We start from the raw sequence: 288,358 nt of genomic DNA on the forward strand, positions 1-288,358 counted from the left end.
TGTGATTTCTTAATAGGAAATTATCAAGTTACTTTATTTCCCTCTAAAGTCATAATTTATTGCAGGTAATGGCATAGCACATACCTGCATTTTCGGGGGCTGCGGCCTGTTTTGTGAGTGTTACTATACCTTTAATAATGAAGTATATAAATTTTCTTGCAATCTAAAGATACAGGCTTACATTGGGTTTAGATACATTTAAATTCAACTTTTGTAGGTAAGGGTCAAAAATTTCCAAGGATTGGGGCGCCTGGGTGGCTCAGTGGGTTAAGCCTCTGCCTTCGGCTCAGGTCATGATCTCAGGGTCCTGGGATCGAGCCCCACATCAGGCTCTCTGCTCAGCAGGGAGCCTGCTTCTCCCCTCTCTCTCTGCCTGCTTCTCTGCCTACTTGTGATCTCTCTCTCTCTGTCAAATAAATAAATAAAATCCTAAAAAAAAAAAATTCCAAGGATTATGGGATACCATAGCTGCTAAGTGGAAACATTTAACTACATGGTACAAAAAATTATAAAGACACCAGAGATTCACACTTGCCTTTTCCTCCAGATTAAGAGATAGATTTATTTAGACAGCTGAAATAGGACCCTGTAAGAGATGTTTTGTCTCCTTGGCTGTTCCCCCAAGATTATCAGAAAGGAATGAATAAGCTAACTAATTGGATGTTTGATAGGGCCTGCATACAGGGCCTGTAAGAGATTTTTGTACATGATGCTCTTACATAATAACCTGCATAGTTTATGTGACTGTAAACAATATTACTTTAAAGTTGTCCAAAGAACTGTTCACCATTGTGATGAATACAGGATATGATGGATCTTACAGAGGTATTTAAATTTTCTCTACTATCGTGTGAATGCCTAACTAGCTTTGATTATACAAACTAAGTGAGCTCAAGGACACAAGGATAATAAAAGATATTAATAATATGTAATTTACATATCTTGGGTAAAATACTTCACTATTATGGTTGATCTACACTATCTAATAATGTAAAGATTTTTAAAATATAGTACAAATGGAAGAATTAAGGAATAGGATGTTTATAAGACCAAATAAGTATTTTGACTTAAAAGACTCTTCATTTGCTTTACTTTTCCAATTTTTTCTTTGCTGCCAAAATCCTAACCTCTTTTGATTAATAAGATGCTAATCCCATTGGACACTTATGGCTCAATAAACTTGAATGTTGCCTGTCCTGTAAGTACCATAAAAGTGAGCAGCTGTCACTGACTTCATTCTCTTGAGCATTACTCTCCCTTTCCTTTTCTGTAACTATCAGGTTCCTGTTCTCTCTCCTGAGGAAACTCGTAATGCAATATTTAGACCTCAATTTTATTTTAAGTCACGAAGCAGTGCCTGAGGCTTAACTTGGTTGCTGTTTTTTCTTGTCATTTATTTCTGTCAAAATGAGTTCCTCTGAAATTATTTTCACCAAGAATTTACATCTCAGGGTGCCTGGGTGGTGCAGTGGGTTAAGCATCTGACTCTTGATTTCAGCTCAGTCGATGGTCTCAGGGTCGTGGGATTCAGCTGTGTGTCAGCTCGATGCTTAGTGAAGGGTCTGCTTGGGATTCTCCCTCTCCCCCTCACCTTGCTCACTCGTGCTCTCTCTAAATAAAATCTTAAAAAAAAAAAAAAAAGAACTTTTATCTCTTGTTTTACCATCTGAGTTTGAATGATGATTTCATTGAATGAACTGTTAAGGAAGTGGGGGTTTTTTAAAAATTATTTACGGTATTTTCTACTAGGGATTGTACACAACTTCGGGAAATGACTTTATGAGAATATTCTCGCAGATTTGTGACATATTAAAAAATGAGAGCACTGATGTTTCACCAAGGTATGTAACTGAATTTTATGGCAAAGCTAAAAATGAGAGAGCTAATGGCTGTCCTGGGAAGTAGACGCTCAGCCTCTAAGGTCAATTAGAGATTCACTGTGGTGTCCCTTTGTAGAGTAACTTGGAAATGCAGTAGAAAGCCAAAGAGACCTAGGAGAATTATACTTCCATGTGACATGCTTTCTTAATCTATTTTCTTTTTCTTTTCTTTCTCTCTCTTTCTTTTAAGATTTTATTTACTTATTAGGGTGAGGGAGCGTAGGGAGAGGGAGAGAGAATCTGAAGCTGACTCCACACTGAGCACAGAGCCTCTATCACAAGTGAGGTCATGACATGAGCTGAGTCCTAGAGTCGGATACTTAACTGGCTGAGCCACCCATATGACACGTTTTTTATGTGAATGTAAAAACCCCACAGTGAACATGTATGATAAAGAACACTGCCTTTATGTTTGGAGGGGTGGTGGAAATGCAGAGGCATGGTATCAAGAATTCTTTTTTCCATTGTGTGACCGAGTTTTCAGTATGTAATTATAAATAAGCATTTGCTCCTGCCTTTATTATGTCTATTGATGCATAACAAATTACATCCAAAACTTGATTAAAGATTTATTATCTTACAGATTTTGTGGGTCAGGAATCAATCCGGGAGTAATTTAGCTAGGTTCTCTGCTTCGGGGCTTCTTGAGTGACTGCAGTGGAGGGGGCTACTTTTGAGGCTTGGCTAAGGAGGATATGCTTCTAAAATCACTCTTTTGTTTGTCAGTAGGATTCAATTCCTTGTGGGCTGTTGGCTGGAAGTCTTTCCCAGTCTCTTGCTATGTGGGCCTCTCACTAGCTGGTTTCTAACCTGGCTGGTGGTCCCCATCAGGGTGAGTGAGTGAGAGATCCAAAGACTTATCTTTTCACGATGTGACATCCCATCACTTCTGCTGTATACACATTAAAAGCCAGTCATTATGTCCCATGCACACCCTAAGGATGCATTATCAGGAAGTGAGATCAGGGAGCCTTCTTAAAGGCTTCCCATAAGCATGCAAAATACATTCCCATACTCCCCATTTCCCCAGAAGTCTCATTGCATTACAATATCAGCTTGGAGTCTGGAATCTTATCACTGGAACCAGGTCAGGGTGGGTGAGGCTTCTCTTTAAGTACAGCTTCTGGACCTCCTCTCCGTCGGTAGACCCAAGAAGCTAATGGGACAAGTCATCTGCCTACCACGCCCAAAATACAATAATAAAGCAGGAATAGGAGTACTGCAGTAAGACATTCCTGTTCACAAGGGGGGAAATGGAGACTCAGAGGAGTCCCTACATCCAGCGCCTTGGGAGGGGAGGGGATTATGCAAGGATGTGAAAACCAGGAGTGAGGGAGGGGTCACTGGCGGCCATCTTATAGGCTGCCTACCACACTGCCCTTCTATTTGACTCTAATAATAAAAGAAGTAAGGTTATTAAAATAAATAATTAATGATAATAAATAATAATAAAAGAAGAACAGTTATTTTATGAAGCATGAAGTGCAGCTGAGTTTTCAATATATATTGCATTCCTTGTGAGTTTGTATTGGATTTTTTTTCTTTGGCTCAGGGTAAAAATTCTTTTGCATTACAAGAATATTGGAGGAAATTGCTTAAAAATTCTATCTCCTTCTATCATGGCTTTAGATCTGATCACAGACTCTTACACATTGTTTAATTTTCTTAAAATTTTCAAAACATTTTCCTAAGGTTTAGTACAGCATCTGCTATAGCTCCATACATATTCCTCAAGCTGCATTATATATTTCTTCTTCAATTTATCAATACATTGATTGCATTTACATAACATTCAAATTACATTCTTTGGTTAAACATCAGTGTCTCTACTTTGACTATGAGAGCTGTTTTTGGTTTCTTCTTTACACTACTGAGTGAACTAGAGAAATAACTTTTCCACTTCTTTTCTCTATCTGCTTCGTTACTATGTAAGTAATTTTTTTTCCTAATCACACATTTCTTCAAAATAACACAAATAAAGAACTGTGATTAAAAACTAGAAATTATAGGTAGGTCAGGTTCGAAATCAGTTACTTAACCCCTGAATGATAATGCCTCAGGTAAAGAACATCGAAATTTTACTAGATGTGTAGTTTGAGCACTTCTCTTGATTGAGCAATATATATTAGGTGCTTTGTGATACTTTGGAATCTAATTTTACACTTTAAACATGTGTAATAACTACTAAAAAGTACACTAAGTATATTCAAACCAGAGCATAGATTAGGAAATTTTTTTTTAATAAATTAGGAAATTTTTAAATTTCTGCAGATTCTTGAGTGATGGCAAAATAACAATAAAAATTCATAACAACATACAGTGACATTCTATGGAAACTCTAAGATACTCTAATATCTTTAATAATAATGCTTCATATTTTTAATATTCTATGGTATTTCTACTTAAGAATCATACTTTTCCCCTATATATAAGTTTCTCTATAATTTTATGAATAATCTATCCAGATATGCAGAATATGGGGAGAGAAAAAAATATACTCAATATTTTTCTTAACTGACACCTGACTAGGTTTTTTTTTTTTTTTTTGTCTATAATATAAACATGCTGTGCTATCAGTTTTTATCCTCAATGACATATGAAAGATCCAAAATCAAATTGGCTGTCTCCACAGCCACCTGCAGGCCACTAAGCTTAGCAGTAAAACAGTCCAAGGTCAGGTTGTTGGATGAGCCAATAGCTTCATGTGGAAGGCAGGTTTGTGGTGCAATGGGATGCTGAGTAGTCTTCAAGAACGACCAGTGGAGTTCTTCCTGGCTATTGCATAGCCCACAGCCACATCTTGAAAGCAAATCTGGCCAGTTAACAACAGAGGGAGACTCTGCCTGACTGGACCAACAGTGTCCATACTTCATGTCGGTAAGAACTTCACCTCCATCATGTTCTAAAGAGCCAGCGACAGATTCTAATGCACGGCAGAATGCTTCAGTGAGTAGCTGAAGTTCTGTTTGAGTACATCCATCGTCTCTGAGAATGCTTTCTGGCTGGTTACAAGTCTAAAGAGTAATAAAACCGTTGAAAACACATACAGAGCAATATTACAAAAACGTTTCTCAAAAATAAAATAGTTGATCAGACCCTTATCATCAAGTTACTATTTATGTTAAGTTTCCTTAGGGGTTCAGCAAAATGCTAATAGCCAAATATGGATCAGCTGGCCAGGCTATTATTCCTTAATCGGAATAGTATTATAGTATAAATATATGCTAGTCATAGTATCAGAATGAATGAATCAGAATAAACCCCATCATCAGCTTCCTCTGAATGACTGCCCAGTTGTGCTCCCTCAATATATGATGGACAAGACAAAATGCATTATATCACAGGTTTTTATACACACAGCAGGAGGTTCCTGAAGGCTAATGTTCAAGTGAAATACTTATTTATAGTTGGCAAAGTGTTTGAGATTTGTTTAAAATTAGAACATGCATAATTATTAAGACAAAAGTCATTTAGGGACATGTGTAATTTTCATGTCAACGTTTTAAAAATAAATAATTCTCTTTTAATTAAAGATAATATAATTTTAAACATTTTTTTGGTTTCACCATTCTGAAAAAGTTTCTCCTGGGGCACCTGGATGACTCAGTCAGTTAAGCATTATGGCTCAGGTCATAATCTCAGTGTCCTGGGATTGAGCCCCACATAGAGCTCTTTGGTCAGCAGGGAGTCAGCTTTTCCCTCTGTGTTCTCTTTCTCTCTCTCTCAAATAAATGGAGTATTTAAAAATAAAAATAAATAAAATAAAAATAAAGAAGTTTCTCCTAGCAATTTCATGATAGAAAAAGTAACATATTAGCAAGTTAATAACTGATAGTTAAAACCCATATCCAAACTATTCCAAAGCAGTGGCTGCTTTTTTTTTCTGTCTAGGAGGTGTGAACCAGATGAGACCATCTATACTGTATGTTCTTTTCCCATATTTTCAATGCTGTATTGTTTCTTCAAAATCCTACTCAAAAAACAGTTCTCCTCCAAAAAACTTTTCCAGTTTACTTAATTCTATTTGCAGACTACATTACTGGCATTCAGCATCAATACATAGGCACTGATTTTGGTTTTCATAATGTATATTCTGATAACTTTTCATGAATGGGCTTTATCACCAAACAGATTTTAAATCATTTTGGGAAACAGGGTTTCTGTTTCTTTCTGTGAAAAAATGCTTACTTTTTCTCTAATCCTAGTCAGTCACTGAACATGGTTCAGAGAGAAGCTCTGCAGTCTCTCTCTCTTTTTCATTTTTAAAGTTAAGTGTAGGGCTTGAACTCACAAATCTGAGATCAAGACCTGAGCTGAGATTAAGGGTCAGATGCTCAACTGACTAAGCCACTCAGACACCCCCTGTAGTCTCTTTGGGAACAATTCTGACCAAAGAATCAACTGCAAATATCTGGAAAACACATACCTTTTTGTATCCATTTTCAAATAAAGTAGGTCAGCGTTTATGAAATAATTAATCAGAACTACAATGCACTAAATTTACCTATTATCAGGATATAGTTTCCTACATGAATAAAAAACATTCTATTTGATAGAACTTATAAATTAGACGCCAATTTAAAATTATAATAGAATCTAATACTTGGAATGCATTATTAAATGAAACTAAATCTTTTCTTGATAGTTCAGAGGTACTGAAGTATTTTGTAGAACCTTAACACTTTCACTATGACTATCAATTATGATTATACCATAGCAGTTGAAATCTCTAATACAACTTCCACTAACAGAATGCTCATTTCAATATGCAGTATTTCAACAATAGTCGAAGAATGTGGTTATTTGGTGAGAGGATGGATTAACAATAATCATTGTGATAGAGATATCACCTTATATTTGCAAGTGTTATTTTTCTCACATGTTTTGAAATATAAAATTTGCGTGAGACTTGTGGCCCCAGGGTATCATGATTTGGTTTATTATTTCATAAAACAAATGTCGCTGAGAATTCAGATCTTTTGAGCAGGTCCATGTAACCTACCTTGTGTCTGATATATGCTGCCAAATGAGTTTCAGTACAGCCGCCTCCCAACAAAACACATGGTTCCTTGATTGTTAACTGCAAAACGTGCAGTGCGGTTTGACATGTGAGCTAAAAAAGAGACAAATCATCAGAATCAGACATTGCGGGGCACCTGGGTAGTTCAGTGGGTTAAAGCCTCTGCCTTCAGCTCAGGTCATGATCCCAGGGTCCTGGGATCGAGCCCCACATCGGGCTCTTTGCTCAGCGGGAAGCCTGCGTCCCTTCCTCTCTCTCTGCCTGCCTCTCTGCCTACTTGTGATCTCTGTCTGTCAAATAAATAAATAAAAATCTTTAAAAAAAAAAAAAAGAATCAGACATTGCCATCAGGTTCACAAAGAAATATAACCATGTTTTCAAGGGAACTTAGATAGCAGACTTAAAGAGCTGGATTTTAATTACAAAAGAACAAAACTGTGCTGCCAAGTTTGTAATATAACGAATACATTTTGGAATAATAAAGATTAGAGATTACAGAAAAATATTTTAGCCAGATGTTTGTTTCCATGAACCAGGTTAATAGCATCTCTCTTACGCATTTAGCTCTTCAAACTAAGATTCACAAATGGATGGCCTCAAAATATCTGGGTCAGCAAGGTTTGCTGCAAGGTTTAGTATTTCTACTAAAAAAAAAATGATTTGAGTCTAAGTAAATTAGCTATATACATGCTTTAGAATTTCTTTCAAGTTGCTATGGAATTAATAACAGCTACAACCCAGTAGTAATAGAAAAACACAAGAGACCTTTCACGCTTACCAAGGGTATATTCTTGAGTATATATGAACCTTTAAGTATGTGATCAATACCCATAGGTTATCACTTCTCTTATAATATAGAAGTTGCATGTGTTATTGCTGGTAGAAGACGACAAACTCTACCAAGAGGCGGATGATGGGTAGGGCTAGGAAGCTCGTTTTTTCAGTGAATTATTCATACACGTTAGCATCAAAAAGTACACAGTTCACGTTAATTGCTAAGAAAAGGTCACATGTCAAGGACCTTTAGATCGCGTGTAGATACTAGAAATATATTGGTAGCACTCGCCAAGTCTTCTGTAATATCACAGGCAAGTAAATCAGCTTACTTGTGACTTTAATTCTGTCATTTTTGTTGTTTTTGCTTTCTAAATCACCTGGGAAAGTTAGGAAAAACAAAAAACATAGGTCACCTCCGTGAAAAAACCTATCTTGTCTGTCCGACTATTCAATCCCAGCGTCAGCCCCTAAATAATGGAACTGAGTCTGTGACCTACCTTCAGCTCATCCCAGGCAGTGTCATTTCTGTTGCAGAGCAGCAAGCTGCAGATAGTTGCTTCATTAGGAATTAGATGAAGAAAATGTTTGAAGCCAAATTTTGCTGGGCACAAATCTTTCATGCTTCCATAACTACTAGGAGAGATTGAGCCTAGGGAACCAATAGGTTGTGTTCCTGTTTTAAAGTTCAGAAAACACAAAACGTATGAGTAAAGATGGAACATGCAGTCATTTAAAACTGATTCCAAGCCATTAATAAAAGTCCCACATGCATATACTTTAACACATGAAATATAGAATAAATAACAAGATGCTTCTAAAACCTGTAAATTAAGTAGTATTCTGCTATTAAGATGATACAGAAATAAAGCAAAGCAGAGGTTCTTTTGGTTTACAGACTTCTTTGAACATCTGTCAGGAACTATTTTGTACTCTCCAGAAAAAGGCACACAAAAACGTGCATCCATTTCCTGGGAGCTTAAAAAATTTGCAAGAACCCAGAAAATAATCACTGAACGATTAAACTTCTCTGACTATCCTTGTTTTCTTCTTGAAGCCTCAAAGAATAAGGAGTACTTGAGTAATCTGAAATTTAAGGATTGGAAAACAAAACCAAACCAAACCACCTATTGGATGTGTTACTTCACCTGGACGCAACAATCTGTTGTAGTGAGAGGATCTTGCTCTATTGCTTATGGGCCGCTGGACATGAAGCAAGTCACTCATATCATTTAACTTTTCAGGGCGGGCCTCCCCATAGGGAGATAAAGCAAATTGAATGTTCAATGCTCTGTACACCATGACAAGCTTCAAACACACCAGTGGCCCATGCACAATAACCCCACTACTTAATTCAGACTAATCAAGAGGAATTTTGTCTGAAGGGGGAAGAAAGGAGATAACATTAACCTAGATACAGTAGGGAAGATGGAAAGCATAGTTTACCTAAGCCACAGGCTTGGTATAGTTGTTTTTCCCCTTCCTTTTTATCTCAAAAGGTCACTACTCCCAAGATCCAGGACTAAAGCTCTGGCTATTTATACCATGTTCTAGTTATATGTGGGATAAGCAAGAATTGTAGGGCTATAGAAACCCAGTGCCCACTTCAAACTATTGTTTCTATGACAAAAGCTTTCACCTTTTAATTTTTTTAGAGAGGGAGAGAATAACTCTTAAGCAGGCTGTATTCCCAGCATGGAGCCTGACCTGGTGCTCGATTCCACAACTCTGAAATCATGACCTGAGCTGAAATCAAGAGTTGGATGTGGATGCTTAACCGACTGAGCCACCCAGTCACTGTTTCACATTTTAAAAACTGTAATACCCAATATTCACAGCTGGAAAAGTCATGAAAAACCAGTAAATATTTAAAACTATGGGTCTGATGTAGAACATCAACAAGGAGTTCCATAGAACTGTTTCCATTATTTCTTAATAATTTCCACTTTGGCAATCATGGGACAGCCTTATAGAGATAGGACAGTAACCCAGATATTAGGTATTCAGTACTGGCATACATACTACTATTTGATGATTTATAGTAACATTAAAAATTGTGAACTGTAACAATGGCTTAAGTCTGATAAACCTAATAATCGATCAGAATGGAATGACTGATACGTTGTCAGTGCAATCAAAAGGATATTAAAAAGTGGCTCAAATCACGAACTCTTTACATTGTCATGTTTCCTTGGCTGTAATAGGTGAATATCAACCTTAATTTTAACTTGTAAAATACAGTGAACTTCTTGTCTGTTACAATTCTGTATCTTACCAAATATTAGTCAATTCAATAAACCTTTTAGAACACCTACTGTGAACTAGGCCTGTTGTCAGTGCTAAAAATAAGACAAATCCTGATTCTCAAGCTCAGCTGGAAATATCTGGGATATTTAAAGCTAGTGCGCATGTGTGCACGCACACATCCACCCACCTACCTACCCCTAATTAGGAATTACTATTTAGGCAGTACAGTAGTGAAGAAGTAGAGAAGTGAAGAAAAGGATATTTTAGTTGCAAAATTACCTTCTGAATATAGTGTCATTTCTACTTGTAAAATTCAAGTAGAAGAAGGATTTTGTGTAAAGTATGAAAGAGCTTAGGATTATGAAACTGCTAAATTTCTCAATAATCTAAGATTTGGGGGGGGTTAATGTTTTAAATTATAACAGACTCTGCAGTCCTTTCTGGGGCTGGAAAATAGAAATTGCCATACAAACACAGAAATAGCCATAATCACTCAATGTTAGGTAAATGAACATTAATGGATATATTTTTGAGAAGCCAACTTTGCGGGAAGAAATGATACACATGTTGTGAGCTCAGCAGCTTCTAAAATTTTTCAGGATGTTAACAGTGACACACACCAAGAATGTCTCCGCTCAAAAAAGACTGTTGATTTATTAACTGTGAGGGGCAAAAGCTGAAGGTGCTTTTTACCTGTCACTTTACTCAGGGGTTCCATCAGAGCCACTCCAACTCTGTCAATGGCAATTACCCGGTGCATACTGAGAAACTGTTTCAAAGATGGGTGTATAACTTTTTGGCACATGACAAGGTCTACATGATCACTAACTAGCTGCCTTCCTAGGTTAAGCAACTGCTCCAGGACTGCATTTTCAAGAGAGACCCCGGAACTGACCACCACAGTTCCTTCTCCAGTATCAGAGAGATCTCCAGATAAAGAAGCACAAAAGAGTGCCACCTTGAAGGCCTCTGATTTTTTGATGGGTAAGATCTTCATCAGTTGAACTTCTGACATCTCAATAAGTATTCCAGGGAATACAGTAGAATCTAGAACTCTGTGACCCTTTAAAGGCACAATTATACTCTTTCCTAAAATGAGGCGGTCTTTGGTGTTTTCTGGAATTGTAAGCAAAAAGGCTTTCAGAACCAAAGCACTGATATGGTCTGTTTCCTCTCTGGTGAGCATACAGGCGGGCTTACTTGTTACTATACTGCGCACCAAACATAGGAGGGTCTGAGGACTGCTAAAGTCAACTGGAATTCGACAACCACAGGACTCAGACTTGAGGTAACTGGTGCAGAGGCGCAAAAGATGCTGGTTTAATTTAATAACAGTGGTGGGTGTCAAGCCTGTTCTCTGAACATTTTCAATCAGATTGCAGCAAAGAATGGCTGTGAACAAGCCACAGTCACTGAAGCACGACACGTGATTCTTCGTGGATGTTGTCAGGATCTTTAAAATGGGATGGGTGACGGGAAGGTTAGAGAGCAGGGCTGACGACTGTGAGGTGGTGCACACGCAGCCTCCAAGGCCATTGTGCACCTGCTTCAGCCTCCCCGAAGGGCCATAGCTTGATGTCAGGATTCCTTTCAAGACACAAAGTGTGGACCTGACTTTCTCACTTGTCAGTGGTTCACTTTTACACAACGATGGCTTTTTAGCTTCTAAACGAGACATCTTACTTTAGGTGGTTAAGTGGTGAAGACAGTTTTTATTTTGTTAACCATATTTTTCTATTTATTGCATTGTCATGGGTCTTGACACTTAGAAAAAAAATTATTCTTCAGGAATGAAAGTCTTGAATATGCAGCACTGTGGCTATAAGATTAAATAGCTCCTGGTTTATGAAGCTAATTAGCATGTAATGATTTAATGACATATTAGTAATTTAGTTCCAAATATTTATTTTTACTTCATTCTTTAATACTCTCTTGTTTGCCTGTAGACTGAGATTTTACAGATTGCTTTGCAGCCCTCTGTATAAAGTATGTTCCAAGGTGGACGCCTATGAAAGACACTCCAGCTACGAGGAGCCAGTTCTTTCTAATCCAGCTGATGTTTTTCATCTTTTCTTTCAATGTCAAGCTCAGATTCAAAGATGCTTCTTTCTATAAGAAATAAAGGAAAAAACATTTTAGAGAAGTAAGTCCAAAACATTTAATAGACTGCAGTTTAGTATTTTGATGCTCTGCTCCTTCTTTAGAAAAAGGAATTACCAACTAGCGCAAGCCTCCACAAAATGAGAAATGTAAATCCACTTAGACTAAACAGTCATTCCTTTATTCTTCAATGAATCCCTCCAAGAGAAAGTACTGATATTTGAATGATTTTGGAATGCAGAACAACATAGCTAGAAAGCTTATAGTACAGTTATTTGAATATGATATGCTTCTAGAAAAGAAATGCTATATTATAAAACTCATTATAAAACACTGAGTCTTAAAAAAAAAATCCCAAATGTTTTTATTCTCTTACATCAAGATTTAATGTTTTCTTCCATAACTTTGGTTTACTTGGAAACCATAGGTCTGAACAAAGATACACATACATCAAATCCTGCTGGTAAATAATTATGAGTTAAAAGAACTGTTAATTTCCCTACTATAGACACATTCTGTATTGTGTAGGCCATCTCTAGCTGTATAATTCTGCACAGCACACTGTCAAAACCATGTTTTCAATGTTCGGCTAATTTCAAAGTAATTTTCTATAGTTTTAGTCTGTCAATCAATGATTGTCAGTTTTAATGTCCTACAACTGAATCCTCTCCAAGACTTTGTAAATACAAAAATCAGGGGATATGCTATTTGACAAAGAGAAAAATAGGATCTATTTGTAATTTGATCTCAAAAGGTCTAAATACCATAAAATGTTGTAACAAGTGCACTCGTATCAACTTTCTTAACATGGTTGTAAATAAATAGTGTGCCTTGAGGCACAAAGTCCTGACATGTTAATAATGTGTGGAAAAAATTAAAAACCTCAGGTCATGGATCTTATTTGTTGAGTTTAAGTGCTTTAAAGGTAAAAGCTCAGCCAATAATTATTTTCAGGAATATGATAATTATGCTAATTCCTTGGACAGTATTTAGCATAAATAAAACTAAGTGGACCACCAGACTACAGTATGACCTGAAGTAGACTATGGCACAGTGTGATACAGACCAAAAAGGTGAGGGAAGATGGAGGATATGCAAAGAACAGGTGAAGCGAGGGAAGGAGTGTTATTAGAAATGTTATTTTGGTTACCACTCCTCTCCAGTTAAAGGACTATAACCATGGCAACAGGGACCAAATAAAGGGAAAGCAATGATGGCTAGTTTTCTCTCTGCAATAAATCTATAGTCACCTTTTTTATAAGACGAGGAAAAAAAATCTTTCATCTTATGCCAGGAATAGCAAGGTAATTAAATATTATTTCAGTCGTTATTTTAGATTCAGCAAAATCTGAGATATATTTAAATGAAACCTTAAAAGTGACTTCCATACTTACTTTACATGTTATAGCACACACCCACACAAGCCACAAATCCTAATAGAAATTGTGATCAAGAAAATTATTTCTCCAGTTTAAAAAAAAAAAGGCTTTTTTAAATACATAACAGTGACATGCAACTTTTCAAAAATGGAATGTTAATCTGGCACCTCTAACAGTCTGTGGTAGTGAGACCAGTAACCACATCTTTTGGCTAATCTCTCTATAAAATGAGAAAGGAAGCAATCACTGAAAGTGCTGGTGACTCCCAAATTTTTAGGATGTCAAAACTTGCTGACTTGTGGGTCTAGAGCCAGACAAAACAAGGTACAACTGGAAGAAAAGAAATAAACCAAACACTGGGCTGGCTTATAAATATGTTTGGAAGTGTCAGTTTAGACCTATTAAGACTCTTTCCTAACACTGTGACCCAGAGTTCCAAAGGCTACCATCACATGAACAACTCTGACTTCCTGGATACACAGTCCTGGCAGATGCGCCTTTGCAGGAATGCTTAACTTAATTAAAATAATAGTAAAACTTACATGACTGTATTCTAAATTTAGATACTCACTGTAAGTTATGAGTTAAAGAAATATACACAGTTAAAATTTTCTCTTAACAGGAACCAGGTTTCCTTGGAGAAATGGCTGATTCTAGGTCTGAGGCAAGAAATACACAAGATGAACCGAGGAGTTTTTGACCATAAAATATACTTGGGTCATATCAAAGACCACAGGAAAAAAACAGACACAGGAGTCAACTTGGAGGGCATCCAAGATGGTACAATTTGAGTCTTGAAAATACCAATAGTAATTCCTTGAGATAATTCAAATAATTTGCAGACTCATGAATTCATATTGTCATTAAACCCCAAAACCCTCATTGCTGTTAGGGAACTAATTCACTTTTATAAAAACTGGGAGGAAATAAAGCAGTTTTCTTGCTTTTCCTGATAAATGCACTTCGAGGGATACCTGAATAGCTGATGAGGGGATTTGTTCTAGCTCATAAGTGGAGAAGGAATGATGCAATTTGAACAGCGTCATTTTGCAACCTCTAAGGAAAGGATGGACTGGACCTTTATGGTGGTTGGCAAATTAGAGCCCATGGGCCACATCTTGCCCACTGCCTCTTTTTTTTCTTCAAATATTTTATTTTTATCCGACGGAGAGATCACAAGTAGGCAGAGAGGCAGGCAGAGAAAGAGGGGGAAGCAGTCTCCCCACTGAAGAGAGAGCCCAACACGGGGCTCAATCCTAGGACCATGAGATCATGACCTGAGCCAAAGGTAGAGGCTTAACCCACTGAGCCACCCAGGCACCCCGGCCACTGCCTATTTTTGTAAATGAAGTCTTATTGGCTCATACTTTTGTATTATATATGAATGCTTTTGTGCTACAACAGAAAGTTGAGTAGTTGAAATAGAGGCTCTATGGTCTGCCAAGTGTAAAATATTTACTATCTGGTGCTCGCTTCGGCAGCACATATACTAAAATTGGAACGATACAGAGAAGATTAGCATGGCCCCTGCGCAAGGATGACATGCAAATTCGTGAAGCGTTCCATATTTAAAAAAAAAAAAAATTTACTATTTGGTCATACATAGAAAAAAAGTTTTCCAGTGCCTAGATTAGAACAATGATCATAAATAATTTCTTTAGAGAGGTGGGAGGGCTGAAGGGAGAGGGAGAGAGAGAGTCCCAAGCAGGCTCCGTGCCCATCACAGAGTCTGTCACACTGCTCAATCCCACGACTCTGAGATCATGACCTGAGCCGAAATCAAGTCAGACACTTAACTGACTGAGGCACTCAGGTGCCCGAACATAAATTTTGTAATAGATTTTATAATGGTGAGATCAGACTGATAATGCACTTCAATCTTAGCAACACTGAAAGTGGATCAGACATCTGACTTGATTTCAGCTCAGGTCATATCTTGGGGTCCTGGGGCTGAGCCCCCTGTTGGGCTACATGGTCAGCAGGGAGTCTGCTTGCCTCCCTCTCCCCCTGCTTGTATCCTCTTTCTAAAATAAATAAATAAAGCTTTAAAAAAAAGTAAAAATTAAAAAATATTAAAGGACAAAAAAATAGTACATTCTTTTGGTAGAATCCGTATTTAACTCACTCTAAATCTGGTTGTAACATTTGCTCACCCCAAAGTTTTTTCTAATATCTATTTCTGCTTGCTTGATTGGCAGTGTTGGTCACTCTAAGACTTCTAAATACTGCAGCACTGACATCTAAAATCTCTATTTTTACCTTAAAGTTTTAGAAAGATGGCTTTCTCTTCTCTACTTTTCCTCTAGGAATACCTCAATAATATTCCTTGTATTTCTTTTCACAGAAGGAGAAACTACTTTCTCCGCCCCCCCCCCCAAAGTTTGGCTATAGCAGGGCTTCAAACTCTTATGAGAAGAATTAAAGGGAAAAAAATGGTGACATAAGTAATATATATACTATACCACACACACACACACACACACACACACACACACATATCACACTATATATGTATTCTCTCTCCTCTCTACACACACATGAACACATGTTAATGATATCATTACAGTTAGAAAGCTCACAGATAAAAATTAAGCATCTAATAAACTCTAACTCCCTGCTCATGTGCACTAAAACTCCCTTTATAAACACAATCTTACATAGAATGTTTTAAGGTTACTCTTTTAAGTTATTAAGCTTCTGATATTTTACTGCCCGGGTTTTTATTATTAAATAATTGTCTAATACTTTGAGCCATGCTCTTCCCTTTCTCTTTAAGAGCATTTAAAAATAAAATCTTGATTTAAAATAATATAATCAGAAATTATATCATAATTTGATAAGTCAAAATCATAGATCTCTTAAGAATGAGGAAAATCCTTGCTTCCCTTCCTCTCTCTCTGCCTGCCTCTCTGCCTATTTGTAATCGGTCTGTCAAATAAATAAATAAAATCTTAAAAAAAAAAAAAAAAAAGAACGAGGAAAATCTTACTGAGGTCTTCCTTCTGTAAGAAGCAGACCCTAAAGTGACCTACCTTATGCCAAAGTTTAAAGCACATTATTACTCAACATAAGGTCAAAATGATATATTAAGATAGAAAATGCTCCACAATTATAGGGCCACAGTTCTCTAACTGGGGGCAGATGAGTTTCATAATTCAGAACTTCTGGGATTTTAGAAAAATAATATAGTGTCTAGCACCCATAATCAAAATACAGTGTTTAATACCCATAACGAATATAAATATAACACTCATAATTAAACCCAAGAGTATTTCTGCAGTGAAACTAAATATCCATATTGAGTGGAAAAAAGACTGCAAACTGCCTTGTGTGTTAAGGTCAAGTTTTGCTACGAAAGGAGTTATGACAAAACCATTTGGATTTTAGAACTTTTTGGATTTTGGAATTGTAGTTAAGGGATTATAATCCTGAATAATGTAACTATATTCTCTTATTTCAGTGACTCTCAAAAGTAAATTATTTTGAAGGTAAAATATTAGATACTAGGGGTGCCTGGGTGGCTCAGTTGATTATGTCTGCCTTCAGCTCAGGTCATGATCTCAGGGTCCTGGGACTGGGCCAGGTGTTGGGCTCCCTGCTCAGTGGGGAGTCTGCTGGAGGCTTCTCTGTCTGCGCCTCCCCCTGCTCGTGCTCGCTGTCTCTCTCTCTCTCTCTCTCTCAAATAAATAATTAAAATAAAAAAAAAGGGGGCGCCTGGGTGGCTCAGTGGGTTAAAGCCTCTGCCTTCGGCTCAGGTCATGATTCCAGGGTCCTGGGATCAAGCCCCACATAAGGCTCTCTGCTCAGCAGGGAGCCTGCTTCCCCCTCCCCCCCTCCGCCTGCCTACTTGTGATCTCTCTCTCTCTGTGTCAAATGAATAAATAAAATCTTAAAAAAAAAAAAATAAAATAAAAAAAAATAAAAAAAAAGGTACCAAAAAATAGATACTAAAGAAGGAATACAGTTAGTTTTATTTGCCTTGGAAGAAACAGAACAGTAACAACAAAGGAGAGAACTTCTGCAAGTTACAGATTTGTATGCTCTGGGATGGATTTATGGCAAGTAGACAACTGTTCTTTTGGACACACTCATGATCCTGGTGACACTGTTAGTGAAAAGGACAGGACAAGTAATGGACTGACTGTCCTCCTTTCATCCAAATGACTCTGTGAGGCAACTGTCAAGGTCTGTATGGAACAAACTTTTCTAGAAGCAACTGCAGAATAATATTGTGTCAGTGAGTCATCATAAAAACATCAGGTAGGGGCGCCTGGGTGGCTCAGTTGGTTAAGCGACTGCCTTTGGCTCAGGTCATGATCCTGGAGTCCCGGGATCGAGTCCCGCATCGGGCTCCCAGCTCCATGGGGAGTCTGTTTCTCCCCCTCTCATTCTCTCTCTCTCTCAAGTAAATAAATAAAATCTTTAAAAACAAAAAAACAACAGGTAATTTACCACTTAAGCTTCTTCTTTCCAGAACTCTAATTTTTAATGTTTTTAATTTTTTTTTAAAGATTTCACTTGTTTGTCAGAGAGAGAAAGAAAGCATGAGCAAAAGCGGAGGGAGCATCAGGGAGAGTGAGAAGCAGGCTCCTGGCTGAGCAGGGAGCCCAATGTGGGACTCAATCCCAGGACCCTGGGATCATGACCTGACCAAAGGCAGACACTTAACTGACTGAGCCACCCAGGCACTCCCGTACTTTTTAAAGACTGTATTTCCCATTGTTGGAACATACCATTTGGTTGACCAGATTAAATGAGTTTACCTGAAGATTCCAAGCCTGCTATTTCCCTTCGGTGTGATTCTTCTTAGGATATTCGAATGCTGGACTATCTGGTGCAGAGACGTTGTCCTTGTTGGGCATTTTGAAAACAGGGCTGCTCTTGATTCTATGCCATCCCAAATGTATGAACCCAACTAAGGGTATCATAACAATCAGAACTTTATAGTTGCTCCAGAAGTTCTGAAAGCTCATAGTACTTTAGCTTCAGTGCACCTAGGAAAAGGCCAATAGGCAAAGAAGGTAAGAACAAAAAACAACTCCCTCAAGTTACATCTGTGAACTGCCACAAGTAGAATATTGCACTCTAATAAAAGTTGACTATTAAACATTTTTGGGTACAATATAGTGTAATATTAACTAACAAAAAAGGATATGTTATAGGCTCAAAGGGATAGCGGGAAGTCAGGCTTGAGAAACTTATAAAGCAATACAAACCTTTAGCTGAAAATTGTTAAAGGAGCCAAATCACCAGCTAGAAAAGCTATATAAGTCTTTGGAAATCCTCAGGCATAGATGTCATTTTCTTTATATAATTAATTATACATTCTCTGAGCCACAGTAAAATTAGACTTAGAAAAATACATTTAGTCAGAATTTTAACAGAAGAATCAAATGGTAATCCTTAAGTATGCACTAAGGATTTAGATTTTGTATTCCGACACATGTAAGTGACGGTGTTTCAACTGAGATTGGGACAGTCATGCGTGGATTCCAACTGAATACTGGCATGGACTCTGGGTTAGGAGGAATTAATGCCATTTCTATTTATGTCCTGAAGCACAGGATTTTAGTGTTTACCTTTACTACTAATAACTCTACCCTATAGGGTTTACTCTTTACCCAGTTTACACAGAGAAATTGGGGGTAGTAACCTGCCTGTACTTTCAAAGGTAGGTTGTATTAGAAAAGATTCCTTGGGGCACCTGAGTGGCTCAGTGGGTTGAGGCCTCTGCTTTCAGCTCGGGTCGTGATCCCAGGGTTCTGGGATCGAGCCCCCCATCGGGCTCTCTGCTTGGCGGGGAGCCTGCTTCCTCCTCTCTCTCTCTCTGCCTGCCTCTCTGCCTACTTGTGATCTGTCAAATGAATAAATGAAATCTTTAAAAAAAAAAAAAAAAGATTCCTTTCCTTGGTCTTTGGTTTGGAAAACATGGGGTATGGTCCAAGAAGTCTGGTTTTGATGATCTGTTGGGTTTGGGAACTCGAGTCTAGACAATCTCTAAAGACTAATGATACTTTTTAATTTAAGGGATGCTCATTAGGCTTTAGTGATTAGCTTATAGACTTGCGATCCTAAGAGTGGGCCCATTTTTAAAGTTCCTTTCTGAGCACAGAAAGACAGTACATACTGCTCCATCATCTATGGAATATACTAAGAATTAGGTTCAATTGCATATATATGAGTTTCAATATCATGCAATCATTTACGTTACAATAACAGTATGACTGTCACTAGAAAACTGTCTAAACAGAACTTTTACTTTTTCTTTCCCCTTTAAGTCAAGATTAAAATATACTGCTAATGAGTTAAATACCTTAATTGTCTCAGTGTTCTACATATATTAAAAATAAATGGGGGCACATGGGTGGTTCAGTTGGTTCAGCATCCGACTCTTGATTTCTACTCAGGTTATCATCTCAGGGTCGTGAGATTGAACACTGTGTGGGGCTCCCTGCTCAGTGGGGAGTCTGCTTGGGATTCTCTTTCTCCCTCCCTCTGCCCCACCCCCTGCTCTCAAACATGCTCTCTAAATAAACAAATCTATAAAAAAAAAAAAAACCAACAAAATTTAGAGTCATTTCTTTGTACATATATCATTTCTAGCATTAGAAACCATTTATCCCAGTGTCCAAATTCACATTTTATAAGGACTTTGTTGTAAAACTTACACTACTAGATGGAAAAAAAACCAATGGCCTACTTTGTAACTGGAAGTATTTTATGCCTTTTTCCTGTTTTTTTTTTTTTTTTTTTTTGAAGAATTTATTTGTCAGAGGGCACATAAACAGAGGGAGTGGCAGAGGGAGAAGCAGACTCCCTGCTGAGGAGGGAGCCTGGTATGCGACTCAATCCCAGGATCCTGGGGTCATGACCCAAACCAAAGGCAGCCGCTTAACCAACTGAGCCACCCAGGTGTCCTGCCTCTTTCTGGATCTAAAGTCCTCTTGTACTCTATGTACTTTTTGCAACCTTTAGGGACCACACCTCTTATCGACATACTTATATTCTATCTTTGGAGAAAGCCAATCATAATTAACTGTATCATTAAATTTCATTGTGAAGCCCACTGTACAAAATGCTTTTGAGATGTGAGGATACAGTAAAACCCTGGGTGATTTGGAAGTAACGAGGGAAGAACTATAGTAAGGATTATTTCACAGAGAGACAGAGGGACAGGGGCTGTACCAGTTAACTGGCTTGTGTTGACTGATGTGATGTTTTGTCCACAAAATATCTTCAATTAAGGTTTCAAAGATACTGTCATTCATATTTGGTCTCATCAATACTTAAGGTGACTCCAACACCTTTGACACTCTCAACGTGAGGTTATCAAGTCATATTACTTTTTTTTAAAAAGATTTTATTTATTTATTTGACAGAGAGAATCAGCGAGAGAGGGAACACAGCAGGGGGAGTTGAAGAGGGGGAAGTAGGCTTTCCCCGATCAGGGAGCCTGACGTGGGGCTAGATCCCAGGATCCTGGGATCATGTACTGAGGGGAAGGCAAGACGCTAAATGACTGAGCCATCCTGGCGCCCCAAGTCACATTACTTTTAATGGATGGCATCTCTTCTATTCACAGTTTACTCCTCCATGATCACTAACCTAACTCAGTATTTGTCAGCTTTTTCCTGAATTACAAACTTTCAGGGAAACAGCTTATAGAAAAGAGAGTTAGCATCAAGTTAGCTGACTCTTTGGGTCATCCAAGAGTTAAGGACAATGGAGGCATTCCATTTTATTTACATTGTGTTTAACAGTCTGTTATTTGTTTCCATTAGGATGACTTAAGGAGCTATGCATCTTTTTCTACATTTGGGCTTGGTTAAATCTGGGAATTATCTGTTTTGGTTGAAAACTCATTATTGGCCATTATTACTGAGGCCCCATAACAGACCTTCTGGTTAGTAAATGATGTAGACTGATCTAATGATTAATTGCTTTAATGTTTATGCAACACGTACATGTTCCCATTTCCTCAAATTCTCTATGTCTCATATATTGATTTGGCTAATGGGAGTGGGAGATAGGTAACTATTTTCCATTGATTATTCTGTTGTACTCTGAGATGCTTGGAAAATGATCAGGATCAGGATGATAAGGCTTTTTACTTTATAAGATACTTTTAGAGTTTTCACATTTAATCCAGATAAAAGTACTACCACATTGTATGTATAATAGCCCATCTCCATCAAGCCAGATGGAACTAGCAATCTTTTAAAATGGTACAGTAACTTTAACCTCTTTGATTTAATAGTTTTCCAGCACATCACATGTATCCAATTATTGTCTGACCAACCAAATTCCCAGTACAAGACACATTAGACTTTACTAAATAAGGCTCATTATTAGTTTTAAGAAAAAGACAGCATAGTTTTGAAATTTAACACTCCATGTAGTAGTGAGGTAATGTGTTCCTTATTTTGTTCATATCTTCTTATGGATCTTTAAAATACAACCAAACATATTTTGGGGATACAATTTTAATACCTTTTCTCAATTGTTCTATGGGACTTTTTTTTTTCAAAATGAAAATTAGCATCCTGCCATTTCTAATATAATATAGCCTTGCTTTTTAAAGTTAGAAAATATAGAAATAAGGAAAAGAATGCTAAAAATGTCTGTCATCTTTTTGGTTTTGACAAAAATGTGACAATTTACATGCTGTTTTATAATCTTTTCTTCCCCCAAGAATATAAATCTTCATTATCATTTTTGATAGCTGCATAGTTTTTTATTATATGGAGATAAGCTGATTTGATAGATCTCTGATGGAAATTTGAGATTTGTTTCAACATTAATTTTATTGCTAAATATGCTATGGCAACAAATATTCTTGTAAATATTCCACAGTCCTTGCTTACAGTCCCTAAATGCTGCTTCTCAGGATAATATAAAGAATTACCACATTTCTTCATTAACTCATTTTCCAAATGAATTTACGAGTTTTTTAAAACCTTGACTTTTACAAAGGTTCATGGTGCTAAGCAGAAGGGATACTGAGATTCAATTTGGGAAATTAAGCTAAATACAACTTACCTTGAGATGGTCCTTCCCTCAAAACACTTGGCAAGTCATTCCAAGTGAGATGGAACTATTTATTGACACCAGAGATTCCTGAGTCTGAAACAAAACAAGAATGCACTCAGAATGATCAGATTTGAGGAGCAGTAACAGGTTGGTCCCTAAAAATAAATTAGCCTTTGTTATTTATTCACTGAGCTTTCCAAGTGTGCTTGGAGTAAAGCAGCAACAGAAACAAGAACAGAATGATTTTTCCTCATCCTTTACCCCTTTGGTACCTGCAATTGCCTTTTTCTTATCTTTTGTGAATCTTCTTTAAACGCACTCTTAAAGAAACAAAGAAGGTATGGAACTCTTGGAAAGATAAGACAAAGGAAGAGTTACAAAATTACTGAGTTTAGGTCAAGTAAAACAGCATTTATAGTTTTATTCATTGAAGTGCCTTCTGTTAAGTTTAAAATATGTTTAAAGACAATCTTTATTTATTTTTTTTAAGATTTTATTTGTCAGAGTGCATGAGCAGGGGGAGCAGCAGTCAGAGGGAGAAGCAGGCTCCCTGCTGAGCAAGGAGCCCAATGTGGGACCCGATCCCAGGTCGCTGGGATCATGACTTGAGCCAAAGGCAGAGGCTCAGCCAATTGAGCCACTAAGGTGTCCTGTTTAGAGACAATCTTAACACAGATTAAGCTTTCATATACTCTTCTTCCAAAAATACGTACCTTGCATTATTCCAAAGGTTTCACATTTTTTATCTCATTTTGTTTTCATAGCAGTTTTATGAGGCCACTTTATAAATGAGGAAACACTAAATGATTGATTCCAAGATTATTGTCAGTTAACTGGCATTCACCTTAGATTTTGGAGTCCTAAAAGTCTTGGCTGGTATTCTTTTAGGCTATTTTCCAGAGTCAAGAATTAGTGACCCAGCTTTGGCAGTAGAGTTAATCAGAATTTCCAGTGCATGATGATGGATAAGAAGGACATTCCAAGTGCATCGTGCACACTTTTAAGAGTCACTGAGGTCACTTATCCTAATGTATTAAGCCTGGCATGTTCTTCTGATTCTCATGTCAGGTATGTAAGAGGTTAACAGTGGTCTTGTGTCAACTTATCCAAAATTAGTCTGTATCCTCCACATACATATCTGTGACCTACTAATAGTTGAGATTAGCTGAACTAATTTTAGTTCAGTTTCTTCAGTTTAGTTCCATACACAGAATGAATAATAAGAGTTAATGAACAGAATGGGGAGAAGCTTGCTGTATCTCCACCTTAATAAAATACTGTAATCTCCTGAGTGCACATAAATATCAAGGCTAAGAAAGGAAAACACTGAGATATATTACTTCACACCACAAATATTGTTTAAAGTCAAGGTATTACTGTGTCTAAAGTAGCAACTTTTCCTCCCCCTATTATGTATTACAGAAATTATTATCTCTTCAGTTTCTACCACTGAGGACTCTCACAGATTTGCTGCGGCTTGTTATATTGCAAGCTAAGTGAAGGTTTCTAGGTGACAGAACTGGACTGTAAGGCAAAGGACAGAAAGACAGGTAGGCTTCCTACAAAATCCTAAACAGCCTAGCTCTACTATCAGTTTATTCTGCCTATGTAGCATCATGTCAATTAAAATCATCAAGTTTTGTTATTGGCCATTACTAACCTAGGCCTACAACAACCTGGATGCAGGAAATATTCTAGAAAAGGTTATCATTTTGCCTACTGGGCTTGCTGGGCGCCATCTGCTGGTCTTTTGGACATAGTGTAAGGTAAATTCTCTTGAGGTTTTCATTACTGTTCTGCTAAAAGTATTTGAAAAATAGTAATTTTTAAAAACTTCCCTGAATACAATTTAAACGTGAAGAGGACATTAGACAGAATATTACACAATCAATTAGCCCAGATCTTGTGACTGTGATGAAGTTTACTGGATCTGTATAATGCCTTTTCTTTTACGACAATGTTGGCTTAGATATTTGAGAATTCTTCTTCATTTCTAAACTCCAATCTCTGACGCTAAAAATATCCCAAGTTTTTAATATGGCAGTTCAAATGTTGGCACTTTTTGTGTACACATTAGAAGGTCTGTGTACGGTCTTCATGCTTATTCAACTGACTGGCATACTAGAGAGACCACCAGTTCCCTTTTTTCCCATCTTCTATCTTTATCACCTAAAATAACACAGTTTTGCTGAATTTTCATCTTGTAAAAACACACACAATCAAATACATTACTGTCCGGCTGTTGATGAGCTGAATGGATCATACCTGAGTTCTAAAGTTTCCATTTGGCAAAATCCTACCACATTTCCCTTCCCCTCCCTCAAGGTCAGCTTGACCCACACCCAATAGCTATAGTGCTGACAGCACAGCTGGTCAGGAGTAGTCAAGAACACAGTGAAGGTCAACATAGTTATGTATAAGTATTTTATGGTCTCTGCTACCTCTCCCATTACCGTGAACTCAATGTCTTTATGAATAAGTAATATATTGAAAGCTTCACTAATTGTATATGGGCGCTTTACCAAATGTCAGCAGTCCAAAATGTGAATAGTGAATGAGTGATTAGGGACTAATGAGGAAGAGAAAATCAGCTTACTGCAGGCTGTGACTAACCAGAAAGGCTGTAGTGTTGTTTATTGAGTTTATACTTAAATTAAGTATATTTAGATGCATTATCTTTTAAGAATACTTAATTTAAGTATAAACTCTATAAAACAACACTACAACCTTTCCATTCCCTTTCTGTTTTTACACCTGGCTGCCATTTGATGCTGAGGTTGGTGGGGGAAAGGGAGTGGGTATCATGCTGAAAGCCAGCTTGTTTCAGATTAAATGTGCAGTTAATTGGCCCCTTGGTGCTAGAGCAGTAACTATGTACCCATAATTAGCTCTGAATCCCTAAAAAGGTGATTTCTATCTTCATCATTTTTCAAGAGCTCCGTTTTACTCTTAACCTCTGTTTCTGCAGCTAAGCTAATGGCCAGAAGAAACGGTGGCTATCAGGTATTAGCACCCTTGACTTCCCCTCTCACAGGTAAAAACCCGTCAATCTCAGTTCTCATCTTAACCTCCTTCCCTGCTGTCTCTGCAGGGTTCTAACTCCACTATTCCTCTCTTACATTTCCCACCTCCCACTATTTATAATGGGTCTTCTTCCTCCTCCGCAAAACCTGACCATTTTTCCCTACTGAAAAGCACCAAAACAAGTTTCCTAAAGTAACTGCCCTTTCCCCGTCTCCCTTCCAGCTGCCATACTTTTTCCAGCTACTGCCTGTTCAAAAAATGAATCTTTTCCTAGGGTCACTTCCCACTTCCATTTTCAAACTCAGCTAATCTGCTTTTGTTCTACCTTCCATGGCAACTGCTCTGACTGTGACGATCACCGATCTCTCCCTTTACTTGATCTCTGAAGCATTTTGATGTGTTCCTGAAACTCCCTTAAGTACTTGAGACTCTGGTTTGTTCCTTGTCAGTCTCCTTTAATGGCCCCTCGGTTTCCATCCACCTCTTCACCCTTATCAAAGATCTGTCCTTGCTTGGTGTCTTCCCATGTTCCATCCCTGGGTGGTCTCATTCACATCCAAAGCTTCTGTTACAGTACATCCATTAACGACGGTTATATCTTCAAACCATGTATCCAACTGCTATGGTTCACCTCTATCTGTACCCACAAACAGTCTAAACTCATTTCATATACATAGGAATCCTCTTTCATTCCCAAACTGCTGTTCTACCTCTATTAACAGTTTCGGTTAAAAAAAAAAAAATAATAACCTACCAAGCCGTTCAATTCAGAAGTCTGGATATAGTGGTCTCTGCCCTTTGTATTCCTCTTCAAATCAGTCCCCCAGCCCTGCCATTTGACATGATAATTTCACATAACCTCTCCCCACAGTCACGGTCCAGATCCTTATCACTTTAGGTGACGTCCTTGCTTATAATTCGAGGGTCTCTCAAAGTGTGGTCCCCTCACCAGTAGCCTTAGCATCATCAACGAATGAGAAATACAAATTCTTGGGTTGCCTCTGACCTACCAAATCAGAAACTCTAAAGTGGGGTCCAGTAATCTGTGTTTTCTAAGTTAAAGTTTGAGAACCACTGCTCTAGTTTGCTCTGCATTAAATATACCCCACCCACTTAACAGCCATCTTGCAAAAAACCAAATCTGGTTCGGTTTATGCTTTGCTTAGAAGCTGTTCGTGATATATATATATATACACATATATGTATATATATACACTTTTTAAAGATTTTATTTATTTATTTGACAGACAGAGATCACAAGTAGGCAGAGAGGAAGGCAGAGACAGAGAGAGGGGGAAGCAGGCTCCCTGCTGAGCAGAGAGCCGGATGCGGGGCTGGATCCCAGGACCCTGGTATGATGACCTGAGCCGAAGGCAGAGGCTTTAACCCACTGAGCCACCCAGGTGCCCCAATTCGTGATATTTTTGATTAGAAGAAGAAATCTAAAATTTCTTAATATAGCACAAGACGCCTACCAGGATCTAGTTCCTGGTTAGTAGTTTTCAAAAGGTAAAGCAGAGCCAATCATTTTACTAAGAATGCACTGTCGTGTGGTGTTATGAAGGGGATGGACTGTGGAATCCTACTGCCTGAGCTTTCAATCTCAACCTCAGCACCTCACAACTAGCTGTGACTTTGGATGAGTCTCTTAACTTCATTGTCACTCAGTTTTATCATCTGTAAAATGAGCGTAATAATGACTTCATATCACAGGGTTGTTGTGAAGTTAGCACAATACCTGGCAGTTAGTCTGGACTCAGTGATTATTAGCTATTACTCTTGTTTTGGTTATTTCAAAAGGAACAGAGCCAGCCTAAAGTATAGCAAGAACAGGAGAGGACTGGAATGAATAAAGGAGGCCCGCTTCCCTGGGCAGTTTCAGTTAGTCTAGATGTGAGTAAAAATACCCCGATTCTCATGTAAGACCTTCTGAGATCTCAGGGGTTATTTTATTTTATTATTTTTTTAAGATTTTATTTATTTATTTGACAGACAGAGATCACAAGTAGGCAGAGAGGCAGGCAGAGTGAGAGGGGGAGACAGGCTCCCTGCTGAGCAGAGAACCCCATGCGGGACTCCATCCCAGGACCCCGGGATCATGACCTGAGTGGAAGGCAGAGGTTTTAACCCACTGAGCCACCCAGGCGCCCTCGGGGGTTATTTTGACTAGAGGGGGCTGGATCTGTAATCAGATTCCAGGATGTTTGTTACAGGAAAGGTAAACTCCTACAGTGATAGCTGGGAAAGCTAATTGTGAAGGAAATAGGAAAACTCAGAGCAAAGGAACAAAAACAGGGTGAGTAATTTGTTTCTTTGATAACAGTTAATAGAGTCCTAGCGGACTATATATTCAGAAATGTTTACTTTTTTAAAAGATTTGAGAGAGAGAGCGAGCATGTTTGTTACTTAACAGCGAAGGCATTAGGTAATGATGGGACTCCCAACTGTATCCACCAAAAATTAATTATAACTTTGGGCAAATCACTTCTCTGCTGCCTCAATTTAATAATCTGTAATATCAGCTATGTTATGAAGATCACTACGTATATACTTATGTATTTATTGCTTAGTACAGTGTCTAGTTTGTGGGAGGCACTCAATATATAGCAACTATTACTACTGGAAGTATATTATCTTTGTATTAATACAAATTAATAGAAATAGGCACTTCTGGAGATTCCTGTCTGACCAAAGCAATTGTGTATTATCATCTAATATTTCAACTAATATTGGGTTATAATTTATAAAACTGAGGAATATTGTAAAGACAGATCCCAAAACAGTGTTTTGGTCACTTAGGGCTTATCAATTTTCATTCCAAATATGAGTGAGATTGATTCTATTCAAATGTTTACTTAGGGTCTGTTAGGTGCTAGCAGGACATTAGGCTGGGTGGGGGTAGTGGGGGGGTGTTGTGGGACAGTTAAGATGAATAAGGCATGGTTCTTCTCCTCAAAGAGAATACAAGCTTGAGAAGAGAAAGGCAAAATCCAAATAAAACATGATTAAATGCTGTATATGAGCCAAAAAAAAAAAAACCAAAAAACAAAACACTGTAGAGATTTAAAGTCTTTACAAAGTTGACTAGTTTTTCAAAACTTCTGGACTTCTCAGTTTCTCCTCTATCTTCCTCTCTTAGTCTCCATCTATTTTTACGTACTCCATCTTTAGTTATAGCAGGAGTCAGTATGTATTAAAGCCAGTAACAGCCACCCACTGTAACAGAAGGTAGCAGCCATTTGTTTTGTTTCTCTATTATATTCTCAGTACATAACAAAAAGTGGAGCATCTTCCTCCCCTTGTCTTACACAGGGTGGCTCATTCTTGTGCTTCAACTTAGTTCAGATGTTCTACCCAGAGACTTTCTCTGAGCACCCAGTCTACAGTTTCTTCCCTCTCCCACCCCCATTATTCCCTAACACATCCCACCATTACCTTCAAAGCCCTACTGTTGTGGGTGAATGCTGTGATGTGCCACCTTGATCCCCTTTAAGAATAAAAGGCTTATTTCCCTAGCTCTTGGGACTGCTGAGACAGCCCTCAGTTGTCAGTCTCCTTCCAGGACAGACATGGCTGAAAAGAGCGGAAGTCACGCCTTCTTTTCAGGACAAGCATCCAATGACTGTCCAGGTATAAAGGTCTGGCCCTTCCCTCCAACTTGGGACACCCCTGAAGGGACAAACCAGCACTAGAGTTCCCTAGGGACTGCACTGCATTTTAACTTTTTCTATCTGCCAATTCCTCCTTTATTCCTTGGTAAGATCCAAAACAGTCCTTCCTAATAAACGTCCTGCCCACAATTCTCCTCCTTAGAGTCCACTTTCCACGGAACCCAACCTAGGATAATCTGGAAGCACCTTGTTCATTATCAGGGTACTTGTTTATTGTTTCTTCTTCCATCACTAGAATATAAGCCCCATGTGGTTAGGGACTAGGTCTGTCTTGGTCACTGCTGTATCCGCTAACTCAGCTCAGAAAGAAAGAAAAAAATATATAAATATAAATTATATATACGAATATAAATATAAATTGACAAAGTTAGTGAATGAATTGAGAGCCTCTGTAACATCTACAGTATTTGGGCATGGTCCTATTCGAGAAAAAGATGAATATGACCCAGGAGTTTTTCATCTCAAAAGGATTTCCATCCCCATAACGTCAAAAGTCCTGTGAGTCCTGCTTCTGCTTTCACACGGTGGCCACCAACCAGGCTGTACAACAGTTCTGACGTCCAGTTCCACGTCAGAGAGTGACCCTGACCCCCCAGACAGACACGGGCACACAGTGCCCTCTCCCTTGAAGGAGTGACCGACGAATCACAGGTTCCAGCTAGCAGGTGGCAGCGCAGGTGCAGACGGTGCTTTCACTGGGAACACCTTTTCCAGCTCCTCCACGGTGTGGCCGCGCAGATGGGAGAGGGAGGAGGGCCTGCACCTGGAACTCTACCCACACGATTGGAAAAGCTCCTCGCCATCCACATTCCTTCCGTCACCAAGCATTTACTGCCTATGGCTATGTTACCGGTAGGTCTTTAGTTTTCTAAAGAGCCAGCCTCCTCTTTGTCCCCGCCCCCAAATATCCTTCAGCGAAGACACCAGTGACCTTTCGGAGAGGGGCCAGGGGGCACCAACAAGCCCACCTCCCCTCTCATCGGCCAGGCAGAAAACAGGTTTTTCCACCTGAGGATCCAGCGCTCTCACCTGCCCACCAAACGATGAACCTCCCTAGGCCGCCGCCACCAGCTGGCCCCAGAGGCCGAGCCTCACGCAGCAGTCGCAGCGGGTCCTGGCAACTTGGCGCACCGCGCTTGGAGACAGAGCATGCGCACCGCTGTGTTTGGCTCCGGCGCTGCTGAGAATCCGCTTTTCCGGGTTTTAGTGAGGCTCTCAGCCCAGAAAGGGTTGGCCAGAGACCGGAAAGAGCCGGGGGCGGAGCTCTTGCGGCGTCAGTCTCTGCAAAGGAATTGAAACTAAAGAATTTAAATAACATCAAGTGGATGTGTTAGGGTACAGTATCCGCCTTATGGCGCGCGCTTCGGAACTATTTTTGACTGAATGACGAAGTAGTCAACGGTTTCCCGCAACACACTATCCTCCCAGATTTGACCAATCACAAGGCGCCTGATTCTTTTTTTTTTTTTTAATTTTTTGGCGCCATTTCCCCGCCCTCTTTTACGTCTGCTTCCAAAACCAGGAGAAATGGAATAGCTCATCACCACGTCCCTGGATCGGGTTGGAAAGTGGACATGCGCAAACGAGAGCTGGTCGCTTTGACAGAGCTCTTGCCCATAGCTTTTCCTATGGGGGTTTTGGGGAGGTCGGGAGTCCTCCAACTCTTTCGTTTCACAAAGTAGATAATTTTGACAGTGTCTACCCATCCTGCTTCTTAGCTCCTGGACAAAACTTTTGTTTTTCTGTAGTATTCAAAAGAATTACAGAGGAAAATATGTGTATCTCTATTTTAAAGTTTATCCGGCATTATGAAAGCCACCTTTGCTTTCTGACCTTCTTTATAACCTGATTCTTGTGCTTGTAATTTTCCGGTATCAAGGTGCTCTGAACCACAGAAACGTTAGGTTTTTTTCTTTCCTCTCGATCATCTCCGCCGTGTAGCACTATGGGTAACCGTGATTCGTTACCTGCCAATCATATTCACGGCGCTCTTAGTCTCTGAATAGCCAGCCTTGGACGCCATTTTTGTTTTGGGCTCTCCTTGAAAAAAATGGGCGGAGGCCATTTTTCTTTGGGGTAGATTCCGCGCGTTATCCTGTCCCCCTCAGTGTTTCGCCGCCATCTTAAGTCCTGGTTTTGGCCTCAGCAGAGCGTGAGGCCGCTCAGATCATCTTGTGTTTGGGCGGCGGCGGCGGCTTTTTTCCCAGCGCGCGGGGAAACTCTGGGAAAGGGGAAGTAAGGCCGAAGCTTGATCCCCAAAGCATCTGAAGGTGGGCTTGAGAGCCCGCTCTTTGTTTAGTTTGTTTCCTCAGCCAAGTACTCCTCCACCAGTGACCCTGGACAGTAACAAAACTAATAAAATCCCGAACCCAAACCCTGCCACCATCATAGGTAAGAACGTGGAACTCCTGACGACCTAAGTGTTCCTTCACTTGAACTATTTGCCCATCTCCTACTCCTCCCACTCCCCAAGGTTTCTTTATTTTGATTTTTTAGCCTTTTTCTGAATTCTTTTCCCTGTGCTTTCAACTTTTTTTCATTGTTTTCGAAGTGCTAAAGAGTTGTTAACCTAAGGGTGCAGGAAACTTAGGCAGAAAAGTGGAAAGTTTTGGTCTGGAGAATTTTTTGGTTTTTTTGGGGGGGGGGAGGAGATGGAGTAAAGTGAATGGGCCAGGTGTTTGTATCAAACTGTGGCTGCCCACAACTTTTTATAGAAAAGCAGTCTCTTCTCAGACGTTTTTAGGTTACGACCTAAGTATGGGTTGTGTTTGTATATACCGCCCGTTCACTCATTCATTGCGTTTATTGAGTACCTAATGTATTCTAAGCCATAAGGATTCTGCAGTAAACCAAACCAAACGGAAACGAAACTCCTTTCTTTCTTGGAGTTTGCATTCTATCTGACCTCAAAAGCTATTAGGCTGGGGCAGGTGATAATCTGTGGTTGTTAGCACTGTTGGAATATGACAAGTATCCCCCTGCTTCTTCCTCGATCTCCTCACCTTCCTTTTTTTTTTTTTTTTTCCCCCCCCTGCACTAAGGAGAAATTGTATTGACACTTATTTCTTGGGTCCTAGATGCCACCATAGTTGTAGGCCAGGTGGCTAATTTTATGACCAATATTCAAGTTACTTAGAGTCTTGCTCAGAGTGTGGCCTATTGACAGCATCACCTGGGAGCTTCTTAGAGACTTTAGTCTCAGATCCCATCTTAAGATCCAGTGAATCAGAATTTTCCTAGGGAGTGTACCTTAAAATTCATGGAGCATTAATTCAGGACATGAACTCAAGATATAGAATGCCTCTTTTCAACCTGTGTTTCTTGAACAGTTCACAGTATATTGTCAGTTTATTCCATGTTTTCCATGCAGTAGACATATGACATGTTTTCCTGGCCTTTTGTTTTTTTTTACATTTGTTTGTTTATTTATTTATTTATTTTTCTAGAGAGAGGGGTAGGGAGGGGAAGAAGGAGAGAGGGAGCCCCAAGTCAGTCCCCACTGCTATGCATGGAGACTGACTTGGGGTCTTGAACTCTGGAGCCTGAGATCATGACCTGAGCCGAAACCAAGAGTCTGACACTTAAACGATTGCGCCACCTGGCCGCCCCTTTCTTTTTTTTTTTTACCCATCAACTTGATGTCTAGATAACAATTTAGTGTTCTAAAACATTGAGAATTTATCAGTCTGGCATATTATTATGTAACTTGTCATGGCAACACCTGTGTGCATATTTTTACTTTTAATTTATTAGAAGTTGAATTCAAAAGCCTGCACGTGTTCAACAGTTCAATATTGACTTGGAAAACCTTGGGCCATGCTTTACCGAAGTTGTTTGTGGCATCTTGCTCTCTTCCGTCTTCCTCTAATGAGAAATGTAATAATTTAAAAAAAGATTCCAGGCCAGTATCTGCAGTTTTAGACCCTGTGGTTGGAATTTAGGAACAAGTAAGGTGTTTGAGAGAACAGCAAATTACTTTTATGTTTTTCACATGCTGTGTTTAGATTTTTTTTTAAATCCCAGATGGATTTACTTAAAATTACTTAAAAATCAAATAAATAAATAAATAAATAATTTTTTTTTTTTTTTAAAGCTTCCCAGCTTTCCAGGAACCAATCAGCTTGCCATTTATTTGTTCTGTGTGCTCAGTAAGTTGTCCAGCTTTTCTCTGTTGTCTCTTTTTCACTTATTAATTTGGAAAAGAATGAAGGTTGTGTAGTTTTTTAATTTATCCTTACGTGAGTTTTTCAAAATGCAGCAAATGCTTCAGTGTTGTGTAAATATAATATGTACTGCTTTTGATTGTTACGTATTGAATCTTGTGTATGCCAGTAGAGTATAGTGGGTAAAGGAATGAACTTCAGAGCCTTATGCCCTGGGTTCAAATCCTAACTCCTCCACATACTAGCTGTGTGACCTCGAACAGATTACTTAACTGCTTCAGTTTCCTAAAATAGGGTTGATACTAGGGTTAGATAAGTTAATAATAGAAGATTGCTTAAAACAATACCTGGGGGGTGATTACAGCTCTGTACGTATTAATTGTTGTTTTTTGTTATTATAATTAAATCTTCGGGTTCTTAAAGTTATGTTCATTCATGAAAATCACTAAGGGAAAAGGTATTACAGTTCCATGACTTTAGGACACGTACCCGTTGGGAAGAGAGGGGGTCGGTCTAAATGTATTAGGAAAACAAATTTAGTTTTATTTTTGTTTTTTTAAAAGATTTTTTATTTTATTTATTTGACAGAGAGAGACACAGCGAGAGAGGGAACACAAGCAGGGGGAGTGGAGAGGGAGAAGCAAGCTTCCCGCCGAGCAGGCAGGCAGTCTGATGTGGGGCTCGATCCTAGGACCTTGGGATCATGACCCCAGCGAAAGGCAGAGATGCTTAACGACTGAGCCACCCAGGTGCCCCACATATATATTTTTTTAATGGTATTTTTCTTTTTAAACAGCCTTATTGAGGATTATAGGTATATCTTGCTTTATTGTGCTTTGCAGATACTGTCTTTTTTTACATATTGAAGGTTCAGGGCAACCCTGCACTGAACAAGTCTTTCAGTGCCATTTTTCTAACAGCATTTGCTTGCTTCATGTCTCTGTGTCACATTTTGGGTAATTCTTGGAATATTTCAAACTTTTTCATTATATTTGTTATATTATTCATATTATTCATTCAAACTTTTTCATTATATTTGTTGCTCTGTGATCAGTGATTTCAGCTTGCTGAAAGCTCAGGTGATGGTTAACACTTTTTAGTAATAAGGTATTTTTAAATTAAGGTATGCACATTGTTTTTTTTGACATAATGCTGGGCCAAATTTAATAGACTACATAGTATAATTTAACATCACTTTTTTTAAAGGAATATAAAACCTTATTGACCACTGATTACCGGTATTTACAATAAAGTAAATGATATACAGTTGGATAACATTCTGACTACAAAATTACTGTTTTTCCTGGTTTCTACTGAATCAGTAACTCAAATACTGAGAAGACTGAGACTACATGTCAGGAATAAGTTAGGGTAGGGACGCCTGGGTGCCTCAGTTGGTTAAGCGTCTGCCTTTGGCTCAGGTCATGACCCTGCAGTCCTCAGATCAGGGGCAGAGGAGTCTGTTTCCCCCTCTCCCTCTGCCTCTTCGCGGGCTGTGTTCTTTCTTTCAAGTAAATAAATAAAATCTTAAAAAAAAAAAAAGTTGGGATAAAGAAAAAACATACAGGTCAAGAATTCAGATTATAGAAGTCTGTCCACTCATTTATTCTAGCAGGTGCTAAATTGCCAGCATCTCTACCCATTTGATTATGATTAGATTTTCACGAATGCAGTCTTAGACATCCCATGAAACATGAGCTTTTAGGCAGTACAGGTCTCTGATAGTTCGTGAGTTTGGGGTGTTGGGCTCATGCTTTTGCAGATGTATGTTTTCAGTTGTTGTTAGTCTGCCGTTAGAAGCATCAGTAAATTTCAGGACTCATAGTTGTTAGCCTCATTTTGAATGAATACTTATGGTCATCACCTACCGTCGGGTATTGCTTACGGACTGGTCACAGGGATTTCAACTTCGTGAAAAGGAATGGTTCACTAGAAAGAACCTTTAAATGTCCATTTAAGTTTCGTTTACCTAATTAAAACATACCAGGACTTGTCTAGTTTTTGTTGTTTGGGTGGGGAGGTCATTGGTGATGATAAAATTTTCCTTCCAGGGATCTTGCAAATAAACTTGCATTTATATGACTATAGATATGGATATGGATTCTGATATTGCTTCTTGTAAATTGTCCAATTTAAATTGTCTACATAATATTTAAATTGTCCAATTAATTACAAACTTGAAAGATTAGGAAAAATTTCAGGAAAAATTTCAATTTGATTTTTTTTTTTTTTAGATTTTATTTATTTATTTGACAGACAGATCACAAGTAGGCAGAGAGGCAGGCAGAGAGAGAAGGGAGGAAGCAGGCTCCCCGCTGAGCAGAGAGCCCGATGCGGGGCTTGATCCCAGGACGCTGGGATCATGACCTGAGCCCAAGGCAGCAGCTTTAACCCACTGAGCCACCCAGGCGCCCATTTCAATTTAATTTTAAGTGATTTATTTCTTCAAAATTTTTTTTACTTTTAAAGATTTTTTAAATTAGCGCAGAGGGAGAGGGAGAAGCAGATCCCTGCTGATCAGGGAGTCTACTGCGGGGCTCAGTCCCAGGACCCTGAGATCATGACCAGAGCCTAAGCAGACACTTAACTGAGCCACCCAGGCGCCCCTTAAATGATTTATTTCTTGTTACCGAAAATGGTAGCGTGCCAGAAACATGGGTTTATCCATGGTTATAAAATGTTTCCCATTCACCGCAATCGGTCCAGTACTTTTTCCACCACAAATTCTTCAGGCTCTGCCTCTTCTAGTTTTTTACTTTCTCTGCTCTGTTTCTTTCCCTTTTTTTGCAGTGTAGTGTTTTTGTTTTTTTTTTCTTTTTAAAAATTTATTTATTTAACAGAGCGAGAGAGATCACAAGTAGGCAGAGAGGCAGGCAGAGAGTCAGGGGGAAGCAGACTTCCCGCTGAGCAGGGAGCCCGACACAGGGCTCTATCCCACCACCCTGAGACCATGACCTGAGCTGAAGGCAGAGGCTCAACCCACTGAGCCATCCAGGTGCCCTGGCAGTGTAGTTTTTATTGGAGGCCATTTTCTTATTGCAGACTTGCGTAGCTATTATTCACCACCTCCGAGATGCTCCAGGTCCCTGGTCTTAAACATCACTTTTATAGGCACTTGAGAACCAAAACATTCATGTGATTCACTTCATTGTGATAATCCCTTCATTGTGGTGGTTGTGGCGTTGACCAGGAGTATCACCATGGTGTGTCTGGAATTGTCCTACAGTAAAGTGCACAAATTTAAGGTGTGTAGTTTGATGTGCTTGACATGGATATACTGGTAAAACCAATACTACAGTCAAGATATGTTCCCCAGAATGAACATACCCGTATTCCCCGAATTTCCTTCTGCTCTTTTATAATCCCTCTGGCTGCTCTCTTCCAGGCAACCACTCCTTTGCTCTCTGTCATGATATATGTCACTGTAGGTAAGTTTGCATTTCCTTGCTTATCTAAAAGGAATCTTATAGTACATGCTGTTTTTTGGTGGGAGTCCTGAGAGTGTGGTTTCTTTTCATGATTGAGCATGTTCTTTGTTTCAAGTATCAATAGTCATTTTTTTTTTAAAGATTTTATTTATTTATTTGACAGAGATCACAAGTAGGCAGAGAGGCAGGCAGAGAGAGAGGGGGAAGCAGGCTCCCCGCTGAGCAGAGAGCCTGATGCCAGGCTCGATCCCAGAACCCTGAGATCATGACCTGAGCCCAAAGCAGAGACTTAACCCCCTGAGCCATGCAGGCTCCCCAATAGTCTTTTTTTTTTTTTTTTTAATCACTAGGTAGTATTTTCTTGATAGAGGTCCTGTAATTTGTTTATACATTCACCAGTTGATGGACTTTGAGGTGGTTCTTATTTTCATAGTACTCCTTTTCACTTCGCTTTGTTTTCCAGCTTATTTGAATTGGGGGGGAAAAAAAGGCCAATTATTTGGTATCCATGCCTTCTGTGTACACTGAAACCGGGAGGTGGCAGTGGTAAAATGGGTATGTCGTGGGATTTTTTTTTACCTTTGCCTTTGTTAAGTTTATGGATTAATGTTTTTTAAGTGAATCATGTTATGGCTTTTTAAAAATGCAAAATGTGGGGCGCCTGGGTGGCTCAGTGGGTTAATAAGCCTCTGCCTTCAGCTAAGGTCATGATCTCAGGGTCCTGGGATCCAGTCCCATATCAGGTTGTCTGCTCAACAGGGAGCTTGCTCCCCCAACCCCCAACCCTGCCTGCCTCTCTGCCTACTTGTGATCTCTGTCAAATAAATAAATAAAATCTTTGGAAAAAAAATGCAAAATGCATGCATTGACTTTTTAGTGGGCTGGAGCTCTTGATATGTACATGCCTAGTAATTGTAAGCTGTGTTGAATTTTTAAAGCCTACTGTTTGTATATTACTTTCTGGATATTGAAAACAGTAATGGATGCACACTAAGAAACCTACCCATCAGGCAACAGAGTAGAGATCTAAATGGAGATTACTGCTCATTTAATATTGGTGTAGGTACATTTCTAAAGTCTTGGCTTCTGTTATAGAGAAGCAGTGCCTCCTGGTTATTATGGCATTGACGTTTTGTGCTTGAATATATTAGAGCTGGTAACTAAAATTGGATTTGACTTCTGTTAGTTATAGGATAATACATAGAATATTGCTGTTAGAATATCTTGGATATTTAAGTGTCACTCTGTTGATTCTCTAGTTAGAAAAGTTTGGATTTTGGTTTTGCAATTAAAAAATTATTTTTAAATTTATATATGGTAAAATTCATTGTTTTTGTTATACACTTTCATGAATTTTGACCACTGCACTGAGTTTTGTAACCACGATGTCAGTCAGAATGCAGGACAAGTTCATTATCTCCCCACCTCTCCCCCACCCCCTGCCAAAATTCCCTTCTGCTGCTCCCTTTGTAGTAACTGTCTACCATCCCTAGATTAGCAATCAAAGATCTGCAGTCGGTCTCTATAGTTTTCATGTTGAAAGGATTAGATTTCAAGACAGTTATGTTAATAATTATCAGGTTTTTTTTTTGTACTGTGAAGGTGACTGGACAACCGTTATCAGAGTGGGGCTTGGGGCTTGCAGTTAAGAACTGAGTTGATTAGGTGTTCTTTGTGCCTGTGGTGTTTGTAATGATTATGGTTAAGGTAGACCAGGGAACTGATAGAGGAAAAGATGTTAGAGTTCAAAGCCAATGGCCAAGGAAGAACTCTTGAGACATCTTCAGTGCAAAAAGGTGACTTTATTACAGCGTGGGGACAGGGCCCGTGGGCAGAAAGAGCGTGGTCATAAGAAGTGGCTCATTATATACTTTCAAGTTGGGAGGGGGTTAGGGATGGTGTAAGCATCTCTGGTATTTGGAAGCAAGGTTTTCAGGATCCTGAGGGGTCTAGCTGCTGTTAGGAAAAGGTCATTTATTACTGTTTAATAAAAACTCAGTCATGAGACCTTTCAGATCTGTATTGGTGGGTCATATGCTTGGAGGATGACTGCCAACAGGTATCTTGGGGGTAGAGATAAAGTTTCCAAAGGAATTTTTATATGTTAAAGGAGATTTACAGGGTCCTGGAGTTCGGGCTAAGATTGCCAAAGTGGCAACATTGAGGCAGTTGAATCTCTGGAGGAATGTCACTTTGCTTGTTTCAAGGATTTGTCAATGGCTGTAAGTATAAGGAAACTTAATAATTGTTCTTCTGCCTTTGTTTCCCACATCACCACCACTGATGTCTCAGAAACTCTGCCAAGTATTACCTGTCAGATCTTATCTATTTCTTACAGGACCTCTAGATGGACACTCATTATTATCCCACTTCACAGATAAGAAAACAGGAGACTTAGAGGAATTGAATAACTTGTCTGAGATCACTTGAAGAGGCAGGATTTGAAAACACGTCTGTTTTACTAGACCCTAAAGACTGTGCCTGCCCCCCAAAGCAGGTGCCTGTATCTGTTTCTGACAAAGTATTAAATAAAAATTAGACCTTGTCTACTAGTGAAGCATCCCATGCCAGGATCAGTGAGGATTTTTTGTGCACACAGCAGGAAGTGAGGGGCCCAGATACTGGGCCAACTGGCTGGATAAAGGGTGTAGAGTGACTGAAAGGTAGTACCATTTCATAGAATTATTTTTGGTAGAGGATTTCAGTATTTGACCTACATTTAAAGACAAAAGGAAAGAAAGTCCTGGGGCGCCTGGGTGGCTCAGTGGGTTAATGCCTCTGCTTTCGGCTCAGGTCATGGTCCCGGGGTCCTGGGATCGAGCCCCGCATCGGGCTCTCTGCTCAGCAGGGAGCCTGCTTCCTCCTCTCTCTCTGTCTGCCTCTCTGCCTACTTGTGATCTCTGTCTGTCAAATAAACAAATAAAATCTTTAAAAAAAAAAAAAAAAAAGGAAAGAAAGTCCTAATGTTTTTGTCACTTGCATTATTGTCATTGTCACTTGCATCACTTCCACTGTTGGAGCTTCCCTGTTTGTTTTTTGCCTTGTTTTGTTTTTCTTTTTTAGAAGCTGATTTTGGCATTCAAAATTACCATAGGAATAGTAGGAAAAGCTGATTCTTCCTTACAATTACATTGCCGTCTTAAGCTTTATCTCAGTTGTCAACAGCAAGATCTTTGTTCATTTGTTAGTTTTCCTTGGTATTTTTGTTAAAGTTTGTGGTTACTTCCTTGATACTGAGTTTTGGGTTTTGTGGGGTATTTTTGGTGATAAAATTAGATTGGGACAGGGAATGAAATGATTTCTCATTCTTTGAATTATGGTTGTTCCTTTAGGAGTCCTAGGGTCTTTGTTTTCTGTTTGTGCTCCCAAAGTTAGCAAACGTTTTTTTAAGATGAAAAAGGGAAGTATAGTAACTTTCTTGATAAAATTTGAAATCCAGAGATTAGAAACCTAAAGCTAATTTCTAGCCTCCTTAATCTGGGGTAGTTGCTTTGGTTTATGACACAGGCCAGCAAATCTAAAAGGAAGACAAATGTGAACTTCAGAATGCCTTGGATTTTCCCACAGAATAATCTAGAAGGTCACTGACTTTCTTTATTAGCATTTATTTCTGCTCTGTATTTAAATGACAGACAATCATGTGATAATGTTTAATTTACTTCCATTCCCTCCCCAAATTAATTTTCTTAAAGATCTTAGGATCTTTCTGTCTCTATGAAAGACGTTAATGCACACATATTTTTGGTGGGGTCATACTCTATCAAAGTCTCCTCTTTGTGAAAAGAATGACTGTTTTCAGGCCAGAGAACGTGGGCTCAAGAATGCAGAATAGAGGATGAGATGTAATTTGTAAGATTTATAATATATTTTAACTTCTCAGGATACTTACGTAAATTGTATATTTCAGATATTTGGAAAATTGATCTTTTTGGAGATTGTCCTGAACTTCTTAAAATCAGGCAATAAACTAAAAAATTCTGCTGAACTTAGACTTTAGTTGGAAGCTCTGGTAGCAAGGCTTCTTTTTTTTCCCCTCACAGATTTTATTTATTTATTTGAGAGAGAGAGAACAAAGTAGGGGGTGGGCAGGGAGAAGCAGGCTCCCCACTGAGCAGGGAGCCTGACGCAGGCCTTCTGTCCTAGGACTCTGGGATCATCACCTCTGAGCCAAAGGCATATGCTTAACCAACTTAGCCATCTTGGTGCCCCTGATAGCAATACTTAGCATTATGCTCTAAACCCCGCGGCACTGAGCTTGTTGCTCTGTCTTGAAAGCAACTTTAGGCCTAGGGAAGTAGTTTTTTAAGATGCATACTTTTGTGTGTGTGTGTGTGTGTGTGTGTGTGAGAGAGAATGTTTATGATGACCAGTAAAGCAAGTCTAGAAAAATCTCAGGATGTTCCCAGATTTAAAATTGAATGAATACAGAGGCTAAAAATACCTTTTCTATTCAAATGAATATTAGAATATCCATATTTTAAAAATAAAATTACACAGTGAAAAACTCACATTTATGGCCTACACTTCAACAATACCTATGATCTGTTGCCCATTATTTTTAAGAGGAAACACTTTGATCTTTTGTTTACAAGTTTATGTGTATTATAACTCTTTCAACTTAGGCTGCATGATACATTCAACTTAAGTGTTATTTATGTACTGAAATATGTCCAGAGTGCTTTGACCTCTTTTTAAGAAAGCTTAATGTGGAATTTGAGATTTGGGGACAGTAAGAATTTATTAAATAAACAGGTGTAAATCTAAAAAAAAAAGTCTGTAGCCCCTTATTTAGTACCATCAACAGGCTCAAGTCAGCAAGCTTTTTTTTTTTTTAAGATTTTATTTATTTATTTGACACAGAGAGAGTACAAGCAGAAGGAGTGACAGGGAGAGGGAGAAGTGCAGACTCCCTCTGAGCAGAGAGCATGACATGGGGCTCAATCCTAGGATGCTAGGATCATGACCTGAGCCGCAGGCAGATGCTTAACCGACTGAGCCACCCAGGTGTCCCCAAGTCAGCATACTTTAGATGCATACCTGTGCCATGCACCAGGTGTCAAAGAAGATGGACCTTATTCTCAAGACACGTATAGTCAGACAGAGGAGAGAGACTGAGGACCAGAAGCACTTGTAATTTACTGAGCTAAGCATGAGAGTAGTGGCAGTGTGAGGTGCCCATGTGGCCCAGAGCAGACTGATTCAGTCTAGAGATTTATAGAGGCCTCCACAGAGCAGGTGGTGTCTGAGTTAGGTTTCAGAGGACAGCTCCCCTCAGGAGGGAGAGGACGTTCTCTAGGACTGTCTGTATGGGTGATGGTGGGGAGAGTGGGAGCTTCATGTTCAAGGACAGTTGGTGGAGGTGGCTGTGTGGGGGGCAGTGAGGCCATGGAGTTGCCTGAGCGGTGAGATGGAGGTGCGTGTGGAGGGCCTGAGAAGTGTGGGAGATCCCAGTCAACAGTTCTGATTGGAGGACTCCTGCTCAGTTAGCTCCAGTGATGGTTTTGGGGGTAGAGAAGTGCTTTGGTTGTGGGGACCTTCATGATAACTAGCTCTTCGGGGTCTGGGACTTTTGGCATCTCCAAGTAATGATTTTTCCTTCTCCTGGAAGGCAGATGGGTCCGTCTTTGACTTTCATTTGTTTGGTCCCAGATGATGGGCTGTGTGCCTGAAGTAAGAGAAGAGAGCAGAGTGTGTGCTTTCCTCAGATTCTCTTGTAAATGGTCTCTCTGTATTTAGACTTCAGGCTTCCCAGCCTTTAAGAAAGAATAGTGAGAGACATACCTCTCACCTCCCCAAAGAAGGTAAGAGTTATGATTGGTTGTTGTGCAGTGGTTGTAAAGGCATAAATAATAGAAGGGATCAGGAAATTCTTCCACCTCCACTCCCCATCACCTTGCCCGACCTGTAGACTTGGCTAGGAGACAGGGGCATCTTGTTCTGGGTACCGCCTTTGCCTATTTTTCTATTGGATTGTTTAATTTTGGAATGTCCTTTGCTGGTTCTATGTCTTATATAGAATATGTCTTCTCCCAGTTTGTCAACCCCCCCATTTCTTTATTGTGGATTTTTTTTTTTTTAAAGATTTTATTTATTTATTTGACAGAGAGCGAGATCAAGTAGGCAAAGAGGCAGGCAGAGAGAGAGGGGGAAGCAGGCTCCCCGCCGAGCAGAGAGCCCGATGTGGGGCTCGATCCCAGAACCCTGGGATCATGACCTGAGCCGAAGGCAGAGGCTTAATCCACTGAGCCACCCAGATGCCCCTTTATTGTGGATTTTGATGAATAGAAGTTTTAATTTTTGTAAGCTTTTTATTTTGAAATAATTAGAGATTTACAGGAAGTTGGCAAAAAAGGGGGAAGGTCCTGTGTACCCTTCACTCAGTTCCTCCCCAGTAGTCATATCTTGCATGTTTATAGAGCCACAATTAAAGCCAGAGAATTGACATTGGTACAATACACAGAGTTTATTACATTTAAGCAGTTTTACACGTATTTATTTAGATCTGTGCCATTTTATCACATGTGTTTATGTAACCATCACCAACCACTGTCAGGGTACAGAACTCCACTGCCATAGGCTCTTCCATATCACCTCTTTATGTAAAGCCACGTACCCCTCCCCCATTCTTAATCCATGGCAACCTTTAATCTGTTATTCACTTCTATTATTTTGTTATTTCAAGAATGTTAATAAATGGAATCGTACATTAAATAGCCTTTTAAGATTGTCTTTTTTTTTTTCCCATTCAGCATAATTCTTTTGCGATCCATCCAAGTTGTTACCTATATCAACTGTTCATTCTTTTTTTTTGTGCTGAGTAATATGCTATGGTATAGAGATACAGCCATCTGTTTAACCATTCACCCCCTGAAGGACATAGGACATCTGGGTTGTTTCCAGTTTGGGGCTATTATGAATGAAGTTTGCTGTGAACATTTGTATACAGATTTTTATGTGAGCCTGGGTTCTCATTTCTCTCAGATAAACTCCCAGGAGTGAAATTTTTGAGTCATATGGTAAGTGCATACTTAGTTTTATAATAAACCTGTCTCTCTTCCATTGTGGCTGTACCACTTTAATAGTCCCACAGGTAATGAGAAATACATTTTCCCTGCATCCTCATCAACATTTGGTGTTACCCCTGTTTTTTATTTGCCATTCCGGTAGGTATGTAGTGATATCTCATTGAAGTTTTATTCGCATTTTTCTGATGGCTCACAGTGTTGAGCATCTTTTCATGTGCTTATTTATCATCTGTATGTCCTCTTTGGTGAGATGTCTTTTCATGTCTTTCACCCATTTGCTGACTGGATTGTTTTTTTTTTTTTTTTTTTTAATTGGTGAGTTTTGAGAGTTCTTTATATGTTCTAGTTCTAAGACTTTTGTTGGATATGTGAATTGAGGATATTTTCATCCAGTCTGTAGGGAAGTTTTAATTTTAATGTGGTCAGATCTACCATTCTTTTTTTTTATGCTTTGCATTTTTTGTATCCAGTTAAAAAACTCCTCCTTTACCCTGAGTTCTTGAAAACATTTTCTAAGAGGTTCTGTTTTTTTTTTTTTACATTTTAGTTTTTAGTCCATCTGTAATCGATTTTTGTGTGTTGTATGAAATAGTGCTTCAGTTTCATCTTTTTCCAAATGGATAAACAGTTGTTCAGCCACAATTTATTGAATGAATAATCTCTTCATTTCCCAGTGATCAGCAGTGCTGCTTCTGTCATCCATGCCCATAAGCGTGGAGGTTTGTTTTTTAGTCTGTGTGGTCTGTCCCTTTGGACTGTTTACCCCTTTGCCAGTACATTATTTTATTTACTGTAGCACTGTAGTTTAGCTATGTCTGGTAAGTATCCTTTGTTTTTCTTCTTTTCTCTTCTCCTTTACTAGTATCTTAGTCCTCTTTGCTCTCAGATTCCCTATTCAGAATTGTGCTTAGAATTGCATTAAGTTAGAAGAGCAATTTGAGGAGGTCTTCCACATTTCTTATTAAATTTATTTCTAGGGACACCTGGGTGACTCACTCGGTTAAGTGTCTGCCTTCATTCAGTTCAGGTCATGATCCCAGGGTCCTGGGATCGAATTCCGCATCGGGTCCCTTGCTCAGCGGGAGGCCTCCTTTCTCCCTCTGCCTGTTGCTTCCTCTGCTTATGTTCTCTCTCTCTCATAAATAAATAAGTTAAATTAAAAAAAGGTAAATTTATTCTAAGATATTTTATATTTGTCAATGCTAGTTTAAAAGATATTTTAAAATTGACATTTTCTGCCTCTTTTGGAGAAATTGCTTTTATTGGTTTGTCATGAAGCATGTTTGCTACATATTTTGCAGACAGTTTTTTATGATTAAGAAATTTTTTTTTTAGCTTATTTATTCATTTATTTATTTATTTATAATATAGTAATCTCTACACCCGTGTGGGGCTTGAACTCATGACCCTGATATCAAGAGTTGCATGCTCTTCTAACTAAACCAGCCAGGTGCCCCTATGATTAAGAAATTTCTTTTCTCAGATTTCTAATGTTCTTTATTTTTTTTCCTACCTCTATTAAAATGACCATGTCTTTTTTTTTTCTTCCTACTTTAATTTTTTAGTATGGTGATTTTTCCAGTGTTAAACCAACCTTGTACTCTTCTGATAAACCTCACTTGGTTCTGGTGTATTGTTTAAATGTTGTTAGATTCAGATTGCTTCTTTTTGTTTAGGTTTCTTGCCTCTTTGGTCACGTGTGGAATTGGCTGTCATTTTCTTTTCCTGTACTGCCCTCATCTGGTTTTGCTCTCAGGACTTCATATAATGAGTTGTTGAGGGGGGCGGGTTCCCTCTTCTCTTTTTCTGGAGGGATTTGTAAAGTGGTATTATTTGTTCCTTGAACTGCTGTTGGATTTTGGATCACAAAGATTTAGCAATAGATGGACTTGAGAATCCTTGAGAATCCAGAGGCAGAAAGAATTAAATGCCTAGGCTCAAATCCAAAGGGCACAGTTCCATGACTCAGGCATTTCATCATTTCAGAAACCCTAAAGTTAAGGTAACAGCCATTTTATTACCTTCACACTGAAGTCCATGCAAATCCATGTAAGAGAGGCTTGGAAAATACCCCATTAACCCAGCAAACTTGGCCCCTTAGGTTTCTAGCCTTATCTAGTGAAGTTGCAGAACCTAGTGGGGAGAGGGAGCCTTGAAAGAAAGGCACTCTGACAGTTTAAGGAAAACCTAGGAGAGCCAGCGGAAACCTCACTGGCTCCACCGTGGAGTAGCAGCTCTAAGGGCCCTTAATCTGTGTATTGCCCAGTGTGCTGATAGGGGATCACTTTCTTCTGAGTATCAAAGAAATATTCACCATGGGGTATTTTTTATGAAAGTTGTAAAGATTCAATATACTTTTTGGAAAATTTCCCTAAAAACAGCAAAAATAAAATGGTCGGGTGTGTTAATGACCCAGCTTCTATTATCTGGAATATTTTTCTTTAGCAGACATTTCTTGAGCACCCTCTAGTGTCAAGCAGTGCTCTAAGGGCTATTCACCTTTGAGAACTGGTTCCTACCTGGGTGGATAAGAGGGCTTTTACTGTATTTGGGAATTAGCAGACCAGTTCACCATTTAGCTCATTTCTAGTACTTGTCCCTAATGATGTAATGAAGCAAAAGGAATATGTCTTCCTTTTCTAAAATGACCAGCAGATTTGCAGGCTCAAGGTCTATACAGTTGGCTGTTCAGATGTGTTTTTGGGCTTTATGTTGGTGGACTTTATTTTTTGTTTATGAAGATATGTGCCATGTCACCTAGCACAATGGTATATTAAAGTCATTCAGACCACGTCTCCTCAAGTGTAGACTTCCTTCCTCTTCCATTAGCAGGAGAAAACCATCACTCATGTAGCTCTATTTAAAATCTTACTCTGTTGGGATCTTGTGCCTTCGTGGTGGGAATCGGCGGAGGGCGGGGGGGGGGGAGGTTGTTGAGGAAGGGAGGGTACACATACCTTGACAGTCCAGTTAACAATCGACCTTGGCAGTTCTGCAGTGGACAGATGGTCTTAGTTTGCTCTCAGCTGAGTTGACAAGACACTTTTCTCACCCTTGACTCTCAGCTGTGAGACCCTGGCCTGGTCTGACAAGTATACTCTCTAGGGGAATAGATGACAGGACTGAGAGTAGATAGTTTGTGAGGTCTCTCTTAGTCCTAAAGTTGTGACTTTTTGAACCTCCATACATTGTGGAAACAAATGAAAAAATTATAGACATTGAGAGGCAGAATGCCACATGATATTAAAAAATGGATTAAAAATAAGCAAAATATAAAAATATCAAATAGGTGAAGGGAATTAAGAGAAAATACATAAGCAAAATGTACAATATAGTTCCTTTTCCCCATGTGGCCTATTTTTACATTAGTGGGCCGTAATATATAAAAATATATACTATTTGGTCCTAGATTCCTACAGATCATATTTTTTTTTTAAGATTTTATTTATTTATTTGATAGAGATCACAAGTACACAGAGAGGCAGGCAGAGAGGAAGGGAAGCAGGCTCCCTGCTGAGCAGAGAGCCCGATGTGGGGCTCGATCCCAGGACCCTGGGATCTTGACCTGAGCCGAAGGCAGAGGCTTTAACCCACTGAGCCACCCAGGCGCCCCCAGATCATATTTTTGAGATTGGGCTTTGATGCTACTTTTTGAAGAATCCAGTCTTTAAAAAAATGTAGCTACTCTTGCTTTACTGATAAAAGTAAAAAGGAAAAAAAAAAATGAGTGCTTTAAGAATGAATATTGGAACCTTATTGTGAGTTGAAAAATGTAACCTTCACTGTAATATGGCCCATAATCTAATGGCAGATATGGTTTGAAAGCCTTGCTGCAGCCTCCAGTGTGGTCCACCTGTCCTTCAGGAAGGGAAGGACATGTGGGAAAATGAGTGTAAAATTAAAAAATAATTTGATCACATGCTTTCGCTTGGTTGGGTACTTGCTGACAAAACTCTCTCCCCCTTTCTCTGTCAGCTGTAGCACTTAAGCACCCTCCAATGAGGGATCCCCTAAATTCTTGGCAGAAGTTATTCAAACCTAATTTAGTATATTTAAGGGGATCAGTTTTGTGTTTATCAGGCTCAGATAGCGTAAACATCTACCTCAAGTTTTCAGGGCAGCTTTAATAAGTGTTGTTTTCAAACACATGTTCCATATTCTCTAGGAACTTATTTTTTCCATTTACACCTATTTCTAAATGGGGTTACTTGGTGAATGTCCTCCAGAATTTTTCTAAATCATATGCACTACATCATTCAGAGAATAGAAATGACTAATTAGAGTGATTTGGGGTTTGAATAGAGATGTTTTTGTCCATTAAAAAAATAGAATCAGGGGTGCCTGGGTGGCTCAGTTGGTTAAGTGTCTGACTTTGGCTTGGGTCATGATCCTGGGGTTGTGAGATCAAGCCCCTTGTGGGGCTCTGCACTCAGCAGGGAGTCTGCTTCTTCCTGTGCCCCTCCCTCCCACTTGTGCTTTCTCTGTCTCTCTCTCAAATAAATAAATAAAATCTTTAAAAGAGAAAAAGTAGAATCAAAGGTTATCACATTTTGAAAAAAAAAATCATCTGATTTTAAATCATCACCATTGCCTAAGTAGTTAATACTTATCAAGGGCCTAGTGTTTACAAAGGTTGTGTTGGGGGTTTTCATGTATCATTTTATTTAATCCTTTTGATAATTTTGAATTAGGTATTACTATCGTTTTTTAAATTAGTAATCTAGGACACAGAAATAAGTGCTTTTCTTATAATGAAACTAAGCATGCTCCAACTGCACTGTCTGTTGTGGTAGCCACTGACCACGGGTGTCAAACACTTGACATGTGGCCAGTCCAAATTAAGATGTGCTGGAAACAGAAAATATACACCCAATATACTTGCTTTCAAAGACTAAGGTAAAACATTTAGAATAAATATTTTTATAGTGATTATATGCTGAAATGATAATGTGGTGGATTTATTAGTTTAAATAAAAATATTTATTATTGAAATTATTTTATTAAATAAAATTAAATATTAAAATTATTAAAATTAATTTCCTCCATTTCTGTTTACATTTTTGTTAACTGCAACTGCTAGAAAATTGAAAAGTACATCCGCAGCTTGCATTCTGTTTCTCTTTTGTACAGTGGCGCTCTAACATCTGTGCACACAATTGAAATGGGCAAATAGTTCCATGTACAAGGCTTGTGACTTGTGGCATCCTTTTCAACTCATTCCTTCCTCCAGGGCAGCTGTCTTCATCTTGCTTTTCATGTTGGCGCCAAGTTTAGCACTTAACAATTGGGTCCATATCACTAAATTACTCGCTGTTTCTGCTTTATTATTATTGTTGCTGTGGCGGTTGTTATTGTTTTATATTGATTATAGGCTTTGCTTCTGAAACATCCCCTTAGCATTCAGGGGAGCTCTTGCTCAGTTTAACCCCTATACCCCTGCCACACAGGTTGCACATACACACATATTCTCCATCCTTGTAATATTGCTGTAAACGTGACCTTGCTTAGGTCGAGATTTAGGGTTTGTTGTCATGACTACACATGCTTGCTGTGACTGAGCTATGTATGAAGTACTCTTTTTATTTTCTGCACAATTTTTGTTTATCCTGGGATCAGTAATTGCCTTGTTGTTATTCGGTTGCCTAGCTTTCCGTGTTCCTGTCCTAATTCAATCTCAGATTCTCTACCAGTTGTCTAAAGTTAACTTTGCATGCTCGCAGATGCTTTTGAAGACGCATCTCTTGGAGACTCGGATACTGCTGTAGCCCCCACTCATGGTTCTCTCCTGGTCTGGCCCATGATCTCATGCAGGGAGGGATCTGCTTTCACCAGATCCTAGGATTTCCTCTGCATTTTGCCGATCTTGGCCTTCCTGTTTCCTTTATCTTCCTCTTTCTTGGTTAATTTCCTCATTTTGGTGAAGTACATCTTTAGTTAAGCTTCCTGAGAAAGGATGCATGGGATTTAAATTTTTTAAGACCTTGCATGTCTAAAAATGTCCCCTCCCCCTCATGTTTATATGTAATTGGAGGTTGGAAACAATTTTCTTTAGAATTTTGAAGATACTTTTCTATTGTCTTTTAGTCTCCGGAATTGCTTTGAGTCATTTGGAGCCAAACATTCACTCACCACCCCTTCCACCTACCTCCCACCCTCTTTTTAAAGTTTTTTTTTTTTTTTTTTAATCTCCAATGCCTGATGTTTTACTGTGTTATATGCCCTAACATGAGATGTTTCCATTCTAACTTTCATGTATGAGCCCTTCTATACTGGTCCTTTAATTTTTAATTTATTCTCTCTAATTTTTCATCTTTTTTTATTTTTGCTGAAGTTTCTGAATGACTTAACCGAACTCCAGAACTTCTGTTGTTTTTTATTTCAGCTATCACTTTAATTTGTTGTTTTCTGAAAGTTTCTTATTTTTTGTTATTGTATTTATTGCTTTATGGTTACAATATCTCCTGTCTCCCTGATAATAATGGTAGTTTCTTAAAAAATGGTTTCCTTCTTCCTGCACAGTTTCGGTTTTGGCCAAGTAGTTTCTTTGCTGTTTGTTTTATAGAGTTGCTGTTTGATAGAGTCTTTCCTTAGATGGCAGATGATTCCTGGTTGTTCACTTGTATTTGCGAGTTGGGTATTAAAAAGATGTAAGGCAATTCTCCATGCAGATGTGGGGCTTGTGGGTGTTTGCTTCCCTTTAGAGCCATCCATTGAGGCTGTTTCTTGGGGAATCTCTGATGTCAGTACTTATAGATCCTACCTTTTGGGTTAGTCCAATCCCTGAATAGTTTTAGTCTCCTATTTGGAGAGGCTAAGCAGGAGAGAGGGGTGTATTAGACAAGGTTCTCCAGAGACCCAGAACCAGTGGAAGGTATATATAATTATTATAGGAATTGGCTCATGAAATTACAGAGATTAAGTCCCACAATCCACTGTCTGCCAGCTGGGGAACAAGGAAAGCCCATGTGTAATTCATTCTCAGTCCAAAGACCTCCTTAGGTCTGAGGGCAGGAGAGGGCAGGAGAATATGGGTGTCCCAACTCAAAGACTTCAAATTCACCCTTCCTGTAGGAAACAAAACACCTTTTGTTCCATTTGGGCCCTCAGTGGATTGCTTGGTAACCACCTACACTGGGAGGGCCATTGGCTTTACTGAAGTGCACCAATTCAAATGCTGATTTCTTCCAGAAACACCCTCACAGATATACCCAGAAGAAATGTTTTGTTAGTTTTCTGGGCATCCCTTAGCTCCGGTAAGTTGACCCATAATATTAACCATGTAAGGGACATGCGGGTTGGGGAAGATATCAGTCAGTTTGTAAGTGTTCCCTTAATTTTCTCTTTTTTCAGTAGGGTTTGCTGTACTTTGTACTGTGCCCAGTGTTTTCCAGAACAGATTCTCTGTCTTAATCTCTCCAAAAAATAATTCCCTACATTTCTGCAAGGGTAAGAGAGGGCATTTGGTCTGGCTGAGCATAATAAAAGGGAATAGACTCTTGAATGATACAGGTTTGAATTGTGTGGGTCTACTTATACTTGGATTTTTTTTTCAATAAATACAATACCGTACTGGGCGCCTGCGTGGCTCAGTTAAGCGTCTGCCTTCAGCTCAGGTCATGATCCCAGGATTCTGGGATCAAGCCCTGCATTAGGCTCCTTCCTTGCTCAGCGGGAAGCCTGCTTCTCCCTCTCCCTCTGCCTGCTGCTCCCCCTGCCTGTGCGCACTCTCTCTCTCTATCAAATAAATAAAATCTTTAAAAAACCACAAAAACCCACAATATTGTACTATAAATGTATTATCTCTCATGATTTTTTCGGTGGCAAAGGCAGAGGGAGAGTGAGAATCTTAGGCAGGCTCGATGCCCAGCGTGGAGCCCAAGGCAGGGCTCAGTCTCACAACCCTGATGTCATGACCTGAGCCAAAGCCAAAAGTCAGACACTTAACCAGCTGAGCCACCCAGATGCCCCAATGGTATTAACTCTTTAAACATCTGATAGAATTTATCTGAGCCTATGCTTTCCTTTGTTGGTGGTTTTTCAGTTGCTAATTCAATATTTATATATATATATATTTCAATAATTTATGTATATAAAAAGTAGGCTCCACTCCCTTGCAGCCCAACGTGGGGCTTGAACCCATGACCCGGAGATCAAGACCTGAGCTGAGATTAAGAGTCAGATGCTTTATTGACTGAGCCACCCAGGGCCCCCAATACAATATATTTTTAATACTAGTTTTAAGTAAATATACATCTTGCAACTACTTACTGTTATTTGATTATTTAGCCAAACTTTCTCCTATCTATTACCCAAATAGAGGTTTTGATATACCTACTTATAAACTTTTTTCTTCTATTAAAGGTCCGTAATTACTCTGGAATCAATAAGCCATGGAGTCAAAGAAATTTGCTGTTAAAGTAAGTAGTGCTTAATAGTCTTTAAAATGGTTAATCATTTTCTAATATAATTGAGTTCTATGTTCACTGACAGTTGAAGCTCTGAACTTGCTTTCTACTCTTTAAATTAATGTCTTTACTGAAAACTTGAAGTAGGTAATTGAAGATTTGTATATTAAGAGTTGGGGGGAGAAAAAAATAGTTCATATGGTTATGGGGGTTTCTTGCTTCAGGTCTTCTGTAAAATGCCTTTAGGTCATAACTTGGTCCTTAATGTTAAAAACTGTCATTGTCATATGTATGTCTGGGACATGATTTTTGATAATGACAAAGCAGATAGAAATGAAGTAGGCAGTGAATGCTGCAGGTGGGTGAATGCTAGGAGAGAGGTCTCTTGCCCGGCTGCCCTCTTTTATTTTCTTTTTGTAAGTATCTCTCCTCTGTCCCTTGGTGGCTGGGGCTGAGACCTTCTCCACTGTGGGGAGATGGGAGAACTATGTGTGAAGGGTATGGGAAAGGAGAGGGGAAGAATTGATAAATAGTGACTATGAGGTGCCTGAGATGCCTTCACCTATGCTGGCTGCTGAGGACATTTTTTCTGTGCTAGTGTTATATTAAGTACATTCACAACACCAAAACAGACATATTACCATAGTTAACCAGATCAGATACTACTTAGTATCTTATTTTTACCAAGTCCTGGCTTATTGGATTTACACCATATTTATAAATTTCATTGCTTATCCACGTGTTCTGTATTATTTCTTTTTATGAGAGGTTATAAGTGCTGAAATTTCATCATTTGTCTTTCTAAAAAATGTATTTTTGTCTTAAATCTGAAAGGTTGGTTATAGAAATTTAGGTTGAGCATTATTTTTCCTTGGCATTTGGAATATACTTTTCCATTGTTTTCTGGAATCTCTTATGGCAACTGAGAAACTTTGTAGTTACTGATTGATGTTTAAAACCACCTTTAAAATTTAGTAGCTTAAAACATAAGCCATTTTATTCTCTCTTGTGATTGTGTAGGTTGCCTGGGATCGTTTGGGTCATTTCTCTTTTTGATGGTGGTCGGGGCTGCAATTATCTGGGAGCCCAGTTCAGCGGAAACATCAAAGATGACATGCTTACATGGCTGTCACTTTACACTGGCTATGGCTGGGGACCTCACCTGGGGCTGTTAACTGTTGCCTGTCTGTTCTCATTCACATGGCTGATCTGCCTGGCTTGGGCTTCTCCTAGCATGGTGGCTGAGTTTGAGGGATGGTGTCCCAGGACAAGAGCGGCTACAAGAAAGAAGATAACTTGCCAGTTCTTTGAAGGCTTGGGCTCAGAAGTCTCACTTGGCACTCACACTACATTCTGTTGGTCTGAGCACTCAAAGGTCCCAGCCCAGGGGAAGCTGCAGCTTTTGATGTAAGAAGCAGCATGTGCCCACAGGGAAGCAAAGATTGTGGGGGCGCATCTGTGGAGACTAGTAACCACAGAAGTTTCTCTCCTGCCTCACTGTGATTTCTTTCTTGGTTATCTTGGTTATCGGCTTTTTTCCTTCTAGCTGCTCTTAAAATTTTGTTTTTGGCTTTGATGTTTTACAATTTGATTATGAAGCCTCAAGCCATAGACTTTATTTATCTGGCTTGGGATGCATGTGCATCTTTATTTGGAAGATACAAGTCTTTTTTATCAGCTTTGGAAAATCTCAACCATGTTCTCTTCAGGTACCTTGCTTTATCGTCTCTATTCTCTTCTTTTGGAACTCTTATACTGAGTTTTCTGGGTAGTCTCATGTAATAGTTTCTTCTGTGCTGTGAGGGTGATATTAGCCTGACCGAGCCCGAGCCCCGACAGGCTGTGTGCAAAGCTCTGCCAAAACTGGCAGTGGCCCAGTAGGCCAGACAGTTCTGGTCAACCACAGATTTTGGACCTGAGGTGCCTCATGATGCTGGAGAGGAGTCTCTTGATTTCTAAGCCATACACACTGATGGGGCAGATTTGGTTACCGTATTGCCCCATCTCACAGCCAGCCACACCAGCAAGGCCTGGAACTTAGCTTCTAGATCATACCAGACAGGGGAGTTCCTCCAGCTGTAACTATCAGATTAGCAGTTAGGGATACAGACAGTGTTCTGACACATTATATGGAAGATTGTGTGCATCACATTATTACTGTCTCTGTGCCTCTGATCACACAGGCAATGGGCCAGTGCTTCCCAAATCATGTACCTTAAAAAGCTCCACAATCCAAACACTGGGACCCCATTCTGAATGTGTGACATCCTTCTTGCCAGATTGTCTCTGCTAGCCTAGGGTGTCATGGGTAGCGGGGGACCCACATACCTGCTACCGATGCCAACATCATGTGCCTTCTCCGACGAATGCTCCTCAAGTAGTCTTGCACGAGTGCTGCTTGGCCATTTGCCTTTTCTTGTTTCTTCCTGTGTCTCTGTGTTGCATTCAGAGTGCTGTTTATTACACGTCTTCCAGTTCATTAACATCTTCTCATCTGGATTTAATTTGCTGTTTAATCTGTATTTAATCAACTCTTCAATGTGTTTATTTTTCGTGACTATGTTTTTCAGCTGAGAATTTGTGTTTGTTTGTTTTTTTAATTCAAATTCTACCAGTCCTTTTTTTATATGCTTATCCTATTTTTAAAATACATTTCCACATCCTTTTGTCTTCTTTATAATTTTGAAGTAATTTGTTTTGGGGCACCTGGGTGGCTCAATTGTTAAGCATCTGCCTTCAGCTCAGGTCATGATCCCAGGGTCCTGGGATTAAGCCCTGCATCAGGTTCCTTGCTCAGCAGGAAGCCTGCTTCTCCCTCTCCCACTCCCCCTGCTTGTGTGCCCTCTCTGGCTGTCTCTCTCTGTCAAATAAATAAATAAAATCTTAATAATAATAATAAAGTAATTTGTTTCATAGTCTCTTGGAGACTGTTATTATATACTAAGTGTGGAATAAATTGGTGATTGAAATTGCTGGATTGTTCATGTGTGTAATTTTTATTTTATTTTATTTTTTTAAGATTTTATTTATTTATTTGACAGAGATCACAAGTAGGCAGAGAGGCAGGCAGAGAGAGGGGGAGAAGCAGGCTCCCTGCTGAGCAGAGAGCCCAATGTGGGGCTCAATCCCAGGACCCTGGGATCATGACCCGCTGAAGGCAGAGGCTTTAACCCACTGAGCCACCCAGGCGCCCCATGTGTGTAATTTTTAATTGTGTGCTCATTTTCAGTCACATCCTACGCGTGCATTGTGTGCACATTCACGTGTGTGCATGTGCATGCATACATACACACACACACACACACACACATTCTAGTGCAGTTGAGCAGTTTCAAGTTTACTTCTGCTGGAGCCACTGGCATTTCAGTGGTTTTGGACCAGGCTTCACATTAATTTCATGGCTTGGGATTCCACCACCTTGTGGGTAGTACAACTTTGCAACCTATGGAAGAGTCTGGTGTAAGGTTGTTGTTTTTAGTGTTTTATAGGATTTTCCTTGCTGTTCTCCCTTCCCTTCCCTCCTGCTAAAGCCCTGGATGGATGGCAAGCTTCCACGTCGCTTTCCTTGGATGGCAAGCAGTGATCTTTTTTCTTCTAGTTGCCATTTTCATGAAGGTCACAGTTTATCAAGAGAATGAAGGAAAAAGTTCTATGGAATAGTTCCTACTCCAAGAAATTATGGACAGACTTACCTGTATGAAATATCATAGAGTATTACAGAGATATCTATAAATCCAGTGCTTATGTGTCAAGCATTATACAAGGAACAGAGGTTTAAGTTTCTTACAGCTCTGGGCTTATCTGGGATGAGTTCCTTCTGAACTCACCGTTCTCTTCTACCCCTTTTGGGCATTAGGATCCTAGCTCTCCGTTATCCTCGCTCCCACATATGCTGACTGCCAGGCTCATACCTTCCAAGAGGGTGATTTTTTTTTCTCCCTTTTCCCTACTTTATTGAGATATAATTGACATATAATATTGTTTAGGTCAAGATGTACAATGCAGTGATTTGATAAACCTATGTGGCAAAATGTTTACCAGAGTAAGGTTAATACATCCTTTACTTCATGTAATTACCATTTTGTTGTTTCTATGGTGCAAACATTAAAGCTCGACTCTTGTAGCACCTTTCTAGGAATACAGTACAGTGTTGTTAACTGTAATCACCATGCTATATGTTAGGTCCCCAGAACTTACTCATCTTATAACTGGAAGTTTATACCCTTTGACCGACATCTTTCTATTTTCCCAACCCCTCAGCCCCTGGCAGCCACTATTCTATTCTGTTTCTGAGTTTGAAGTTTTTAGATTCCATATATTAGTGAGATCATACAGTATTTGTCTTTCTCTGACTTGTTTCACTTAGTATAATGCCCTCAAAGTCTATGCATTTGTCGCAGAGGATTTCCTTTTTTTTAATGGCTAAATAATACTCCATTGTGTATTTACACCACATTTTCTTTATTCATTTATTCATCAATGGACACTTAGGTTGTTTCCCTGTCTTGCCTTTTGTGAGTAATGCTGCAATGAACATGGGGTGCACATACCTCTTTGAGATAGTGATTTCATTTTCTTTGGGTGTATACCCAGAAATGGAATGGTTAGATCACATTGGTAGTTCAGTGTTTTGTTTTTTGAGGAAGCTGCATACTGTTTTCCATAGTGTTTGCCACCAGTTTACATTTCCACCAATCATGCACCATCCAAGATTCCCCTTTCCCCATGTCCTCACCCGCATTCCTTATCTCTGGTCTTTTTGATAGTAGCCATTCCAGCAGGGATAAGGCGATAATGGTTTTTGATTTGCATTTCCAGCAGAGCAATTATTAGTACTGTTAGGGGTTTGTTTAATTAGGAGTCTTTTCAAACAGAGAACCATCTTTTGGCTTTGATTTTTTTTTCCCTGTAGTGTACTTGTTTTCTATTTTACGGATTTTTAAAAAATTTTCTTCCTTATATTTTCTTTGAGCAAATTTGCTGTTCTCTGTCCAGTTTAAGGTGGGAGCTTAAATCATGGAATTTGAGCATTTCTTCTTTTCCAATATATACACTTAAAGCTATACATTTTTCTCTCCAAGTGTTCTCTGCTTTAATTATATTCGTCTTGTTTTGTTAGAGATGCAGTTTAAGTAGAGATTTTGTTTTTCAAATAAACATTATTTTCTAATTGTCACTGTGATTTCATTTTTTTTTTCCTCTTTGGGAGAGAGAAAGAGAGCAGAGGGAGAAGGAGAGAGAGATTCCTAAGCAGGGAGGCCAATGCAGGGGTTCATCTCATGACCTTGAGATCATGACTTGAAGTGAAACCAAGAGTCAGATGTTTAACTTACTGAGCCACTCAGGTGCCCCTGTGATGCCATTTTTGATTACTGGGTTATTGAAATGTATATTGTTTCTAAGCATTTGGAAATTTTCTAATCATTTTCTTATTTGGCATAATTCCTTTGTCTGTTTTGGAAAGTATTCCATAAACATTTGAAAAATGTGATGGTCATCCAGTGCATTGAACTATATGTCCTTTAGATCAGGTTTGTTAATTTTGTAATAATCTAATTTTTTTACTAGTTAGTTAGTAATCTAATATTTACTAATAGTGTTTTTGTTTTCTTTGGATAAATACCCAGTAGTGTAATTACTGGATTATCTGGTAATTCTATTTTTTTCATTTTTTGAGGCACCTCCATACTGTTTTCCACAGTGGCTATACTGGTTGCATTCCCACCAGCAGAATATAAGGGTTCTTTTTTCTTCACATGCCTGCCAACACTTGTTTCTTGTGTTTTTAATTTTAGCCATGTGACAGGTAAAGCAGAACAGAGACATTCTCAGAGATGCAAAGTCTAAAAAAATTTCCTTCTAATGTACCCTATTTTAGGAAGAATGTGGTTTTCCAAAGTGAGGGAGTAAACAGAGAAGGAGTGAGTTATAGGGTCTGGGAAATAGGAAATCTTGCAGGTGAGTGCCTGAGCAAATCCCGTGGTGATCAGCAGTGTGTCCTGCCTAGAAAGCAACCAGTCCGATTGGCACGGGACTTAGAGTTCCATGAAAGATGTCTCCAACAGGAAATGAAAGGATAAATACCTCATGTATTTGAAAGTGGAGAGGAGTTTGTCTTAGGTCGTTCAGAGAGTGTGGGAATGATTTAGTGATAAGAATATGGGAAACTAAACAAAAGAAAAATGAAACAACCCTTCCTTTCTTGTGCAAGTTTGGACAGTAAGCATAGTACATACACTACCTGGCTCAGTTTGGAATAGAATGTACATTTCATGTTGTGAACTCCAGATATTGGAAGGCTGGGGAAGGCAATGTGTGGGTGGTGGGTTGTAAGCATTGTCTTCATTTTCAGTAGAAAGTATGTAAAATCAAAATAATAAGAAATTGGTAGTAATAACATAGTATTTAGAAACATGATAGTAAATACCAGATCAAATAGCTGAAGTTTTCAGTGTCGTTGCTCTTGATGAGAGCTGGAGAGGGTGGTGACAGGATAGGGCAGAGGAGGCCTGTTTTTGATAAGGCATTTTAATCTGTGTATGTATATATCACTATAATCAGTAATTAAATGAGTAAGTAAAGTTTAAAAGGAATTAATCTTAGCAAATTTTCATATAGATGCATGTACTGGATTGAAATATACTTGGTTAGAGCATGGTTTCTAAAGTAATAGAAAACCAGATGAAAACCAAATAGTTTGCTATTTGCATCTCAGTTCCATTCCCTGGAATGGTATTAATTATCCATGCAAACAGCTTATCCTTCTTCATTTTTAAAAAATTATTTTTAAGATTTTTTTTTTTTTAAAATAATCATTTGACAGACACAGAGAGAAAGAGAGCACAAGCAGGGAGAACTGCAGGCAGAGGCAGAGGGAGAAGCAGGCTTCCTGCTGGGCAGGGAACAGGAGGTGGGGCTTGATCCCAGGATCCTGGGATTATGACCTGAGCTGGAGTCAGGCACTTAACTGACTGAGCCGCCTAGGCGCCCCACTTATCCTTCTTCAAATGCAGAAAAGTCTTTTGACCTTCCTGCCTGTAAGAGGGCCCTAAAAAAAAAAAAAAACAAAAAAACTGCTATGTCCCTGTCCTTGAACTTTTCTTATAATTGTCTCCTGGGCCAGAATTCCAGGAAATGGCAGCAGTGAATGAGATGACAGAGTCCTTGGAACCACAGCTTTCAGGGTCTCTTGACTTCTGGGTCACTACAATTTATGGCAGGGAGATAAGTCCTATACTTCCATAACTGCTTTCTCAGTCGGGTGTAGTGGTGACAGCCGACACATATGTCCCCAAGTTTCCTTAGTGATCTTAATTCTAGCTCTGCACCCACCCCAATATTTTAGAATTTCCAAAATTATATACTGTTGAGGGGTCAGGGGCCAACAAATTATATCCCACAAAATAGCTGCTTATTTTTGTAAATAAAGTTTTATTGGATTGCAGCCACTCCTTTTTGTTTTCAAATCGTCTCTGGCTCTTTTTATGCTATGGTGGCAGATTTGAATAGTTGTAACAAAGATCTCATTGCCTGCAAAGTCTGAAATATCTGTCTCTCTATATCAGTAAATCCTGGTTTAGGTGTATAAGTCTATCTCTTAAAGCACATCTCACTTCCTGCTGGCCACAGTTCAGGTGTTCAGGAAGCACACATGGCCAGCAGCAGCTGTATTGGACACCATGGGTCTGAATCTGTGCATCCATCTTGCCCCCTGATGAAAGCCTACTCTTAGGCTTTCAACGAAGTTACCTAGGAGTTAAACTGGCAGCAAGGGTGGGTAAATTAGCAAGGCCAAGATAAGGCCATTTCCTTTGCAAGTGGAAACAAGAAATGGACATGGTCATAAACTGTATTAATCATGGACTTTTATCCATGTTTTAGTAAGAAGTTTTAGTTTTAGTAAGAGGAAATAAGCAAAGAAATAAGGAAATAAGAAATAAGAAAATAAATTTGAATAAGAAATTATGGTCAAAAGTGTCAAATCAGAATATATGGTGTTTGCCTCTGAAAAGCTTATGAGTCCATCCCCTGCTTTAAAGTTATTTTTGAAAGTATGTAATGCTGCCAGGTCTCACTCCCGGTAATAATTACATCTTAGGATTTAAAGTTTTCAGCTCAGGTTCCAGCAAAGCAGTACTTTGAAAGGTTCCTACCTCATTGTCTGTCTCTGTTTGTAGATCATTTCCTCTGCTTCCTGCATCTGTTTTCTTGGATTAGTTAGGTATTACACCAAAGTCTAGAATTCTTTTGGCTACAAAGCCTGCTCTGCTGCTTCCCCTCCCCCCAATCTACTTTATTGTGGGTGGGAAAATTTTTGTTGGGAGGGATTGATTAATTAGAAGGGATTCCTGGCTTCCCTAGCAGTGGCAGCCTGGGAAGATTACAGAGCCTGGCTTAGTGACAGGCCAATCTGTATTTAAGGAAAAACTCGGACCAGACAGATTTCCCTGGAATGTGGATCTGGCTTTGTCTTCTTTCACAGAGAATGTGTAACGACCCCATCCTCCTCCTTCCCACCCACTCCAGGAGACTTAAAGCTTTTACTTTTGCTGTTGATATTTGTCCACTCTATTCTGGGGAGGGTGGGGAGCTGGAGTTTTGGGGATAGGAAGACTGAATCATTTTCTGAATCTAAGGTAACAGGTTTAAGATTTTATTAATGTTTAGGAGGAGAGGAGATATTTTACTTTTTTTTTTTTTTTTTAAGTTCCTGCATCTTTACTATCTGTATTTTTCTTTCTACTCCTTTGTAGCTATTATAGTTTTAGGTACTGCTCTGAATTTCAGTTAACCCTAGTCTCTGCATTCCTTAGAACAACCACAAAAAGAGAAATATGTCCAAGAATTGACTGTAATTTCCCCTTTGGTAATAAAAGTAAAAGTGAAGAGCAGTACTTTGAACTTCTAGAGAAAGAGAGAAAGTTGAATAGCAAATGGGCTTTTGTCTTGCTGGCTTGCCTCAGTGAACCATTTCAATTCTGTGTCCTAGGTTTTTTAGTCTACCTAAAGGGGAATGTGGTACTGACTCTGCCATCAGCACTCATTTGAAAACTGATGTATTAACTTTATGTATGACATTAAAAAAAAAGATTCATACAGATATTTTCATACCAGTTGAGTTCTAGGTAATGATTTTCTACTACATTTTAAGAATAAAACTGAAGTGTCTTAAATCACAGAAGTTTTAAATGATTACATTCTTTATTAGAAATGAATTTGAATGAGGAGTGTGTAACCTTTATCCTTGGGAATGTTTTTACAGAGGCATTTGTCTTTGTCTTTTTAAAAAGGTAAAGAAAAAAAAGTATCTCTGTATTTCTTCTCCCGGTATTTAAACTCTTCATCTTTCAGTTCCTTCTTATTTCTGTCTGTTCCTTGGGAGAGCTTTAAGTTTTCAAGACCTAGAGCCAGTAAGAGTGTGCCTAGTGGCGAATGACATGCTTCAGCTGAAGTAGGCTGCTGTTTTTCCCCTGTTGCATATTATTTGTTCTATCACACTGGCCAGCCTGGAAACCATAGTCAACTAAATGTGTTCTGATTACTTGATAAACTCCAGATAAAGTTCACCAAGTGCACTAATGGTCACCCAATTCCCAGTGAATTCTGCCTCAGACTTAAAGCTCTTAGGTTCCTTCTCACTCAATAGGGGCATTTGCTCTGAGTGTTGATGACTTTGAAACAAAGTTCTTGTTGGCGTTCAAATGAAACTTCCTTTTCCAAGTGTTCTCTCTGTCTTTCTGGCCAGACACCCAGTTTTCGGACTTTTCTTTCCCCAATCCCTTCCTGTGTGTGTAAGCTCATGTATTCTTTTTTTGGATGATTAGAAAGTGCTTAAATACAGCCCTGGCTTCTCGTCCTCTATTCAATTTCAACTTTCCACCTGCCTCCATTAAATCTCTGCCTAAATTGATCCCTAAAATCTCAGACAGAGAATTCAGTGTGTCATAGTTTTCTTCTAAACTGGCTTTTGCTTTGAATATCCGTGATGCTACCTTCACGTATCCCGGGCTTGCCAAATTATGTTATCTTCTTGTCCTGTATTCATGATAACCTGTATAATGTATCTACCCTCTGCAGAGTGTCTTGGGCTTGCTCCTTCTGTATTCTTTTCTTACATGCAGGCTTATGATCCTTTGTGGTTTGTATTTCTTCATTAATCTCTGGACGATCTCTGTTCCTTCCCTGTCCTGCCATTCCAGTTTATCTAGACAAGTGCCAGGATACTGTTTTTTTAACACCATTTTCATCATGTTACTTCCTTAAGTGATCAGAGTAATTCCTTTTGTTTAATCAGATCTGATATGAACTCTCTGGCTAGATTTAAGACACTCTGATAACTGTTCTGTCTTCCTCTTTAACTTTGACCCATGTTTTCATCTCGGAACTTGGGAACATGCCCACCTATTCCTCTGAAACTGATGCCTTTGCAGTTCCTGCAGTGATCTAGCCTGTGGTTTTCTCTCTTCCTGTTCTCTCTTACCTTTTCTTCCTTAGTCTCTGTACAACAATCAAGCTTGTACCAGGCTTGATTGATGACTTGCTTTTCCTCTGACACACAATGTAAACTTTTCTCACATTGATTATCCTTTGTTCCTTGGGATGCCATGTGCAGCTTATGTTTTCTATATGATCGCCAATTGTTTATATGTATATTTACCATTGCTTTGACAATGTCCTACCCCAGCCACATACCCTGAGAACAGCCTTTGCATCTTTCGTATCCACACAGGCCTTGAGTAATCTGGAATATTTCTGAGGTGCTCAATACCGCCTCCCTCACTTTCCTTATTACAAATATGAGAAGTTTCTTTCCTCATGGCTCATGGAGAACAGGGAAGTCATTTGAGCTTAGAGTTACTACTTCTGGTGTTATTATTATTATTTCATTTCCAGACAGGGAGTGAATGTTGTAATCCTCAATTCGTGGTATATTTCTTTTCTTAAAAAAATTTCATCTCAACGTATTTCTCCTTTTAGGAGCCTGCAGTTTCACTTTGAAAATATTTTAAGTAATTCTTTTGAAAATAGCCTCTGTTAATAGCCAAAATGACCATGTGTAGTTTGCTTCTGTAGGTCTTTTAGGGAAGTGAATTATTTCAGTATAATGTTAATTATTTGGACATTATTATATTTTAATTAGCACCGCAGCTTTAGACCTTGATATTTTCATTTTTCCAACATACACACATGTTCTTTGTATGTTATAATTTACTCTAGTGTAAAAAATAATTCTGGGTAGAACAGTAGACTCAGGATCTTTACCAAATACAAGAACTCAGTTAAGTTCCTTGTATTCTCTCTGAAGGCTGTAGAGGGCATCGTTGTTCTGTGTTTTGTTAAGTATGTGTTGTCTGCAGACATTGTGACTCAAGGAAACGCAGTAACTAAAGTGCTTTTAAAATCGCTGGCTCATTCCTAAATTATCATGACATCCTAAATGCGGTGTTTGTTTGCCTGGGAGCTGTGTGCATGCTCTCATCTGTAGCCTGTTATGCCTGTGGATATTTAGTTTGCTCTGTCTTACAGTTGTTCTCACCAGGAAACAAACACCACCATTAATGGCAGCAGTAGAAAACAATCACGACAACCCAAACTATCCAAAGTGGCCTGAGAGAAAACATTTTTAGAGTGACAGAAGACTACATCTGGTGTGTTCCTTTCCAGATTTAGGAACCGGAAGTAATGGGTTGAAAGTGAGGATCCCCCATGTCCTTGGAAAGCTTGGACAGCCCAGCTCTGCCCTGGTCCTGGCAGTAAAGGCTGGATGGTTTGTTGGGAGTGGTGCAAGTCCTCGAAGCCATGGTGTTACACTTGCAGCTTTTCCCACTTAGCTGCCTTATTGCTGTCTTCACAGTTCCTTTTGGGGACGCATGGTTGAAGAGGTGGGGCGGGGGACCACAGAGTGTTCTTGCATTCTTCTTTCCCTGGGAATTACGTGCAGATGTCATTCTGCTGAGATAGCTATGTGTGCAGCAGTCCAGTCAGCCAAATCATGGAAGGGTGTACAGTGTTCGCTTACTGTCCTTTAAAAGTTTCTCTTGTCATAACGTCTTGGAATACCCATGATTACGTAATATAGGAAGCTTCACCACTGCATATATCACTTTGTCACATGTGAGTAGCATGTGACAGTAACATTCTGATTTTAAGACTATAAGAAACATCAAGTAATGAGTTTTTCCTGGTGACCCTACATACTCACACAGGCATGTGCTATGTTTTGCAAGTGTTGTTTGAGAAGAGAAAGAATGTCATACTATTTGCATCACAAAGGTATAGTGTCATATAGATGCTGGCAAAGCATATGCCAGGCTTCATATCCCAGTTCTCATTACCTGAAAATCCACTGTATATCATGGATAATATTGAGGTCCTGTCTATTTCTAAATTTCTGTAATTGGCTATATTATATTCATGTTACTTTAAGTTCTTTTATAATACTTATCGAAATTTAGATCATCTGGTTTTTGAGGAGAGGATTCTAGAAGATGAAATTAGCATCGGACATTTAATTAGGATTCCTGAATTCATATTGTGGTTTCACTTGGGAAAATTGGGTGATTTGGGGCAAATCCTGTTACCTCTCTGGGTAACTTCATTTCTTCAACTCTAAGGGAAGAATAGTAGCACTCTATGTTTGACAGGGTTTCTTGTGAGTATTAGATTTATAATAAAAGACAATGCTGTGCAAGTGTTTGGGAAAACAACATTTTATACATGTCATGGCCCTCAGTGATTATTTTACGGTGATAATTTGTACAGTAAAAGAGGGATTTGGCATCAGCATCTCACTTGTTCCTGGTCTCATAATTCTTTGGAGTGAGGACTAGTCTAATTCTTTTCACATGGGAGGTGTCACTTAGCAAACTTTCATTTATGCTGGCATGCAGGGCCCTGGGTTAGGCACTAGAGACACAGACAGGGCTTGATGATCGCTCTTCCCTATCCTCAGGAGGATTTGCAATGAGAAATGAATGTGTCAAACTGTGAATAGCAGTAGGTTAGTGGAACATGGACATGCCAGAGTGCCCTGCTTAGCTGAGATGTCAACAAATGAGTACAGTAGTCCCCCTTTACCCATGGGGGGTACATTCCGAGACTCCCAGTTTATGCATAAAACCGAAGATAGTACTGAACCCTATGTGTACTATGTTTTTTACTCTATGTACATACCTATGATAAAGTTTAATTTATAAACTAGGCACAGTAAGAGAAACAACAACAATAAAAAAATAGAACAGTTGTAACAATATACTATAATAAAAGTTATATAATGTGTTCTCTCTCAGAATATCTTATTGTACTGACTCATTCTTCTTGTGCTGATGTGAGATAATAAAATGCCTACATGATGAGATGAAGTTAAGTGAATGACATAGTGTTAAGCTGCTGTTGGGCATAAGCTACTATGTATCGTCAAAAGGAGGATCATCTGCTTCCTGATCTTGGATGACTGTGGGTAACCGAAACTGCCTAAGTTGAAACTGTGGACAGCTAATATGCAGTGATTTTATTCAGATTTATTTTGAATGGGATGTTGTGACAAAGCCATAGGTCGGTCATTCGGTTTGGTATCCTATTTGTGTGTTGGTTTACGTGGTGGACTACAGTGGCAGGTGGCCAGGGCTAGAAAGGGGCTTAGATGTTAGTCCTTGCTCTTCCTGACTATGGCCAGGTGAGTTCACCTCCTTTGTTTTAGTATCTGTAGCAGTATAACCAACTAGCCCCAAACTTCCTAGTCCCATGGGTCAGAAAATCCAGCCAGCTAGTTTTTCTGCTTTACATGACATTGGCCAGGGTCACTCTCGGATGCATTCAGATACCGACTTGGCTGGAAATCTCAAGAAGGCCTCGCTCACATGTTTGCTTTTCCCTCATGATGCCCTGTTTCTTTGTTCACAGGATGTCTCATCAATCAGTAGTCTAGTTTGAGCTCCCTTCCTTATAGCATGGCGGCTGGCTTCTCCAGAGAACATGGCAGCGGAAACTGCCAGCTACTAAGGGATGTGTCTGGAACTAGTAAACTGTTTCTTCTACCATGTTTTATTTTATTTTATTTTTTAAAGAGTTTATTTATTTATTTGACAGACAGAGATCACAAGTAGACAGAGAGGCAGGCAGAGAGAGAGGGGGAAGCAAGCTCCCTGCCAAGCAGAGAGCCCGATGCAGGGCTTGATCCCAGGATCCCGAGATCACGACCTGAGCTGAAGGCAGAGGCTTAACCCGCTGAGCCGCTCAGGCACCGCTCTTCTACCATATTTTAATGGTCAGCGGATCACAAGGTCAGGAGGAGAGGAAATAGGCTCTACCTCTTGACAGGAGGAGCCGTGAACATACACAGAGGAGGTGAGGAATTGTTGGTGGCCATCTTTGCAGAGTTTTTACCAAAGTTCCCTTATCTGTTAAATGAAGTGTTGAATTAGGGAGTCTCTAAGGACATGCTCACCCTACATTTTTATGATTCTATAAATTTTTATTTGAGGAATTTTTTGTGTATGTTATAGTGGAAAGAATTTGGTCTTTGGAAACAGAAAGGCCTGGATTTAAATCAGGGCCTTAACATTGATGTGCACTTTTGAAAAGGACTTACTCTTTTCTGAGCTTTTGTATTCATCTGTTAAATAGGGTTAAATAAACAACATTAACATAAACTCCCTTGTGGGATAATTGTCCATTGTAGCCCAGAATCATCCCACAGAAAGTGTTAGCATTCTTCTCTTTCTCTTCATTTTACCTGCTATGGGCCTTTTTCAAAGCCAATAGTAGTTGAAGACATTAATTGCAGGTCTTTTTAATTCTGATATGAAGATGTTCAGGTATTTAATCACGTTTTGTGGGTGCTAGGATATTTTTGTGAGATTGGGAGCTCAAACAAGACGATTCAGTTCGTTTAGCCATGGTGGTGGTATGAATTATCTCTAGAACACCACTGCTATTTAGAAAACATGCTTAAAAATAACTAATTTGAAAATATATTTTGGTCTGTGAACAGCTGACTTATTTGGCATTTCTAGTATCTTTTGTCTGGAAGAAAGAAACAAAACCATGTGGGGTGGACAGCATTCTGTCTGGCGGTTTTGGACTGTGAGAGTTCTCGCCCACGGGCCAGGACTGATAGGTGACCTGGGACATGTGTTTCCACTGCCATGTGAAATGGGTCCAAAAGCTCAGAGACCAAGGGGAATACAAGAAAGGAAAGACTGTGTTCTCTAAGGCACTGGTTCTCAAAGTGTGTTCCTTGGACCAGCAGCGTTGGCATCTCCTGCACTAATTGCAGTGCGTATTTTTGTCACATTGTTATTGTGAAGGTTAAATGAAATGATTAATATGAAGTGCTTAGCAAAGGTGATCATTTTAATAAGTATTGGACAGTATAATAATACCATCATCAAAGATAGTAATCATTTTGATTAATTTTTTTCTTCTGGGATGTTTCAGGCAGCAACTTATTTCGCACTTCTTAGAGCTGCCAGAGTTCTTATTAGTCCTTTTTAAAGTTTTGCAGTTGCTCTGTCGGTCTAGCTGTATTTCATGTTGTTAAGTAAATGAAGACTTGTTTAAGCAATGTCTTAAGGTGCTTCTTACAAAAGCTCATAATTCTGAAGAAGATATTCCTCTGTCTAAAGTGATGTTGAGAAATCATATAACATAGTTATGCAGATAGGTTCAAAGCCCTAATGTTTGTGGGAGTCATTAATGCCGTTTGATGAGTCCCCAGGCAATGTCTGAACTCTGGAGTTTGCTTTTGAAGAGCCGTTCTCTCTCTAGATCTCCTTTCTTTCTTCATTTTAGATCTTGATGTCCTTAAACAAAAGTCTCTGTGGAGTGTTTCCCCCCCCCCCTTTTTTTTTTTTCCATTTGTGGTCACATAAGGATCATGGTTAACCCCAAAAGGAAGGCCAGTGAGGCTGTGGGGGCCCTGGTTGGGGCCTGGAGCCTCTACCCCTCAGCCTGCTGCCTTATTCACTTCCTCTTTTTTCCCCCTTACCACTACGTTTAAGCCAACTCCCAAAGTGAAAAGCAGTTTATTTGTCTTTGGGGCTTGCTGATTCAGAGGCATGGGTGCTCTCTGGGATGTCACTGTCTGACCGCTGAGCTGTCAACCATCCTTTGGCTGAGCTGTCAGCTTCCTTCTGGCGCCTCCTTCTAGGACTAGAAGTGATGGTTTTCCCCAAGGAAGCCTCGGGTTCAGGCCATGGCCAGTGATTGACCGTTTGTCTTGCTTGTACTTGCTCGTCTTGGCTTGAGTGTTGGTGCTCATCCGCTTTTCTCTTGCCTCCTCTGGGCCAGCATGTTGAGTGACTCCTATGAAACTGCTGTACCCTTGGAAGGTGAAATACTCAGGCAGAGCCAGGGGCCCCAGAGAGCATTCTGCTTCGAATCTTCAAAAGTGGTCCCTGCAAGTGCTCACGGGGTTCCATGGAAGGACCCAACTTCCCTGTCCTGTTCCAGCTGAATGGCCCAGCTCCTATCATTTTCATGTATTGAATTAATTGGGGAATTAATGGGGGAAGGGAGGCATAAAACACATTGAGGGACACTGATATAGTCCAGCTCCTTCACAGAGGAGGTCAGAATCCCTATGGAGTAGAAGATGAATTTCTGAAAAATTGCCCAAGAGAATTTTTTGCCCTATGAAGAGAGTAAGGACTATGGGACTGGTGGTAGTGAAGGCTCATCGGAAGAAGAAATAAACCTGGCATACTGCCAGGGCTGGAAAAGGGTATTTTATGATAAGAGATCAGAAGTATCTCAGTGTCTCCCATCATGGATCTTCATGAAGGCCTGGAGACAGCTTTTGGCCACCCATGGCCCAGTTCCACCGTGGGCCTTTCTTTGACAAGCAGGGCCCTGACCTGTGCATCTTCTTGTTATTCTCCCTCTGCTGGTATCTTTCTGTTCCCCTGTGCACATTATAGAACATGATGACTCCTTTCCTCCCAAGTGTGATGTATTTTACAACCTCTGAAGGTGAGCTTGGGTAGGTATGCACCTTTGCTCCAATGACTGTGGAACAGGGGCAGTGTCACTTAGTACATATGTGGCTGTCCATGCCTGTACCTACCCTAGGGCATGGCAGTTGTTAGAAAAAGGGGCACAGAGAACCTCAGAAGTTATGCAGTAGTACTTAGGGTTTAGAGACTTTAAAGTTTCTCCTTGGCAATCCTATAGACAAGCTTTCTTACAGAATGTAATAATGAGTACTTAAAGTTTGTAAGAGGCCTCAGGGGCATCCAGGAGGTAGCTGGAATAATCTGACCCTTGAGAAGGCTCTCTTGGTTACTGGGGATGAGGATGTTCATAATTAGGGCTTTACTTACAGTTTGCAACTTGCTTTATTGTTGGTATGCATGTTAAGGTGTTTTAAGGTCGTTCCTATCCCGCAGTGTTTATACGTTACGGTAATTAAACCAAACTATTGCAACAGTCAAGAAAAGTACCAAAGAGGATGTCATTCTACTAAAATTTCCGAATGTCTGCTCTACAGATGACATTGTGAGTCAGGAGAGGAACCAACCTTCAGTAGTGTGAATCTGTCATTAAATCTTAAACTCCAAAGCACTCTCATTCCAGAGACGCAGCTATGAGTTTGCATATTTGATTTTGACTCAGCATTCCATCTGTACTTCCTCCAGTGTGTGAAACAACAAAAATTGATTGTAGCTTTAGTATTTTTAATTGTCACCAAGTTGTGCTGCTAGCCACTGTGCAAAGTCTTTTAACAGCTGATGAAATGCTTTTTTAAAGATGGCCTGATGGGATCAGATGTTGCTGCATCATTTCCAATGCTGCCCGAGTCTGTTTCACTTCCCACAATGACTGATTCTCCATCTGCCATGACAGTGCATTCCTGAGCTGCTGCCCCTCACTGGGTTGGTGACTAGAATGTTTATTTTTAGGAAAAATTAAAATTATCCAGAGAAGGGTGTTGTCTACAAAATTTACATGAATCAGCCCTTCACTGCAAGAATCAGAGGGTGGTTGTTGTGTGTGTAGACCTTAAAACACTCTTCATGGAGAAGTTTAAAAATACCAAAAGAGAGGAGTATAATGAGCCCTGATGTACCCATCACCCATCTTCAGTGTTGTGGACAATTTGAAATTAAGTAATATGTAGGTTGAAGGTTTAAAAAAAGTGAGTGGTACCAGTGTGACATTAACACTAGTGTGTTGAAACTCAGTTTTCCACATTTCAACACTGTTAATCTCCCTCCCAAAATCAAAAGAGCCTTTGTTCTTTCCTTCAGTTTTCAGTTTAAATTCTAAGAAATATTATTACAAGTATTAGTATAAGAGATATTATTAGGGTGTTAATGTGGGTAGTACATGACAAAAGCAGCCACTAAAACTGTTGATTTTGGTTGTCTAGGTTCTGAAAATACCAGTATTCCTTTGATTTCTGATTTTACTTTGAAAGGAATTCTCACTGGAGTATTGTACAATAGTGACATGGACCTCACTGCTTTTCCTACCTGTAGGATCTTTTTTTTTTTTTAAGATTTTTTTTTGAGAGAGAGAGAAAGAGTAGGGAAAGGGGCAGAGGGAGATAATCTTCAAGCAGACTCCCCACTGAGTGCAGAGTCCGACTTGGGGCTCAATCTCATGATCCAGGAGATCATGACTGGAACCAAAATCAAGAGTCAGATGCCCAACCGACTGAACCTCCCTGGTGTCCCCTCACTGTGGGATATTGATTCCTTTTCTCCAACGTGGGAATAATGTGTCAACCTTCACAGCATTGTTACCTAAAAAATGTCTAAGCCAGTGCCTGGCAATTAGTCAGCACTTACTAAGTAAGTCTTAGCTATTAGTAATCACATTGAGGACACACACAGCTGGGAAGTAGAGCAGTTCTAAGATTGTGTAGGTTCCTTTTTACCCTCATCAGGTATTTCATTTTCTCTGCTTCATGTATGAAGCACAAGCAGGTTGTGGTGGATTTTTTTGTTGGTGGTGGTGGTTTTGATTTTTTTTTTTGTTTCTTGGTTTTGTTTTTATTTGTTTGTTTGTTTGTTTGGCTACGGGCTCTCTTTTAAAAGCTTTTGTGATAGCCAAGGAAGGGTACTTCCATTTACTGACTACCTACTGAACTGGTGTTTGTCACATATTAACCTGTTTAATTCTCACAACACGCCGACTATGCTTTACTGTTGATAGTCATGGAGGTAAAGGGCCGTGAGGTTGAAGAATTGGCTCAGGTCGGAGGTCAGAATGGTGAAGGCAGGTTTCAAGCCTGGGATCTCTTACTGATAGTTGTATGCTTTGATGAAGAAGGTAGAGACTGCTAGGTGCAGTCTTGTAAGCAACTGGTTTAGAATTGCTCTTGAATGATAATAATATGACTTCTTATATGGATTATAATTTTTAATGTTAATAATTGTATTACTGACTTTTACTAGCTATATTACAACCCCTATCTTGGGGGGCCCCTGGGTGGCTCAGTGGGTTAAGCCTCTGCCTTCGGCTCAGGTCATGATCTCAGGGTCCTGGGATCGAGCCCTGCATTGCGCTCTCTGCTTATTGGGGAGCCTGCTTCCCCCTCTCTCTCTGCCTGTCTCTCTGCCTACTTGTGATCTCTGTCTGTCAAATAAATAAATAATTTCTTAAAAAACAACAACAACAACAAAAACCGTATCTTGGGAAATAAGCAGGGCTGTTGTGACCCTGGAGCCCCCAACTCTGGTTTTTTATTGCCTTCCCCTTCAAAAAAGTCTTTTTGGGAAAAAGATGCATTGAAGGCCATGCTGGTCAAAGGTCAGTTTTGGGCCCTGTTCTCCTTAATGAACCAGGCCACTTCTGCCAAGCCCTTCTTCAGGTAGGTGCCCCTCTCAAGGGAGAGATTCTTGAGCTCCTTTGGCTTACCAGATAGATGGGGTGAGAGAGAGAGTAAAGAAGGACAGTGTGAGAAGGAAGGAGTCAGTCCTAGAGCCAAGGCATGCTGCCTCTGGAGTTAGGTAGAAGCAAAAGAAAACTGCCCAAGAGCTAGAATTCCAGGGACAGGCTGGTCAGTCCTCCCCAAACTAAAGCTTCTGCCTAGGTGCTGACTGAGTTTTGGGGAAGAAGTTAGGGAGACCTTGAGAAGTGGGTGGGCTCACTGAACTCCACCTAGATGACAGCCCTGACAAACCTGCCTCTCAGGTTGGGGACAATCTGGGGAGTCAGCTGGTGTGGATGCAAAGTAAAAATCAGTGTCCTATAACTCCCAGACTCTTTGTATATTCCTTTTTTCCCTTTGGAAAATCAAAAAAATTCTGAAATGCATAAAGAAGAATAATTTCCTTATGCCTACCACTCAAATTTATATTCTATACTGTTAACTCTTGCAGTATTAGCCTATACACTTTTACTTAAAAACAAACAATAGACTTGTTTTATAAAAACTTGTTCTCAGGGGGGAAAAAAGGCCCATTTTCATTATGAAGAATTCAAACATGAAAAAAAAAATCACTTCAAGGGTGCCTGGGTGGCTCAGTCGATTAGGTTTGCCTTTGGCTCAGGTTGTGATTCCTGGGATCAAGCCTTGTGTCAGGCGCCCTGCTCAGTGGGAAGTCTGCTTCTTCTCTGCCCCTCTCCCTGCTTGTGCTCTTTCTCTTTCTCTCTCAAATAAATAAAATCTTAAAAAAAAAAAAAAAAATCAGCTCCAGATCTCTTTTGGAAACAATTCTTGTTAGCATTAGGTGAACATCATTCTGGATGAATACTGAGGATATATCAAATGTACCAATATAATGATTACAGCGAAAGGTAGAAACACTTTTGTTAAATATCAGATACTATAGCTGTTACTGTAATTAGAAAATGGAATTTTACTTTAATAGTAGAAAAGAAAAGCTGAATTGCAACATAGGGAATTGTTGAACCTCAACTTTATTCTCATATAGATTTTATTTCCTAAAAGATATCCCTAAGATTAAAATAGCTTGTAAATAAGCAATTGGACTAATATTTTTTAAAAGTTAAATTTCAGTCTCAGAGGGGTGCTGGGTGGCTCAGGGGTTAAAGCCTCTGCCTTCGACTCGGGACATGATTCCAGGGTCCTGCGATGGAGCCCCACATCGGTCTCTCTGCTCAGCGGGGAGCCTGCTTCCCCCTCTCTCTCTGCCTGCCTCTCTGCCTAACTTGTGATCTCTGTCTGTCAAATAAATAAATAAAATCTTAAAAAAAAAAAAAAATTCAGTCTTAGACCCCAGGGGTTGACTGCTTGCTATAGGAGAGGGCAACAGTATCTCACCTCCCATTTTTTGTTGTTATTTTTATCTGTTATTTTAATGTGTTTTGTATTAATCACATTTTTGACCTGTACCGTTCAGTATGATAGCCACTAATGGCATTTGGCTATTTAATTTTAAATTTATATAAAATTAAAATTGAATTCTTCAGTCTCATTACATTTCGGGTACTCAGTAACAAGTCATTAAACCCAGTCCATGATCAAGAGAAAAGGATTATAGAAAAGCATGAAAACCAGGAGACAAGATCATTAGGGGCTCTCTTAGATGCTACCTGGCACACCTTCTTTGCCATTTTATTCTTTTTTATCATCTGTCTTTGGGTTCTTGAGTTAATGAATTTTCTCTCTAGCCCTGACTTGCTTTGTTTCCTGAAGTAATTAGATCCTGTTTCTCACATTATATTTCCTTTTAAGTTTGGCATATGCCTTTTGCACATTTGTTCCTTTTTTATATTGTGCTTTTCATAGAAACCCAAAGCCATGCCATTTATTTCTGTTGCAGTTTTCTCTCTCTCCGTTCACACATTCTATTTACTTTGATATAGTGTGAATGACTTTTCTATATTCTTCCCTCTATCTGATGTCAGTTTGATTTCCCTTCAAACTAAAGTTTGAGGATGGATTATTTTGGCCAGTCCATTATTATGTAGCTGTAAAGGATAGTCTTTGGAGGAAGAAAGCTCAGTTGCAGTAAGGAAGTTAATTCCACTATACCTGGATCCTGCTGTCTTCTGAGGTTCTGTTAGAGGTCCTGTGTCAGAGTTAATTCCTGGTTGTGGAGGGGTGGGCAGGACTGGACATTCTGTTGTTAACTCTGCTTCCCAAAAGGCCCTTTCCCATATTTAATAGAAGGAAAGAAAAGCAGTTTTGCTGGAGTAAGCAAATGGGCTGAGGGAATATTTTGGGGTGATTGCTCTAAAACTAAATTGTGATGACAGTTGCACAATCATATAAATGTATTAAAACTTATCAAATTGGCAACTAAAGACGGGTGGATTTTATGATGTGCAAATTAAACCTAAATAAGGCTGTTTTACAAAAACGTATGTGTTCAGTGTGCTTTTTTTGAGAATTAGAGGTATAAAGAATGACTTTCAGGATGGTGATGACTCAGTAGTCCCAACCATTCATGTTTCTTAGTTAATTTAGTGGACATGTACTACCATGAGTAAGTAAAACCAGAAAGATAGCTTTGTATTATGGAATGAGTTAGTTGGTTCTCTTTAGCTTCACTAGCAAACCAACATGTAGTTGGCTAGTATTGATCGGATGGTGTGTAAATGAGAATGTCCTACCTAAATGTTGCAAAAATAGAAATTAGATTTTATTTACTTCCCAACTATAAAAGAAACCAGTAGCAAAGAGGAAAAAAATTTCAAGTAATGCTCTCCTAGAAATGTTCTATGATGAGCTGGCCTTTTATTTATGTAGAGTCAAGTAGAGTCAAATCTTGATGATTTTAAGATGACAAAGATTGATATATTATGGATAAGGAATTACAGAAAACCTACATTTCTTTTAGGAGGAGCTTTTTCCATTTACCTAAGGTATTTTTATTGGGGGCTCATTACTTTGGTGATCAATTAGATGCAAAAAGATTCATGGCAAGCTTCCTGCCAGTTAGCCTTCCAGTAAACAGATGGGTAAAGACTTCCAAGTGCTTGTCACTGTTAGGTACTGTGGGACATACTAAAATTGTGAGGTCCTTAAGAGAAGAGCTGTATCTTATGAATTCCTTTTTGTATTTCTGATCCTTTGTATATTACAGGTGTTCTGTAAACTTTTAATGCATGAGTGAATGAAAGAATAAGTAAGATACACTCCTTATCCTCCAGGAAAGTATATTCTAGTTAGGAGACTAAGCCATGTGCATATGAAAAAGATAGCTGATAACACAAGGCCCCTTATGGATTCCAGGTGCCTGAGAATGGTGAAGGGTGGTGCCTAGGAGTGCTGGGAAAAGCTGGGTGAGTTAGCAATAACCAAGTGTGTCCACCTGCATCCCTGCGTAAGAAAAGAGAATATACTTGGGAAGGCTACATGCCCAGGTTCCAAGGTAGAATTGAAGACAGTTTTTGTGGGGAATTGAGAGACAGCACTGATTCTGGTTGTAGAGGAAAGAACTGGGAAAATTTGAGTTGGATGGAAGGAGTGGCTGCAGTGCCCTGGGCCTTGAAAGCCCAAGGGAAGAGGTGGGTTTTATTTCACTGGGTACTAGGGAGTCAGTTGGTTCTTGAGCCAAGAAATGATTAGGTTAAAATTTATAAACTCACTCTTAAAAGTTACTGATCAGCCTGCAGATAATTTGGCTCTTTTTTGCATCTCTAATGTGCAAGATGCTTATGGATTTAAGAAGGTTTGTATATTTGGTTGTTGCATTTTCTTTTTTTTCTGGCACCTTACACAAACTCTTTCATTTTTTAATTTTCCTACATAGGGATTCTGATGTAGTGTAATACAAACAAAAATATTTTATTTGAAACAGAGAGACAAATTCATTGAAGGAGTTGTGTGCTGGACAGAAGTCTGGAGTTTGGACGTGAGGTCCTAAACAGGATGTACAGACCATCATAAAGGGAATAATGAAATGCTTCTGGAGAGAAAGAGAAGGGAGCCCTTGGGAGCCAGGGACTAGAAGATGGGACCTGTGTGCTAGGCATTGTCCTGTGTTTTCTTGTAGTTCTTATCACCTCCTGGTAAAAATTGTAATCCCTGTATACAGAGGAGAAAGGCTGAGGGGCTGCTGTATATGGGTGTGAGCATCTCAGTCATAGGTCTGGATGAATCTGTTGCTAGCATGTTGGCAGGAAAGGCAATCAGGTCTTGTAAAATAACTCAGTATTGTTGCATCTCTCCTGCGATAATTGATCAGGCAGAGGATATAACCAGGGCAGTCCAGTGTCCCTGTTTACAAAATGTTAAACTCTAAGATAATTACTAGTCCTTTAAATGTTGCTTAGAATCAAGTTATTACTCTAAACACTTAACCCTAGCATTTCTCGGAAGGTTTAAAAATGGCCCTTTGAAAGGATTTCTAGTCTGAAAAAAGATTTCTCCTGTTGGAACAAAGTAATGCCCCAGATTCTGAATTCAAACGTACTTTGTTTCTTTCAAATAATCAAATGAAGGGCGCAATTAAGTGTATTGGTGTAGTTTACTTGATAGTTTGGTTCTGATTCACTTCAGTGGGGGGCCTTGGTGTCCTACTTAGTAAACAGAGGTTTGTATTAGGGCAGCCCCCAGACCTTGTCAGCTGCGCTCTCTATCCTGTACTGTAGGCAACTCTCCCTTCAGGCAGTAGCTCTTGGAGGGTTAATGAGGACAGGGGCGAGAGCCACCACCACCACCACCACCACCCCTGCATCCAGTCTAATCCCACTCTGCTGTTACTGCTCTTGTTTACTGAGACATTTTTTGGAACTGTAATGACTTGTTAGATCTTGTGCAGCAAAACATAATTCCCAATTTTCCAAGGCCAGCTGTCGATCGGGATTCTAAAGGCCTTAATGGAAAAGGGCGGGTATGTGTTTGTTAAGAGGCCATTTAGAGAAATCAGTTCCATGTAATTTTTAATACAGTGCTTTGGACAGACTTTTTTATGACTCACTGTTACAGATGTCATTAATTTATAATGGAAAATAGACAATATGACAATTATCTTCAGACTCAAGAATATTTAGGCACCGGGGTGAGTGATGATTGAACAGAGACTGCTGTGAAATGTCACTGCCAGGAGGCAGCCCCAAGCTGAAGGACGGGCCTGGGCCTTGTTACCTCTGACCCTGCTCGACTGGACAGCTGCTCGCTGTATAGACAGCCTGGGCGGCAGAAAGAAACCGAGGTCTGCTGGAAACCCAAGGCCCTCGAGGTGTTTTCTCACCAAAGGAAATTCCACAGTGCGCTTTCTTTCCTCGGCACGCTGAGATGTGTGAGATGGGCCGGCTCGGACAATGTGGATACACAGTTCATTTGTTTTTCCTCCACAGTCCTGTTTCCGCATCTTCCCCTCTGAACAGCAGCCATTTTAGATGGGGGCCGGCCTGTGGCAGAAATATTTCGGGCATTTTGGTGAGGGAGGATGTTAAAATACATTGGTGAACATTTACTGACTAAATGGAATAATGTTTTTCCCTCAGTTGGTTTTTGAATGGTTTATGGGCTTTGGCAGAATCAATTTATTGTGGCTGGGAGAAGTCCTACCTGAATTTGTAAGTAGGGCCTGTCATCTGGGGACCCTGCAATGTGCAATATGGCCCAGTAGCAGAGAGAATCTTATAAATAAGAAAGGCTGCTGGCATGGGAGTAGGAGACCTGGGGTCCCCTCAGGTCCTGAGTGGAGTTCTCTCATATTCCTCAATATACGTTGAATTATGTCTCTCCCCAACCCCCAAAAGAAGATGTTGAACTTCTAAGCCCCAGTACCTCAGAATATAGCCTTATTTGGAAATAAGGTCTGTGAAGAGGTAATCAAGTTAAAATGATGTCTTTAGGGTGGGCCCTAAGCCAGTATGACTGGTGTCCTTATAAAAAGAGGAAATTTGCACACTGACGGGTGCAGAGGGAAGACAGAGAACACCATCTACAAGTGGAGGAGTGGGGGACATGGAATCTGTTTGATGCCAGGAGTGAGGCATGGAATAGATTCTCCCTCACAGCGTTCAAGAGGGAACCTACCTTGTGGCACCTTCATTTCAGACTTCTAGCCTCAAGAACTGTGAAAATACATTTTTTGTTGTTGTAAGCCACCCACATTTTGGTACTTTGCTATGGCAGCCCCAGGAAATGAATACAGTCCTAACCCCTCATCCCCCCCCAAAGCCACAAAACTTTGAGCGAGCCTGTCAGCCTCTTAGACTTCTACTTCCTTATTTGTCAAGTAGCAGACTTGGAGTAGATGATGTCAGGACCTTCCTGCTCTGACATTTGATGATTAATACCTCAAAAAAAGTGTACTCCATTTCCAGAAAAATAATAATTGTTATATTTCTTAATTTAGCTAAAACACGCAAAGAAAAAGTTTTTTTCAGTTCCCAGTTTTGTTCTTTTCATTCAGGAGTCATTCTTGATATTTCCCTTAAGCTAAAAGATGGGGCAAGGCTGTCCCTTCCAAGTTGACACACTAAACAAATGACAACTTGTCTAGTCCATATGTAATACGTAACCAGAGAACACGTCACTTGAAAGTGTGCAACTATTATTCTACTGCTGGGAAACTAGCATATTTTGGAAGACATTTCATTGTTGGAAGTTAGTGTATTTTGGATGACATTTCATTAACTTTTCCTCCTTACATGTGTCGGGTGGTTTCTTTTCGACATCTACAGGCTTATTCTGTTTTTCCCAAAGGAACCTGCCACATAGATACTGGCCACTCACATATCTGCTAGAGGCCTCACCTTGGTGAACAGTAGTACAGCAAGTGCCCTGCACACCGTGAAGTGTTCTTCCTGCCTGAGTCTCACAAGTGTCCAGAAGTTCTGCCTGGGGGCTTGGTCTCTTCTTGCTTGGCTTGTCAATAGGTGAGAGTTGTGTCCAGTGATACAGCAAAATTAAGATGTCGTATTTAGTGCTGTCCTAGAGGAATGCAGTGAGGAGACAGTTGCCCACCTCTTCAAGAAATGTCTTTCTTCTAAAAATCAGCAACTGAAACCTGTAAGATATGTTTGAAATAATACTCCCTTTGGATCTTCTCTGTTGTTCTTTTCATTTTTTCCCTTAGTCCCTGTATGACAGTGAATTTTTTTTTTCCTTTTAATGTGCCTTAACCTTGTTAAGGGAAGATAAGTAATGTAAATTTATTTTCCCACTCTAAAGAAAAAATGTATTTGGTTCAAGGTACAGAAAGGAAATCTTTTATAACAAGGTAAATGTAATGTTTAATAGTACTTGCCCTCCTATTTGAGTCTCTGTCATGTACTTCCTGTGTTCTTCAGAGCCCTTTTAAAAATTTCTTCCTCTATTAGGATATTCCCTCTTCTCAATCTGTTAGGATTAAAAGACCAGGGAGTCAAGTTAGGCCTAGGGAAGGAACTTTAAAAGGGAATGAGGATAGCCATGGTGGGATATGGCTGGGTGGGCCTTAATGCTTTTTTAATTTTCTTTGTATGCCTTAGTGAAAGGGATAGTGAAATGATTAACTCAAGGACAGTTTCAACTATATTCAGCCAAATTAAAGGCAGTGATTTTATTTAGTTTTTATTTTTTAATTAACTTTTTTAATACTTTAAGTGATTTTATTTTCCATCTGCTGAAGAGTTTCCATGTCAAACTTCATGATGTCAATATCATTACCAATAAACATTTGAGAGCGTTGCCAATCCAAAAGCAATTATTTTATTCACGTTTATTCACAAGCTTATCTGGTTCTTCAAAAATTACTGTGCTGTCTTCTGAAGGTGCTTTAACACATGTGGTGTTATCATGCATGATGTCTCACTCTTGACTTCCAGTCTGATTGAAATTGTCTTCTTCTTCTTTTTTTTTTTTTAATTATCTTTTTTACTTAGTTCTATGCCACCCACTTATATCTATAGGTGAGAGCTCAGGGAAGGGCCTAAGAATGTCCTTAGTCTTAATATTTATTCTGAAGAGGCTCTCATGAATCACCTGTATGGATTAGAAAGAACAACACACCTTAGAAAAATACCATCACTGTGAGAGGCCTTAGGAAAGAATTTCTATGTGAACCTGAAAACATGGTGGTTTTTTTTGCTTTTTTTTTTTTTTTTAAAGATTTTATTTTCTTATTTATTTATTTGACAGACAGAGGTCACAAGTAGGCAGAGAGGCAGGCAGAGAGAGAGGGGGAAGCAGGCTCCCTGCTGAGCAGAGACCCTGATTCGGGGCTCCATCCCAGGACCCTGGGATCATGACCTGAGCTGAAGACAGAGGCTTTAACCCACTGAGCCACCAAGGCACCCCCATGGTGTGTTTTGAAAGGACATATTTTTCGTACGTAAAGTACTAAAATCTCCCTTTTTTTTTTTAAGATTAAAACCTTTCTCTGTATGTGTGTACATAAGCTGTTTATGACTGCAATTTTATTTTGTTTCTGAATAAAATATAATGATTAAAATCTTCCATTTCTGGCTCCCTGCCTAGTTCTTTCTTCATGCTGTGTCTAGACCTCTTCACTGGCTTAAGTAGAGTAGCAGTGACCAAGGAGATGGTCAGCTGATTTGTCCGTGTTGTTTTCTGACATTTTTCTTATGGTAGCAAACGTGGATTAAAAATAAATAAAACTGATGAAGAGTCATAGTCTCATTGATTCTTTGGATTAAGATTCACAGTCCCATCGATTGTTCTGACATCACATTGTTGAGACTGGCCACTCGTTTTGGGAATTTTACGAGCTCTTTAATTCCAGAGCCTTTTCTGGAGACCTAGTGTTTTGGCATTTTCTTTCTCCCTTTGTGCTTTTTCCAAAGGACTCTAAAAGAATGGAAGGTCTTGAAACCCAACCATAGGTCTTGCTGTTAGTTAATAGAAGTTGAAAGGATTTGATGGGTCTCCAGTTTAAAATTATTGACCAAATAGCGACTTAGATATTTTTTTCCTTGTTGTTTTGTTGTTTATTTTAAAGTGTCTCTGTCAATTTTCCTTCTCCCTGTGAGTATAGTTTCTCATGGTGAGAGTCCAGTTTGCATTCATTATTTGATTTGAATGCTCTGATTCAGTGCCTCTCAACTTGTTTTCTGCTACAACACAGATGGCTTTCACATGCCTCACACACTCACAGGGGGGTATCCAGGGCTATGCAGAATTCCAAGTAAGCTACTTGTAATTCCACCCCTTTCTTTCCCATTCAGGGTAGTACAGTGAAAAGCAAGTGAAAGAATGGTTTTATCACATTGCTGTCAGTTGGCTCCACTTCTTAAAAGCAAATGGTTACAAACTTTGGCACTCGATAATTGTCTTTCTTTAGTCATTTGTAGATTTGAATGATTCTACTAACAATTTATATCTGACATACTTAAAGCAGATAGTGACATGAGTAATACCTTTGTACTCATTCTCCAATTGGAACATTTCATAACATTTTGCCAAATATAGGCAGTCTCTCTCAACTTCTCTTTAAGAATATAGAGTTAATACTTTTATGTTCTCTATTTGTCCCTCAACTTCCCTATTTTTTATGCTATGATTTTATGCAGCCAAGATAGTTCATGTTTATCCCCTGTAATCATGTTTATTAAATTGTTGGGTCTTAGTTCTTTCTGTAAATGGGTTTCATGCATACCACCCCTTCCTTCCCCTTGACCACATCTTCTCCGTTTACCTCTCAGTGGCCAGAGTTACTCATATAGAAGAATCTTTGAGAATGGCTCCTTGATACCTTCTTCCCCAAGGGTTTTTGCTTTTTCCTTTTCGACATATGCCTTTCTCCTGTGTGTATTCTGGACCAGCAACTCAGATAGGTCTAACTCTTACTCTTGGAGCTTTTGAACTTCGTCTCATTGTCTTCTCCAGTAACCAATGTAGCGAAGCATTCAAACAATCACCTTGTGGGTTGCCCCTCATGATTGGATTTTTCTGTGTGCCTGAGTTCTATAACCTAAGCATGTTTTAGGCAGTTACGCTGTATCAGTCTTTCCCAAAACATGATGTATCTTTTAGATCTGAAGATTTATTTCTTAATTTCAGAGGTAGTTTCTTCTATTACATCTTTAAACTCTTGTGTTAGATAATAGTTTGATACATACAGAAGAACATCTGTAATGTATTTGTAAAACTATGAAGCACTAATTCAACAAAAATTCATGAACTCATCACCCAGCATCGTAGCTCGTACAGTGCCAATATCATAGGGTTAAAAACAGGACAGACACATGGGAATCTCCTTGTGTACCTCTCTTCAACCTGTAATTCTTTGGCCCACCCCGAAATAATAATCGGTATTTATTATTTCTTTGTATGCTTTCATGGCTTTTCTACAAGTGAAGATGTCTGTAAACAACCATGTTTTCAGACTTCATATAAATGGCATGCTGGGGGTAGTATCCTGCAGTTTGCCTTTTCCATCATTCATAGGTGAGTGATACCACCACATTGGGACATGTAGCTCTAGTGAGGGATCTGCTGTGTAGTTTTTGTTTTCTCTTTCATGACTGTATGCCATTTATTATCCCATTTTTCTGTTGACTGTTTCAGTTTTTTCTAACGTTGTGCTAGTCCCAACAGTTTGTGATGCGCATGCTTGTGTATTTGAGGGCGTGGAGAGTTGTATGCAGGTTCTGGTTGCTCTAGGAGATGTGCCCAGGATGGAGTAGCTAGACTGCAAGGAGCTGCTCATTGTTCCCTAGACACTGGAAAGTACTCTCCACACTGAGGTGCCAGTTTCCCCTACCAGTGGCAATGTTTGCGAATTTCTTCTTCCTCACATCCTTGGAAATTCCTGGTATTGCCAGAAATTTTACTTTTATGATATTATGGGTATGAAATGATAACTTACAGTTGATTTTTATTTCTTCTACATGTAGTCAGTTCATATCCTTTACTTATTGTTTTGTAGGATTATATGTATTTTTCTTTTGACATAATCTTTATCCTATATACTATTCTTTTGTAATTTGTATGTATTGCTGATACTGACCCTGTGACTTGTCTTTTTTTTACTTTGTCTCTGGTCTTTTGTGCAGGCCAAGTTTTAAGTTCCAATATAGTTAGATTTATCAATCTTTATGATTTGTGTTTTTTAGGTCTGGTTTAAAATATCCATTTTTCAACCCAAATGTGTCCTGTATACAAAAATTTTAGAGTTTGGGTTTTCATATTTAGGTCTTTAGTCCACCTGGTATTTGGTTTTGTGTATGACATTAGGTAGGTATCTACTTTTATTTAATTCCATATGGAAAGCCAGTTGTCCCAGAACAAAGTATTCTTTCCCCACTAATCTGCAGTCCTCTTCTGTCATATATTATGATTCTAGATATACAGTGATGTATTTTTGTATTACTACCTTTGTCTGTTCATATGCCAATGCCAACTTTTTTTAAAAATTGAGATATAAGAGACATATAACATTATATTACTTTCAGATGTACAACACGATTTGATATATGTGTATGTTGCAAAATGCTCATCATAAGAAGCCTGGTTAATATCTATCACCACACATAGTTACCAAATTTTTGAGAACTTAAAAATTTTTCAAATTATTTACTTATTTGAGAGAGAGAGAGAGAATGTGAGCAGGAGTGGTGGAGAGAGGAAAGGGGAGAAGAAGACTCCTTGCTGAGCAGAGAGCCCAAGGTGGGGCTCAAGTTCAGGACCCTGGGATCATGACCTGAACTGAAGGCCGTTCAGGATGAGCCACCTAGGCACACCTATTTTTTTTTTTTTTTTAAGATTTCTTTATTTATTAGAGTGTGCATGGGCATGCATGGGGGAGGGGCAGAGGGAGAGAGAGAGAGGCAGAAACTAAGGCAGACTCCATGCTCAGTGCCGAACCCATGTAGGACTCAATCCCATGACCATGAGATCGTACCTGAGCTGAAACCAAGAGTTGGACACTTAACTGACTGTGCCACCTAGGCACCCCTTTGGATGAGAACTTTTAAGATCTACTCTAAGCAACTTTCAAATTTATAAAACATGATTAACTAGAGTCACCATTGTACATTACATCCCCAAAACTTACTTTATAACTATAAGTTTATACCTTTGACCACCTTTAATATTAATTGTTTTGATTGCTAGAACTTTATAAATATTCTACCTTTTTATTTTTCAAAATTATCAACCCCAGGGTCTTTGATATTCCTTAAAAATACAGGATTTTGATTCAAGAAACATTGATTTTGTTCATCAGTTGGAAAGCATTGCCATCTTTAATGATTCTGAGTCTTATCTTTGAACTAAGTCCATACTGACCTTATGCAAGATCTTTTATTAATAGTTTCATTTCTGGGCTTTTTGTTACTGTTGTTGCTACTGCTACTATAAATGGGATCTTTTTATTCTGTTTTGTTTTGTAATGGGTTATCAACAGGGTTTAGGAGAGTTCTTTATTGTTTATAGATGGATGTTGAAATTACCAACCTTACTGGACTCTTTAATAGTTTCTCTGAGAACTTTTTTTTAATGTTAACACTCATTATTTACAGATAAGTTCAGTTCTGTCTCTCTCATTTAATTCTATATATCAGTTTTCTTTTTCTTAAATCATTGCATTGGGTAGGACCTCTGGTACAATGATGAATACATGTAGTCTCTACTTGTGTGGTGCCTAACTTGAAAGAATTTTGGTCTCAATATTAAGAATAGCATTTGTGGGGGCACCTGGGTGGCTCAGTGGGTTAAGCCTCTGCCTTCACCTCAGGTCATGATCTCAGGGTCCTGGGAATGAGCCCAGCATCCATCTGACCGCTCAGCAGGGAGCCTGCTTCCCCCCCTCTCTCTGCCTGCCTCTCTGCCTACTTGTGATCTCTCTCTCTGTCAGCCTCTCTGCCTAATTGTGATCTCTCTCTCTGTCAAATAAATAATAATATCTTAAAAAAAAAAAAAAGAATAGCATTTGTGTTAGGTCTAGATAGATACTGCCTTTTAGGATCGAAGAAGTTTCCTACTGGTCTGGTTTGTAACCATGCTGTCTCATGAATTAGTGTTGAAATTTATTAAGATTTCTAAAATGCATTTATTGAACTGATTATATTTTAATCTTTAGTCTTTTGATATGTATATTTTACTATACATATACATTATATTCTGATTCTGTTGATATTATTATTTCTGGGATAAACTCTGCTTTGATTGGTCAATATTACATTTTAGGATTGTTATAACTGTTTTAATAAATGCGCTTTATCTTCAGGGTTTGTGGTTTTTTGTTTTTTGGGGGGTTTTTTGGTACTGTCTTTGTTTTTAATCTCACTAAATGAGTTGAGTAGATCACCCCCTTGTTAATATTTTTTAGTGAATTTGCATAAGGTTGGGATTATCTATGTCTTGAAGACTTGGTAAAACTCTTTTTTTAAAAAATTAATTTATTTATTTTAATAAACATATAATGTATTTTTATCCCCAGGGGTAGAGGTCTGTGAATCGCCAGGTTTACACATTTCACAGCACTCATCATAGCACATACCCTCCCCAATGTCCATTTCCCCACCACCCTCTCCCGTCCCCCCTCCCCCCAGCAACCCTCAGTCTGTTTTTTGAGATTGAGTCTTTTATGGTTTCTCTCCCTCCCAATCCCATCTTTTCATTTTTTCTTTTCCTACCTCCCCCCAACCCCCCCCCCCCGCCTTGCATCTCCACTTCCTCATATCAAAGAGATCATATGATAGTTGTCTTTCTCCGATTGACTTATTTCGCTAAGCATGATACCCTCTAGTTCCATCCATGTCGTCGCAAATGGCAAGATTTCATGTCTTTTGATGGCTGCATAGTATTCCATTGTGTATATATACCACATCTTCTTTATCCATTCATCTGTTGATGGACATCTAGGCTCTTTCCACAGTTTGGCTATTGTGGACATTGCTGCTGTAAACATTCGGGTACATGTGCCCCTTTGGAGCACCACGTTTGTATCTTTAGGATATATACCCAGTAGTGCAATTGCTGGGTCATAGGGTTGCTCTATTTTCAGTTTTTTGAGGAACCTCCACACTGTTTTCCGGAGTGGTTGCACCAGCTTGCATTCCCACCAGCAGTGTAGGAGGGTTCCCCTCTCTCCGCATCTTTGCCAGCATCTGTCATTTCTTGACTTGTTAATTTTAGCCATTCTGACTGGTGTGAGTTGGTATCTCATTGTGGTTTTGATTTGTATTTCCCTGATGCCGAGTGATGTGGAGCATTTTTTCATGTGTCTGTTGGCCATCTGGATGTCTTCTTTGCAGAAATGTCTGTTCATGTCCTCTGCCCATTTCTTGACTGGATTATTTGTTCTTTGGGTGTTGAGTTTGCTAAGCTCTTTATAGATTTTGGATACTAGCCCTTTATCTGATATGTTGTTTGCAAATATCTTCTCCCATTCTGTCAGTTGTCTTTTGGTTTTGTAAACTGTTTCCTTTGCTGTGCAAAAGCTTTTGATCTTGATGAAATCCCAATAGTTCACTTTTGCCCTTGCTTCTGTTGCCTTTGGTGATGTTCCTAGGAAGAAGTTGCTGCGGTTGAGGTCAAAGAGGTTGCTGCCTGTGTTCTCCTCAAGGATTTTGATGGATTCCTTTCTCACATTGAGGTCCTTCATCCATTTTAGTCTATTTTCGTGTGTGGTGTAAGGAAATAGTCCAATTTCATTTTTCTGCATGTGGCTGTCCAATTTTCCCAGCACCATTTGTTGAAGAGGCTGTCTTTTTCCCATTGGACATTCCTTCCTGTTTTGTCGAAGATTAGTTGACCATAGAGTTGAGAGTCTATTTCTGGGCTCTCTATTCTGTTCCATTGATCTATATGTCTGTTTTTGTGCCAGTACCATACTGTCTTGATGATGACAGCTTTGTAATAGAGCTTGAAGTCTGGAATTGTGATGCCACCGACTTTGGCTTTCTTTTTCAATATTCCTTTTGCTATTCGAGGTCTTTTCTGGTTCAATATAAATTTTAGGATTATTTGTTCTATTTCTTTAAAAAAAATGGATGGGATTTTGATAGGGATTGCATTAAATGTGTAGATTGCTTTAGGTAGGATAGACATTTTCACAATATTTGTTCTTCCAATCCATGAGCATGGAATATTTTTCCATTTCTGTGTCTTCCTCAATTTCTTTCATGAGTACTTTATAGTTTTCTGAGTATAGATTCTTTGCCTCTTTGGTTAGATTTATTCCTAGGTATCTTATGGTTTTGGGTGCAATTGTAAATGGGACTGACTCCTCAATTTCTCTTTCTTCTGTCTTGTTGTTAGTGTAAAGAAATGTGACTGATTTCTGTGCATTGACTTTATATCCTGACACTTTACTGAATTCCTGTACAAGTTCTAGCAGTTTTGGAGTGGAGCCTTTTGGGTTTTCCACATATAGTATCATATCATCTGCAAAGAGTGATAGTTTGACTTCTTCTTTGCCAATTTGGATGCCTTTAATTTCTTTTTGTTGTCTGATTGCTGAGGCTAGGACTTCTAGTACTATGTTGAACAGCAGTGGTGATAACGGACATCCTTGCCGTGTTCTTGACCTTAGCGGAAAAGCTTTCAGTTTTTCTCCATTGAGAATGGTATTTGCAGTGGGTTTTCATAGATGGCTTTGATAATATTGAGGTATGTGCCCTCTATCCCTACACTTTGAAGAGTTTTAATCAGGAAGGGATGCTGCACTTTGTCAAATGCTTTTTCAGCATCTATTGAGAGTATCATATGGTTCTTACTCTTTCTTTTATTAATGTATTGTATCACATTGATGGATTTGCGGATGTTGAACCAACCTTGCAGCCCTGGAATAAATCCCACTTGGTCCTGGTGAATAATCCTTTTAATGTGCTGTTGGATCCTATTGGCTAGTATTTTGGTGAGAATTTTCGCATCTGTGTTATCAAGGATATTGGTCTGTAATTCTCTTTTTTGATGGGATCCTTGTCTGGTTTTGGGATCAAGGTGATGCTGGCTTCATAAAATGAGTTTGGAAGTTTTCCTTCCATTTCTATTTTTTGGAACAGTTTCAGGAGAATAGGAATTAATTCTTCTTTAAATGTTTGGAAGAATTCCCCTGGGAAGCCGTCTGGTCCTGGACTTTTGTTTGTTTGGAGATTTTTGATGACTGTTTCAATCTCCTTACTGGTTATGGGTCTGTTCAGGTTTTCTATTTCTTCCTGGTTCAGTTGTGGTAGTTTATATGTCTCTAGAAATGTATCCATTTCTTCCAGATTGTCAAATTTGTTGGTGTAGAGTTGCTCGTAGTATGTTCTTATAATTGTTTGTATTTCTTTGGTGTTGGTTGTGATCTCTCCTCTTTCATTCATGATTTTATTTATTTGCGTTCTTTCTCTTTTCTTTTTGATAAGTCTGGCCAGGGGTTTGTCAATCTTATTAATTCTTTCAAAGAACCAACTCCTAGTTTTGTTGATTTGTTCTATTGTTTTTTTAGTTTCTATTTCATTGATTTCTGCTCTGATCTTTATGATTTCTCTTCTCCTGCTGGGTTTAGGCTTTCTTTGTTGTTCTTTCTCCAGCTCCTTTAGGTGTAGGGTTAGGTTGTGTATTTGAGACCTTTCTTGTTTCTTGAGAAAGGCTTGTACCGCTGTATATTTTCCTCTCAGGACCTCCTTTGTTGTGCCCCACAGATTTTGAACCATTGTGTTTTCATTATCATTTGTTTCCATGAATTTTTTCAATTCTTCTTTAATTTCCTGGTTGACCCATTCATTTTTTAGAAGGATGCTGTTTAGTCTCCATGTATTTGCGTTCTTTCCAAATTTCCTCTTGTGATTGAGTTCTAGCTTCAGAGCATTGTGGTCTGTAAATATGCAGGGAATGATCTCAGTCTTTTGATACCGGTTGAGACCTGATTTATGACCCAGGATGTGGTCTATTCTGGAGAATGTTCCATGTGCACTAGAGAAGAATGTATATTCTGTTGCTTTGGGATGGAATGTTCTAAATATATCTGTGATGTCCATCTGGTCCAGTGTGTCATTTAAGGCCTTTATTTCCTTGTTGATCTTTTGCTTAGATGATCTGTCCATTTCAGTGACGGAAGTGTTAAAGTCCCCTGCTATTATTGTATTGCTGTCGATGTATTTCTTTGATTTTGTTATTAATTGGTTTATATTTTTGGCTGCTCCCATGTTAGGGGCATAGATATTTAAGATTGTTAGGTCTTCTTGTTGGACAGACCCTTTGAGTATGATATGGTGTCCTTCCTCATCTCTTATTATAGTCTTTGGCTTAAAATCTAATTGATCTGATATAAGGATTGCCACCCCAGCTTTCTTCTGATGTCCATTAGCATGGTACATTGTTTTCCATCCCCTCACTTTAAATCTGGAGGTGTCTTCGGATCTAAAATGAGTTTCTTGTAGGCAGCATATTGATGGGTTTTGTTTTTTTATCCATTCTGATACCCTGTGTCTTTTGATTGGGGCATTTAGCCCATTAACATTCAGGGTAACTATTGAGAGATATGAATTTAGTGCCATTGTATTGCCTGTAAGGTGACTGTTACTCTATATTGTCTCTGTTTCTTTCTGATCTATTACTTTTAGGGTCTCTCTTTGCTTAGAGGACCCCTTTCAATATTTCCTGTAGAGCTGGTTTGGTGTTTGCAAAATCTTTCAGCTTTTGTTTGTCCTGGAAGCTCTTTATCTCTCCTTCTATTTTCAATGATAGCCTAGCCAGATATAGTATTCTTGGCTGCATGTTTTTCTCGTTTAGTGCTCTGAATATATCATGCCAGTTCTTTCTGGCCTGCCAGGTCTCTGTGGATAGGTCTGCTGCCAATCTAATGTTTTTACCCTTGTATGTAACAGATTTCTTTTCCCGGGCTGCTTTCAGGATTTTCTCTTTGTCCCTAAGACTTATAAATTTTACTATCAGGTGACTAGGTGTGGACCTATTTTTATTGATTTTGAGGGGCGTTCTTAGCATCTCCTGGATTTTGATGTTTGTTCCCTTTGCCGTATTAGGGAAATTCTCTCCAATATTTGTCTCCAATATACCTTCTGCTCCCCTCTCTCTTTCTTCTTCTTCTGGAATCCCAATTATTCTAATGTTGTGTCGTCTTATGGTGTCGCTTATCTCTCGAATTCTCTCCTCGTGGTCCAGTATTTGTTTGTCTCTCTTTTGCTCAGCTTCTTTATTCTCTGTCATTTGATCTTCTATGTCACTAATTCTTTCTTCTGCCTCATTTATCCTAGCAGTAAGAGCTTCCATTTTTGATTGTACCTCATTAATAGCTTTTTTGATTTCAACTTGGTTAGATTTTAGTTCTTTTATTTCTCCAGAAAGGGCTTTTATCTCTCTGGGGAGGGTTTCTCTAATATCTTCTATGCCTTTTTCGAGCCCAGCTAGAACCTTGAGAATTGTCATTCTGAACTCTAGATCTGTCATATTACCAATGTCTGTATTGATTAGGTCCCCATCCTTCGGTACTGCGTCTTGTTCTTTTTTTTGTGGTGAGTTTTTCTGCCTTGTCATTTTGTCCAGATAAGATTTGCTTTCTCCTCCTCTAGAATTCCGCTGTTTTTGGTGAGTGAAGTTGGTCTTGGCTGGGTTTCTTGTTGATCTTCTGGGGGAGGGGCCTGTTGTAGTGATTCTCAAGTGTCTTTGCCGCAGGCAGAATTGCACCGCCCTTGCGAGGGGCCGGGCTAAGTAATCCGCTCGGGTTCGCTTTCGGGAGCTTTTGTTCTCTGAGCACTTTCTGTAGAGTTCCGGAGGACAGGAATGAAGATGGCGGCCCCCCAATCTCCGGCTTGGAGATGCCGAGAGCTTGGGGTCCCGCTCCTCAGTGCGCCCTCAGAGAAAAGCGCCCAACCACCCTGCCTCCCTGGCCTGCGGTAGTGCCTGGAGCAAAGCAGTTGATTGCTGGCACTTGGAGAAAAGCGCCCGGTCACTTCCGTCTCCGTGGCCTCTGGCCGCGCTCCCAGCCCACCCAGCCTGCGACCGGCACAAGGTAACCCCGGGCTGAGAGTTCACTCCTCGGCTTTGTCGCTGTAGCCAGCTTCTCTGCTCTAATACCTGAGAGCTCTGCGGCACTCAGACACCCCCGGTCCTTCTGTGACCCTGCGGGACCTGGGGTTGCGCTGACCCCGCCTGGGCTTCCCCCCGGTTTAGCCTCTGGAGTGATGTCCCTCTGTGGAGCAGACTTTTAAAAGTCCCTATTTTGTGCTCCGTTGCTCCGCGGCTTGCTGGGAGCTGGCCCCTCCCCTTGCGGTCCGTCTTCCCGTTGCTTTGGATTCACTTCTCCGCAGGTCCTACCTTTCAGAAAGTGGTCGATTTTCTTTTTCTAGAATTATTGCTCTTCTTCTCTTTGATTTCCTGTTCGATTTGTAGGTGTTCACAATGGTTAGATAAGCTATCTAGCTGATCTCCTGCTCCCAATGTCGTCTCAGCCTGCTAATTCTCCGCCATCTTGACTCCTCCTCAAGACTTGGTAAAACTCTTATCAAACTGCCTGAGTTTGGGTCTTTTGGGTGAAGGATGGGAATGTAGACTTTTGATTATTAGCTTGTTTTCCTTATTATTTACTAATTTTCACAGGTTTTAATATTTATTTTGAGTCCATTTTGGGGGTTAGTATTTTTCTAGAAAAAAAGTCGTTTCTTCCATATTTTCACATATTTCATGTCTTAAAATTGAGTGATGGATTTTTTTATATTTCTTTCTTTCTTCCTTCCTCCCTCCCTCCCTCCCTCTCTCCCTCTCTTCCTTCCTTCCTCTTTCTTTCTTTCCTTCTTTCTTTCTTAGAACACTACTGTAGGGGTTCCCAGGTGGCTCCTTTGTTTAAGCATCTGACTCATGATCTCAGCTCAGGTCTTGATCTCAGGGTCATGAGTTAGAGCCGTGCACTGCGCTCGGTGTTCGGTGTGGAACCTACTTAAAAAAAAAATTTTTTTTTTAATGCTACTGTATTTAATGTTATATCAGTCTTTTAACCATATTATTTATTTGTGCTAGAGGTTTGCCTGATTAATTTGGTTTTGTTAAAATTTGCTGTTTTTATCATTTTCTGTTTAATTTTTACTTTCTTTATTCCTCTGACTTTACCTCCCTCTTCTGTCTCTTCGTCTTTCCTTTAGTTTGCTTTGTCTTAAATTGAAATTATTTAGATTCCTTCTTGTGTTTTAGAAAATGCACAAAAGGCTCTAAAATTACATCTATGTATCACTTTAACTGCATGTTATATTTTTGGATATGTAGTACTTTAATCATTGTTAATTTCTGAATATTTTGTTATTTTTATTGTTATTTCCTAGTTCCTGATTTGTTTAGGATTGCATCTTCAGTTTTTCACACAAATAGCTTTAAAGAGCATTTATATTGTCATTTTCTAATTTAATTGCCTACATTGCGATTAGGTGGATGTGGTCTGTATGATCGCAATTGCTGGATATTTGTTGGGGTTTCCTTTCTGAGGTGGTACTTGGTCTGTTTTTGTAAATGTTCCATGTATAATTGATAAGAATTAGCATTCGGCTTTTATTAAATGCAGGATTCTACTTAAATATCAGGTCAAGCTCATAAATTTTATTGTTCAAGTATTCTGCCTGATTTCTCAGCTTCTGGTGGTATCTCTCACTGTGATTATAGAAAGATCATTTTCTTCTTATAATTTTGTCAGTTTTTGCTTCATATATCTTGAAGCTGTGTTGCTAGGTACAAACAAATTCATAATTGTTCCATTACCCTCCTCTTTTTCTCTATTTTTATGATCAAGTATTCTCCTTCAGTGATATTAATGCTTTTTCTCTCTGATAATATTTTGATTTTGATATTTCTTCAGTTTTTGTTTTGGTTCAAATTTGCAAGATACTTGCTTTTCCAACTCTTTCTTTGCATTTTCTCCTTTATGAGCAACAGATAGCTGTTTTTTGTTTGCTTCATTATTTACCTAGCATAATAATAAGACCTCTTCATTGGTTACATTTATTACAAATATTAATATATTCGGACTTATTATTTGGACTTATTTCAACAACAGTATCTTTTTTTGCTTACCATTTATTTATTTATAAAAGATTATTTATTTATTTGAGAGAGAGAAAGAGAGAGAGCCGATGAGCACGAGCCAGGGGGGAGGGTGGGAAAGGGCAGAGGCAGAGGGAGAAGCGGGCTCCTGGCTGAGCAGAGAGCCAGATGTGGGACTTGATCCCAGGACCCTGCCATCATGATCATGACCTGTGCCAAAGGCAGACACTTAACCAAATGAGCCACCCAGGTGCCCTACCATTTATTTTCTTTGTATTTTCCCCTTTCCTGCCTTTTGGCAGATTAATCAAAACCTTTTGTTTCTTTCTCTCTTGAAGTTCCTCTTCTGTTTTGGAATATATGTATAAAATTCTATTCTTACGGAGCTTACTCTTAATTCTTCTAACTATATAGTTTAAATGATATTCAACTACAAGTGGCAGGAACCCTATTTAAAAACAAATAGGCATTATTTTTCTGACACAGCACAAAATCTGGAGGTGGGCTTGCTGTCAGGGACTCTGGCTCCTCCCAGCTTTCTGCTCCATCACCCAGAACTCTTGGCTTCTCCTTATTCTTGCTGCTTCATGGCTGCAGGCTGGTGGCTGCATTTCCAGGTGTCACATCCATCCATCAGGCAAAAAGAAATTGGGAAAGGGCAAATGGGTGAAGAAAGATGCGCCTACCAAGGAGTCCCCCCACTGCCTTTTTTTTGGTCAGAAAAACAAAGGCTTTTCTGAGAGCACCAACCAAGAGACTTCCATTTTGTTGGCCAGCGTTGTACCCTTCCACACCCCAAAAGAGGCTGGGCAGAAACTGAGACTCGGCTTTAAGGTGAGGCCATCAGTAGTGTCCCACACATACTTTAATCTAAAATTTTCTGATAAACTCTATGTCTGTTGTAAGACTTTATGATAGCTTTTAAGCATTACAACTTTCTCGTAATTTCTGATATTTTGTGGTTTCACTATAGTGTGTTGAGATGTGGATTTATCAGTTTGCTTTGTACTCAAAGGTATTTTCATCTGTGAAATCATTTCCTCAAGTTTGGAACATTTTCCAGTATACTCTCTTAAGATAGTGAGTTTCCACCATTCCTTCCTCTTTTCTTGCCTGGAACCCTTATTCCAGCCTTATAATTCATCTTCTATGACAGATGTGTTCTGTCCTATGTATGTATTTCTCTTTCTTTCTCTGCTGTGTATTGGGGAAATTTCACCAGCATTATCTCCCGGCTTAGTAATTGTGTGTGTGTGTATGTATATGTGTGTGATCTCACTTCAGTCTAGACTTGGTGCTGTCTAAAGATAATTCAGAATATTTTCCAAGATTTCTAATTTGTTCTTTTGGTATTTTTCATACCAGTTTCTTTTTTGTCCCTTCCTATATCTTTAATTTCTTAATATTTTAAATGAAAACTGTTCTTTTATTTCTCTTTAAACTTCTCAAACATACTTATTTCTCAGTCTCCTAGACTTTTCCAGAAATAATTTTTCTTATTGACTTCTTGCTCACCTTTCTCAACATTAGAATTCTTCATATATTTTGGAATTTGGGTTCATCAGCTCATTTTTAGTAAGTGGTGGGTGTGGCTGCGGCTGCTGCTGCTTTTTGGTTGTTTTTCCTCTGTTGCCCTCTGTATGAAATCTTTACCTCAGTTCTTACATTTTCTTAAAAGCTCCTGGGATCCCGCGCTCTCTTCTCATGGCTCCTCCAGAATGGGGTCTGGGGCCAAATCACAGAGTATGTTTAATTGGTTCCAAAGCTCACATTTTTGGTGTTTTTAAAATCTTTCAGATTAGGATACACAACATGTACACACACATGCATTCATACATACAACTGAAAGTATCAAAACAATTTTTAGCTTTTGTAATGTTTTAGAAATGTTTCTTCTTTTTAACTTGTAGTCGTATACTTTGCTTTACCAGTTCCGGAGTGTTGACTATACTCAGTTAAACAAAATACTGATTGTAAACCCATAAGCTGATTTCAGGACCCACTAATGGGTTATTGTTTGGAGAACAGTTTCTACTGTATATGTGATAATTTCTATGAAAGTTAACTGTTGGGATTTATCTTCTCACTTGTATTACTGGACAGGAAATATTGTAACATATTAAAACTATTACCCACAGACAAGAGAAACTTTCTGGCAACCCTGAAAATGCTAGATGGTGTTATTAAACATGAGAACAAAGTAATTATTTACCCCTTTTCAGAGAGTGTGGCATAAAGATTATTAGCTCCAAAATAAAAGCTATTAAAAAACTTTAAAAGTATCTTTAAAAATTAAAATGATAAAAGACAATTGAGTGCTTCCATCACAAACTATAACCTGGGTTTAACTGGACTAAAAGAGTAGTAAGTACAGCTAACTGTGATGATTGTTGCGAAAGTCACAAACAAACTCATTAACTGAATGCAAGGAAAGGTCATGCCAATGGAAAAGGAGTATCTGTGGTTAAAACGTGGTTATTGCACAATTCTGATATGATTAATTTAAGAAACACATACCACTTCGTCAAGAGACCAGAAGATTATTTAAAAATCCTGATGCTTTATTACTGTCTGAGCTCTGAGGATAGAAGGAGAGGGCCTTGCATTTATGATATTCTGTGTCAGGGTTCTGCCTGTGGTTTTTTCATTGTGGCAAAAGGGGGACTTTTCTAAAGGTCTACCATGACATGCTTTGCTCTCCCCTTGCTCCAGGTACTCTTTTTGGGATTCTGTTTTGTAGCCACCTTTGTTTGCTGGAGGAATGTTCTTGGTAAAGATGCTTCCAAACCTGGGCATCAGATGCAGAATGTATGATGGAAGCACAGGTCAAGGCGAGTTCTGTGGAGGGACAAAGCACCACAGTGCTCTAGAACCAGTCTGTATTTTCCTGAGTTCATTTGGCCTGGGCTTCTTGGTCCACTGGCCTGATGATGTTTGATGAAATCAGCTGGTTGTTTTGTTTACATGAATAATACCTAAAAGTAAATCGTGAAAGTTCTTATATAAAGTTCTGGTGTAGCCATATGTACCTGCATTGATGGTGACTAGGTGAAACTCTTACAGTCACTGTATAACTAGAAACAATAGTGCTGGTGGCAGTGATAATGATAATGATGATGGCTGGCATGTATATGTATGAGCTCTTTCATACACATCCATCAGTGAACTAATCGGCATTTTATGTGGAATATTGCATGTAAGAGCCACAACCACAGCTGTCTTATGACCTTTCACCTTTCCAGACAGGAAATTGGATATGATGGCTAATTTTATGTGTCAATCTGGCTAGGCCCTAGTGCCCAGTTTTTGGTCAAACACCAGTCTAGATGTTGCTGTGTCAGTATCTTTTAGATGAGATTAATATTTAAGTCAATAGATATTGAGTAGAACAGATTACCCTCCATAATGTGGGTGGGTCTCATCCAGTCAGTTGAAAGCCATAAGAGAAAGGATTGAGGTTCTCCAGAGGAAGGAAGAATTCTACCTTCAGACTGCCTTCTGGACTTAGGCTTCCCACTTCAACTCAACCCTGGGTAACTAGACTGCTGGCATACCCAGTATATTTTGGACTTGCACATCCCCACAATTGTGTGAGTCAGTTTCTTAAAAACAAATCTCTCTCAGTATACACACACATCCTATTGGTTCTATTTCTTTGCAAAATCCTGACTGCTACACCGAGAAAGTGCCCATGCCACCTCAAGTTGTTTAATTCCAGAACCTATGCTCTTAACCAATAATAGAAGAATTTCCACCATATACTGATGATTCAGTTTAAAGTTTGTTTTTGTTTGTTTGTTTGTTTGTTTTTAGATTTTATTTATTTATTTGACAGACAGAGATCACAGGTAGGCAGAGCAGCAGGCAGAGAGAGAGCGGGGGAAGCAGGCTCCCCGCTGAGCAGAGAGCCCGATGCAGGGCTCTATCCCAGGACCCTGAGATCATGACCTGAGCCAAAGGCAGAGGCTTAACCACTGATACACCCAGGCGCTCCTGATGATTCAGTTTAAATTTGAATTTTATTTGTTTCCCCTGACCCCATAGTTTGTCCTCTCAAAAAAGATGATAGTAGGTAGAAGGAACTGGAGCTGAATAGAATGAGCTGTCTTCCTTATAAATGGACTCTACCTTCACTGAAGAGTCGAAGGTTGACTGGTTTGCAGTTGCCAAAGAGCTGGTACACCAAGACAAAGTGCTTGTGTACCACAACAGAATATCCTTCCTCTAGGACTGTTACTGCTAGTAGGTACTTCTCTGTCCACAGAAGTCTCCGTTTTCCCCCCTCTCTACAGTTCCCACTCCACTTGGTTCTTGAGGCTGACAGGCAAAGGCCTTCACCTGTCAAAGAGCTCAAGACTTACTGTAGGGCCACAAAGAGATGGTGGTCATGCCAGATGGCGGGTTATACTTGCTTCTACTTAACAAGTAAACAGACTTAAAAAAGATTTGATGTTGAAATGAGAATTATTGTCACCATGAGGAAAAGCTTACGTTCTTTTTTTTTGTTTGTTTTTAAGATTTTATTTATTTATTTGAGAGAGAGCACAAGTAGACAAAAGGGCAGGCAGAAGGAGAGGGAGAAGCAGGCTGTCTGCTGAGCCAGGGAGCCTGATGCGGGGCTCGATCCCAGAACCCTGGGATCACGACCTGAGCCAGAGGCAGCCACTTAACCAACTGAGCCACCCAGGTACCCCAAAAGCTTATGTTCTAATGTATTAATTTCTTTGCATTTTCTTATGAGACACAGATGACTTATTTAAAAATTTAATAATTTAACAACATAATTTAATAATTTTAAAAAGTGTACTTTATCTTTCAGTGTTTTAAATAAAAAAGTTTTAAATAAAGATGTAATTAATAGGAACAGTGTATCAGAATCCTGATGAATAGGGTAGACTGTTAATCCTGAAATAAAGGTGGACGTGATCATTGATTTGAATGTAGTTTCACTAAGGAAAGAATGGCCCAATTTTTCAGTGGGTGGTGCTGAGAGAGCAGTTAATGATTTTTTTTTTTTCTTTAGGATACTTACTCAGAAGGGGAGTTCACTGACCATACCACATTGACCAAGATTTGTAATCCTCAGTGCTAGCAAAGGTGTGGCTGTTGCCGCATGAACCTCTCCCTGGTCTCCCCTTGACTGTGCCCTTGCCCTCCATGTAGCAACCAGAGTGATTGTGTTAAACACTTGTCAGATCGCGTCACTCACACGGAGTCAGAGTCCTTTGAGATCTGACTGTTGTCTGTGTGCATGTGCATGCTTGCCCCATGTCCACTTGGTTTCAGCCTCACAGGCCTTCTTTTTATTCTTAAAAGGCTCCTGCCCACATCTCATGGCCATTGCTTTTGCTACCCCTAGAATGCTGCCTAGAAGGCCCTTCACCCAGATAGCTGCAGAGCGTATTCCCTGTCCTTGACCCTCTCTTTGAGGCCTTCCTCTACTCCATTTACTCCAGTTACCACCCCTGTTTCCAGCCTTTCCTGTCTTTTCCTCTGCTTTATTGTTCTCTAGTACTCAGATCCTTGTCTGATATTTTATGTCTCCCCACCCCCCCATCACCTTGTCTGTCTCCATTACAGTGAGTGAAAACTCAGGCAGGGATTTTTACCGGATATATTCACTCTTATATCCTTAATGCCCCAAATAAAGCCTGGTATATGGTAGGTTCTCAGTAAATATTTGGTGAATTTGCAGCTGTGTACAATAGGTGTCCAAAATGTGGTTCTCCTTCTAGTTACAGTGTCCTGGGCTGCCTTAGATATATGCTCCTCCAGTGTTGTTACCACTGTGGGACACCACCATTATGGTCTATCAGCTGTCTGTTTCCCTGCCTCCTGTTAACTTAGCAGGGTTCTCTCTGGGTGTGAATGGGACCCTTCTGTGTGCCAAGGTTTAGGCAGGGCCCTAGGATATGTATGTCACAGTCCTCTTGGGAGCTCCTAAGTCTCCAGACCTGTTCTTCTTTAGAGCTTCCCAGGGGTAAAATAGCTATCGCTGGCATGTGGCTGATGCGCAGATTTTAAAGACTTTTAAAATAATTTTTTTATTTATTTGAGAGAGAGAAAGCGTGCTTGCGTGGGGAGAAGCGGAGGGAGAGGGACAAACGGACTCTGTGCTGAGTGTGGAGCCCCACTCGGGGCCCAGTCCCATGACCCTGAGATCATGACCCGAGCTGAAATCAAGAGTCGGATGCTCAGCCTAGGTGCACATAATTGGCAGATTTTAACTATGGAGCCAGACATTGCCAGGTGCTGTGCTGCTCCCCTGAGAAGTAGCCGCACGTGTTGTTTTCTGTAAAACTGCTGTCGAGGCCAGCCTGCTGCCGCCTGGCACAGGAGATCTGCTGTGTGTACCCTGTGCTGTCACAAGCAGCTTTGCTTTCATTTGAAGGACAGCTCCACTCCCAAATGTCCTGACTTTCTGTCAGAGAGCAACTACCCTTTATCGTAGCTTCCTGGGGCTGCTGTAACCAAGTACCATGCATTTGGTGGCTTAAAAACAACAGTTTATTGTCTCATGGTCCTGGAGGCTGAAAGTCCAAAATCAAAGTGTCAGCAGGGCGTGCTTTCTGAAGGCTCCAGAGGAGGATCCTTCCTTAACTCTCCTGGTTTCTTGTGTTTGCAGGCAATTCTTGGTTTTCCTTGGCTTTTAGACACATCATTCTAATCCTTGCCTCCCTCTTCACATAGCCCTCTTCTCTCTTTGTGTCTCTTTTTCCTGTTCTTACAAGGACTGTGGTCATACTGGGTGAAAGGCCCACCCTACTAACCTCATCTTTACTTGATTACATCTACAAAGACCCTATTTCCAAATAAGATCACATTCACAGGTACTGGGAATTAGGACTTCAGCATATCTTTTGGCAGGGACACAGTTCAACCAACAACACAATGAAGGAGTAGCAACCAGGAAGAAAGCCTAGAAATTTTGTGTGGGTGAAGAGCTGAGTTGACTTCTTGACAGCCTTGAGATTGTGTAAATATGTTTGCCTTTACTGTTGGCTTATCCTAGGTCTAGGGTCTTTCATCTTCAGACTGTGGAATGGGATTCAGTTAAATATGTGTACCTTCTTTATTCTTTGGGTTCCAAGAGCCCTGGGAGAATGGACAGATTAACTTTGAATGGAGAATTCCCTGAAATGACAGGGAGAAGCCCCTCCTGGTCCCTTGTAGGAGTGTCTGGATCTCTAGTGAAATAGACCTGGAAAGCTCCAGCAGGACATGGTGGAGAGACAGTTAGATTGAATGTGAAGAACCCCTTCTCAACGGCTCTCCAGACCCTTTATGCTGCCCCTTCAAAGGGGTTCTTAGCGCTCCTTATTTTAATCAGAGCTCTGTAGCATTGCTATGTAGTAAGTGGGAGCCATCAAAGATGCCTGGTGGAGCTGGAGAGGCATATATCCACCGTGCTCCTCTAATCATGGCTCTGCAATTGGGGAAGTGTAGCATTGGACTTACAGTCCTCTCCTTTTAGCAGGAGACTATTACCGGATGTGTGTATAGGAGTCCCAGCAGTTAGAGAGGGGCCTCTCAGAGGCTTGTGGGATTTTCCTGGCCAGAAAGATGGTGGCTGCAATGGAAGGAGGCCAGTTAAATGGCTGTGATCCACTGTCTATAGGGAAGAGTGCAACACACACCCAACAGGGCTTAGGTAGCCGGAAATGTGGCAGCTCCATACCCCCAGAGTGAATTCTAAAGTTGACTTATTTACACTATTGTCCTAGCAACAGAAAAACTGTTCTGACCTATAGCTGTAGAAGGCTGTAAAAGAAACTGTAGAAGGGGGGAAAAAAAAAAAGAATGCCAAGGGGAAAAAATTGTAACGAAGTGCCATTCTTTCACTTATTCAGTCAACTGAGAATAAGAGTTTGTGCCTTTGGCAGTCAAATGGGAAATGGCATTTCAGGTTGCAACATGAACCTGCTTACATTAAGTGATTTATTATTATTATTATTTTTTGTTTAGATCTAGTGTACAGAGAACCTTTTTCAAGTAGAGAGCTATTAAAAATGTGAGAACCGGCAGTCCTCGCTAACCTGAAGCATTTGGGGACTTAGAGGAATGATAAATGCAAACAGCCCAGAATCCAGAAACTGTCTTGAGCATTTAAACCATAGACTCTGGCAATGAGTGTCTTCAGTTAGTCAGATGTAGATAATTTTCCTTTCTGTGAGGTCTTTTTTCAGTTATATCTTGTCTGGACAGGGCGGAGGCCCTGCTCGAATTCTATTTCTAGCTTGAAGAAAGACTGAGTTATTGTAGACCAAAGCCAGTGCTACTTAGAAAAGGGAAAGACAGAGGAGACAGGGCATGTCTTCTCGTTTGGCCGGGCTGTGAACTTGGGGCCCCTCCTCTGCTGGTTGCCCCGCACAGGCTGCACGAGGCCTCCGTTGAACCACTGGGTCCAGCCCAAGTAACGCCTCTCATCTCCAGTACATGACAGTCCATGCTTGGGAACCCTTTCCTGGATCTTCCTGCTCCTTGAGTCTGGGCTTGTAGTTCATACTGTGTTCAGCAGATTTGTATGTGATTGTGAGTAGAAATTTGTAGGCCAAAGACCTTATTCTGTCCTCTCTCTCGTGCTCCTTCTCGTTCCCTATTTAATATATATGGTTTTCTATATTATGTATATGCAGCTACAACCCAGTTATATCAAGTTATTCTCCAAAAATATATTAAAATTGCATTATTAGACACTCCACCCGGCTCCTTCTTCCCCCACAGCCTCCCCCCCACCTCTTTTAACCTGCCCATTTATGAGTTAGTCCTTGCATAGTAACATCTTGATTCCCAATTTGGCTGTGGAAGGACATCAACTAGTTTGTTGCATGCTGCTCTACTTTGTCTTCGTGGTTATGATATTGAGACTTCAGGACCACACACAGATAGCAAAGTCTCTGGCCACTTAAGCATGTAAACAGTCTGGCTTTTTATAAAGTGGAAAAATATTTCTTGTGCACTATTTTAACATGATCAGCATGTTGAAACTTGGTGTGCAACTGTGTCAACATTTCTTTGGCTTGAGAGAACAAACCTGGAGAGCCTCATGGTAACATATAAAATGCAAAGCTGGTTTGTTTACTACTGGGATTTGGACAGCAATTACAGTCTGAAGCTGACTTCCAAACTTGGGATGCAGAATAAGTGAAATAATTATTTTTGCATCATGATTATGCTAGTTAAAATAATGATTCCTTTTCAGATGGCTGTGATTCTTCCAGGAAATTAGAGGAAAATGGGTAGCTAAATTCCCATGAAGTCCTTTTATAGAAAAACTCACATTAGACCTAGCCTGATAGTGTCTTGTTTTGCTTCACATATTTACTGAACACCTCAAACGTGTCAAACTCTTTTCTACTTGCTGGGTGTCAGGATTAAACAGGACAGACCGGCTCTTCCCTCATGGTGCTTGCTCTGGCTCTCAAAACAGTAAATAAATAATCAGGTAAACAAGAAAGATGGTATTTGTGATTCCTCTGAAGTGGGTTTGCTCAACATCAGATGTCTATCGAGGGCATCGTGGAGACCCTTCAGATACGTCAGTGAACAAACCAATTTCTTCTCTGACAGGTCTTATGTTCTGGTGCAGGAGACAGGCAATAAGCAGTAACCCAAATGAATACATAACTTATATTGTGTGTTGGAGGGTAGATTGATAGTAAGTACTATCCAACAAGAAAAAGTAGAAAGTAGAACAAGGTAAAAGGCATCGGTGGGGGGCAGGGATTGGGGACAGACAGGCTGCAATTTTATTTTTTTTAATTTTTATTTATTTTTAAAAAAATATTTATTTATTTGACAGAGAGAGAGATTACAAGTAGGCAGAGAGGCAGGTGGGTGGGGGGGGGTGTGGCTGAGCAGAGAGCCTGATGTGGGGCTCCATCCCTGGGATCATGACTTGAGCCAAAGGCAGAGGCTTTAACCCACTGAGCCACCCAGGCGCCCCAAGGCTGCAATTTTAAATCAGTGATCCCAGAAAGCCTCACTGAGAAGGCTTGAGGAGGTGACAGTTTGCTCAGTGGTGTCTGTGGGCAGAATGTTCCAGGCCTTTGGGAGACCATCGAGGAAGCTAATGTGACTGGAGGGGAGTGAGCCAGACAAGGAGAGAAGGGGCCACGGACCCATACTAAGGATATCAGCATGAAAGCATGTTGGGAGGTGCGACAGAATGACAGAGGTCATCATGCTGCCCTGTGAAGGCAGGAGGTGGGAACATGGAGCAGGAGAGGGAAGAGGAGGCTTGGGTAAGGTTGTAAGGTCTAAGCAAGGGCCCTGGGTTTTATGGTGAGTGCAAACAGAGGTGGAAGGAGATGAGATAGCCACTTCTTGTCTTCTAAGATTTCAGAGAATGGAAAAAGCATCCAGCGAAAGCACACAGAAGGATGGAAGCTTTGCAGGGCTGGGACCTGATCTGCTCCCTTCACTGTGTCCCCGGCTCAGCCCAGCCTGGCAGGTACCAGGCCCCGCAGAGCAGGAGACACCTGCATGGATGGACACATGCACCAGTGATTTAGTGATACAACCTCCTGGGGGACAGAAACCCATCATCTTTTATTTTTTGAGATACTTGAAAACGCACATACACAAAATCCCAAGAGTAATATAACAGTACTATTTATATACCGGTCACTCAGAATTTATAGCACTTAATATTTTGGCATAGTTGTTTTCAGCCTTTGTAAACTGTGTGTGTGTGTGTGTGTGTGTGTGTGTGTGTGAGAGAGAGAGAGAGAAAGTTCTTTTCAATACCAACCTCAGTTGCTTTCCCCACCCTAGAGGCAGCCATGTTGGGAGGCAGCCATGTTGTGCGTCAGCCTGATCACTTTTTAGCAGATCTTCTGTTTTTGGTTTGTGTCTGGGGAAGGGGAAGGTGGAGAGGAGAGTCTGTTTTCTGGGAAGCCCGTGGCAGACGCTGGGGCTCAGTATTCCCCTGGCTGGAGTCAGCAGGAGTGTCTGTGTACACAGACCCTGCTCTGGAACATGAGCCCTGCTCAGCAAGCACCTAGCTAGGGCTTAGCATAGTGTTAGGCATGATGCCAGTATGGGCAGAGCGCACAAGAGCCCAGTCCTAAAAATCCCTGCGTTTTACCAGCATCCCTTTAACAGGGTCTGTCCTGAATCAGTTTGCCTTGACTCCTTATTACTTTAGCAGATGAGGTGCTTCACATGGGCCATTCTTTCAGATAACTGAAACTTACCCTTTTAAAATTTTGTTTTATTATTTTTTTTAAAGGTGTATTTGTTTCAGAGAGAGAGAGTGTGTGAGCCGGGGAAGGGTAGAGAGAGAGGGAAAGGGAGAGAACCTCCACTGAGCGCGGAGCCCGACTCCATTTCAAGAAGACCCAAGCCAAAACCAAGAGCCGGGGCTTAACCAGCCGAGCATCCAGGCATTTCTCCCTTTTTTATTTGAAACACTTTTGATGGAAATTACCCTCAAATGTCTCACGGGTTTCGATTTCCGTGTCTTCTCAAATGAAGTCTGTTAACCTTTGGTGTGAATTAACCAGGATCATTCCTTCGAACCCCTGTGGCTATATCCATTAATGCTCGCAAGGGCCACGGACAGCTTGTTCCTGCCATAAGTGACCCCAGACTGCTTTGCTAGAACTCTTCTGCTTATCCTTGCTCGCTTGTGCAGAACTCCCCCTCCACCAGCTGCCAGCTCTCCCTTCTTGCTCTTGTCAGCCTGCCACTCACTCTCCTTTAGTCCCACTTCTCCTTATTTCTGAGTTCCTGTCTGCTCTGGCCTGGGGAAGTAGATAACCAAATTAAGAGAATTCTGGGTCAGGCCGAAGGAGACTCCACGTGAGCGGCTTTCCACGGAGCGTTTGCTCTGGGCCTCAGGGGTTAACTCAGGGCGTCTGTTAGACTTTGCAGTCTGACATCCTGATACTGACCAGCGAACTTGTTTGGACACGTGGTCTCTTGCAGACAGCTGATGTTCAGAGCAGGACAGCTGTGTGAGGCTCTCTAAGCATTCTGTACTTGCTCGCCACAGTGGCTTCATTTCCCCCCTATTGTGCCACACTGGGGCTTTACCTCTCCTTCCCTGAGTTTCTTGCCATAGTGTCTGACTGAGAGCTTGGGGCACAGGGCCTCTCAGTAACGGCCGTGATGGCCTCCGGTTGTAATTCACTGTTAGAGAAATCCAACCGTATTGTTGAGGAAAGTCACTAGTTGGGTCTGTAAAACTCATTCTCTTTTCTAAAACCAGCCATTCAGTTCTAAAGGCAGCAGGGAACACTGAGATGATCTCATTCCAGCTCCAGTTTTATAGCTAAAGAAACCAATGCCCCAAATGAGAAATGACTTGACCAAGATCACACAAATCAATGGCCACTGACTGAGGAGTGTTCCCACCACAGAATAGTCTGGCCACTGTGCTCATAGGGGCCCTGATTTTGCTGTGATGTGTCTGAGCACCCTGGCTTCCAGGTGGGAATACCTTGGCAGCAGTATGGAGCAGGTGGTCTCTTGTGCATCGTTTCCAAGGCTTGGTGGGATATCACCTCTGTGCAGACCAGATTATCTGCTGGTTAAAAAAAAGTGGTTTGGAACCTATTCACTGCATGGATGAAGGTTTATCCTGAAAGATGTTCATTGTGGTGTTATTTAGAAAAGTGAAAAGTTGGAGACAGCTGTTCTAGTGTTGGGCTGATGAATAAATTTTGAAATAGCTGTATGATTATGTAGCCATTAAAATTACAGGTACTGAGTTGCTAATAGCAAGGACTGTAGCAAAGTCATTGGTTTTTTTTTTTTTTTTTTTTTTTAAAGATTTTATTTATTTATTTGACAGAGACAGAGCGAAAGAGGGAACACAAACAGGGGAGTGGGAGAGGGAGAGGCAGGCTTTCTATTGAGCAGGGAGCCCGATGTGGTCCCAGGACCTGAGCTGAAGGCAGATGCTTAACAACTGAACGACCCAGGCACCCCAGTTGCTACTCATTTTTAAGCTGGATTTTATAATTTTTTTAAAAAGATTTTTTATTTATTTATTTGACAGAGATCCTAAGTAGGCAGAGAGGCAGGCAGAGAGAGAAAGGGGAAAGCAAGCTCCCCGCAGAGCAGAGAGCCCGATGTGGGGCTTGATCCCAGGACCCTGAGATCATGACCTGAGCCAAAGGCAGAGACTTAACCCACTGAGCCACCCAGGTGCCCCTGGATGTTATAATATTAAGTCAAACAGGCAGAATTAAGGAAGAAAAACAGTAGAAAAATTGTATACACTGTAACCCTAACAATATTAAAGTTTAAAGAGAAAGAAGACTGTAGAGGAAATATTCCAAAATGAGGCTGCTTTTTTTTGGTGAAGGGCTTTCTTTTTGTTACTTCCTTTCTGTACTTAGCAAAATTTCTAGAATACCCATCTCTTTTTATAAATTAAAAAATATCCTTTAATGGGGTTGCTGGGGTGGGGAGACAGAAGCAACTCTGGTTAGGGAGACAAGGAGTGAAACTGTATTTAAAGTTCCCTGGATACAATAGTGAGAGGCCGCGTGGCTCACACAGATGACACACACCTGTTACGCTGTACGTCTACCGGGTGGACTTCTTTTATAATGTGATTTCTAAGTGTAAGTTAGCTATATTGTTTGTTACTTAACCAGAGAAACCGTGATTAGTTTCAACACTAGAGGGAAAATAGAAAAAACTGGTCACATTGGATTGATTTCTGTACAGACAGTACTAAACTTGTGTTTTTTTTGTGTGTGTGTTTAAGATAGTTTCAGGAGTAATTTTTAATATTGTCAGTTCTTGGTGAATTTAGAACCCAGTCATCATATAAGTTGGATTCCACTCTGTATGCCTAAAAAATGAATGTTGTTACTGGTGGGCTTGGGCCAGCCCTTGAGGCCTTGCAGTGTAATCTTTGCCCTTGCATGTTTCATTTATCAGGCTCTGAAATGAAGCCCGAGAGGCAAGGAGAACACGGATGAAGGGGTAGAGAACCCGGGGTAAGAGAGGGTTGTTACCTTGTACCCCACATCATTCTAGGCCAGCCTATCTCCCAGTATTGGGTAAAGAAGGAGAAAATCTAGAGTGCTAATATTTATGCACTAGCTACAGTACCAGATTCTAGCAGATGCAGTCTCATTCAGTCTTCACCGCAACATTTTGAGGTAAGAATCATTATCCCCACTTTTCAGCTAAGACAACTAGGACTCAGCACTTGGTAAAGTTGGAGTTCATAGCCAGGTCTGCATAGATCAAAACTCAAATCATTCCTTCACCTTCTGCAGCACCTTCAGGCAGCTCACACTCCAGGGAAGTCAGGAGAGAGTAGCTGGGGGCTCCACTGGGGCGTGGTGGCCATTTGTTGCCAGGGTGCACGGCAGTGAGTCAGTGGGGGAGTTGCATGGTTCCTTGTAGCCCCATCCTGCAGGCCTGGGCATCCATGTTGTTTGGCTAGGTTGGCATTCGTGGAACAGGGGCCCAGAAAGCTGCAACAGGGATTCAGACACTCGTCTTCACCTCCAGCCGGCTTTCTAGAAACTGTGGAGAAGCATAGGGGAAAGGATCTCTGAGGGGTCAGGACAGCTCCCCCAAGTGGCAGTAAGAGCATGGCTGTGGATGAGAGCATGGGGTGGAGAGGTGGAGGAGGAGGCAGGTGCTGCTCTAGACGGTAAGTTGTTTTTGCTTCATTAGGGTTGAACTTCCTCTTTTCATGAAATCAAAGACTAACTACAAACCACTGATTGGCATGTTTCCCATGACTGCTTTCAGATGAGGCTTTAGAGCTTTGATTACCTGCTGTGGTGGATAAGCACGTGTCTGAGGTCAACCGCTAGGAGACATGGTGCTAGGTCCTCCAGACCATCTCCTTTGTTCACTCCTCCTACCCCCACTCTTATCCCCTTTCCTTCTGCCTAGATCCCTGGTCATTTGTCACCAAGTCTCCAGCGATGCTCCTGCCTAGGCTCTGGTACCCTTGTTCTCTGAAGCTGGTGAGCATCTCATTATAGCACAGAGCTGCCTTCAGAGCTTCCCCCAGTGTTTCTCCTGCCTTGTTGTCTCCACACCTGGTTTCCAGGCAGCCTTAGGGAAAGCAACCTGGAGTTAATGCCATCAGCTAGTCCACATATGATCTTGAACTTGACCCCTCAGAGTCCACTTTGCCATGCTGAGGAGTCCTATAATACACCATCAGGATTGTGTGAGGAAAAACTGTCTGAGAAAGGGCCTAGTGCTCCTCCTTCCCTCTATCCCATTTCATTCTCTTCCCACCCTCTCCGAGAATCCTAGCTCTGGAAAGCTGTCTGATAAAAAGTACAGTGGGTTGGCAGACTGTGGTCTCCTTTAGCTATGAGACATCGGCCAAGTCACTGGTTTTTTTGAGTCTGGGAGTAGAACTACCCATCATACTAGTTTTTTATTGTGGTTGTGCCTTATGAACTGTCAGGTACCACACAAAGGAGTAGCACTTGTTATGCATTCTGGTGCTTGTCCAACCTGGGGGAGGGGACTTGAGAAGGATGGCATGGAAGATTCGATAACCTGTGTAAAGATATTTCATACTTGTAATTCAAGAAGAAAACATGGACTGTGTGTGTGCTTACACTTTACCCACTTATCTGCCCTCAGCCTCGCTGGCCTCTTCATCGTGTTTCAACTGTGATTTTTCTGTAGCAAGCCCATGCTTTCCCCTCCTCCTCTTTCTGTTCCTCCATTTAAAAAAACACCCCCCCCCCCAAAAAAAAGAAAAAAGAAAACTTTTTTGATTTGTATTCCAATCCTGAATTAATAACCCTCAATCTCTTAGCACACTGAGGAGCGTGTGAGTCTATATTCCTCATGGCCACGCTTAACTTTCATCCTGGGTAACTGGCAGCTGGGACTGCCGGCCTGTCATATAGCTGGCAGTCTTCCACCCACCATGATCCATGAGGAAGCCTCCTGTTGGAGCTTGTCCCCAAATGATAAGGCCGGCTATGGTGGGAGGGAGGCTGGGCCTAGCCTCAGGTGCCTGGCAAATAATTAGTGGGCCCAGGTTGAATGGACCCAGAGAATTGGGCACAGTGTGCCTCCTGCCAGCCAAAACCATCAGTTCTGTGGTTTGGCAGTGGGCCACGTTTCTGGGTTAATCCATCCATCAACATCATGGCATTCGTTTGTGCCATGTTCTTGCCCTTCCATTCACCTTTGTGGTGAAATGGAACCAGTTTGCTTTCTTACTGGTTTGAGTTGCTGGTGGTCCCTTAAAATGTCAAAAGTTTGTAATCCATTGTCTTTATAATCTACTGACATCTGTTTAATCCCTGATGTGTCATATTTCCCTATCAGTGAGATGATAGGTGTTCATCTCTCAGGCACATATAAAACGTTCTTAAACATGGTCACACGGCTTTGTAGTAAAGCTTGAAATCAGGCAATGTGATGTCCCCAGTTTTGTTTTTCTTTTTCAACATTTCCTTAGCAATTCGGGGTCTCTTCTGGTTCCACACAAATTTTTAGGATTTTTTTGATCCAGCTCTTTGAAAAATGCTGGTAGAATTTTGATTGGGATGGCATTGAAAGTATAGGTTGCTCTAGGCAGTATAGACATTTTAACAATATTTATTCTTCCGATCCGTGAGCATGGAATACTCTTCCATCTTTCTCTGTCTTCTTCAATTTCTTTCATGAGTGTTCTGTAGTTCCTTGAGTACAGATCCTTTACTTCTTTGGTTAGGTTTATTCGCAGGTATCTTATGGTTCTTGGTGCTATAGTAAATGGAATTGATTCTCTAATTTCCCTTTATATATTTTCATTGTTAGGGTATAAGAAAGCAACTGATTTCTGTACATTGATTTTGTATCCTGCCACATTGCTGAATTGCTGTATGACTTCTAGTAGTTTGGGGTATGATCTTTTGTGTTTTCCATATAAAGTATCATGTCATCTGTGAACAAAGAGTTTGACTTCTTCTTTGCCAATTTGAATACCTTTTATTTCTTTGTGTTGTCTGATTGCCGTTGCTAGGACTTCTAGTACTATGTCGAACAACAGTGATGAGAGTGGACATCCTTGTCCTTTCCTGATCTCAAAGGGAAGGCTGTCAGCTTTTCCCCATTGAGGATGATACTTGCTGTGGGTTTTTCATAGATAGATTTTATGAAGTTGAGGAATGTTCCCTGTATCCCTATACTATGAATCGTTTTAATCAGGAACAGGTGTTATATCTTGTCAAATGCTTTTTCTGCGTCAGTTGAGAGGACCATGCGGTTCTTCTCTCTTCTCTTACTGATTTGTTCTATTACATTGATTGATTTGCGAGTGTTGAACCACCCTTGCATCCCATGGATAAATCCCACCTGGTCATGGTGGATAACCTTTTTAATGTACTGTTGGATCCTATTAGCTAGGATCTTGTTGAGAATCTTAGCATCCATATTCAACAGTGATATTGGTCTGAAATCCTCCTCTTTGGTGGGGTCTTTGCCAGGTTTGGGGATCAGGGTGATGCTATCTTCATAAAAAGAGTCTGGGTATGGTGCATAAACAATAATTTTGTAACACTGTAAAGAAAAATTTAAAAGCAAACGGAACAAAAAAACATGGTCCCAGAAAAAATACCATTGAAGTCATTCAATACAAATTATTAATCTTCTGTGGCTCCCTCTGCATCCTGTCTGTCATAGGGGTCATGACTCCTCTGGGGTCAGTGTCAGGGATTTTGAACTCTACTTTATGAGTCTGTTTATCTGCTTATGAGGCAGGCAGGAAAGTGGTAAGACTTCTACTGTCGGGCTGAAATCTGCCTGTCTGAAACCTACTCCTGGCTGTTTTAATTTTGTCAGCAGAGTGTGTCTACCCCATCTTCAGCAACAGCAATAATACAAAGGAGTGATTTAATAAAAGCAGGAGCAGCTGGGCACTTCCCATCTCATTTGATGCTCACCACCACCCTTTGAAGAAGGTACTATTAGTACCCTGGTTTCACAGACGTGGCTTGGAGGGGAGGTGAGGGGGCCACCCTCAAGAGTGGAGCGCTGAGTCACCCATCACGCTGGCTCCCACTCTTCATAACAGCCCTTCCCCTATGCCAAGACCATCATCCTATCCTTTCTGACCCCAAGTCTTTTCTCCTTTTATTTTAAATGGTTTTTTTTTTTTAAAGATTTTATTTATTTATCTGACAGAGAGGGAGAGAGAGAAAAAGAGAGAGCACAAGTAGGCAAAGCAGCAGGCAGAGGGAGAGGGAGAAGCTCGCTCCTCACTGAGCAAGGAGCCGGATGTAGGGCTCAATCTCTGGGCCTTGGAATCATGACCTGAGCCTCAGGCAGATGCTTAACCAACTGAGCCACCCAGGAACCCCTATTTTTTTTTTAATATTTTATTTATTTAACACAGAGAGATCACAAGTAGGCAGAGAGGCAGGCAGAGAGAGAGGGGGGAAGCAGGCTCCCCGCTGAGCAGAGAGCCCGATGTGGGACTCGATCCCAGGACACTGAGATCATGACCTGAGCCGAAGGCAGAGGCTTAACCCACTGAGCCACCCAGGTGCCCCCAGACATGCCTATTTTTAAATAGTTTAGTTTCCTTGATCATTCCACATGTAATGATATTCCTACACATGATACGTAAGTATTCCTACTTCTTTGGCTCCTTTCTAGTTTGACAGAATCTTCTAATTTGGCTCCCATGAGGAAGCTGTTATTTTGATAAAGTTTAGTTCATTTAAAATATGGTATTGCAAAAAAAAAATATGGTATTGCTATATAATAAGAATCCATGCTTATCATAAGAGAAGAAATTCGCCATTTTATTCTTGTCAAAAAATGCACACTACTATTTGCCTGTGGGCTTGGAAGGCAGTGTTTCTGAATTACTTGAGCCTAGAACAGGGGTTGGCAAACTTTTTCTGTAAAGAGTCAGCTACTAAATATCTTAGGCTTTGCAAACCATCCGGTCTCTGCATTAACTTAACTCCACCCTTGTTGATGAAAGCAGACATTGACAATGTGTAAACAAGTGAGAATGGTTGTATTCTGGTAATGCTTTATTTATAAAAAGCAACAGCTGGGTTTGGACCCTGGATCATAGTTTGCATTTAATGGGGTTTTCCTTAATGGTGAGAAAGTGTTTACAATGGGTGTTAAGTAGGACAGTGCTAGTTACTTTGGCATAATTATTATTATTTTTTTTAATTATTTAATTTTTTATTTGACAGAGAGAGAAATCACAAGTAGGCAGAGAGGCAGGCAGATAGGAAGGGAGAAGCAGGCTCCCTGCTGAGCAGAGAGCCCGATGTGGGGCTCGATCCCCGGACCCTGGGATCATGACCTGAGCCGAAGGCAGAGGCTTAACCCACTGAGCCACCCAGGTGCCCCTGGCATAATTATAAATAGCACCTTCTTTCAGTTTCAAGTGTCTTGGTCATAAATTACTATATTGTCACCCTAGTATTATGTCACCTTAAGGTTATTAATGAGACTAAGATGAAGTAGAAACTTTGGTTTCTGTCCTTCCTTCCCTCAGTTATTTTGTGTTACAATAGTCAGGGTCTTACCACATCAAGTGACCTTTTCATAGATTCTTATCCTCTTCTGGTCTAGGAAGAGGGCATGGCAGTGGAAGGAGGGAGGGTGGGAGGGAAGAGAGAGACCTCCCAAAGGAGTATCTGTAGCTCACCTTTTTTGCAATTCTGCCTGTGTGCTGGGCGCTGTATGGGGCTACAAAGGGATTGTGTCATGAGATACCCTAATCACGTGAGTTAAGTATGATTATTATCTTCACTTTACCGATAAGGAGCCGAAAGCCCAGAAGGTTAGGAAATTTGCCTGGAATCACAAAGCTCATAGTTGTGTTTGGGTTCAGACCTGGAGTGTGACCTCAGAACCTAAGCTCTGAGGCTGATCAAGTGTGAAAGAATTAAAACTAAATAAATCTAATAAATAGGTCAAATGCAAGCAAGACAAGATTGGGATCAATTGAAACCATTTTTCCAGAGCAGAAGAGGTGGTAGAAATTACCTGTTACCCTTTTCATCGCATCATAGGTATAAATATCTTGAAGGTCAGTGAGTCTTAACTGGGACTTCTCACAGGAGTAAAGGAATTACAACATTGTTAGGCCCTTTTGGTTGAAAGAAGCCTTAGGGCATTGGAGGGACTTGAGGCCAAAAGATGCCAGATGGACTAAGGACATCCTTGAACTTTAAGGGGTAGAGTTTGATGGATTAGGGGCTACTTTTGATTAGAGCTGCCTCTGGCTGGCTGGCCAAAGGATGAGAAGTCATGGCTTTGCTTCTCACTAGTCATTGCCTCTCTGCAGCAGAGTAAAGAAGTCCGTGTTCAACCCAGCATCTGCCTGGGAATTAAGATGTGTATTTCCTTAGGACACCTGTGGCTTCCAGCTGGAGAGGGAGTGGCCCACACTAGTCTCTGGACTCCTATAGGTTAGAACCCCATATTTCCAGCCCAGTGATTTCAAAAGAACACCAAGTTGTATATAATTTTCGAAGGGAGTTGCCTTCTTCAGATAAAACTGTGCCAAAAGGAAATCTTTAAAAATAATTCCCATCAACTCTTATTATTTCTGGGTGGTATTTTTTTGTACAGTTTCCAAAGCTGTGACCCTAACCACAATGAAGACAGTCTTTTGGAGCTTTTGCAAACTACTTACTCAGAAGTGCAAAGCAGGGTGCCTATAGGTTGGTTACAGAACTCCTCCCAAGGGTGGGAGGTGAGAGTGGGAAACCAGTGGGTATGCCTCCTGACCCCTGCTTTTTAACATGTATTCTTCGAGGTGTATTATAGTTGGTATATTTTCCCAGACTTTTAGTGTTGCCCCAGGACAATTGTCTAAGTTCATTTTGGCATCAGGACAAATGAGAGGATGTTTCCTGTTTGCCTGACTCTTGCCCCAACTTCTTTCTCTGTTCTGTTAAGCTTTTGGCTAAGTTCTTTCCTGTTGTATTCCACATTTTAACTGATGTTAGGGCACCAAGTGCAAAAATCTGCAAACAGTTAGCTTTCATGTTTGAGTATTCGGGTTGGAGCATACTAAAGTTAAAGTTCTCATAGCATGGAAAGATCACCCTCTGTATAATGCATTAAACATTTAATAACTGTACTAATAATCCCAAACACTTTTAATGGGCCACATGGGAGCCTTAATGTGGTAAAAATGTATTTCTTCACTGTCAAGTTAACTTGCATCAAATTGAGAGAAATTCCTCGAAGCAGCTTTGAGGGGTTGGAAGTTTACAAGCTTAGTAACAAACAGCATATTCTGAAAGTAATTTTTATGTAAAAAAACAATAGAAATAAAGTGGGCATTACTAGCCTAGTGCTCTGTGCATTTCTTTTCAGTTTAAGACTTTTGAGGTCGAGAGAGGTGCATCTGCTCTGTGTCAGGTTAAGTGATCATGAGTGCGGTTAGTGGCAAGACCTGTACGAGAACACGGGTGTCTCTGGCCCCAAGACCTTCCGCTTTGGTTGCAGAATATGGATTGTTTGAATTTGGCCCCTCTCGAAGTATTTTTAAAAATACAGCACCTTTGGAAGGAAAAGTCAGAGTCTGATGTGTATCTTGTGTTAAATTGAATTCACATTTATTTCTAAGTGGGAGCATTTTTTAAGAAATGATTTTCTGGTGCAGTAGTTGTGCATTTGAAATGATGCAGTTGCTTTCAGAAGCTCAGAAAGGATTGATTGATACAAGGACAAAGTCCAGTAATGTAATTACCAATTTTACGATGTTTTGGCTTATTTAAAATAGCCTTGGCTCCCAACTACTAGGGAAGTCCAGTCAAAACACTTAAAATGTGCATAAATGACGAGACTTAGGAAACTGATATTTTTCAAGTGTTGGGAAGGAAATGATGTCTTCTGAATAAAATTCATGACATAAATGTTGCTCATCAATTCACTAGCCTGAATATTATACATTATATTTGAATTTTTTTTTAGCTTGAAGATTTTGTTGTTTATTTCAAAATGTCAGATATTTGTATATATGTCATCATTTTAGATCTCTTTGTATGGTCGATACCTGAGTATTTTTTTTTTAAAGATTTTTATTTATTTGACAGAGACGCAGCAAGAGAGGGAACACAAGCAGGGGGAGTGGGGGAGGGATAAACAGGTTTCCTGCTGAGCAGGGAGCCTGATGTGGGGCTTGATCCCAGAACCCTGGGATCATGACCTGAGCTGAAGACAGAGGCTTAACGACTGAGCCACCCAGGCACTCCCAATATCAGAGTATTGATTAGTTTGTTCTTTAAAGCCTTTACTGTAATGGCAAAAAAAGTCTTTATACCTGATTTTGCTGTGTTGTTAGTTACCTGGTATCCCTCCCTGCACCTCCCCCCACCCCACCCCCGCCCGGCTCGAGGTGATTTTTATCCACTCCATTATACCTGGCCTGGTAGTGCTGCCTTTGCCATGGTTAGATGCACACACACACACACACAAAATGTAGATGCTGACAAGTTTTTAATCTTTCAGGGGTGATTTCAGAGAAAGTAACAGGCTGTTGTCTATGGCTGACAGATAAGGTAGATAATGTTACTGAGCAAAGCGTGGGGTTACGACTGTGAGGCTTATAAACGGACTCTGAGGGTTGTTCCAAAAGAGAGATCCCTGGCTGTTGGCAGCATTCAGAAAGGGACATGGTGCTTTCTGAGACGTGTGTTTCTTGGCCTGTGTCAGTTTTGGGTTTTCTTACAACAGGTCAGGTTCTTGCTTAATGGCCCTTCTTCATCAAGGTGGCTCTAACAGGGAGAAGCCCAGAAGCTCACCGTGCTGAAGACAGCTGTGAGACAGACATCAAGCAATAAGTATGCTGCTTTGTTTTTGAGAAGGAATTTGCTGGCATTAGCAAAGAAAATCTCAGAGTGGCTTAGGTCGTCTCCATTGGCTTTTATTCATCTTTCCCTTTAACAGCATGAAAAATGTCTGGGCAATTACAGCTTCGTTCTAAAGTGGCCCATAATTTTGTCTGTTTTACATCGCAGTGGATTCCTAAAACCAAATATGGGATTGCTTCTCAGAGAAGTCTCCTTTTCTTTCCCTTTATTCTATAAAATATTTAATAGATTCATTTTGAGGTCAAGATTATCTTTTAGGTCAATGTGCAACTTAAAACCCGATAGACTAATGGGTTTAGTAAAATAGTTGCCGAGAATGAACGTGGAAGGTGTCTATTGTGTATGTCCACTCTGATCACACTTTAAATTGTCAAGCCATTGCCTTTGAGAAAGCATTCATAAGAATTTGTGAGATCATTTAAATCAGTCGTTTCTCTTGACTCCATGCCATCATTTCTTACTGGTTCTTTATTTTCATATAATACCACACAAAAAAGACTGCTTCTCTAATACCTGTTGCCATATGGTCAGCGCCACGCTGGGTACCACCAAAAGCCAGGAGTAATGCTGCACCCCTCAGTCCAGCTTGACAAGGGGAGATTCGGGGATAGAAAGAGAGAAAGAAGGGGCCGGTTTCAAGACTTAGACCAGAACTTAATTCGAGGTAGGGATAAACAGGGTGTTCTAACAGAAACGATGTGTCCATAGGTATCTTTCCATATGTTAGAAATGTAAAATGCTGACATTTATTGAAAGAAGTGTAAGTGTAAAATGTTTGCTTTAAGGAAATGGACCTATCTTGTTGTTTAGAAATTCAGGTTCTAGAGACAGATGGCCCAAGTGGGCCTCCTGGCTCCCTTCATATAGCTCCTTGACTGTAGGCTGCATACTAACCACCTGGCATCTAGTTTCTCACCAGTTACTTGGAGAGGAGGAGGTGGGTGATAGTCCCTGCTTCACAGAGTCACTGGAGAAGTGAGGAGAGCATCCTGTCCTAGTGCAGTACCTGGAATCTAGGAAGACTTCAATGTGTGCTGATCATGGGCCCCTGTCTCGGGGGATGCTGGTGTTCATGGACAGGGAATCTGGCTACAGCTTTGTCAGTTTACCATCAGTGTGGTCCTGAGCAAATCTTTAACTTCTCTAGGCCTCAGTCAGTTTCTAGGTCTGTAAAATAAGGGGTTTGATACTCAAGTTCCTTCCACAACAAAAATGTTAAGTTTTTCAGCTGAAATTGTGATTCTCCCCCAAAGCAGACTGAGAATGAATAGTACTTTAGTAATTAATAGTTCTATTTAGAAAATTAGGTGTTCTGCCAAGAAGTCACTTTTGCTAAGTTTACGAAAATGTTCATTAAAAGCAGAGGTTGTAGCTTTCCTGCTAGACACTGAATCTTGTCTCTTCTGACAGGTGACCATTGTTTGACCAGTATTAGAGGCCTTTCTAATGAAAGCAGATGATGTCTGCCTAATGATGATTAATGCTAGCCATGGAACGGTAGTAATGAGTTTGATGTTCTTGCTTGCTTGGTGTTCTGAAAGTATCCTTTGTCTAAATTCACTGTAATAAAGTTATTGCATTGGAGACATTTTTTAAAAGTCTACTTTATTGAGGTATAATTTATACACAGTTGAATGTACTCTTAAGTATACGGCTAGATGAGTTTTGACAAATGTTTATATCTACACAATAACCACTGCTTTATAGACTTTTTTTTAAGAGTTAATTTATTTGAGAGAGAGAGTACATGCTAGCACAAGGGGTTGGGATGGGGGAAAGAGAATATTAAGCAGGCTCCACACCCAGTGTGGACCCTGGTGTGAGGTTTGATCCCCACAACCGTCAGATCCCACAACCTGAGCTGAAGTCAAGAGTTAGACCTTTAAGCGACTGAGCCACCCAGGTGCTCCTGCTTTACAGACTTTTAAAAACAGCTTTATTGAGATATAATTCACATACTGCAAAATTCTATGAAAAGTGCACATAATTCAGTGGCTTTTAGTATATTCACAGAATTATACACCCATTACTGCAGTGTTAATTTTAGAGCATTTTCATTACCTCAAAAAGAAACTAATAACTATTAGCAATTACTTCTTATTTTTTCCTCTATCTCCTGCCCTCACTCCTAGCCCTAGGCAACCATCAGTCTGCTTTTTTTTTTTTAATAAATGTCCCTGTTTTGCACATTTCATATAAATAGAACTGTACAACATGTGGTCCTTTGGGACTAGCTTCTTTTGCTTAGCAAATTGTTTTTAAGGTTCATCCATGTTGAACTATGTGTCGGTATTCATACCTTGTTTTGATTGACTAATATTCCATTGTATGGATATACCACCATTTATTTATCCATTCATCATTTAATGGACATGTGGGTTGTTTGCATTTTTGGCTATTAGAAATAATGCCACCATAAGCATTTGAGTTAAAGTTTTTGTGTACGCTTGTATGTTTTCATTTGCTTAGGTGGAATGCTAGGTCATGTGGTAACTGTGTATTTAACTTTTGGAGGAACTACCAGACTTTTCCAGATAGGCAGTATGTACCATTTTACATTGCCACCCGCAGTATAGGAGGGTTCCATCTTTGTCCACATCCTTGCCAGTACTTATTACTGTCTATCTTCTTGATTATTGCCATTCCAGTGGTGTAAAGTGGTATCTTATTGTGGTTTTAATTTGCATTTCCTTCATGGTGAATGATGTTTTCAGGTACCTTTTGGACATTTATTGATCTTGTTTGGGGAAATGTCTATTGAGATCTCATTTTTAAATTGGGTTGTCTTTTTATTATTGAGTTGTAAGAATTCCCTATATATTCTCATTAGATACCTGATTTGCAAATGTCATCTCCCATTCTGTACATTGTTTACTTTCTTGATCTTGTGCTTTGAAGCACAAAGGTTTTTGATTTTGACAAAGCCTAATTTATCTTTTATCTTTATCACATCTGCTTTTATTATCATATCTAAGAATTATTGTCTAATCAAGGTCATGGAGGGTTCTGTCTATGTTTTCTTATAAGAATTTCATGGTTTAGCTCTTACATTTATATCCATGATCTGTTTTGAATTAATTTTTGCATAAGGTTTGAGGAATGGGTCCAACTTCATGCTTTTGCGTTTGGATATCCAGTTGTCCCAACCCATCTTTATGAACATATGTTTTCTTTTCTTTCCTTTTTTAATTCTTTCCTCCATTTAATTGCCTTGACATCACATTCTAGACTTTGAAAGAGAAACAGTAGTTGCCTGTCTCACCTCTCTCTTTATGCTGTTCTCCCTAGAAGTGATCACTCTGAACTCTTTTAGATACTTCTTTCTCCATATATCTAAGTAGCATGCTTATAATGGCAGTCTTTATAATTAAACTCAGTATATTTAATTTTGACACATTTTATAAAAATCCATAGGTGTTTCATTATTTTGACAGTATTTTATGTTAGTATGACAATGTTTACTGCTGAGCCACATAGTATACCCTGACTACATTTCTTTTACTGTATCATTTCTGTTTTCCTTGGAGTTAATTCCGGCCCCCACCATTTTAAGTCTCCTGCCCTCTTCAGCAGTCAGGCTGATCTGTCCTTACTTGCCACCATCTCTTTAAAGTGCCTGCCTTTCCAATTTTCCAAATGATCAGACCCAACAGATAATGTTCTCTTCCATTCTTTCCCTTTGTCTTTCTGTCCTTTTTGTTTTGGGAGTCATCTGTCCTGGATTCCTCTCTCGCTCCATTCATTCCAGGCTGGTCACTCTCCAGAATTGCTGTCTTCCAGAGACTTCCTGTTGGGTTTTCTTTTAGGAGTCCCCTTCATTCTCCCCTGCTTTGGATCCCCTGCTTCCTAGCCTAGCACGAATATTTCTATCAGAGATCCTTTCTGTCTAGTTGAGGTACCTGATGCCCAGATTAATGAAGTTCCTTATTAATATCCTTGAGCTAATTACCTCCTCCTGCCCCACTTCTGGCTACTGAAAATGAAATAAATTAAAAATCCCAAGTCAAAAACAGCTCACTTACCTAAAAGGGCAGTCTTATTCACCAGAACTATAACTCTAAGAACCAGGAAGCTACCAAGAAAAGACCCAATAATGACCTGTGATCCTACCAAAATCTGTATTCACAAAAGACCCAAGCAGCCCTGTGGTGGGACCCCTTCCCCACCAATGGGCTATGTTCCCTTCATCACTTTTGCAGCTAGGCTGTTGTCACACAGGTGGATTACGGATTCAGTGCTCTCAGCAATGGCACCTCATCCCCAAATATGGCCACTGAAGCTCAGATACTTTCCTCACCACATCTCTCTTCATTTGGGTCTGCTTCTCTTTTGCATGCAGTTCTAAAGTAACTTGACTATTTGGCTCTCCAGGGTACAACTAATAATAAGTCAAAAATTTAAAAAATCAGAGGAGTGGAGGGAAGGCTAGAGATAGAACAGTAAGAAGTGAGCAGTAAGAAGTGCCAGTTAGCTAAGGGAATATATGGGGACATTATTTAAAAAGTCAATGTATAAGGACCTAATGTGTGTACAGAGTATACATCATGTGATGTTATTACAGAAAGTCCTGTGAGTGTCAGAATCACATGGAGATACCACTTTGTTATGGTGCTCCTCAGTGGCCTACCTCCCCCACAGCTTCTTTTCTGAGATGCTAACCAGCTCCTTTGAGCTAGGCATTATGCCTGGTGTTCTTTATGAACGCAAGTGTAAGGAGTAAGTCTTAACTATCTGGAAAATGACTTTATATAGAATGCATTATATAACATAATGCATTTGTCACAATTATGAAAAGAAAGGATTATTACCTTATATCCTTATGAGAATAGGATATTTGGTGAGCTCCAGACTTAATCTCCATTATCTGCCTTTGAAAACACATTATAATGACTGTCCTTATAAATGGCATTTGTCAGTAAAACTATTTGTGTGTATACATTAGCATATCAGTGGGCTCCACGCCCAGCATAGAGCCTTATGTAGGGCTCAACACAGGGCTGCATCTCATGGCCCTAAGATCATGACCCAAGCCGTAATCAAGAGTCTGATGCTTAACTGACTAAGCCATCCAGGGGCCCCTCAGTGATATTTTACAAAGCTTCCAAGTTCTCTCCCTCTGTCTTTCCTCCCCACCTTATGTTGTAACATTGTCTTAGTTAACCAGTAAATCTATTATTATGGCATACTGTGATAATAAAAAAGAGTTTTGTATAACGTGTTGTAATAAAAATACATTGAATATGTTCATTGGAGCGCTGTCTTCAAGTTACACCACTTTTTAGAACAAACTGTCTGGACATGGTCTTAGCCAGGACTGGCCCCTTCAGATTGTCCAAAGAAGGAGATGGAGGTTAGGATTTTTTGAGTGAAGCAGGACTGAAGTGAATCCAACCTACCCGGCCGTACCATCATCTCTGTTACATCAAGAAGAGACAGCTTCATTTTGGGGGCTGATCAAGACCTTGCCCAGTAAATGGAACTCATTAGAACTTTCGTTAACCACAGTCAAGAAGTAGGAGGAAGCCACCATGATGTGTGCTAGAGATCACAGCAGTAGACTGGGTGGCTGCTGGAGGCTGCGGAGAGTAGGCTCAGCTCAGCAGAGACTGAATAGGAAGTTGATGGCATGTGTTGTGACATGCAAGCATTGGAGATAATTTTTAGTAAGATAAAACTGGAAAATGGCTGTTTCAATCTTTTGCTGTCAATAGAAAATGTACGTTGTGTTGCAGTTGAGATCAAGGGATTATTAGTTCTCCCTTAGAGTCATGTTTTTCTTGGGATCATGGATCTTTTTATAAAGATTTATTAACAAGCCCCCCCCCCCCCAGCTCAGTGGTACAAACTGGTGGTTTTCCAACCTCTTCTCTTCGTTCTTCCAAAGAGCGGAGGTGTCCTGTTGGTGGAAGTCTGTCTCCCTTCCTCCCTGTCCCCCATCCAGGCTGCTCAACAGGGATCAAGGAAGGAGCTACGAAGGAGGGAGGGAGATAGCATGGCCCCTGGCCTCCTCGGCCTGTGGGTACCAGTGACACTGCACAAAACCAAAACCTGGATTTTGCTGACCTATTTTTTTTTTTTTTCTCGCCCACCAGCCTCATTAAATGTCCTTTGCCAACCCAGGTCTGCGTGTTCCAGGGGAGGAGGGTTTGTTCCATATGTGCTCATATATCAGCCTGGGTGGCTGCTGCCAGTCTTCCTCCCTACAGAGCACCTTCCTTGTTCTTCCTGGCCACTAAAGCACTTAATCCGTCATCCACTCATGTGACAGCAGCCCAACTGCAAAAGTGATGACGGGAACATACCCCATTGGTGGGGAAGGGGTCCTGCCACAGGGCTGCTTGGACCTTTTGTGAATACAGACTTTGGTAGGATCGCAGGTCCCAGCCATGAGGCTGGATGTACAACCCCCTTCCCTTCTGCCCTAAGTTTTTACTCTCTTTCTTGCCATTTAGCCTCTAAGTCTCCTGTCCACTGGTCTTCCCTGCTTTTGCTAGACATACGTATGTGTGCAGACAGAGGTCTAATCTGCCTCAGACTTCTTGGCACTGGATAGATCAGTGGGTACAAGCATGTGGGGAAGGTGGCCATCACTGCCTTCCTGGCCAGATGGATCTCAAACTCAGATCCGCCTGAAAAGGACACTTGGCCATAGATACTGTAATGGTCACTGTGACATGGAAATTGTTGATAGCTTTCTCCTTTCTTTCTCCTCCTGGTAGAAGTTTATATTAAATTTGTTTTTAAAGATATTTATTGATTTATTTGTGGGGGAAACGAGGGAGGGACAGAGGGAGAGAGGCAGAGAGAGAGCAGACTCCTTGCCAAGTGGGGAGCCCAACTCGGGGCTTGATTGCACACCCCTAAGATCATGACCTGAGCCAAAACCAAGAGCTAGACACATAACTGCCTGAGCCACCCAGGCACCCGTATGAAATTTGTTTCTAATGATGAAGTTGCACTAAGCCAGTGTAGGGAGGAGGGGAGTTGATTGAATTCATTCAAATCACATTTCACTGATTTTCATGCTAATTGTTAGATTGGCTAAATTTATCTCCTCCTCTGTATGGTGACATAATGAAATGTTTTTGTATTTATTTCTCCATATTTATTGAGGTACAGTTATATGGAAAGAGATTAATTATAGGATAAATAAGGTCATATTCCCTTCACCCTTTTAAATGTTATGTTAAACCATAATAACTGTTTCTAAAATGAGACCCTAAGCACCAGGGAAGATAGGGACCTTGACTGCTTCTTTCAAATCACCCTCCCCAGCACCTGGCATGGTGCCTGACACCGAGGCCCCTGGTGCTGCCTTACTAGAATGAGTGAAAAATTTATTGCAGGGCATGATACATTGGAGCTGTCTGCTGGAGGATATATTATGTAAGAAGCTCATGTTAAGCTTTAAAATTACGAGCAGATTAAGAAATCTTTGTAAGAATTATCTGTTATATAAACAGTAACTCACATTATCAGCTACAACTGAATTCTTTTTTGAATCTCTTAAGTCCATTTTTTTTTTAAAGGATGTAGACAGTAAGAACGTGAAGTATTTTTTATAAAGTGAATCAGGAGGAGGAGGCGGTGAAGTTTGGTGGTTTGGTTTTGTTCCTGCCTGGCACAGGCCTGGGAGGGCTGGGCTAGCTGGTTCAGCACAGAGTCTGCAGGGCTGGCTGGGGTCCCCACCAAAGACTCTCAAGATGGGAGATGTGGAGAAGCGGAAAGGTCTGGCAACACTGGCAGCCTAGGCTCAGCCTGGGGCTGTGGGAGGGAAGAAGGCTGCAAGTCTCATGGGGTTATTAGTATAGGAACCAGCTGTGTCCATTTGGCATTTATTTATTACCTATTACAGGCTGGTGCACAGAACTCCATGGCGGTAGGGGGATGGGCCTATGTGGCATTTCTCAGGTCAGCTCTCTGGGCTTCAGTGTGATTCTCCTCAGGCTCCCATGTAGCCCCATTTTCCAGTTCACATGTTACAGGTATGGCCGAGGAGGAGACATTCAGGACCACCTGCCTTGCCCTAGTTCCGCATTGCTGAGAAACATGAAACAACTGGTCCGTCAGCTATGGCCAGGCCTAGGGAGGAAATCAGACGTACTCAGGGTTCCACCCAGGGCTCCCCGGGGGCCCACTCCGTGATGCCGGGAGGATGGTCCTAGGGAAGACATTTAATTGGAAATTCGGTTTACTATGCACATAAAAATGTCTTTGATGTTTAAAATAATTAATATTTTTGTGAGTTGCTTTCAAGTTTTTATTTGACCCAAGGTGGGTGTGGGGTGGTACTGGAGCCACAGACACATTAGGCAAGATATGTATGTTCAGGAGACAACAGAGCAGTGTCGAGAAGAACTCGGCTTCCACCAGTTACTTGCATTTGATCTTTCCAGAGCCTTAGAAAACAGCTCTCCAAAATGAGGATAATGATTTGTGCTTGCCCATGTTTTAAGATTCTGTGCAGATTTGGTTACATTTTGCCCCAAACCCTCATCTTCTTTTGCTCTGTGTACTGCCCCCCAACTTCCCCAATGTCTTACTTTCCCAACTTCTTTCCTTACCTGAACACTGATGATACCAAGTAAGTACATCCAGCCTAAATCCCCAGGCAAGGCCTCTGCCCCTAACATCCAGAAGCCTTATCTCCTGCCCTGCCGCTTGAGTGTTTCTGGTACATGTTCTCTTTTCCTCTTGTTCATGTCGCCTCTGTCTTGGGTCCAGGCGGCACCTTCTGATGTCAGACTCTCTAGTGGCCACTTCGCCCTTTCTCCCTTCTCGCAGCCACCCTGCCTGGCGGAGCCTGGTGATGTTTGTGAATTACCTGTGTGGGTGTGTCTGTGCGCACACGCATGCACGTGTGTGTACATTCATACTGTATGATTAGAAGTCCCTAGCACATTATTTAAAACGGGAATCATGAAAGGGGGAAAATGAAAGAAAAGCTTTACATTCTTGTCCAGTCTTTTTCTTTCAAGTGTGTTGTCTTGATAGTTGGTGTATATATTTATTACCCTTTTTTATATGTTACCAGTTTCACATGTGAAACAGTACTGCAGGGACTTTAATGAAAAGTAGCAGATCCCTGGCCCCCACTCCTCCTCATCTCGAAATCCTGTATCTCAGAAGATACTTCTTTTTAGCTGTTCATATTTAATTTCTTGATTTGCCAAATTTCGACATTATCTATGTACTTCTGTAGATGGGAACTGGCACTCTTATACCTCTTGCTTCCCACTGACCCTCATAGAAACTTGTACTGTGTCCTCTGTAGTTGTATCACGCTGTTTAGCTAACTCTGGCTTTGGTGTTTATATTACTGTAACTGTACAAGTATTTTCACTGCTGTACCAAACTATACCATGGATATTTTCTTAGTGTTAAAATATGTTGTGTTTCCTGGAATTTAGAGTTGCTTCTGTATGTTAGTTACAGTTTTCTTTATTTCTATCACTTTTTCCCCCGAAATTATCCAAAGGCACTGTAAAGTCCTTCCAAAGAATATTTTCCCACAGTCAACCCTCTTGGGTATATTATTGGTACATTTCTTTGTTTCTTCCCAGAGATGTTATCCTGCTTTCCAGGCTGCATTTGAGACTCAGTACACAAGCATCATCCTCGATTTCTCCTCACCCCTCTCCTGTGTTAGATCCTCTTTCTCTTCCCTTACTCCTTCCACTTCATATTTGTTTGGTGGGACAAACTTCTAGTAACTTCCTGAATAAGGGTTGTGGATGTAGGGGTTTTGTGGTCACTGCTTCTTTGCCAGCATTTCCCTGGAGCTGAGCATCAAAAGGGTCTCACTGCCGCTTGAAGTCCTCTCCCCTGCTCCTTGCTGGGCCCACGGGTAGGTCCTGTTCATCTTCACCTACATGTAGAAGCTTGTCTTCTCCTCCACACCCTCCTGCATGTTTTAGCATCACTGTGTCCTTTCACACCTCTGCATTTGTTCATGCTGTCCCCTTAGGCTGAAGGCTTTTCTCTGGCTATCTACCTGGAGACGTCTAGTCAGTATGCTAGATGTTTATTCAGGTGATAAAATTATAATTGCGAAAGAACATTATTTCTACTTTTGTTTAGCAAAGCACAAAGTGGTAGTTTTCAAGCAGGTGTATGGCAACTGTTTGTCAACTGCCTTAATCCTTTTTGCAATGGGCCAGGGTATAATTCATCAGCAAATACAGTTAATACTGTTTAAGCATAACAGGTGACTTTGGAAATGGTAAGCAAACTAACAAATGCTGGCTGTTTGAAATACGTCTTCAAGATTGCCATTCAGGTATTGTTTCCATCGAATTATTTTTGATCTTCCGAGATAGTTTTAGTAGGCCTCTATATTAGTTTCCTAGGCCACCTTAACACATTACTTTCAACTTGGTTACTTAAGACAATAGAAGTTTATTCTCTCACAGTTTGGGAAGCCAGGTATCTGAAACCAAGTCTGAAGTTGGCAGGGCCTTGCTTCCTCTGGAGGCTCTAGGGGCGAAGCCATTCTCTGCCTCTCCCAGCTTCTGATAGGTGCCAGCTTCCTGATTTTCTGACTGCATCCCTTGCTTTGTCTTTACATCACCTTCTCATCTGTGTGTTTGTCTTCTCTGTGTGTCTTTTGTGAGGACACTTATGATTGGATTAGGACCCATCTGGATAATCCAGGATGATCTCTTCATCTCAAGATCCTTAATAACACCTGCAAAGATCTTTTTTTTCTAAATACATTCACAGGTTCTAGCGATTACGACACACACAGTGGGGAGGCCACCATGCAACCCAGTATGGCCTCTGAAGCACAGTGCCCTTTGAGATATGTCATTTCTGCTGATGAAATTGTTCTCTGATCATAATGATCACACATCAATCAGTATTTTCCTGGTTCATTCATTACTTAACAGATATATATCGTGACCCAGACCCTGTGCTAAGTGCTGGCGTTAGAAAAGCCAACACAGACAAAATCCCAACCCTCCAGAACCCACAGTATTACTAGAAAGGCCAGCTTTCTCGTGAGGATTCTAATCTATCATTTGAGTACATTTTTTAATAACTGTAGTCATAGATTTGGAAATAAAAAGGGAAATGCTGGCAAGTATAGTAGACACAAGAGAAAAGGGCAGAGAGGTCTAGTCAAAGGACTACTGTCATGTTTTATCAGCCAGAGGTTGGTAGTGTGCACAGTGGTTTGATGATACAAACATAAACTCTCTTGTAAAGCCAGGTGTTGAATTTCTCTATGGAATCATCTCATTTTGTTTAATATCAACCCTGTTACTTCTTGCCCTAAAAATTTATTCTGTCCCCAAGGAAGATATTTTTAACAAAGCATGTGGAACATACCCTTCAGCCTTTGGAAATGCTTTCTTGCTTTCCATTGTTTTAGGGTACTTGCTTGCACTCAAAACTATTTCTTCAGGGTATTCTCATAAGGCTCTCTTGGACTCAGTTAATGAGGAAGAATAATTTATAAATCCAAAATTACCGCTTCTATTAAAGGTTCTAGTTCAAGATTTCCTAATAGTGCGTTGTGTTTTAGATAAGTTGTTATCAGGAATAAAGGACCCGAGTTTGTCAGTGATTTCTTTACTGGGGGGAGAAAAAAGAGATTGACACACATTTAAGGTTATCCGTTAATATAATAATGCCTTTTCTTTTGCATTTCATTCTGCGTTTTCATTTGGGGAAGAAATGGTGGAGGGGCAGCTGGTGCCTCTGTACCACCATAGGCATGGCTGGCACATCACAGCTAGCCTACCTTATCTGTGCGCCCCTGGGAGTGGCTCACAAACGTCATCCTCTTGCTTGCATGTTCCAGTTAAAACAAAAAAAAAATGAAAACATTGACAGACCTGGTGGTTCTACCTTCTCCAGATAATTGATCATTATGGGTATTGTGCAACCATTTACCAGTTAAGAGTAGAATTAGTATTATTTTTAACTTTTGAAGCTAATTAAAAAATAGTTTGAAGTTCATAGGAAATAAATCAAAATGTGTTTTTAAGAAATTCTCCAACATTTTACTGTTCTCACAATTTTTCTGAAGTTTGAAATTGTATCAGAACGAAAGATGGGGCACCTGGGTGGGGTGGCTTAGTCGGTTAAACGTAGGAATCTTGGTTTCAGCTCAGGTCATGATCTCAGGGTCATGAGATCAAGCCGCTCTCTCTCTCAAATAAATAAACAAATAAAAATCTTTTTAAAAAAAAGAACATCAGAGCAATTTTTAAAAGCTTTGTGCTTATTACAAGAACTGGATCCTTCGTGGGAACATGACATTGGTTTGGCAAACATCATTTTCGAAACATAGTTAACTTTCATGGTGCGATTGAATTATTGAAGTGGGATTTGTACCTTCCATAATCAGTCATCCTCTTGCTCCTTTTTTTCCCCTCTCCATCTGATACTCATGAGTAATAGCAAATGCACCAGCTAACATTTATGAAGTAAAAAATAATGTTACTTATGTTACCTGGAACAGTTAAAGGGTTTGGGGCCTTAAGTATCACTGGCCTCATTGGCCTTGCTGTACTTGTAGATTTTTCTTTTTTTTTTTTCTTTTCTTTAAACTCCTGGGAATGTGTGTTATTGTAATAGACTAGATCTTTAGAGTGAGCTTTGAGTCTTTCTCCGTTTGTATCAGGACGAGAGAGGAGGGCCTAGACTTGTCAGCCGCCATCCAAAGACCCAGAAGACAAACCCCTTGAATCCACGTGAAGACCCATACCCAGCCAGAGTCACTGAACATGTTTGGTCATGTTTGATGTTTTTGTAGTTTGGGATTTTCCTTCTGAACATGGATGCAAACATCTCAGATACCCTCAAACTATGTGACCAAATGCAGCCCAGCTCAAAGTTAAGAGGCTGTCAGAGACCCCTGGAGGTTTCCCTTCGTGTGTGTGACTTACAAATGTGGCAGTATTAAAAATTTCATTTTGATCTGTGTAAGGAAAATACATGATTCATCAGTGATTTATTCAGATGGATTTGAGTCTTTTGCTTTGTAATTATAAGTTTAGGATGGTGTCTAACAAAAAGATTCAGATATTGTCCACTGCTTTTCTTTTATTACAAGTCCAGTTTCAGGTGGAATATGTGGATATAATTTTCCTCTCATGGTGATGAGTTATTTAATTTTTATAATCCCATCATATATTTTGTTCTTTAGCCTTATGGTAGAAGAAGATAAAATAAATGGCTCACTGTTGGAAACTCATTCTCATCACTTTTTTTTTTTTAATCAAATACTAGTTTTGTTAGAATTTCATATCACTAGGAAAGAAGGAACAGCAAATCATTGAAAATTCAAGGACCCTGTTTAAGAATTCAAGGACCCTATTCCATAACTGCTATCATGTGAAGTGTTGTTTTCAATTCTAGTCCACCTGGATAGAAACCAGCTTAGGCTAAAATTAGCATTATCCTTGTTGCCGGGAGAATTTCATGAGTGCAGGAAGCTTTTTCAGTCGGCCCTCAGAAGAGACTCCCTATGGCAGTTGTTTCTATTTCTCTACTGATGGAGAAGTCCAAGACCATGTGCAGCCCCCAGAGCTGCCACCTATGGGACAGGAGTTGGGAGTCAGCCAGAGGAGTTGGCACTGTGAAGATTCTGGTTTTCTCTGCTGTAGCTTTGGCTGCCTAGCCAGTACTCAGCCCTGGAATGTGGCGCTTACCGGAAGTTCTAGGAATCCATATTGGGACGCCGTTACAAATAGGCTGACGCTTCATTTAATATTTAAAGGAATCCACTTTGTAGTAAAAACAAAACCAAACAAAAAAACTGCCAAAAAGCTTTGCAGGGGGATAAACAAAGACTGTTTTTTTGGAAACAAAAATAGCATACAAAGGCTTTCTTATGTTACCTGCCCCAGAGTTAGGCAAAGCAGTGTCTGAGACACAGATTTGGAGTTTTGAAGCACAGTACTACACTGGTTGGAACTGTCATTTATTGGTTAGTCTTCATGCTTCTGGTATGAGTTTGTGTGTTCAGACGATTCACTGAATTTTCGAGCTTTTTCGTTTGTGAGGTCTGTTTGCACATTTGGAAAGATCTGTAAACACGGTACCATTGGTGTTTTGTGGCTTTGAGCTTTTGATTTCCTTCTGAAGCTGCCACCATGACGTTAACCTTTGATGAAGTTAAGAGTGTAGAAGAAAATGATTACCAGTGGTTAATAACGTCCCGAAGTTTTAGGAGTTTGGGAAGAGTGCCCATTTCCATGAAGGAGTCTGAGAGCTCACATGGGGAGAAGCTCCCTGACCACATGTAAATTGAGAAATAGATTTCAAAATCAGTTTTGATTAAAATGGGAATTTGAGCCTGTCGCTGAGAAGCAGCCATCTTTCTATAAATTATTTATGGCATGAGCATAAGGGTTTGGTGTAGAGGCTGTAGGCCTTTTTCCATTTTGCTTCAAAAACTGGTTTGATTATAAAGAGAAAGTAATGAATTTTGGTATTGAAACAAATTTTTAAAAAGGGAGGTTTTAGTTTTTTAGTTCCTAAAGTGATTCTAAACTGGAAGAATAAGAAGTGATTAGTAAATACTTTCACCAGTCATAACAACCAGTGTTGCAGCTGGATTGGACATAAAAATAGAGATTATAGAACCCTGATGAACATAGTTTATCATATTAGACACATATTGAGACATTTCTAATAATGAGTAGTACGTCAGTGACTTAAGGAGCATGCTTATTAATACATATTTAAATGTTGTTCCTGGCTAACTAGGTTATAGCGTATCTTTCTGTTTAGACCGTAATGGAGAGCCCACTGAGCAATGTGACAGTAAGAAGGGTCCTAGGAGACAGGTTCTGGGCTTGGACCTCTCCCTACACCTTGACTGCTGTCTTGATGTGGGATCAGATCCTCACTCTCCACCTGCTGCCTACTGTACCTTTTCAGTGAAGTTCAGATTCATTTAGGAAATTGGAAGTTTAGACTGACAGGTACAGAAAATGTTAGTGCTTGAAAAGATGGTGTATTCTCTGCTTTCATTGTACAGGGCTTGATGTATATGTTACCGGTCACCATTGTATATTCTGTGTCCTCTCTGGTCTTATTTTTGCCTCTCTCATCTGGCGTGGGCTGGAAGAAGGGGATTCAGTCTTCTATGACTTCAGTGTTTCTCTAGTTGCTTTCAAACATTTTATTTATTCAATAAATATTTAGTGTTTGCTTCCCATTTATCAGAGTGGTTCTCAGCTGAATGAGACTGACACGTTCATGGTGTTATGAGGTGACATTTGAGGGGAAAACAGGCATTGCACAAGGAAAAACACAAGATAGTTTCAGATACCGGTATGTGTGATGAAAAAAATAAAATCTGGTAGTTTGATGGCGAATGACTAGAGGTGGCTCCAGTTTAAACAAGGTGGCCAGGGGTGCCTGGGTGGCTCAGTTGATTGAACGTTCGACTCCTGATCTCAGTTCAGGTCTTGATCTCAGGGTTATGAGTTCAAGCCCTAAGTTGGGCTCCACTCGGGGTATAGAGCCTAGTTTAAGGAAAAAAAAAATTAAATAAGATGGCCAGAGAGCCTTTCCGGAGAGGAGCATTCCAGGTAAACAGCCAAGTAAAAAGAGCTACGTGCCTCCCCAGGGGTCTGGGAGAAGTGATTTCTAGGGAGGAAACCTCAAGAAGAGGCTTTAAGATGGAAACACGTGGCATTTGAGAGGAACAGATTTTGCAGCTTTTCTATCTGTATTAGCATGCTGTCTCTCCCTAGGATTCTCAAGAGAGTTTTGATTTCTTTACAGCTTTTATCCTCTGTCATTATAAATACCCTCCTTTGGTCCCATTTAATTCTCATTGCTGCCAATGAACAGTTTCTGACATTGCCTCCCGGAAGTTGTTTGTACTTGCTGCCTTTATGTAAACTCCTGGTCTCCTTGGAGTCATCCAGATGTTTCTCTGGTTGACTGCATGGTCTCTAGAGTTATGTGGGTATGTGCCACGTTGAGGGAGCACTTAAGTAATCCACTGTGCTGTGGAAGAAATACGGGAACTTTTATCTGCCTTTTGATTGACATCAGTGCCCTCGCGATGAGGTGCATGTGAGGGTCCTCTGGAGGTGACAGGAGGGAGGGAAGGGCTCCCTTCATGGAGGTGTGACTCTGGTATCTTCAGCCTGCCAGCTTGCTCTCCGGGCTGGGATACGGTGTGGTTATTTCAGAAACTATAAGTGGTCTCCAAGCCCCACCTCATGCCACCCCCACCGGTGTGTCATTTTGTGAAAATAACCAACCTTTTGAATAAGGGTTCACATCCTTTTAGTATCCTCCCCCCCTCCGCCCCCCTGCTGCCGCCAAGGTGAGTGGCTGTACCCAAGCTGAAATTGGTATTCAGAGATAATCTATAATGGGTAGAAACTGACCCCCCCCCCCCAAATATGGACCTTTATAAGCCACAAGCAATATTTTTTGGTCAAGAGGGAGAAACTTCAGTATTTCAAAACCTCATAAGATATGATATTTCAGAATACCTGCTTTTGATGCAGTATTTTGGCTCGGTTTGCTCCTTTGATAGTGGTTCTCCAGGTAGACCTTCCTCCAGCCCTTTTCTGGGAATGGGGGTGTTTGTGCAGAGTACTCAGCTAAGGGGTGATGATGATGGTGAGGAGATGATGGTGATGTGAGAGGGTGGAGGGCTTCTGCTCCTTGCCAGAACCCACAGATCAGATTTGAGCCTAGGAGGGTGGGGTGAACAGGGCCAGAAGCTGAGATCAGGAGAGGATTTGTAAGATTCTAGGCACCCTCAGGGTCACACTGGGACCCAGGAAGGAGAGCCGGCCCAGAGTTGAGCGGGGCACACTCCATGCTTCCTTCCTTCCTGCAATGCACTTGTGAGCATCTTCGATGGGCCAGGCACTGCTAAACATTAGGGCTTTAGTAACTAGCGAAAAATAGATGCAGACCTCATCATCTCGTGGAAGCATCTGGTAGTCAGATCTTGACATGGAAGCAGGAAAAGTTGCAGTCTTGAACCGTTGTTTCAAAGAGAGGCACATGATGCTGTTGGCGAGGGGAAGGGTGGGACGCCTGATCTGGAGCCCTCAGGTTTCCAAGAGGAAGAGGCATTGAACCAAGGCTGAATAAAAGGCCCCAGTGGGAGCCCAGGGGGAGCTGGGTGCAGGCAGGGTTGGGGAGTGCCTTCCAGCAGAGCCAAGGTCCTATCTTTTTTGTTCTCTGCTCTGTGTTCATCTCCTGGCACAAGGCTGGTGTCTGGTATATGTTCAGTAAATAAAAATTAAGTGAATGAAGGCCAGCAGTGAGTGCAGAGACAGTGGATTGACATGAGGCTGGAGAAGCTGGCGGGTGCCAGACCTCACAGAGACTTGTAGCTAAAGAGACCATATATATGGGTTGTTGTGGAAATCAGGACAAAAGGGGGCGGTGCTATTAATAGTTATGTTTGGATACTAGGACATGAAATGAGACTAAAAGGCAAACAAGGGTGTATGGCTAGCCACTTATAGGCCACTGTAAGGAATTTATTTGTTGATTTATTTTTAAAAAGAGTTTATTTATTTGACAGACAGAGATCACAAGTAGGCAGAGAGAGAGAGGGGGGTAAGCAGGCTCCCCGCTGAGCAGAGAGCCCGACTCGAGACTAGATCCCAGGACCCTGAGATCATGACCTGAGCCGAAGGCAGAGGCTTTAACCCACTGAGCCACCCAGGCGCCCCCACTGTAAGGAATTTAGTCTTTTTTTTTTTTTTTTTTTTTTGAGAGCTGAAGACCTTTCAGAAAATTTTTGGCTTGAGTGGAGGGGTGAAGGCAGTGCCAGACTTGATCACTCTGGCAACAGTCTGGTAGCTGGTTGAAGGTGAGCTGACTCAGGGGGTCATGGGGGACTGGTACAGTTAAAGGCCAGGCAGGAGGAAGCCGTGGCTTGAACTGGAGGCCAGGATGGTGGGAGGCGGGGGAAGGACACATGATGTGGTGATGGGTTGCACATGGCTGGTCAGGAAAGGGAGGCGACAGGGCTTCAGAACTGGACAGATGTTGGGGGCTGCTGGCTGATCCAGAACAGGGAAAAGGAGCAGGTCTGGGGAGAGTGTATCATTTTGGACAGGCGGAGAAGTCAAGGTGTGAAGGTGTGAACTTAAGAGCTTTCATTCTTTGGCTTGTGAATTCCCAAACTAGGAGGTAGTAATGCAACTTGACTAGTGTGGCGTGTGCTCACACCCCATCGCTCTTCATACTACCCCCACCCCTCCCACCTGTCTGTTCACTACTCGCTTATGCCTGAAATTTGATGAGCCAAAACAAAGCCTTTCCTTCGTTAGAACTGTTTAAAAAGCAAACATGGAGTTAAGCCTGCAAAGCAAAGTGAAGCATTTGTGAGGGAGAGGAGATTGGGGAATGCTTCAATTAAAAAAGCTCAAAGACCCTGAGCTGGAAAAGGACTGCTGGAGAGGAAGAACTTGGAGACACTCATGAGGGAGAAAAGGATTGCAGAATTGAGACTCCAGCATAGGGGTCTGAAAAGCTTGGGTACTACAAGAGAACGTGAATCAGAATTTAGGATGACTCTTACAGTTCCTCTCAGTTGCAGACTTCTAATGTATTATTTATATAATATTCGCTCTTTGGAGATCTTTAACAGAGCTTCTTGTTTTTGGAGTGGGAAGAGTTTTGTGGCTGGTATGACCAGGGAGAGAGGATAACTTTAAAATGTGTTGGTTGGGTTGCAGTAAGCAATAGTTCTCCATCATCAATTGGAAATATTGGAATGATTTTGTCTTGCAGCTGCCTGTTAATTCATTCCAGAAAACGGAAAGGCAAAGGGGCTGGTCTTTGCCTGCAAGATACTCAGAAGCCAGCAGTTCTGCAACCCATTGCCTGGGTCTGACTCCCTTGGCAGGTGATACCTGGCCTGGAGGTAGCTGTCACAGCTTGAAGGCATGCCCTTGGGGCCGCCATTGCCCTCTTCTGGTAAGGGGCTCCTGCTACAAGTGTGCGGAGTTTTACAGAGCGGGAGAATTCAGGCTCATTTTTCACTTTTGGTCAGCAGTGCTGTGCCAGCTGGCATGAATCCCTCTAGTGAAATGAGTGTTTGGTTTGAAATGTTGTAATGTGTACTCAGACCATGGAACCATGTGAGGGGCTAACCTTATTTACAGTTTTGGCTTGTGGGGGCTACCTTAGATATCCATATCATTTTCCACAGTTGGGGCACTTTCTCTTTGGCAAAAAAGATTCGTTTCGGCCTCTTCTCTGCCTATGAAACCCTGTCTGACTGCTTTATTAGCTAACACATGTGTGAATTTGCCTCATCAATAATGGCAGCAAATTCAAGGGACATGGTTTTAATAAAATTTTAGCATCTAATATCTCTGAAGCATTAGGGCACCGAACATTATAGGCCTGAGATAAACAATTCCTATTCAGTAGAGGTTTTGTAGCATTTCTTGGTGACATATTTACAAAATTTATCATTTAGAGATGAGTTTATGTTACATGGTAAAACTTAAGAATATATTAATACAACTCTATTGGAAAGGGGCAATGAGAAGTTGGGGTTACTGTGACAGTTTATGCCACAGCTAAAGGACAGTTATGTTGTCCAGCTGCTTCTTATTCTTCTCTGATCTGTCTTTGAGTGGCATCCTTTCTGTTCCCAACAGAAGGTGAGCGCTCAGATGAACTCAGTGGGCTTTGCTGTTTAAAGGAACCCTGTCGTGACTCCCTAGAATGGAAATACTATTTAGTGAGGCATTTAAGCATGTCCTTAGCATACCCCCTTTTAAAATTTAGGTTTTCCAGTAACCCATTAAGAAGCTCTTGGCATTTAAAATCTGAAGAGTATCACAAATAAAAGCTAGCACCCATACTTGTTTTGGTCACTAAGATCTAAACACAACGATGTTCTTTTGAAGCTGATTCTTTTGAATCTGATATTTACAGTTCTGTTGGTCAGTGTAATTTTTCTAGAAATTTAGTAGTCACAGGATAGGCATCTAATAGTCATGATCTCATTATAATATGAATGATGTGTGAGAAAAGTCCTTAAGTACTACCCCACCCACCTCTGTGCAAAGACCCCAATGCAGATTTCCCAAAATAAAAATAGATAATTGTCTGTCAAGAGAATGGGCAGTACTAATTTAGATTTTTGTAAAACTAAGGGTATAGTGTGTTTCTCAAAATAGCTGTTCAAAATTCCTGCATTTATCCTTTTTTTGTTTCTTTTCTTTTTTCATTCATTCATTCATTCATTCATTGGTTTAGGTCTTGTTGAAAGTTATTAGTGATACAAGACTGCTTCATAGAGTGGGGCAGTCTGTCATTTGGTCAGGTGATGAATCATGGAATTGAACTATTTTACCAAATTAAACCTTTAACCCTATATATTAAAAAAGCCCTTACTGACAAAGTCTGGCAAGGTCAAGACTAAGAGGACCCTCTTTTTCTAGATAGCTAGCAAGATGAGCAGCAGCCTCAGCCCTCTCTTCTGGCTGGGCATTTTGTAGGACTTCTTTGACTCTGGACCACTCGCCCCTCTCTCTCTTCCTCCTCTTAGCTGGCTTCAGGTCCTGGCAAATTCTCCAGTGCGTGAGATGTTAGCTGGCTGCATATAGTAATTTCTAGAGCAGGATTTCTCTGGTTGGGGACTAATGACGATATGGACCAGGTGATTCTTTGTTGGGGGCTATTCTGTGCATTATAGAATGTTAGCAGCTTTTCTGTACTCTCTCCCACTTAGGTGCCAATTGTGACAACTATAAATGTTTCCAGACATTGCACATTGGGGGTGGACAGGTGGTGGAAGATGGTGATTTTGCCCGAGAACCATACTCCTGGATTATGAATGATATATTCCTTCTTCATTAGCCTTATTACTTGGAGGTACACCGCACTGCCACACTTAATCAGTAGGTACTGATGTAGGACACACGGTGTATTTTAGCCAGGAGGTTCCTTAATTTGAGGAATTCAGGGTGGGAAATAGGTTTCCTGTTGAGGGCTAATGCCCAAGGCAGAGTTAATCAGGAGGTACATACCAAAAATAATTTGATTTAGCTTCTTTCTTCTCACCAAGAAAAATATTTAGTTCCCTTTTTTATTAAATTAGGAGCAGGCATCATAAAACTATTTCATAAGAATAACTAACTCTAAACTTTATACTTGTCATTTTAAGGCAGAGATAATGAGGGAAGACTAGAAGCAGGCAAATGATGTGTAGAGATGAGGAAACAGAATTTGATTTGCAAAGAAGGAAAATGAATTTGAGGAGAAGAGAAAAGAAATTGAAGGAAGACGTTAGATGGTTTTGAATGTTTAAGAATCATTCCGTGCTATTCATCTTGTAGGGTTCTCATTTCAGAATTTATTCATTCATTACCCACAGTATTTTCAGGGGATTAGCAGACTTACCAGTGTTCACAGATCTTTAGTTGCTGTAATTAGTAAATCTTCAGAGAGTTCTTGGACAGAGAATGAGAGAGAGAGAGAAAGAGAGTGAGAATGTGTGGTTTGCTGGTACAAGGAAAATTATTATACTTTTGTTTGTGGTGGAAAAAAATAACCAGTGAAATATCATCACCGAGGGGTAAGTGGAATCCAGCAGATGCCAGGGTCTGCTTCCCTGTCTCTAGTTTGTAAGAGTGTGTGTAATCTCCAGGTTGAGAAAGCTTGAAGGTGATCTTTTCTGCTGTGGTTCTCAACCCAGCTAGCATATTACATCAAATAGGGAGCCTTCAAAATATACTGGTACCCAGGCCCCATCTTGAGAGAATCTAATTTAATTGGTCTGGGGTAGAATGGGGACATGATCTTCAAAAAATTCCCCAAGTGATTGTAAGGCGCTGCCAGGGTTGCAAACCCCTATTTCTAGACCAGTGATTTCTCACAGTATGGTCTCCATCACCCATGAGTCTGTTAGAAATGCAAATTCCTGGCCCCACCTCAGGCCTATGAAATCAGAAAACTCTGGGGATGAGCCTTTGCAGTTTGTGTTTGTGAATCACCCGTGGTGAACTGGATGCATGCTCTGTTTTAAGAGACAGTGTTTCAGGCAGTGAGTAGTGGTGCTTGGAAGACACCGAATCCCAAGAATCGAGGGTGTACATATATAATAGTGCATGTTGGAGAGACTGCTGTAAGGTCAATGCTACTGTCTTCAGAGTTCAGTCGCCTCAGGAGACTTTTCACTCATCCAAGGAGGAATGCCTGGGAGCTGTAACTTTCCACTGAGAGCCTTCACAGGGCTTAATTGCTAATGTGTAGGTCGCAGCTGATACCGAGTTGTGCCTCCCACTTGTTCCAACGAAGCTTTCAACCTCACTCTCAATATTCTTAATTAATGATCTTCAGCTTCTGAAGCCATTTCATCAGTGGGTCTCCTGTCCCAGCACGTTTCCCCTGTGAGCAGTCCTTGAAGAGGGTGTTATTCCCAGCAGTCAATTAGAAAAGGAAAGTAGATGGGGCTCTAAACAAGTCCTGTGACCAATTAACCACCTCCCTTTATTCCTCTTTGTAGTTCTTTAAAAATGGGTCAGGGGGAGAAAAAAGTCCGGCTCTCACCAGCAGACCTCGCCTGTGTTTGTCTAACATTCTTCTATTCCACTTGGTATTTCAATTTCCTGCCTTAGGCATGAATTGCTTGAAAATTCCCTTTGAACTCTTGCTCATTTTGTAGAAACTTGATGAAGTAGTGATGAGAGTAGTTAGGGGATTGTGTCCTGAGCTCTGAGAAGCAGCGCAGAGTAGGAAGGGAAATTCAGCACCAAACTCTAAAGGTTCATTCTTGGTGAAAGCCAGGGGCTTAGGAATGATTATTGTGGCTGCGATAATAATTTTAAGAATTCTCCTTGAATCCTGTTCTCTGATTGGATAGAGCAAGGTCACAGGGAAAGGGGTGAGAGGTGAAGGGAAACTTAAACTTCTTAATCTTCTAATTGGCAGTAACAGTTTTTATTGCTTCGTTTTCTGTTTATGAGGAAAACACCTTTACATAAAACAGTTCTATTGGATCAGCACCATCCTTGGTAAAGTTCATAGAAATTTCCCAGGTTAGTCCCTGTCATTCCCTCACATGCTGGCTTATGGAGGCTTCTGGAATTCCCTGCGGGATGGGAATCCCCTTGCATCACTGGACACTTCCTAGTATGGGGTTCCCAATATTGTTTGCTCTTTTGGTTTTATTCTCTCACTGAAATAATAGAACCAGGATTTCTCAACAAGGAGTCGCTTTAGGGAAGTATCTATGCTGTCCAGTACGGTAGCCACTAGTTTATATGAGCTATGTAAAATAATAAATTAATCACAAATAAACCAATTTAAATTAATTAGAATGAAATAAAATTCAAAATTGTCACTGGCATCATTTCAGGCCTTGTGACTTAACATATCAACACAGATAAAGAACATTTCTGGGGTGCCTTCCTCAGTTGGAAGAGCATGTGACTCTTGATCTAGGGGTTGTAAGTTTGAGCCCTATGTTGGGTGTAGAGATTACTTAAAAATAAAATCTTTTTTTTTTTAAATAAAATCTTAAAAAAAATTTTTTTCAGTCGCCAAAGAAAGTTTTTGGGCAGTGTTGGTCAGTTTTGTGACGCTCATTAGTTGAGATACTAAGGTTCAGAGCAAGGTATCATTATTTGTTAACTATTCCCAGTTTATTCTTTAACTCCTGTTTGTCATTGTACTGTATTTTCTTTTCTTTGAATTTAATCCTGACAGCATCTCTGTGGGAGCCCTAACCCCATTTTACAGACAAGAGAGTGAAGATGCAGAAGCTGAAAAACTTGCCCCAGACCATACAACCATAGAAGGTACAACCAGTGCTGGGCCACTCACCTGCCTGATTCTAAAGTCCAAGCTTTCTTTGTTAAAGTGTCTCTCTCTCTCTTTTTCAAGATTTTATTTATTTGTCAGAGAGAGGGAGAGAGAGTGTGCACACAAGTGGGGGACTGGCAGGCAGAGGAAAAAGCAGGCTCCCCGCTGAGCAAGGAGCCCTCTGAGGGGCTCAGTTCCAGGACTTTGGGGTCATGACCTGAGCTGAAGGCAGATGCTTAACTGACTGAGCCACCTGGGCATCCCTGGTAAAGTGTCTCTTAATAAAGATAAGTTCTCTGGCTTTTGAGGTCAGGAAGCCCCTATCTTTAGGGGTTCACTAAAACACTCCAGATCAGTAACCGATGGTGCTTTGGGTGGTTTAAGTGGCTAAGTGATAAAATGGAGCAAGTCAGTAGCACATGTTTTCCTGTGTAATTTTCATCACTCCTCACAATTAGACCAGTGATCTGTGATAACAGTTTATGCAGTTATCCATTTCACCTGCTTTATGCTTTGATCTCCAGGGTTGGGTGGTGAGCACACCTCTTCCCGTGGCATATCATTTTCCCATCAGGAAGTCTTGCTCATGTGGTTTTCTCACCTGCTTCTCTATTTCTTAAAGCCCTAAAGAACTAAAAAGGATTGTTTTTCCACTTTTAAACGTCCTGTTAAGGGGCACCTAGGTGGCTCAGTCAGTTAAGCGTCTGCCTTCAGCTCAGGTCAGGATCCTAGGGTCCTTGGATTGAGTCCTGTGTCAGGCTCTCTGCTGAGCGGGGAGTCTGCTTCTCCCTCTGCTGCTCCCCCTGCTTGTGTGCTCTCTCTCTCTCTGTCAGTGAATAAATAAAATCTTAAAAAAAATAAAAGTCCTATTAAAATTATTTCATCCTTTGTTTTCTTTTTAAAAAAGTGAATCATTTTGCTTTTTTCAGTTTATCATTGTAATATGTTTTTTCACTGTAATATGATTTTAAGCGTCATTCTTAGTCTAATAGTTTGTCTCACTGTGTATATTGAAACTAATTGAACACTAAATACGTTTAAAGCATAGCCATTGTAATGGTTATTCTAGCTGCTACTGTTAAATAATCTAAAATGAATTGCCATCATTGACTGCTACAGCATTATGTTGCCCACTCATAGGGCTGACTCTTGCCTAAATGTGGTACCTCTGTGCTTGGATGGTTGGTTTTTTGGAGTCAAAGTTTGGCTGTTACATGTACCCTTGCTAAATTCCATTTGGTTAGATTGATCTAATTACTTTCTTTAACTCATCCTCATAACCTGATTTTAAGTGTCTCTGAATCACAGAGATCCAGTTTTTTGGTTTGGGGGTTTTTTGTTTGTTTTTGTTTTTTTTTGCCAGATCATTTTTGCTACCCCAACTATTCACTATTCCATCCCATGCCATATCATCCACCTTTTTTGTTGACACTGTATCTTCATACCTTCTTTCAAGTCACTTCTAAGAATATGGATCAAGGAAGAAGTTATTTATCATCTCCCTCCACGTTGCTCTTTAGCCATTCATGGCTCTTGTGGTTATAGCTGTTGAACTAGTTAGGAAGCCACCTAATCATTGTTTCTTCCACCCCTGTTTTTCTGGTTTTTCTTTACCGGCATTCATTTGTGTTCATTCATAGATTCATTCATTAATATTTATTGAGCTCCTTCTGTGCTCCAGGAAGGCCCTTGTGGAAGTAGAACTGTTAGGGCTTTGCTAATAGATTAGGTGTAGACTGTGAGAGAAGAGTGGAGCTAAAGATGACTCTGTGGTTTTGGACCTGAACAGCTGGAGAACAGAGTTGCCATTTACCAAGCCAGCTTTAGCAACACCTGGTAAGAGCATGTTTGAGGGTAAAATATCAGAAGTTTGGTTTTGAGCTTGTTAGGTTGTAGATGCGTGTTTGACATCCAAATGGACATGTTGAGTGTATATATGTGGAGCTCGGGTGTGGTCTTGGCTGGAACAGGAACTCTAGGTGTCATCAGCATGTGAACTGAAAACCTGGACACTGGTGAGGGTGTAAGTGGAGACAGGAGAGGTCTAAGGACTGAGCTCTGGTCAGTTTAGATTCAGTGTGATGGGGATGAACGAGCAGAGGAGACTGGGAAACAGTGGCCAGGGAAGAGAGAGGAGAACTGGGAAAGCAGAGTATCCCAGAGAGGTTAAGTAACATGAGGACCAAGAACCGACCATTGAACTTGGCTATGTGAAGGTCATTGGTAACCTTAACAGAAGCCATTTTGGTGGAGTGGTTCAGGCAAAAGGACATCATGGGAAACCGTCTGATGATTGAGGTTCACACCTGCTTTGTCAGCTACATTTCACCAGTCGTTGCAGTCTGGGAACCTTGTTAAAGAAGAAAATGAAGTTAGTTTTTTGTACCTTGGGTTTTCTTCCAGATCCCTCTAATCTGTTAGGGATGAAGTTTGTAGTTGCCAAATCTTTCTCCCCCTTTTGTAAATGGCAATATAATTTGCCTCTCTCTAGGATCTCTTTGCCATTGTCTCATCATTTCTGTGCCCAAGCTATGTACAGGGCCCACCCTCCTTGTGCCCTGGGATAGCTTCCTTCCAGCCCAGTGATCTGACTTAAAGGACTGAAGTGCACTATATCACCTCCCTGTCTGTATGGGGCTTACAACCTCCTTCTTTTCTATTTCTGCCAAAGGTGCCATCTCAATCTGACAGACAGGTCATGTCTTCCTGTTGGATCTCTATCACCATCTTATCATCCTAAGCCAGAGATGAGTTTTTAAGCTTCTCAGCAAGACATTATTGTATCTGTGGTTCTTGAGCCTAGTTACACATCACATTCACCTCTAGAGGGTTTTTATGTTTTCTTTTTAGGGAAAATCATAATTTGAGTGTCTTAGAACTCTAAGGGAATTATTTTATCATTGTGATAAAATTGTGATGTTCTTTATTTGTGAGTTTTAGAATTGTAATATTTTCACAATTCTGGTGTGTTGCCACCTTCTGTTGTTTTATATGGTGAAGCCTGATTAGATTTTCCCCCTTCCTTTTTATTATAACCTCTAAACATTTCCTTTATCGTACTGAGAATGCCACAGATGGTCTTCAAGGAGACACAGTGATTTACAGCAGTGGTTCTTAAACTTGATCATCCACCAGAATCTCCTAGAAAACTTGTTTATAAAACACAGGGCATTCTGAAATTCCCCATTGGCTGGGTCTGAATTTGCATAGCAGATGAGCTCCAGCAGATTCTGATGCTGCTGGTACTTTGAGAGCCAGGGCTCTCTGTCTAGGCTCCAGTGGGCAATTATCCTTAGGGTTGTGCACACAGATTGCTTTCCTGAACTGGCAGAACCCAGAGAATAAGTATGACCAAGGGCAGAGGTGAGGCGTGCACTTGACTTGGTTGGGTCTCTGTGAGGTTCTGGTAAGCCTGAGCCGTGTTGAGGTGGAAGCTTTTCGTGTGCCACAGGCATCAGGAGGTTCTCTCTCTGAGCTTGTGTTTTGGTTTGTGGCCATATACTTGAATTCTTTGTGCCCTCCTGTAAAGGTTACTTGTAGCCTTGTCTTTGGCCTCTAAGTTGCTTTCAGAATCACCGCTTACCTTGACCCAGTTTACAAGAGCCACCGTAGCCCCCTTTGTCAACAAAGTGTACACAATATCAATACTCCACAAAAAGTTAAATGACAACTAGATTGAGCAGAAAGTGCCTGTAGATTCCTTACATTATTTTATATTTAGCCAAATAAACAGAATTCCTCTAAGTTACCCACATTCACCAGAGTATTCGTCAAAAAATCTTTGTCCCGCTTACCAAGGAAGTCAGAAAATGTGTCATCTATCTTCTATCTCCCTTCCTCTTTCAAGAAATTGCCCTCCAAGATTGACCACCCTTTTGAACAATCCACGGATTGTAGGCATTGGTCACTAGAGAAATATTTACGAGTTTTTTTCTTTCCTCATTCTGATTCATTTAGAATTGGTCGCAAATTTCTTTAACTCATAGGCTGCACTGCTTTTATTCTTGACATTGAAGAATGTCAAGATTCTTCAGGGATATGAAAGAGTATTTTCTCAGATGTTAATTTTTGGGGACTTAAAGCCAAACCCACATTCCAAAGTTTCTTGATAACAGCTATGCTGGTTAAAGTTGTGAGGGGTACTCATGGGGACTAACCACCCCTCTTGTTTATCAAATCCCATTTTCCGATTGCTAAGTGGTTGGCCTTAATTGGTCCTGAGCACACTCATGTTGGCCTAAATGTCGCTACGAATGTTGCTTGTCTTTCTAGCCACTTAAGACTCTCTCAAGACAAGTTTCCTATAGATAAGCACATAATAATTTCTTTCAGGTTATCTTCTCATTTCACATTCTCTGTTGCAGAAATGTGTGAGAGGAAAGTTCATATTTTTACTTTGTAATCTGCTGTGATTACACACCATCTGCTCTTCTTCTAAGAAGCAGTGTGTGGCCAGAGTAAAACTAAATGAAAGAATTACGAGGCATTTATTAGCTCTTAGTAGGAATAGGTGGAAACCTGTACCCTATCTGTTTGTAAATCTTACGGAACTGACAATTCAGAGTTCATTTAATACGCCCTGGAATTTGAAGCAAATTCTACTTTGGGAGGGGGAAAAATCCCCTAAACAACCCATTGAGCTTTTTGTAGGGCTGGCGCCGTGCTGAAGCTTTGCACCTGCATGCCCTCATTTCATGTTCAGGCACTGCCATGAAGGGTTTTCATCGCTGTCCCCATTTCACACTGCAGGCGCTTCCTCTGGTCTGGCAGAACTGAGGTGCAGGGCAGGGGGTTAAAGTCCGGTCTGGCCTACCCCCCAAGACGTTGCGGTCCTCGTTGCTGCATGTGCTCTGCACACACCACGGGCCAGTCCCCTGAGGAATAGTGGCCTGCTGGTTACATTGGAAAGAACAATTTCTTAAAAATCATCAGGGAAAATGTCTAAAGAAATGAAGTCAGTCCTTATCTATCAAAAGGAGTGGCTGAGGGCTTATTCCTAACTGCTTTCTTCCTTGCCCTGATGGGTTTTAGAGTCTGTGATTCGGCCCCAAATGTTTCTCAAAGGTTCCAATGGCATCTGTTAAATTTAAGCATCGTTTTATAATATATACCACTTTAGTTGGCCTTTGCTTTATTCCCAGCAGAGCTTTACTTCCCTTCCCCAATCTTGCCCGGGAAGACTGTGAGCCACTGTGTGAGCACTCTAGGCCAGAACCCCCAAACTCCTTTTTAGTAGGAGACCAGAGACAATTTACTGAAGGATATCAGCCTCTTACTCTATTATTCCTCCTTGTCATCAACCCCATTAACTCTGCTTCTCTGTGTTCTTTCTCATTCCTTCGAGACTTGCTTCTTACCCAGGCTGCTTTCCCCATTCATAACATCCATAACAATAAATCTCTTAAGAAAAACAAACAAGTAACTGAAAAGATGTATATCCCCGACCTGTAGCCAGAAGTCCCACAACAGACACCGGACAGGAGAGAGAAACTCCCTCTCCTCCTGATTCCTTTTCACTTGAGACAAGCCACCTCCTCAGCCAGTAAAACTCGAGCTCAAAGAAGTAGTCATCTGTTTGCGACCAAGGAGGACCTCCCGCATGGTCCCTTTATGGGGTTTGAGCTCACACTGTCAGCCAGGGTTTTGCCAATTGTTCTGCCTGATTGGAAGGTGGGAAAATAAGTGTGTGGCATGGAGGGGTGCGCCTTGCAGCCTGTATTCTGGGGTGACACTGTTCTGTTCATAAATGAGGCCACCTTAGTTGCAAGCCATGAGATTGATTCTGTGGTGTTTCTTATTCTGAGGACAGGGTGCAGGTAAGAGGGAGGTAATCCTTCCTAGACACAGAGCAAGGCAGATGTTTAAGTAATTTTTTTCATTGATGTATTTTTTTTTTAATTCATTTAACAAGCACTCTTCACTGTCCTCTCTGTGCCAGGCCCAGTTTGAGGCAGTAACAGCCCAAGGGTGACAGAAGGCAGCTCCTCCCCACGGGCAGCCCGTGGGAGATGGATGTACGCAGCCATGTGTTTACAGCCTGTGATGATTCCACAACGGAATCGAGAAGAAAGTGCTATGGCAGCAAACAGAAGCTTATTCCTGCCTGAAAGGTGTCAGAGAACGCTCAGGGGAAGGACTCGCTGGTTGTTGAGATTTTTCCTATTGTGCTTGTGTGACCCGTAGCGAGCTGAGGCAGGACGAGTCAACGAGCCAGACTCAGTGTGGCCCTTTCCTAACCTACACATGGGGGCAAATGTGTGCAAATAGAATCCAAACAAAGGTGGTAAACCGAAACACAACCAGGAGGTGGGATCTTAAGGTGGAAGGCACCTCGAAGGAGACCTAGCTGTGGCCCCTCATTTTACCCAGGGGGAAACCGACGCCCCGAGAAGGGAGGTGGCACACCCCTCTGAAACTGGGGCATCATCAGAAGGGATTCGTGGCCTCGGACTTCCTGTGTGAGGCCCTTCTCCTGTTTGTCATCCACGGGCTTTCTCCAGGCCTTCTCTGTGTGCTGTGATCTTGAATTCGGGCTGTGTCTAGTTCTGTTACTAAGATTATAGTGTTCCTTCTACCTGGCCTGCCAAGCATTGCCAGGTTGGCAAGGCACCACACCAAACAAAACCTAACCATGATCACCAGGGATCTTCTAAAAGTGAAAGAGAGCAGAGCTCTTCGGTTTCTCGGTGTTTCCAGAACACTGACTGGTAATCACTTTGTGACTTTCTGGGTTGTCATGAGAGTCAAATGCAATAATGTACAGAAAGGGCTTCACATAGTATCTGACACACAATAAATGCTCAGTTAATCTTAATTCTTGTTCTTGCCAATTTGTTTGCCCTCGAGTTTTTGCAGTTAGATTAAGGAAACGGTGTATTCCAATGGAACGCCTCTTTATTCTCTCCTTCCCTGACCTGTCTGCTGGTTTATCGTATATGCCGTTCTGAAGTACACTGCTGGCTTTTCTTGAATGTAAACTCAAGCGTGGATTCCTTGGGCGCGTATTATAATAAGGACCAGGCCAGGGGGCTTAAATCGACAAAAGCTTTGTGTTGACTTTTCCTCCGCTTTAACTCCGGGTAAGGATTGTTAGTGTCCGGGGACCACTGTTCCTGCGCCCCCCAACCCTGTCCCACCTTCACTGTGATTTTTTACCCTCGTGCTCTGCTGCATTCTTTCCCCTCCCCTTTTCCTTCTGCCTTCTACCAAGCTAGCCTCCTGCCCCAGTCCTTCTGTAGTGGGGCTTTGCCACTACCCTGCCCTCTTACGCAAAAGGGCATCCCGCACCAGCAGCTTCAGCATCTGAACTCAGTGCCTTGCTTCCAGGATGGAGTTAGTTGCTCTGCTCAGGAAAGGGAGCTGAGTGACTCTGCAGAATCCTTGCTTGGTTCAGTCCCCTGGCCCTAATGGATAGACACGGCTGCCAGCGTTCACCCTAGAGGGAACAGGTACAGTGGGGTGGGTCCAGTCTAGGCAGCCTTACAGCCTTACGTGTGACTCCACGTGGCTTCTGGAAGCGAGTCCTTCGAAGTAATGCATGGCAGTGGGCTTTGGAGTCTAAGAGATTTGGGTTTGATTCCTGGGTCTGTTACTTACTATGTCATATTGGACCAGTCCTTACCTTCTTGGATTCCACTTCCTCATCTATAAAATGTGAATACCAGATGTGTTCTTTCATAGGTTAGTGGTGAGGATTAAATTGAATACTATAGGTAAAGCTTAGCACAATGCATAGAACATAGGTGCTCTGGAAACTATACTTTTCCTTTAAAAACCATGTGACTTTTTAATTCCATGTTATAACAGATGTGCAGTTTATTTTGATATGAAAGTATTTAATATGTTCCTTAAAACCTTTTAGTGAAGTTGATACTCCAAGAAGAGAATTGCCGGGGCACCTGGGTGGCTCGGTGGGTTAAAGCCTCTGCCTTCGGCCTAGGTCGTGATCCCAGGGTCCTGGGATCAAGCCCCATATCGGGCTCTCTGCTCAGCGGGGAGCCTGCTTCTCCCTCTCTCTGTCTGCTACTCTGCCTACTTGTGATTTCTCTCTGTCAAATAAATAAATAAAAATCTTTAAAAAAAAAAAAAAAAAAAGAAGAGAATTGCCATGTTGGGTTTTTTTGTTTTTGTTTTTTTATGAAAACCTTCGGGAGAAATGTCTTTCTAGATGTAATATTTAGGAACTATTGAGTTATCCTCGGATGATTTATTCTAATCTTATGGATTCTGATTGGCTTTCCTTTTTTTCCATTGGAAACTAGCAAACTGAGAGCCAAATGTTGCAGAAACCTACGACCACGGTGGGAATGTTGGACTTACCATTGGTTTCATTTTATGTTTCTACCCTTGTTTTTCTTGTTTCCTCTATTTTTAGTCTTTGCCTTGTTAATCCAGCCTGCCTTAAATCCTTGGTGACAGGTGAGGATACAATGCCACTGACAGAGTGGACCCATCTGGATGAGCCGCCTGGGGACAGCCCCATGAGCGTTTGACACTACTCATGTGCTTGGAGCATCATTTTTGCCCTTTCTTCTCCTACACCCAACCAACATCCTCTTCTTTCTCTTTTGAGTTTCTCTCAAATCTACCCCTTTGTCTTCGCCCATCGCCCTCCATTGTCTCTGACTTGGGTTTAGGGGGTGGCTTTACACCCTGTCCGCATGGTTCTATGGTTTCTCCCTACCCGAGAGAACTGTCCAGCCCACAGGTCTCTTGTTTCCCCTTGGCCTGCCCAGTGGAACCTTCTTGCCCTTTTGGCCTCTTCTGCTGACGTTGCCATGTATCTGCTTACCAGACTCTTTTGTCCCCAGAGCAAGCCAAGCTATCCAGGCCTCTTTCCCTGGGTGGGTGCTGTTTATTTTTCTTTCTCCACCTCTTGCCGTCTACCTCAGGACTTAGCTGAGAGGTCACACCCCTCAACCCTGGCCTCCCTCGGACAGAGTTACAGTGTGGCCACCTCTGGTCCTTGGGCGTACGCTGTGGTTACACTTAACTGTAGTGCTCTGTTGCTGCCTCAAGTTCTGGCCAGCATCCCTATGAAACTCAGTGGGTGCTGAAGGAATGAGTGAATGAGAGAGAGAGAGAATATACATGGATCTTGCCATTCTGAGCCTGCTTCTGAGATAACTGCATGTATGAGAAATGTTAGCATTTCCACCTTTATTTTACACTTAGGGTAAAATTAGAAATAAGATCATCCACTCCTGGCAATGAGTTTAGGGCAAAGTAATTGTAGGATCCTTGTATTATTCCTTTTTCAAACTATAAAAAATGATTGCCACTGGTGATGGTGTAGTTGTTGCCACTCTAGAATAAGGAGAGAGGAAGTTGTTCTATAATGCATCAGTGTCCTGGGCTGAATTGGAACAGCCATGTCCCCAGCATGGGCTTAGTGCCCTCACTTAGCAAATAAGGCTGTGGTTTGCCCAAAATTCAGAGCCCGTTTATCTCGTCTTTGTTCATTCATTGCTTTCTTCCTTCTATCAAATACTAAGTAAGTACGTGCCCTGTTTCCTTCTCCTTGAGAAAGACTCTTCAGGCAGAGGAGTGGTGTCCTGGATGCTGGATGCTGGTCTCACTGAAGATTAAAGTTGTGTGTGTACACACACACACACACACACACATGCGCGCGCACACACACACAATATTAGCACTTGTTATGAGCTGGTCCACAGTGTAGAGTCGAATGAGATTGGGACCCTGTCTGTCTACACCAAGGGGCTAATATCCTAGTAGGGGCAGCTCCTTCATAGAACAGCTATTTAGTGCAGGAATAAATAAGCATGGGACGCATATGCCTGATCCAGAGGGGGAGGTGACATACTGTTAAGAAAAGCTCCACAGAGATGTCCATGCCCTTGCTAGGGTTCAAGGATGCATAAGAGTTCACTAAACACAGGAGCATTGAGGTATGTTAGAAGTAGAGGGCAGAAACAGCACATTTGTTAGAGATTGCTCTGATGGGCGCATTGAGGGTTCATGAGACACCAAGAGAAGCAGCACTAATATTCCAATTGGGAGTGATAAGAGTTGCAGAACAAGAGACAGGGGTTTGTTTTGCTCTTTAAGAAGTAAAATCGACAGGACTTGGTGACTGATTGTGGAGGGCTAGGGTAAGGGAGAAGTTAGAGTTGACTCCCAGGCTTTTGGCAGAAACCTCTGGGCGGAGGGGCTTAGAAGCTGGCTCAGACCCTGGCCTGTTGACTCATAACCCTGGTTATGGGATGCGAAGCTTTTTCTAGTAGCCTTTGGTCTGTTAAAGAGATAACTTGGCCTGTGTAAAATGAGCAGCTCTGGCCTAAGAAAGAAGTGATGGTTTGTGTGTTCCTCCTTTCTAAAGAGAGAGCTGGACAGTTTATCTGCTGAGAGCTGAAAATGACGTCCTAATTAAGGAGAAGTGAAGGCTGTGCTTCTGGCAGCAGTAATGTCTGTTCACTCATGGGAGCAAAGCAGCAAAGCTTTGAGAGCAGGGGACTTTAGAAAGGCACAGTCCTGCTGCTTAGCGTGGGAGTTTGAGAGAGCACTTGCTAGAGAACTCAGAACTTCTAGAAGCAGAGGGAGACTCCTGTTGGGGGGCAGGGGGAGGTCGGGAGACTGCACACGTGCCCGGTGGTGGAGTCTGGCTGAAATCCAGGAAAGTTTGAACACCAGAGTAAGAGTCCATGATTTAGTTGAAAGAAAGAGACATTCTAATCAGTCTGTTTCTAATCAAACTTAGTCTAGGTGTTTTTGTCATCAAAGTTATGAAATGATGAGAAAATACCCCAGTTGGACCTTGCTACTTAATTTTGTAGAAAGCTACTGTTAGGTACTATTGATTCAGATTGTTTGAGCATCACTTTTTTTTAAATCTCTTTTAAAAGATATTTTTGCTAATGGAGAAGAGGATGTAGAGAACTTGGTTTGAGGAGTCAGGATTAGACACTTGCCAGAAACCCAGGAAGATATGCGTAAGGCATATCCTATTGCTTTGGAGAGGCTCTTGTTCTGCTGTCTGTGGAGCCTCAGCAGGTCTGTGATAGAATTCACAGGGTCAGTGAACTTGGATGGGAACAAAATTACAGCTTTATTTTAACCAAATTCTAATCAATTTATTGTTTTTATTACAAGTTAAATATTTATTTTAAAGAGAGCAAGTGCATGTGCATACTGGAGGAGAGGCAGAGGAGAGGGAGAGAGAGAATTTCAAGCAGACTCTGTGCTGAGTATGGAGTCTGACACGGGGCTTGATCTCACAACCCTGAGATCATGACCAAGAATTGGGCACTAATTGACTGAGCCATCTAGGTGCCCTGTAAGTTAAGTTTTTAAAACACATAGTATTCGCAGTATATGTCACCATTAGAATCAAAGCTCTTTTAGTATTATATTAAAACTGTGGCATGTATATCGTTTATGCTTACCACTACTTTGTATTTATGGCAGTTATTAGATCTGCCACTATGTGAGAAGAGCCAGTGCCTTAATAAACAAGTATATACATTACTAAATCACACGCAAAATTTTCTTTTAATTTGGATAAGCATACTTCAGTCAAATTGGTGTGGGATTTTTGTTTTTGTTTTTGTTTTTTTTTTACTCCTATGCATTGTGTTTCATGCATTTAAAAACATTATTCTGAGCAGATGTCATCAGCTTCACAGCTGCCCAAAGAGGTCCGTGGCACACAAAAGGTTAATAACCTCTGGCTAAGAGCATGTAGTTGTGGCATATGACCTCCACCTGGTGGCAGCATACTCCTTAAAGGTTAAATCTTTGATACACATTGTGAGGAAACTTTTAAAATAACAGTATACTTAAGTATGGTTCTCAAACAGTTTTGACCACAAATCCACAGTAAGAAATAGGTTTTACGTCGTAACTCATTATACTCATACATAAGTTTCACAAAACAAGACTTGACCTTACCATGTAACATATTGATATTTTTTAATCTATTCAAATATTCCCTTTGATTCTCTTTCTTTAAAATAAAATACTGGTCGTAACACAGTATACTGCATGCAGTTCAGTGGGTTCCACTGTTTGACATCATAGCAGACCCTCTTTCACCATATTGCATGGTTTTTTTACCTGGTGAACTTCACTTTGGTGTTCCCCGAAATACCCATACATTTTCAGGGACATAATACATTTTACATAACTGTCAGTAAATATAAATCTGCTTTTACATAGCTTTTAAAAAATTATTTATTAGTGATGTGTAATTTATATATGCTGAAATGAACTAATCTTCAGCATATAACCCAGCAAAATATAGAACATCCCATCACCATGCAACATTCTTCTGTGCCTGTTCTCACTCGGTTCCATCCTAAGTAATCACTATCTGATTGACTTTTTAAAAAAATTTAATTAATTTGACAGAGAAAGAGAGAGAGAGAGAGAGAGAACGCGTGCGCGCGGGCACGCAGGCAGGGGGAGTGGAAGGCAGAGAGGGAGAAGCAGGCTCCGCATTAAGCAGGGACTCCCATGTGGGGCTCAGTCAGTGGCAGGACGGGATCCTGACCTGAGCGGAAGGTAGCCACTTAATGAGTTGAGCCACCCAGGTGCCCACTGTCTGATTGCTTTGACCACAGATTTAATTTTGCTATTCTAGAATCATGCAATATGTATTCTTTTTGCCTGGCTTCTTTTGCTCAACACAAGGTGTAGATCAGTCCATATTGAGTTTATCAGTAGTTTTGTGAGGAGCAGTCCATAGAATGAATGTACCACACCTTGTTTATTCTCCTGTTGATGGACTTGGGTTGTTTTCTGACTTAGCTATTATGAATAAAACTTCGACAAACATTTGCATACAAGTCTTTCTGTTAACATGTTTTTCTCTTTCTTGATAAATACCTAAGGTGGAATCGTTGGCTTAGTCAGTAAATGAAATATATGTTTAACTGTAGGAATCTGACCAACTGTTTGCCAATGTGGTCGAACCATTTTATATTTCCACTAGCAATGTATGAAAGTTTGGGTTGCTCCATATCCTACCAACATTTGTTATGTCAATCTTTTTAATTTTAGTCACTCTAGTAGGTATGGAATTGTATGTCTTGGTAGTTTTAATTTGCATTTGTCTGATGACTGATGTTGAACACTTTTTCATGTGTTACTAGCTGTTTGTTTATTTTGTGAAGTATCTATTCAAGCTTGGGTTGTTTGTTTTTTTAATATCGACTTGTAGGAGTTCTTTGTTTTGGATGCCAGACCTTATGTCAGATATATGCATTTATGAATATTTTCTCTCAGCCTGTGACATGCATATTCATTTTATTAATGAACGAAGGTTTTCAATTTTGACAGAGTTCAATTTAATATTTTTCTTCTGTATTTTGTACTTCCTGCATCCTAAGAAATTTTTTTGTATTCTAAGTTTGGCAAGACAATTTTGGTTTTTATATGAAGGTCTTTCATCCATCTCACATTCATTTTTGTGTATGGTATGATGTAAATGTCGAGTTTTATTTTCTTAACATATTTATGTTTGGTATTCTTGGGTCATTAGTCGAAAATAATTTCCTTTCAAAATTGAATTATAGCACAGAATTTAAAAAGGAAAAAAAAAAAACTACTTAACCAAAGAGGTGCAGAAATGCCGTTTTCCTATGGGCCATCACTGACCCTTTGGATCTCGGAGACCGTCCCCAGCCTGCAGTCTTAGTCTCCTGTTCCTTTCTGAGTCAACTCATCCACAGTTATCTAGAGATTTTTAGAAATCACTCATAAGGTGTGAGGATTTAGAAGGCTATGTTTTACAGAGTCTAAAGCTGTGCCACAGAACGGCTAGCCACATACGGCTGTTTAAATTAAATTAAAGTTCAATACAGTTTAAAATTCAACTTTTCAATCATAGTAGCCACATTTTCACGTGCTCAGTAGCCACACATGGTTATTGACTACCCTATTGTACAGCGACGGGAAGCAGGATTGGGACAGTTTTATAGCATATTTTAATGAGACTAATTTAGTTTTGGTAACTGTCATTCAGCATCTACCTTCCTCTCCTTGGTTCTTTTTCATTTGTCCTCACTTTCATTTCTATTCCAAGATGTGCTGTCTCAGCTATTCCTTTTGTCTGTCTAAAAATGCAGTCACTTATAGCTGTTCCTTCCTACGTAGAAGAAAGATTTTCCCTGACTATCCACAGAACCCTTCTTTTCTGGAGCCTACCCAGGACTGACCTATTTGACTTCTTTGAGTGTCTGATAGTCTTCCGGCTGCTACTGGATGTCTTGAACAATCCCCTTTCAAGGCGTGGCCCAGAGATAGGTATTTTGTCTTTACTATCATGACTAAAATTATATTTCTCCTTAGCATTTCTTTTTTTTTTTTTTTAAGATTTTATTTATTTATTTGACAGACAGAGATCACGAGTAGGCAGAGAGGCAGGCAGAGAGAGAGGGGAGGAGTAAGCAGGCTCCCTGCTGAGCAGAGAGCCTGACTGGGGGCTAGATCCCAGGACCGTGGGATCATGACCCGAGCTGAAGGCAGAGGCTTTAACCCACTGAGCCACCCAGGTGCCCCTCTCCTTAGCATTTCTACCCTAAATATTAAACTTGCAAAAACTGGTAGGTTTATGATGCATAGCCCTGCCCCATAGGAAGGTTTCTGTCCACTAGGGAACTTTGTTGCCATTTCATCATGAGCAACCACATAGGAATTTGTGAGATTTTCTCTCATTGTTTGCTGGGTGTGAGCTAACTCTGCCATTAATGTCTTTTTAGTGTGGGAATTTTGCTGTCCTGGTCGATCTTCACATACAGCCACAGGGTTCAAACAAAGATACCAGCTGGTTTTCGGAGCAGAAGAAAGAGGTAACACAAAACTTTTCACTGTTTAAATGCAAATGGCTGCTGCTAGAAGAAATATTAACTCTTTCCAGCTTTCATTTTCATTAGTGGGCAAAAAATAATGAATGATACTTAACTCTTGAGAAACAGTTGTTATATTCCCAATGACAGACATACACTTGCTTCTTTTTCCCTGAGAAGGTAATACATCTATGTATTTCATAAGCTATATTATTTAAACCAGGAATTTTCTACCTCTTTGTTTTGGGGGAAAGGGCTCATTATAGTTAGAAGACGATGGTAGAGTGAGGGTTCTAGGCAAGCAGGGATTTTAATCTAACTGGTTGTAAAAGACAGGCCAAGCCCCGGAAGTAGGCGTGGGGTGAACACAAGACTGATCTTTTACAGCTTGAAATCAAATATTAATTAATTCTTAAATTCTCATCATCCACACTTTTATCCACCATACTTTTTTAAACAGGCATCTTTGATGGCAAGCGTGGAGATGTTTGACTATAGTCCTTCTCACTGTGATCAGTCAGGGAGGTGGATGGCTGGGGTGGTCATGGGTTAGATCTCCCTGGGCCTCAATTTCCTTATCTGCAAATGAAAGAGTTGGACCAGAGGCCTCTGAGTCACTCCTAGCTCTCAGTTTCCATGATCCCACCCCAGTGCTGCTGTGGCAGAAGGTTGGAGAGTGCATCTGGCTCTCCTCACGTGCTCTGCTTCCTTCTCCATGTCCTTGTACTAGAGAGCAGGGAGCGCAATCATGAGGCAGAAGCTTTCACATAACTCTCAGAATATTATAGCACTTTGTGTCCTCTGTGATCCTCACCACAATAGCTTTTTAGAGCTAGAAGTAAAAATAAGATTTATTGAAAGATAGTATGTGGAGAAGAATCTAGTTATAGTGGCAATCAAACAAAGCAAACAAAACAAAACAAAACAACACCTTTATTGTGGTAACTGTTTTTAGTCAACTTTTGAAGACTACTAGAAGACAAAAACTCCCTCAAAGAAAATTTATAAGTAATATATTTTTAGTCACGAGATACTAATATAATCAAGACTTGCCTGGGTGATATTGCCCTGGGTATCTAGTGGGCCACGGCTGAAAGAAGGCAGGCACGAGATTCGGTGTCATGGGATTTATCATTCAGGTTAAATAAATGGGTTGTCCTCTTCAGGACTTAATATTTAGGAAGCCAGCATCTCCTGCTACAACTCAGCTCCATGGAATTCCAAATTTGGCTTAACCAATGTTGGCTTATCAACACTCAATTTCCCCAAAGTGACTAATGCTCACCTGAGGGAACCTCACCCCAAAAGTCTTCTGACTTGACTGACATGAACAGCATTCTAGAATCCACTGTTTTCAGGCCCACCTTTTCCTCCATTCTCTCCCAGCTTTACCACTTCAGCCTTAGCCCTTTCTTGTTGATAGGTAGTCAGTTTTGCCAAGAGTCAGTTGATTTGAAAGGCTTTAAAATAAAGCCATGAATATGTGAATCACCTTCTAGCCAAAGCATGAGACTAGATTTTTCCAGGGTGCCACACACAGCTGTTGCTGCTCCACCTAGTACTACGTCCGGGCAGCAAGGCATGACTTAGCAAAGGTGCTCAGTGCAGGATGGGACTTGTAGAGCTTGGCTGCAGTGCTGGCTGCAGGAGGGCCGGTTATGCCAGCAAGCCGAGCTTCCCTCTCGAAGCAGAGCAGATGGTTTGCTGCTTATTCTTGAAGCCGTTCCTTTAAAGTTTATTCACTGACATTAAAATGGCTCCGAGAGAGGGAGAGCCAGAGAAAGGAGAAAAGCTAGTCAAGGAAAGGATAGGACTCTAGCCTGTATTCAGTGTCCCAATATTTTCATCTTTTTTTATTAGATCATTTCACGATTGGGGTTTCATGAGCAATCAGTTTGATTGCATCTTAGCAGTCACTTTATATAGTGAAAGTCTTAAGAATGTCCAGTTCCTTTTCAGGAAAAGGAACTAATTGCATGTATTAAACCCAAGTTTATTTTGAGTCCAGCACGAGTAGTCTTTGTACCCAAATACGCAAACTCGTACTCTTTCATTTGTAAACTTGAGGAAGCAAGTGTGAGCTCCTGTTAGCCTGGGAATTCTGTATATATATCTCTGTCCTCTTGCTCATTGATTTTGGCTCGGTCTTCTTAGGTGCCCCTCCTGTGTAGCTGGGAATTTGTCTTTTCTAGCATTGCTCTGGTTCTGAGGAGAATGCTTTGCTAAGTGTGGTGTGGTCAGTTCCTAGGGTATCTTGACCACACTGCTTATGGTCTACCTTCCATTCGTCAAACCTGACTCATGGAAGGAAAGCCCCGTAACTATAGGGAGAAAGTTTGTGTTGTATGGGCCTTTGTTTTATTTTTGTCGTACTATTTTTAGTTCTAGCCTTATAGGGCATTTATGGCCAAATTTTAACAATCTCTGTTTCCATGTATGTCTTTCACATATTTTCTCGCTCAGTCATCGTTGAACCCTGCATGTGAAGCAAAATTCTTTAATTGTTAAAACAACAGTATGAGGCAAGGCTGCCTTTCTGTTGTGTGAACAATGCCAGAACACTCAGCTGTAAACAGATATCTCTGTATTCCACAAGGCACTGCATCTTTGGGCTGCAAAATGAGAACAGGAGAGAGGAGACCAGTGTTTCATTTTACGTAGATCACGTTTGTGAATTAAATCAAGGATTTTCATTACTCTTGAGGAGTGTATGTATTGGCAATAAAAAACAAGTTTGGCGATCATTGCCCTTCAGAGCTACTTAGAATTTTGTTCTTGTTTTAATTTATGAAGCTTCTAAGAGATCAACCTGAGATGGCATTGAAGAAACCAGTGAAACAGGTTTGAGCTGACCTCGGCAACTCCGAGCCTTCTGTGGAGGCTAGGATTTGGATCAGAATTATCAGTCCTTACACACCAGTTTCTTAATCTAAATTCAGAAATTTAGATTTGTGTGCCGTTTTTCCCTTTCCCTGCCTTGGCTACATGTCTCTGGTGGACAGTTTCTTCCTGTTGTGTGGTGGACTTTGAGAGTTGTGTTTTTCTTTTCATAAGTAACACTGATACATAAAACAATAGACAGCCCCAGAAATTTGCTGGTGGCGTGGTATGTTGACATTGAATTAAAACCATGTGTTTCTGTTGCCTAATAAATATTAATCTACTTTAGAGAAATATGAGAAGTTAAATTATTTTCATCATTAATCAGCAGATACAGTGCAGTTTTAACAAAAGCAAATGGGCATGTACGGGATCATCAACAAGAGCATGGAAGAAAATCACAGAACTGGTTTCCAGTTCTGTCTTCAGCCCATCACTCGATACTGTTCCTTCTTCTTAGATTTCTAAACCTGAGGCCAGAAACTAGTGAGTGGTGGTGTTTAGGTTGAAAAAACGTTGTTGTTGTTTTGTCTGTTAGGTTGTTTTTTTGGGGGGGGGGTTGCTTCTCTCCCTACCCCTCACCCCAACTCATGCTCTCTCTCGCTTTCTCTCTCAAATAAATAAAATCTTTAAAAAAAAAAAAAAGGTTTGAAGTTTGAAAAAGGGGAAAATATTCGCATAAAAATCACTGTGCCCCCCCCCCCCAAAAAAATCACTGTGGCCAGCTCCTCTTGAACAGATAGGAAGAGCTAATTACCCTGTCCCTGGAATCCCCACATGACAATGGTCCCCTGAAACCGTGGTGGCTGCCGTCCCATCTTGCCAGGCCACGTGGGGCACTTCACTGCTTTTATCTTCCTTTTAGAAATGTGAAACTGAGGCAGAGGGAAATGAAATGAATTTCTCAGGTCACAGAGTAAGCCAGCATCATGGATTTGAACAAACCTCAGTAGCAAACTTAAACCTGGGATGTTACCCTCGAGCACAGACAGCATTCTTTTCAGCTTTCATAGCTAAGTAAAACAAATAAAATGAAATGTTTAGTGTTGACTTTTTAATATGCACGATGTTGACTCTTTTTGCATTGTATTACATGAGAAAACTATGTCTCATTTTTCACCTTACTTTAGGAAGTCTGTTTACTGTTAAAAGAAACCATTGATTCAAGAGTTAAGGAGTACTTGGAAGTTCGTAAACAGCACAGGCCATCAAATACAGAATTCACAAGATCCAGTCCCTTGACCTTAAAAGGTAGGCACTGAGTACTTTGATTTTGGATAAAATTTCTGCTTTGTAGAGATGGCAATTATGTTTGACTCTGACTGTCATGTTAGTACAGTGATACATTTAAAAAATATGTTCTAATGAAGATGCTTTGTTTGGGTAAAGAAAATTAACCAAAAAGCCCTGGAGGGCTTTTAATAGTAGGCAAAATATGTAAAAATAGAGAATAAAACATTCCTAAGGAAAATGTAAATACTTTAAAGGATTTTTTTTTTTTTGACAAGTAGTCTTACAGATAGATTTACATTAATGCTGACTTGATTTGGGGCTTTATGCTTTTTTAAATGCTTTCGTATATGTGACTCTATTTCAGACATTCTCAGCTGGGGGTGATGGATCCCAGGGGACACTGGGCTGTCATCGGGTGAGCGGGGATGGGGGTGGCAGGGCACTACTGACATTTAGGGATTGGAAGCCAAGGATGTCACTGAATATCCTACAATGCACAGAAAAGCCCCCCCACAACAAGGCATTATCTGGCCCAAAACGTCAGGGGCACTGAGGTTGAACTGTCCTGCCTTATTTCCTAACAACACCTTGAGAATGGTGATGTCTGAGTTGTAGGTGATGAAGCTGAGGATCTATAAGATTAGGGGCTCACCTAAATAAAAGATCATCTTTTTGAGGACAGAGATGATCTTGTTTATTTGGCATCTTACCCCGCACGCCCCCCTTCTCCATACTTAGCCCAGTGCCAGATACACAGATTCAGTGACTTGTTGAAGGAAAGCATACTTGAGTGACAGGTGGCAGAACCTGACCCCAGACCCAGCTCTTCTGACTCCTAGCCCACTGTTCTTTCCTCTCTGTCATTGTCGTGCTTTTAATTTTTTTTTAACTTTAAATCAGCATTTTTTTAAAAGATTTTATTTATTTATTTGACAGACAGAAATCACATGTAGGCAGAGAGGCAGGCAGAGAGAGAGGGAGGAGACAGGCCCCCTGCCGAGCAGAGAGCCTGATTCGGGGCTCGATCTCAGGACTCTGGGATCATGAACTGAGCCGAATGCAGAGGCTTAACCCACTGAGCCACCCAGGTGCCCCTAAATCAGCATTTCATAACACTCTTTGTGGTACAAATAAGGTCAACCTTGTGTTAATCCTCAGAGAGCAGCACTGGACAGCCATGAACTAGGTTATACTAATGCAGCATCCCCTTAGGAGAAGAATTGTGTTAAGTAACCCCTTTGAAGGCACACTTAATCTACACTGTTCACCTGGGCACAGCTGATAAATAGGCAGACAGATTAATTTAACCCAAACTGAAAGCCTCGAACGAATGGAATTTTCAGTTCAAACAATATTGTATTAGATGATACTTTATGGTATTTCGCTTAGTAGTAGGATAAAGCTGGAGAAAAGCCAGAGGGGCTTATAGCCCAGCAGACCAGGCTAGTGTCATTTTCTAACTGGTACAAAAGGAGAAGGAACAGAGAAGTTTCCCAGACCTTCATTTCTGGTGTGGAGGTAGCATGGTCAATACTGATTCTCAACTAGCCCTTCCCTGGCTTCCTCTGCTGCTGAGTGAAAAATGCTAAATACTCAGTTTCTCAGCCTCTCTCACAGCTAGGGAAGATGGGTTGTGTGTTGTTCTGGCCCCAACATGAAAATCAAAGTCTTTCTTGGGCTCATGTGGCCAAGAAGTTTGTTTTTATTTGCATGGATGGATGGATGGATGGATGAATTTATTTATTTATTTATTTACAACAAGTTTGTTTTTAAATAGAAAAGTGATCTTTCTGTATATACAGAATTAAAAAAAGAATATTTATTTGAGAGCAAGAGTGCACACATGTGAGCAGGGGAGGGGTAGAGAGAGAGGAGAGAGAATCCCCAGTGGACTCTTCACTGAGCTCAAAGCCCAGCGTAGGGCTTGATCCCAGAACTCTCAGATCATGACCTGAGCGGAAACCAAGAATTCCATGCTTAACTGACTGAGCCCCCACTGGTGCCCCATACATAGAGTTTTATACCCTGTTTTTTTTTTTTTTTTTCCCGACATAACATTATATAAAAATCCTTTAAAACATATGCATCACCATTTTTTAAAAAGTTGTTTTAATGCGGTAAACTATACATAAAATTGACCAGGGTAACCATTTTCAAGTGTTCAATTTAGTGGCATTAAGTACATGCACATTGTTGTGCAGTCATTGTCACTTTCTATCTCCAGAACTTTTGGACGTCCCAAACTGGAACTCTTTACCCGTTAAACAATACCTGCCCATTTCTCTCTTCCCTAGCCCCTGGTAACCTCTTTTCTGCTTTCTAATTTACTGCTTGAGGTACCTCATATAATGGAATCAGACAGTTTATCCTTTTGTGTCTGGCTTATTTCACTTAGCTTAATGTTCTCAAAGATCATTCCTGTTATAGAATTTATCAGAATTTTCTTTCTTTTTAAAGCCAAATAATATTCACACACACACATATACATATTTGTTCATCTGTCATAAAATAGTTGGGTTGTTTCTACCATTTGGCTGTGGTAAATAATGTTGCTATGAATATTTGTGTTCAAATATCTCTTTGAATCTCTGCTTTTCACTTCTTTGGGTGTATGCTTAGAAGTAGAATTGCTGGATCATATGGTAATTACCAGTTTTATTTTTTTTTAATTTTGTTTTTTGTTGTTGTTGTTTTTTTTTTGTTTTTTTGAGGAACTGCCATCCTGTTTTCTGGGACTACAACATTTTACATTCTCACCAAGAATGGATCTAGGTGTTTCCACAATCTTGCCAATACTTAATTTCTGTTGTTTTGATAATAGCTGTCCTAACAGATGTAAAGTGGTATCTTATTGTGGTCTCTATTTGTCTTTCCCTCATTTGTAATGATTTTGACCATCTTTTTAATGTGCTCATTGGCCATTTGTATATCTTCTTTGGAGAAATGTCTGTTTATGTCCTTGCCCATTTTTTGGGTTGTTTACTTTTGTTTTTCAGTTGTAGGAGTTCTTTTATATATTCTGGATATTAATTCCCTATCAGGTATATGATCTGCAAATATTTCCTCCCATCATCTGTTGCCTTTTCACTCTCAATAGTGTCTTTTGATGTGGAAATGTTTTAGATTTTGATGAAGTCAATTTATCTATTATTTTACTGTCTGTGCTTGACACTTTTTCCAAGAAATCTTTACTGAATCCAATGTCACAAAGCTTTTCTGATTTTTTCTTAGAGTTTTCTAGATTTAGCTCCTTTTGTTTAGGTCTTTGATCCATCTTGAATTAATTTTAAGGAAAGGGTTCAACTTCATCCTTTTTCATACAGATATTTCGTTTTCCCAGCACTGTTTTTTGGAAAGTCTATCCTTTCCTCCATTGAATGGTCTTGGCTCCCTTACTGAAGGTCTTTGATCATAAATGTGAGGGTTTATTTCTGGACTGTCTGTTCTATTCCATCGTTCTACATGTCCATCTTTATGCCAGTTGGGGGTTACCATAGCTTTGTAATAAGTTTTGAAATTAGGAAATATGAGTCTTCCAACTTCCTTGATGTTTTTAAAAATTCTTATGGCCCTTTAGGATTCCCATCGCCACTTTTAATGACTGTGTAGTATTCCATTAAATATCCTTATTCTGGGGGCACCTGGGTGGCTCAGTGGGTTAAAGCCTCTGCTTTCGGCTCCAGTCATGATCCCAGCGTCCTGGGATCGAGCCCCACATCGATCTCTCTGCTCAGCAGGAAGCCTGCTTCCCTTCCTCTCTCTCTGCCTGCCTCTCTGCCTACTTGTGATCTCTGTCTGTCAAATACATAAGTAAAAGTCTTTAAAAAAAAAAATCCTTACTCTGATTTATTGGTAGGACAGTTAGGTTGCGTTTAATATGTTCTCTCTTATAAACAATGGCGCAGTGAATATCTTCACGATAAACATGTTCGCACACAGGAATTCCTTTATAATGTTTTTAGTTTTAATGTTCATATCTTTATTAGTTTGTAAGAGCTCCTTAAGGATAAAAATGCCTTGTATGTTTTATGTGTTGTACGTGATCTTTCTGAGTTTGTCATTTGCCTTCGACTTGGTTTATTTAACTGCACAACCACAAACTAGGAGAAGCTTGCATTTGCCTGGTGGATCTTTCAGTGAGCAGCCACTTGCAGGATGAATGCTAGGCTTGTCTGTAATGAAATCAGTAGTGCAGTCGATTGCCAGAGGGAGGCAGGAGGATCCTGAAGCACCATTGTGTTCACTCAGCTGTGCTAAGTGTTCTTCCTTGAAAGTCATCTTGGTATGAAAGCAGTCACTTCCCTTTCCTTTCTACTTCTGGTAACAGTTAACCTTTAATTGACCATGTCTTTTGATGTTCAGACCTTAGCCAGTCCCCTCCTTTGCTGCCGCCAACCAGTCCCTGCTCCCACCTCCCCTGCCTGCCGGGGCACCCACAGCAGCCTCCTGGCTGGCTTCCTTGTGTCCACTCTGGCTGATGCCTCTCCTGCTGTTTATGCTTCAGTTCGTGTCATCCCTTAATATCACAGGTCTGATCTTGTGAACCTCTTCGCCAAGGCTCCCAGGTGCAAGCCAGGATCCTGCCTCTCCAGCCTCATCTTGTCCCACTCTTTCCTTCTTTCTTGCTCCCAGTGATGGCACCATAATGCCTTTCTTCCAAAGCTCCTTTCTTCTGCTCATCTTGGGGGTCTCTGCCCAGGTTGGAGCCCAGGTCTCGATCCTTTCCCTGTGCTCCTTCTGCTCTCTGCTCAAAATCACTCCTCAGGGAAACTTATCCTGGGAAACCATCTCCCTGTAACTGGCCCACAAGCATCCTGAACATCATTCGGTTAATGTTGGTCTCTCCATGAGCCGTGTAAGCCATCTGAAGACAGGTTTGACCTCTTTTATTTCCATTGTGTCTCCAACTAGGAGGACATTTCCTGCTTTGCAGTAGGTATTTAATAAGTGTTTGTACAGGTGATAAATTACACGCATGGTTCTATCTTTCCTCTTCCTAGTAAGGTCAAAGCATACCATAACTTTCCCAGCCTGCCTTGTCTCCTCCCACTACTCACTTTCCTGCCTCCCACAAGCCTGCTTTCTTGATACCGCTGTCTTAACATTTACAGGTTTCGCCTTTGTCTGGAAAACTTATATTTAACTTTCAAGAGCCACTTCAAATATTACTTCTCCAAAGTCTCCCTCAGTTTCTCGTCTTCTGGCACTTAACACTTTTAATACATTTGTCACATGGTGTTATAATTGTGCTATAATCCATTTACCTACCTTTATCCTACCCCTTCATTGGCAAAGACTGGTGCTTTGCCACTCACAGAGCCTCTTTCCTTCTCCAAATCACATTAGTGCTTAACCCTAGAACTTAGACAGCTCTGCTTCTGGTTGTAAGCGCTTAACCTCATACTAAACTGTTAGTTTCCAGAAGGCAGGAAGACCATCGTTCATCTATCTCTCCCACAAGGTTGCTTTCCACAAAGAGGTTCATCTTGCTCTAGGCCTTGTGTACCCGTAGGAATGAAGTGGACACACACAGTAACATACTGTCACCTTACATTGTTTATTAACAGCATCACTAAAACTGGAAACTGAATACATGTTCTTAGTCTTGCCCCAGAGCCAGAGACATCTCTCTGCATTTATCTGACTGCCTGTTCTCAGCTGTTCCCATAATCTTACTTAAATGCCTTTTTTCAAAAGCAATTTCAAAGCCACTAACCATAAGGCCCTGCCTATTTCCTCCTCAGTATCCAGTTCTGTGTCTCATGTTCCCTGAAAATAGAGTTATCCTTACTGTGTTGGTGGTTTGGATGAATGTGAGTGGTTTATGCTTTTGTGTGAAGTGGGTATCTTCTCTCATTCACATGAATTTCTTACCTTTTTCCATTTCCAGAACCACGTAACAAATAATGTGCCTCATCATGTAAAGGAATGCAAAGAGTATTTGCAAACTCCGTGAACAGTAAAGCGCAGACATTTGCTGATAGTTTATTTTTTGTTTAAAATCACCTGGGATGTTATTCCAATAGATTCAGTAAAAATTAGTGTTGTGAGAAAGTTTTTTAAAAGACTTACCTGTCATGGGGCACTTGGGTGGCGCATTCAGTTAAGGGTCCAACTCTTGGATGATCTCAGGGACCTGAGACTGAGCCCTGCATTGAACTCCACATACTTGGCATGGAATCTGCTTCAGATTCTCTCTCTTTCTGCCTCCGCTCCTCTCCCCCAACTCTGCACTCTTACTCTCTGTCTCACTCTCTCAAATAAATAAATCTTTAAAAAAAGGACTTAACTGTCAAATTCTGTCAGTTCTGTCTCATTTAATATTTTCCCCTTTAACCTTGCCAGTGCTAGGTGTTACCAGTGTTTTTAATTTTTCCCAGTCTGACAGGCCAAAAACCAGAAAAGGAGATACTCTGCTCTTTGATTTTTTTTTTTAATATTTTTATTTATTTATTTGACAGAGATCACCAGTAGGCAGAGAGGCAGGCAGAGAGAGAGAGGAGGAAGCAGGCTCCCCGCTGAGCAGAGAGCCCGACGCGGGGCTCGATCCCAGGACCCTGAGATCATGACCCGAGCCGAAGGCAGAGGCTTTAACCCGCTGAGCCACCCAGGTGCCCCTGCTCTTTGATTTTTATCTTTCACTTTTTATGAACTGCGTATTTATAGCTTTTGTTCATCTTCATATTGGGTAGTTTGCCATTTTCTTCATAATTTTTTCTCTTTCCCATTGTCCCTTCCTTGGTCAGAGCCTTCTTAATCAACTCTTGAATGAGCCTCTCAAGTTTTCCTCTTGGCTGCCTTTTCCTACAAATTTCCAAACAACAGCAGGTTTCTGCCTAGTGACACAGCTCTCCCAGCGACAGAGGAAATAAGCCCAGCATCTCCTTTGAGCAAGAATCCAAAGTCTCATGCTGTAGTTCCCAGCCTAGGCTTTCTGAGTGACATTCATTCACAGCCCACGTTTGTTAACTTATTGACTAAATTGTGAAGTTCACTATTGCCAACATAGCTTGAATAAAATAGTAAGTTATTTTAACTAAGTAAGTAACTAAGTCAATAACTTAGTTAATACACAAATATATACGTCATGCAGCAAGGAAGACAGTGTAGGAGGATGCTGCCATACTAGCTTTTGAAATGAATAGTTGATATTTCTTTCTTCTCTCACCTAACATGTATTTCATATTCCCTTGGCCCTTAGCCAGTAACTCAGGTGATCAGGATTCTTTACCTGGCAAGGCGATCCAAACCTTCATTCCAGAGGGATTGGAGCTGCCAGTGGTCCTGCCTTTCTGAGGTCACCCACCGTTCTCATGAAGGTTTAGCCCTGGAAATGTGCCACTCAGTAAAGCCCGTTATCCTCTCAGTGTTTTATCCACTTGCCTCTGTGGTGTCATCACGGGCCAGCATTTCCACTCCCCTTTTGGTCTTTTTGTCTGATGGCATAAGAAGCCTGAAGTAGTTATGTGGCCCTTTTAACTTGCAGTCTGGGTCCTTGTTATCCCCTCCATTCCAGTCGTCCTTTGAATACTCATGAAGCACAGTCATGAGGGTGGAAAGCAAATTTTTGCTGAGGTGGTCACTTCCCACTTCCACTCCCTGGTTCCAGGAATTCTTGCCAAGGGAACACATATTGTTCTGCTGGTCACAGCATGTAGTATGTCTTGTCAGACTTCACCCCAGCCCCACAGGATCCTGCCTTGTCGTTTGTATCACAACAGAATTTTCAGTAGATCCTTCTACCGCTCTGTAAGGCCAGCTGCATTTGATCCTTGCTTGATTGCTTGGTAGGACCATTGCATTTTATGAGTCTGTTGGCTTCTTTGTAAAGTGAGTTTCTTGGTCAGAAGCACTAGTGGTGATGCAGGATGAGGCCTTTAGTAAGTTTTTGGGTGATGTGGCTGGCAGAAACATGGCAGGCATAGAAATACATTCAAATCCCGAATAAGGGTACATTCCAGTGAAGATACTGTCTCTTCTGTGATGAAGAGGTCTAATATAATAATCTACCCACCACTGATGACTACTGGCCCATCTCCTTGCAGTGTTAGAGTTGATAAGGAGACTCATATTAATTGCTGCCATTGGCAGATTTGGCATTTGGCAGGGCTCAGTGTTGGTGAGGTTAAGTCCATGGTGTTGAACCCTAGCATATTCATCCTTGCCACCATGGCCACATGTCTCATGAGCCCTGTGAGCAGGTCATCTGGCATCTGGGGTAAGAGGCTGGCCAGCATCCATAGGGCAGGTTATTTTGTTCAGCTCATTACAAGAATTGCTTAATGGACCTTTTTGGAGAATATTCACACAAGATACAGATACTTTCACACACACTCTACTTAACTTTTCCTCATATGTCCTTGTCTACCAGTCTGAGTTCTTGCCACTGAATAAATGAACACACACACCCATGCACACACACGTACATGTATCAGGCTGTCTTTCCTTACTGGCCAAATGGACCCAAAGTATATTCTTCAGCATTCAGCTCATGGGACAGATTTTCTTTCTCCACCCCAAGTGAGGTTATATCATTTCATGCATTTACTTCTGGTTGGTACTATTTGGTTGGGTGGAGCCATTGATGAACCAGGTCCAAATTTTTATCTGCTAGTAAACAGGTCACTGAAGCCGTCACCCTTTCAGATCATTTACATAGATCAAAGAAACATGCAAACATCCTGAAAAGTGTTTGTGCTTATTTCTTAGTACTAAGAGCAATGGGGTGCAGAAACTTGAGTGAACTCTTTGACATGCTCAGAATGAATTCTTTGATTTCCAGGGACAAATATTACTTTTCTTTTTGTTTTTGTTTGTTTGTTTTCCAAAAGATGTATTTATTTATTTTGAGAGCGAGAGCGAGCACGGGGAGAGGCAGACGGTGAGAATCTCAAGCAGACCGCCCCTGAGTGGGGAGTCCAATATGTGGCTTTATATCGCGACCTGAGATCATGACCTGAGTCAAAATCAAGAGTTAGATGCTAACTGACTGAACCACCTAGGTGCCCCTGCTTTTAGTTTTGATGGGGAGAGGGAACTCCAGAGACTTTTTTTTAGCCCTTCTTTACTGTATAGCACATACTCCACGAGACATAGAGTCCAAGTTTAGGTTCTGTCGGTTGCAAGGTAAATCTATCCCGATTATGTACTCATCAACTGAGAAGACAAATACAGATTTTCATAGACCTACTGGGCTCTCTTTGAGATGAATTGAAACCAAGTTTCTATTTATCACACTCTGGTCGGTCACAGTGGTAGTCAGGAATCCTGAGAATTAGCATTATCTCAGAGCCAATCTCAGAGTTCTGGGTGTCCCCCTTTTCTCATTGTGCAGGTTCCGTAGAAAACAGGTGCACATCACAAGTGGGAGATTTATGGTCCTGACTTGAGGGATGCCTGGCTCTCTTTTCCGGGAGATGTAGTTCTGAGGATTGAGTCAAATCTGGGGACTAGGTAAGAGTCTGTGGCATCTCCTTCAAAGTAGTCCAAGTCAGGCCCCTGTTCACCAGACCTCAATTTTTTTCCCCCATTATATAGTGTATTATTTTGCTAGGGCTGCCATAAGAAAATACAACAGACTGGGTGGCGTAAACAAATTTGTTTTCTCACAGTTTGGAGGCTTAGAAGTCTAAGCTCAAGGTATCAGCAGGGTTGGTTTCTTTTGAGGCCTCTCTTCTTGCCTTGTAGATGTGGCCGTCTTCTCCCTGTGGCTTCACATGGTTTTCCTTCTATTTGTATCTCTGATTTCCTCTTGTAATAGGAACACCAGTCGTACTGGATTTGGGCCCGCTCTGATGACCTCATTTTAACTTAATTACCTCTTTAAAGATCCTATATCCAAATACAGTCACATTCTGGGGTGCTGGGGATTAGGATTTCAACATACAAGCTTTGGAGAGACACAGTTCAGCTTGTCATATACAGTTTAAGTAGGGCCCAAGTATGCTGTCCATTTTATTTGGAGTTGTGGACATAACTGTTAACCAGTAAGCCAAAGATGTCTTTGGATTGAGCTACTGACAGATTTCCTCCCAAGGTTACCACTGAGTAATCTTGGACCAAGTGACTTGGCCAGCCATGGGCCTTAGTTGACCGCAAATTTTAGGCCACCCAGTCACCAGATGACACACCCACTCTTGAGCTTTTGTGGTCTACAGACACCGTGTCTGTCCTGGTCATTAACCTTCTCAGCAACTATCTCTTACTCCCTGACCCTCATACCCAATGTGGCTACCCGCTCAGGAATAGCCCTGGCAACAGTGTCCTCTCCATGTTGACCCCCCACCATTATGCACAGGGTTCTGGGGAACACAGGGCAGTCACGTGGCACAGGCTGGCATTCTCATGCAGATCAGCACGCATACTGTCTGCTCTCTTGGTATCCTGTACTAGGTATGTTTACCTGGGGTGCAGCTTAATGTACTTTGTATCTGTACTCTAGCAGAGGGACCCTGGTTCTCCCACTGATCAACCTTTTTATTGAGCAAGTAGGAAAGTGACCTTGTGGGCATGGTGGTGGCACACAGTTTAGTACCAGTGTCACGCACCAGGCAGTCTGATTATTCAGAAGAATGCTGAGCAAGCCGACTGCCCAGAGCTTATAGACCTTGCCAGCCCTGCAACTGTACCCATGGGAAGCCACATTCAAGAGGAGTCCCTCTCCACTAGAGGGAGGGGAGTCACTGGTCCCAGCTGGCTTTGGCCAGGCAACCCTGGGAGAGCTTCTGTGGTCAGTTATCAACTTGTCACTGTAGCCTGAGTGACAGGACCCAGAACATCATACTCTTGGCTCTGGGCCTTTGCGTATGTTGCCTTCCTCTCCCTGCAGCTCTCTTCTCCTTCCCTACTGCTGGGTCAGCTCCTCCTCCTCCTGCAGGCCTGTGCCCAGGTGTCACTTCTCCTAAGGAGCTTTATCTGATTCTGTGCACCCTCTCTCTCAGGGAGCTGCCCCCTGCCCTTTCCCGGGTACCTGGTCCCCCCCAGCAGTAGCAGTGCTCACCATTCCAGCTGGTTCCTCGAATCCCAGAGAGACATCATTTTCATTGAGGGCAGGGCTCTGGTGCTATTGAGCACCCAGTGCCGAGCCTGTCACTCAGGAGGAACACAAGCCATGGAAGAAATAAAGGAACGGAGTGTCATTTCTGCTCACCAGCCACGTGTTTATCTGGCAGAGCTTTGTGGCACACTTGCGTTGCAACATCGCTTGCCCCTTGACAAAAGGCAGAGGTGAAAGTGGCCTGTGAGTTAACAAATTATTAAATAGTGTTCTCGCTTGGTTTTCAGAAAGTCAAAACCACATCCTACTCTGGCGTTAGATCAGCTACAGTATCTTCCTGACTGTTCGGCACCGAGGGACTGAACCTCTCCTCCTTCCAGCCCCTCCCTATCCCAGGGGTCTGTTAGTATTCTTACCCCGACTAGTTACCTGTTAGTGGGCTTTAAGCCTGCTTGCTACCAGCCCTGTGCTGGGTCTCCTGCATCCCCACGGCAGATCCTTGGGGAGCCCTTGCTAGCCGGCATTCTTAACTCTTGATCTGAAGAGGAGAACCAAACTCAAAGGAGTTGGAGCAACTTGCCCAAGGTCACAAAGCTAGTAAGTGTCAGAGGCTATGTGAAAATACAGCTGTCTAATGTCTGACCTGTTTAAACTGCTTCAGTATCCCCATCGAGAGAAAGAGAGAGTGTTTTCTCTTTTAATAAAACTTTCCCCTAATCATTGAAAAAAAAAAAAAAAAGCTATCTTTCAAGTTAACCATGTGAAAGCCAGGAATGGTGTCTTACTTGAACTATCGCATGGATATCTTTGTTTGGGTTGTATATCCCCTATTCTCTGATCACAGGATGGAAAGGGAGACATAGACTCCAGAACAGAACTCATCTGTCAGCTGTAAGCATTTACCTCAGTGCATTGTCTAAATAGTAAGGGTTCACTACATCTTTGTGTTTGTGGAACAGTTCTTTTTTTTTTTTTTAACTGCCTATTATTCCATTTTGTATAACCTTTTTCTTGCAGTGAACATCTAAGAAACCCAGTCCTTTGGAAAATGCCATAAAATAAATTAAATTTTCCTGGGTACTGTGGTTTCTGTCTGCAGTGGCTTTCTTTTTGGCTTTTCTTCTAAGCTGAGCACGCCTCTAAAATCTTAGCTTAAATCTTTAGCCAATGCATGGAGCCGTCTGCTCATTCTTTTGTGGCTTCCCAGGTATCTTCTGCGAATGTTCAGGGCTGAATTACCAGGCTTCCTCTCTCTTCATCGACACCCACACAGCATTCTGTGGTGGGGCACATTACCACCATGTTAGGAAATCAGTGGGTGTTCACACCAGAGGAGAAAAAGACGAGAATCGCCAAAACAAGCAAGTTCTTCCTATTCTTCCTTCTGTCTGAGAAATGTTCCCCTCCTTTCCCCAACGCCCAGTGTGTGGTACCTGCCAAAGAAAGCTTTCTCTTTTCTCTTCAGACACAGGCCTGATTGTGAGCCCTTCTCTCCGGTGGCCCCAGGAGTGCAAATTTGTATATGTGCTATTTGTTTGGGTTTGTATTTATTTTCCCAGCCCATTGAAAACAAGGCCTTTTCCTATTTAAAATAAATTTTGGAAGTGAACCACTTTTCCTTTTGAGCCCGGCCCTTCCTCAGACCGTGAACAGGCAGGCATTTTCCGAGAGGACAGTGCAAACTGGCCAAGAGACACCATTCCCTGCACATTAACAAGAGTACGTCCAAGAACCGTTAACCCTGAAGAAGCCCCCTGAACAAACGCTGCTGACCGCCACAGTCACTCTTGACGGCCATCAGCTGTCCCCGTGGAAGGGTCAGCCTCTGCCCCTGTCCTCAGGCCCCGCCTCGGCAGTGGAACTGGGCCACGGTCACACACACCGCCATGGAGGGGTCTTTGGGCTTCTGCAGCCAGACACGGACGGCTGAAAGGGGGAGAACCCGGCCCTCGTGTGGTTTTATAAACAGCAAAACAGCACAACACATTTTCAATTATCTACTGTTCTGGTAAATATTCTTCATATTTAGGCATTGTTTTTTCTATTCACAGCCCTTTGCAAATAGAAATGGGTTTCCTTAGATTTGTCCTAGGGCACAGTGGAAACATGTGTTTTCTTTTTACACATGTGTTTAAATAGCTTTGCTTATTATTTACGTTTCTTCCCATAGTGTACTCAATCAAAACATTTTCTAGGCTTTCATCCACATGAGAAGCTTAAAAAGGCAATAATGAAAGCAAGGGCCTAGAAGCCCTCTGGTAGCAGAGATTATTTTTCTAGGAAGGGGCATTTTGCAGAACTTAAAGTTTTTGTACTTTTCTACCAAAAAAGTGTGCTAAGACAGCATTGATAACACAAGACATTTTGTAGTCTCAAAAACCAGGAAGACTTTGCTAACCATTTATTGCAATAAATGGAAAAAAAACAAAATCCTTAAACCTTGAAGGGTAGTATTTCCACTTGTTACAGTCACCTGTCACGGAATTTGCCAGTTTCGGTGACTGATCTTTGGTTCACTTTTTAATTTTTCAAGAAATTAAAACACACACAAACATTCCCTCACCACCACCCCCACCCCACCCCACCCCCGATATACAAAGCTTCAGAAAAGGTTAGGATTCTTTCTGCCACACCAAAAGGTTGTCACGCTTCAGTTGGAACCACCTATAAAACTTTGTTGATGGTGGCGTGAACCTTATGAGATCGATCCTACCGGCCTATGAGTAAGCTCCTTCCATCTCTCCCACCCCACCCTTCTCCCTTCACCTCCTACCATACCTACAGTGATTTTTCCCTCATAAAACAAAGTCTGTATTGCCATTGCTTACTTTCAAATTACAAAGCCATTCTGTTGGAGCTTTTATGGTGATGCAACTCCGTATTACTTTTGAGTCTTGCTCACATTGACATCCGGACTCAGTGCTCCCACATTTCTGCATATTCTGAAACTGGGGAGTTCAGAACAATGCTGCTAAATCCCCTGGGACTCTTGGATTCCAGAAAGATCTTTGTCATCAAACAGCCATTGCAAGACCTTATTTTTTTTTTTTTTTTTAAGAAGTTGGCCCAATTGCCTCAGAGCCCTGCCCATTTACCAGCTCTGTGAAGACTGATGATTTATTACCAGATATTCCAAAGACAAATCCCATTTGGTGGTCAGGTAGAACTGGTTGGCACTCCTGTCCTGCTGGGAGTGGGAGGAGAAGTAATGGAAGAGAAAGTCTCTGGCTTTTAACTGATAGTAGAGGTGAGATTAAAAACCTTACTTTTGGTGATCTCTTTTGTCACATTATCTCTAATGGCGACAACTGGATGGGAGTCCTGTAATTCTCTGGGTTCACCCATTGAAAATTGTGATTTATCCCGGCATTTTGGGAATGCGCCCCCAGTGGCACTAGCTTTCTGTTGTCCAAATAGTTGGCTAGTGTTAGCGTATATATGTGTATATGTGTTGAGGTGAGGGATGGAGGATATGGGGGGCATGCAAGTACTGTGGGACTCTTATAAGACTGTACTTTCTTTTGGCATTTCCCAGCTGAAGTCTTAAAAAGTGGCAACCTCTCCTGTGTTTGACAGATACTAACGAGGACAGCTCCTCTTCCCCACCCTCCCACCACCACTCATAAAGCAGAGGCCTTTTCTCATAGGGGTTGCATATAATTTTTTAATGTGTGGGATGACAAGGGATAGTGGAAACTATTTGCCTTGGCATGTACTGTTCATTTCTCAGGAGTTTTATGCGCATTACACTATAGCAGTACCCTGTCTGGGAAGTGCCCAGAGCATTTACCAGCTTGTCTGTTCCCTTTAAATTCTTTTCCTTTGGCCAGGCTCTCAATGCCAAGTCACATGCCAAGATCTTAAAATTTGTAGTAATTGAGTTTCACATTGCTAATATTAATAGCCCTTAGGAAGCTCAGGAGAGAAAATAGTAATTATCTAACAGATTAAATATCTGTCAAGAACCCCTTGATTCTGAAGGGTGCAGAGAACAAGTGAAGAGGCCCTCATATAGCATAAGACACTGTGGTTTAACACTTTGGGACCGAGATTTGCTAACTCAATACCTTGGGAATTGTGGGGACTACAACCCAGAGGATGATTAAAAACCAGAGAGCTTTCATTTTCAAATTCCCTAACATGGCACCCTAGTTACTCTAATTATTTGGAACAAAAGTGAGAGACTCTAAAATTGTATTCTTTTGTAGTTACTCTTTTCAGCTTACCATTTCAGTCGTTTGTAATCAAAATCATCTTATACTCACTGTAATAACCTCTATGAGCTGAGCAGGGAGTATCTGCTCCCTTTGGTAGAGTAGGTATTTCTGTTGTCTCAGTGAGCGTGCTGCAGATTCCTGAGGTAGGTATTTGTGAAGCACTGTGAAACCCCTGGGCTATTCCCAGGGAGTGGAGTAGAAGCATATTTAATAACTGCTCAGGTACACTTAATTGTGGGGCTTATTTATATTTGTTGTTCTAACACAGTGCTGTTATTACTTAGAGCCTAAACTCCAATCAGATTCAAATTTACTATAACTATTTGATCATGAACCATGCAATCTAATGGGAAACTTGGCTTAACCTATTTTGTGAAATGTCTTGAGAACCAAATTCTCCATTGTCTGTGTCAAACAAAAACAAACTAGGTCCCCATTATCTGAAACATAAAAAATGAATGCCTAGAAGAGATGCTAGTTTTACCTTTGAGGCCAAGATCAAATTGCAGTTCTGGGGTCATAAATTGGTATGTATGTGTTCATAAATGTTTATATTTTTGTATTTCTGTGTGTCTTTAATAAATAATATAGATATATATATATACCTTCAAATATAAGTTGCTGTTAAAGAAAATAAAAAGTTACAAGGCCTGAAAGGAGACACCAAAAATATGATTTCCTTACAAATATTTGCAGGAATTTTACTTAATTGCAACCAGAAGTCTGACCTGGAAGTGTAGTGTTTTGACCCCCGAGCTGTCTGGTTTCCTATTTGCGGTGTTTTGCTCTCCCCTAACTGTGAGAAAATCTATTTTACACGGTTTTAACCCTGTATATTCTTAGAAACACTGAAGTAGAAATTATTCCCTTGGGGGAAAAGAAATTCTCATTATTTAAAGAATGACTTGTAAAGGTTTCTCTTAAAGAGAAAACATTTTTGAAACACTTAGGAAATCTTTCTTCTTAAGACATATTTGAAAGTAAAACAGCTTCTGGGGTTCCTTTCAAGGTAATGTGAACTTTTAGAAGACTAAAATTTTTGCATTGTGTACGTTTATCCTTATTTTAGTAAAATACTAACTTGTTAATAGCAAAAACTCTAACTTGTTAGAGTTTATAAATAGTTCTTGTATGAGGAAGCATTTTCATACTTTTTCCCCTGTTTCCAGCTTATTAAACCTTTTTTCCCCCCTCTAGTATTTTAGAAAAGTAAAAGTGAGGCTGAATAAACTCCAGGGACTTGGTATTCTAATGGGCTAAAAGACACCAGTGAAATTTAATTAGGATAACGGTGGGGCAAGGAGGCCTACTGTTGGAAAATTATACAATTCACAAATCAAATGCTTGTAGATGATATTTGCTGAATCTAGTAAAACACTGGGAAACATTTTTTCTGTGTAGCCTCTTAGAATTTGCCAGCATGTTCAACCAGTCATAGACCCCATTGTAAAAGCATCGGACATTTTCAGTTAGAGGAAAGCATCATTTCCTAAGTATTTGATTTAGGGATTTAAGAATGAGGAACACTGACAGTTCCCATCCATTTAGTTTGAAGCACATTTCATCCCATTCTTTTTTTGTTTGTTTAATAACAGCTTTATTGAGATATAATTTACATACCATATAATTCACTCACTTAAATTATACAATTCAGTGGTTTTTATATATTCACAAACTTGTGCAACTGTCACCCAGAACCAGTTTTAGAACATTTCCGTCACTGTATAAAGAAACTATGCCGATTAGCAGCGACTTTCCATTTTTCCCCAGCACCCTTCCCACCCCTATCCCTAGGTAACCACCAGTTTGTGTTCTGTCTCTACCAAATAGATTTGCCTACTCTGGACGTTTCATATAAATGGAATCTTTTAATAGGTTGTTGTTCTTTGTAACTGGCTTTCATTTAGCATAATGTTTTCAAGGTTCATCCGTGTTGTAAGCATTTATCAATTCTATTTCATTTCTTTCTGTTGCCAAATAATATTCCATTTTTTGGATGTATCACATTTTGTTTATCCGTTCATCAGTTGATGGACACTTCGGTTTGTACCATTTGGCTCCTGGGAATAATGCTACTATGAGTATTTGTGTAGGTCTTTGAGTGGAGTGTTTTTCTCATGAGTATATATCTAAGAATGGAATTTCTGAGTAATTTCGTATCCCTGTATTTAATATATTGAGGAACTTCCAGACTGTTTTCCAAAGCAGCTGCACCATTTTATATTTCCACCGAAAGTGGATGAGGATTCCATTTTCTCCACATTCTTTCCAGCACTTGTTATTATCTGTCATTTTGACTATAACCATTCTTGTGGGTGTGTCTTTGATTTTGATATCAATTTCCCTATTGGCTAATGATGTCTATTCTTTTTTTTTTTTAAGATTTTATTTATTTATTTGACAGAGAGAGATCACAAGTAGGCAGAGAGGCAGGCAGAGAGAGTGAGAGGGAAGCAGGCTCCCTGCTGAGCAGAGAGCCCGATGTGGGACTCGATCCCAGGACTCGATCCCAGGACCCTGAGATCATGACCTGAGCCGAAGGCATCGGCTTAACCCACTGAGCCACCCAGGCGCCCCAATGATGTCTATTCTTGAATAGGCTAACGACCTTTACTCAAGTACTTATTTGCCATTTGTTTATTTATTTATTTATTTATTGGAGAAATGTCTATTCAAATCCTTTGTCCATTTTTAAATTGAAGGTTTTTGGTTTTGTTTTTTTTTTTAAATTGAGTTACAGGGGTTCTTTACATATTTTAGGATCAAGTCCCTTGTCAGGTAGATGATGTGCAAAATTTTTCTCCTGTGGATTATCCTTTCACTTTGTTGATAGGATCTTTGAAACACAAAAGTTTTTAATTTTGATAGTCTCCGATTTATTCAATTTTGTTTTGTTGCTTCTGCTTTTTATGTTGTATCCAAGAAATCCTTGCCTAATCCAAGGCCACGAAGATTTGTGCCTGTGTTTTTTCTTAAGACTTTTGTAGTTTTAACTCTTATATTTACATTTTTGATCCATTTTGAGTTAATGAGTTAATTTCATGTGTGATGTGAGGTAGGATCCCTGATTATTCTTTTGCATGTAGTTATCTAGTTGTCCCAGTACTTACTTAATTGTCTTGGCCCCCTTGTTGAAAATCAGTTGTCAGTAAATAAAAGGATTTATTTCTGGACTCTTGGTCCTATTTCTACATGTCTCTTCTTATGCCACTACCAAACTATTTTAATTAGCTTTGTAGTAAATGTTATTTTTTCCCCAGCAGGTTAAAGCTGACATTTACTAATCAGGATCAAGAGTCTCTTATGACCTAGTCAGTGTAAACATCATTTTAAATTGTTATAAATACCTTTTTTAAAAAAAGATTTATTTATTTATTTATTTATTTATTTATTTAACAGAGAGAGAGAGAGAGAGAGAGAGCGTGCGAGCGCGAGCAAGCATGCAAGAGCGTGCACGCGCACGGGCAGAGTGGCAGGCAGAGGGAGAAGCAGGCTCCCCATGGAGCAGAGAGCCAGATGCAGGGCTTGATCCCAGGACCCTGGGATGACATAAGCCAAAGGGAGACATACAACTAGCTGAGCCACCCATGTGCGCACGTACACCTTATTTTTAATGAATTAATAAATTATTAATTATGCCAAAGTTTTTTTAGGATATTTAGATGACATCCTTGCACAAATTTATCAACTTTAATTATTCCATTTTTTAAAAAGATTTTATTTGTTTGTTTGAGAAAGAGAGCACGAGTGGGGAGGTGGGGCAGAGGGAAAGGGAGAAGCAGGCTTTCCACTGAGCGGGGAGCCTGATGTGGGGCTCGATCCCAGGACCCTGGGATCATGACCTGAGCCGAAGGCAGAAGCTTAATGACTGAGCCACCCAGGTGCCCCTAATTATTCCATTTTAACTGAATCAGTAAAGAGAAAAATGATCCCCAGTATAGTCCAGCTCTTCATATTAATGGAAACCCATAGTGAGTCCTTAGTATTTGCAAAGTATAACTGGGGATGCTAGGGGGTCTCAGTAACTCCTGTTAAAACACTGTAATTGAGGTTGTAAATCTGACCACTTGTCAGAATCCAGGCTCCTCTGCCTATCTCTTCTCATCTCTCCCCTGTACCTCGTCTCTCCCTGTCCTTCTGTGCATCTTGACCTCTAAGCCTCCTCTACCTCCCAGGGTTCCCAGGAGCCAGTAGGAGTTGTCTGTGGTTTGACACAGACATGCCTGTGGTGCCCACCGTTCTCAGTCCTTGATGCCTTCAGACTCTGCTTAGATGTTTCCCTTCCTTGGGGTTCACCGTCCTCCCAGTTTAGTTTATTACTCTCCCTTATTTAATGAGATGTACCTTTCTTGGTCTCCCTGGCTCCCAGCGCTTGTCTTTGTTGTAGCACGTACGTTGGAACCCTCATCCTTTACCTGCTCTGTCTCTCCCTCTGACCTTAGCTGAGTCCCTCAGGAGCTGAGCAGTTTTCCCGGCCCACCCAGGTCTTCCCACAGTACTCGTGTCTGGTAAGGGCACAGGTAACGTGCATGGGGAGACTCCGGTTTGATTATTTCTTTTAGAGGTGAAGCTGGCTTTTGACAGGATGAAAAAAAGCTAACCATTTTCTGTTCACACTAGTCCCTGAAACTCCTCTACTGAAATCATTTTCAGGGTTGGCAAGAGTGAAATCTCTACTTCGTCGAGTGTCTCACTTGAATGAAATGACTCGTTTGCTGCCATCCTGCTCCCGCAGTAGCAGCTTATGATCAGTGTGATATTTAGTTTATGTCGTGTGACTAACATTTAATTCCCAGATGGAGAGGTACAGCTCAGACTTGTTTAACAATGTTGGCCTTATTTCCATTTCTAAGGAATTTTCTATTTTTTCCTGAGCCCAGGGAAGTCTTTTCTAGAACAACTGTATTTTCAGAAAGAGAGCTGAGAAGGAAGTAAGACTTGCTATGATGTGTGAGAAGGGGTTTCAGTGATGGGACTGAACAGAGTGGAGGGGTGTAAATGAGGGCAGTCAGGGAAGAGCAGGCCCATGGAGCATCAGCTTGAGTAGACCACAGGGCGGGGCGGGGGGGATGGTGATGATGGGAGGTTTGGTCAGGGCTGGTGTGGAGGAAAACCCTAAGAAAAAGTGAAAGAAGCTTCTTGTAGGACCTCGGTGGTAGGAGAGCCTGTGCATAGGTTGTGCCACTGAGAAAAGATAAAGACAAACATAGTAGGCCAGCCAGGAGCGCAAGGACCGGGAAGGAAGTGGGAGGGGCGGAGCAGGGCACAAGACAGAAGGGGATACACGACACAAGGGTACTGATGTCCTTGCTTAGGTGGGTATCACTTTGAAACTAACAGCCTGCTCCGGGACCTCTCAGGATTCTCCCAGACTCCCTTTTAGAGACTCTAAAGCACCACAGCGTCCAGATTCTGTATGTTTTTAGCAGGAGGGTCATCTCTATCTCTGCTGGACTCCCCAGATTCCACTTTTAGGCATATGCTCTTTTAGGCAAGGCTCAGTTTTTTTTAAATATCATGCAACTTTTTACTCCATACTTAAGAGGTTGGTAATGTGGCTTGAGTCTGCATAATGTATATATTTGTTACCATACCTATACCTATATCTATAATCAATTACCTTTTCAGCTTGGACCACTAGTAGCTCAAGAACGAAGGTACCATGCCTGTTGTGAGGACGATAGTGTGCTTACTTTAAAGGCTTAAGGAAAATGAGAGTACAGGCACCTATTAGATAATATTTGCTTAGGTTGCTTTTTAATTATTACTTACTTACAAATTTTCCTAAAGATAATGGTTATAATTCACAACAGACTAAAGAATGCTTTTGCATTTTTTATATAATGTTATTTTCAAAACTAGCAAATTAGAAAAGCAAGCTTTGTGACTATATGTTCTGAAACTTTGCAAGAAGGATGATGTTAACACAGATATTTAGAGGAAAAAATGTGGGGCGCCTGGGTGGCTCAGTCAGTTGGGCATCTGCCTTTGGCTCAGGTCATGTTCCCAAGAACCTGGGATGAGTCCTGTGTCAGGCTCCTTGCTCAGCGAGGAGCCTACTTCTCCCTCTGCCTGCCCCTCCTCTGCTTGTGGGTGCGCAATTTTAAATTTTAAGTGTATACAAAAATAAAATTATACAGTGAACCTCCTATTGTCCAACATGCAGCATTATATTTTAAACATAAGGCCAAATGTTATTTCATTTATCCCCCCCACTTGCTTTTTCCTGTCCCCACTTCCCGATAATTTTAAAGTAAATCCTGGATATCATATTTTGTACACATAATTCAATATATACAGCTCTAAAAAATTTTTAAAAAAGAGGTTTTTTTTTCCTTTATTAATGATCAGAGTACCATTAAGAAAAAAAAATTCTTGATGTCATCAGATTTCTCTCTCTTTAATTCTTTTATGATAGGATTGTTCAAATCAGGGTCCAAATAGGGTTGGTCCACACGTTCATGGCATTTAATTGGTTCTTTTTACCCTAGGTGAATATCTCTTGGAACTTAGGGGAACACCCCTCCCAAGTTTTTTCTTTGTGTTTACTTATTGAAGAAACTAGGTCAAGTGTCCTCCGGAATTTCCCACATTTTGGGTTTGGCTGGCTGCATCTGCACGGTAGTGTTAACGTAGTCTTCCAGCCCCTGTATTTCCTGTAAACTGGTAGTTAGATCCACAGACTTGATGAGGTCAGATCCCTGTTGTTGTTGTTTCTTATGCAACAATCCTTTGTGGTAGGTGGGGTGTATTTCCTGTTGCCTCTTCTTTGGAAGCACATGTCTTGTTATATCTCTCAAATTCATGTTTAGAACGTGTATATGAAGAAGGTGGAGGTTCTGTTTTATGATTTTTTTTATTAACCAGTGTTTTTGATTTGTTCATTTGAGATATATATATATATATATACACACACACACACACACACATACATATATATAAATAATCAGGAAATACCATGTAAGCAAAACAAAATTAAAAAGTCCTCTTTACATATTCTTCATTGGCCTCATTTAGACAGTTAAGATAAGAATATCAGGGTAGTGTTTTGGAAATAATAAAACCTGAGTCATAGCATACGTCGTGAGTTCCTTTTTAATCTGAGTCTGTGTGAAATCTGATTTAGCATCTTAATTACCATCATAAGTCATTGCATACCTCTCAGTTTAATTTTTACATATCAAAATGATGTACATTTTAGGTGAACTCTAAGGACTTGGGGAAGATAAAAAATGAGAAGTATGTGGTGACTTTTTTTTTTCCCTGTGAAAAGGTAGATCATCTAGCAGTTAGAAAACAAAACAAAGGAGGCATGAGACTTGTTCTTTGAAATCCTCCAGAGATGCGATAATAACTGAGCTAATATGCATTGGCTTCTCATAAATTGCCTTGGTAGTTTGGGCCTTGAGTGCCTTAGAAATTAGCTTTCTCCCCATGCTTCTTCACTGTTGCTATAGTACTCCTACTAGAGGCCTATTTGTTTGTGTTTAAGGAGCCAGGATAATATCTCTCTTATATTCACTTCCAGAACTTGGCGTTTTTTCTTCGTCTTCTAAGAACTCTGTAAAGTACCACCATTACTCTAGCAGGACTCTTGCTACAAAGTTCATTATAACATACCAGGAAATCAACAAAATAAGATTTAGAGCAATGACTTCTAAATCTGAACTATGCCTCAGAATCCCCTGGAACTCTTTAAACAGAACACGGGTTTCTGGAACTCACCACAGATCTACATCAGATTCTTGGGTGCTGGGGCTACAGGGATCAGTTACAGTGAGAAAAGACCCCAGCCTCGGAACTTCACATTCCCCAAGTGATTTACGTATGGGTAGTGGGCTCATGACTGGCAACTGGAAAGACTGTAGACTACTAGGTGGTTTCTTAGACTTTATAGTGGCTTATTTAATAACTGAAGATGGTAGGATTGATGATAAACTTTGGGGAAATTTACTGTTTTTACATGTGACTTAAGGGAATGCATCAAAAATTGGAAAAAGACCCAGCACATTGTCAAATGGGATACAAATCCCAAATGACTGTGACAGTACTGAGGGGAATGTTTGTTTGTGTTTCTTTGAGGGGAATGTTTGTTACAGACACATGCTGAATCGAAAATATAGAACAGAAAACAGCCTACATAAATATCATGGGAGAAAGCAGTTCACTGTGTGTCATGAAGGACAGAGCCACAAATCTGTGGTGTAGTACCTATTACAAAAGCTAATAAATATGAAAACTTAGGTGAAATGGAAACAAATACTGTTCTCAATGCTGAAACATTAAAAATGTTCCTATTAAGGACACCTGGGTGGCTCAGTCAGTTAAGCATCTGCCTTCGGCTCAGGTCATGATCCCAGGATCCTGGGATTGAGTCTCTCATTGGCTCCTTGCTGGGCAGGGAGCCTGCTTCTCCTCTGCCTGCCACTTTCACTGCTTGTGCTCTCTCTCTTTCTCTCTCTGTCAAATAAATAAAATAAAATCTTTAAAAAAAAGTTCCTCTTGGGGCGCCTGGGTGGCTCAGTGGGTTAAAGCCTCTGCTTTCGGCTCAGGTCATGATCCCGGGGTCCTGGGATCGAGCCCCACATCAGGCTTTCTGCTCCGCGGAGAGCCTGCTTCCTCCTCTCTCTCCCTGCCTGCCTCTCTTGCCTACTTGTGATCTCTGTCTGTCAAATAAATAAATAAAAAACCTTAAAAAAAAAAAAAAAGTTCCTCTTATAATCAGGAGTCCCACAATGATTCCTACTGGCAGCAGTATTCAACATTTACTAAAGATTCCCACCCAGACAATAAGTCAGGGAAGATAAAAATAGGTGAGAAAATTGGAAATAAAGAATAAAAGTGTCATGAGAACTCTAAGGGAAATATGGCAACTGATTATTAGAATTAATAAGAGGGTTTAATAGGTTTTTCAGCTGCAGGTCAACATGCAAAAGTCAATTGCAACAGCAGATGATTTGAAAATGAAATTTTTAGGAAATAATGTGTATGATGGCAACAATAAAAAACAGGAAGTACCTCATAATAAACTTAATGAAGTATGCAAGAACATTACATAGAAAAATTTTATACCTTATTGAAAGAGATTTTTAAAAGTCCTTAAAAATAGTTGGGAGGTCTGCCATGTCAGATGTATAGGAAGTCCCATTTGTCTCCAAATGAATCTATAAATTCAGGGCCTTTCTAATCAAACTCCCAACACAATTTTTTTGTGCATTTTGGCAAGCTAATACTCAAAGCTATATGAAAGCATAAAAGAGGAGGAATAACTCTGTGTACTCCAGAAGAAGATTAGAAACAGTGTCGAGGGTCAGGAAAAGAATTTGCCCTACTAGATATTAAGGTTTACTGTAAATAAAGCTCAGGTGGTTAATGCAGTGCATTTTGACTGATAAGTCAATGGAGTAAAATAACTCTGAAAAAGAGGCCTCTGTGTGGCAGAGCTGGCACTGCAGATCAGTAGAACCCTCTTCTATTGGATATTAAATTGTGAAAGAGTAAAAGTGGATTCCTAAGTAATATTATACTGAAAATAAGCATATGTAGCATTGAGGTTTTTTTAAAAGAAAAATCAGGTTATAAAGCAGCATTTATCATGTAATTCCATTTTTGTAAAAAAAAAAAAAAAGTACGTGTGTGTGTATTTATATATCTTGAGGAAAGATCTGGATGACATCAAAAATCAAGGTGACAAAAGTAACTGTTTCTGAGTGGTCAGATTATTGCCAATTTAAGTTTCTCCTTATACCTTTTTGTTTTTCTCTAGTTTTTTTTTTTTTTTTTTAAACACATTGAGTATACATCACTTTTAATTAGAAAAAAATTTTTGTTTGGGGTTTTTTTTCTCTCAGTTCTTAGCTATTCTTATTTGCTTATTTTTCTAGATTAATTTTAGAATTGTTTTTGACAACTTCTAGAGTACCTCCTAACCCTCACGTGCATGCATACACACACACACACACACAAACACACACACCATTTTCATTGTGATTTTGATTGAAATTTTCTGGTACATAATAGGCACTCAGTACATGTTTGTTAAATAAATAAATATGGCAACAATTGGCATCTTTATAACTGTTAGCCCTTCCAACCCAGAACATGGTATGTTACTCGGGCTTTGAGTCCTTTTTTAATAAATGTAAGTTTTGTGATTTTTTAAAATACAGATCTCACACATTGACACGATTAATGATTTCTAAAATTGTGCAGTCTTTTCATTTTCCCCCCACGTTGAGTCAAACTGTTAGCTGTGTTATCTTTAATGTCAGGACTTAGAAGTGTCAGAATGATTTAAAGATAGATAAACATGTCCTGTGTAGCAAGGTTAAGGACCTGGGTTTATTTAGCTTACAGTAAATGACTAGATTGAAACTGACTACCTATGTCCAAGCATTTGGTAGTGGCCAGCTTTCTTCCAGCTCTGCCAAAAACAGAACACAAGTAAATGAACTTCAGCTACAGTGCGAAGAATTTAGATTAGAGATTGCAGACCTGTAGTATGAAGCTGAAGCTGCCCTCAGAAATGCCATATTTGGCATTTCTTAATTTCTTAATTTCTTAAGTAAATCTTAAGTCATTGCTGTCATATTTGGCATTTCTTAATTTCTTAATTTCTTAAGTAAATCTTAAGTCATTGCTGATCTAAAATTTGGGAGATTACACATAAAAATTTGGATATTCAGCTTTTCTGGAAAGACCTAAAACCTGGTACTCCAGTGCCCTAATTCCCAGTGGCAGCTGAGGCTGGAGTTCGGGAGCTCCTGTCTTCCATAAACCAACCATGAGCTTTCCAGTTTTCCACAGCCCACACCCAGCCCTTTTCATGTTCCCGTCCTGCCCCTGTCAGCATCTTAAGTTTGCAGCCTCAATTCAAATGGTAAAGGAAGAATCAAGTTGCACACGGGTAGCTGTTGCATCTTCTCATTTGGAGTTTCGGTGTTGTTTTTAAAATACAATTTAAATACGGTCCTGGCTAACAGGCAGGAAGTGAACTGAATGATTCTTCAAGAATGTTGTTTGTCCTGTGATTCTGTGATCCCGTAGAATAAGCCCAGTGGTTCCAAGACACTCTTCTCATTGCACATGGTCGTAGAAGTGCAGAGTTAGAATGGACCCCCCTGCAAGACAGTGAGGCCACGGAGGACATGCTTCATCTGGAGCTTGTCCCACGCTCAGGAAGTGTGAAAGTTATTGTAGAGAAAGTTATTGCAGTTCAAACAACCGGCTACCTCACTGAGAAGGTTTATTAAAAAATCTGTTTCTTTTATGCATATTTATTTAAAGGGGAGGGAAGGGTAGGGAACTTTGAGTTTTATAAGTACCCAGTTCTGCCATCCCCATTATTATACATGGTCTGGCGGAGTTACTATTGTGGGAACCGTTCTTTTGAATATCATTTCATCGGTGCTTACCCATGATCTAAACATGGTTTTCATACCTAATGTTATGGGTGTACTTTCATAAAGCAAAAAGCGGGAAAGCAGTATAGGAAAGAAATCAGAAGCGATAATTTCTCAATTTGTTTTCTTCTAATTTTTGTCTGTCTGAGAAGCTTTCTCATTTGGTGGTAAATTCTCAGATGGATCCCACAGATAGGAAAATTAATAGCACATGTGTCCAGTGGTATTGCATACAAAGTCAGTGAAGTGACAGGTAGGAAAAAAAATTTTCTTAAGGAAATTTGGCCTCAAGCAATAATCTTGTTTGTAGGTTTTTTTTTTTTTTTTTTTCATGGAACTAACTAGTTTGCCCCATTTCTTTTGGCATCAAGTAGACATAGCTTTATTGTGACTCAGAGTCCAGTGCTATCCTTATTTAAGGACGTGAAATGTTATCTCAAGGGATCCTTTTTGGAGTCTTTAAATGTCTTGGGTAATAAGTGAAATTTTTAGCCAAGGACCAAATATTCCACTTACCCACCCAAATTGTTTCCCAGTTGTGGTCTTAAACTAGGATCCTGTGTGTGTGTGTTCTTAAACTTATGGTAGGACTCTTGGTTCCCACAGAACAACCCCTGTCCTCAACCCCACCCATCACCAGCAATGGTGAAGATGACATTTTGGCTTATACCATGTTTCAGAGGGCCCCATCAGGGCTTTTCCGAAGTCTCCGTCTTATACCGTGAACCTCTCTGTATGTCCTATATGAAGGCATCACACTTGTGCTTTTTCTACCCTTGGCTATCTGATAAGTACAGGTGTAAGTTTCCCAGTGGATAGTTTCAGAAGTAATGAGTTATAACTTTATTTTTCCTGAACAAAATAGCTTTAAATTACACATATCCTTCATTTATAAAATGCTTTCTATGTTCCTGGTCTAGTCTAGCATAGAAGACATTGTCAGTACTTGGTAGCTATCAGCCCCTTCCTTGCTACCCTCTTATTAAATCTGACCAAGTCTTCAGATGGAGAATGAGAGCTGACTCATGACCTCAGACTGGAAACAGTCACAAGTCTGAACTCTAGTCCTCAATGTGAAGCTGCTTCCAGGTCAGTATATAGTCATCTGATTGCCACCAAGTACCCTTTCTTAAGTCAAGTATGAGACCACTATTCTACTTGATCACCTTTACTAAAAATTTAAGTGTTTATAAATTTAAGATCTAATTTCTTTGAAATTAATCTTTAGGACTAAATCTTCAAGTCATCTGTGTTCCAGACTTCAAATTACAATTATAGCATTAGTTTGAACCTGCTATTTCCTGTAGCACTTAAAGAAGCTATCCAAATTAATAAAGGGCTGACATTATAAAAGAGCATACAGGTTGAAAATTTGTATTTAGGCAAATAAGTTTTTTTTATTTTTAAAGTTCAAATTCTAATTGAGGGGTCACTCTCTAAGACAACTAGCCTGATCTCTTTAAAAGGTCAGAGTTACGAATAAAAGAAAGGGAGAGATTATTTTAGGTTACAGGAAATGTAAGAGACATAACCAAATGCAATGCATGGTCCTTGGTTGGCTTCTGATTCACGAGGGAAAATCACTGATAACACATTTTGGGGGTAGTTTGAGAAATTTGAACAGGGCTGGTTATTTGATGGAGCCATAATGTCATGCTCAGTTGTGATCTCAGTCTCTTGGTGATATAGGAAAACGTCTTGTTATATATGAGTCTTTGCTCACATATTTAGGAGTAAAGGGTCATGATGTCTAATTTATTTTGAAATGGTTTACCAAGGGGCGCCTGGGTGCCTCATTCAGTTAAGCGTATGCCTTTGGCTCAGGTCGTGATCCCTGAGATCTCTGGAATCTCAGCCCTCTCCTTCTGCTCTTCCCTGTGGCTTGAGCTTTCTCTCTATCAAAAGAATAAATAAGATCTTAAAAAAAATGGAAATGGTTTACCAAATAGGTATATGAAATATGACAAAATATTAACCATTATTGAGTCCAGATGGCAGGGTTTGGGGTATTCATGGCACTGTTTTTTCTACTTTTCTGGGTGTTTGACAATTTTCATAATTGTGAGTGATGATAATAATAATGAAGTCATCTTCGGGAGAGAGACACTGTGGGATAAAGTGGGTCTTCCTACCATGAGGCCGCCTTGTGGTTTGGGAGAAGGCGGCTTGGCTGGAGGAGAGCCATGCAGCGCTGGGCGGAACCAGCCATGACGGGCTCACCCGTCATGCAGTCCTCATGGCTCCGCAGGCCACTCAGAGGCATTTTCCCAGGCTCCACGTGCTCTCAGAAGAGCTGTGGGAGAGGTCTCTGCTGCTCGGATGCACTGTCCCACAGACTTCTCTTGGCAGCCTGAGGGAGGTTCACATCGCCTTGGCTATGAGTTCCCTGGAAAACAAGTGAAGCTGGATAGTTTTACAGTAAAAACTCCATGTTGGATATTTGTTCTTGGTGCCCTGGGACTATGAAATATAACAACCCCAGTGCACGACCACTCCCTTAAAAAGTATTACTCACTGGAGCACGGTACTACTTAAAACTCATCTACTGCCCTGCTAAGCCAGAATGGAATTTGTTCAACCCGTATTTTACTTTTTTGTTGTTGTTTTTCCCTTTCTCTTCATGAAGTCTCTGAACTTCTAATAAAGCCATTTTGGAGCAGTTTGTTTAGACAAAATGTGGAATAAAATAGCAGAACTCAGGTTCGTCCTTAAAACATGCGCCCCTCTTTCTTTCTCTCATAAATACTGCTGAGTCCCTCCTCCCACCCCCCTTTTTTCCCCTTAGAGACTTAATGCTCTTCTGTGAATGACCAGGTGAGCCAGAAGAATGTTAATGCGGTAACAAATCAGCATTTGGGGCCTCCTGGAGGTTGGGAGGTCTGTGCAAAGGTAGTAGAGCAGCAGCTCTTTACAAACTACAGGATGCCAGAGGCCTGGACTGGGGACCCTTGGGGGCTGCTTGGAGGCCTGCGATGGAAATGGACTCTTGCTGGTATTGGACGTCGAGTGACATTAAGCAGTGCAGAAATATAAATTACTTCTAGAAATACACATACCTGAAGACTCCTGGTAGAAAGCTGATCCCGCAACAAAACTGTCCTCCTCCTAACCCCAGTCTCTTCCTGTGTCTAACGACAGTCTTCTTAGATTTAGGGGGACCACAGTAACTGGCAAGAGAGCAGACGTACTTAAATGTGATTTACAGTGGCCTCGGAGTCTTGGAATGCCATTGTCAGGTGGTTTTCAAGTGAAGAGATGCTCACTTTATGGTTTCCATTTTGTCCCCTAATCCCAATCTCCTCCTGACTCCAGTTCTGTGCGTTTAGAACACCAGTGTTTGCAGGCTTGGAGCTTGGGCCCGGAGAAGGGAAAGGAAAAAAGGCCTCCTGGATTCTTTGCCAAGTTGCTATTTAGTTTTAGAGAATAGTGGAACTTTGCTTTAGCCCTGGATAAGTACAAAATCTCAGTGGCCCGCTGAACTCTGTAAGGAAAGTTAATTACATTAAAGAGCAAAGATAAGCTTGTAGTCTTTATCACCGTCTGTTATCTGTGGATAAATGAAATACATCTCTGTAGCATTTCAAGTCAGTATATTTTAGTGGCAGTGATTTTCTCTGTTTATATATCAAAATTAGTTTACCGTAAGGACTGACACAGTATCTTTTGTGTTTAATCTCTCTTCAAACAATAAGGTTTCCTATGGCCAGCGGAATTTGGAATAAGCAGGTGCAAATGTTTTCTACATGTTGAACTTGCCCTTTCTCTTGTAGATGCCATGGCAGAGGTAGTGGGTGGGAGTGGTTTTTCCATCGGAATCATGACAAGTGGCCAGTTTAGGAATGATTCTCTCTAGCATAATCCTATCCTGGGGGTGGGAAGGATGAGGGGAAAAAGAGTTCAATGCACTCCGTTCTCCTAGTAATTTCAGTAATCATTTAAATGCAATTTTCTTTAGACTGCTTTCTTTTTCTATAAAGGAAGGTGTCATATTGATACTGTTGTTTAGCCTCCCAGTATGATTTAGTTATTACTCAAGGTGTGTCCAGTCACCGTGCTTCCTGAATTCAGAGCTGTAGCTTTCATAGTCAACTTCAGTTTTAGCCCCTTCCTAATAATAACATTCTATTGCTAGAGATTTTGTGCAAGGAGATTTTTGAAAATCTCGATCTTAACCTAGATCTGTAAGTATTAAGCGTGATTTATCAACAAAGGCAGAATGACTTAGATACTGCCATTCTGTTATTGTTATTCATACCTTTGGAAGACTGACTTTATAATCATTACTTTGAAAATCACTAAAATTTTTCTGTATTAGTGAATTCCTGAATTTCCAAATTTGTGAATTATTAAGGACTCCTTTCTTACAATCTCCATCCCCACCCCACAAAGAAGTAGGACAAATAAATACAGAAGTCTCTTCCACTCTCAGTGACTAAGGAATAAAGGATTTGTTTTAAAGCACTCAGAATAATGCCAGTGGTGTGCATGTCTTGTTTGACATTTTATGTAGAGGATAGGCACATGATCAAAATGCAATCCATGTCAGATGTGTTGGAAAAAATACATTTCATCTCTGTAAATCTAGAGATTACACTGTCATAGATGAACTCTTATTTTGCAATCCTCGTGACTAAAGCAATTGTGCTGTCAAAGCTGTAGCTTGTGTAGACAGATGTCAAACTGCAGTCACTGATGTTATGGATCTTTCTACAGGGGACTCTGAAGGATACTGAATGTAAAAGTGGAAACTTCTTTGTGTTTTTTTTTTTAATATAAAAATTATTTCAGAATAGTTATAATCATGGACTTTGAAGAGTCTGGTGGTCCTGGAGACTACCTGTTATAACTCCTGGCCCTTCCAATTTCATGGGTATAATACTATCTCTGAGGCTGTCTTAGAACCTGGAGATGCTTACCCCTGGATGCGTACTCCTCTTATGTTTCCAGGAAGGTCGTCAACAGAGTAGTTTATACCTGGAGGTGGGCTGGAAGGGAAGGAAGAAAGGAAAGATGGAGGGAGGGAGGAAAGGAGAGAGAGAGGAAGAGGAAGAACCATGCTGGTACTTTTTATGAAATTCGGTTGCTACCTTATGAGATGAATGGTAATGTCTCCATTTTTTCAGATGGAATGTACTCCTTTATACCAGGCTTCTTTACTTAAAATTTTGTTTGTGAGACTTTTTTCTGATAGGGCCTGGAGTTGTAGTTTATTCATTTTTAGGGGCAATATAATACTTTACCGACCATGCCCCCTCTCTTTAACTGTGAATTCCAGATGTACATCTTTATAATTTGACATCTATATACATCACAAAGTGATCACCACAGGTCTAGTTCTCATTCATCATCATCCAGATAATACCCAGATAATGCTCTTCACCCTTTCACCACCCACGAACCACCGATGGTTTATTTCTGGACTTTCTATTCTGTTTTATTGATCAGTGTGTCTGTCTTTGTACTAATACCACAATGTTCCGATTTACTATAGCTTTGCAGTATAGTTTGAAATCAGAAAGTGTGATACCTCCAGCTTTGTTCTTTTTTTCAGAATCTTTTGTGGTTCCATACAAATTTTAGACTTATTTGTTCTAGTTTGTGAAGTATGCCACTGGAATTTTGAGCAGAAGACTTGAATAAACATTATTCCAAAGAAGACGTACAGATGGCCAACCACAGATGGCCAACAGACACATGAAAAGATGCTTAACACCATTATCTAACAGGCAAATGCAAATCAAGACCACAATGACCTAACATCATTTATAATGGTTATTTTAAAAAAAGATAAGTAATTACAAGTGATGGTGAGGACGTGGAGAAAAAGGAACTTTTGTATACTGTTGGCGAGAACGTAAATCAGTGTACCCACTATGGAAGACACAGTCGGATGCCTGGATGGCTCAGTTGGCTAAGCATATGCCTTTGGCTCAGGTCATGATCCCAGGGTCCTGGGATTGAGTCCCACATTGGGCTCCTTGCTCTGCGGGGAGCCTGCATCTCCCTCAGCCTCCCACTCCCCCTGCTGGTGGTCTCTCTCTCTCTCTCTCTCTCTGACAAATAAATAAAATCTTAAAAAAAAAAAAAAAAAACCTGAAGAAAAGGAAATATAGTGACCTCAAAAAATTAAGACTAGAACTATTGTATGACCCCAATATTCTACTCTGTGGTATTTATCCAAAGATATGAAAACACTAATTCGAAAAGATACATGCATACCTATGTTTTCTGCAACATTACTTATAATAGCAAGATATGGAAACAACCTAGGTGTCCATCAATAGATGGATAAAGAGGATGTAGCACATTTATTTATACAGTGGACTACTACTAAAACAAACAACAACAACAAAAAGAATGAAATCTTGCCATTTGTGACATCACAGATGGACCTTGAAGGTATTAGACTAAATGAAATAGGTAAGGCAAAGAAAGACAAATGCCATATGATTTCACTCATATGTGGAATCCAAAAAAACTAAACAAATGAACAAATAAAATAAAAGCAACAGACTAGTGGTTACAGGGGATGGGGGCGTGGTTCACGGGTGGTGAAAGGGTGAAAAGAATTATCTGGGTGTTATCTGGGTGATGATGAATGACAACTAGACCTGTGGTGATCACTTTGTGATGTGTATAGATGTCGAATTATAAAGATGTACATCTGAAATTTACATTTAAAGAGAAGGGAGCATGGTCGGTGAAGTATTACATTGCCCCTAAAAATGAATAAACTACAACTCCATCCCCCACTTTTTTAGAGAGGGGGAGCTATGTGGGAAGGAGCAGAGGGAGAAGGAAAGAGAGAATCTTAAGCAGGCTTCATGCCCAGTGCGGAGCCTGACATGGGACTCGATCTCACAATCCTGAGATCATTACCTGAGCTAAAATCAAGAGCTGGACACGAAATGACTGAGCCACCCAGGCACATCTCTTCTGCTCATTTCTTAATCAGGTTGTTTGTTTGCTTTGTTGCTGTCATTGAGTTATATGAATTTTATATGTATTTTGGATATTAACCCCTTATTGGAAAACTAGTTTGCAAGAAAAAATGGCTCCTACTCAGTGGGTTGCCTGTTCGTTTTTTTGGTGGTTCCTGCACTGGGTAGAAGCTTTTAAGTTTGATCTCCAATTTGTTGACTTTCACTTTTGTTTCCCTTGTCTTTAGTGTCAGATCCACAAAGATGTTGCCAAAACTGAAGTCAGTTTTCTTCTAGGAAGTTTATGGTTTCAGGTCTTACATTGAAGTTTTTAATGCATTTTGAGTTAATTTTTATGTATAATATGACATATGACAGTGGTCTAGTTTTCTTCTTTCACATGTGGTTGTCCAGTTTTCCTAACATTATTGAAGAGACTGCCCTTTTTCCATTTTATGTTCTTGGTTCATTTGTCATAGATTAACTATCCATTTATGTGTGGGTTTATTTCTGGGCTTTCTATTCTGTTTTATTGATCTGTGTGTCTGTCTTTGTACCAATACCATAATGTTTTGATTTACTACAGGTTTGCAGTATAGTTTGAAATCAGAAAGTGTGATACCTCTGGCTTTGTTGTTCTTTCTCAAAACTGCTTGAATCTTTTCAGAATCTTTTATGGTTCCATACAAATTTTAGACTTATTTGCTTTAGTTTGTGTTGTATCCCACTGGAATTTTGATAGGTATTGCACTGAATCTGTGGACTGTGTGACTAATGTAGACATTTTCACAGTATTAATTCAGTCTGAGCACAGAATATGTTGCCATTTATTTGCAGCTTCTTCACTGTCTTACAATGTCCAGGTCATTCATCTTCTTGGTTAAATTTATTAGTAGGTATTTCATTCTTTTGCGGATGCAGTTGTAAATGGGATTGTTTTCTAAACTTCTTTCTAATATTTTGTTATTAGTGTATAGAAATACTACAAATTTCTGTGCATTGATTTTGTACCCTGCAACTTGACTAAATTCACTTACTCTAACAGATTTTTGTTTTGGTTTGGTTTTGGTGAATTCTTTACAGTTTTCTGTACATAGTATCATGTCATCTGCAAGTAGCGACAGTGTTACCTTTTTTCCGATTTGGATGCCTTTTATTTCTTTTTCTTGTTTAATATTTGTGGCTAGGACATCTAATACTAGTTCTGAATAAAAGTGGTGAGAATGGGTTTATTCCTGAGCTTTCAGCCTTTCACCATTAAGTATGATGTTAACTATAGGGTTGTCATATCAAGCCTTTATTACAATGAAGTATATTTCTTCCATACCCACTTTATTGAGAATTATTATCATAAATGGATGTTGAATTTTGTCACATTTTCCCCCCCTGCATCTATTGAGATGATGATTTTTGTTCATTTTGTTAATGTGATGTGCAGTATAGATTGATTTGCAGATGTTGAACCATCCTGGCTTCACTGGAATAAATTGCACTTGATCATAGTGTATGATTCTTTTAATGTATTGTTGGGTTTGTTTTGCTAATATTTGTTGTGGATTTTTTGGATCTCTGTTCATCAAGAAAATTGGCTTTGAATTTTCTTTTTTTGTGGTGCCCTTGTCTGGTTTTGGTATCAGGGTAATGCTGGCCTTGTAAAATGTGATTGGAAGCTTTCCATCCCCTTCAATTTTTGGAAGAGTTTCAAAAGGATAGGCATTAAATCTTCTTTGAATGTTTGGTAGAATTCTCCGGTGAAGCCATCGGCCATCTGGTCCTAGACTTTTGTTATTGGGAGGTTTTTGATTACTGTTACAATCTCCTTACTAGTCTATTTAGATTTTATATCTCTTTATTATTCAGTCTTGGAAGATTCTAGGTTTCTAGGAATTTATTCATTCCTTCTAGGTTGTCCAGTTTTTTTGTGTATCATTTTTTCATAGTAGTCTCTTACAATCCTTAGTTGTAACTTCTCCTCTTTCTGTGGTATTGGCATTGGTTGTAACTTCTCTCATGGTATTGGTTGTAACTTCTCTTTCTGAATTTATTTGAATTCTCTCTCTCTCTCTCTCTCTCTCTCTCTCTTTTTTTTGGTTAGTTTAGCTAAGTGTTTGTCAATTTTGTTTATCTTTTCAAAGAGCCAGCTATTTATTTATTTGTTTTTTTTTCTTTTTTTCCTATTGCCTTTTTAGTCTCTGTTTCTCCTTTGGTCATTATTTCTTTTCGTCTGTTAACTTTTGGTCCTTGTTTATTCTTCTTTCCTGATTCCTTTAGGTGTAAAATTAGATTGTTTATTTGAGATTTTTCGTATTTCTTGAGGTAGGCCTTATTGCTATGAACTTTCCTCATAGAACTGCTTTTACTGCATCCCATATATTTGGTATGTCCTATTTTTGTTTTCACTTGTCTATGGATTTTTTTTTTACTTCTCCTTTGTTTCCTTCAGTGACCCATTGGTTGTTCAGTAGCATGTTGTTTAATTTCCATGTTTTCATGTTTGTTTGTTTGTTTGTTTTCTCCATTTTCTTCTTCTGATTAATTCCTAGCTTCATACCATTTTGCTTGGAAAAGATGCTTGATAGAATTTAACTATTCTTGAAATTATTGAGCTTGTTTTATGACCAACCTGTGATCCAAACTGGGTACATTTCCTGTACACTTGAGAAAATGTATTCTGCTTTTGGATAGAATGTTTTCTATATATTTGTTAAGTCTATCTGGTCTAATGTGTTTGAAGCTGATGTTTCTATATTGAGTTATTGCTGTTGTTGTTGTTGTCTAGATAATTTATCCACTGACGACAGCGGGATATTATACTCTCCTAGTGTTACTATATTGCTTTCAATTTCTCTCTTTAAGTCTGTTAATATTTTCTTTATATATTTTGGTTCTCCCCTGTCTGGTGCATATATATTTATAAATGTTATATTTTCTTGTTGGATTGACCTCTTTATGTAATGCCCTCTTTTTAAGATTTTATTTATTTATTTGGTAGAGAGAGAGCATAAGTAGGAAGAGCAGGAGGCAGAGAGAGAGGGGGGGAAGCAGGCTCCCTGCTGAGCAGAGAGCCTAATGTGGAGCTCAATCCCAGGACCCTGAGATCATGACCTGAGCCCAAGGCAGAGGCTTAACCCGCTGAGCCACCCAGGTGCCCCTGTAATGCCCTCTTTTGTTTTTTATTGCAATCTTTGTTCTAAAGTTTATTTTGTTTGAAAATGAGCATAACTACTTCAGCATTCTTTTCATTTCCATTTTCATGGAATGTCTTTTTCTGTCCTTTCACTTTCAGTCTTTGTGTTCTTACTTCTGAAGTGAATATCTTGTAGGCAGCATATAGATGGGTCTTGTTTTTTGTTTTTTGTATTTTGTTTTTAATCTGCTTTGCACTCTGTCTTTTTACTGATGATTTTTATCCATTTACATTTAAAATATACATAAGTATATACTTACTGCCATTTTCTTCATTATTTTCTTATTTTTGTAGTTCCTTTCTGTTCCTTTCTTCTCTTTCTCTCTTCCTTTGTGGTCTGATAACTTTCTTTAGTGTTATGTTTAGCTTCCTTTCTCATTTTCTTTTGTGTATTTACTATATACTTCTTACCTTGTGGTAACCATGAGGTTCACATAAAATATCATATATAAATAGCAGCTTGTTTTAGGCTCATAGAAACTTAATTTTAAATACATTCCAAAGCTTTACCTTATTACCCTTCCTCAATGTTTTATATTTTTTGATGACACATTTTGCATCTTTTTATTTTATGCTGCCCTTAACTAATTATTGTAGTTTGAGGGAATTTTACTGTGTTTTTCTTTTAACTTTCATGCTTGCTTTACAGGCAATTGTCCACTACCTTTGTTACATATTTTCCTTTTCCAGTGAGATTTTTAAACTTTATTCATATATATATATGTGTGTGAACATATATAATATATGTTAATTATGAATATATAATATATTAATTATAACCAAATATATATTTTCTAATATTTTTAACCAAATATATATATTCGGTTATAATGAATAGTGCAATTTCTCTTTGGCTTAAAGAAGGCCCTTTAGCATTTCTCATAGGGCCAGTATAGTGGCGATGAATCCTATACCTTTTGCTTATCGGGAAAACTCTTAATCTCTCCTTCAATTTGGAATGATAACCTTAAGGGGGAAAGAATTCTTGGTTGAATTCATTGTACAGATAAAGCAACTGAGGTACTTCAGGGACTGGAGACCATTCCAGCCAGGTGCTCTGGCCAGGCTAGAGGAGCTCAGATTGTAATGTTTAACCTTTCCTTTCAAGTGAGTCCCACTATTGATTCCTTTTATTCTTTCATTTGGTAAATAGTTATTGAACACATACTATATCGTAGGCATTGGGGAGCTAATGGGATTTAGTGGGGAACAAGTTTATAGTCTAATGATTTCCTCTTTCACTTTGCAGGTTATGGCTTTCAAATCACAGCCTATTTCCTCAAGAGAGGGTTACGCCTTTACTGTTTCAGGGGTTCACAGAGTACTGGTAAGAAACTGATTTCTTTAGTTGTCAGGCATTTTGCACTATTAACTTGCACTAGAGAAGGAATGAAAATTAAGGAATGAAGGTTCCAACTTGCTTCATTGCCTTTGTGAAATTGAAGTACTAATTAAGACTATTTCTAAATATTTGTGATTTTTGTTTTTGTTTTGTTTTTCAATTTTCACTGATTTATTGCCTCTCTGAGAACTGTGAGCTGAGCCACATTATGCTTCATTTTCCTGCTGCATCTCAGCACTTTCATTGAGCTTCCAGAATGATTTGACAGGCAGTTAAACTATGAATCACTTCATCTTTGTCTGTGCACACCAAGTCCCTGGGATACAGAACAAGTGTGTACACGAGAAAATGCTTTCCCAGCCCAGAGCTGTCAGAGCCTTTCTTAGGTGTGTGACAAGGCCAGCTTCCCTCCTCATTTCCCCAAGTCAAGAAGTCCACTGGGGAAATGATGTCAAACACGTCCAGCCAACAACAATAAAGTCAGATGCTAATGACAATTCTCCAAGCTGATCTGAACATTGGAAAGAAAATCTAACTGAACTTCCTTGGATGATTTTAATAGATATGAAACAGGGACTTTGAAAATAAACTGTGTGGAGATTTGCTCTTGGAATCTTAACAATGATCTGCACTTTTTAAACTTTAAGTGTCAATCAAATATATTACTCTTTAAAAAAAAATATATATATATATATATATATATATTTTAATGGGACTTTCCACTTTGTTCAGTTCTCTTAGTAAAATAAGCCTGTCTGTTAAAATGAAGACTAGCTACCCTGTATGATAGAGATTGTTATTGCCTAAATCTTCACTTTATTTAAATATTAAAACAATAAAAATTCCAGTTATGACCTAAGCAAAGAAAAGGTGTGCAGACGTTGCTTTCTGTTTATACAGTACCTGGCCCCCAAATGTTCAAAATTCATCATTCTAGCATTCTTATTTTTCAGAGGAAGAAGTGGAAGGACAAATCAGGGAAATTATTGGATAGAATTGATCATTTTGAATTTGAATTCTGATCTACTGAGTTGTATTTCAATTTTATGGTTTTGGGCAAGAGGCAAATAATGAATTCTGTGACTCAGTTCCTCCTTCCTGAGAGTGAGAAGCAGACTACTTACCACTTATCTCATTAAGAAATTTTAAGAATTAGGGTGCCTGAGTGGCCCAGTTGGTTAAGCACCTGACTTTGGTTCAGGTCATGATCTCGGGATCCTGGGATTGAGCCCTGTGTTGGGCTCTGTGCTCAGCAGGGAGTCTGCTGCTCCCTCTCCCTTTCCCTCTGCCCTTTCCCCTGCTCTTGCATGCATGCATGCTCTCTCTCTCTCTCTCTCTCTCTCAAATAAATAAAATCTTTTTTTTTTTTTTTTTAAAGAAATTTTAACAATTAGTGAATAAGGGTGCCTGGGTGGCTCAGTCAGTTAAGCATCTGCCTTCAGCTCAGGTCATGATCCCTGGATGCTGGAATCAGCCCTGCATCAGGCTCCCAGCTCATTGGGGAACCTGCTTCTCCTTCTCCCTCTGTTGCTCCCCCTACTTGTACTCTGTCTCTCTTTCCCCCTCTCCCTCTGTCAAATAAATAACTAAATAACTAATCTTAAAAAAAAAAAAAAAAGAATTAATGAATAGATATTAATGACTTCTATTTTATTTATTTTTGGCTTTTCAAAGTCCATCTGTAGTCTCCTAACTAGATAAAACATCTATAAGAGGTCAGAGTTTCACAGCACACTCAGGCTTTCTGAAATGGGGATTTCTACATGAGGAGGACTAGTGGGGGTAAGACCAGAGTGACAGGTTAGGTTTCACTCAGGGAGGGCTTTGAAGTTTGTAGGTCTTGTGGTAGATACTGAGAATGGGGTTTTGAGAAGGATAAATGGAGCTGGGGTTTTTTTGGTTTTGGTTTTTGGTTTTTGTTTGTTTGTTTGTTTTTGAGAGCTGTAACCTGCTTGCACTGAGTAGGATGAAATAGAATAGGGAAGAGTGATCACCAAGGGCACAGCAGTGGTCTAGGGGAGGGGTAAGGAGATGGCTCTTACTAGAACATCAACTCATTAGGCCTTTGGTGTAATTTAACCTAGCCAGGTGGTATGGTGTTAATTCTGTTTAAGTTGTGCGTCTGTGTAATCAACACCTTCACACTTGGCTCCTGAGTATATCAGGCTAAGAGGCGTTATTGCCTCAGTCAGTCCCTCACATTGTCAGCCATTGTTGGAAATGAGCAACGTGTGTAAAAGGCTTCACTTACCGATTCATACCATCCCTCTGTAAAAATATTGGTCATCTTAGAGGGAAGTTTTCTCTTTTAGAAAAATGGCTTTGTGTTAATCAGTATGATACATGTGTATTATAAAAATATTAGAGCAGTACAACCAAGTATAAAGAAGGGAGAAGATCCTTTCCTCCCACCCAGAATACACGTTATTAGCATCAGCTAAACATCACTCCGGAGATAGGTGGAGGCTGTGTACGTGAATGTGGATGGGTAGACAAATGAGAGAGGAGAAAAGATACAGATGGCATTTACCACTTCATATTCTTTCTTTCATTGAATGTTGGGGCATCCAGTTCTGTGATTCCTTCAGCCTTTTCCGTCAGTGGTTTTGCTTTAAGAAGTTGTAATGTTATATTAGTGTGACTGTAGTGTAATTGTATCAACTGTGCTATCGCATGTTTTACCATTTCCTTATTATTATTCCTGTTAACGACACTGCTATTTCCATAGCCTGATTCAGATTGGGAATCTGCCCTCCAGTTTAGGGGACGGATCTAAGACCAGATGACCAAAGAGATGACAATTAAAGTAATTAGTTAGAATGTCAATGAGTTTTCAGATTTTATCTTCTATCTTCCTCTTCCTCCTCCTGTATAAATCTGCACACTCATTAGAGAACGTTGCTCCTATTTCCCAAATGTGAGTTCTGGTCAGAGAACAGCAAACTGACACAGGGGGAGGGCTGCAAGGGCCCTGCCTAGGGGTTTCATGGGATACAATATAATGGTCCAGGGGCTCAGGTGGACCAATTTGCAACCTCCTGGGTGCTCCCCAGAGCTCTGTGCTTGCCCCGCCCTGCTGAGTGCAAACACTGAAAGGTGAGGAGAAGAGACATGTGTCTTATACATACATGCTTATGACTAGAACAGAAAATTCTGGGACCAAGCATTTCTCTGGTCATAGATTTTTGATGCCTTTAGTAATTTTATTTTCTTCATTTTGTGCAGAGCTCCGTGTATTTCCTGACAGATTTGTGGTCTGTGTAAGTCAGCTTTCATTCAGTCGTGATCTTTTGGCAAGTCAGAATGAAGAATTGGTATGTACAAAAACATTCTGTAAATAAATCCGCTTAAATGACAACTTACCGTAAAAATTGAAAAAGTACTGTCTTCAGTTATCATTTGGCTATCCAGCATTCAGTGCATGTTTTAAGGGACGAAAAATGTCCTACCTATTGCATGGTAATATTAACTGATGTGTTTTGGTTTGTTTGCTTTTATTTTCTTGTTCTGAAGACCCGTTGAAAATTTAGTTTGATCAACCATATCTTTTCTACATCAATTTTACATGAGAAAGCAACATATCACAAAAACTGTGATGATGCTTTTGATAATAATCAAATGAGATAAAGCAAAGTCTTTCAGTGAAATGAAGCAAAATCCACATGTTTCCGCTAGAAGCTTTCATTGGGGTCAGTGGCTTTTGAATTTTATTCCATGGTGAATCACTGACATTTTCATGAGAATCAGTACTTTTCCCCAGTGTGTTGTTTCTTTGCTGATAGGGCTTGTTTTCTGCCTCTTTTCTCAGGCTTAGTCTCAAGCCTCATCAGGTCCTGTCTCATTTGTGTTTCATTGGAGTTCTCAGTGTAGATAAATAGAGAAAATTTATCCACACTATGGTAGCTTTGAGCTTTGCCTTGTAAGCTTAACATACACACTTAAGAGAGTCTGCTTGGGGTGTGTGTGTGTGTGTGTGTGTGTGTGTGTGTTGTGCTGCAGCCACAGTCCACAATCTAAATTTACCGCTGTGTAAATTTTTTTCATGTTTTTGGATATTTTACTTGAACTTTAACAAAGAGGAGAAAAATCTAGCAGATACGAAACCTGGACATGAAGTATGACATGATTATTATGCTTCTAAAATAATTTATGGGGATATTAGATTACTCCTTATGTTTATTATTTTTTAATCTATATAAAATGTGAAATTTGGGCCACATGTTCTAAAACCAGCTTCTTAGCTCATCTTAAATAAATGCTAGAAGGGTGAATAGAGACTTGGGAAAAGTAGAGAGCAGAAAAGCTTTTGTTTGGAGCAGATGATCCCTTTGGAAAAGCCAGTGGGACCCTTATTTCTTCATCTATCAATTAAATGGCATAAATGAAGCAGATTTGGTGAAAAGTATTCAAAGTGTATTCTTTGAAATGTTCCCAGGATGTTAGAGTTGTCTTAGTAAATTAATAAATACTAAAGTAATAACATTGTTGGTAAACAACTATAATACAACTTAACTGATTCTCAGAGCAGTGAAGAAATTGATCTGTGGTTTAAGAAAACAGTTAACTGTACCAGGAAGTGTCAATGCTTCAGATGGAATACAGAAGAAATTAGATCTTGTATGATATGTAATATTAATACTTTATATCTTAAATGATTAAGGCTGAGTTAAAACATTTCAATACAAATGAAATACTATCCTCCTTTGGGGCACTGGTCTTTATATGGATCTGAGTTTTCTATAACTGCTGTCATAGAAATCCTGTAATCTGGAGGACTTCCTAAATGTTAAGTTTTCATTCTGAAGAGTTGACTAGTCTCAGCGTTTTACATAAGCCCGTTCAGTTTTCTTCTCCTCAGTACGTTGTGACTTGTAGTGATTTAACGCTATCAGAGTTCCTATCATTAGGGTCCTTCATTGTTTTCAGTGACTCTGCGGGTGTGCTCCGTCTCTGGCTCTACCACCGCTCCACTCCCACACCTCTGACTATGCCTTCAGGAACACACGCTTCCCAGCCATGCACATGGGAGTCAGCTAACACGTAGCACCGCTAAGCAGGTCCCTCCCTGGACAAGGCTCTGTGCACCCCTTTCTCCTTTCGGGCCCCCAGTCCACCACTTCCTTAAGCTTGTTGTCCCTAGAAATGGTGAATTATCCAGGCCTACCCAGGGCCCTCCTGCAAATTGCCCATCAAGCCAAAAACATGGTCCTTCCACCGCAGGTGCCTTGGAGCTCTTACCTCACTGATGTTGGACCTCTGTCTCAGTCACGTGAGGCTCAGTAAACCATCCTTCCTTCCCAGAATTGCCTTCTGTCTCAGAGAAGGCATGCATACTCCTCGTTACGTACTTCAAATGCCCAAAGCCAGTGATACCTGGCCCTTGTGTACATATTCCTTGAACTTCTGGAAAGCCTTGACATCTTTATCCCTTCACACTGATATTCGCCAAAGGGCAGGATCCATCTCATTTCCATTGGTGGTTATTCTCCAGGAATGTCTGACTGGGTAAGGACTGGGAAATTGGCTTCCTAAATAGCTGTATTGGAGATGCGTTTTTGTCAATAAACATCAGCGAGTTTCCTCTAAGTGTTTACTGTACTCAGTCTGCCATGGCCCCCAAAGTGATGGGGGAGTAAGCCAGTACCCAGGCAACAAACAGCCTGGGCACCCGGCTTGTGCCTCGAGTAGCAGATTCCTTTTCTTCTTCCTCCTCCTTTTTTCTTTTTTTTTTTGGTTCCTCAGTGTCTAAATGACAGTTGGTTAGGAAAGCTGGGAGTGCCTGTTCAGAAATGCTCTGCCAAGGGGCATCTTCCAGCCTGTATTGAAGGAAGTCGGCTGCACGTAGTGCCCCGGTTCCTGAAGGTGGCTACACAAAAGGACTGCTGTTCCAGATTGAGTGGTACAAAGGGAGTAATCTCCCTCCCTTGGAGGGCAGAGCAGGTACAGCCGTGCCACCCCCTCGTGCCCTCCCCCAACACCAGGGAGGTCTGTTACCCCAGCGTCGGCATTGCTTTCGTCCCCCCGAGGGGCATTGGTGCCCGGAGATGCTCCGTGTTGCGACAGCTCTGCACCGAGTGCCCATGTGCCGGGGATGTGGGAATTGGGATGTGTGCTTTGGGAAGAAAGGGCATTATTATGAGATGAGTCACTGTATTTTTCTTACTACAGTTTCTCATAAGAAATCTCAAGGCCCTTGTAGCCTCGGTGTTTGACCTATTGCTAAGAATGGAGCTGGGAAGTCTTTCTGAGGGTTTTTACCTTTTGTTTTGTTTTGTGTTGTTTGTTCTCCCTTACCTTTGTTTTTCCTGAGAAGTACAAAGAGCATAAAGTAAATTTTGATGGCACTCAGTTATAGTCCATTTCAACGATATTGTCATGTATTTACAAACCCAGTTCCCTGTATCGAGGCTGTTTTTTTTCCCTCAGAGGTAAAGCTCTGGGGTTTTGGGAAATTAAAAATTACTTATTATTTGTATTATTTCTTTATTAAAGTGAATAGCCAATAATCACCAAAGTAATTACAAAGTAATAACTTTATTGTGTAAATAGAACTCTGTATGTATCTGGGACATTTCAGGGTCAGCACAAAGCTATTATCTCATAGAGCATTGGTTACAGGCACTCCTACCCTCTGGAGATCCTTCCCATCTGTTCTAATCATCACACTTGAACGTTATTTGCTGGGTGCTGGCTCTGTGCTAGGAGCTTGAGTAGGCACTGGGGAAACAGAATTAAAAAAAAAAAAAGAGTGGAGCTTGTAGCTTGTAGCTTGCCTTCAAGGAACTTGTAGTCTACCAAATCTGGGGTACTGAAAGTTACCCTGGTAACCTAAAAAAAAAATGTAATTCAAATAGAGCTTCCCTTTTTCTTTAAGATGTATCCATTCTGCACCTTAATGGTGCACTTGGATCCTCTGCTATTCAGAAGAAAGCCCCAAATTCTAAATTACTTTCTAACTTTTAAACTGAAGCTGTAAAAGTCTGTGATTCCTTTGGAAATTAAAAATGGCATGTAATACCCCAGGGCTGCCTCAAAGTTGGTATATAATTAAGATGTTTGAGTTATCTGCCTCATGCTCCATTGAGATTGCGGCCCAAGTTGTGACAGTAGCCATCAAAGTTCTGCAGATGTACCCCAGTCACCAGGCCCTATGTGCTAGGCTGTTGCTGTAGCATCAGCTTGGAGGACGATCACTGGCATGTCCCGATGGGAGACGCTGTTTAAGCACTAAACTGAACACGTGAGTCAAACTACTGTGTAATGGCAAAGAATTCTGCTAGTTTATGAGTATAAAATTGACAAGAGAACAAGTCTGAAGAAGCAATAAACTATGCTAGCCGGGGTTATTTTTAGCTTGGCTGTCATAATTGAACCTCTGTGGGCCTTAGCCCTCATCTCAGTCAAGGGGGAGGGTATCAAATGATCTCAGAAATCCTTTCTCACACTGAATTCTGTCGAAGGAAGCAGATGAAAATGTAGCTAAATAACAGCCGTAAAATAATTTCATACAAAAGAGAACCTCACTTGTAGATTTAAAAGTTGTGCTAAAAGAAAAAAAAGTGGGGGTAGAGCTACATTTTATTTTAGGAAAGATAAAAAGAATATATAAAGAAACAAACATTTCAGACCATCCATTTTTAGAAGAAATAAACTACTTAACAGTTTGTGCATTAACTTTGCACCCTTATTGACAGGACTTTTATGAGGGAACTTCTGCCTAACTATAAATCAGATCATTCAAGAAAAGAACTCTTTCTTTGTATCAAAAATTTAAGTAAGTAGTGGATTTTTTCCTAGGTTTTTCATAATGTGTCATAAGCTTTTTAAGAATCCATTCTTCTCATCTTATTGTATTTCCTAAACAATGCTAGTGGTAGATTACTTGGAAGCCATTAAGCAAAGATTCCTGTAGCGCTAGGAAAAGTTCCTTGAGGGGGAAGAGGTTGTTCCCATATTTCACATTTCCCACAGTGTTCTGAACTTAGTTTTTTACTTAATAACTGCTTACCAAAATTGTCCATGTTCATTGTACAGAAACTCTAGAATCCAAATATAAACAAAGAAAGTAAAAATTATCCACAACTCCCAACCTAAAGACAGCCTCTGTTAATGACCTAGTCTGTCCCCCTCCATACTTGATACTTGATAGCTGAGGTCACTGTGTACTTATTTTAGCCAAGACCCATTCATTTGTGAATTGTGTGTTTGTGTCCATTTTTCTGTTGGTATTTTTGTATTTCACAAACTCCTGTTTTTAAAAACTTCTTGCATAGTAAGGAAAGTTAACTTTTAGTGAATTTATCATTTACCTTTCAATTATATGACATTGCTATGTGATAGATATGTATGTTCCCAATTTTATGGTTTCCGTAATGATTTCTGCCTTTGATTATCTTGGTGTTTTGGTTTTCAAAGTTGGACAAATATTTCTTTACATTTTCTTGTGTTTTTGTGGAATTTGTTTTGGTTCGTAATGTGAGGTAGTTTTTATTCTGCATGTTGATCAGTGTTGTGATAATTGTAGTAGCATGGACCATGCTAGCAGCATGTAGCAGCAGGACCTCTCCAATGCCCACCATCTTGCCTTCTGCATCCCTAGGCTGCCTGCCCTCTCCTCTTCCAGTCACCTGTGGCCAGTGCTCAGGGTCAGAACATAGTCACCAGATCGTTAAGGAACAGATTTGGGCCACGCCCTCAGCAGAGCCTACAGATGGGCTGTTTGGGTTCAGTCAGAAACTGTAGTAGCCATCACACACCTGCTCTTATAATATGGACCGGCAGGTGCAATGTCCTAATGGCTGGTGGTGGGGATAGGATATTCTAGGTCGGGTTGGTCTGTCTAGAATAGTTTTTCTAGACTGTGACGAAGAAGATACATTTTTCTCAGGAGAGAAAAATTGTTTTGTTTTGTTTTTATTGTATTTCTTTTTATTTTTTATTATGTCCAGTTAGCCAACATATAGTACATCTTGAGTTCTTGTTGTTGTGTTCAGAGATTCACCAGTTGTGTTTAACACCCAGTGCTCATCGCAACACATGCCCTCCTTAATACACATCATTTTTTTAAAGATTAACTGTCCTTGCAGTGCCTGGGTGGGTCAGTTGGTTGAGTGTCCAACTTCTGATTTCAGCTCGGGTTGTGATCTCGGGGTCATGGGATTGACCCATGTTGTGCTCAGCACTCAGCACAGAGTCTGCTGAGATTTTTTCCCCCTCCCTCTCCCTCCCTCTGAGCTCCTCCTGCTGCTGGCGCGTATGTGTGCTCTCTCTCTCTCTCTCTAAAGTAAATAAATTAATTAAGGAAAAGATTATCCTTTGATTATATGTTACAGTAACCTGAGGTTTCATTCTCCTTTCCTAATAATAAAATTCTCCCCAATGATTAGCCAGCAGTGTTTGTGAAAGAGATGGTTCGTGCTCCCCTGTCTCTAGCACCCGTAAGGAACCTGCCCTTTTGGGCACCTGGGTGGCTCAGTCAGTTGAACATCTGCCTTCAGTTCAGGTCATGATCCCTGAGTCCTGGGATTGAGTCCCATATCCGGCTCCTTGCTCAGCAGGGAGCCTGCTTCTCCCTCTCCCCACCCTCCCACATGTGTTCTCTCTTGCTCTTTCTTTCTCTCTCAAACAAATGAATAAAATCTTTAAGAAAAAAACAAACAAAAGGAGCCTGCCCTTTGCTGAATGAGACTAGGATAGGCAGGATAAGCTGAAATAGGACATATCTAAGTTAGACTAGTTAGATAGAGTAAGCGAGAATAGGATGTCTCTGGGTCCTCTCATCCTTTGTGCTTATTCTTCATAGTGCAGACCTAGAATCTTCCTTTGATGACCAGTTAGATGATAGATTGAATTGGGAAAAACAGGGCAGGGAATAGAAAAAGTAGAAAAGAGATCAAACTTGAAATTAAAAGATCTGGCTTTGACCACTGCCTTTCTCACTCCCTGGATGACCGTGGACAAGTCATCTGGCTTTTTGGAGCGTTGGTCCCCTGTCTTGTTAAGCAGAGGTAAAAGTGATGCCTGTTATACAGACCTTCCCAAGTTTTACTAAGGATCAAGTGAGATAGTGAGTATAAAAATGTCTTCTAGACTTAAAAAGCACTTATCCAATATTAATTATCATTACTGTTTCCATTCTTCCCCGAAGAGGAGATAATTTAAACATCATTAGCACTAGACTAGCAGATTGCTGTATATCTTACCCTGCCCGCTGGAAATGGTAATGTCCATCTGCACATACTATTTTCCCAAGAAGCTCAACACCATCATTTTTTTGTCTCCACTTGTCAGCCCAGCTTCATTTTGCAGCTATAAAAAGAGAGGTACCAAAAAGGTAAGAGATAAACTCCCATTTAGCCAGCAGGTCAGTGGTGAAGAAGGGCTACAATAAGAGCATAAACTCGTGACCTTCAGTGGGAGCTCTGTTAATCAACATCCAGAGGAGGAGGAGAGCCAGAAACCACCAGCTAGAATGCCTTTCATTTCCAACAGCTGCCAGTAGACTCACGATGAGATATGGCTTTGGAGGAAGGGCCCAGTGTCTTCTCTGAGCTACACAGGAATTGGGAGTCTACAGACTTCTCAGGCCCAAATCTGTAAAATCTCTTATGTTCTTCTGAACACCCACAGTGATAGCACAGAGTTTGACGTGCGAGAGGATTATGTTTAGAAAGTTAATTTAGTAAGCGGATGATTTAGAATTCAGTACTCATTTTCCCAAGGAAACCATGTCATAAATGGGGTGAGATTCCCAGACTAGTTCACAGAAGCTGTTACTGTCATGAGATGGGAGTCTTGGAAAGGGGGTCTTGCTGTCTGTGTTCAAGAGAAATGGGAAGAGCTGTCCCTTCTGCGTCCCTGGGCAGAGAGCCAGCTCTGAGCACTCAGAATTTTGAAACAAGACAGTCATCTGTGATGTATTCTCTCTGGCTCCTCTGTCTTATTCCCACTGGTGTCCAGGGGGTACCATGGGCCCTCTTCTGGCTGGCGCTACCTCTTGCGTGCCTGGATATACATTTACCCACCTGGCTCTTCTCCCATCCTGTCCAGGCCCACACACTGAGCCATGGGACATGTGAGGGGAAAAAAGTCATCAACCTGAATGAAGGGCTAGCAAGCTTCCTAGGAGGTGTTGGCATTTTTCAACCACAGATCTCTGTGGGAGGAATTATTTTAGAATGGGGTATCCCGCCTGAGGAAGTTCCCATTAAGTTTCTCTCTGTTTTTCACAGATATTTCCCTTCTGCTTTTAAACTGGGCACTATTAACCTGTAATTCATAAATTCCCTAAAATTTAAAGAAAAAGAAATTTTTAGCTTCTTTAAAAAGTATTTTACTAGCCAAAGTTAAATAGCTTTCATTCAGTCCTCAGAGTGGTCAACAAACTCCCCATCATTAAGAAGCACAGGTCCCAAACCTACAAATTTTTTAAAGCATCCGAGTTTCATCATGCTTGTATGGTGCCAGAGGCTCGACAGTGGGGCCTAGGGGTGCGTGGGATTTATTTTTGGGTTCTCAAGGGTTAGGTGAATGTAAACTGGAAAATCCCTGTGAAATGTGTACTTCCTGCAAAATAACTTCCTTGATTTTTTTTTTTACTGATTTCATTTTCAGGTTAACATTCTTTGCAACAATTTGTTGGTACTTCCCTAGATATACACAAGGCAGGTTCATGGTCATCAGTTCAGAATAAAAGAAAACTTTAAAATTTTTATTAAAAACAAAAACAAAAAACCTACAGTGTTTGCTACTGACCCAGGCAGTGGCATCAGCAAGGCTGCGCTCCACTTTCCCTTAGAGATCGGTCCTTTCACAGGAAGGCAGAGAAAAGGAGGCTTTGGGAGAGGGACTTGGCCCAGAGAAACACAGTGAAGCAAAAGGTTTATCCTTCACTATGGGAACTGGACAGATGACTTGGCCTCATAGGGCATCAGTTTCCTCGTCTCTGAAATGGGGAAGGTCATGTCCTCCTCTTGGGCATCCCATGAGGACTCACTTGGTACTAGTGCCTACGTTAACTGCTTTGTCTGTGGTATCTCAGTACAGATGTCTTCCATCCTTATCATCTTAGGAGAAGATGATTTCAGTGTATGGTGGAATTCATGAGATACCCTTTGCCCTTTCATTTGACCTCTTTTTGCTTCAGTTCCTTTGTGTCTATATATAGATATAGATACAGACATAGGTATCTATATCTATAGTTTCTATACATTCTTTTAATTGTTCATTAGTACTCCATCCCACCTGTTTTACCCTTTTTATGTCCATGACTTATTCATTACCAAATAATTTAAGAAAATATTAAAAGTGAAATTTGGGAAAGGGAGACCTCTTCCTCATTTTAAGACATGTGGCTTCTGTATGGTCACAGTGCATCATGGTCTAAGATTGTGGTCGTTGTCGGAATTTGTGCTGTGCTGGGCCTGCTTTTCTATAAGTGACTCAGCCTTCCCTAGCATGTCACATTTCAGAATGCTGATGCTCTTAAAAATCAATGGACATCACACTAAAGTTCAAGAATAACCTTTCTGCCTTATCACAGAGTTATAAAGAATCGAAAGTGGTCTAGGCTTATACTTTAATACTATTATGTGCTGCCCAAAAAAGTTGATAATATATTACTTTTACTCCACTTTTATTATTTGCAAAAAACTTGTATTGTTGGCAGGGAGCTGTCACATACAATAACTTATTCAATGCAACAAACCTGAGAAGAGATTGTATCAGTCTTGAACCTTTTAGTTTTCAAGGGACAGGAAGGCCAACTCAAAATGGCTTAGCAAAAAAGGAAGGTTTTTGGCTCATGTGCCTGTAAAGTCCAGACTTCAGGTATGGCTTGTTGACCAGAAGCACAAAGAATATCATCAGGACTATTTCTCACGTCCTCTGGTTCTGCCTTCCACAGTGTTGGCTTCATTCTTCAGCCTGTATGTGGTGGTTGGCTCCGGTAGCTCCAGCCCATGGGAACAGAGAGCAGGTCTCTTCCCAGGCCACCTGCAGCTCATGCATCTCTTTGAGACTCATGAATTCAGTACTCTGATTGGCCTGGATGGGGTCATGGGCCTACTTCTGGAGTCTGGTTTAGAGGCAAGGCCTCCTGAAATGCATGGATATTGGATAGGGACTAGAGGCAAAATCTGAGTATTATTTCCAGGAAATGAATGAGTGTCCACCATAGAGATACTCTTATTCCTCTTTTCTGAATGAGGAAACTGGTGTTCAGGGAGGATAAGTAGCTTGTCTAGAGCTCACTGCAAGGAAGAGACTGAGTGGGGGCTAGACCCAAGGACTTCGAACTCTTTCTACAAGTCACGTCTGACTGTGATGGCAGCTGACCCACTGGGCACAGTGCAGGGAGCACTCCACAGAGGGCCAGGCCTTCTCCTCTCAGTTCTGCCCCTAGCTAAAAGCACACTTAATCTCTTGGGTCTCATTGTTCAAATAGGGACAATACCTGCCTGCTAAGTAACTCAGTAAGGCCCCGATGAGTTGTGGGAAAAAGTACTTTAATGGCATAAGTTCTCTACAAATGCAAGGCAGGCTTGCATTTTTAAAGACCCTGTATGGTTTCTGTAGGCACCAAGTTTTCTTTTTACAGTCATGTCAAGAAAATGTGTTTAGCACTTTCCAGTTTCTAAAGTGTGCTTCATACAGCTTGCTGCATTTGAATTTCCCAAACAATCCTGAAGGACAGGTGAGAAACCCACCAATCAGGGAGTTGAGAGATGGGCTCCGGCACAAGCAGCCAATGACTACCAGACCTTGGCTTCCATCTCCTACTTCACTGTGTTCCCCTTCCCCTCCCAGGAGTGTTAACTTGATTTGATCAAACTCAGGAGATATGTGATCACAAAGAATTCAGACATGGTAACATTTTGAATGTGACATAAAACTACGTGTCCTGATATTTTACTATGAGTTACCTCCTTTTAAAATACTCTGGTTGGGTTATGAATTATTTTCATTTAGGACTGACTGAAACAATCAGAGGAAACGCATGTACATGACCATAAGAAATTAGATCTCTAAAGAAAGATAAAGCCTGAGAGTACCACATTACTGCATTAAGTACTACTGTGAGAAAAACCTTAATGGCATTGAAAAGCCTTTTTTCCTGCCTTCTCCCATTATTGCCTCCTTTTCAGGCAGGATATTCTGCAGTACTGGAAATAAGAGTGTGGTGGGATAGCTCCTGTCATCCCTTCTAAATGTAGCTCTGAGGGGTGCTGGGAGCACCCCACTGGGGGCTGCACTGCGATGGTGGGGTGCACTCACGGGGCTCCTCAAGTGACCTGCAGTCTGGTCTCATGGCCCCAGGACCTTCCCTGGCAGTTCCAGCCTAGGTTACTACTTATGTCCCAGGGCCTACAGCCTCCTGCTTCAAAGCTAAAGCAAGATTCTCCCGACAGAAGCCCCGTTTGTCAGATAAATAATGGCACTGAAGGCCATGCTGTCTGTCCATGTCAAGTGAGGGCCCTGGAGTGTGGGAATAACACCTTCAAAAGTGACTGACCCTACACTGGCCCCGCATGACCACGTTTGGGCCATGGAGCATTGGAAATGTGGCAAGTCAGGAGTGATGTCCTATTCATGTCAGATACATACCAGATTCTGGAGACTTGGTATAAAAATATAAAATATCTCAACATTTTTATATTACATGTTGTAATGGTAACATTTTATATATTGGGCTAAATAATATATATTATTGAAATCTGATTTCGCCAGTTTTCTTGTACTTTTTTCATGGTCTGTGGAAAATTTAAAGTTACATGTACAGCACATGTTATATTCCTACTAGAGATCACTGGTTTCTACTCTGTCTCCACTTTACTCTTGAACCCATCCATCCTAAACAGGCTTTGGGTCCCACTCCACCAAAAAAGAGCCTTTGTCAAGTCACCTTCCATTGGTCAGTTCTTACTCCTAATTGCTCAGCACATTTGACATGGTTGTCACTTTCAGTGAAAGACTTTGTTCCCTCAAGACCTTCTTTCGTGAATCTTCCTCATCTTCTTGACTTCTTTCTTCCTCATCCAAACTCACCCCTTAGTGGGGTCATCCTGACTGATGACTTTATATACCATCTGCATGGACTTCCCAGCTTTCTGTCCATAGCCCAGACCTCGCTCTTCCTAAAACCTGTGTCTTAACTTCCTACTCAGCATCTCTGTTTGGATATCCAAGAGGACTCTTCAAGTTTATATATCTAAGGTTGATTTCTTGGTCCCACTTCCCCAAGCCTGTCCCTCCCCCATACTTCCTGTGTTGGTAAAGGCTAACTTCCTTCACCCACTTTTTTAAACCACAAATCTTGGAGTCATCCTTGAATTTTCTGATGACCAACTATATCCAGTCCATTGACACATTCTATTGGGCCTCCCTTCAAATTATATTTGCATTCTAACCATTTCTTACCATCACCAGCTCCTAGAAGACCCCTCGTCTCTGAGTGGACTATTGCAGTAGTCTTATTACTGGTCTCCCTGTGTCCATTTGTCCCCCTACTGCACCCAGGGTGATCCTTTTAAAGTGCCAAGTCACTTTTCCCCTTAGAACCTTCCAAAGGCACATCATCGTCCTTAGAATAAAATATGCCATCCTTATAAAACCCATATGTGATTTGCCTCCACCAATACACATACCACCAATATACACACACACCTGTTACCTGCCCTCCAACCCCCCCCCCCATTTACTGTTCTATTTCTTCTCCCCCCCAGGCACATGCTATCTTCAGAGCCTTGGTGTTCACATTTCTCCCTGCCTGAAATGCACTGGGCTCACATGGCTCACCCTCCACTCAGATCTCTTGGTAAAGCTCATCTTCATACCTACTACAACATTCCCCCACCAACAGATCTAAAACAGACATTTTGGACATGTATATCTCCTCATAACATCACAACCTTCTGACACATCATATGTTTGTTTCTTGTCTTCCCCATGGATTGGAGACTCCGTGAGAGGAGAGATGTTTTCTGTGAGTTCACATCCTTTTCCACAAGGGCCTAAAACAGTGTTCAGTACAGAGTTCAGTGTTGTCTGATGGGATGATTCTGCCGGACTCTGCTCAGTTAGTTATCAAGTCCATCCGTGCCCTGTTTGAGTGGGCAGAAGCTCATTAACTCTGCTGGGTATCAGAATCATTGGGGAGATTGCCTAAAAATGTATCTGCTTTGCCTTTCCCCCCTGGAGATCCAAATACAGTAGGTTCTGGGGTAGAATCCTAAACATTTTTGAACATGCTCCCTGGGTAATTTTGATGCCTGAGGTAACTGGACCACACTTGGCCAAACACTGCCTCAGTGGACCAGTTTACATTTATCTGTTGCTCTGTTCTGTCGAGTATCATTTCGTGTATATTAGCAGTGCTTGAATCACCTGGGAACCTAAATATAGATCTCATATCCCCACCCTAGATCTGGTGAACCAACTTCCAGGGATGGGTCTTGGGAATCTGTATTTTTTGAAAAGCTCCCTTGGTGACAGTCTTCCCAATAGCCTTTGGGAGTCTCAGCTGTGTTTTATAGGCTCCTTGAGGAGGATACAAACTCAAGAGCGGGTGTTCCTTACATCTTTTTAGGCCAACTTCTCTTCTCATCCTTCACTAACCCAACAGTGTTCTACTCAGAAGTGGTATTCAGTAGGTCACTATGCCATGAACACCTTGATTTATCCACGGTTTCGATTTGCCTTTGTAACTTAAACATCAGCCAATCTGTCTAACTGCATTTCAGTCCAGCCCATTCTCTGATTAGAGGCAGGAAGCATGTCTTAGTTGCCTCGCTAATTCCAGTGGGGATTCTCTTTGCAGTGTTTTCTGGCAATAAATTTAAAATGTGTTTCCTAGGTCAGGCCAGATAGCACATCACCCATCTTCATACTTAAACGCTCACCTATTCAACCTTCCTTTTGGACCTGTACTAGGGCACACAGCCTATCTTCAGGGCGCATCCACAAGACTCCACAGCGTCCCTGAGAATGGCATCAAGATCTGACCCCTTGCTCTGGGAGCTTGTCTGGGCTGCTCAGTCTGCCAAGGGAAGTGTTCCCCTGGATTAGATTCCCTTTGGGGCCTGTGGCCTTGCCCTACATTTTTTTGGTTATGTCCCGGAACTATATATAGACAGTCTTTACAGCTGGACAGTTTAAAACTAAAATCAAAGCATTGCCAAAAATCAAAAAGTAAATGGGTGGGGAGTAGACGGGGGCAGGTGACGATACTTGCAGAATTTTATTCCTTTTCTAGACTCAGAGCTAGTGTCTAGGTTGAGAAGAATCACCCATGAAGGCCCAAAGAGAGCCCCTTGGTTAACCTATTTTCTCTTCTCTTCTCTTCTCTAATTTTCTTTTCTTTTTTAGTGGTATTTTGAGATTAAAAAAAAAAAATTATTTTAGAGAATGAGCAGGGGAGGGGCAGAGGGAGACGGAGAGAAAGAATCCCATGCAGCCTCCCCGCTGAGCACGGAGTCCAATGTGGGACTCAGTCCTGGGACCCTGAGATCATGACCTGAGCCAAAATCAAGAGTTAGACACTTAACCGACTGAGCCACCCATGCTCCCCTTGGTTACCCTGTTTCTTTAGTAACCGAGTCCCCATGGAGTGTGCACTCTGGACTTTGGGTGGCCAACTGGTAACCTTTTTTAATATATTGAGTTTGTATGTATTCTTTGCAGAAGATGTCCAGGTCATTATTCAAGGCAGAATCTAAAAAGGAATAGCGTCGTTTAGGTAAACCCAAGAAGCACTTCCGAGCACACACTGTCTTGTACCTTGGAGTTTTGCCTCTGGATAAGCCACAGATTACATTTCGGTTCCAGATGTGAGAAGCCATTAGTAATCAGGACAGCTCCCTTGGGAAATCCTGTTCCCAGTCCCTCTTCCAGAGAATCACTGCTTCCTCTGGAATATTTGTTCGAGGGGCTCCGGAGGCTGCGATTTAGTGACAAAGGGGAATGAATTGACCCTAGAAAAATAAGAATGAGAGATTTCTAATGAGATCTGACAGTTCAAGGACTGAAGAAAGAATCTAAGCTTTTTTTAAATTTTCCTGCCCACCCAGTCTTCATACAAATGTAAATATGCCTCCTTCAACAAATTGCCAAATGTGGTTTTAATTTGTAAGCAGGAGACCCTGCCTTGCCGGTTTCTTTTCTTTTTCTCTTTTTTTAAATCGAAGTCACAGGTTTTGCACTTTTTGAACTGGACATATCCTTCTGTCACTCCATCACATTTTCTGTTGTCCTTCTCCTTCTAAGGACATTTTCTCCCATTGTTTGTGATCAGAGGAATTTGGGACGAGAGTCAATTGTCATGTTTCTTAAAGCAGTTTTTGAAGTTCCCATAGGAAATACACAGTGCTCTTTAAACTGAGTTTAAAAAATAAATAAATAAAGGCAGAGATTGGATCTAGTATGAGATTTGAAGAGTGTCACTATCGCGGCATCGTACTTTATGTGGTCTGCGCAGTATCCATTGTTGTTATTTATGACCCTGTCTGCCTTCCATTGTGGACTTCTTCAAGCCTTGGGGAATTTACATCATTCCTAATAGCAAAAGGCTTTCTGGTTCCCACAGAGTTGTTCAAAGCCTGACTCATGCTCCTTATGTTAATTGTTCAACTCTGAAAATACAGCACTTACAGGGTGTGGTTGTAAGGGGAAAATCTACTGTACTTATAGGGCATGTTTAGAAGTGTTTCACACATAAATCTCAGTCTCTCTCTTTCTCCTTCCCTCCCTCTCCCACTCTCGCCCCCTCTTTTCCCCCTCCCCCTCCATCTCTCTCTCTCTCTCCTTTAACTTTAAAACTGTAGCTCTGATGGTCAGGGGGAGAAAGGAGAAGCATCAAAATGCAGTATAATCCAATAAAACCTACAATATCCTGTTCACTAACTCTTAAAACTGACAGGTTATAACTAGATATGACTCTGAGTGTCATTGATCCAGGTCTGAAACCATAGGCGAGATTAGTAGGAACTGAAAGCTTGTACTCAGTGGTTTGGGGCAGTGATTCTACAGAGGTCAGAGCACCGGCCTTTGGGGCTTCCTGGCATCATACCGATGGCTGCTGTCTACCAGGTGTTCTGGGATTGCCGTTGCTAAATTCCAACGTGAGTCTAAAGCAAGAGACCTACTGATAATTTCCCAGAATTGTTCCTTATGGCCTCAACATTTTACTGTGGAATTTGGTAGAGAAGGGCACTTACTCTCCCAGGAAATGAGAACAGTTAACACCTTGTCTGGATTATCTACTTGCTTAACAAAAAGGAAATGATTCCAAAACTATGAACTAGGTTAATGGTGGCAAAGATTGGGAGTTTTTGACGTTTTAGAAGTACTTCTGTATGACGCTTCCTTGGGAACATATAAGGATAGATAAACAGATAATCTCTGAATTCATGTAAAACTGTGGTGGTGCTGTTAGTTTAAGAAAAAACTCCTAGTTTTCTGGTAGCCAGGAACCACAAACTTCAGTTTTCAAAGTACCAGTATTCAAAGGCTTTAACTCAACTCCTGCAACCTTAAGTATTGCAAAGGCCACATTCTGTATATTTTGTAAATAGAGAAAATGTGTGGAATTCTTAGGCTAATTAGGGTGTAGACCATGGTGCCAGCGGGTCTCTCTGGAAGATCGGAGCTCACACACATGCTGCTGCCTGGCCCCGAGATGCCGGCTTCATCACACTTGGGCCCCAGAGATAGCAGATACTGGCCAAGAGTTCCCAGATAGTTTGGATCCAACATCCTTTCTCTTACAGACTTGGATGTCTGTGGTGCATATTAACATATGAACTGTGTTGAGTAGGAGTCCAGAAAAAGTGACCATTTACCCAAAAGTTCTAGATTTAAAAAAATTCAAATAGCCTGACACTAAGTGGTTTCATCTAGTCTTCATGAAAATCCGTTCACTGGGGCATTCAGAGTAGAACTGTTTTTTCTCATGTTCAGCTCATAGATTTCTGGTTGAACCTTTATTATCTTTTGGAGTAGACGGAAGGAGCTCTCCATGGAGCGTCTGATTATTTTGCTGAGTGTGCGGAGAGTCGACTTCCTCCCAGTGCAAAGCGCAAGAGAAATGCTCTGAAAGAAATGTAGGTCTGACCAGTTTTCTTTTCCTTCTTTTTGATTCTGTGCGTGTGTCGGGGGTGGGGGGTATGGATATGTGACATGAAGTCTGGAATTCAACAGGAGTTTGTGGAAATTAATCACAAAACCCCCTCTGGTACCAAACTTACCTAAGTCCCATGTTTGCCTTCCTGACTGTCTCTTGCATTCTGGACAGTGGGGAGCGAGGCCTTGCCTCACAGGTGTGTTGCAAGGAGTAATTAATTACAAGTGCTTTGAAGATGAAAAGCACCTGTTTGCTGGTGTGTTTCTTACAACTTTCAAGTGACTACAGACCCATCTAAAAAAATACATTCCTTTGCTGAAATGCAGGTTCTGATTCTAATATAATTATGATAATCCTTAAGCCTCTGATTAGGAACAATAAGAACATGAGTGTGTGTGTGTGTGCTTGTATGTGCGTGCACGTGTGTGTATGTGTGTGTGTGTTTCCAGACTAAAGCTTAGCCAAAGTAAATATTTCAGCTTCAGTGTTACGAGTTTGGTGGTTTAAGAAATTTCTTGCTATTCACAAGCCTGCAAATCTGTGTTGAAGTCAGTATCTGCAGTCTCTCAATTCTCCCCATGCAGCTCCTGCCCTGCCCCTCAAAGGGAATTTTACAGTCAGAGTGACGTTTGCATTGCCTTTTTTGTGTGCTATAGAAAACATGTGTGTATGTGTCTACAAGCACATCCTTGTGCATGTGCATATGCGCTCACACAGCCTGTGCTTTAGATGTATCTGATCATTTACTTCTGGGGGGAAAAAAATCAATACATCAAATTTAAGCAATATTGGCCCTTCACATCTGAAACGAACACCTGCCTGCCCTAGTTAAACTAGATCCATCATAACTCCAATATAACTACATTGAAAACCCAATGATCAAGAAATAAAGCCTGTCCTCATGTATCCTAATAACTAACCCTCGTGTGTTGGAAAATGCGATGGCTATTGCTTGATCCAGTCTGAATGTAAACATAACACTTAGGGATTGTTCTAGATTTGCCAGGGAGGTAAGGGAGAAGGAGCGGTAGCATGTGCCTCCTTTTCTAGGTCTAGGAAACATGACAAGCGGTATAGGAATTGGAGGACAACATGCCATTACAGCTTTACAAAACAAAACCCAAAAAATCTTTCTTTGTTTTAGTGTGAAAAGAACTGAAACGAACAGCAGCGTTCTGAGCAAATCATGGAGAAGAAGGGACATTGTGGGAACATCTAGTGACCCAGTGATTGCAGAGATAGCGAGGAGGAGGGGTGACAGTCGGGCTTCAGCCAGTCCCCCGTCAGAGTCCACGGGACAAGCAAAAGATTACATAAAGGCAGCCGAGAGCCACTGGGGGCTTCCTGTTCAAGAGCTGGAAAATGTTCATCAGACCCAGCCAGAAGACACTAGTGGCCAGTAAAAACCTCATCTTGGGGAGTGGTTAGAGACAGGCCTTCTAAGCAGGAGCCCTGTCTGTAGCTATGAGTCAGCATCACCAGGTCCAAAACAAAGTCCACAAAGGGCCAGAGCACAACAGAAATGCAGGAACCGCGGCTCTGCAGAAGACGTCGACCACCACAAGAGAGTTTCTCTTGGAAGTGATCAATTAGTCCCAAGAGAAATCGTAGTAGAAAAAAGCAAACCTGTCAGGGTTTGCCAGCCTCAGAGCTGTCAAATCGGGGTTACTTTTGCAACGAGGTTTGGCAAAAACGGCATCTAATGAAGAGTTGCATGTTTTGGAAAAATCTCTCCTCCGGACATCATACAAAAAGTCAGCCAAGGCAGGCACAGCAGACCGGCTCAACCACAAACACTGAAAGATTATCTGCAGTCCGGGGCAGCCCAACCAAGAAAAGAAAGAAGTACGAAGGAGGCCACTAACTTACTAACGGGGATTGCTGAGTTGTAGTTGGGTATGTAATGGCTGAAGGTGCGGAAAGAGAGGGGTGTGTGCAGCTGTCCCGACGTTGAAGGAATTAGAATGATTATTTTGCATGGAAAATAGAGCTCCGTGTGAGGGTTCTTTTTTAACACATTCGTGTCCGGGAGGCTATGTGCTTTTTCTAACAACACTGCCACTTTCTCATCATACTTCTGTAACTGTCTTCAGAGCCCTTCACCTCGTCAAAGATGACCCCCTTCTTGAAGGAACTGAGCAAAGAAACCAATCGTGCGCCTTCATCATGCACCTTCATCACTGTGCAGACTGTACAGTGGGCCACATGAAGACGGTGCTGTATCTGGGGGGACAATTTCTCCTCCTGTTCCTCAGCCTGAGTCGGGCAGAAGTGAAGGAACAGGCAAGTGGTCCTCAACATCTGGTTCTGGGCCCCGCATCACTGTCTGAAAATGTGTTAGAAATGCAGACCTTGGGCCCCACCCCAGACCTACTGAATGAAAAACTCCGGGTGATTCCAAAACATGCTCAACTTTGAGAACCACTGGACTAATTGAAAACTCCCTGGTGTTTGTTTCCTCCAGCCTGGCTCCCAGGGCCTCCAGCTCATCAGCCGAGGCCCGCATGTGGACAGGCACCCCCTCGTGTTCCGTCAGACTTGTAAAACACCTGAGTTTGGCGTCTGAGCTGCTCAGTTCCTGGCTTCTCTAAGGCATGGTGGCCGCAGCACCCACAAATCTGTTACTTACCCTAAGAAGTGCTAAAAGTTTATGGGTCATTTGGCCCAGCATTAGAGGGAGACAGTGGAGGAAGAGGCTTGCTCTCTCTCGTAGCCCAGGCGTGTCCCTGTCCCAGCATTTGCCCCCAGCTCTAAGATTTCAGTTAGGTTCAGGAAGGATTAAAACCCAAGGGGAAATCAGTGGCCAGAGTTTCCAGTTTCCCAGTTGGAAGGCGTCACAGGCAGTTTGAATTTCAAAACAGGGGCCTTCCATTTGCAGTATCACCCACGAATGTCTCCAGTGGGCCTGCTGAAATGTCACCGAGTGAATCATAGCAATGACTTATTTTGGATGGACACCTACTAAAGATTTTCTTAACCCAATTTCATTCTAAAATAGGAGAAAACCCATATTCAAAGGCCACCCATCAAATACATCTTTTTTTTCTGCTCAACATTGTGTGGTCCTTTGAAGTAGCACCTCCCTAGTAACAAGGAAAATTAAGTATATTCCCAGAGTGTTGGAGTTAGCAGAAAAATGACCCAGAAAAAGCCCAATGAAATAAAAGAACATGGAAACAGACAGAGTGTAGGTGGTTCAGAATGCTTAAAACTAATTGTGGTTTTGTTTCTCCTAGCTCATTCTATGCTTGCCTATGACTCCTTTCCTACTTGTTAGGGTAAGACTTCTTAAGAGGCAACCATGAAGTTCATGAAGTTCAGTGTTGGTCACTACGCCTAGCTATGAATGTAGATGCTATTCCTTTGATGTTCCTCAGGCTGCCTGGACACCTGTCCCCTTCTCGTGGTCCCAGACTCACCACCCCGACCAGGAACATGGCCCAGCCCGTCGGTGTCCTTTCCTCTTCCCACAGGTTTTTCTCTGCTCTTAGCTGATTCCAGTTAAAGCATTCTACGGGAGAAGAGGGAGCCCAACAGAGTACTAATCACAGTGAGTCGAGTTAGTTAGTTAGGGAGCAGATTGTATTCATCCAGTTGGGGTAAATAGCACAGAATGGAAATGCTCCACTGGGGAGCCCCTCTCTTAGAGCGGCAGCTGTTCTAGGTGTGCTCTTCCCGGAAGACAGGGGCAGAGTGTGTCGCTGAATCTTCTTCAACAGAATTCTTGGAACAGTCTAAGTAGAGAGGGCCCACATAACAACCCAGGTGACTGGCCAAGAAACAATAAGCTCCCTGGAACGGAGTCTTGATTAAAAAGGACAGCCATTCCAGAACAATAGCTGCTGCTAACCCAGAACTGGGAGATGTTTGCAGTGGAGGCGCCAGAGAAAAGCTTTTAATTGAAAAGTTTTTATTTCATTTGTTAACCGGGGCCTGCACAGTGGGTACAGCCAATCTTTGTGATTTAATGATTTTCTCTCAAGAGCAGCCTTGGCTTTAGAGTTTGATGTATTTGTGGAAATAACAATTGCTGTGACCTCAGGGGGAAAATAGCACCTGTGGTTGTAGACTGATAGGGTCTTCCTCACAGCCCGCATGTAGATGAGATTGTCACAGGATTAAGGGAGGGAACAGCTCTCCCCTTCTGCACTGGGGCATGTGTCTGAGGAATTTTGCCTTTAAGCATTTTCTTCCATATGTCTGAAACACCCCTGGATCTCTTATTACTTGAGTGGTTGTGCGATTCTTTGGATGTTTGAAAGTACAAAGGGGAAAATGGCTGCCAGGTTTTACTGTTGCTTATTAGCTGGGAAATGCAGAGTTCCCTATGACTGGGAGTGGCTTGTGTGTTGACATTCTTAATAATCTTATTAATTCCACATCCGAAAATCTGAGAGGCTGTCAATATTCTTAGTCAAAAAGAACAAGTTCTTCAACCACTTAACTTAATAACCCAAACTCAATTTATGCTCAAGTCCCTATAATTCTGATGCTTGGGAGAAATGGGGATCCACTTCTGTTACTGTTACAACTTTGAACTCCCTAACTTTCTCAATGTCATGGCTTCTAAGTCACATCCATGTGCTTTCAGATGACTTCTTAATAGATTGATGTTGAGTTTTGTGTTTTTGTTATTTTTTAATGTCTCTAAACAATAAATGTCTGAGGACAGGCAGTGCAATTTTTCTTACCTTTTTTTTTTTTTTTTTTTTTTTTTTTTTTTTTGCCGCTGGAGGTTAACTGTTGTCCAGATATGCATATAAATTCTTAAATGCAAAGGAGCAGCCATTTGGGGATAGAGGAGTGAGTGCTATAGCTTTTTTATTTATGTCAAAGAAGTAAGAAAATGTATTTCATTTTATAAAAAGCAAGAATCATTAAAAACGCTCTAGTTTGATTTATGGAGAATATAGCTTGTTTCTTATCTCAAGATATGTCTTAGGGACAACAGTGGGATCACAGTTAATTGTTTGCTTCTGGTGTCGTGTTTGGATTTTAGTATGAATTGTTTTGCATCACACGGCCTTTGATTTTAGCAAGAGCTTGGTGAGGGCAAAGCACGTAAGGGAAGGAAACCTCTGTGCCCAAGAGAATGGCCTGGGATCACAGTGCTGCCATTCCCGGTTTCCTTGAATTCCTTCTTGGCAGGCCCCACTGTCTTATTTCCACAGAATTTTAGTGAATGGCCTTCCTTTTGAGGTAACAAATGCCTTTCCTAAGAGCCAAAAATCCTCTCTTCAGCATTCCATGACTTGAATATGGGAATCATTTTAGTTTCTTCTTTTCTCTTATGAGGAAATTTCCATGCTTATTTTGTTAAGACGATAGAGTTCATTCCTTGTTGTTGAAACACTAATAAATTAAAACATGGTGGAGCAAGTAAAAAATCAAAATTAAGCTGATTTCTGTTAAGCAGTTTAAGATCTTCCTTAAGTAAATTAAGCATTGTAAAATGAAGTTTAATGCAGTTAATTACTCAGGACAGAATATAGATCATTGGTATTGCAATTTAGTGATACAATTAAATTCTCAGAAATCTGCAGAACTCCTTCTAATTTGGCTTCTATATTTATTTAAGAAGACAAGGAACAAATACCTGTCAGTGTGTGCACTTACCAGAGGGGACTTGAATGGTTGAAATTATTACCTTTAATTGTGTCTAACTACTCAATACTGGACTTCAACCACATTCAAGTAAGTTTTATTATGCAGCATAATATTACCATGTATTACTTGATAATTGCTTTTAGAATTACTTATCAAAAATCTTGATTTTTTTTAATTAAAGAAGAATCAATAAAACCATATTATGACCCCCAAAACATCTGATCAGGTTGCCATAGATATGGATGTGAGAGAATCCCAGAATAAGTTTTATTAATCAAGGTAGGAAGCCAGACGCCGCAGCCATCACCAGGAGAGTTCTTTCTCCCCATCGCCTTTATCCTGTCGTTTGTTTTGTTTGAACTACTTCAACTACAAAAGAGTTGAACGTGTCTTAAGGTACATGAATCAAAGTACTATGTAGAGGAAGCAAACCTGCTTTATAAATAAAAAGGAAAATTGTTTTAAAAAATTTAATTAGTGTATATCACTTCCTCCAAAGCAAGGGAGTTCGCCCCAAGGAGTATATATCCAAAATGCCCTTTTCTGAACATGCGATTTAAAATTATATTCTCTTAGAGATTTTTTTCCTCCTTGAAACAACTCTGAGATTTTGAACACTATGTTAAAATAATCCCAAGGAGCTCTGCTTCTGAACATTTAGGTCTGGAAAACCCTGTGTGAGGTGTAAGATTCCGGGGTGGTCTTCACAATGCAGATATGTTCCCATTTCTTCCAGTTGTGAGCTAAGAGAGATCCCTCTTGTGAGAGGTTAAAGTATGCAACCTTGACTCCTTTCCAGAAAAATCTTGACATTTCCCAAGTGGATTCATTTCCATTTTCTGAGTGGATCTAGTCCTTGTTTCATCACTGAATAAAGTCCTGGGCCAACTCTTCATCTACACTGCATTTTAGGACAGGATCCCAGGCCCCTCTGATTGCTTGTATATGTATCTCCCCTTGGATCTGTACATGATTTTTCAGAGGCATTTCAGTATGTGGTTGGGATCATACACTTGAAAAGCATGAAATGCTGAGAACCGCTGCAGTGATGAAACAAAGTGCCTTTCTTAGTGGTTTGCTCCTGCTAGTGCGCTGGCTAGCCCAGCCCTCGGGAAAGCTGACCTGCCCTGGGCCTGGGGTCTGGGCTGGGGATCTAGAGACTGGAGATGGTCTGGTGCTCCAGGCTGCAAACCCCGGGTTCAAGCTACTGCTTTACCACTAATTGATTTGTGTGTTTTGGGACAAGTCACTCAACTTCCCGGGCCGCAGTTTCTTCCTTTGTCAAATAAAATTCTCTCTCCTATTTTAAGTGCCACACTGAAGGTGAACTTCCATGTGGTAATTTCTGTAATCATTTTAAGAAACACGTTCTTAGCACTTCCGTGTGGTAATTTCTGTATCCACTTTAAGGAACAGGTACTTCGCACCGTCCACACTTTGGGATTACCAGGTAGCTTCTAGTTAAATCAGAATCCTTGAAATTTGGCCAGGTATCAGCAGTTTTAAAAGGTCTTCAAATAGGGGCGCCTGGGTGGCTCCATGGGTTAAGGCCTCTGCCTTTGGCTCAGTTCGTGATCTCGGGGTCCTGGGATCGAGTGCCACGTAGGGCTCTCTGCTCAGTGGGCAGGCTGCTTCCCTTCCTCTCTCTCTGCCTGCTTGTGATCTCTGTCTGTCAAATAAATAAATAAAACCTTAAAAAAAAAAAAAAAAAGTTCAGGGCGCCTGGGTGGCTCAGTGGGTTAAAGCCTCTGCCTTTGGCTCAGGTCATGGTCCCATCATCCTGGGGATTGAGCCTCGCATCGCATCGGGCTCTCTGCTCAGCATGGAGCCTGCTTCCTCCTCTCTCTGCCTGCCTCTCTGCCTACTTGTGATCTCTCTCTGTCAAATAAATAAATAAAATCTTAAAAAAAAAAAGTTATTCCAATACTGATTCTGATGAGAAGCCATAGTTAAAAATTGTTTTAAAATGTAGGGAGTGTGCGTGTGTGTGTGTGTGTGTGTGTGTGTGTGTTTAAATTTTAGTGGGTGTTAAAAGAAGCAGGGTGTGCTCAGAGCTGAGTGTCCTTTATAGGAGGGGCGTGCAAGCAACTCAGGAGTGTGCCTGCTCTCAAATGAATGAGAAACGCTTTGGGGACAAGGTGTCAATAGGTGTACATATTAATCACAAAAGAAATGTGTTCTGCCTTCTCCTTCAGGCCTTCTGTGTTAGTAACACTTCGTTAGGACCCAACAGGTCCCAGCAACTTCATCTTTGCCAACACTGAGAAATTGCTGCCCTCTGTACAGAAGACGAGTTTTTAAAGCACCTAAATAATTGTCCAGGGTTTGCCTTTGATCCACAATCATTAATATCACTAATAAGCTCTCGAAAAGTGCGTGTGAATCTCGAGTTCACATGTGGCAGGGCAGTGGAAGAATGAACGCTTTTAAAATAGTTTGGCTCTGAAAGCACATCTGAAATAACCCTGTGGGAAAATCAGGAGAATTTCTCATCCTCCCAAGGATTACCTAGGATGAGATGCTGACCTTGTATTTTAAGTTCAGTTACATTTCTTAAAACCCCATTCATTACGCAGCCTGATTTATTTTAGTGGGCGAAGTAGGCTGTGGGAGGGGACTCCGGTGAAGTACAGTGTTCTTGTGGGCCTTTTGTTTTCACCACAGTCCCCAAAAGATCATCTGTATTTCTTTAAAACACACATGCAGGCCAGCTTCCTCACGAGATTTACTACAGCTTTTCTCTCAGAAATTAGAGCTGAAGATTCTCTGGTCTTCAGGCTTCTAAGGCGATCAGGCCCCAGAAGGCCGAGTGTGCACGGGGTGAGCCGAGCGCTGACCTCTGCCGGGGAGAGGTCAGTTCAGCACACAGGACTCAAAAGGGAGGAAGAAAAAGCAACTCCTCAGCAGGGAGTTTGACTTGCTTTAGGGCAGAAGAGATTTTATAAATAAGTTCCCAGTCTCCCACGCCCTCTCACCGGCTCTTCTATGACTAGTCCTGTCTCCGCACTTAGATACACACGCAGACACATGTGCATGCACACACATACACAGATGTGTATACACACACACACACACTGGCGTGGGGACGCAGACAGAGCTCTTACTTCCACTTGCTGCCTCATGTCCCTCTCCCCACCTGCTCCGGGAACTGTGGGTTGCCCTGGCAGAACCTTCTCCGGAGGAGGCAGGTGATGGATTGACTGGGAACTTTTCTAAGCCCAGTGGCTCATAAGGCCTTTTCTCTTCCTCCTTAACATGCTCAGCTGGTGAGAAGCATGCAGAAAGCTCTTTCCCAAACCCACTGTGGGTGCCCGGGAGGATTAATACCAGCCCATCCATTCCTGTTGTCAGAGAGAGAAGGTGGAATGGTGAATTAGGGCGACCTCCAGCCTTGATGTGGCAGACTGGGTGTTTGGGATGTGTCCCAGCAGGAGGAGCCTAGAAGGCCCTTCTGTAACAATGCCAGAAGGAAGCGAGGCTTGTGAAGCAACAGCCCCACTTTGATTTGTGCCTTCCCCTTAAAATGCTGCTTCCCTGACGAGCCTTTTCCCGGTGCCTTCTGCTTGCCTCGGCGACCATCTAGAGCAGAGTGGTGACTGCGTGGGCAGACCCTGGGGCATCTGGTAAAGTGTCCTCCGGGGGCTCCCCAGGGAATAGTGCCCATCAGTACGAAAGCACTTCTGGGAGCAAGATCTTTCCATGGCAGAGATTCAGGGGATCTGCTGTTGGGGTTCCTGTTTTGATGCTAATTATCTAGCTGGAAGAACTTTCTGGATCTCACCTAAAACCTCTATACAGGCTCAAAGACAAGAATACTGTCCATCTGTGAATTTTCCACATCAAATAGGCTCTGTTTTCTCTTGAAGATAGTATTCCTTAAAACTGGTTTATCAAATTACGTGTTCTGGATCCAGCCCGTATTTGGGCTGTTGTTCTGCAAGTTTATAAGGTCTAATTCAGGCCCTGGTTAACACTTCAGGAAAGCTCGCTGAACTTGAGAGAAACCTAAACTTTCTGCCACTGGCTCTGCATGTTCATCTAGGCCAGCTGCCCCTATGAGGGCAGACTCAGGACAGAGGAGATGGTACAAGAGAAAGTTGGGCTTGATACTTAACTCTGACTCAGTCCAGAGCAAATGGCCGGCTGAGGAGGGAACTTCCTTCTAGGGAAAAGCTGCTTGGTGGTGGGGAGGCCATTACCAACTATTTCTGGGACGTCCGGTCCTCTGAAAACCTCATCAAGAAAACAAGTCAGGGACGCCTGGGTGGCTCAGTTGGTTAAGCGGCTGCCTTTGGCTCGGGTCATGATCCCAGCGTCCTGGGATCGAGTCCCACATCGGGCTCCTTGCTCCGCGGGGAGCTTGCTTCTCCCTCTGCCTCTGCCTACCACTCTGTCTGCCTGTGCTCGCTTGCTCTCTCTCTCTAACAAATAAATAAATAAATAAAAAAGAAAAAACAAGTCAAACATCACATTCCATAAGGAGAGAAAACTGACCCAAGACCTTGTGCCCTGGAGTCCTTCCAAGGCCAAGCACCTGGGCTTACCTCATCTGGCTCTAACTGTATAAAAGGGTAGGGAGGATGGATATGGAAGACAGAACCATGTTCGGTTGCTATTATTTAGAGGCTGTCAAGAGCTGTCTACACTGGCAGACCACACACTTGTAGAATATAACCAGGAACCAAGTTTTCTTGTGGTCCTGTAGTTCATTCTTGTCTTGAATGCACTTCTCTTTCTGCTGCACTGATAGCAGGCACTGAACTGATTTGGGGAAAAGCCGATGGTTTGTGTAGCCGGGACCAAGACCACCACATGATGGAGCCTGGTACAGCTCCCGTTAGAGGAGAACTTCGCTGTTGCTGTGGAACAGCCACACACTTAGCACCTTGCAACATTGAGAATCAATGCTCTCACAGGTTCTGACACTTTTTAGCTGGATCCTCTGCTCTGGGTCTCATGAGGCTCAGATCAGGGTGTCGGTCAGGCTGTATCTTCATCTGGAGGCTCAATTAGGGAAAGACCTACTCCCAAGCTCCCTTGGGTTTTTTGACAAAATTCAGTTCCTTGCCATTTTAACACTGGGCTCCAGTCTCCTGTTGGTGATCGGGGGAATTCACTCAGCAACTGGAGGCCATTCTCGGGTCTTTGCCCTATAGCCTCCTCCGTCTCAAGTATGGAGAAAGCCTCCCTTATGCTGAACCTCTCATATTTTGTGTCTCTGACTTCTCCTGAGACCAGCCAGAGGAAAAAACCCAGCTTTTAAAGAGCTCCTGTGATTAGGTCAGCCCCACTTGGAAAATCTCCATAATTTAAGGCCAACTAATTGGAGACTTTAATTACATCTGCAAAATCCCTTCACAGCAGTACTTGGATTAGTGTTCAATCAAATAACCAGGGCCCAGGAATCTCTGGGGGCCATCTTGGATTTCTGTCTACCTCCAGATCCAACGGCCCTTCCTTAGCTCTTCGCAGAGGGAGGCCCAGTTTAGTGGCAAGAACAGAGACTATCACTGGAATCTAGCTGGATTCCTTAATCTCTTAGTGGACTCTACATCCTGTCCCACAGAGCACTGTTGTTCTTCTTCCTACAGCCCTTTTCATGAATATGAACAGTGGCACACATTTATCATCACCATTTCACAGATGAGGAAACTAAGATGCAAAGAATTTTATGAACTTTCCAAAGTTAGCAAGTAGCAGAGCCTAGAATCCAGGTCTGTCCAACCCCAAAGGCCAGAAATTCTGCTGTTGGGCTGCAGCTGTATGAGCTTAATACCGCAAAGGCAAAAAAAAAAAAAAAAAAAAAAAAAAACAAAAAAAAACACAACACCATGCCAGAAATCGGGAAGGAAGAGCTGTGATTGGAATCAAGGAAGTCTGGCTCCAGAGCGTATGCCTTTGCCACTCAGCAGACAGCCTGGCTTTGCACACCGAGAAGGTGAAAGCCAACAGGCCACTCATCAGGCCCACGTGGAGGCACAGCACCCTGGAGGGAATGTTCAGGACCTCTTTTGTTGAGTGTTGTACCAAGAGCTCCCAGGACATGCAGAAATACTGGGGTCGTGGCTGTGTAGGGAAAGCCGGAGGTTTGGTGAGGCCTTGCCCACCCCCTTCAGGTCTCTTCCCATTCGCTTTCCTTTCGCTCGCACTTTGTCCTTAGTTTTACGCAAACCTGTAGCTGTTTCACATTTGTGCTGTCCCCTTCTGCATTGGGCCTTGCTTCCTTTTAAAAAAACACTTCCACACACCATTCTGGCAAAGCCAGAGAGAGACCTCAGAGAGAGCCTATCTGATTGTTAGTGTCCTGAACTTGGAGGGTTTATGTTTTGGTCTCCAGGTTGGGGTTTTTCCCAGTCGTTCAGCGTGGGTGCCTTAGCGCATAGGAAATTTTTGCATAATATGTAGTTCTGGCTTATCCTGACGTGACAAACAGGTTAAAGACAACTTGTGGGATATATTCCTAATCCCTCTGTGGTGGGTGGGGAGAGCACGGGGGAGTAGGCTTATTGGGGTGTTGGGTGGAGGAAGGAGAGCTGCCCATAGGCAGTGCCAGGAACTCCCAGATCTGCCTGTGCTGGCCCAGCTGTGCACTGGACAGGGTGAACTTCATTGCATTCAGGCTACGTGGATGTTAGTATTGTTCAATGCTCAGATGATTTTTCCATGAATAATCTGGAAGTAGCCTGCCGGGGGAAGCAGGAGTGTTTAGGGAATATGGGATGAAGCCGAATCACAGTTGCCATCACCTGACACTGGCCAGGACCCTCCCAACCCCCTTTCATACATGGAGACCAGCACCAACGTCCTGAGAGGTGTAAAGTGTGTGTGCGTGCACGTGCGTGTGTGTGCCTGCCGCGTGCATGCGCAGAGGAGTAGGGTGTAGTGAGTGGGGCTGTCAGTTTCCTTTCTGAGCCTCTTTTCCTTCAGTCTTATGTTCTAGTTCTGTGAAGCAGAAACTGAGAAGGAAATCTGAAGCTGCCCAAGAACAAAGGAACCACCTCCAAAGGGACAGGGCTTAGTCAGCCTTTGGTTCAGAAAATACCTGTTGCTATCAGATTTATAAAGATGTCACTTTTCTAGGCGAAACCTGCGGGAGGCACCGCTCAGCCTGGGGACAGTGTCTCCTTGGCAGCTCTCTGAAGCCTCCCTTGAGGCTTTGCAGCCCCTTTTTGTTAATCACTGCTCTCCCAATTGTGTGCCTTTGAAATTCACACCAAAGGCAGGATCCGGACATAAATCTGGCAAATTCCCAGAAACTACAGCAACCCAAGCAGCAGGAGCTCAAGGTTCTTGTCCGGGCTGTTGCTAACCCTCTGTGTGGCCTTAGGCAAATCCTCCAACCTCTCTAGGCCTCAGTTTCCCATCCTGGGAAAATAATGTGGGTTGGAGCCTTTGATGGTCTCCAATTGCATCACTGTCCAGTGAGTCTAAGACGGAGGCTTTTCAACTGCGCATGTCTGGGCCCTGATGAAAGGAAGCCTCTCTGCACTCTTCAGGGGCAGAGTGGGAGCCAAATCGTTCGGTTGCCTGAGTAGTTATTAGGAAGCCAGCTGCAAACTTGGATTCCCCTCAGGGACCACGGAGCAGCCCCACTGGCCCTGCTGGGAGAGCTTCTCTTTAAAACAAAGCTGTTTCTTTCATGTTGCTGGCATCTGCTTTTGCTCTCTGGATAACTCAACCTTCAGGTGCCCTGGTGTGGATACTGCACGGGAAGGGGTGGGGGCGGGGGGCGTGGTCAGGGAGGCAGCAGGCAGGTTCTTATTGGTTGGAGAGCCTTCACTCTCTCCAAGTTTTTTCCCGACTTGTGCGTATCACAGGTTAATACCAGACCCATGCCTAATGATACATAATTTAAGACTTGTAAAAGTTGCCTGGGACTTGAAAGAAACACACTCTAAGCCAGGAAGGTTGTGCCCGGCATGCAAGAGCAAGTAACACAGGTGGAATTTATGTCCAAAGCAAGAGAGCCGCGCCCTTTTGACACGCTCTCAAAGGGTGCCATGCGGGTGTGCCGTGGGACCTGGGGTCCCGCGAGCATCATCCCCACTTGCCCTTATTTTTAACCACCATCGGAAGGCAGCTGTTCACAAAGGGAAATTCGTTATTTTTAATAGTCCCAGAAATGTCTCATGGATTTGAAGTGACGCAACAAGATTGCCCTAATGGTTTCTAACCTTTGTTTTTAACACTTCTGGGGCCGGCACCCTACAGAACTGCCTTGAGGCACCCTTCTGCCTCCAGTAACCAAGCTGTCTGTTGGCATTGCTGGAGACTGACATAGCCCAGGCTGGGATGTTTAGCTGCTTGTGGGGTGGAAAAAAAAAATGCTAAGAAAAATAATTGTTGTTTTTGCAAACTATCTATTTAAAAACAGAACCTCAGGAAGCAGATTTCTGTTCCAATGCTAGGATGAATCAGAGCTCACAAAGTATAAATACACATTAGCAGGAGGAGGCTTCCCATAACCCAGTGCTTGTGTGTCTTCCCAGACCAGGAACCTCTGAACTCCTGCTTTCTTATTCCCAGTAGAGGCAAGGAGCCGCAGCCGAAGCGGAAATGATAGAAAACATGGCCCAGCCCAAGTTGCAAGCTTCTGTAGGTCCATAGGAATTTTTTTTTTTTTTTTACTCTTTAAAGACAACTGATGTTTAGTGACACACTCACTCACTTTTGGACAGACAGGTATACACTATTGAGGAAGGTGGGAAACCCATGCTCTTGTTCCTTGGGCTCCTGGGTACCTAAAAACTCTTACCAAATAAGTTAACTTTGACTCACTGACCCCTCAGATCAGCCAATAAACATGAAGCACTGAGACCACAACTTGCTCAAGGGGCAGTACAATTATTTTACTTAAAAATGATGTCAGGTGGCAATTTAGCAACAAACTGGCTTGCAGGCTAATTAATTCAGTTTAACAAGGAGGAAAAACATTGTAATTAATGAAGAGCTTATACTTTAGTACTTCAGTAGAGTTGTTCTTAAATTTTACTACCCACAAGCCGGAGAAGAAGGGGAGGGAGGGAAGAGCTTGTTGAAAATACAGATTCCCTGTCCCCACTCTTGGACCGGGCCTGGGACTCTACATAGAGAGAAACCCACGGTCAAGTTATGCTTCTGAGTGTTGCCCAGTCTCACTGGACTTGTAGTCAGTTAAGACAGAGCCACCACCCATTTTCCTGATTTTACATTGTCTAAGCCTAGACTCTCAGCACAGTCACCTTCGAGTTAATTCCTTACTGGAGTTTCATGGTATGGTCTAGTGCTGGGGCTTGAGTTGGTCAAGTTTCTGGACTAAAAACTTATTTCTCTTCCAGGGTCTGCTTGAAGAGGGCCCAGAACATTAATGGGGAATGGGAAGGGTATGGAGTCCTTTCTTTTCCACCTCGTCCCCAAGATAACCAGGGCTCCCTTGCCTGATTACCTCTACCTGGAGAAAGGGGAAAACTGCCCTTTACAATCAAGGGCCTGGCTTTGAGCCATGCCCAGAGGAGCCTGATCTCTGCCTTCTCACTACTGAGAAGTCTTCTTAAAACAAATGTGAATCTCAAGATCACATCCCTCCTGGAATAAAGAATTGCAGAGGCTCATTAAACTTTTTTTTTCCTTTTGGCACAAAAGCACTTGGCAACTACCCAAGGAATTCTGGGGTCCTGAAGAATCCAAGTTCACAAACCACTGGAGCAAGGTATTGCTGTGGGATGGTGTTTGAGTTGAGCCCTGCTAAATCAGATGGTGTCCTGGCTCACTGGGTCTATACTGGAGCACTCCCTCCCTCCCGGCCACCCTACCTTCCAGAAACCAGATGTTCACTGGCAGAGATTAGGGACAGAAAGTACTGCTACACCAGGGCAGGGAGATGTCGTGGGAATCCAGACTTGCTGGTGTCCAGGTCCTTTGGGCTGCCTTCCCGGCAAGCCCAGGCACACTGCTCTGGATTCTGACTCCTCAGTGCTCTCTGCTCAGGCACACGAAGCTAGGGATATTTTTAAAGCCCATCACCCTTTCTTAAACAGACGCCCATCAGAGAACATAGTTCCCAGCCTGATAGAAGAAAACTTTACCAAGGAAGAAGAAAAACCTAGGCAAACCGGAGGTGGGCGCATGGCCGACTGTGCAACGCTGGGGGACGGCTCCAGGGAGGGTAAGCTTTGGCTTGCTCCTCAGAAGCAGGGGACTCCTGGCAGCCCCACACCGCTGCTGGAAGCCATCCATGTGCCCGTCCCTGTGGCTCATCCCTGGCTACAGAGGCGCCATAGGCGAAGCTTCCCCGGCCCCACATGTGTGTTTGAGGGGGCGCGGGGGGGGGAGGCAGAGCCGTTTGGCGTCTGGCACCAGCAGCCACAGGAAGAACCACAGCTCTCCTGTCCTCAACAGGTACGAATGGGCAACCTCTGGAACCTCCTCGAAGGCCAACTACCCAGTACCCCACAGCTGCAAGTGGTGAGGCCACCCAAACACGGACTCCCCGGGCAAAGTGTGGAGTAGATGGTTCTGACCCCAGAAGCTTCTAGCTACCACCTCCTGTGCATAAAACCACCCTGGAGGTGTGCACGTGCACAGAAGCCACAAGGGTGTGGTCCAGATGGCAGGACATTAATATTAGTCTAAGTAGCCAGGGAAAGAAAAAAAAAAAAAAAAGACTGAAGTCACCAAATCTCCCTCTTCCTCCCCGAACACTAATTCCAAGCTTTTTAAAAACCCTTTTAGTACGGTGGGCATTTTCCGTGAGTGCTCACAAACAATTCACCTCCACACTACAGGCCGTTAACCCAGTGGTGTTTATTCAAGCAGTATTCACACTTGCTGTTGAGTAACAAGGGAATCAAGGCCCCCGAGATGGAGCTCGCACAGCTCTCTGGCTTCACAGCAGCCCAGGGTGGTGTTTTTGGGTTTGTTTTTTGTTTTTTGTTTTTTTGTTTTTTCTGAGAACTTCAGCTGAATTTTGTGGCTGAAAAGGCTTTCAGTTTTCCCTCCGTGCCCCTGTCAAGCGCGGCCTATTTATCACACCCCGGTTACCAGAACAGACTCCGCGGGGTGGCAGAGGCACAAGGCAGAGCCAAGCAAAACTACATGAGCTCAGAAGAGGCCACACTGTTCCATGTTTCATACAAAAAATTTAATAAATAGTACTTTTCAAAATTTATTGCCAGGAACAACACATCAGAGATGCATTTGTATGTTCATAACACTAATAGGACAATACAAAGTATCTTCACGGTCTCAGTGATGAACCAACGAAATTAACTGTTTCATAAGCCTTTTTGATCTTCAATTTTGCAACAGCATTTTGATTTCCTCATTTAAGGCAGGCAGTGTACTCTATGGCAAATCTAAACAGTGATCTTACTGGACATTTTAAGGTTCAAGTATTCCACTAGCTTATAAGAATACTCCCTAAATGCAGTAGATAACGAAAAAAAAAAATCTACAAGTGGTTCAGTATTACATACGAATGGTGAAAAGAAATCAGAATTTACAAAATAAGATTGGTGTGCTTCCAACTTCACACAATTTGATATTTTTAATGATATTCAACCACTCACATTTTGGCTACGTAAAGTCGAAGCTCAAAGTTGTTCCCTTAAACTGCTGTGTAGCCAATCACCTGCCTGTCTCTTTTCAAGTCTAAAGCAGAAAAAAAAAAAAAAAGAACCTGCTGTTCTAGACTAATTTTCAAACTGCCTCAGTCAGTCCTTAAAACGTGTTTTAAAGTGATGCTATAAAAGGTGTTTTAAACATCTGACGTAGTACAAGAAAAAAAAAATTCCACCAGTATTCCAGGCACTGAAGCCCATTCTATTGTTTTAAACTATTTTCAAACACCTTAATTTTGGCTTATAGGCAACACGTAGTAAGAAAATAAGTTCAAAAAAATAAAGCCATACACTTAACAATGCTATCAAAAACCTTCAACTCTAAACACGTACATATAAATAAAAAGGAATGATGTTTTAAGGCTCTTGATTATTAAGTTAATAAATCAAATATACACAGTGATTAATAAAAAAGAATTATTTACATAACTATACAAAATTCTACTTTGACACATTTTTCCTCTTTAAATTCTTCATTTTACCAGCAACTGCTGACATCAAAGTCCCCCCTCCCCCAACAACATCAACAACAACAAAATACAATAAAAAAAATAAATAATAAACTCATTTGTGATAGTTGCTGTGGTTCTGAGCTGCAAAGGCACTTTCAAATACAGAACTACTTGTACGTCATCATAAAACCAATATACAAAAACAACTCAAGAGTCAATAAATATAAATAAAAACTATGATCCTAAGACTGCATCACCATCGGGACAGCTGGCAGAAGTGGGAGCTCAAGGCCCAGGGGCCGGGCGTTGTCCGGGGAGCCTGGTCCAAGAGCTGGTGGCTGTGGGCCGTGTGCGCCAGGGGTGGGGGGCACTTTGGACTGGCTTTTTGCATAGCGGTGAGATGCAGCATTTGATTTCCCAGCCAACCACAGAAACTACCATTGCCAGTGTAAGCCAGCTTGTCAAAACTTAAATTAACACAGGAATTCTAAGTCAACGACAGCCTCAGACTGGACTAGGACACAACAGTTGAACTACAAGCCCCCAGCACCCTCAGACTCTACCTAGCGGCGGCTGCACCCGCGCTCTGCTATACGATGTATTCCATCCGGTTTAAGCTCTGGGCGCTTTCCAGGTCCCTGTTGTCCTGTTTGTTTGTCCAGTTTGGGTGTTTGGCTGGCGTGCCATTGGGGGGCTTCTCCTCTCGGTCTACCAGCGTGTAGGCCGGCTGTTTGGCAAACCGGGCTTTCTGCTGGTGCTTGTCCATGTCGTCCTCCTCCACCTCAGAGTTGTGTGTCCTGATTTTTGACATTTTGGAGTTTTTGTTCTCGTAATCCTTGATGGGGACCGTGTTGGCCCCGTGCTTCTCGATGGGGTTTTTGATCTGGTTCAGCTGCTCCCGCACGTTGTTGGTGGTGTTGTCCTCAGAGGCCGAGCGAGCGTGGCTGCTGGGCTTCCGCCGCTTCCGCACGCACCAGTAGAAGGCCGTCACCAGGCAACAGATCCAAGCCACAGTCAAGACAGAGCTCAGCAGAGGAACCAGGAAATCTGTAAGGCGGGCACAAAACCAATGAGCTCTCAGAAGGAAAGGGAAAAAAAAGCCATCACATGAACAAAAGAATACCAACACTGGTGCTGCTCCTGCCCGTAATTCCTAAAAGGGGTGCCATGGGGACAAGTCCCTTTTCACAACCACATATTGTCACTTCACAGCTTGATAAGCAAGTATAGGACCGGGGCCCTTGGGGACCCTGACACGTTTGTCCCCAGAGACCAGGTGCAGCAGCAGCTCCTCGAGGCTCCTGATGGTGTGTGGAGAGGAGCATCTGGTTCGGTCCGGGAAAGTCTGGCTCCTCGGGCCGCAGCTCACTAGAGAATCTGGTTTGCAGCATGACCTGCAACCCGATCGGAGTGTGCACAGCTCAGATGTTCCATATTCTCATGTGCCCAGTTTCTCACCTCACTCGAACAATGAGGGTCAAAAGGTGAGCGTGGCTGTCCCGCGGGGCCATCAGGCTGCCTATCAAACCCGTGTCTCACGGTGCTTAGGCCAGACTGTTCCACGACACCAGAATGCCACGGCAGGGTTTGCCTGGCTGTGAGCTCGGGGCACAGCAGTGCTCTGCCCTAGGGCTCTGCAGTGGATCTAGAGACGGTGTGTGTTCGGCAGGGGTGCCGGCTTCCGAGAGCGCAGCGTGGTAGCCAGGAAAGAAGGTACCTCTGCCCATCACCCCAGGACCTTAGTCATGGCAGCTGGCCTCTGTTTTCCCCAGTTAAACGGTGGGGTGAGGGGCTGGGGGTGGTCCTCAAGAGGGGAAACTGTCAGCTAATGCCCCACCTGCTGGGTAGTGAGCCGAGATCAATCGGACAGTCCTCCCTCCAGGGCACTGTCCCCACCTGCCACCTACCCGTTCTGTTCTTCAGAGGCCGCCTCTGCACTCGCACTTCCGCCACGGCAGCGATAAGCGAGCTATTCCCATCCCGTTTACTAACGAGATCTATGATTTTGTCAGTGATCTCCTTGATCGGGTTTCCATCATCCCGGATGTCTTCGGCAGACTGGAAAAAGGAGAACGGTCAGATGCACCGTCAGGGCAACACCCCACAGGAGCTGTTACTAAGAGTTACTGAACACGTGTGCCATGCTCGCTTGCGGCAACCTTGCTCTGTCTGGACAGTGGCTAACTGAAGTTTGCGAACCACCCGCAACCAAGTAATGAAGCAGGACTGGGTCTCGTACTTACAATGGCCACGTGTATTTCATTGTTCGCAGAAGGGGAAGGCTCACAGGCTATGTAGATGGAATATTCGGCAGAAACGTTCTTTAAGATATTCAGATTCCTCAACTCGCTACAAATATGCTCCGTGGTGAGACCCTAGAATCACATTTGAAAACCACACATGTAAGATACTATAAGAAGAGGGAAAAAAAACAAAACCAAAAAACAGCCGAGGTTTCCTTGGAAGTCAGGAATGGAAGCTCGACAAGAGCCTAGCTGGGGACGCTCCTGCTTTGGAACAAGCAGACACACACTGCCAGGCCTAACTGAAAAAGCACTGGTTCCGTACCGGTGACATCATCTCCTTGTTGAAGGTGAACGTGATGTTGGCACAGTTCTCCTGGTAGTAGGGGTCGGAGGTGCACTTGGTCTTTACCGGCTGGAGACTGGAAGACCGGCACTCGCCCACACCCGTGCAGGGGCGGACAAAGCACTGGTCATCCAGGATCGGGATGCAGCTCTGTCCGCTGGGGCACTCGCTGTGCCCTTTGTGGAGCAGGCAAGGTCGAGGGCCACACCAGACCTGGAGAGAGAGAGAGACAGATGGAGAAGGCAGCTCAGGAGGAACGCCGGGCAGCAGCAAGCCTGACACGCGGGCGAGCGGCGCAGGCCCTCCCGCTGTACCTTGGAGCAGGCGATCCTTCCATTCAGACATTGGCAGGCATTGCAGTCGTCGTCCCACCTGGCCCCATCTGGTATCACACTCCCCACGGTGACACAAGGTCTCCCTGAAACTGCAAGGTAGGATGCCTGAGTGGAAGGGGCGTCCTTTTCTGTTGGGCGCTCTACTCTTTACTCCCTCCCTGTTAGGGAGGGATCACAGCTCTGCCTTGGGCCATGGGACAACAGGTCTTCTTCCCTCACCGGCTGCCTCGGCACGTGGCCCCATGACCACCGGGCTGTGCCAGGGCCACCTTTGTAGGGGGTTATGTGAGCAGAGTCGCTCACAGCTGGGCTTGGCCATTCGCCAGATAGGGCTGCTGGTCCACAGTGGGGGAGAAAGCGCCCAGAACAGACCTGAGCCCAGCCCGCAGCCCATTCTCACTACATCTGCCCTGCATGCCCCGAGCAACACAATGAATGCCTGCTGTAGGCCATGTCTTGGGACGGTTTGTCACAGAGCGGGACTGCCCAAGAGCCAGACTACAAACAGCTACCCTATTTGTAGGGGGTCCCTTAAACTTCCCCGGTCCCCATGACTGCCTCTGCACATCTCCCCTCCATGTTCTCTCCCTTAGCACAGTGCGCACTCAGGAACAGTCAGAGGGTAACTGCAGTGACTAGGGCCCGCTCGCCCCATGGGCAGCTGCAGCCTGACCCACATACCTTCCTGGCACTTGGCACCGCTGTGCCCTGGGGGACAGACACACCGGTAGCCATTAATCTCATCCACACAGGTTGCCCCAAAGGCACATGGTGAGGACTGGCATTCATTGATATCTAGGAGAAGTGAAGATCAAGTTTAGGCTCTAGTGGGAAGCAGTGATGTTTTTTCTAAGTTTTTACTAACCTAACATACAGATAAGGCATACAGACCCTAAGTATAAGCTTAATGAGTTATGTAACCAGCACCTAAATAAATCGATCATCAGTACCCCAAAAAGCACCAGTTACTGCCCCCCAAAGATCATCATTAGCCTGACTTTTGAACAGCTGAGGGTCAGTTCAGGAGGCAGCAATTTTTGATGAAATAGGTTCCTTTTTATCAGATGGCACGACTTAGAGCAAGGACTGGCAAAGTTCTTATTAAGGGTCAAATATTTTAACCTTTGTGGGCCATATGGGCTTTGTCATGACTACTGAACCCTGTTGTAGCATGAAAGCAGCTTTAAGACACTACATAAAGGAGTAGCTGTGTGCCAATAAAACTGTATTTACGAAAAGAGGCTGTGGGTTAAGGCAACAGTTTGCCAACACAATTTAGAAACACGAAATAGATCAAATCTATTGCAACTTAGTGCTGAAGACCAGTCAGTCCCAGACTCAAGCACTAGTAAAATTTCAAATAATCTGGGGATGAGAATGAAAATTACAGCTATCCCCCCGAAACTAAAGGGCACATAAAAAGGTAGGAAAGGGCTCAAAATAAAAATCTTAAGCACCCTGAAAAACTGTACTGCCTGCCTCCCATTTTAATCATTTCACCAAGGCCTGGCCAAACCTTTGGAAACCACTAGACCCTAGTCCCATCCACTGCCATTAGCTCTGTCCTCTGTGGCTTATGTCCACGTGCCAAGGACTTCAGCGTAGTCAAGGGGAAAAGTGCTTGCGCTTTTCCTTGCGGCCTCAGAATGGATTAATCGTCCAATTCTGTGGCTGGTAAACTCCCTCCCCTAGACGAGGGCTGTACCACCAGGGGAACGACCAGCAGATACCTGGGAGCTTCTGGCCCTAGCCAGAACCTTAATCCCAACTGGAGGTGGGACGTTATATGCCTCTCAGGCAGGGCTAAAGGGAAGAGTGACCTTAACCATTTTCAAGATGAAAAGTGTTGGTCTGAGGGCTGGGAGTTAGGGGCAAGAACACCACTGGGGAAACCAACTCGGCCTGGTCCTTACTTATTCTGCAGTCAGGTCCAGCAAAGCCGGGGGCACACTCGCACCGGTACCAGTTGTCCCCATCAACACACGTGCCACTGTTGTAACTAAGAAGAAAGCAAAGACCACCTCAGTTACTGACCTCCCAATCCACGGATCCATGACTCCACCAGCCAGTTCACAGGGCACCACACCAGTTACATTAGGTGGCTCTCACCCCTGGCCACACTCCCCATTGCCTGGGGAGCTTTAAAAATAATAGTGCCCGGGTCCCACTCCCAGAGGGTCTCAGTCACAGGTCTCTGTTGCAGTCCAGGCATCAGAACTTCTAAAAGCTCCCCAGGTGATCCTCATGGAAGCCAAGCTGGAAAGTCTCGGCTCCCAATGGAGACACAGCCTGGCTGATTAAAGTGTGGTCTTCGGACCAGCAGGACCAGTGTCCCCTGGGAGCATGTGCAGGGTCTGCAGCCCCACCCAGGCCTCCCACAGCAGAACCTGCATTCCAAGGAAGATCCCTGGGGAATACCCATGCACAATGCGGCCAACAAGGGCTGGCTTCGAAGGTGGTCATGCTTACCAGGGATGAGGACTGCAGTCGTTGGTATCTGCAAAGTAAAAAGACAACTTAACACCGAGGCCTTCATCCGGCAAAGCAGTTTTAACTGTACGTAGAAACACCCCTTATTTCCCTAAGACCCGTCTGATAGAGTCGTAGTTTACACCAGCAAAAGACGCTGACGACCTCTGTTCAATTGGAACCAGGCCTGCGCCACAAGTTTGTTCCCTATGCCGTGGGACACCCCACAGGAAGAGGCCCCGCTCAGGGCGGGCAGGGGGCTGTGAGAAGGGAAGGAGACAGGCTGTTGGTCAGACCCATGCTGGGAGCGCAGACACCATCTGTCTCCACTTATCTCCTCGGCGACTTTCTCATGCCCAGGTCAGGGCTGCAGTCCATCAAGTGCGTTACAGACCCAGGTGAAGCAGAAGCAGACATCAAACAGCTCTGCTTCTGGTTTCCATCTCGAGTCCCTGAGGGTGTCAGGCTGCGCTCCTGCAGCCCTTGCAGAGTTCAGGGCATGTGGGGCAGGGGGACACTCACTCTGAGTACAGATGGGCCCCTCCCAGCCTTCTTTGCAGACACACGTGAAGGAGTCCCCGTTGACCACACAGGTGCCCCCATTGTGGCAAGGGTTGGGCAGGCAGCTGCTGTTCCGGGCTACAAGACAAGAACAGACAGGACCACCCTCCTTGAGGCTCCACGGACAGTCCGGGGAGCCAAGCAGCAGACCTGCCGGGAGAACAGTCCTAGGTGTCAAGACGGCCACACCCACTGCCAACCCCACGTGGGGCAGAAAGCTACCTATGTTGCAGGTCGTCCCTTCCCAGCCTCCAGGGCACATGCACTTGAAAGCGTCCCCTTCGTCATAGCAGGTGCCACCGTTGTTGCACGTGGCCTCGTCACACTGGCTGTCACCTGAAGGAGGGGGATCTCCGTGTGAGCCCCTGGCCAGCCCCCCTCACAGAAGACAGAGAAGGCTGGAGGGGTTCCGGGGATGGGGGGGACCCCCGCCAGCTACCACTTACGTGAATGGCAGGTCTTTCCTTTCCACCCATTTTTACAGTCACAGTAAAAGTCGTTGACAAGGTCACGACACGAGCCCCCATTGTGGCAGGGATTCTGGCTGCAGTCATTAATGTCTAGAATCAAAGAGGAGACACCCAGCTCAAGAAGTTTCCAGAACTGTTCAGGGCCTGGAAGAACCACACCCCTTCCTATGGCCACCTCCACCCGCTGCTTTCCACTCCAAGGTCCAAGACCAGCTGAGCAATCCCGGGACTTCAACACTTTCACTCTTCTGCAGGAGGAAAGGAGCTCTCAGCTGGGTTCCTCGTAACCCCACAAGGTGGCAAGACAGGGAGAGGCCTCTGTCACTGCCACGGAAGTTAATGTCAGCACAGGCACGAATTACAATCAAAACAGAAAGAGGATTACTTTCCCCGCAAGCAGGGATATTTATCCTAATGACAGTCTGCCTTACAGCTCCTCGAAGAAGCTCCTCCCCGAGGCCTGTCATGGGCACTCACAAACTCTAACAGGACACAGGCAATGCTATCCCAGGACAAGAACAGTTGGGGTTTCAGGGCCTCATTCCCATGAAAAAGACAAGCCGCCTGTGAGGATTTCCCCCGGCCCCCACACCAAGCATCCCAGAGCTGTCTGGCCCAGAAAAGACCACACACTCACTGGTTTCACAGTAGGCCCCCTCCCAGCCATCACTGCAGATGCACTTGTAGGAGTTGACCCCATCGATGCAAGTGCCGCCATTTTTACAGGGGTTGCTCTCACAGTCGTTAATATCTGTGAAACAAAGACGAAAAGCTGGTGAATAAAGGACACCTGACGCCATAGCCAGGCACTGGTCCCAGGGCCACCTCCTGAGAAAATGAGGGGCCAGGGGCTATCTCCACATTCTCAGCTCCATCAGGACCCTTCCTCGAGTTCAACAGGCTGCTCATCAGGCAGAAGCCTCCAGAGGATGCCTTGTCTGTTTTAGTGCCTCAGAGGCTAAGCTGCTTGGAGGGAGCGGGGAAGAAATTCCTACAGAAAAGCGGGACCACCCAAACTAGTAAGATTCCAGAACGTAAGTGTGCTGAAGGGTCAGAGGCGTCAGTGAGCTCATAAATTAAACCTAACTCGGTCTCGGGCCCTGGGTGGACTGGGAAGCCTCACTGGCCTCAACTGTAACGACTCAAGCTCAAATGCTCCCCGAGCTGGGCAGAGGCGGGGTGGTGAGGGGGCGCCCTGCCCCATCCCCTGAGAGGGGTCTTACTTTCATGGCAGTATGTTCCAGTGAAGCCTTTGTTACAGTCACAGGTGAATTTGCCTCCCGACTGACTCTTGCACTTCCCGTGGGGACCACAGACGTTTGAGGAAATATACCGCACCCCCTCAGGCGTGTCGTTGGAAGCCATGGCCACTGTGCAGCTGTCAATCACTAGAAGACAGACTCGGGATTAGATCACGGCCACGGACCCCTGAGACATGGCATTCCTAAGCTGAGGACCTACACCAAGCTTGCTTTCCTGGAGACAGGCACCCTTTGGCTCATGTGGGTAAGAAGTCAAGAGGCACCCTGGGGCTGAGACTCTGGCAGTGGGCCACGTCACACTGTGATAGGCGAAGTTGAAACTCCAGGCAGACAGAATTTTGTTTGTTTTTAAGGCATTTTCCCCCTAGGTGGCTAAGAAGCCTACATGTCTGTGGGCCCCTCTCTTCCCTGTAACATCTCCTCAGCCTGGCAGAAGCTTGCTAAAGGAAGCTGGACCAGCTTCATTTCCTGTAATCATACATAAGCCAGCAGGAAGGACAAAGAACCTGTAAAGCTGTGTCACCTACTGCAACAGCCCCGAGACACGTGTGGCTATTTCAGTGAATTAAAATTAAGTAAAGTCCCCCTTTCTACTCGTACCAGTCACACTCAATGCTCCTGGGGCTACCGTACCCAACAGTGCAGATAGCAGACATTTCCACAGCTGCAGAAAGTTCTGGCAGTGCTGCTTTGAGGGCCATCTCTGTGCTGCAAACCAGCCCGCCCCTGAACAGGTATGCTCGCCCCCGGGCTACCTGGCGACCTGGCTCTCCCACCTGCGGAGCCTGAATAAACGGCTTCCACATGTTCTGGCTTTCCTAAGCGGTCAGGTTAGGGGCTCTCCGTCTCATCTGAACGGTCTCTGAGAATATCAAGAGGCAGCGGCCACCCAGGGCGGCAGGCAGGAGAGGTACCTTCGCAGGGAGTGGTACGACAGTGGTCTTTAAGGTGGGAGCAGTTCTTGCCCTCGTAGTCCTCGGGACACTTGCAGAAATAGTCGCTGGCACGGTTGTAGCACTGGGCGCCGTTCTGGCAGGGATTGGGCTCGCAATAATCTACGTCCAGCTGCAGGGCCAGGAGCAGGGAAGGGGGAGAGGAAACGGAGCTGTGATTATAACTGCTCTGGGGCAGCAGGCGCTGGAATCTGACCCCTTCACCTCCTTCCATTAGGAGAACACCCTACATGATACAGTTATGCCCTAGAGACTGTTCAGGGATGCACGGGCAAAACAGGGCAGAGTGGAAGAGGTCAGGGGCACAAAGTCAAATCGACAGGCTGCTGACACTATGAAGAAAACCACTCCTCGGTGTCCTTCCACCTGCGTTCACCTAGAAGTCCCTGGTCACTGGATGTTAACAGACTTCATGGCGACTCCAGAGTCAGGAAGGGAAGGGGATGGGAGAGGGAGCGGAGGAGGGGGGCGGCAAGAGGAGGGGGCACTGCTGTAGAAACTTGGCATATGGAGGTTCTAGCATCACTCACCTGACAGAGGTTTCCAGAGAAACCAGTGGGACACAGACACTGGAATCTGTTGATTTCATTCTGACAGTGACCCCCATTCAAACAGGGGTTGCTGGCGCATTCATCGATCTCCCTCTCACAGTGATCGCCTGCATAGCCAGGTGGACAGATACAGCGATAACCATTAACCAAATCCTGGAAGAGGAGAAGGAGGGGGGAGAAACACATGCTTTTTTCTCTGTACTCCGCAAACAGGACTGCGGCAGTCCCGCATGACTGCCACAGTTCCACTGATCCACCGAGATCGCTTAGTGCCCAGCCTCTCAAAATGTCTGAGAGGAATTTCTATGTGCAGGCCTTCGACATGGCTCCTAAGAGGCTGGGGGTAACATGAGCCCAAGTGAAACTTCCAGAGAATCACTCTCCACCTGCATTTTTAAATCTCAGAGGGACCAAGCTCTCCCAGGGTCACATACATCTTACAGATTCGTGTCAATCAGTAAGGTTTTCATCTTAAGCTAAGATTTACATACCCGACAGGAGGCGTCATTCTGACACTGGCCAAGGCAGTCATTAATATCTGAAAAATAAACAAGTCATCATATTAAAGAGGCAATTTCCATTGAAGTTGGGCTTAATTGAAAAGTGTTCTCTGCTCAGGACAGATAAAAGCCTCAAATCAGAGTTCCTGTATGCTTCCCCTGGCATAAGGTTATTACACTGGGTGGGAACCCTCCCTCATTCCTCCAGACTGAGCAAGTGAACTTCACATCATTGTTCGAGCCACCTTATCAGCACATGGCTGTTTTACCGGCTAAGGAGCCTGATAAAGTGCCAGGTTTTCCCTTCTGCACTGATCCCTCCCCTCTCCAAAAATACTGCATCTCCGATGTTCTCCTTTTACTGCACAAGTCTTCGAGCTGGAGTGGACATACAGGCCTAGAAAGCCTTCAGTACCGAAGTTTCACAAAAATCAAAATTGAAACAAAGGTACTCACTTATGTCACAATTCTGACCCGACCAGCCTGGGAGGCAATCACAGTAGTAGCTTGCGATCAGATTCTTACAGGATTTTGCATTTATGCAAGGTTTGGCCTCACATTCATTTGCATCTGAAAGAAATGTGGAGGGGCAGTGAGAAATGGAGATTTACCCCCACTTCCCCACCCCCAGCCCTATTGATAGTTTCTCTGAACCAGGAGACATTTTAATAACGTAGCTAAATCACAGATAGGTTCCCACTATTTGGAACAGCTGATCCCTCTCCCTAGCCATTACCCAATAAGGAATGCTAATTGATAACTTTCTGGCTGCTGGTTAACAACGGGCCTCCAACAGGAGAGCAGAAAGCCACCAGGCACTGCTGTGCGGAACTCCGAGGAGTCTAGTTGCTGGGATTTAAATGTGGCAGGAAGAATGCAGACAGCTCATTCCTCATGAGACCATCCCCGTTTGCAACCCAGCTGAACGCTCCTCGGACAGACGATTGACATGGTTCAAGGAATCCCACGACTTTCCCACAGGGCGTAAAAGAGCTAGGCCATTTGCATTCGCGTTCTCTCTCCCAGGCCTGCTGGACTCTTGACAATAAATTACTTTTTAGCACGATGGTGTGCAAGCCCACACCACTACCCACAGGCTCATCTTCCCCAACAGCCCGGCTCATCAAAGCCAACCTTGGTGCAGGAATTTCCTTACCTAACTGGCACGTTTTGCCAGTCCACTGGGGTGGGCACACGCACTTGAAACCATTAACCAAGTCCTGGCAGGTGCCCCCGTGGGAACAGTTATTTGGAGAACAGTCATCAATGTCTGTTGGACAAAAGGGAAAAGGGCTGGCAATTTAATCTCCGTCCCTTTGACAATTAGATCATTTAATGCCAACCCTCACAGGAGGAGCCTTCACTTAAGAGCCAGACACCTGCTCTAAGGGACTGCTGTGACGGTAAGGCCCGATTTTAGCTTTAAATCCTCCACTGCCCCAGTTCATTTAATCCCCAACCTAAGCAGCAGGGAAAGCCAGCTGGATCCCCAGAGCATCGACCCACTGGTAACATGGGACATCTAGCTCTGCCCACCTTTGATTTTTAAAGAAAAGTTTCAGCATGGCTCAAGGGTGGCTAAGAAAAGGCAAGGAAAAAGAAGCCTTTACTGGTAGAAAACTTCATTCTTACTAGCTCACAGAGCTTTCCCAAAATGACACAGCTGGGGTCCCCACCCCCACTTCTGCCCAGGACTACAGTGGCCTCTTCCTTCATCCGCTGCCCACTTATGAAGACCAGGCTCGCTCTCTGAATCTGCTAATGGGTTCTTCACAACCGGAAGACATGCGAATTCTACTGTCCCATCTCAAGAGGGCGGGGCGGGGGGGGGCAGTAATGATCCACCCCTCAAGAGGCAGGCAGGGCCACAGGGCTAGCCCCGGCGGCCTGACCCCCAAACCCCCGTTCTTCACCAGGCTGTCAGGGTGCTGACGACAGTGGTTCTCAGGCCTGGTTGCACCTCAGAAACCCAGGTGCTTGTTTAAGAATGTGGACTCCCCGATCCCGAAGGCAAACTGTGGGGATACCACATCTACACGGTCTAGTCCAGTCCCCCAGCGATTCTCCCATGCAGCCAGGCCTTGCAGCCACGACAACTCTACACTGTAGCTTCCTCTTTGGGGGTCCCCTACCCCTGTGACCAAATTCAGGGGTGACAGCCTCCCTGCAGGCAGCTTCTCCGTGGCTGCAAGGAGAAGAACTATGACTCGATTCAGAGGAGGCCGAGCTCCAGGGAGCACACAAGAAGGACAGAGGTATCCACGCAGAAGTTTCCTCCAGGAACTAACTTAGGAGGAGGATGCAAGGAGACTTCCAGTGTAAAGGCTAGTAGCCCAAGCCAGACCCCTCCCACCAAGACAGACCCATCACAGACCTGACAATGAACCCAACCCAGGTCCCAGCCCCCAACCCACGTATCTCAATACAGTGATCCTCAGGAAAAGACAGGCCAAAGCCCAGACTTACTTGTGGAACACGTGGGGCCCGTCCAGCCTGGAGAACACTCACACTCAAACCCCAGCGAGGTCTCCCTGCAGCTGCCTCTGTTGTGGCAGGGGTCAGACAGGCACGCGTGCTCCGCTGCAAAAACCAGGAAAGCGGTCAGCAAGGGACTCCCGCTTGGGGCCGCCTCTGTCCTCTCCCCGCAGCCAAGTCCCACGCCTGGGCCACCAGCTCCAGCTCACTTCAGAAAAATGAAAGCAAGCATGTGCTGTATAACCCTGCTGAGTCTAGGGGAGACAGGAAGGCCTCTCTCGCCCAAGTGTCTGCGGCCACATTCCAAAGCATCTCAGGGCCGGGGTCACTGTGCGGCAAACAGCCCCCCATCCCCCACGTTAGGCAGCATCACGGGCCGGGAGACCCTCACACTGCTTGCAGGAGGTCTCAAAGACCCATAGAACTGCTGGGATGACAAGACTTCGCTTCCAAGGCCGTTTTCATCTTTTAACGACTCCTTAAAGTGTGCTGTTATTTCTTCTTAAGCTGAGTGTACCCGAAAATTAAATGAAGGGCTCTCGTGCCACCTGGACCACTTACCGATTTCACAGTTGGATCCTGAATAGCCCTCAGGGCACGAACACTGGTACTTGTCGGGGCCCGTGTTGCTGCAGGTTCCCCCGTTGAGACAGGGCTGGCGGGTCCCGCAGTAGTTGAGATCTGCCAGAGACCCAGGGAGGTCCGAGGCTCAGAGCGGGCTGTACAGGCTGCCGAGCAGCCCTGTTTCTAGTGCTCCCCCCACCCCAACCCCACCAGCCGGTCCTCTTTGAAAAATAAAACCAGAAAAAAGAAATATCCCAAATCACGGCATTAAAGGCAAATTCTAACAGATTCAGAATGAAAAGCCCCTACAAATAAAAATAAATCAAAGTAAAATCCCGAGTACAGCTGCCCCACCCCTTCAGTTCAACTGTGCCCCCCCCACCCCCGTCCTGCCCCCCCGCCCTGGTCCAGTCCCCTGGGAATGTACCTTTGTCGCAGAGCTGGCCTCCCCAGTTGGTCTCACAGAGGCACTGCCAGGGCTCGTTACAGGTGCCATGGACGCAGCCAGGGTGTGGGATGCACTTGTCACAGTACAGGCCTTGCCAGCCATACTGGCACCTGGGGACAGAGAGCGCACACACGCCCCCCTTTAGTCCTTAGAACATTCGGGGAGATCTGCGCCATTTAAATGCAAGGCTAAGAATAAAAAGTCCGAGCGGTTCCAGTCTTCTTTCTTTCTTTTCTCTCTCTTTTTTTTTGGTGATAGGACAGTCAGACTTGCAAGGTTTGTGCGGGGGCTCTGTCTAAACAAACATTTTTGGTGGTTGGGCTGAGGTCCCCTCCCAGGCAACTCGTGACAAAAGCAGGGCTGTCTGGGGAGAGGCCGGCGGGGGCCGCCCTCACAAAGCCACTCTCTTCTCAGGCTCACAGGGCTGGACGAGGGTGGGGGCGTGGAATAAATCAGTTCGGCCCGGTCAGCTACAGAGGCCATGGAAGGACTCTGGGGTGACAAGAGCCATGTGAAAGTCTTCGCAAAGGCGGCCCGTCAGGAGTGTTTCCACAGCAGCCCCAGCTCTTTGTCTAAACAGCAAGTCACGACCCCAGTGCGCAAAAATGCAACAAGACACCCAGGGTGGCAGGAAGCCGCCTCCTGAGCTTTAGGAAATCAAAGGGGGAGGGTAGGGGGGATGTGCACCCTCCTCTGGCAAAGAGGCAGCACAGGTCTCTGAACCCACAGGAGAGTGAGGGAAGCCACAGCACTTGGAACCAATCCCATAGATAATTTATGACCCACTACCGGGGCTGCTTACACTAATTCATTTCATACTTATTTCTCACTTTAGGGGAAAAAAAAAAGGTCAACCCAGTTTATCTAGTATTGGGGAACAGAGTCAAGTTTCTTTTATAAGCGCCTCATTAATCGGACTCTTCGGAGGCCAAATGGTGCCTTTGATCCCCCAAAAAAACACAAACATAAACCTTCACCTGAGGTGGGGGAGAGGGCAGGGTCTCAGCAGCCACCCTCCTCCCTCAAGTTTCAAGACCTCGGAAACTTTAACTGCCCTCTCAAAACTCTAGCTTTGACAAACAGGAGAAAGCCCGGTGCCGGCGGGGGTGAGCGTGGAACAGGGATGGGCAGAGCACTTCTAGAACATGACCTGGGAAAAGCCACAGTAAGAACTACCAGCACCCTCCCCCACCCGGAGCCACTCAGCAGTAACTCCGCAAAACAGGCACGCTCAAGAAGGGAAGGCTTTCCGTTTCCAGAGAGCCAGAGGCAGGCTAGCTAATCCTTATCATGGGAAAATTATAGGGATCCCACTAATAGCTAATCACCCACGGCCAAGAGTCAACTTAACCCCTGAGAACACTGACTAACCACTTCCTAACTTCCACAAACAAGTCATCCACACCCAACTCAAAGAACCACCAGAATGCGTGGTTTAAATCAGATGGAGGGTTCAGCTTTATGTAAAACAGAACAGCAGTCTGAGTGACTGTGATCATTCAGAGCAGTAAGAAAAAAAATAAATCCTGCAGAATTTTTTTTTAAACAGTGGGACACTCAAATTAGTGGGAGTGGGGGGAGGGGTTTCATTCAATAAAAGATTGATTAGCTTAGCTTGAAAGATATTAAGAGGGAGCTGATTTGGAAATAGCAGGATTCTTACTGTCTTCTCTTACTCCCTTCCAAATTATGGATGGCTACACCTCTTCAATTTGCCTAATAAAAGCAAGAAGAGGCAGCTGAGGACCCAACCTCACCTCCTAATTAATGAGAGCTGGATCCCCAAGCATAAAGAAGAAACCACAAGAGGCCATGGATGACTTCAAAAGAAAACAAATAAAAATACTGACCCTAAAAGAGGCATCCACAAAGTTATCCCAGCTTAATAATATATGATTAAGGTTCTCATGAGAATTTGAAGTGACTTTCCTCCTACGATGATTCATCATTAAGTTTGATATTATTGGCAGGCTTGCAATAAAGCAAGCATGTGCACCCAGGAGAAGGAATCTAAGTCTACTTGGGAACGACAAAACCAATGAAGTTTTCTCATGTGGGGATAGGGAAAAAAACAAAAACCAAAACAAAAAAGCCCACCGCCTCTGTAATACATAATCCGTTAAGACAGCTTACAGGTAACTCGCCATTCAACTATTTCGGGAGCAGGACACAACCTGAACTTCCTCAGCTAGAAGGTTCTGTTTTGATTTTCTTTCAAGGTAGGCAGAACAAGATGGGCTGGGAGACTATGCAAATGATGTGTGGGAAAATCGCACCTTAAGTAAATAAGGGCACCGGTGCGTGTCTGGGCAGGGAGTGGGAGGGGAGAGGGCAGGGAGTGGGAGGGGAGACTTCGAAAGAGAAAGGGCTAAATTCTGGAAACAAAGCCTGTTGTTCCGGCTGGGAGTGCCCTCCCCTGCGCAGTGGCGTGCCCATTCTGATGACAGTAGCAGAAATCGCAGTCGGCCTCCACTGATACTCATCTGAGCGCGGAGCAGGCCCAGAGAGGCTAATAGTGCTGCTGACCTGACTTTCTCTAGAACATCCTTAATTAAGGAGGGTTAAGGTGGGTGGATTCCTGCTCGAACTTTTGACAGCAGTGCTGTCAGATACACGCTCAGCTTCCACCAATGGGGCTGAGGATGAGAACGTCCCCCCTCCCAACCCCAGCCTTCCAGAAAATAAGCTTCTCTCTGAAGTGCAGGAAGACACAATTCCAGATCAACCTGGTTTCATTTGACTTCCAGCTGCCTTAGTTCTCCCTTCAGTCAGGCCTCTGAGCTCAGTGCCCCCCTTCCCCTCCCCTGGCTGCATAGGAGAGCAACAGATGCGGCAGGAGAGCTGCCACAGAGAACCGCCCCCCCCACCCTCCACCGAGAATTCTTCCTAAAGCTGCAGTCCACCAGATACACTGAGCAACATGATCCTTTGGGGGGCTCACCAAGATACAGATTCCTGGGCCAAACCCTGGCCCGGGATTCAGTGGGTGTGAGGTGGCACCCAGGAATCAGCATTTCAATACTTCCTCTGTTAATTCGGGGAATTACTGACACGGGCACTGAAGTTTGGGGCAGCAATCCCAAAGTATGGTCCCACCAGCAAGAGTGGTGTCATAGGGTGGTGGGGGGGACCCTTGACAGAAAGGCAGAGACTCGAGCCCACCCAGACCTATGGGATCAGGTTCTGCATCTTAACAGCACCAGGAAACAGGAGTTTGAGATAACACTGGTTTAGACGGTTTCGTAGGCCTCCCTTGGCTCAAACCAGGGGGGCTTCTACAGCAAAAGTGATAGGCCCCAAGGATCCTTTCAGTGGCCCCCTCAATCTGCTAATCCTTCAGATCTAGGAGGAGGGAGAGTGAAGTGTGAGACTGTGTCAAAATATCACAGCCACCAACACCATTTCCTGACACAAGCCTCTCCCCAAATTGGCATCATGTGCATTTCAAGAAGGTTCCAAAAACTGTAATCACGAAGCAGTCGGGGTGGGTCTCGGTTTGGCTTCTGCATTGTCCGGGACCATAAAAGAACAGACTTCAAAGGCCAGCAGCAAAAGTCTACATTCATCAGGCTCAACTGACAAGATTCCAGTGCAGCCATTAACCTCTCAGCACCGGCCTGGCTCCCGCCTGCAAAGGGGCCAGGAGATTGTACTAATCCCATTCTAAAGAATGCTCCGCTGTCCCCTAGTGATGGGAAAAGTGGGGGAGGGCTGGGAGATGGAAAACCAGGTTGGGGGAGGAGACGGACTCCAAGAAACCCACATCCCTCCCTCTCATCCATTAGCACTTTAAGATTATAAAAACGTGTTATCAATTTACAGAACAGTTAATACATGAAGTCACTGACTATGCCCAAAAGAGTTTTTTTTTTTTCTTCCAAGAGAGAAGTGTGCACATTCCACCAGACAGCTGGTATAATTTAATAAGCTTCGGATGTGCCTATTTGGTTTTTTTTTTTTTAAGCTTTCTTGTCCTCCTAAGAAAAAGAGGCGTATTCACAATAAATTCAGTCCCCTGCTGGCACTAAAAGATGAATTTTTTAAAAAGTTTAGTCATTTACCTGCAGTCACCTGGGAGTTTGCAAGACCCATGCTTGGGACTACAGCCCTGTCGGCAAATAGCTGTAAAAAACAAAACAAAACAAAACAAAAAACAAACACAAAGATGAGTCAAGCACACTGTTTCTTGCACCACCACCGTCGAGAATGGCCTAGTACATTAAGCCTACAAAATCCACAACTCTAAGAGATCTCATGTCAAGTCCATTGTAAGGAGAGGAAGATGGGAGGTGCCCAAATAGCAAATCCAGCTTTAAACTTCAAGGCCATGCTAGCAGATCTTCAAAACATGATACTACTCAGGGACAAAACGCAAGCAAGCCGATGGGGGTGGGGGTTGGGTGGGAGGGGGTTTTCATCCAGTCTCTCTCAACAATAGCTACCCTGCTCCCTGTCAATTCCCACCCTCTCCAAAAGAACAGGAGCCGTGATCCTTCCTCATCTCAACCACTCTGTCCCATGAGGGCACATTCAGAGGAGTCCCAGCCTCCTTAAACCCCACGCCCCCACCCCCTAAAACGCCTGATGGCTCAAAAATCCCATGGGACTAACAAAGCCAACCGGGCGGCTTCATCTGGCAGGCTAATCCGGAGGCCAGATCGGGTGGTACTTTTACAAAGTATCCTTGCAAAGCAATTCTGCGTTAGTTATAAAACAAATTTAAACAGATGGTAAAAAAATACTAAACATGGTTCTTAAGTAATTGTTACTGATTTTTAGAACACCAACTACTTTAAGTACATTTGCCAATTCTTTCATTTGGATCCCAGAAATGCCATCCTTTTAGAACTCTAGTGATTTAAGAAAAGCTCAGGAGACCTGCAAATTCCTCTTTGTCCTGCCCTTCGGTCACAATTCAAAAACTCCCTTTTTAATTTGAGTGCATCCTTAAAGAATTTACCAAATTAGGTGAAATAAGCAGAGTGCAGTCATGTTCGTGAGGGCCTACTCTGGTCAACTAAAATTACCCATTTGCTATGAATTAGAAGCTTCGTAAAGGTACAAACCACAGATGATGCTGTGAGCATCTGTGACTATGCAGTTAACTCCCTGAATCCCAGAGAAGGGCTGGGACAGCCGAAAGCACATCTGCGAGCGTACATGGCTGTGATGGGTCTGAAAGCTCAGGTTCACCACTCTCCCCTGCCCCCTCAATGCCCCGTGAAGCCTTGCCAGGAGGCCACCCTGAGCTCAGAGGTCATCATTTCCTACAAGATCACAAGTTGGGGCATGGAGCTAACCCTGTCCCTTTTGGCATCTGTTTTGAGTCAGGTTTCTTAGAAGCAGAGCCTGAGACAGGGATCTGGGTACAGAAGGGAGCTGAAGGCAGCAGATGGGGCAGGGGAAAGAGCTGAGCAAGGGTCTCAGCTGGAGTCTGGCTTCAGCCTAATCCCAGGGGAACCCCTGGAGTGTGAACTGTAGCACAGAGTGTGTGGGGGGGCTGGCCTCTGTACCCCCATCCAGTCATTCACACACTGTGAGCTGGAGGGAAGGGGCATGGAGTGGCTGTTTGGCCAAGGCCAATGCTCTAGAGAAGGAACAGCTGTGAGCTGTTAGCAGCTAACACGGTGGGTGGGAGTTGTGGGGGGGGGCACCAACAGCATCTTTGGCCCTCAGGCCTAGAAAACAGCCCAAACACTCCCCCCAACCCCCAACCTGAGACAGCCACTTGACTAGATGGGGAGAGAACGTGACCCCAATGGCGACAGCCACTCAGCAGTGATTATAAACCACCCAGCACAGGCCCACACACCTCTGTTACATTCCGGGCCCATCCAGCCCTCCATGCACGTTTTGTTGCCATTCTGGTCGCAGGCATAGTGTCCAAAGAAGTCATCTCGGGGTCGGCAGAACTTATTGCAGCCAAAGCCATAGTAATAGTCGTCACAGGTGACACGGATCTGATACTCAAAGTGGGCAACCCCCGTGTTCTGCTTCAGCGTCTGCCACTGCCTGCTGGGGTTTATCATGCCCGAGTGCGAAGCCTTTTCAATAATGCTGTCAGGCTCTGGAAACAAAAAAATGAATAAAAATCAAAAATCATTGATTATGTTAACATTCACATCAGAGCCTTCTCCCCTGACCATTTTGCCTCTTTTTAATAATGGACACAAATGCACACCATGCAAAATGCAAACAGTACAAAAGGGCAGACAAAAAAAAAAAAAAAAAGGGCAAACAAGTGCAAGGACTGGCCCCCTCCCCAGAGGCAACCACCTTTTTACATCTATTTACCCTTTTTAACGGGTGTGTAGTATTTCCCCGTCCTGGAATATGACGAAACACGTTTACCTAGTTGTGCTACTTATTTTGACCTTTTATTTTATTTTATTTTATTTTATTTTTAAAGATTTTATTTATTTTATTTGACAGAGAGAGAGAGATCACAAGTAGGCAGAGAGGCAGGCAGAGAGAGTGAGAGAGGGAAGCAGGCTCCCCGCCAAGCAGAGAGCCCGATGCGGGACTCGATCCCAGGACCCTGAGATCATGACCTGAGCCGAAGGCAGCGGCTTAAACCACTGAGCCACCCAGGCGCCCCATATTTTTACCTTTTAAAATTCAGCAGAGCCTCACCGAACATCCCTGAACCCATCTGCCCTGGTGCATGGTTCTAGCAGTAAGAGACCTTCTAGAAACAGAAGCGCACCCGATCCACGTCCATCCCCAGCCAGCCTCGAACTACTGTGAGCAAAGCCCCGCCGGCCTGTCTTTCCACCTGAACAGGAAACTGGGTTTCCTGATGGCGATGCCAACACTGCACAGGTTATCCAACTTTCTGATCTCTGCCTGATAGGGAAAGCAGCAGCTCTTACTTTAATTAGCATTTAATTAGGGGATGGTGAGCACCCTTCCACGTGGTTACGAAGCCATCTGTAGCTGTTCCTGTGAACTGTGACCGGTTTCTCTCCTTTGCCAAGTGTTCTATTGCATCGTTGGCCATTTGCAAAAGCCCTTTACATATTATAGAAAGCACCTGGTTCCAGGTAAAGGTTAGCAAGCCTACTCTTCTGGTTTTAGAGTCTTGGGTCTTGCTTTAGAAAGACTTGGTCTACCTTCCCAACTCTTCACTAGAAGCCAAGGGGTAGTTTTTAGGAAGAATGATAAACTTTGCTATTGTCAGCTGGCCCTTGTGCCACACTTGATACGTCTCACCTTTCACCTTTGCCCAGAGGGCAGAGGAAGGAAAGTTACGCACCCCAGTTTAGAGACAGGTAGCTCGGGGGTTCTTCTGAGCCAAGTCATGCTCCTTCAAAGGTGCCTATTGAGAATGAACACACCCAGAGCTCGGGCAGCTAGCTCTCCCGAGGAGTAGGCAGTGGTCCTGCCCTGAGGTCACTTGTCATCTAGTCTGAGAGAAGAGCCAGGTACAAACACAAACAGATGCCCGGTGCCAGGAGTCCAGGGGAGAGATGTGAATAGGAAGCGAGGCATGAAGTCAGGACCGCAGCCTGATCTGGGGTTTGTTTTCTTAAGCCTGCCAGCAGCAACCCTTTCCTGCCTCGTCAGGGGCGAGGCCACCTCGGAGAGCCCGTACTAGGACCTACTCACAACGTCTGTGGTTCTTACCCACCCACACCCCTGTTTTTCTAGGCCCAGGGCCTGCACTCATTTACAAGGTCATGCAAAGCCAACAGGTGACCAGGGGAGGAGGAGCTCCTGAGGGGCTCCATCCACACGACTCCCAGCTTTGCCCCGGCGTTCACCCTCTGGCTTTAACTGTCGTGTGGGCAAGACAAGCCTTGAACAAGCCCACATACCTGCAGACTTACACCCCAGCGCGCACAGAGCCACTCGCAGATAACGCTTTCCTAAGTAAGTTTTACAAATAAACACAGGCCAAAGAATGACAAAAATGTCCCTCCATTAACTGTGTGTTTGCTCTGCTGATTCAATTAAGAAGTGTAGCAAGCTATTACCATGTGATTACGAGATCTTAATAAAGCAGTTATTTAAACACATGGCTCACAGGCCTCCAGCATCTCTGGGGCAGGTAACAACAAACAACCCATACACAAGTCCAGGGCAATCCTCAAGGCATAGGCCGACAGGTCATTCACCGTAGTTCAGTAGGCTTTCCACCTAGGTCTAGGAAACATGAAAACGATCATTCTGGAAGCCTCCATGTGGCTAACAGTTCTGTAGAACTAACTTCGCAGCTGTGTGGCAGGTTTCTCTCAGCAGCCCAGAGGCAGGGAGTTGGGGCTGTGAGACGTGCTCTCTGGCATCTGGGTCACAGAGATCATGTCTGCTGCCTGTTCTTCCAAGCTGCCGCCACCTGAATCGTACTTCCTGTCAGCTTGGGGCAGAGAGGTGTATCCGGGCTGGGCGGGGGTGGGAGGGGGTAGTTCACTTGGGAGTCCAGCTTGATGACTGGAAAAGGAGGTTAACAGACCCTCCTGTGATCTTCAGTTGTGCGAGGATGGAGCGCAAAGGCCCCCACACCACAGCCTCGCGGGCCAAGGCGGAGGTAATGAGGCGAGGCCCGGTGGCTGCACCGACCCAAAAACCTAGGACGGGAGCATCGTCGAGGAAAACCTGGTCTGAGGAAGCTTATTTGTGTTGATGCATCTCCTGAGCCGTCCCACAAACTGACACCATTTGCACTGGGGGAGACTAAAAAATCTGTACCCTTATCTACTGCAACTCTGAAACAGAAGAAGAGAAGTGATCTCAGAGGACTAAGGCTTCACCTGGGCCAGCCCCTCTCTGCAGAGCCCATGTGAGAAGAAATTCTCCATCCTAACACTCAGGGCTCGACCTCTAATCTGAAGCCAGGATTTTGGCAATTTGGCCCCCAAAGAGCAGCCAACTCCAACTGGGTTGCTCCACATCCTTGGCCTTTGTCTTCACGGAATACAGTCCCACGGGAGGGACAGAGGGTAAAAAGTAATAAGAAAACATTCCAGGCAGAGCAAACAGCATGTGCAAGGGCCCTGTGGCAGGACAGAATAGGAGGACTCATCTGAGGACAGAACAGGGACTGGTGGGATAGGACCAGAATCTGGATATGGTAGAGGTCAATGTGGCACATACGATGGAGCTAGCGAGGAAAAGAGGTGGCTGTGCTAGGTCTTTTGGGATAAACAAGAGCAACAGGAAGCTGCCAAGTGGCTCTCTTAGTGAAGTTGATCATCAAATTGAATCAAGATGTACACCAGAAACAAATAGAGGATACTGTAGGTCAATCATATTTACATTAAAAAAGGAAAATGCCCTGGAGAGACCAGGATGGCAAAAGGATAGAGAAAGCAGTGGAGGGGGGCCAGAGCAGGTATGAAGGCACTGAACTCAGCCACGACCATAGAGTTCGGGCATCAGCAGATGGTGACGTGGACCAGCATAGTGGCAGGGGACATGGTGGGAGGTGGCAGGACTCCAGTGAGGCCCTGGAGGGAAAATTGTTCAGAACCTGGAGGTAGATCTGACATGGATGCTTAGAGAAAGGGAGGTACAACAGGGTGTCTTCCAGCTTTCTGGCTCATGGTACTAGGTGTTGAAATGCTAGTGCCAGTCACCCATGAAGGGCCCCAGGCAGGATCTAATTTGGAGAGAGAAGATGCCAAATATGGTTTTGAACGTGAATTCAAGATCCTTTGGAAGCAGTGTAAAAAGAGAGGCTGACTAAGCCAGTAGATAAACCGCTCCCTCCTCTTTGGGGTTCCCAAAGAGAGCTTCAAGGACCTGCAAAGGCATTCCAGGGGTTTGGGGCAACTCCTTTCTTCAAGAGTAGAGGTCTGAAAGTTCCTTCTCCCTACCCCAACTCTTTCTTGTATCCTTCCTGTGACCTGGTGACTGCCTCCCCAGTAAAGATATGCCCCAGAACCCCCAAACAGAGCTACCCTGAAGTGCAGCAGCCGTGGGCAGCTCTGGAGGGGCACCAGCTTCCCTGGGGCACAGCTAGCTACCTGACCTGTGGAGTGAGGGAAAACCCAGGAAGGGCACTGCAGAGGCTAGGGGTCCTGCACACCCTAACAGGTATCCTGAGCCAGCTCTTGCCACGAGCCAGGATCCATCCCAAGGATGTTCACTCGACCAGACTGTTTTAACATCTCAGCAGGAAGGGAAGAAGAGCACATCTGCACCAGAGTATCTGAAGCATCTCTGTCCCCCCTCCCCAGCCCCCATCTTCCCAATGCTTAGTTACCATTGTAACCAGGTCACAGCGACACCAGGCTCACACGGTCTCCAATGTTTGTGGCAGGGGAGGGTGGAAAGAACACACATGTGTCTGGGACCCTGACTGGCATTGGCCACCACCACAGCTGGTTACCCCCTTCCCCTCCCACCACACCACAGTGGGACAGGGGTGCCCCTCAGAGAGGAAGTCCACAGATCTGGGCTTCAGATGTCAAAGCAGGAGGAGTGACCCAAATGGCCTGGAGCCTCAGACACACTGGGGCTCAGCAATAATTCCATGGCCCCAGGGCAGTGGGGGGGGGGGAATAGTGTGTGTGTTGGGGGGGGGGGGTGGTGACAAGCCAGACACAGCCCAAAGCAGCCTGCCTCACAAGTACCAAGCCCTCATTGGGCCCACTCTGGGCACTCGCCATTCTCGGATCCACTTTAAAAAAAAAAAAAAAAAAAAAGGCATGCTGAGAAAACGAGGGGAAATGTTATCAACAGCAAAAACAAAGAAAGGGTCAGTGAGGTAGAGAAACAAAAGGGAGGAGACCTTCAGAGAAGGAGGGCAAAGACAAAGAGTTGGATCAACCCTTCCTCCTACGCAGACTAAGGGATTTCAGTATGAATCAAGTTTTCCCAGGACAGCCGTCCAGATCCTGCAGGCAAAAGGGAAGCTCGCAGTTTCGGCAGGGGAGGGAAAGCGTCTTCGAGTCACAGTTAAGGAGCAAAGACTACCCCCTGTAAGCCAGGCGGCTGCCATTGCCAGACACGCCCTCTGTGACCTCCCCACCAAAAGCCACCCCTCGCAGCTCTGAAAAGCAACCCGCCCTGAACCCCTTGCCCTCTTTCACAAGGGGGGTGGCAAGGCAGCTGTGGAGCCCGTGAGGCTCTGGGACTCCACTTCAATGAAAGGGCGGTCATGCGCAGTGTGGGAAAGAAACCCCCGGCAGACCAGCTAGAGGCTCACCTGCCCACCAAGTGAAATTCAAGGTCGGTCTTTAGTTAGAGTCAGAGCCCAGCGCCACCTTTGTGGGCTTCATCTTTCTGATGAGAGATTAAACACTCACTTAAAGTTTAAATGGATTTTTAAAAAGTCACTACTTTGATCCTTTCGCAGTCTACAAGGTTTTAAAGTTGTAAAACCATTAAGATCTCTATCCCAAAGATAATCTAGGTCCCATATTCAGGGACTCAGTTAACTGGGACTCCATCCCGGCCACTTAATATTCCAGGTGGACCTTCTAGGGGAGGTTGTGGAAAGGACTCCACGGAGCGGTTCGCCCCGGGGGTGGGGATGGGGGGGTGGGGTGGGGGCGGGGTGGACGCAGACAGCAGCGAGTGGTCCAAGTCCTCGGAAGCACCCAGCAGACAGATCCAGCTCTGACACTACCATACTCCAAGACAGTGCTTCCAGAAGGGCACACCTGGAGAAGAGCCCACTGCTGGGATACTTACGGAGAGTGTCGTTACTGGAATCCCATGCCTCCACAAGCAAAGTATAGGACCTCTGCAACACAGAACAACAGCGGCTTAGTAGTCAGGAATAGGGATCGGCTCCCAAATGTCCTACTTGCTCGACCTCCCCCGCACACCTCACCAAACAAAACCGTGAAGCCAAAATGAAAACTCTGTTTTCGGTGGAACTGAGGTCACTCCCCTCCCTGGCACCCACCCCCAGGCTGACTCCTTCTGCTGGGCAGGGGCCCACTGCGGTCAGTCATCGTCATCTTATGCAAGCAACCCAAAGTCATGATCAGGAGATACCACCTCCCTATAGGTGAACCCTCTACAGTTTCCCAAAACTTTCCAGGCCCCTAACTCTAGTGCATGAGGAAACACACACACACACACACACACACACACGAATTTTTTCTAAGCCAACATAACCAGGTATTTGTAGCTGGGGGCCGGGGGTGAGGGGGTAATTCAGTGAGGGGCCGGGTATTGCTAAGGTTACACTTTGGGCTCTGGTGGGGCAGTCCCTAGGGAGGCCCCCTTTTCCTTTTCAGAACCCCTTTGAAAGCCCTGTCTGTGCGAGACCATCTCAGCTCCCACAAGTATCAGGTGACTCTAGGAAGCTGGGGTGGGGGGGGTAAGTGCAAAGAGACTAAGACAAAGGCGGCGACCTAACTCGGGGTCCTTGGGGGACAGACTCTGGGGACGAAAGTACAAAAGGGAGAAATAACCACACACCATTGGTTATAGCTATTGATGGACTTATCTGTCAATAAGATCTAACATTCCAGGCATAATCAGAGTCCACCAACTAAACAAATTCCCTGGACACTGGCAGGATGCCAGCTATTATACTGAAGGCACCTTTTATCTTCCAGGCTTATCTCAGAATTCCACCCCCCCCCCCCGCCCCAAATCCAAGCCATTACCAAATTCCCGCTTTTACTCCAATCTTCGTTTGTAATTTAGAATGAGGTCAGTCTCACAGAACACCAGGGTTTAAATAAACCTGCTATCTTGGCGCTGGAGGACTATATCGGAGTGGGGTGGGGAGAAAAGGCACAGGAGCCCTTCCTCCCCCATGTCCCTCTTGTCACTGTCAGATACCAATGCATCGGAAATAGCACATTGAGCACTTCACTCAAATAATACCCTGCCGCCAGAAACACTGTCACCAACAGAAGGCACCTACAAAGGGAGGCAAAAAAAAAGGAGCAAAAGGGAAAAAAAAAAAAAAAAAAAAAAGGAGCTTCATTCATAACTCTAGGCAAGCTTACTGCTCACACAGAGACACAGCGTGTTGTCTCCGAATATAAAAATATCTTGTGATAGACCCTGCCTTGGAATTCAGCCGAAATATGTTTCATACTCAAAGCAGAGTAGGATTCCATTTCGTTCACTGATAACTGTGGGAAAATGCTCAGAAAAGCAAGCAAAACCAGGCAAGCCGGGGCACATACCCAGCCCTCTCCTGTTCGGTGGCCCTGGGTCCAAATTCATTGTCGTCGTCGTTGACATTTTATTAGTAAAAGTTACACCTTATTTACAGCCTCTAAGTTTCCCGGGACTTACTACAAATTACAGGACTCTTCCCTGAGAGCAGCAAGAAATTACATTTCTCTCCCGATTGGAGGCGAGAGCCAAGTCCAAATGAGGCCAGATGTGGGGCTGATTCTGTATCATTAAGCCCCTGGATCGCTGGCCACGTTGAGACCCACGTTCTCTACTTCCACGTATTGTTGTAATTAATCCTCTGATTAAATGTATTGATACCCGTAGTCCTGACAGACTTGCACAAGCACTCAACGTGCCGTAGCCACAATCCCCACAGAAGGGGAAGGCGTGCCAGGACTGGGCTTCACACTCAGAGGAGGAGGCATTCTCCCCCGCCCCAGTCCTTGCACAAGAGCTTGAAAGACCAAGCTGTGTATCAGACTCCTCCTCGCCTGAGCTGGGAAGACCTCCGGAGGCACTGACCAACACTGCCCAACCTTAAGGGAAAAGAGGGACACAGAGCAGCACAGAGCTCGGGACCCCAAGTGTCATGGTCTCCTGTGAACGGCTTTCTCAGAGGTAGACAAGGGGGTGAGGGCTGGGGGCTCCAGCTTTGCCAAAAAAATAGTAAGTAAGACGCCCTGGACCGTCTCTCTCCCTGGTTTCTGAGAAGGGCTTCTCGTTCTGGGCCTCTCTTCCCGGGGCCAGAGGAGTCCTCCCACCCGGCCTTCAGAAGAAAGGATTCCCTCCAAGGCCCCTATTAGGAGGCTCTCTTACCTCCCACTCCATCCCCACACTATAGATCAACAATCAAGATAATTTGGTAATGATTATTAGCTGCTAGGAACTTTAATTTTTCCCAGGCCCACGCTTGACCTCTGTACATCCCAGAATACGCATCCCGACTTGGGAGAGTCAGACCACACACTTTATGCCACCCTACTTGGCCAGTACCAGGCTGAAAAATCAGATGCAATCTGCTAGGATCATGTCACCCCCAATTGGTCACTGCACATCTGACCCCCAGCAGAGGCCAAGCCCCTGGGCAGCTCCCCCAAGGGCTTGGAAAGGGGGTGCCGGGCCAGATGATGGGCAGGTTGTCCAACTTAACCAGTTCATACAAAACTATCGCCCACAAGACACAAATAGAGAATACCTGGTTTTTTCTTGGCTTCCCACTACCACAGTTAAGACTAGGAGAGGCCCCTTGCTTTCCTCTTTTTCCTTAAGTCTCCCCAGAGCAATAGCCTGGGGGCAAAGCAGGAGGGAGGGGGCAGCAAAGAGAACCTGCCTGTGGGTGTGCGCCTCTCCCTTCCCACACCTCCAGGCCCAGGGCAATCCGGCCCCAGAGCCGGTCTGCGAGCTGGTGCAGCAGGAAAGAGGCACGGCCAGCTCTGAGAACGACTTAGAGGAGGACCGCCATGGCCTTTTACCTAGAGGAGGGCCCTGGCCTCTGGCTCCGCAGCCATCCCCAGGCGTCCCTGGGGCCCCGAGGCTGCAGGCGGGCAGGCGGCGGTTACCTTGGCACCGGGCAGAGTGGTAAGCACTTAATTGCCACATTAAGAAGGGGGATGTAAGAAACAAAGGTAATTGTGTTGGCAGCTGGGAACTTCCTTTTCCTGGCAACAGTGGCAGCCAAACCAAGCCCCAAGAAGAGGCTGCTGCCATTCCTGCCAAGCTGATGGACACAAACAAACCGCCATCCAAACGGCACGCGCGCGGCGGCCGAGGAGCCCACGCTCCGGGAGTGCCCGCCGTGGGGGGGGGGGCGCTTTGTGCGAGGCGGCCAGACCGGCCCCAGGCTGTTTGGGGGCCCTGTGCTCTGCTGACTCAACTGGCGCTTCCTGTTGCAGGCCCTGTATTAGCAGTATTTTTGGAGAGGCTGCATTATTCTCTGTAATCCTCGTTTCAGTCAATTCGGCCACGCTATTGTCCTGCCTGCGTCTGGGTGGCCACGGTATAAAATATTCCGGTCACAGACCTATAAAATAAAGGCTTCGGCGATCGCATGGGTGGGCGCACGCTCGCTCGCTCGCCTGCCCGCCCGCACAATTCACCGGGTCCCACGGCTGCGGCAAGGGGAGGCTTGAAGAAAGGACAACTGCCCCACAGTGGCCAGGCTCAGGAGACTTCAGCCAGAGACAGCAATTTAGTCTGGGGGGCTTGACATTTCAATAGAGTCCGATCTGGTTACAAAGGGCGATTTTCTCATGAAAGCCCACCTCAAAGCCTCCCCAAGGGGGCCCCACAGCTCATATCCAGATTGGAGGCTCTCCATGAGATGCCCCCACCCCCTTTCCCATCATTACCCTTACCTGTTTGAAAAGCATCCCACTGATAATTAAATGCACCAGTTACAAAAGGGTGGCGAGGTTAATAGATAGAATACCGAGAAGCCAGCCAAGCACAACCGTCCGGTTCACACAGAGCAAGCCTGAACAAGAAGCCTTTCTACTTATTTACCAAAAGTGCATAAAAACTGGGCTGAGCTGGTAGAGGACTCGGAGTGTTTGACTATTTATGTACCATTTCTCACCACTGGGAGCCACGCTGCAGAACTTCTTCCCTGCACAGACACTGCCCTGCCCCAGTGACAAATGTCGCGGGCACCGTGAAAACAAGGGCCGCAGGGCAGGGCAGTCCCCTCCGTGGTCGGAAATCAGCGAGGAGATCCCAAAGCAGCCAGTCAGCACCACAAATCCAGTTAAAGGGGGGGCACTCTGAATGCGGAACCCTGTTCCGCCTCTGCCACCATTCTAGAAAGCGCAAGGATCCTCGCTACCCATGCATCCTAACGCATCTTCCTAAAGTCGTAAAGTAGGTCAAATGTAGTTCGTTCTAATTTTTTAAGTGTATGTCAAAGCTGGAGTCAAGTGTCCCTTCTCTCAGAAGGAACACACTTAGAGAAGTTTATCAAGGGGGAACGCTCTGGAATATTTGCCTTTATGGATGACCATGTTAACTACAGGCACATCCAGAGATCAGTTACAATGCAAGAATGCATAATCTGGAAAGCCGGACATTGGAACCAAGTGCTGGCCCTTTACCATGGGCTGGTGGCGGCTGGGAAGCCAGTCATGGCCTCCATTTGCATCCCTGTTTCCCAATCAGAAACATGAAGGCTCCTTATTGCCTTGGCTGCATTTCTTCATGAGTAACATTTTTTTCTTCCACGCTAAACATCCCACACACCTTCTACCCAAAGGGTCCCTTGCCCCTCTTCGCTATAAAGATTCTAGGCAGTATTCAGATCGCTGGTTTTCAGGGGAGTGACAAGCCTGAAAGAGGCTGCTGTCGCTCCTCCTCCCCCCAGATGCCTTTATGCCAAAAGCTTCACTGTTCTCTACACATGTGTGAAGTCCCTGTAGAATTACAGGTGTGCACTTGGTGGGTCACAAATGCATAGAAGTACTGGAGGTTTGAATAAGTTGCTAAGAAACAAGACAATAAGGAGGAAGAAAACACAGAGCACTTTACACCTGGAAGAGAAAAAAAAGAATTAGAAACCAAGTACCCTGAATGGGAATTTCATTTGGGGAACAGCCATTCTGCAGACATTTAGCACAAAGTGAGCACAGGCCCACTTCCCCTGCCCGCCCCCCAAGCCTGGTTTTTGCAATACAAATATGTCATTTCATCACTCTAATTTGACACAGGTGTCTGAGAGCCGAAGAGGTTTTCTCCACATGAGGAAAATCCCTTGCTCTGAGCACTTACAATCCTAGGTGCCGTTTGTTTGCATGGGTTGTAGAGACTGGCTGCAGAAAGGAGCCAGTTCCAATAAGAACCCCATCCCTCCACCCTCCATGTGTCCACACCACACCTACAAGAGGCGCAGGAACCCAGAAACACAGCAGAGGGCATGAAGACAGGGACATGTCAATTACATTCTATGATGAACCTTGTGGCAGCATCTGATTTACCCAAACCCCTGGCAGTTGTTCAATCAGGCCTTAAGTGTGACAGGGTGGGGGGCCAAAGTTGGCATCCCTCTGGTATGCAAGAAACATACTTCATTGGATTTCCCTGAACAATTCAGTTGTTCTCAGCAGCCTTTTCTCACCGTCAATGCCATTTAGATAGGAGGCCAAGAAGAGACCAGATACGTCAACTGCTGCCCCCCAGGTTTCTCTAGATTCACTTCACTGTGGGGCCTGCAATGCATCAATTCAGCGAACTGGGGTTCCGGAGTGCCTAAACTGCTATGGGGGCTGGGTAGTGGTAAGTGCCCTAATGGATTTTTAATAAGCAGGTACTACTGGGATTTAGCACTAATTCTGGGACGTGCAACTTAACCATTTCAATGACTTATAAATGGTTATTCCCAAATCACTTTCCGTTAAGCCCAATTACCTTCCATAATGTATGTTCTTATCACTGGGTACCCCTGATTGGAGGGTCATAAATCAGACCTGTTGCTTCGAGTCAAGGCCTTGTGAGCACAGCACTGGTAGGGGGATTAGAAGCCACCAATGAGAATCGTGAACCTGGAGCTGGGCCGGCAGACAGCCACTGGAACATAATCAGATACTACCCAATGGGCAGACCCACCTCCAGAGAGCTCCCCACGTGGACACTGGAATGTGGACTAGATTTCAAATGTGACCGCTCATTTCCTCTTCTTCCTCTCTAGAACACGGACAGTTGTTTGATTGCGGTCGGTCATAATTCCCAAGAAAAACCAAGAGTTACACCACCTTTTAAAGTGACCTTCCACCTTGCATCCTGGACCACAGCCCTTTCATGGTCAGCACACTGGGGAGGACCCAGGCGATCGGTGATTGTGACTGCCTAAGGGTCAGGGGTGCAAGTGGTTGGAAGTTCAAGGTGGTTTGATTTAAAAACCAAACCAAACCAAACCAAAAAACCCATATCATCTTTCCATCTTCAATTCTGTACCAAGTTCAGTTATTACTTATTCAAGTTAGTTTTAAATAGACATGCTTATTAATATTTAATTGCCAAACTGAATGAAACTTCTCTATGTAGTTCAATACCTAAGTGCTTTCACTTCGGTTAACACTCACCCTGGAATCATTCTTGAAAGTTACAGACTGTGTTTCTCTAACCACACTCGGGAAAATAACTAAAACAATACACCTAAACGCCACTTTCTCTTGGGAAGTGAGGCTTATGTTTCACAGCAGGCCTTTTAAGGGAGGCAGGGTGGAGACTCATTTATGAGTGATACATGCATTTGGCCCAACTTCAAAAGAACCACACTCAGTGTAGCCCCAGTGGTCTCCCTATTCCAGAAAAGCCGAGAGTCTATTTCATGGTTGGTGACCCGAGGGCCCTGAAACCACAGAATAGCCCCAGCAAATCAATCGTCTCCCTGCCCCACACACCGCTTCTGTTCATTTCCCATCTAGGACTCTGCCAAGTGTCAAATGGGGACAGACACACCTTCTAGGTCACTTTTCCAGAGCCAGTCCAGGGAGCAAGTCTCCCTGTTCTCATCCAAGCCGTCCTCTGACCCTACTCTCCAAAGTGAGCCTCAGCCAGGCCTGCAGCTTTTCCACATCACTAATAAGATTCCTTTTATGGTCTTGTGAAAAGCAAGGGGCTCCGGACTGATCCTCAGGAGGGTGGAACCACCTGCAGGCCCCTTCCCCCCTAAACTCCAAACACAAGTTCAAGGACGGTCAGTGTTCACAGTTAACTTGGGCACAGTCAGATTAAAAAGTGGCCAGACTCTTTAAAGTTCTGCCTAGTAGGGGATTAACAAACAAGATAAACACTCTTTGTAAAATTGAAATCCCACAACAGACAGAGCCCTCCATTCTCCCAGAACTCTACATACAGTGGGTTTTTCTAAGTCCCTTTCAATGGCATGTTTCTGATAACTGTCTTATCTCATCCACGGCAGAGGGCACTTTATAATGCCAGCTCCAGTAAATGCGGGCCTTGAGAGCCACCCCAAGATATACACATACATACACACACACACGCACGCACGCACGCACCAAAGCACTCTCCCCCTCCCTCCCCTCCTGGCGAATCACAGCCCCAGCCCGCGGATAGGAGGCAGCAGAGCGCACCCCACCAGAGCACGTGGCGGAGAGTATTCCCCCGGGGCACCGAGCTTCCCTCCCCCTCCCCTCCTCACGGCCCAGCCTCGCAGCACGGGCTGGGCCAAGCCCCAGTCCTGGCGACGAGCCACGCCTCCTGGACAGCAGGAGCGGAGCAGAGGGCACCAGCCTTTTCCCCTTTCCTCCCCTTCTGCAATCACACTCATCTTCCTTCTACCCAGTTTGGGATGTTGCAAGGGCCTCGTTGCAGGGTCGGTCAGCCGGGCCCGGGCCCTCGCCCTCGAGCGGCACCCGGGGAGGGGGTCCACGCACTTGCACGCTCAGCAGCCGCCTCTAGCGGGCCGCCCCTTCCAGGCCTTGACACGCCCCCGGAGGCTAGCGGGGGCCGGGCGCCCGCCGGACGAGGGCGCACCCCCGCCCTTCCCGGGGAAGTTTGCAAACACAGCTGGTTCCAGAGCCCGGGAACCGCTGGAAGTGAGGCCACAAGGGCTACACCGCGCGGGGGCGAGGGCAGGAAGGGGCCGGCAGGGGGCGGAGGCTCTCGGGCTCCCAGCTCCAGCCAAGGCCCAGAGACATCACCACCCCCCCCCCACGCCCCAAGCGGCGGCCGCCCCCGCGTCCTTACATCCAGCCCGGAGCGCGTCCCCGCACGCCCCAAAGTCTCCCGGGGAGCAGCGGGAAACAGGCTCCCCCACACCCTCCAGGAAAGACACACCCGCCCTCCAGGCGGCTCACGAGAAAAGGGAGGGTGCCGACTTGGACGACGTTCGAAGGCCAAAGCTGCGCCGCGTCGCCTTCCACGGCGCATCGGGTTTAATTGGTTAAGCGAAGACCTTCTGTAATGACTCCCAGCTCGGGTTGGGGGGGGTGGGGTGGTCACTCTAGGGCCTCCAAGTTGCAAGTTTAAACCGGCCTTCCTGGGAGCTCTGCCCCCACAAACCCCTGTGGGCTTCCCACTTTTGTGCGCTTAGCAAAAAGCCTCGAAGACGGGGCCTGCTGAGATCTAACCCTTGAGTCTCGGCTGCTTAACACCCCACCCCGCAAGACTTTTCCAGTTAGCGCGGAGTTTCAAGCCAGGGCGCTTTAAATCCCTCTCGCAAGAGAGAGAGCGGGACTTGGCAGGCGCGGGTGCGGACCGCGGCGGGCCTCCCTCACCGCGTCGCTCACTCACCGGCCAGGCGAAACTGAAAGGCAGCACGATGCGGTTGCGTTCGTTGCCACGACTGGCCTTGAGATTGAAGGTGTTGCCCCCGATGACAGGAGTGGAGCCCGAGCCGAAGCTGCAGGGCCCTCCGGCCGTAACGCGGGACTGGTACTCCTTGAGGCACACTTTGAAGTACGTGTCACACTCGTCGTGGGAGCACTTGCGGTCCCCCGGGTTCCGGACGCCGCCGCAGCAGTTCCCGTTCTGCAGCTCCCCGTTCACGTTCTGCATAGACAGGATCTCCAACTCGAACTGGCCGGAGGCCCCGCACACCTGCCGGCGAGGGAGGGAGGGAGGTCAGCGCAGGGGAAAGTTGTTTTCTTCGAGGGTGGAAGCAGCAACTCCCTCCCCACCCGCCCCGACGAGCCCTCAACGCCAAGTGAAAATAATTTTGCAAAACTCAGTGCAAAGACTCAACGTGATTTCCCGGGCATGAAATGCACGAGTGCAGGAGAAATCTGACGACTGTCCCGGGGGAGAAGAGCGGAGAGAACGCAGCCCCCTTGCCCCACCTGGGGGGCTTAGGAGGTCCGGGGCTTCCCCAGCCCAGGTGGAGCCTCCCGGGCGCAGGACCCAGCCGGGGAGCCGGGAGCCCGAGGGCTCCCAAGCCCACTCTAGGCGCTCAACCGCAGGCAGACGTCTAGGGAGCTGCGAGGGAAAGGAGAGGGCGGGCCGGGAGGGAGGCCCGGCGGGCTCCTACCTTGGCTCGCAGGGCGCAGAGCAGGGCTAGCAGGAGGCTCAGGGGGCGCCCGGGCCGGCCGCGCGTCCGTGGGGACCGCATCGCTGCGCCGCGCGCCGCAGGCACTCGGGACGCCGCCGCCGCCGCTGCTGCTCGCGCTGGTTCTCCGGCCGGTGCTGCTGCCGGTGCTGCCGTCGCCGCTGCCCCTGCGGCCGCCGCGTCCCGGCTCTAATATACTCCGCCGATTGGAGCATGCACGACTGGAAAACAACACCACTTTTCAAAAGCCCTTTCAAGAGCGGCGCGTTCCAGAAGGCAAAGGGCCCGGCCTTTTATTATTCTGATCGCTTCTTTGAGGCGCTCCCCCTCCTCTTCCACCTCCCGGCTTTCTTTCCTTCTCTCGCGCTCCCCTTCTTTTATTATTATGATTATGCGCAGCCTTTTATTCCCTTTCAGATCAGCTGCTTAGAAAGAAGAGAGGGAGGGGAGGAAAAAAAAAAAAAAACCCGAGCCCAGCTCGCGGGCCGGCCGCAGGTAACACAATGACGCGTGCCCGCCCGGCTCTCGGCGAGGGACTCGGAGAGCCCGTCTGGGAGCAGCGGCCCGGGCTGGCCACCTCTACCCAGCGCGCGGAGCAGGCGCATGCGCGCTTATTAATATTCATGAGGGGGCGTGTCGTAGCGCGACACGCCCCTTCCCTCTGGTTGATGGGGAGGGGGAGTACTGGGAGGAACTTGGAAGGCGTGGGGGGCTCAGGGACTCGCGGGACGGGTTAGACGTCCCAGGGCTCAGGGCGGACCCCTGCCCTCGGGAACTTTGGGCCAGGAGGGAAGGGGGGGCAGGGTGCGGCGAGGAACTTGCTAGGGTCCGTTGCTCAGAGACGCGCGGCGCCCCGTATCTCCCCAGGAGCCCCCTCGAACGCCTCGGGCCGGGCGCCTGTACCCGCCCGTCGGGGGCCCAGGTGTAGGCGCCGCTACGCAGCCTGAGCGGTCGGAGCGGGACAGCTTCCGCCTTCCGAGCCGCCTGCGTCAGCTGCGGCTTTCGCCCCGGGAGGAGGGCCTGCCCGCCGGGAGCCCGGCCCGCTTCCCGCGAGTGAGCGAGCCGCCCAGAGCGCGCTGCTGGCAGCAGTAGCGGCAGAGGCGGCGGCGGCGGCGGCGAGGCTGGCGTGCTTGCCGCTGTCTGCTCGCCCGGCGGAGGCGACCTGGGCAGGCGCTGCTGGGAACTTTTGAAAAACTTTCCCGGAGCCAGGCTTTGCCGCAGATTCGAGGGGAAGCTTCGGCCGCGCCCCACCCCCTCCGCGATCCGAGTCTGGAAAGTCTCGGAGGCCTCCCGGCTTCTTTTCCAAACAGTGCCAGGGCAGAGGCTAGGGGAGCCCAGGTGGGGGAGGGCGGCGGACATACTGGGGTCTGCTCAGGTTTAGGGAGGGGCTGAGCGAAATGCTGATGGGCTTTGGCTCCCACCGCCCCGGTCCCGCTGCTCAGGCCGCAGTGCCGGAATTGCACCTGTAGGCGGCCTCCGAGCAGCTCTCTGGGTGGCAAAGAGACGAGCCTGGAAGGGACCGTCTCACCGCCATCGCCCTGCAGCAGAGCTTGGCTCTCTGGGGTGGCAGAGGAAACCGATGCTGTTTTCCACCTTGAGGCGAGCCTCGCAGTTAACAGCGACACTCCTGGTCATAACCAAGGTCAAAGGAAACCTGCGGGCTGGCCAAAGCCTCTGCCAGCCCCGCTCACAGCAGACCTGCTGCTGCTTTTGAGGGGACCTCTTGATTTCCACTGAAGGGAAAACAAAATTTTGGCCCTTATATTGGGCATGTTCTGCGGAAAAGCGTGACTATTCAGGGACAGGATCGTGGCTTGAGCTCTCTGGGACTGTGGGGCCTGATGGGCTGCAGTGGGTCGAGGCACAATAGTTTACAATATACTGAGTTATGAGTGCTTAAAAGGTTGGCTAAATTGTGGTTATTTACTGCATTTAGTGGACAATATTTTCAGTGCCACATCTCATCACGCTGAGAATAAGGCAACCAGCCGACCTCTTTACATTCATTCAAAGCCACCAAGGGTGGTTTAGCAATCTTGGCATTTTAACATCTGGGGAAATACTCCTAAGAAAGGGAACTTCTTCGTGGTAATATGCCCCATCTTGATGATTATTGGTGAGATAATCCGTATTTTGGAAGGGCCATAATCCAAGAGCAGAACAAGTTTGCAGCTGGCATAGACAGTAGCAACCTGAGCATTTGGTCTTAATGTGCCCCAGTCCATCCAGTTATCCTTAATGCAAGGCATCCATTTGTCATCTGTAATTGCATCTAGACTTTTTCTCACCAAAGTTTCCAAACCAATCTTCTCTACCTCCTATCTGCCTCCTTCTCCCTTGTCTTCCCAAATGTCCATTGGGGTGCTAAGTAATGGTTTAAAAGCAAAATGCTTGTGCTGGGGGAAAAAACACAATTCATGAAGGCTGATGAGGTCTTAAATTGCACACTCCTTGGAGTTCCCCACCTCTGAACTTGTTTAAATTCTGTGCCCCATGACCGGTCCCCCACACCCTGTTCAGGAAGGAGGCTGAGGCCTTCAGTTTGAAGAGTTTAGATCCAGCCACCTGGATTAACCCAAAAGGGCCACCTGAGATTTCAGGTGCCTCCAGGTAGTAATCTGGACTGCATGTAAGCTGGGATCAGCTCCAGGCCACAGCTGAGGTTAGCCCTCTTGACTCTTTTTCTCTTATTAAGAAAGAGAATGTAGATTTCTGGGGGTTGAAACTCTCTAATGAACCCTGACAGGTATGTGAAATCACTAATAAACACAAAATTCACATGCTGAAGAGCACGGTGTCCCTCACCCTTCCTGAGCTTGGGAACCCACTAACCTGTGGGCTAGAGGGGATTCTTTTGAAAATTTTCAGTTGGGACTCTTCCAGCTAATTGGTACTCCCCCAAAAAGCCAGTCACGTTTACCGCAAAAGACACCAAGTGGAAGCTCTGCCCTCTACTTCCTTGCAGCTGGCTCTCAGCCTCACTCTTTGGAGAAGGGGGAACTACTGCGGAAAGAACTCAAGCAGGCAGATTCCCCCTTGGCCAAGTCACATCCTGCCTTTGGACACAGCAAGTGAACATTCCAGAAAAAAAACGTTTCTGTGGGAAGTGCCATGTTTAACCATCGCACCTACACCTGTGGGAAGGAGAGAGGTCTGTGGTCAGTTCCTGTCTGGACCGTCTCATGTGCTCCAATCATAACCATCCTGTGGTATCTTTAATTTTAAAGATGTATTTGTTTAACAGAGAGCGAGCAGGGGGGAGGGGCAGAGGGAGAGAGAGAATCTCAAGCCGACTCCCCACTGAGCACAGAGCCCCACGTGGGGTTCGATCTCACGATTCTGAGATCATGACCTGAACCAAAAATCAAGAGTCAGATGCTCGACCAACTGAGCCCCCCCGGCCCCCCACTTTCTTTAATTTTAAAAAGATACCTTTTTTTTTACTTCTTCCACAAAACTTGCCCTATTTTACTTAGTCATCCACCAACAGCAGTCCTGAACCCCCTGCCCCCGCAAGCACCAAAGGCTTAATAGGAGACATTCAAGCTATAATAACTGTATGTAAATGCATATGGTCAACTTAAATCCCTTAGCTCTGTGATAAAAATCAGCAAATCAATATTTATTGAGAACTACATTACACCTAGCAACGTGGATGATCTCAAAAACATCCTACTAAATGAAAGAAGCCTGACGCAGAAGACTACATACTGCATGACGCTGTTTGAAGTTCTAGGACAGGCAAAACTACTTTGCCTGTCCTTTGTAAAAGAAAATGTCGATGGAGTGATGGAGATGAACTGGATCGTCTTGAAGCTTCCTCCAGGGGACGGATAATGTTCTGTATCATAAGGGTTTGGGTTACACAGGTGTATGCATTTATCAACATTCATTAGTGCATTTAGGTTTGGTGCAGCTCATGTGTTCAAAAGAGACAAAATTATAATAGTCAACTTGAGTGAATTAAATGGATGCTGAAGTATATAGAGTGGAGCGAAAGGATATTGGCAGCTTGGAAATGAATTTAAACATGAGATTATGGATTGAGAGAGGATAGCTGGCTGGCTGGATATACACTGGAGCCAAACAGTGAAGGGTTAAGGGTAGGATCTAGACGGGGACATACAGTGTTCACATAAAATTCTTTCATATGTCTCTGCCTGAAAATTTTCACTATAAAATGTTGAGGAAAATAGTTACCTGAATATGCCAGGTATTGCGTACAGTGCCAGGACAGTGGACGACACCAAAACAGTGGACCTAAAGATTACAGAGAGGGACACATGCCTGTAAGGGATGATGATAGTGTAGGTTATTATAGTGAACAAAAGGGAGGTCCTTATTTCCTCCCATTCCTTGTCTCCCTAATACCTTTCTTCTTTCCAATAAATAAGAGAAGTTGGTCCGAATATGTAAAGGGACCTGTAAAAAAAAAAAAAATCCTTTAATATCTCCCTTTTTCTTGTTTGCACCTTGTAGAGAAATTAAGGCAACTTCATGAGCCTTGCTCCGTGGAAGAGTAGATGGTGACCTCTTTCTGTTCCTTTCCGGCAGAACCGAAGATGCTTCTGTGTCCCAAGAGCTCCTCCTTCCTTCTACCAAAGTGTTCCCTCCACTCCCGAAAATGCAAACTCCTATAAACTTTGCCCAGGCAACTCTCCCAGGAAGCATGTTCTCTGAGGAGACAATCACCTTTGTGGGTGATTCTCCATCTTGCACATCACAAGCACTTCTGAGAAAAAACTATGGGCAGCAAGTAAGACATGAAAAAATTCAGGGTAAAGTTATAGCTCCCACGGCAACCATAACCAGGCCACAAGTTTATCCATTTAAGCATAAACTGAGGAGATACAGCCCTCTTTTTTCAAAGCTTCATTTCACATCCACAGGAGAGCTGAATTAATATTCTTTGGAAGCCAGAACTATGAATTTCTTGCAATATTAACAGTAATTTTGTAGGAGCTTTCATTTAAAACACTGTTTTGGTTTGGGCTTGAGTTCAGGTATTTATAATTTTGCCTGTCCTGTCCCGATTCTGTCTCACAGACATTATGTGGAAAGCTCTCAGGACAGAGTTCTGTGTCCACTGCCCCTTTAACAAGCCAGTGATCAAAAGTCACAAAAAACCCAAGATGCAAAATCCAGGAACCATGGGACCGAATTCCTCATTTTACACCTTGAATTAAAACCAAAGATTCTGTATGACCTTTAATAGTTTTATGTAGTTTTATAGTTTCATAGTTTACCGGGGAAAAAAGTTCTACTTGTAAAAAGTACCATTTTCTTATACTTGAGAACCTTTTTGAAAAAAAAAAAAAAAACTTTAGGTGTAAATTGCTGTTAAATTGCCTTCTCAAAATAATTATACGTGATTCATTCACCCTCCTTTATGCGGTGATGACGTAGCGAGTTTTCTGTTCTGTGAATGACACCTGAACAACTTGACCCACAGGTATTCTGGGATAGGATTTAAAAAAAAAAAAAAAGACCAAATTGGTCCATTTGTACAGTTGACTGATCTAAATGCAACTAACAATTTTCTGTAATTGCAAAGTGTGACTGAGCTCTTACAAACCTTTTCATCTCCTAAAAGGCTCTGGAAATTATACTCTCAGAAGCAGGTAGCATGTGGAACTACCCCAATACAATTCACTCTGTGAGCACCTTTTCATCTTGTTTGCATTCAGCCTTTGCAAACAGATGCAAACCCAAATCTGCCTCCAGATCTAAAAAAATTTTTAAGAATTACAGTAGTTGTTGGAACTTGGGGAAAGGAGAGCTAAATATATTCAGTTATCTGAGAAAATTTCAAAACATACATAAATGTGAGAGTCAAAGAAAGGTGATTACACCTGCCAATGGCACGAAAGTCATGGGCTTTCCACTCACAGTATTTCATGTTTGGGTTAATAGTTCTCGATAAATTACAAGACTATGTCTGTTTTTGACACTTTTGTTCTCAAGACAGTGGTGCCTTTACTGATGTCTTTCTCTAAATTAGAAGTTATGAAGGACATGAAAAGTGGATGTTTGCAATACTTTAGTTTTTCATGTGCAATGTAAATAGTTGTTTTTATTACTGTCTTTATGTCAAGAATGTTCAAGGATGGCTGAAGAAACATTCACTTGAGCACAGAAATATTGGCACAAGTACTACCTGCAAACTTCTAGATCCCTAGATATCAGACATACCATACACAGATTTTTATAAGCATCATTTAAAAATGATTTCAGAACATGTCAAAGTTTTTTTTTTTTTCTTTTGGAAATGAACTTAAGGCATAGAAAACTTAAAAGACTATAAAGGAGAAAGTTTCATTTCCAGAAGATGGCTATGGCATCCATGGAAGTGGCAATATTTTTTTCGAAGGCAGGTAACAACTAGAGAAGTCAATTACACTATCTTAGAATAGTTTGGCAGGAATTCATGTGAAGAGGAACAGAGGGTTTTTTTTTTTTTAAGATTTTTATTTATTTATTTGATAGACAGAGATCACAAGTAGGCAGAGAGAGAGGAAGGGAAGCAGGCTTCCCGCTGAGCAGAGAGCCCCATGCAGGGCTCGATCCCAGGACCCTGGGATCATGACCTGAGCTGAAGGCAGAGGCCTTAACCCACTGAGCCACCCAGGTGCCCCAGAACAGAGGGGTTTAATAGCCCACACATGTAGGATGCCTGGGTGGCTCAGTCGTTAACCATCTGCCTTCGGCTCAGGTCATGATCCCAGAGCCCTGGGATCAAGCCCTGCATTGGGCTCCCTGCTTGGCAGGAAGTCTGCTTCTCCCTCTCCCACTCCCCCTGCTTGTGTTCCCTCTCTCACTGTCTCTCTGTCAAATAAATAAATAAAATCTTAAAAAAAATAGATCACACATGTGATATGCCTTAATGGTGCCATGCACCTTCTAAAAATACTAGGGCTGCATTCTGAAGCTGCATTATTAGAAATGTAGATTAGCAATCAAGAAAAAAACATAGCTCTAGCATATTCTAAACTAGCCTTAAAACAACTGAAGTGTTTTGACCAGGTCTGGGCACAACTGTTTTTTAAAATTGTGGTAAATAGACATAACATAAAATTTGCCATCTTAACCATTTTTAAGTGTATGTTTCAATAGTAAGTTCATTCATGTTGTTGTGAAACCACTCTCCAGACCTCTTTCATCTTCCCAAAACGAAACTCTGTGCCCATTAAACGACTCCCTATTCCTCCTCTCCCCCAACCCCTGGCAATCACCACCCTCCTTTCTATGAATCTGAATACTCTAGCTACCTCACATAAGTAGAATCAGACAGCATGTCTTTTTTTTTTTTTTTAAAGATTTATTTGTTTGGGGTGGGGAGCATAGCAGGTGGGGGAGGGGAAGAGGGAGAGGAAGAGAGAGGATCTCAAGTAGACTCTTTGCTGAGCTTGGAGCCCAACGTGGGGCTCGATTCCAAGACCCTGAGATCATGACCTGAGCCGAAATCAAGAGTCTGACACTTAACTGACTGAGCTGCCCAGACGCGCCAGCATTTGTCTTTTTTATTTATTTATTTATTTATTTATTTATTTATTTGAGAGACAAAGATCACAGGTAGGCAGAGAGGCAGGCAGAGAGAGAGGAGGGAAGCAGGCTCCCCACTGAGCAGAGAGCCCGCCGGATGCGGGGCTGGATCCCAGGACCCTGGGATCATGACCTGAGCCAAAGGTAGAGGCTTTAACCCACTGAGCCACCCAGGTGCCCCAGCATTTGTCTTTTTGTGACTGTCATTTCACTTATCATAGTGTCCTCAATGTTCATCCATGTCATAGCCTATGTCAGAATCTCCTTCCTTTGTAAGACTAAATAATATTCCACTGTGTGTCTACACCACCTTTTGCTTATCCACTCACCCACTGGTGGACACTTAGGTTGTTTCCATCTTCTGACTATTGTGACTAATGCTGCTATGAACATGGGAGTACAGATATCTCTTCAAAACGCTGCTTTCAATTATTTTGGATGTACACTGGGCACCATTTCTAACAGTCATCATGATAACTGGGCCACGCTCGGAAGAAGGTCTGTATTTTTAGACCTTTCACCCCAGCAGTTGGAGGCTTGGGTGCGTCTAATTGGAGGAGAGCGGAAAGGAGGGATCGCAGCTGTCCGCAGACCTGGAAAGGCTGACTTGAGTAAGAGCAGGCTTGAAATGCTGCGAACAGCACACAAAACTCAGTGGGTGGAGGTTCCCAGAAAGCTGATTTTGACTCAGCAGAAAGACAAGCTTTGTTTTCTTAAGAGCTATTCCTTAATGTCATAGGATGCCTTAGGGATTAATGAGTCCCTGACAGTGAAGGTCATCAAACAGAGCTTGACGGGACCCTTGGACAGTGGCAGGAGACAGGGAGATTCCCCAACCTGGATGGGAGCCTGAACCAGGTGATTTCCTAGAAACCTCATCTCTAGGAGGCCATGGCAGGATTAACAGGTAAGATGGCAATTCAGGTCCATACCCACAGAGAGAATCTAGGAGCCGTTTTTGACCAATGTGGTGTTGATGCCACTGACTGAGGATTAGTAGAACCTGGTGTGCTGGGGTGAGAACGGCATGGACCTGTCTGCTTTCTGAACCGACTTCTCAGGGATCCATCACACACATATTTGTCAAATGGCTGCAGCAAATAAGTCAAGTCTAAATGTCGAAGAGTTGATCATTACAACCCTGGCTCGTTATTATCCTCTGTCCCTTGCTATTCTGAATGAGGTCTGAGAACCAGCAGCATTGGCATCCCCAGGGAGCTTGATAGAAATTTGGACTCTCAGCTTACTCCATCCAGACCTTCTGAATCAGAATCTGCAATTTCATGAGATCCTCAGGCAATTCGAATGCACAATAAGGTCTAACCTACAACCAATACAGAGACAGTATATGCTTCGGCAGAAGCTATCAAATGTTCTTTCCAGGAATGGTCGCAATACTGTATTGTTGGGGAGAAGTGTTGGTTAGTCAAATCTCTATTGGTTGTCCCATCAGCATCCTAATGGGAATTCCTCACTTTTATCCAAGTAATATGTTCATATATATATATATATATATATATATATATATATATAAAATCTTAACTATATATATATAACACTATATATATATAACAATGTGTATATATATATATATAGTTAAGATTTTGTTTATTTGAGAGAGAAAGAGTAAGCACTAGCAGGGGGAGAGGGAGGGCAGAGGGAGAAGCAGGCTCCCTGCTGACTGGGGAGCCCAACACTGGGCTCAATCCCAGGACCCCGGGATCACGACCTGAGCCGAAGGCAGACGCTTAACCAACTGAGCCTTCCAAGCGACCCTCTACTGTCATATTCTTAAAAAATTCAGGAGACCTTCAGGTTAAACATGTATGTAAATAAATATCAGGACCTAGGAAAACAGAGCTAAATGAAGAAGACCAAAATCAGGGAGGAAAAGTAATAAATGGAGACAAGGAGGCTGAGCGTAACTCCTTGAATTGAGTTGAGAATTGGATGCTGAGCTTGCTTACAGCCAAGCAGACCAAGAAAATAGTCAGCAATGAGATTACATTTACCCATACAGAGCCCACAGGCCAGTCCCTCAGGTGAAGCAAAGCTTTTCTTGGCATTTTGTTATGAAAAATATCCACACGCGTGGCTATATTGTTATAGCTATTTGGAGGACTGGGGTCTTACATATGTGGAATGCTGAGAAACACAACAGTTTTCTGAGAACGATGTATGATATATGATGGAAATTGAGGGCCTGACACCAAAGCACGCATCAGGGAAAGCAGGGTGGGGTGGGGACAGGTATAAGGGAGAAATACATCTTTCTGAAAGTTTTGCTTAATCCAAACATGACCCCAACTATCTAGTACCATGGCTTTTTTTTTTTTTAATAACTGGTTAGCAACTATTTATCAAGTCACTGAATAAATTCTCATGTGTAAGAAACGATTAGGAACGAATTCCTAACAATTTAATTATTCATATTCAAAAAATGTTCACAAATCGCCCTATCCAAAGACGGACCCAGTATGGGCTTTACAGCACAGTTTTTCTGAGGTAACCTCCCAGTTTATATGGTTGTGATTATTCAGCTCAGTAACACAGTGGGGTTTTTTTTGCCCCCCAATTATGTAAATTTCCCTCTTATATAGATGTGTAGATTTTGATGAAACTCAGTAAATTGTTTCTGGGGAGAAAAACTATTGACATAGAAACACCCCCCCCCTTTTTTCCCCTCCATGAGGTAGGGTACTTATAAAATGCCTTTTTGAGCACCGAAGCAGTGAAATAAGCCATTTAGCTTTCTCAAAAATGTAAATTTTCCAAGAATGGAAAATGACTAATCTGAAATCAAAAAGTACTACGCTTTGTTTTTTAAGTGCTTTGACTTCTCCCAGACCTCTACTCCACACCTAACCGTAATAAGCTTATAAGCTTAGCTTCAGGGAATTTAAGTTTACTTCTCAAGCTGTCTTTAGCTATCCTTTCCTGCTCTCGTAATCACAGAGGAATCCCTGATTGATTAGGAGCAAAAATCACCCCGACTCTGTACCCCCCACCCCCATAACCACAAACCCCTTTGAGATATCATTTCCGGGGCTCCTCCCACCAGGAGGTGTGGCCTATTTTCCCCACCCCCAGAATGTGTGGGGGCCTCCTGTGTGGCTTTGGCTTAGAGAATGAAACACAGGTGCCGGTGGGCCGGCTGAAAGCCTTGGCCTTCTGAAATCTTGCCCATTTCCACAATCTCTTTAGCTTCAGGACTCTGCTATTGCCATGAGACAAGTTAGGTAGGCTAAGCTGCTGCAGAACTAGAGAGTGTATGGACAAGAACTGAGTGATGATCCAAGCAGGGGTCTTCCTTACCCAGTCAGCATCCGACTGTTGGCTACACACACACAGCAAGAAGCCCAGATGAGGTCAGCCTACTCAGCCCATTTCAGCAGAACCTCCAGCCAGTTTGTAGACTCGTGAGAAACAACTGGTCTTTCAAGTCCTTAGGATTGGGGGCACCTGGGTGGTTCAGATGGTTAAGCTCTGCCTTCCGCTGGGGTCATGATCCCGGCTTCCGGGGATGGAGCCCCACATCGGGCTTCCTGCTCAGCGGAGAGCCTGCTTTGCCCTCTCCCTCTGCTGCTCACCCTGTTTGTGCTCTTTCACTCTCTTCTGTCAAGTAAATAAATAAATACAATCTTAAAAAAAAAAAAAAAGTCTGTAGGATTAGGGCTGGCTTGTTATGCAGCACTGTTGTGACCCTAGATAACTGATATGTCCTGAGTGAGCATGAGTGAAATGTTAAAGAAAAGGGAAACACAAAAATGGCATGCAAGCCTGAAATAATTGGTGTTGTTAAAGAAATCTAGGCTCTGCTCAAATTCTCTTAAAAAGTAAGGTATTTTCAGACTCCCATAAGACAATCATGACAGAGACTCTTGTGACCATAAGGCACTTCGATGTAATCACTGGACGTCTTCCTTCCCTTCTTCCCTACTGACTGCTAGCCACAGCGTGGAGAACATTTACAGCTAACAGACTAATTCATGTCCCAGAGAGGGGTGGGATGTTACATTCTCTACCAGTCAGTTTGGATGATTCCTAAACCAGTATATGCCCATCGTACTTGTTATTGGAATACATCGTTTAATTCACTGTTCCATAAACTGGTAGAATAAGAATCTTAAAAAAAAAAAAAAAGGTATCACTTCTTTGCAAACTGAGTTGAATATGACTTGATAAGAATAAATGTGAGTAGGGGTGCCTGAGTGGCTCAGTAGGTGAAGCCTCTGCCTTCGGCTCAGGTCATGATCTCAGGGTCCTGGGATCGAGCCCTGCATCAAGCTCTCTGCTCAGCAGGGGTCCTGTTTCCCCCTCCCCCTCTGCTGCTTCTCTGCCTACTTGTGATCTTTCTCTCTCTCTGTCAAATAAATGAATAAAATCTTAAAAAAAATGTGAGTAGCTAAAAATATATTCTTGTTGAATGAATGTGAGAAAGACAACTTGTTTCCCAAGTGTCTTTGCACTTTCATTCCAATTGAAAGAAACCTCAACTGAACATTATAAACGAGGTGCTATGGATGAAACAGGAGGCAAGGCGGCCACTTAGAAAGCTTTGTCTTAGACCAGAAGCCGGGCAAATAAATAGCCATTTGTGGGATCCGTGTGTGTCATGTTTTATGATTCTGTCTTTAAATGACATTTTTGATTAACCAATAACTGACCATGATTGCATCACTTAAGGTTTTATTCTGTTAGTAGAGCTTGGAGCAATGCCTGACACATAGGATCATGGGAACTAGTTGCTGAATGAATTTGTTGAATGAATTAGTTGCCAATTGCTGACAAAATACAACACAAACAAACCAGACCTGTCTCCATACACCAATGTGTTTCAATACTGAATGGGAAAACCAGTACCCTAGAAGCTGAAGGAATGGCTTAGCTTTCCAGCAAACCTCTCTAAATATCGATTCTTGTATACCAGCTTGTTGAAGAAGGCTGAAATTGCAGGAGTTTGACATTCCCTAAAAAGGTCCCACAAGCATGTATCATATTCACTGGGACAGCTTGTTAAATCACACATTTCTAGGATCTACCACAGAATTTGTGTTAAGTAAATCTGGTGTAGGACCGTAGAATTTGTATTTCTTTTTTTAAAGATTTTATTTATTCATTTGAGAGAGAGAGAGAGAGAGAGAAACAGCAGAGCAGGAGGGGCACAGGGAGAGAGAGAATCTCAAGCAGATTCCACACTGAGCATGGAGGCCAATGTGGGGCTCCATCCCAGCACCCTGAGATCATGTCCTGAGCTGAAACCAATGGGCAGACAGTGCTTAACTGACTGTACTACCCAGACAACCCTAGAATTTGTATTTCTTTTTTTAAATAATTTTTAAAAATGTTTTATAAACATATAATGTATTATTAGCCCCAGGGGTACAGGTCTGTGAATCGCCAGGTTTACACACTTCACAGCACTCACCATAGTAGAATTTGTATTTCTAACAAGCTTCCAAGTAATGCTATTCAGGGACCAAACTATTAATCACAGACCTACCATAGCCTAAAAGTAAGCAATTACCAAGGTCATCTGGCCCTCCCCGTGTCCGTCCACCTTCTCCAGCCCATCTAATTCCTTCAATAATTACTAAGTCGACCAAGTAGGTTGAGAACTCAAGTGCGGCATAAACCTATGCTATATCCTCAACAGTGTGGTTGGCTCCTTGTACTATGTAATTTCAACCTCACAGCAACACTATAAAGTTGATATTAATATCTCCATTTTACAGATGAGAAAACTGAGGGTCAAAAGTTTATATACTTTTATAACTACTCACCCAAATAGGGGACACAGCGAGAAAGCAGTAGGGCTAAGAGTTCAGGATGGGCCAAGACCAAAGGCCCCATTCTTTCCACAACAGCTAATGGGGATCTAAATGATGTCATTAGGATGGACCCTTGAATCTAAAGCAGGGCCAGTGTCTTGTTAAAAGGGCAAGTCCTTATTCTAGGGCCTTGTCTGGGGCAGGCCTGAGAGTCTGCATTTCTCATAGGCTCCCAGGTGATGTCAAGGCTGCTGGTCCCTTAACACAATCGGAAAAGTGAGGCTCTGAACCCCATTGGCATTGGTGGAGAGACTGGGATGTCCCTCGGCAGGAAAGGGAGGTCCTGAATGGCCCTTAATGTTGTCGTACACACAGTACAATTTGCCTTTTATTTTGTCAATGCAGAATTTGAAGAGGGATCACGAGGGGAATCTGTGTTAAAAGAATGAGCTTGAGGAGGAATGCCAAGGCCATACATTCTTCCTGAGAATGCATTTAGCTGAGGGGAAGGAACTGGGTTCAAAGGAAGAAAAGCCACTGCTTGTGCCCTACCACGATATCTGGGAAGAAACCAGGGCATCAGGTCAGCTGTTCCCCAACCACAGAAGCCTATGATGGAAATCCACTCTGCCCTCCTGGTTACCACCAAAAAAAGGAAAAAGGAGTGTGAATTATAGTGAAAGCCACTGCAAGGGCTGGGAGTTTCAAATCCTCTCTTCACACCTCTCGTGACACAACTGTGACTGATTGATTCTCTTGACTTACTGTAGTGAAATACACTCCTTTTGCGGTGTACTTCTGTGAGTCGTGACAAATGCAGACAGTCGTGTCATCACCGTCGAGATACAAATGTTCCATCAGCCCGCACACCCCCTCAAGCTGCCCCATTGTACTCAGCTCCTCCCTCTGTGTCCTAGAGCTTTGACTTTTCGAGAATGCTACAGATATGGAGTCTACAGTGTTCAGCCTTTTGACTCGGGCTTCTTTCACATAACATAAGGCACTTGGGTTTCATTCATGCTGTCCCGTGAATCAATAGTTGGGTTGGTTTTTATTGCTGAGCGATATCCCGTTGGAGGGATGTACCACAGTGTATTTGTCCATTCCCAGGTGAGAGATCTTTGGGTTGCTTCAGTTCTTGGTGATTATGAGTAAAGAGAGCTATAAACATTTGCATACAGGCTTCTGTGTGAACATAATCTTTCATTTCTCTTAGGTAAATACCAAGGAGTGAGTTTGCTGGGTCATTTGGAAAGGGTACATTTATAAGAACCAAATTGTTTTCCAGAGCGGCTGTACCATTTTGTGCCGTGTCTTGCAATAGGCAAGTAATCTTTGTGAGCTGCACGCCACGCAGCGCCCCTAGGCTCCAGACACATGCAGTGTAGACAGCGTCCACTTTAGGATCTCAGGGAACCAGCTGCTGGGAGCATGAGCCACCTGGGAGAAGGCAGAGGTCAGATGTTTCGGGAAAGTGAGGGAACCTGGGCTTACCTCCCCCAGCTCCTCCCAGCTTCCAGACCCATCTGCTGAGGCCTGCACGTGTTCCTCCTTGAGAGGGGCTTTGAGCCCACCTCTCTCTCCCACAAGTGGGCAATCCCCAAAACACCACCCTCCTGGGTCAGGCTTTGTTGCCAGATAATGTGACTTTGAAAAGAAGTCCTTCCCCCTCCCCTCGAAATGAGGCTAAGAAAGGCTCTCAGATCAATCCTCAGCAGATACACCGAGTCACACAAAGCTCTAGCAAATCCTTTATTCTCTCCTTGGAGCAGCTGCTGTAGCAACACCCCAACCCCCTCCCGGGCTCTGCCCCCAGTGGAAACCTGAAAGCTATTCATATCATTTAATCCTGTGGAAAATCCTCTCCGCTCTCTCTCACTGAGGTGCGGTTGGCTGGAGGTAAACCTGGGCTTAATTCTTATGCTGGGAAGGAGCTGAAGGGTGTCACATGATTTGACATCCTATTCAGGAAGCTGATTCTTCCCTAATCTAGAAGCTTCTACTCATACTCCTGTTTGAGAGGGGTTAAAATAAGGGCTTCAAGGAAAAGTAAAATTTGGATTTTCTTTTAACATGCATTCACTTCAGAAAAGATAGCAAAAGAATAGAGATGGTTGGTGGCGGTGGTGGGGGTGGGAAGTGGGAATTGCGGGGAGCAGGGGCGTGGGGGGTGGTGAGTAGATTTTCACCTAAGGATTGTTAAGGATCTCTACCAAATTTTTTATACTCTGCTTTAGACATGGCTAAAGAAAGCTAAGACAATTTTACTCTACTGCCAAGCACAGCCATGGATCTTTTTTCTTTTTCTTTTTTTAAAATTTAAAGTAATCTTTGCACCCAACATGAGACTCGAACTCACAGATCAAGAGTCGTATGCTCTACAGACTGAGCCAGCCAGGCACCCCACAGCCACATACCTTGGGTCTCTCCCCTGCCACCGAGAGGTGTGAGATCTTGTAGCTAAGTTCTTTAATTTTAAGAAACTTGATCATAAGATATGGCTATGTTCAGAATGTTCAGAATGAGTACCAAACCTACTCTTTTTATCCCAGAACTCACCGATACATGAGTAACATGCTCCCAGACCTTCTCAGGTCTTTCCAGGCTGTGAGAAATCTCCTCGTAAGAGTTCCATAGTTCATACAGTTTCAGAGAAAGCAAAAGAACATAGGAAATTTCACCCATCCTTCAAACAATGCATTCCTTCTGGCTTGTTTCAGGATTCCAGAAGGATCCTTTATTAAGCTTCGGCTAATGTAGGATGGCCCAGGAGGCATACAGATATAAAGTTGTCCTGGAGGGTTTTGTAATCATAAGGTACCTGAAAAAAAAATTAGAACTGTAGCAGGGAGACAGGGTTCACAATCTACATTGCACATTGGAACCACCTGGGGAGCCTTAAAAGGGATTGCTGCTGGGCCCCACCCCCCACCCCTGGAGAGTCTGCTTTAATTGGTCTACTTGGCAGCCTTGGCACCGAGACCATTGAAATCTTCCAAGGAGGGTCAAAGTTGAAACTTGGCTCTGGCTTCACAAACTGTGTACTAAGAAGACGAACAAATCAATGACAAATCAATGACCTTCTCTTCTCCAGTAGGCCCATTAGATGTGTGTCTCACAGCCAGAAAGAGTGGGAGAGCCTTTAGGACAATGTGTTCCTCGCGGATGTTGCTTCAGAGGGTAAAATTACTTTCACGTGTATTTTGTCTTATGCTTACAGAGGCAAGAAAGCATAAAGAATACAAGATAGACTTGGGTTAGAATCCCAGCTCTGTTACTTATTATCCCTATAATCTTGGGCAAGTTCCTTAACCCTTCTCAGCCTCAGTTTTCCCATCTGTAGGATGGAAATAATAATAGTACTTTCCTCACAGGGTGGCTGGGAAAATTAAGTAACGTGTGTAAAATGCTCAATTCAATGCCTAGCAGATGGTAAGCTCTCTACAGGTTTTAACTGCCATTACCATTATCGTCACTGTGATCACCATGGTCACTGTGGTGTGCACGGTGGGGTGGAGACCTACGGTCAGTCTCAATCAAGGGACAAAAGGGAGGGAAGACTGAGTGTTGTTCCCCACACCACCCCCCACCCCGAACAGAGTAAAAACTAAAAAATTCCAGAAACTAAAGCTAAAGGAGCTCTTTGGAAAAGACATGATGATCGATACATTTGAGCTCAGAGAGGCTTCATTTATTGCTGAAGAAGTGTGTTAGTGTTTGACATCTTTGGAAGGGACAGAGGTAGAATGTAACCAAGCAGTGAGGTAGGTTATGGCGCTGGTTGAAAAACTTGCTGTGTTGATTTGCGTTGAAATGGAGGCATCTCTGACTTTTGGATGGCGCTTGACCATCCACGAGGGTACAGCAGACGGGGTCAGGGGCCAGGCCCTAATCAGTGGCGATGAGTCCTGGGCTTGAGTGAGCACACCCAGCAAAGAGGCGCAAGGTGAGTGTGGAGGAGATACTGGTGTGTGTGTTTGAGAGGTTGTTAGTAGGTCATAAGCAGTAGAATGGAATGGGCACCTGGGAGGTGAAGTCAAGATGGGAGTCCCGAGGAGACTGGTAAGAGCCCAGTCTTATCTGAGAGGGTTTGTTTAGTTTTCTGGCCCTTGAACCTATTTTTCCTTTGCGCTGCACAGGAAAAATGAGAAGGGTGGCGGGAAGTGTCCAGTGTTCCACCAAAGATCAAAGTTAATGGATCCCTGTTAGTTTTATGGCCTCACGCGAAGGCACAGGTGCAATCACCAAGCTCCCTTGTTACCCCAGGATCCTGGGCACCTGCTCTCTCCTACCCGTCCTTCTGCTGGGTCCTTCCTACATTTACAAAGTCCTTCAGGGGTGGAACTCTTAGCCAGCTGCTGGACCATTCCCCAAGATCTCACAATTAGGTATGCATGGGAATCGCTTTGAAAAATTGTGACGCAGATTTGCTCCCCTCCCCCAGCCACAATTCGGATTCCACAAGTGTGGGGGGCAGGGGTGTTGGGAACCTGCTTTAACAAGCTTCCAGCTGCTGCTGCTGGTCTGAGGTCCACGCTGCAAGTAGTCTACGCTCGCCGACCTCAGGATTCTAGAGTGTATGCCGTTGCTTATCTGCGAGGAAAGGGATCCAACTTCAGTAAGTTCTCCGAAACTCTGACCTCAAATGTTAGCTCTTTCAGAGGAGATTTGGGGTGTGATGGTCAAGTTCGTCCAAGGAGAGTCACCATTCCTTATTGTGTCCCACCGAAGCATGTGAGCTACAACGGTGTAAGATGGCGGTGGGCGTGCCAGACAATTTTGTCAATTTAGTCTGTATGTCCTGTATTTTCGTGCCTGGGGAATCGTCAAGAAGGAAGACACTCTCTTCTTCTCAATGAGCTTTTTGCCAATTTTGTCCACTCTGCTGAGCTTACTTTGTAGTTTGAGCCTCAAAACCAAAACTCTCCACAAGGGATCCTTTGGTTTTTCTTTGCTCGGCCAGAATGAAAAATCCTCAGTTGAGTTTGACCCCACCTTACTCTCTTTCTGGACCTAGCACGTACACAGTGTAGATGCAGTCTTTTTTAGGGACAAAATTGAATCTAAATGTTCTGCCAAAACAAAGCCCTCTGGTTTCTTCAAACGTGTGCACTTCTGAGGCTTGGTAACCAAAGCGGGTGTAAGGTTCTGCTGGTTCTCAGAGACTCAAAGGTCTTCCTATAGATGGCCACACGGAGAAATCAGATCAGCCCGAGTCTGGTGTAAACAAGTCCATCTTAATTCCTATTTGGGGTTTGTAACTGCTTGAATGGCTGAGAAACAGTGTGGAGTCATTTTACCTAACTAGTTTTATTTTGCGAACTTGCCACCTGTCCCCAAGGCAGCCTCCGCTGAGCGAGGGCCGGTGTCCCCACAAAAAGAGGTAGTTCTTCGGCAACAACTGGAGTTTATTTTGATCTCTATCTTTGGAAGCCAGAAACTGTTCATGTGTAACTTTAAAGAAAACCGTGATTTTTTTTTTTTTTCCTAGAGCAAAGCTACAATTCGAAGGCAGGATTCTATTAAAAACAGACAAATAATTCCCATTCCTTCCTGGTCCTGGCTATTGTTTTCCTAAGTTTGTTTGGATTCCCAGATTGAATCCTGCTGGTTAACCCTCTGAAGAGAGGGTCCCGGTCACTGCCGTCCCGTGAGGTGATGGTCTCATTGGCTCCTTGGAGAACACATCCTGTTTCTCCATCAAAGAGGTATTTGGAGGATGTGGGAGAATGTCTCCTGTCTTCCCCATTCAGAGAGTCTTTATTTCCTCTTTCTGTTTTGTCTGTAGACTGCTTCAGCCCTAAGAAGAAATGTCGGTCAGGAACCAGTATCATGTACAGGTAATAAGTAGTAAACTATGTGATTGGTTTAAAAGACCTATAACCCTGCCCTCAACAAATATTCCCTTCACCCCAATCCATGACACATACTCATCAAAGACAGTGGTCTGATGCTCACAGGGTACGTTTAGATGCATCAACTCATGACTTTTTATGCCTACCACTCTCCTTCCATGCCATGGCCAGCATCCCTCATCACGTGACCACGGATCCCTTTTCCCAGGGAGCCCTGATGTGCTCAGCATTCTTTCTGAAGCCGGTGTGCATTCATCACAGCTGGGATGCAAATTACTAACCATCCCCGAGTCAAACACTGACTTTTCAAAGGAAAATTTTTTGGTAATGGTGACCTAGTGACATGGTTATCTTGGTGCGATTTTGACTCTTTTTTTTTTTTTTCCCTATGTCCACATGCTGGGTTAGACGGAGCAATGCCACACTGTCCTAGATGTCCTCGCTTTGTGGAGGGTTTAGGTCCTTGCCGTATGTGCAGAGGTAGTTGGCTGTGTACGCAAGTAAGCTCATGCTTGCTGAGAAAATTCCCAATTGAGACATAATGAGAGGAAACTTTTTTGTTCCCCCCTCAGTCTAAACATGAAAGATCCACTGCTGATTAAATATATCTGGTAAGGAATCACTTCTCCTCAGCTTTAAACTGAAACCTCTAAAGCCTCTTTCCCAGAA

At 42.6% G+C, this 288,358-nt stretch overlaps 4 protein-coding genes across 5 annotated transcripts; 1 reads left to right on the plus strand and 3 right to left on the minus strand.

Annotated features, from left to right (window-relative positions):
* Positions 1–3,547: 3,547 nt before the first annotated feature.
* MKKS (MKKS centrosomal shuttling protein) lies at positions 3,548–30,254 on the minus strand. Of its 2 annotated transcripts, XM_080813481.1 has the most exons (7): positions 30,155–30,254; positions 22,440–22,523; positions 18,164–18,394; positions 11,122–12,030; positions 8,175–8,350; positions 6,883–6,993; positions 3,548–4,894 (listed from the first exon to the last, which is right to left on the minus strand). In XM_080813481.1, the coding sequence occupies exons 4-7, from the start codon at positions 11,597–11,599 to the stop codon at positions 4,454–4,456; spliced, it is 1,206 nt and encodes a 401-aa protein (XP_080669607.1). In that variant the 5' UTR covers positions 11,600–12,030; positions 18,164–18,394; positions 22,440–22,523; positions 30,155–30,254; the 3' UTR covers positions 3,548–4,453. The 2 variants fall into 2 exon arrangements, with proteins under 2 accessions (XP_080669607.1, XP_080669606.1); XM_080813480.1 differs by lacking the exons at positions 22,440–22,523; positions 30,155–30,254 and having other exon boundaries at positions 10,615–12,030; positions 18,164–18,231.
* On the minus strand, positions 11,836–11,988 carry LOC308348965 (uncharacterized protein; the record flags this gene model as incomplete). The annotated part of the gene is made up of 1 exon (XM_080813482.1): positions 11,836–11,988. The coding sequence occupies one exon, from the start codon at positions 11,986–11,988 to the stop codon at positions 11,836–11,838; it is 153 nt and encodes a 50-aa protein (XP_080669608.1).
* A 1,110-nt stretch (positions 30,255–31,364) lies between the features above and the next one.
* SLX4IP (SLX4 interacting protein) lies at positions 31,365–218,467 on the plus strand (the record flags this gene model as incomplete). Its single annotated transcript, XM_080813483.1, is given in 15 exon segments — positions 31,365–31,516; positions 33,219–33,273; positions 36,674–36,716; positions 52,103–52,158; positions 134,476–134,661; positions 154,224–154,313; positions 158,321–158,441; positions 196,395–196,472; positions 199,713–199,801; positions 216,483–216,583; positions 217,748–218,003; positions 218,007–218,235; positions 218,238–218,261; positions 218,264–218,328; positions 218,330–218,467. Coding segments are annotated over 12 exon segments (1,404 nt in total). The 5' UTR covers positions 31,365–31,516; positions 33,219–33,273; positions 36,674–36,716; positions 52,103–52,131.
* A 14,504-nt stretch (positions 218,468–232,971) lies between these two features.
* JAG1 (jagged canonical Notch ligand 1) lies at positions 232,972–268,584 on the minus strand (the record flags this gene model as incomplete). The annotated part of the gene is made up of 26 exons (XM_080813484.1): positions 232,972–235,306; positions 236,167–236,317; positions 236,503–236,634; positions 236,828–237,061; positions 237,163–237,272; positions 237,865–237,978; positions 239,097–239,182; positions 239,653–239,680; positions 240,175–240,291; positions 240,436–240,549; positions 240,660–240,773; positions 241,321–241,434; positions 241,907–242,071; positions 242,860–243,010; positions 243,429–243,602; positions 243,941–243,987; positions 244,406–244,519; positions 245,106–245,219; positions 246,416–246,529; positions 246,986–247,105; positions 247,416–247,546; positions 251,498–251,558; positions 253,249–253,503; positions 259,074–259,125; positions 267,771–268,076; positions 268,504–268,584. 26 exons carry the CDS (start codon positions 268,582–268,584, stop codon positions 234,849–234,851), a joined length of 3,657 nt encoding a protein of 1,218 aa, XP_080669610.1. The 3' UTR covers positions 232,972–234,848.
* Between the last annotated feature and the right edge of the window lie 19,774 nt (positions 268,585–288,358).

This window comes from Martes martes, assembly GCF_963455335.1.
Source record: "Martes martes genome assembly, chromosome: 9".
Classification (NCBI taxonomy): domain Eukaryota; kingdom Metazoa; phylum Chordata; class Mammalia; order Carnivora; family Mustelidae; genus Martes; species Martes martes.

Excerpts from the sequence above, each read along its gene's own strand:
- MKKS (XM_080813480.1), bottom strand. The coding sequence starts at position 11,599 with ATGTCTCGTTTAGAAGCTAAAAAGCCATCGTTGTGTAAAAGTGAACCA. Across the intron at positions 8,351-10,614 it reads ACCCCTGAGTAAAGTGACAG|GAACACAACCTATTGGTTCC; the intron begins GTAAAAAGCACC and ends ACTTTAAAACAG. Across the intron at positions 4,895-6,882 it reads CAGCATATATCAGACACAAG|ACTTGTAACCAGCCAGAAAG; the intron begins GTAGGTTACATG and ends ATTACTCTTTAG.